The sequence below is a fragment of the Scyliorhinus canicula genome, chromosome 10 (assembly GCF_902713615.1).
Source record: "Scyliorhinus canicula chromosome 10, sScyCan1.1, whole genome shotgun sequence".
In the NCBI taxonomy this organism is placed as follows: domain Eukaryota; kingdom Metazoa; phylum Chordata; class Chondrichthyes; order Carcharhiniformes; family Scyliorhinidae; genus Scyliorhinus; species Scyliorhinus canicula.
In genome coordinates this window covers 117,061,940-117,350,297 of record NC_052155.1, presented here as the reverse complement: position 1 = coordinate 117,350,297, position 288,358 = coordinate 117,061,940, and the positions used below count along the sequence as shown (strand labels likewise).

General features: G+C 44.7%; 3 protein-coding genes, 1 long non-coding RNA gene and 1 pseudogene across 7 annotated transcripts; 1 reads left to right on the top strand and 4 right to left on the bottom strand.

Annotated features, from left to right (window-relative positions):
* Nucleotides 1-14,476: 14,476 nt before the first annotated feature.
* gdap1 (ganglioside induced differentiation associated protein 1) lies at nt 14,477-41,706 on the bottom strand. Of its 4 annotated transcripts, XM_038809634.1 has the most exons (7): nt 36,355-37,702; nt 31,097-31,282; nt 26,979-27,171; nt 23,236-23,409; nt 20,271-20,365; nt 18,585-18,699; nt 14,477-15,679 (listed from the first exon to the last, which is right to left on the bottom strand). In XM_038809634.1, the coding sequence occupies exons 3-7, from the start codon at nt 27,082-27,084 to the stop codon at nt 15,336-15,338; spliced, it is 834 nt and encodes a 277-aa protein (XP_038665562.1). In that variant the 5' UTR covers nt 27,085-27,171; nt 31,097-31,282; nt 36,355-37,702; the 3' UTR covers nt 14,477-15,335. The 4 variants fall into 4 exon arrangements, with proteins under 4 accessions (XP_038665562.1, XP_038665561.1, XP_038665563.1 ...); XM_038809633.1 differs by lacking the exons at nt 31,097-31,282; nt 36,355-37,702 and adding an exon at nt 41,518-41,706; XM_038809635.1 differs by lacking the exons at nt 31,097-31,282; nt 36,355-37,702 and adding an exon at nt 23,862-23,955 and having other exon boundaries at nt 26,979-27,173.
* A 5,744-nt stretch (nt 41,707-47,450) lies between these two features.
* On the bottom strand, nt 47,451-83,690 carry LOC119972945. The gene is made up of 3 exons (XR_005462186.1): nt 83,505-83,690; nt 81,228-81,377; nt 47,451-47,694 (listed from the first exon to the last, which is right to left on the bottom strand). It is a non-coding gene; the product is annotated as an uncharacterized LOC119972945 (long non-coding RNA).
* A 1,358-nt stretch (nt 83,691-85,048) lies between these two features.
* On the top strand, nt 85,049-255,879 carry jph1b (junctophilin 1b). The gene is given in 7 exon segments (XM_038809632.1): nt 85,049-85,575; nt 98,403-99,162; nt 176,686-176,804; nt 248,322-248,519; nt 248,522-248,961; nt 253,620-253,715; nt 253,887-255,879. Coding segments are annotated over 6 exon segments (1,977 nt in total). The 5' UTR covers nt 85,049-85,196; the 3' UTR covers nt 253,701-253,715; nt 253,887-255,879.
* LOC119972885 (granzyme K-like) lies at nt 185,558-188,839 on the bottom strand. Its single transcript, XM_038810429.1, has 3 exons — nt 188,620-188,839; nt 186,990-187,091; nt 185,558-186,135 (listed from the first exon to the last, which is right to left on the bottom strand). Exons 1-3 carry the CDS (start codon nt 188,837-188,839, stop codon nt 185,558-185,560), a joined length of 900 nt encoding a protein of 299 aa, XP_038666357.1.
* A 15,689-nt stretch (nt 255,880-271,568) lies between the features above and the next one.
* LOC119972141 lies at nt 271,569-272,555 on the bottom strand (annotated as a pseudogene).
* Between the last annotated feature and the right edge of the window lie 15,803 nt (nt 272,556-288,358).

Here is a 288,358-nt window from a genome sequence, read left to right as displayed (position 1 = left end):
CAGGTGTGGTTGCCACCGGCTTGAACAGGTCGGGAACGTCAGGCCGCTCGTCCCATCCGGGCCGGAGAATCGTCGGTCGCCGTGAAAAACGGCAAGCGGCGATTCATCCGAGCGGGGGGTGGAAGAATCGCGGGGGGTGCCAGGGCGGCGTGTCGTGAGTCGCCCGGCCCTCCCGCAATTCTGCCACCCAGCGTGGGGAGCAGAGAATCGCGCCCCTGGTTGGCAGAGAGGAAACAAAGAGTATGAATTAATTAATGGGACCTTTTTAAATTGGCATACAGTAACTCGTCGGGTGCCACAGGGATTGGTGCTGGGGCCCCAGCTATTCACATTATATATTAACGATTTGAATGAGGGAATAAAATGTAATATCTCAAAGTTTGCAGATGCTACCAAGTTGGGTGGAGGGTGAACTGTGATGATGATGCAGAGATCCTACAGCATGATCTGGACAGGTTGGGCGAGTGGGCAAATCAATGGCAGATGCAGTATAATTTGGATAAGTGTGAGGTTATTCACTTTGGAAGCCAAAACAGGAAGGCAGATTACTACCCGAATGGTTGTAACTTGGGAGGGGGGAGTGTGCAGCCGGAATGTGGCGACATGGGGCTTTTCACAGTAACTTCATTTCAGTGTTAATGTAAGGCTAATTTGGCAATAAAGATTATTATTACAGGTCCTTGATTTCTCTGCCTATCACCTGATTCTCCTTGCTGTCTTTTTCACTTGTTTGTGATTCGCCCTGCTCTGAATCTTTACACAGGTTCCCATCCCCCACCATATTAGTATAAACCCTCCCCAATCACTCTAGACAGTACCCTTCAAAGGACATCAGTACCGGTCCTGCCACGTGTAACCCGTCCAGTTTGCACAGATCCCACCTCCCCCAGACTGGTTCCAATGCCCAGAAATCCAAAACCCTCTCCTTCACACCACCCCTTCAGTCACGTATTCATCTGATGCATCCTATTATTACATTCTATTATTACTGCTCTACTCACTAGCATGTGGCACTGGCAGCAATCTTCAGATCACTATCCTGGAGGTCCAACTTCTCAACTTTCTTCCTAACTCCCTATATTCTGCTTTCTGGATCTAATCCTTTTTTAACCTATGTCGTTGGTAACAATGTGTACCACAACCACTGGCTGTTTGGGCAGCACGGTAGCACAGTGGTTAGTAGAGTTGGTTCACGGCTCCAGGGTCCCAGTTCGATTCCCAGCTTGGGTCACTGTCTGTGCGGAGTCTGCACGTCCTCCCCGTGTGTGCGTGGGTTTCCTCCAGGTGCTCCGGTTTCCTCCCACAGTCCAAAAATGTGCAAGTTAGGTGGATTGCCCATGATAAATTGCCCTTAGTGTCCAAATTGCCCTTAGCAAGAGGTTGGGGTTACTGGGTTCTGGGGATAGGGTGGTGTGGGTTTGGGTAGGGTGCTCTTTCCAAGAGCCGGTGCAGACTCGATGGGCCGAATGGCCTCCCTCTGCACTGTAACTTCTATGAAACTTCGATGAAACTTCTAATGCTTAGAGTCGCCAGGTATCAAATGATACCACCACAAGGTCCAACCGGCTATCGATCAAAGAGCCAAACACCAGTTAGTTCAAGGTCAAGGGTAGTTTATTTACACACAATTAGTCATGCAACATAAACACTACTAGTTAACTACACCTATCGACTAAGACAACCTGTACTTAACTTCGGGCACCCGGCTTAGGTCAGAGAAACAGTGGCCGCTGTTCGATTTTGGATCTATCAAGTCTGAAGGAGTAACTGCTGCTCAGCTAGGCTCATCCATCTGGTAGTGAGCGTTGAACTTTGACTTGCTTCTGGTGTTGCTGCAACTGGAAATGGTCGTGACCGGGGCACCAGGTCCAAGAGAGGACGAACATGTGGCGAACTCTTCTTCTTATACTTGGGGGTTTTCGCGCTTTTGTGGGCGGTCCTCCGGTTTGGACCCCACTAATTGGGTGATCCCTGATCACTTTGTTCAATTCCTAACCAATAAATGGGCGGGTGTCTGGATGGCTGGGCATGTCCCAAGCGGTCACTGACCCCATTGTTTGCGTTTCCCTTGAACAGGGAGAGGCGCCGAAATGTCTGGGACTGTACCAGTCGCTCGAGTACCAGTCCTTTGTTTTGGTGAAGATGGGCCATCAAATGCTAATCGGCCCCATTAAAATGCTAATTGGCCGGGGTTTTGATACTGTCTGGACTTCTTGTTTACGAATATGCATTTCAGGCTTAGACCTGCCTGAGTCTTGGCTTGTCCAATTTACCCACTAGGCTTTGCAAGGTTCTCTGTGTTCCTCGTTGTAAGTGGCCATCCCAGATGGCTACACTCCGTCCTCTTGACCAACACGAAGCGTGATGGATCACAATACTGGGTCTTCTTTGTTCTCTGAAATGTCGGGTACCCTCAATCAAGGACAGGTTCTACCCTACTCTGTCCTATGGGTCAAAACATTTACCTAAATTTCCCTAATACAGCACATATCTAAAAATTCCAAAGGGGCCATTTAACATTCAATAAAAAAGGGAACCTTTAACTGTCTCTAACTAGACTATACTCATGCTGCTATTTAACAATCAAAGAACTTACCTTACAGCAGAAAAATTCAATTGCAGCATCACATTTCTTCTTATCACTAACATTCACACACAGAAAAATAGCTTTATTACCAAAACAACCGCGGAACAACCGAGAAAGGTTCAGAAGGGAGGCTCTCCTTCTCCATTTCCGTAATCTGATTGTCTGGATGGCGCTGCACAATATGGCTATCACTAGTAAGGCTTCCACTGTGTATAACAGGGAATACCACTTAACGAGATTCTCGCACCATGTAGGGGTATCAGTGGCTGGGTCTATGTGTGGTGTAGTGTCCGGGCTGGGGGTGTTGTGTTGGGTAGTCGTGTTCAGTGAGGGAGGTAGAGGTAGGTAACGCGCGCAACTGTACTGTTCCAGCGACGATCATGATGCCGATCATCAGAGTCGTCTTCATCTTGTTCAGGCTTTTCTTCATCTGTAAGTATCTTCGTATCTTCCTAGGGGAACAAACATAATATCTGTTATTATCTTATTGCTTAACATCTCATTTGTCTGTGTGTTTCTCCTTAATGTCAATTTCCCATTAGAATCGTCACCATATGTGACTCCCTCGTTTTTTTTTTAAAACAACCATTTGGGAGACAAGACATCTGAAAAAAAAAATTCTGTCACAGTGCAAGTCACAGCCTGTGTTTGATGGGCTGAGTGGGCGAACAATTTCTCCGTCCTCTGCAAACTCGTTTTTCCAACCAAGTGATTCGGACATGTATATAGTAGGTGGGGGGGATAGCAACAGAAGGGTCACCGTAAAGGGGCAAAAGTTGTGGTAAAATGCATTCTTGAAACCACAGGAATGAAAAAGAACAGCAAAAGAGTTGCGAAAATAATTCTCCGAATGGGGTAGTGCGTATGATCCGCGGCAGGGCAAGAATGGGTGGAATCCCCGGGTAGGGCGGTGACCAGTGCCGTTACTCCACAACCCAAGTTTGGCTGACAAAATGTATAGGGTGTCCTCAGGCAGGGCGGGGAAACGTGCCGTTACTCCACTGCCTGAGTGGCCTTCCAAGAGCGGTAAGAATTTGTAAATATATGGGCTCCAACAAACTTGTTTCTTTGACTGCCATGTGGCGTCAGAAGAGTAGTTATGACTGTATCAAGAAAGTGTCCATGAGGCCGACACACAAAATTGTACAAGAGAGAACAAACAACATTTAAAACAAACTAAACAAGAAAAGTGGGCCGGTTCCATCAGAGTACATGGACACCGTAAATCTCAATCGGTTCCTGACTCTCATCATCTGGACACCTCAAGGTTCCATTCCGAAAAGGGATTACCATGGTGGGATTCAGACTTGGAGTCATCACCATCTCCCGGGTGCCAAACTCGCGCATGGAGTTTGCATGCTAACGTGGCGTGTGCCGATGTGGGGTCCATTTCGTCATTCCATGTCAGACGACAGGAATTATCACGGTGCCAGTGTTTCATGCTCCGTAGGGCGGTCGGGGCAAGGGGGTTGTCGCTATCGTTGGGTGGTGGGTCAGGTTCCGATGTGGGCAAAGAAATCATCTCAAAGGGGCTGAACATATCCTGGTCGGTGTCTCTGGGGCTGTAGTGACTGGAGCCTGGTCTATGTGTCCATTGTTTGGTGTTCTCAGGGGCTTCAGTTGTGCTGTCCCTGGCGCTAGCAGCCGAATCAAGCGTCAGGGTGAAATTTGATTCTGGGGCGGGGTCAAGGTCGTGTCTGTGGACGTGCTGCTGGGGGAGGGGGAATTGGGTTGTCAGTGGGCGGGTCCTCGTTGCTGACATCGCCAATGAGAGGTGGTGCGAGTGGCTGCACTGCGTTCCATAAACCTTAAGTTGATTTACATGGAACCACCCTGATTTTCCGTTCAGATATGTGATTTTATAAACGGAGGGGCTTACTTTGTCCGCGATTGAATAGGGTCCTGCAAATTTAGGAGAGAGGAATTGTCAAGGTGATCATTACAAGGCAGCACAGTAGCATTGTGGATAGCATAATTGCTTCACAGCTCCAGGGTCCCAGGTTCGATTCCAGCTTGGGTCACTGTCTGTGCGGAGTCTGCACATCCTCCCCGTGTGTGCGTGGGTTTCCCCCGGGTGCTCCGGTTTCCTCCCACGGTCCAAAGATGTGCAGGTTAGGTGGATTGACCATGATAAATTGCCCTGAGTGTCCAAAATTGCCCTTAGTGTTGAGTGGGGTTATGGGGATAGGGTGCAGGTTTTGACCTTGGGTACGGTGCTCTTTCCAAGAGCCGGTGCAGACTCAATGGGCCGAATGGCCTCCTTCTGCACTGTAAATTCTATGAAATTACTTGCTGTCCGACTGTATACTCTGTCGGGTGTACTGTTTTGTCAAAGCAGGCCTTACTCTGCTTTTGTTTAGCGCCTAGTCGAACAGCTGCAGCGAGCTGTGCTGCTTTAATATTTTCTACCATGTGCTGGACTGCTTTCTCATGGGACAGGGTGGTGACTGCGGGGCTGGCCAAATCAAGTCCGAATAAGTATTCGGTACCCTTCATGGGTCGTCCGATCATGAGGGTATAGGGCTATATCCTGTTGAACTCAACACTGTGTTCCTAATAAACATCAGTGCAAATGGGAGCACTGTGTCCCATGTCGTGTTGTGCTGCTGCACCATTTTTCTAAGTGTGGCCTTTAGTGTCCAATTCATGCGTTCCACAATGCCGCTGGACTGCGGGTGATAGGGAACGTGGAACTTTTGCTTAATACCAATAATGGTCATAACATTTTTCATGACCCTGCCTGTAAAGTGGGAACCTTGGTCCGACTCAATACTAGAGTCCCCATCTCGTAAAAATTTGCTCGGTTAAGATCTTTGCCGTGGCCTTGGCTGTACTTGTTCTCGAGGGGAAAGTTTCAACCCGTTTCGCTAATGTGTCGATTACCACTAACACATATTCGTATCGATTTCTGCAGGGGGAGAGGGGACCAATATAATCTAACTGAAGGTTTGTGCACGGGCCATTTACAGGGCGGATGTGTCGTAGCTGGGCTTTTTTCGCATATCTATCTTGGTTGTTCTGCGCACAAATCAAGCAATTTTCAACATAATGGGATACATCAGTTTTCAAATCAGGCCACCAGCAGAGGGGTCTGAGGTGGGCAAGGGTGGATTCAATCACGGTGTCCATGCCCGTCACGGAATTTACAAATTATCTCATTCCTGTCCTGGGTGGGGACTACATAAATGCCATCTTTTAAAACAATTCCCTCATGGATCGTTAAAGAATTCCTAAACTTTTCATAGGGAGCTGGGAAGTTTCCTTTTAAAATTTCCTTTAATGCCTCCTCTTCCTCCTGTGCCTAGGCTAGGTCTTGGATGTTGGTCTGTGAGACCTGAACTGCGTGTACTGGGGCACTCTCAGGGGGTTGCCAAAAGTGGCCATGTCACGAGCCTGCCTTCGCTAGGGTGTCAGCTTTCACGTTACCGGGTGGGGAGGAACGGTGGTGACTTCTTACTTTAACTATGCCATAATTCCTGCCTTCGCTGTCTGAAGGATATGTTTGAGCAGTGGGGCTGAGGGTAGAGGTTTCCCGTCAGCGGAAATGAATCCTCGAGATTCCCACAGGGGTAGGAATTCTGTCAGGCTGTTACAGATGTACAAACTGTCTGAATTTATGTCTGCTGGGGTCAGGAACAAATCGGGGTGCTGGACAATGTAAGCGATGGCTGCTAACTCGGCTGCCGGCAAACCTAAGTGTCCAGGCAACTTTAAAGCAATTTCTTCTAAAGCGCGTCCCTGCGTGCCCTCTACATAAATACCACATCCGTTGATCCTTTTTCCATCAAGGACTGTGGAGGAGCCATCGACATAAATTCTCAGTGCTTTGTCTGTGGGCTGAGTCATCTGTGGTCAGATGTCTGTCTTTTTTGGTACCGACTTGGGAACAAAGGGGCCTGTGTTGTGCTTGGGGGCTATGATCTCAATTTCATGTGGGGTTCCTGCATAGTGCAAATTATCGACCAGAAACGTGTGCATTTTTGTCCGTGTTACAGTAATGTTGCGTCCTTGTAGGAGTAGGATCCATCGCGCTGCTCGAATTTGGCTTACTGTGCCGTCTAATAAAAGCTGTGTTGGGGTGTGCTCGGTCAAAATGGTTACTGGATTGAGTCGGGTTATGTACAAGAAGTATGAACTGCTAACAGGTGCCTTTCACAGGCTGAAAATCCCTGTTCCACTGGATCTCAGACACGTGAGGCATAGGCTACGGATCCTAGACGATCGTGCCTTTCCTGCAGGAGTACTACCTCTATCGCGTATGGGGAGTGTGGATCTGGGGCTTGCAGAGTGGGGGCTGTGCTCAGGGCGCATTTCAATGCATCCACAGAATCCATGTGCTGTGGAAGCCATTTCCATGGGGCCTGTTTCTTTAGGAGCTCAGAAAGTGGGGCTACTTTTGTGGCAAAGCAGTCTATGTGGTTCCTACAATATCCAACCAGTCCTAAAAATGACCGGAATGCTGTAACGTTTTGGGGCAAGGGCAATTTTACAATGGAATCTATGCATTGGGGCAGCAGGGTAGCATGGTGGTTAGCATAAATGCTTCACAGCTCCAGGGTCCCAGGTTCGATTCCCGGCTGGGTCACTGTCTGTGTGGAGTCTGCACGTCCTCCCCCTGTGTGCGTGGGTTTCCTCCGGGTGCTCCGGTTTCCTCCCACAGTCCAAAGATGTGCGGGTTAGGCGGATTGGCCATGCTAAATTGCCCGTAGTATCCTAATAAAAGTAAACTTAAGGGGGGGGTTGTTGGGTTACGGGTATAGGGTGGATACGTAGGTTTGAGTAGGGTGATCATGGCTCGGCACAACATTGAGGGCCGAAGGGCCTGTTCTGTGCTGTACTGTTCTATGTTCTATTTGTGTTCTATTTCACGCTTCCCATGCGTGATGACCGTACATAAATATGTGACTTTTTCCTGGAGGATTTGGGCTTTCTTGGGGTTAATTTTGCATCCAATTGTTGTGAGTAGTTCTAATAATTCAGAAAGAAGCTAAATGTTCCTTGGTGTCAGTCTGTAGGAGCAAGTCGTTCACATATTGAACAAAGCATTCAGGGCGGGAAAATTTAGATAAGCTGTTTGCCAATTGTCTGCGAAAGATGGAGGGGAAGTTGTGGAAGCCTTGTGGAAGGCACGTCCATGTGTACTGCTGCACCCTGGAAAGTGAACGCAAATTTATACTGGCATGCTTTGTCCAGTGGTATGGACCAAAAGCCATTGCTGATATCCAATACCGTGAAAGATTTTGACTGGAGTCCCTGTCTGAACATGGTCTCAGGACTCATAGCAACTTTGTTCAATTCTCTGTAGTCAATCGTCAGGCGCCATGAACCATCAGGTTTTCTTACTGGCCAAATCGGGGCATTATTTGTCGATGCTATGGTTCGAATCACTCCTTGATTCAATAAACTTTAGATTACATTGGCTATATCTCCCTCAGCTTCCTGGGGGAAGCCGTACTGTTTCTGGGGCTTAGGGACGGGACCTGTAATGTTTACTACTCCTGGGATTTTGACGCAGTCGTGCTTGTGCTGGGCAAACGCTGCTTTACGTCTTTTCAAGACCTCTCTAACTGCTTTGTCTGTGGTAATGGTCTGTGGATCAAACCAGTATTCTCTTACTGAGCTAATTCTATGGGCATAATCTCCTACTGTGAGCGTGGCGGGGGCTCATGCTGCTCTAGCCATTTTCCATATACATCGGTTAACTGGGTCGAACAAAAGGTTGTGTGCACTGAAATCTATGCCTAGGATGTGTTCTGCTGCCTGGGGTAAATCTACTAAAACGACCAAGTGTTTTGTTTGAATATTGCCAATCTGTACGTCCACAGAGGCTGTGATGTGTCCCTGCTGGTGTTGACCTGTAAAGCCACGAAGGGTAATGGTATCTGTAGTGGGCCATTTTTCTCTATGGTACATGGTGGAGGAGTTTAACGTGGTTCGGAACCCTCCTGTGTCCCAAAGGAACTCTACTGGGTGTCCCCGACTGTGCCTGCAACTACCGGTCTTCCGGACTTATCCCAAAGGGTATCACAGACTCAAGTTGGGGAGCCCAAACACTGTCAATCGGTGCCATTCATGGCCGAATTATCTTGTCGGGCGCTAACGCTGTGGATGGGTCTGGCATTGTTTCGAGGGAGGGCATTTGTGTGCTGATTCCATTGCTGCTTTGTGGGGGCATTGCATTCTCAGGCATAATGTCCTTAGTGTCCACAACTATAACATTCTAGTGCTTTAGGGTGCTGCGCTGTACCTCTGCCTTCATTGGCCCATGCGGGGTCCTGGTGTGCCCTTACTGAATTCATTGTGGCGTCTACTCTCTCCTGCTCTGTTTTTCTGTGTACGGACTGTTCCCAAGCTCTGTACAAGCATTTTAGAATCCACACTTCATTGTGTGCTGGGTCTGAGGGGTCGTAACTGGAATATGCCTTCTGTCCTGCCTCTGTGGCATGGGATACCAAAGTACGGGTCCATTTGGCCGTATTGTCTGCTGGTAAACGGGCGCGGGCTAACTCACTAAATACAACAGTAAAATGGATCCAGAGACGTCCAGCAAACGCTGTTAGATGCTCTCCCTTTTTCTGTCTGCTCCGCTTGAGTCCTTCTACCGGATCTCCTCTATTATAGCCAATGGCGTCTAAAATGGCTGTTTTCATCTCTTGGAGGCTACCTCCTCCTACATTTTGTGGGTTGGGAAGGGCTGAACTAACTGACGGGTCTAGGCACATAACTATGAATTTTACCTCTTTGTTCTCGTCTAAGCCGTACAGGAGGGTCTGTTGCTTTACTAGCTTGAAAAAGTGGTGTGGGTCTGATGTGGGGTGGAAAGTGTCTATTTTATCGTGGGCATTTCTTAACTGGGTGATGGTTAATGGGGTTGTATACACAAAATCAGGTTGGCCTTCTGTGGTGACACTGCGCTGCGTGGTAATGGGGTTCATTGGGTTGGGTGCTGCCTGTGCAGTCGGTGGTGCGGGTGCTTTCCTTTTCGGGGCCTGGGGGCTCTATTTTGATTCTCGGTCTCACTCACGTACTGTTAGTGAATCGAACGTTTCACTGAGTTCCTGCCAATCGGGGCCGTCTTCCTGATCTAGCTGTGGGCCAAAGATGTCTCTGAACACATTTTGAACAGATAGCAAGGATTGCTCGGCAGGCTGCCTTCAAATCATCGCACTGTTTCCTCAACTGTTGTACCTGGTTCTCTGTCTCTTCTCTTACCATTACAGCATGCTGTGTGTCCTGGTAGGCCTTATCATACTGAATTTGGAAGCTGCTAAGGTGGGCGAGACACGATTGATGTGCCCTCTTGACATCATCCATTTCCTTGTCCTTCGCCGCTAACTGCTCCCGGAGCTGCACATTTAATCTCTCACTTTCACTAATATCTCCCTCTCTACTTCTCTCCTTCTCCTCAAGCTGTCAACGGAGCATCCTCACGACCTCCTCTGTGCCTCGCAATTGTGACAGACAGGACACGATTGCCATCGGCTTACGAACCTTGCTTAAACTTTTCTTGTGAATCTCGGTCAGACTGTCCCACCTATGCTCTGTCCCATGCTTGCACAAAATTCCGGCCATAGGGGCCAGCGTTTCCCCTTTAGGTATCTCCTAAGCTCTTCTTCCCACATGGGACACTGTTCTGATCTATTGGTCGCTGTGACCTCGGGCTCTTTTGGATGCATAAGGCGTTCCATTGCCTTCATGGCCATCGCTACAATTACTTCTGTCTACCGGAAATTTAGAACAAGGGGGAATAAAGCGGTGGTGCAAACATGGGTATGGCTCAAGCTATTTTCCAGTTAATGCAACTCCCGAAAGTTTCACACAACAAAATCTATCGAGTTTGCCTTATATCCCTTTGTTAGTATGCATGCAAATTACACACTTCCGAATTTTGGAGGTTTGATCGATACTGGTTTCGTTTGTGGTTTCTTTTACTTTGCCAATTTAGATTCTAATTCAAATGTTTTTGTGGGTTCTCTCGGAGTGACCGGTCACTTCTGGGTCGAGTCCCATCAGATGTCGCCAATAACTGTTGTGCTTTCTTTTACTCTGTCTTTTCTGTGGCTCTGTTCCAATTATGGCAGTCAGTGAGTTTGCCCTCCTTTCTTTTGATATCTATATACTAATGCTAGAGCCACCAGGTATCAAATGATACCACCACAAGGTTCAACCAGCTATCGATCAAAGAGCCAAACATCAGTTAGTTAGTTCAAGGTCAAGGGTACTTTATTTACACACAATTAGTCATGCAACATAAACACTACTAGTTAACTACACCTATCGACTAAGACAACCTGTACTTAACTTTGGGCACCCGGTTTAGGTCAGAGAAACGGTGGCCGCTGTTCGATTCTGGATTTATTCTGGATACCGTCTGGACTTCTTGCTTGCAAATATGCATTTCAGGCTCTGAGCCTGCCCGTGTCTTGGCGTGTCCATTTTACCCGCTAGGTTTTGAGTTTCTCTGTGTTCCTAGTTGTAAGTGGCCATCCCACATGGCTACACAAGGATGAATTTTAACTCCCTTACCACTGCAGCAGGGCAAGACCACTCTCAATTCAATACCCACTCTACTTTAAATTCCCAAGTTTAAAACTCAATTTGTGCCTCACTCCAGAAGTGGCCCTCTGCTCGTGCGCAAAGTTCACTGTCTAGAATCATAGAATCCCTACAGAGCAGGAGGCCTTTCGGCCCATCTAGTCTGCACCGACCCTCTGAAAGAGCACCCCACCTGACCTGCACATTTTTGGACTGTGGGAGGAAACCAGAGCACCCAGAGGGAACCCAGTTACCCAAGGCCGGAATTGAACCCAGAACCCTGACACTATGAGGCAGCAGTACCAACAACTGTGCCACCATGCCTCTCCAACAGTGTACAAAGTATTGTGGAAATATTGGTACACTTGCTGTAAATCAGAGATCAATGGGATTTCGATAGTCAAGAATATAAAAAAATAAGATGACAAGGCAGATGAATGGAGTTAAGATGATCAACCATAATCTCATTGAAAAGCAGAACAAAATTGATGGCCTCAATAGCTTACTCCTTTTCCTCATTGGAGCTGATTAAAATTAACACAGATACAGAAGACTCCATTAAAAGGGAAAACTTTCCCAGAATGCTGAATTTCTTTCCCACCCGAACTGTTTGGAATCTACATCAAAAACAACATTCACCTGCTCCATCTCCTTTTTCCACGTAACCCTCATCTATTGTTCAGGAGGATCTCTCCTCTTACTGAACATAATTTGCAGGGTTTTGTTGCTAAAGGCAACAAAGTGCTACCAGATATCTGCAATGTGAAATTGTCTTTGAAATCATTTTCCAACTCTTTCTTCCAATGTCAACTCCAACATGTAACCATAGAATTTACAGTGCAGAAGGAGGCCATTCGGCCCATCGTGTCTGCACCGGCCCCTGGAAAGAGCACCCTACTTAAGCCCACACCTCCACCCAATCCCTGTAACCCCATCTAACTTTTTTTTTTGACACTAAGAGCAATTTATCATAGCCAATCCACCTAACCTGCACATCTTTGGACTGTGGTAGGAAACCCACGCAGACACTGGGAGAACATGCAGACTCCGCAGATAGTAACCCAAGCCGAGAATCGAACCTGGGACTCTGAAGCTGTAAAGCAACTGTGCGAACCACTGTGCTGCCCACTGCTACCATGCTGCCCACATGAAGGGCAAATACAGCTTTTAGGTTTATGTGGTTTAGCACGCAGTTAAACAGCTGGCTTATAATGCAGAACAAGGCCAGCAGAGCGGGTTCAATTCCCGTACCGGCCTCCCCGAACAGGCGCAGTAAGTTCATTGAAGCTTACTTGTGACAATAAGCAATTATTATTACCTTGTCTTCCAAGTCTCAAAAAAATAAATCCTTGCCCTAACATCACTTCTCATGATTGATGAAGGGACTTCAATGTTTTGTTCTTCCGAATGCTGCTGTGCAAGTTGTCAATGCCAGTTGAGGAGAATGTGCATCATAATCAAGAGTACTACATTTCAAAAGGCACTGGGCATGTTTATCAGTTTGCAGTGTGGTAGTAAACATCAACCAGGGGCTTTTCACAGTAACTTCATTGAAACCTATTTGTGATAAGTGATTATTATTATTATAAACTATAAACTCTTCTTGGATGGGGTACATTTTAGTGTTTAGCATGGATCAGGACATTCCCAATTCGTGGAAAGCTGCATTTGTGTACAAGCGTGCTTTCGAACCCGTTACCCTCCAGTCATTTAAATGGAATTAGGAAATACCCATTTTTATTTTTGTTTTGGAATACTTCCACAGAAATTCAGAGCTGTGTCTTGGCTGTGGTATCAGACAACTGCCTGTGTGAGGCTGGAAGCATCACAAAGCTCATCACAGAACTCCATAATACCAAGTCGCCATACAAATAGCAACTGTGCTTCAAGAGTCATTACTACATTGAGAGTTAGGGTGGAAAAAGTATCTTTCCTATTTTGACATCAAGGACATTAAAGTTTGTGTACAAATTGTTTCTACCTATTTAAATGTTCAATAAATTTATCAAGGGAATCATGCTGCAGCAATAGAAATATACTAGTAAACATATGCTAATTAATCCTTTATCCGTGTTAGATTTGCCGAGGTGTCAACCAGATGAAGATGTTCTGGATACTTCGAGGAGCGTCAGGCAAAGTGAACCAGAGAATATCAAGCTCAAAATACAAAAACGTAACAGACACAAAATATCCTTAATACAGGAGCTGGAATGCATCCATCCAATATTCCAATGTCACTCGAATACATAAGTGGTGAGGGAGCTTAATACACATTGATTCAGATAATGATTTTCCATTTCTCTCCATCAAGATGTATCTAGCTTCTGTTCAATCTTTTTCTGACATGACTGGCCTATCATCTAACTCACATTCTGGCAAATCATTTAAAAGTTAATCAAGGATATTTAAATCTCACTATCAGAAGAGACAAGTTAATGGAAAAGCAGACTGTAGCAATGATCCATTTGAATGAGAACAGGTTAATGAGCACGATTGCATCTAATTCCAGCATAAATTGGCACAAAATTGGCAATTTCTTTCCGAGGCAACAAGTGTGACTGAAATTTTAGCAGTGGATAAATTCAAACTGGAACAGTTGTCACTCTTCTCAAGTTTAGGCAGGAGAATGCAGTGAGCATCTGGCTGTACAGCTGACCAAGATCTGCAGGATATTAATACTGGATCTCAAAATGGAAAAGTATGCCATTTCCCAGCAGTGTCTCTTATTGAATGAAAAAATAAAGTAGCTTTTTAAAAATAAATTTGCTTTCCTTCCTACGGGTAAGCATCAGTTAGCAGAGCAGCCCATAACGTCTAGGAACAGAACAATCGCTACGGAAACACTTTCTGTATGACATTGTTTCTTGGTGAATGGGAGTTATCCTTAAAATAGACGGATGATGAACAAATAAAGACAACTTCCCAAGAGTTTTTTTGCTCTTATTTATATAAATTACTTATAGTAAGAGCTTGCCTTGGAGTGGCACAGTGGTTAGCACTACTGCCTCCCGGCACCAAGGACCCGGGTTCGATCCCAGCCCCAGGACACGGTCCGTGTGGAGTTTGCACATTCTCCCCGTGTCTGCATGGGTCTCATCCCCACAACTCAAAAGATGTGCAGGGTAGGTGCATTGGCCATACTAAATTTCCCCTTAATTGGAAAAGAAATGAATTGGGCACTTCAAATTTTAAAAAAGTTTGCCTGAATGTTTCCTTTGATATCTTCCTCCACCAGGATATTTTCATACATCCAAGAAATAAATATTGAAACATGTTATCCGTTGAAGGCAAATGCTAAACATTTGCGAGTCAAAGCTTTTAAAACCATATCTTTTTGAAAAAGTACATTATACATTTATTTTCTTAATGTCTTTATTTAAGTACATGAGCATTTGATATAGAAATGGTATTTCTAAGTTAACACAAGCTGTAAAGATCAATAGTGTACATCACCTCTAGCTGGATTGTGAAATGTAGACATCAAACTTGCATATTCAGAGATATAACAAGAGGCTCAGCAGAAAAGAATGAAATTAAATGAAGTTGGGTACATACAGATAAAAGCAAAATACTGCAGATGATGGAATTTTGAAATAGGAACAGAAAATGCTGGTTAAACTCAGAGGGTCTGGCAGCATACATGCAGAAAAACAAAGTTAATGTTCCAGATGTAAATAACTCTTCTACAGAACTGTAGATACAGTTTTGTAGAAAGTCATTTAGACCCAAATTGTTAACTCCGTTTCTCTCCACAGCTGTTGCCAGACCTGCAGATCATTTTCTGTTTTAGTTTTAGTACGTACAGGTTTGGAATTGACTGTGTTAATCTTTGAACCACAGTGATTCATATCTAGACTTATTGAAGTGCATTAATGAATTGTTAATGTGCTGTAACCCAAAAACATTAGGATGTGACAGCACAGTCTATGACTTAACATTGGCTTCAAATACAAAAAAGTGATCAGATACATTTTTGTAGTTCTATAATAAATGGATTGCATTGTGCACAAATTTCTTTAAACTGCCCATTTTTTTTACCTTGCTCTCTGAAAATAAAAGTGACAATAAATACCTTTACTACAGGATGCAAGTTACCGCAATGTCTTTATTGACCAATGTTTTACCATGATAATAGCAATGAAATTGTAGCTACCACAGCTCTTCCTCAAAGTTATTTTTACCAAGAATTTGATTAAGTTCATGCCAACAGGTCCTATGATAGTCTCTTTTTAAGGAACAGAAAGGCTAAATACCCTATTCCTCCCAGCAAGCTTACAATAAAACTTGCGCCCAAAAACGATGGAGCACGCTTTTTAGCAACCCGAAAAGCAGTAGGCAGTACTGCTGACAGTAAAATGTTGTTCACATTTCCCAAGACCTTTCGGAAAGTCCTTTGCTGTAACACACGATCATAATAAGACTCTAAATTTGGCCGTTTTCCATTTCCCCAATATTTTCTGGCAAGTCCAAGAAACTTCAGCCGGTGCAGTGTTACACTGAGAGCTACATCTGCAAGACTAAAGAACTCACCACAGAGCCACGGCTGAAATCCTTCTTCTGTTTAAAAAAAAGATAAACTTGATCAATATTTCCATTAATAACTGTATATTGTAAGTTATTTTACTTGAAAGATTTTACAAATTAACACAAGCCAAAAAGCATTGTTTTATCATTCAAACATAGCCTTTTGATAACGGTATAAATCAGGGGTGGGCAAACTTTTCCGTGCAAGGGCCACATTCAGAAATTCACAATTTTAAAGGGCCGCATAGTATATTAAGTAAAATAATTAATATTTAAAATAGCCAAAATAAAAGGTTTTTAAAGAAAAAAGCAATTAATTTTTATTAATTAATATTTTAAAGTAGAAACTTTACATCAAACACATTTATTTGAAAAACAAAGTAACTCAGTTTAAAGAAAAAAAAGCAATTCATTTTAATTAATATTTTAAAGTAGAAACTTCACATGAAACACATGTTGTGCCGAGCAATGATCACCCTACTCAAGTCAACGTATCCACCCTATACCAGTAACCCAACAGCCCCCCCCCCCCCATTAACCTTAAAAAAAAAATTTTAAATTAAAAAAAAAAAAAAAAAAAATTTTTAATGACTTGATCTTGGTGGGCCGCATAAAGACCTTTGGCGGGCCGCATGCGGCCCGCAGGCCGTAGTTTGCCCACCCCTGGTATAAATAAAGCAAATATTGCAGTTAATTTTCAGACTTAAATTTTCAAAATGTGATTTGCAGCACTTAGAAATAATAATCCACTTTAGATTCTACTTCATTGTCCACTTTTTCCTCATTTCTGGTTAAATATGCTACCTTCCAATATATATATAAACTGGGAGGGATAGTGTGGATCACTTGCTGAATGGTAATGTTGACTGTTAACTCAACAGGTGTTTGGGCAGATGTACTAATGCAAATTCTTCTTCTCTGCCTTCAAAATGGAACATTCTAATGTTACAGAGCATACACATAGTCCAAATTCACTTGCTAAGATTGGTCATTTCCAAAGTAATTTAATGAGCCTGCAAGCCAGTCCTGAAGTTTGGCAAATGCCTAACAAAAAGGATCAAACATCAAATATTCAACTCATTTCAACTTCTCACAGTGCTGGCAGTGGAACCAATTTGCACAATGTTTGTTATGAATTCTGAAGTTTAATTAACCTAGTGACAAAACTGATTTCCTTCCCATTTATGCTAACGGTAGCATGGTGGTTAGCATAAATGCTTCACAGCTCCAGGGTCCCAGGTTCGATTCCCGGCTGGGTCACTGTCTGTGCGGAGTCTGCACGTCCTCCCCGTGTGTGCGTGGGTTTCCTCCGGGTGCTCCGGTTTCCTCCCACAGTCCAAAGATATGCGGGTTAGGTGGATTGGCCGTGCTAAATTGCCCGTAGTGTCCTTAAAAAGTAAGGTTAAGGGGGGGGGTTGTTGGGTTACGAGTATGGGGTGGATACGTGGGTTTGAGTAGGGTGATCATTTGCTCGGCACAACATCGAGGGCCGAAGGGCCTGTTCTGTGCTGTACTGTTCTATGTTCTAGGTCTCAATAACCCCAGCATTAATCCAGGCAATTTCAAACACAAGTTGAGGCTGAAATCTGAACTGAGAGTTCACTGTTAAGAATCCAATGCTCAACTACTACAACCACTTGTTTAAGATTCAATCAGACAAAATAGAAAATGATAATTGTGCTTTAACAACAAAAACATTAAACCTTCAGGGCTCTGAGATCTTCACCTTACTGATTTGAAGCAGAAGCTTCCACCGGAGTATTAACTGTAGCATTTGACTCCTATTTGTGGATAATGGCGTTCTGCAATGGCTTAGTATATTTATCTTATGTATTGTTGTGATTTAGATCTCTCAATTTAAAATGTGTGTTAAATTAGCTAAATTGGGATGCATTAAATGTACTGTAATTGGCCTCAGGCACTCGTGTTAGTAAAGGAAAAATTCAGCTACTCCTGATTACTACCCAGCAACCTTTATGTACGCAAGTATGGATATTAGGCAATGGTGAGATTTCACAGTAATTTCTCTCATGGTTGAATAACCTGCAAATGTTCACTCACATGCGAGAAGGATAATGTACCTAACTTCCATGCAACTGTGCCCACAACAAACAAAATTCACAAAGATTTTTTGACATATATTATATGTATATATATATATATATATATATATATATATACACACACACACACACTAAAACAGTGCTGGCGTTTTCCAATTCAAATCACTCAATTGAGTTATTTTGAAGCTGCAAGTTTTTCCTGTAACCACACAATAAAACAATGCACAATGAATACAGGGGAGGAAAACAGATGTAGCTTTTACACGGTATAACTTTACCAAGTATTTTTTTAAAAGATCAATTTCAAATTAGGGCCAATTCCTAATTTTCATGAGCAACGTTAACTTAAATCGATAGTGTCTTGCAAACAAGGAAACACCCCAAATCACTTCATAAATGACCAGAGGGCACCAAGCAGGAACTGCGAGTAAAGTTATATACAGTGTCTGAAGGCGAGGACAGATGTCAAACAGAAAGATTTAGAAAAAATAAAATTCCACAGTACAGGGTCAAGGAGTACAGAAATCTCTGCTGCCAAAATATCACAGTTTTGCAAGAGTGTACACTGCTGAACAGATTAACTGAGTAAGGCACTAAGTCTCCAATTAAGAGATTGGCACCTGCCAAATATGGCAGATTTCTGATCTCAACCAAACCATTATGGAGTGATGTTTCCCAACAGGAGGTGGAGAAAGTCTGAAGACAAGATACCTCAGGCTGAATCACACTTGCAAAATTTTCCGAAGTAACGCAATGAAAGTTCCAAGATAGTAGTTTACCTGCCCCATAAATAAGCTAAAGAATGGAATGAGGGAAAAACAAAAAGCGAATGAAAAGCAGGTGTCCAAACATAACGTAATTTATTTGTTACAAACCTGGAGTTTCCTCAATCCTTCGCTGTAACTCAGTCTCCACCTGATCCAGAACATTTTCCAGCTCACGGAATATTTTTTTCAGGTAGTTTACATTATCATGGTCCCGTATCTTGGACTGAAGATTTAAAAAATATGAAAAAGGGAAACTGGGTTTATACAGAAGATTAGGATGAATAATATTCCACTTCTAAAGATTTTATAAATTAAGAGAGCAGTGAAACTCCCATGGTAGTGCTCAGTGTGCTAGGGGATAACGTGGTGTTTTCAGCAATTGAATATTTGCGCCATATCAGCAAGTTTCCTGTACTCTGGACATTTTCCATTGCCTGCAGACAAATATTAGCCCATTAATGTACAATAGTAGTGCAAAAGTTATAATATATAGACATATATTAAATTCAAAAGATTTTCAGACCCAATAGGGATGGGGTTCCATATTCTGGATGTCATCTGAGGGTAAAATTGCAACACAATTCACACAAATAGATGATTACTGGAAATTGTAGCCACCTGGGGTGGCCACTGCCCAACACAAAATGGAAGATTGCAAAGAATGCAGGGAAAATGGACATGTTGGAAAGCAAGCAGCTTGCAAGGCGATTGTGTATTGGGACAACTGCAGAAACCGGTTTTGAATGCTGCAGAGACCAGACAGCACTGTGAAAGAAAACACGTTAACATACTAATGAGGCGATACCGGGCGAGTCCCAGATACAATGGACACAAGTTAAGCACAAATCGATACATTCTATGGAAGGCCAGACCCAGTGGCGCCAGAGAAGCCCAAAACAAAAGGTCCCAAGAACCGCCCCAGCAACCAAGGAACTGCCCTAGGATTGGGGGTTCAAACATATCGATTGGGAAGAGACCCAATCGATTCCAAGCAGGTAAGGGAGTCCGCCCAAAGGGGCGCCGATCCCCTGGGACCTATAAAAGAAAGGTCCCACACATGGTTCAGTCTCCTGTCTCCGGGCTCCTGTCTTCTACTACAGCCGTCGAGCAGCAGCCACCAACAAGTAAGTGCCTAACGACGACGACCGCTACCAGACATAGGCACTCCTGACACCGTTGGCAATTGATAGCAATCCGAAGTCTGCAGACCAGAGCAGAGCAAGAGGCCTTGTTCCCTGACCTCGCAGTTCCTTCGAGATAAGTATTAATTGTTTAGCGGTAGGAGTAAGTTTAATCCTTTAGCATGTGCATGGGTAGTTATTATAATTGTGTTATAATAAACTCTAGTTGTTTGGACTTACTAATTCGTGTACGGTTTTATTGCTTTGAACTTCACCTTGAAGCTTGTGGCGGTGTCTTAACAGCACCTGGCGACTCCAGAGCTTAGAACGAGAAACAGAGCCAAGTGAGTGTTAAGCACACTCACCCAGAACAACCAACAAAATGTTACAAGCTAGATTTTGACAAGACTAAACTGTCGGGACAGGCCAAAAAAAGGGACTACTTGTGGTCTCATTACTTGGATACTTAACCTATGGTTTTACTCATGACAGGGTACTGTATCATTTGGTAACAATTTTCCACAGTACATTTGCTGGTCTGTATTTTAAGTCAAAATTAGTTTTGCTTTTTGCCAATGTTTTTGTTAGCAAGCTTATAATTTAAAAGTACATTTTAAAGCACATAATGCCAACATCAAAGAAAACAATTTTTGTTAATTATATAAGCTCTTACCTTAATTTGTTTCTGTTTTGTTAAATATGCTTCACGCAATTCTGGGTGTTCTTCAGCAAGCTTTTTCAATTCAGATTCAGTGTTTCCAATTTGGCCTGAAAAAAAAATGAAACGCACATTAGATTTGAAAAGGCAAGTGGGGTTGGAATGCAGGGAAAGGAAAAGGGATTGAAATTCAACAGTTGAGGATTTGGATTTGCAAAATTATACTCATATTTTTCCAGATTTTTTCATCATAGCACACTCAAGAAAAACTGACACCACTTTTTTTCCCATGGGATGTGAGAAAAGTTGGCTGGACCAGCTATTGTTTCTAATCTATTGATTAATTGCCCTTCGTATTTCAACTACACCAAAAACTGTAACCATCATGAAATAATTTGCTACTGTGCCTACCTTAGATCGCTATCACATAATTAGATGTAATTCTTCTGCTGATTTACCAGCCATTTTGCTCTAATAGCTTGCATTTATATAGCACCTTTAGCATGGAAAATGTCCCAAGGCACTTCACTGAAACAGAGGGTGTTCAGGAACAGAGTTCCAAAATAGAGGTAAAACAGCTGACAGCTCTGTTACCGATTGAAGTCCAGAGGGAAGAATTCTCAAGATGTCAGAATTGAAGGATCAAGGGTTTGCGCAGAATACATGGCTGGAACTGTTGTAATGGTAGAATTATGCAGATCGTGGAGATCAGTGAATTATTTTTAATTTTTGGTAGAAGTAATAAATATAGCGATGTTTCTTTGGAAAAGTGCAGTTATTGTTCTTTAACTTGTTAAATCTATCAAAACAATTCTCTACATAGCAGTATAACTTCAAAAACAGTTCTACCCACTGAATAGATCACGCATTATGTGTTTCCCTTTGGTAAAAAATAGATTAATTCTGCAGCATTAATCACAATGGTTGGAATGCAATAATTTGATAAAAGGGGATAAAAAGCTATTTCTACCCAACAATGAAAATTTACCACATTTTTAATGAAAATATTAACATAAAAAGTGCAAGGTTTTTGTAGCACTCGCAACCAAAATCTGAAGAGTTGACAGCAACTTTTGGATTGTGTTTAACTATATGGGAGTACTCCAAGGGTTGCTGTCCAATTTACAGCACAATAACATTGAGGCTATCAGCGCTCAATGTTATTTCCAACACAAAATCCAAACCATAGCGCAGAATTAACTGAACTATGCTTTATAATTAGTTGTTCTGAATAAACTGAAAAGCTGGAAAGTTACTTGTCATTTCTCAATATAACATAAATTTCAGATAGTAAGTCACAACATTTCAGGCAGTAATTCACAACAATGTATTAATCCTAAATTGCAGTATGCAGCCTAAGTTTTTAAAATCTAGACATGTTGAACCATTTTCAAAAAAGTCAATCAGTTTTAATACTGCTGCATTAAATAGTTCTACACATAATTGCTACAATTATATTCACCATTAAACTTCTATGAAAATAATAACAACTTGAGCTCAAGTTAGGGTACAGAATTCATGATGTGCACAGCATTATTAAATAAGCTGCTTCTTCCCAGACCTTACAGCAGGCACTAACTAAAACATGCACTAAACTACCACAATCTGTTGAAACCAAAACCTTTCTAAACTTTTATTGAATAATATCCCCACCTCCATTAGATCATAATGCAACACGACTTCAAAGGTCACCATATCACCCACATGACTTTTCTTCACCTGAGCAGATATAAAGTGCTCACAAATTATTTGAATGAGATGATTTGCAGCCAGACTTCAGCCCGTTCTACCCTGAATACTCATAACTTGTACATAGGGTCAGAGGAACCTGGGTTCACCTGCAAAGATTGTTGAAGGTTGACAGAGTAATTAGCAAAGCGCATGGGATGCTGGGCTTCATAGCGGCAGGAAATTTATGCTGAACCCCTTATAGAGTTCTGGTTTGGGTCACAACTATAGTATTGCATCTAGTTATGGTTATGGTCACCACACGTTAGGAAGGATACACAGGTCTTTGAGGGTGCAGAGGAGATTTACCAGAATAGTTTCAGGGATGAGGGATTTTCGATACAAAGTTAGGTTGGAGAACTGGGATTGTAGTCCTGGGAGAAAAGGAAAATATGGGAGATTTGATAGAGATGCACAAGATTATGACAGGTTTAGATGAGGCAGATGAAGAAGGTTTTGAGCAGGAGACTCAGGAGGGGTGTGAGAAATTATTTTATGAGTTAAATGGTAATCATCTGGAACTCACTGCCTACAAGGGTGGAAAAAATAGGTTCAATTAACAATTTCAAAAGGAAACTGGATGGGAATTTAAGAGGTAAATAAATTTGCAGGACTATGGAAATAGAGTGAGCTGGAGCACTCAAACGCCATCATTTCTTTTCTTCTCAAAATATATTCAGGTACATACCTATAACCAAAAGGCATGATAAGCACCACAGGGCGATGTGATGCTAAATTATAATTATCACAGTTGTGCCTCTAGTGTTATCATTAGCATTACCCTCCTCAACTAAGCAATGCAAGCATCAGTTCCCTCCAATGTGGGAGGCTAAGATACCATCACTAACACACCCTCACAATTTTGTATGGGATGCAAAACATGTGGCCCTATGTTAAACCATAAATTAATCTACATGTTTTAAAACACATAAATTTTCTAAGTCACCCTTCATCTGCAATGTTAAGATAATGTATCAAATTTGGTTTAGCGAAAATGTGCAAGATGGGTCTCTTTGCTGACAGAAGATTAGCTTAGATGCATGCAAGCATAATTTTATAAAGCTCCATTTGGGTTTAAAACCCAACAGACTAAATCATTGCAAGGAAGGTGGTGGTTTCCATCAACATTTAAACTATTGATAGAAATGCTCAATAAGCTGTAAAGTTTACTGAATTTTCAGCCAATTAGTATCACAACAAACAGGAAGAAATACATTTTCACCCTTCAATTGAGTTGCTTGGTTCTACTTACTGCGAATTCTAGTGGTTGCATATGCAGGAATCATGGAGTCCAAAGTTAACTCTGGGTGAAGAATGCAACCATGAGTATAGGCATCCATGGGGAGAGAGTCCAGTAATTCTCGATAATGTTGTACTCGTGGATAATACAGGCTTCCTTCTTTTGGCATCAATTTGGGGATATTTGCTGAAAGTACAATACACAAAGGACACTCTCAGTAAAGCAGTCAAGTTGCTAAGAGAAGCAAAAATGGGGCATATTACAGACAATTTCAGTTCAAAAATTAGCAGCTCCCTTCCAAAGATAATGTGGGCTAAACTTATTATTCAAGTAGAGTTTTATAAGAATACAACCCTTAACATTTCTTGGATTTTCTAAATTCCAATGCCGAAGAATTGAACACACAGTACATTCAATCAAAGAAATAAATAAACAAACAACGTTATTTTGTCTACTACTTAAAAGAGGCATTAACCCATTTATTTTAAATATCTAATATCCCAATCTGATTTCAATCCTAAATTTCTTTGAACTAAGTCTAGGAAATTCTGTATTATACTAAATATATTCTAATTTCCATCAAGTAATTGTTTAGACATTGAAACAGCACATTACAAGCATATTGCAGAACATGTTACCTCAAAACTGACACATTCCAGCTGTTGAGCCTGCTAGGTCTACATACTGTACATTAGCTCAAAATCATTATGATTTGATGTAACAAAGGAATAACTGTAAAGAAAAAGAAAAAATGTAAACGTATTCAGGAAATCAAGCCGATTTATAAACCCTCAACTTAACTAATATGAAAATAATGTGAAAATAAATATTAAAATGTCAAATGTGAAATAAAGTATGGAAAACTCTCATGTAATATGCATATACTGAAGCACGTTTAATTAGAAACAAAATCACAGACACATGCAATGCTTTCTTTCAAAGCAACATGGGTGAGTTAGCAATACTCCTAAACACTAGCCTAAAGCTGTTCAATTGAGGCATCAGATTTACATGAAAAATATGGTCCAATTTAAACGTGTTACATGGATATAATGTTTTGTTCAAGAGATTACTGGATACATTTTCTTGACAATTCAATGGTTAAATACACTGTGTAAGATGGTAAAGAACCCAGAGTTGCACTGAGGATACCACAGTAAACTCACGAGCTCAAGTGCACTGTCACTCAAAAGTCCCACAACCAATGTAAAGTCCATCTTAAATTAGTTGATGGCAGTCACTGGTGCATTACAATTGGCCTTAGCATCCACAGGCTCGAGAGAAAAAGGGGGGACAAAAGTAAGAATTCCCACTCTAAGCCACTCAATTCCATGTCAATATATTATTTTTGCAAATATTAAGATCACAAGAACTTAAAATGTATTTTGGGGGGTATTTTTTCCAGTTCTGTATTACGTTACTTCTTTTGGAAAATGTACAGCTTTTCTTGAAAACAAATGTATGGTACACAAATACTATTTCACAAGTTTCAAAATAAAACCCACACCTTCTATATTCTATCATAAACAGCACTGCAATTGGTGATGGATTCCTGTATGCAACAAATACAGACCTGTAACTTCCTCAGAGTGGAAACCTCCGTCGGATGGCCACTCTCGGCAGAATTACCTTCGTTGGGATTCCTAGGCCCCTGTCTCACCCAACCTTCCTCACTCAGGCTGGGTGAGACAGGAACAGTGAAGTGCAGCCCCGGCAGCAGCTTCATGGAGTAACTGGGGTGCAGAGAGGTAAGTCCCTCCCCTTTTTTGCAGCAAGGTCAGGGGGATGTGGGGTGTTGTCCCACAGTTACTCTGGAGTTAGAAGTGATTTGTTTCCTCTCACTCTTTCAGAGCAACTATTAGGGTAAAAAGGGGCGGCACGGTGGCACAATGGTTAGCACTGCTGCCTCACGGCACCGAGGACCCAGGTTCGATTCCAGCCCCAAGTCACCGTCCATGTGGAGTTTGCACATTCTCCGCTTGTCTGCGTGGGTACCCCCACAACCCAAAAATATGTGCTGGATATGTGATTGGCCTAAATTGGCCCTTAATTCGAAAAAAAATGGGCACTTTAAATTTATTTTAAAAACAGTAAGAAGTCTTACAACACCAGGTTAAAGTCCAACAGGTTTGTTACAAACACTAGCTTTCGGAGCACTGCTCCTTCATCAGGCCCCTGTTTTTAAAAACTATTAGGGCAAAACTGGCAGACCCATCTGAAGTTAGAGATTTAAATCGCTTCTGTCGGATGTTCCCAGCCCAACACGGTTGTCCAGAGGAAGTTAGCAATTGCCAGGTAAACCCTTATTTGGGAACTTCCCAAATGCAAAGCTGGAAATCTAGGAAGTGATGGACAATAGATTTAATTTTGTAATATGAAATGATACCTAATAAAGATGCAGTTCTAAAGTCTCTGATTATTTACGAATGGGTCAACAAGCAAGCATGCATTCCATAAAACTACCTTCAACTCAGCACTATACCAATCTCAATGAGAGAAACCACATGGAAAAAAAAAGACAGTCAAATTATTACAGCAGGGGGTGCTGTACTCTACATTTAAATGAAACAGTGATTGCTGTCTCATAGGCAAACTAAATCAAGCCATTAACAGACAGCTCATCCAAAGACATCTGTACATTTACATTTCAGACTCTCAGCTACTTACACAAAATGGATTCTGTAATTTATATTTGTGACTGTATTTATAAGCAAAATTTGTTATCTTGGCAGAAAATTTCAGACTTTGATCACCCTCACTTAAAAACTCCCATTTGCAGGATACCAGGAAAGCCTCAGCTGGTCAAGACTTTAATTCCTTAAATCAATCACAACTCTGTCTTCAACAGCTCCTTCAAAGACAAACAAAGTTTGTGCCAGGTTGCCAGAAGTATCCTCACTGCACACAATTAAGATGGGGAAGCCTCTGCCAGAATGTGCATGTGGATGTGTAGAGCACAATATATCCTGGTCACCCACTGCATCTAGATCTATTTCCAGCCACATAGACTCATCTTGCCACTGACAGATCAGGACGAGACGGCGAGACTGATGACGCACAACTTGCCCTCACTACAAACCAATTCAAGCGCAATTCATGCTCACCATTTTATCATTTGCTTGTGTGGACCTCAGGTGAGCAGAATAGGTTTTGGTTTTGATGACCCAATAATGAAACAACCTGTCGATACTCACTGTTCAAGTTGAAACATAGACAAAGCGACTTATTCATAGAATTTACAGTGCAGAAGGAGGCCATTCAGCCCATCGAGTCCGCACCGGCTCTTGGAAAGAGCACCCCACCCAAGGTCAACAACTCCACCCAATCCCCACAACCCAGTAACCCAACCCAACACCAAGGGAAATTTTGGACACTAAGGGCAATTTATCATGGCCAATTCACCTAACCTGCACATCTTTGGACTGTGGGAGGAAACCCACGCACACACGGGGAGGATGTGCAGACTCCGCACAGACAGTGACCCAAGCCGGAATCGAACCTGGGACCCTGGAGCTGTGAAGCGATTGTGCTATCCACCATGCTACCGTGCTGCCCCTTATGCAAGGTCTCTGCGCACCAAACCATAGTGAGAGGATGAAAGAGAAAGGAATTCTGCTGGACAATGAAGGTGAAGGCATTTTTGTTGAATGAATCACCTAATCTAGACCGTAATTCATATCAGGCTTCCAAATCACATCTTCACAGAAAGATATATACATAGTTTCACTGAAACGAAGTATTTCCTTAAATGTTACCATCTTCAAAGGTGTTCTCCAGGTAGTCAATGATCTGAGTGGATTCACAGATAATGTTGTCGCCATGAATTAACACAGGTACCTCTCCTGCTGGGTTCAAACGCATAAACCAAGGTTCATTGTGCTCACTCAATGGTAGGTTAACATCATACTCTTCACATTTTAGACCCTTTTCTGCAATAACCAAACGAACCTGAAATGCAGAAAAGAGATATCAACACCACACGTTAATCCTTTCACATTATGGTATTTATCAAGTACCTGAATCGTTTATTGTTTAGATGTGCTTGATTTTTGCTTTCTTAGTTAGTTTTCATACCAAAACGATAAATTCAGTGTGCACAGGTGTCTGTCTTAAAGTGTGCATGTGAGCAAGTGTATTCAAAAGCTTGCATGAAAACCATTTAAGAACAATCTTGCTAAAAACAACAATCATCCTACCCTGCAGCCATCTAAATCATTATCCTAGAGACCATCAGGCTCTCCAGCTGCCACCTCAGGTTAAGTCCAAACGTACAGAATCATAATTGAGTTTAATCTGAGATTTATTCCTCAAAACTATTCTATTCCATTGCAAGACCACATTCTTAGACCTCCATAAACTACCCACCTCTCTGCTGTGGCCCAAACCTTGATCCATGCCTTTACCAGCTGTCAGCTTACCTTCTCTCATGCTCTTCCAGTCAGTATTCCTGTTTCTACCTGCCAACCTGCACTCATTCAAAACTTCACTGCTCATGTCTTCATTTACACAAAGTCCAAAATTGCAAGTATCCCATCCTACCAAGTTCCACAGCCTCCCAGTATCCAAGCAAAATTAGTTTTGGTCCTCCTTCATTTCAAGTGCTCACACTCATTTCAAAACACTCCATGGCATTGCCTCACCCAGAGGGTGTTACTGCAAAGACCAGCATTCAATGCCCATCTCTCACCATCCTGGACCTTCTTTAATCGCTTCAGCAGTCAGTGTGGTGAAATCATTCTTAACGTTGTTAAATAGGAGTTCCATGACTCTGCCCAGCAACAAGGAAGGAAGGGCGATATATTTCCAAGTCAAGATGCTGCATGACATGGAGGGGAACTTCGGTAGTGATGGCATTTCCTCTTCTCAGTGGCCAGACGTTTGGGAGGTGCTAAAGAGGCTGAATGAATTGATCAAGTTCATCTCAAAAATGAACTGCAGATGTGCTATTCTTTGGCATGGGGTGGGGTGTAAATATTTAAAGGTGGCAATGGGGTGCCAATCAAATAGACTGCTGTGTCCTGGGTGGTGTTGAGCTTCTTGCCTGTTGCTGGAGCTACACTCATTCGGACAAGAGGAGAATGTCTTATCCAGACTTGCACTTTGTAGATGATGAAAAGGCTTTGGGGGAAAGCAGGAGAGATTCCTGCTGCAGAAATGCCAACTTCTGACATGTTCCTATTTGGTTGGCCAAGTGAAGTTCCTGGTCCATGATGATTCCTAGGATGTTGACAGTTGAGAATTTTATGATGGTATTGCCATTGAATATCAAAAGGTGGTGGTTAGGTTCTCTTGTTGGAAATGATCATTGCCTGGCACTATATGACATTATTGTTACTCGCCAGTGAACAGACCAAACCTGAATGTTGCCCTGGTCTTGTGGATGTACACAACTGTGTCACTGTCAGAGGAATTGCAAATGGAACTGAATACTAATCAACGGACATCTCCACTTCTGACTCTATGGTAATTGATAAAGCAGCTGTAGATGGTGGAGCCTAAGGAACTCCTGCAGTGATGCCCTGAGCTAAGATGATTGGCATCCACAACCATTTTCCTATATGCTAGGTATCACTCATAGAATCCCTACATGGCAAGAGGCCATTCGGCCCATCAAGTCTGCACCGACTCTTCAAGTGAGCATTCCACCCATGTCCACCCCATAACTTAACCTACACATCTCAGGTCACTAAAGGACAATTTAGCATGGCCAATCTACCTATCCTGTACATCTTTGGGCTATGGGAGGAAACTGGAGCACCTGGAGGAAACCCACACAGACACGGGGAGAATGCACAAACTCCAAACAGACAGTGACCCAAGGCAGGAATTGAGCCCGGCTCCCTGGTGCTGTGAGTCAGCAGTGCTAACCACTCTGCCACCATGCTGCCCCTACCCAAACCAGAAGATTTAACCCCTGGATCCCTAATAATTTTGATTTTACAAAGGCTACTTAATGCCACACTTGGTCAAATACTGTCTTGATGTCAAAGGCAGTCATTCACTCCTCGCTTCTGGAATTTAGCTTTGCCTACTTTGGAACCAAGGCTATAATGAGCCAGATGATACTGCCCAAACAATTGGTAAAGTATCATTTGGTAGCACCATCAGTGGCAGGGGGTGGAGCATGTAGTGCGCAGCTGGGACTGAGTTTTATAAATAGTTATTCTAGGTGGAGAAGTGTTTTTTTTATCCCCTCTAACTCTTTCAAAGTAACTATCAGGGTAAACTGGCAGAACCATTCGAAGTTAGCGATTTAAATCGTTTCAGTCAGATGGCTCCCAAGCCCAGAGGAAGTTAGCACTTCTGGACAATTGACGAATAAACACTTGTGGGAACTTCCTAGAGGACGGGACCTTCCTAGACCCACGAAATGCGACGCTGGGAAGATATGGGCAATAATGATTGTTGCATAACTAGTTTGTTTCACTAAAATTTGTGTCAAGTACTTTGATATAAAGATCTAAGGAATTAATATAACTCCCTGGGTAGAGTTCATCCTATAATGGCAGACTAAATGCTTATTTCAATTACAATTTGCAGTTTCAAAGTATTCCACCATATAGAACATAGAACAGTACAGCACAGAACAGGCCCTTCGGCCCTCGATGTTGTGCCGAGCAATGACCACCCCACTCAAGTCAACGTATCCACCCTATACCAGTAACCCAACAACCCCCCCCCCCCCCCCCCATTAACCTTATTCTTTAGGACACTAAGGGCAATTTAGCACAGCCAATCCACCTAAGCCGCACATCTTTGGACTGTGGGAGGAAACCGGAGCACCTGGAGGAAACCCACGCACACACGGGGAAGACGTGCAGACTCCGCACAGACAGTGACCCAGCCGGGAATCGAACCTGGGACCCTGGAGCTGTGAAGCATTTATGCTAACCACCATGCTACCGTGCTGCCCCTAATATTGCTGACACTAATAAAAAAAACATTTTGAAAGTCTATTTTTCCTCAGCATTTATGCTAACCACCATGCTACCGTGCTGCCCCTAATATTGCTGACACTAATAAAAAAAACATTTTGAAAGTCTATTTTTCCTCAGAATTTGTTTCTGCAGTGTTTTTTATTTAGATTTAATTTTAGAATAAGTGACGAAATCTGATATAATATCAAGACTTACCATGTCTAATCTAGTTTATTTTATTTTCCACGTGAATTTCCAGGAGGGGGAGGATCAGGAGACAGGGAGCCACACCTAAAATAGCTATACAGTTCAATCCATGGCTCCAGAACGGGCTACGTTCTGAGAAAAACCTTGTGCCATCACCAGAAAGAGGTAATTGATTTTTGGTGAGTATTCTTCTCATTTATCTTTCGAAATTCATGTAACTTTAGCAATTCTCAGGGCAGCACAGTGGTGCAGTGGTTAGCACTGCTGCCTCACGGCGCCGAGGACCCGGGTTCAATCCCGGCTCTGGGTCACTGTCTATGGAGTTTGCACATTCTCCCTGTGCCTGTGTGGGTCTCAACCCCACAACCCAAAGATGTGCAGGGTAGGCAAATTGGCCATATCTTTTTATTGAAACATTAAATAAAATATACACGGCCAAACGGTACAAACACGCATTTTGCGTTGGAGAAACTCCCCTTAGTACCAATGTATGGGATGGGGGGATGGATACTCTGATTATTAAAACAGTTCACAACACGTTTCTACAAAAAACAAATGGTACAAGCACTAAACTTTGTGCTGGAGAGACCAGATACCCTCGCATCTGTACTAACAGAAGGGAAAGGAAGGGGGGTGGGGAGAAAGAGGAAAGGAGGGTTGTGGGGAGGGAGGGAGTTGGAGTGTTGGTGAAGGGGGGGCTCAATAGGACACTGCTTGAACTATCTACAGAGGCAGAAAAACAAAAGAACCTTCAATTATGATGCGCCAGATTCTGGGAGTTCCCCAGAGGGGGTGAAGGGCGACATCGTGTCAGGCACGAGTGAGACCCGCACCCGCTACAGAGCATCTCGTGCACCCTGCACTCCTGACACTGGGCGGCTGACAGCCTTCGGGCAGTCGCCCTCCGAGCCCGAATCCTCCATGCTAAATTGCCCCTTAATTGGAAAACAAATTGGTTACTCAAATTGTAGCTTTAGCAATTCTAAAGCTTTAATACTAGTAGTAGCATGGTTTACTAATAGTAGTAAAGCTTATTAGATTGGCTGGTATTTCCTATTTATCTGAACAGGGAATTTAAACCAGGCAAAGTAGAACATTGATTGAAATAAGAATATAAGCACAGGAAAGAGTAGAGGCATTAATTAAAATTTAATCAGTAAAATTAAATGCTGTAATGATGGCAGGACAGCTGATTTATGGCAGCTGCAGTATGTTGGAGTTAGTGGTCACCTGTGGTTCAGAAGCCATTCACGTGAGATGGGGGGGGAATTAAAATTAAAGTAGTGGCAATAGGGACATGTATTGTAAGAGGATATACACAGTTCTCTGCAGCCAAATGAATGAGTCCAGAAGGCTGTATTGCATGCCCAATGAAGTATCAGGACATCTGTTGTGGGCTGGAGAAGAACGTGCAGTGAGAATGGGCGGATCCAGTTGTTGTGGTACATGGAGGTACCAATGACACAGGTAGGACTCGGAAAGAGGTTCCGCTGAGAGAGTATGAGCAGTTTGGGGCTAAGTTAAAAAACAGAACTTCACAGGCAACAATATCATAATTAGTACCTGAGCCATGAGCAAATTTGAGCATGGTAGCATTAAATGCATGATTCAAGAACAGAGTGAGAGAAATGGGTTTCAATGGGCAGCACGGTGACACAGTGGTTAGCACTGCTGCCTCAGAACTCCAGGGTCCCGATTCAATTCTGGCCTCGAGTGACTGTCTGTGTGGAGTTTGCACTTTCTCCCCGTGTCTGCATGGGTTTCCTCCAGGTGGGGTGCTCTTTCCAAGGGCCAGTACAAAGAAAAGTACAGCACAGGAACAGGCCCTTCACCTTCCAAGCCTGTGCCGACCATGCTGCCCGTCTAAACTAAAATCTTCTGCACTTCCTGGGTCCGTATCCCTCTATTTCCATCCTGTTCATGTATTTGCCTAGATGCCCCTGAAACGTCACTATCGTCCCTGCTTCCACCACCTCCTCCGGCAGCGAGTTCCAGGCACCCACTATCCTCGGTGTAAAAAACTCATACATCTCTAAACCTTGCCCCTCGCACCTTAAATCTATGCCCCCTAGTAATTCACCCCTCTACCCTGGGAAAAAGCCTCTGACTATCCACTCTGTCTATGCCCCTCATAATTTTGTAGACCTCTATCAGGTCGCCCCTCAACCTCAGTCATTCCAGTGAGAACAAACCGAGTTTATTCAACCTCTCCTCATAGCTAATGCCCTCCATACCAGGCAACATCCTGGTAAATGTCTTCTGCGCCCTCTTAATCGATGAGCTGAATGGTCTCCTTCTGCACTGTAAATTCTAAATTCATGCGGTACCAGCAACAGTATTAGCGAAAGTGGGAGCTGTATCATTCGGATGGTCTTCACCAGAATCATGCTGGGACCAGTGTTCTGGCAAGTTGTATACACATAGAAACACACATGAAAAATAGCAGCAGGAGGAGGCCATTAATCCTTTTGAGCCTGCTCTGCCATTCATTATGATCATGGCTGATCAAGTACAAAACCCTGATCCCGTCTTCCCTCTATATCCCTTTAACCCCAAGAGTTATATCTAATTCCTTCTTGAAATTAGACAACCTTTTCGCCTCAACTACTTTTTGTGGTAGTAAATTCCAGATTCACCACTCGGGGTGAAGAAATTTCTCCTCGCCTCAATCCTCAAACCATAACCCTGTTCTGAACTCCCTCACCATTTAGAACATTATTTCTGAATCTACCCTGTCGAATCCTGTTAGAATTTGATAGGTTTGTATGAGATCCCCTCTCACTTCTAAATTCCTGCCATCTGAGGAATCAGCCTGGTAAACCTTCACTGCACTCCCTCTATAGAATGAACATCCTTCCTCAGATAAGGACAACAAAACTGCATACAATACTCCAGGTGCGGCCTCACCAATACCCTATACAATTGTAGTAGAACATCCCTATTCCTATCTCAAATCCTCTTGCTGTGAAGGACAACATGCCATTTGCCTTCTTTACTGCCTGCTGTACCTGAGCACTTACTTTCAGCGACTGATGCACAACGACACCAAGGTCTTGCCGAGTATCAATTTACACCCATCCAAATAATAATCTGCCTTCCTATTTTTGCTACCAAAGTGGATAACCTCACATTTATTCACATTACACTGCATCTGCCATGCATATGCCCACTCACTAAACCTGTCCAAATCCCGCTGAAGAATCTCTGCATCCTCCTCATAATTCACACTCCTACCCAACTTGAATCATCTGTAGAGAGGGCTTTGAATAAAACAGTGGGGCAAGGGATCTGATGAGACGAGATGTAATAAGTTAAAGGGAGCAGTACAGACAAGAGAGCAAGGCAGAAATAAGGGAATTGATAATGAGTGTGGCAGGAAGGACAGACCATACAGACACAAGTGAATCCGCAGATAAGGCTAGGGGTTGCAAAAATAAGAAAAAACAGAATTCAAGACACTGTATCTGAATTAACACAGCATTTGCAATTAGATGGATGAATTGGCAGCACAAATAGAAGTAAACCTGTGTCCTCATTGCTATTACGGAGACGTGGCTGCAGGGTGGCCAAGGCTGGGAACGGAAGGGTCAAGGGTATTTGAAATTTAGGAAAGAGAGGCAAAAAGGAGTGGGGCGGCACTTCAATTAAGTGCATCAGTGACAGAGTATCTTAAATTAGAATATCAAGATGTAGAATAAATTTGGGTGGGGCAAAGAAACAACGAGGACAACCAGCATTGGTAGGAATCGTTTATGGATCACCAAACAGTAGTAGCAATGCAAGGCATGGTATAGATAAAGAAAGAGAAAGTAGTATATGAGGGTAAACTAGTGAGAACTATAAAAATGGACCGTAAAAAGGAAAAGATTAGCAAAGACAAATATGGGCCCGGAAACAGGAGAATTTATAATAGGGAAAAGGAAAGGAAATGGCAGAGAAACTAAACAGTTACTTTGTGTCTGTCTTCATGAAGGATGATACAAAAGATCTCCCAGGAATACCAGAGAACCAAGGGACCAGTGAGAAAGAGGAACTGAAAGAAATTAATTGAAAAAAAAAAGTAATATTGGAAAAATCAATGGGACTTAAAATTGCTAAATCTCCATGACCTTACATCCCAGTGTGTTAAAAAAAGATGACTGTAGAGGTAGTAGACACTTTGGCGGTCATTGTTCACAATTCTGGCCACGGCCAAGGTTCACAGTCTGAGAATAGGAGGCAGGCCATTTAGGAATGAGATGAGGATTAAATTCTTCACTCAGTGTGGTGAATCTTTGGAATTCTCTACCCCAGGAGGGGTGTGGGAATTCAAGTCATTACGTTCAAGACAGAGATTGATAGGTTTCTAGATATTAAAGTGAAAGGGTTAAAAAAGCAGAATCCCTAAGCTGCTAACTGCTGAATGTTCACAGACTGCAGAGAAGAATTTTTTTAAATAGGCACTAGCTGTCTTAGTTTCAAGCTGCCTACAGATAACATCCAAGGGCCATTACTGAGTCTGAAGGAAGGCTTTAGTTACACAGCTTGCACACAAAAATTCAATTGATCATTATGCTGCTGCAACTTGTGTGTTTGCTGAAACAAGGAACAATGGGAAGGGAGTTTGATACACCAGTCATCAAACATATTTCTATCTTATTCATGTCTGGAAGTTAGTAGATATGGAGAGAAAATGCATGCTTCGTGATATTATAATTAAAGTAGATGTGCAGAAATTAGGATTGGATGTAATCTCAATAATTGTAAATGGATACAGAATTTCTAAACAAATGTACACTTTTGATCGGTATATGTTAATTACTTGGAAGATGAGCGGAAGGTATAATTGCTGCCACAGTGCTGAGGACCCAGGGTTGATCCCGGGCCCGGGACACTGTCCGTGTGGAGTTTGCACATTCTCTCCGTGTTCGAGTGGGTTTCACCCATGCTAAATTGCCCCTTAATTGGGGGAAAAAAGATCTTGAACTGGAACTCCAAGAGTCGTCTGGTCAGTTGGGGGAGAAAGGTACGCTATAGTTGAATAGCTGTGAAACGCCCACAATATAAAGATATCAAAAGAATATGGGATAGTGGAGAAAATGGCTTTGAGGTAGATCATCAGCCAGGATCTAGTTTTATGGCAGAACATGCTCGAGTGGCCGAATGACCTAGCCCTGTTCCTACCTTCCCATGCTCCTTTGTTTTTTCTGAAGACACTGGTAATTCCATGGGTGGCAGCTGCTCAAGAGGTTATTATTTATAGTTGAAACTCAATGGTCAATGCCAGCTGAATTATTGGACTGTGGAGGACAACCTACATCACCTCAAACATATTCCAACAGTGATCGCTGTAGGGAAACCTTTGTTATGAAACCTAAAAGTAATTTAATGTCGAGCTCAGAATTCACAACACACTTCAGACTTTCCCTGCATGCGCAAGCCGGGAGCTGACTGGCTCTGTGTCTTTATGTTCTTTGGGCCCAGGACAATGCCCACATAGTTTTTCATAAAGAGAAGAGGGGAGCAAATAACCTGGTCAGGTGAATGGGTGCAAAGCACCCAGCCAGCAAGTGTCCCTATCAGGGGTAGAGAAAGTTCCCAAACAAGGCAGAGGGGAAAGGCAGGGGTCCCAAAAGGAAGTTCCCAGGTTCAGGGACTGAGACAGAAACAGGTCCCAGTTAAGGAAAAATAAAGCAGAGAAATAGGCTCCTTCTAAATAGGAAAAGGGCTGCTGTTAGGAACTGGATATAGATTTATGCACGGTATATTTGTATTTGTGGATGTTAGGAACAAGATATTGGTTTAAGTTTAATTTATGTAGTTTTTTTCGGTTAAAAAAGATACATTCTGGGTTTGTTTCATTTTAAAGGTTTTTTTTTAAATGAAGCCGGGAAGTTTCCAGGCCCTATTTGTAACATGTAATTTTAATGAGGCTTTACAACTCTGAAGGTAAAGAGATGGGTTACCGAGGGGTTGGTATTTAGGCAAGTTAAAACAAACACAAAGGTAGAAAAACTCATACTGTTACCTGGCAACAGAGGATCAGTGAAGACTCATACGGAGACAGGGAGAGACAAAAAAAAGCAGTTTTACTTTCAGCTGGTATGGGTGTACCATAGATTGAAGACAGGTCTGAAAATAATGCCAGACTGAAGAAATCAGTTTAAATGAACTCACGTGAATTGCTCTAAAGTTAAAATTACAGCAAATTTAGAGTTTACTGGCTCTCAAGGGAGATACTAATTATAGAAGGACTTCTAGTGACTGTTCACAAGTCTACTGGAAAAAGAGACCTCTTTGCAACTGAACCAGCTCTACCCTTGGTGTGGAAATAGTGGTACCTCTTCACTGGAATATTGGGTGTGTAAATGTATTTGCTGGGTTAAAATGGATAGCTTGAGTTTGAATCTTTTTTTTTTCTTCTTCTCCGCAAAGGTTGAAATCTTTCCAACCTTTTTGTTGTTTCGTGTAAAACAGTTCATGTTTCTTGTTCAATAAATGTTTTATCTTTCTAATAAAAGGTCAACAGCAGACTCCTGTGGATCAGTTCAGTAAATGCCCTCCAGGATTTAAAACAAAGAATATGTACTATCTAGCCAGGTTCCAGTCTTGGATCTGACTTGCCAGTAATATCATCTGGGATCATAAGACTGTAGAGAGCAGACTTTAAGTGAAGAAGGTAGCCAAAGGTTGGTGACTCCATGCTGCGGGCCGCTGGGGCGAAGGTTCCCCTTGGAACAGTAGCGTTCTTCTCAGCCAGACTGAAGATCTGAAACTGTGCTCGTCAGTTGATGCGTAAGTGTATACTCGGGAATCCAGGGGAACAGAACCTTGGAAGACGAGACCGAAACACTGAGGTAGGCCACAGTTGATGCCATCCGAGTCTGGTAATCAAACAGGATTCGAGAAATGCCCAGTAGATCCGAGATGACAGCTGAAGATTGTTAACTGTGCTGCAGGCCATTGGGGCAAAGGCACCCTTTAGAAGCAGGAGTGTTCTGCTTGGCACAGCCAAAGAGCTGAAACTGTGCTTGTGAGTTGGTGCTTGAGTGAGCATTCAGGAATCCAGGAGAACAGAATCTCAAGAGCCGATACTGAAACCCTGGTAGACCACTGTTGAACCACCCAATTTGGAGTGACTTTTGTAAAAAATTTCAATGCGAGATCTTCGAAGATGGCATCCCGAGTGAGAGCGGGAATTTCAAAGAGATTCGTTGACTCACACGGTTAATGATGTCCGGGTGGCTTGTTAAGCAATCCAGGGATAACATAACAGGTTGCATCTGCCATTTATTGTGTAGTGTGGTTTAACCACAGTCACCTTGTTAATTCAGATGTAGCTCATACATATCCTGAATGTAAGAGCACCAAATAGATATTCTAAATGGTTTTATTTTTCTGACTTTAGACATAGAACAGTACAGCACAGAACAGGCCCTTCGGCCCTCGATGTTGTGCCGAGCAATGATCACCCTACTCAAACCCACGTATCCACCCTATACCCGTAACCCAACAACCCCACCCCCCCTTAACCTTAGTTTTTATAACACTACGGGCAATTTAGCATGGCCAATCCACCTAACCCGCGCATCTTTGGACTGTGGGAGGAAACCGGAGCACCCGGAGGAAACCCACGCACACACGGGGAGGACGTGCAGACTCTGCACAGACAGTGACCCAGCCGAGAACCGACCCTGGAGCTGTGAAGCATTTATGCTAACCACCATGCTACCGTGCTGCTTTATATACTATAGTTTATTTTTGCTTATTTAAAGCCCTTGGAAACTTGTGGTTTCCTTTGCTGGACTAGTGTCTTAAATCTCAAGCATTGCCTACTTTAAACAAAACGTTATTGGTCCCGAACCTCAGCTTGTTTTTAAAGACAAATAAATTCACAAACATTTGGAACCAATTCGATTTCTGCACCATCGATTAACCACTTCAAAAATGGACACATAAACAAGGGCAGGCCTACGTAAGGCAGTTCACATTTTCTGCAGAAATGTTGCAACAGTATACGTGACCAAATTCCTGAAGTTTTGCCTCATTATAACCTTAACAACATCTTTAATGCTGATAAAATAGGACTTTTTGCCCTGAAAAAAGCTGCACCCAAACAGCAAAAAGGTTAAATCATGAATAACCATGTTTTTGCTAACATAATCGATAGGAAAATAGAAATTGCAAAATTATCCCTAATGGTATGGCTAGTCTACTGGCAACCTAAAAACAATGCATGGATGACTTATGTTCTTAAGCAAGGCTTCACATTAGAGAAAAGCAGCCCAATCGTTGATTGTGCAGCCAACAAGAACTGCCTGCATCTAAATGCAATGATCCTGTAGATACTTTTCAAGAAAACATACAATTCCCTTTTGAAAATGATTGAATATGCTTACAGTAATTAGCCTTTCAGGCTGTACTTTCCAAATTGTCCTTTTCCAAACTATGTAGAAACAGGAGGGCTGGACATGAAGCAGTTAATTTTAGTGGGATTTAAACACAGTGTTGCATCCGAAGATGGATCAATCTAAGCCGCGCTCGTTGATCCGGGCTTGGGAGGGAGGGGGGAATGTTGGCAGCATTTATGAAGGGGATGGAGTAGCGGATCCAGTTCTTTATTATGGGGAGGTCATTGTTGTCGGGGGTGAGGAAAGCGGAATACTCGGCGATCGATATTTCAGATCATGCTCTGCACTTGGTGAATGTGGTCTTGGAGAAGGGGCTGGCGTGGAGCTTGGATGTGGTGCTGGCTGATCCGAGTTTTTGTGTGAGAATGACAAAGATGATTGCCAATTATGTGGAGTTCAATAAAAATGGGAAGATCTCAGCATCGGTGGTATGGGAGGCGCTGCAGGCGGTCGTTAGGGGAGAGGTCATCGCGTTTAAGACGAAGGTGGATAGGGAGGCAAGAGAGGAGCTGCAGAAGTTGGTAAGATGAAATTTTGGAAACAGATGGGAAGTATGCGGAAGATCCTACTCTGGAGAATTAGAAAGGAACTGCAGATGCAGTTTGACCTTTCATCTCCAGGGAAAATGGTACTCCAGGTGAGGCGGGCGAAGGGTTGGTATACGAGTACGGGGAGAAGGGCAGTCACTTACTGGCAGGACAGCTCCACCGGAAGGCAGCCACCCGGGAGATTGTTCAGGTTCGGGATGGGACGAGGGAGCTGGTGGCTGCATCAGAGGTGAGTAGGGCATTTGAGGAGTTTTACAAGAGGTTGCGTTCCATAGGTCAAAGCCCCGGGGAATGAGTCAGATATGAGGGATTTTTGGAGGGACTTGAGTAGGACAGGAAGATAGGGCAGGGTTGAAGGAGCCAAGTAGGGATTGAGGAAAGATGCAAGTAGGTAAAGCACCGGGGCCAGATGGGTTCCCGGTGGAGTTTTATAAGAGGTTTTTGGATAGGTTGGCGCCGCTGTTGGTGGAGATATTTGAGGACGCGGTAGCTAAGGGGACGCTCCCAGAGACGATGGGACAGGCATCTATTTCACTGTTGTTAAAAAAGGATAAGGACAGCGCATGTCTCCTCGTGGTTGGAGGAGGTCCTGTCGGTAATGGGGTTGAAGGGTGGGGTCGCCTCGGCGATTTATGGGAGGATTTTTGGAGGATAAGCTGTCTATGGAGGGGGTTATGGCCAAGTGGAAGGAGGAGTTGGGGATGGCACTGGAGAGGGACTGTGGTGTGAGATGCTGCACAGGGTAAATGTCTCAACCTTGTGTGCAAGGCTGGAGTTGGTACAGTTGAAGATGGTGCACAGGGCGCATTTGACGAAGTCAAGGATGAGTCGTCTGTTTGAGGGGGTAGAGGATACTTGCAAACGGTCTGGGAGAGGCCTGGCTAGTCATGGCACATGTTCTGATCCTGCCCGAAGTTGGAGAAATTTTGGGGTCGTTTTTCAGCACATCGGGGATCCTGCATGTGGATTTGGAGCCAGGTCCCCTGGGGACCATATTCGATGTTTCAGACCTGCTGGAGTTGCAGACAGGAGCTGGAGCAGATATTTGAGCCTTTGCTCTGTTGATCATTGGCAGGCGGATTTTGTTGGGGTAGAGGTCAGCTTTTCCACCCTGTGCTTAGGGATGGCTGGGGGTAACCATCCTCTGCTATTTATAATAGGGCAGCATAGAGGCGCAGTGGGTTACCCCGATGCCTCATGGAGCTGAGGTCCCAGGTTCGATCCCGGCTCTGGCTCACTGTCTGTGTGGAGTTTGCACATTCTCCCCGTGTTTGCGTGGGTTTCGCCCCCACAACCCAAAGATGTGCAGGGTAGGTGGATTGGCCACGCTAAATTGCCCCTTAATTGGAAAAACAAATGAATTGGGTACTCTAAATTTATTTTTTTTTAAAGGCATGGCTGGGGGATCTAATGGAGTTTTTACATCTTTGAGATGGTGCAATTTGCCCCAAGGAGGCAAATGAGGGGTTCCACAAAAGATGGGGTTTGTTTATTTTGCATTTTGGAGAGGGGGGAGAAGGTGGAGAGAGGGGAGAGCAAGAGAAGGGAGAGCGGGGGAGGGGAGGGCAAGAGGGGATTGGATGGGGGGGATTTATTTTTAAAATTAACTTTGGTTGGTAGGTAGAGGGGAGGGTTTCTTGTTATTCTTTTTGTTTTGGGTTCTGTTTTATGTATGTAGAAAAGGAGTAAAAATATATATTTTAAAACTTTATCATTGAAATTCATCAATTTTACCAAAATCTGCCCCTTCAGTGAGAAAAAATAGAAATGTGACCACACAAAAAGATTTAAATCTCCATTTTAGACTCATTCAGGACGTAATTAGATGGTCTCCTCATCCTTATCTGATCCAACATAGTGTAACGCCCAAAAGGTTTGATTCTGCACACGATCAGTGATGATGGTCCAATCTCCATTCACGTCTATTATATATATACAAATATCACCAGTCATTACTGGCATGAATTTGTGCATAGAATATCATCCCGAGCCTCGTGTGATAATACATTTGACCCAGGTTAAACCCACCTTATGGTGCAGTTTCGGAAATAGGTCAGTCACCTCTCATTACATGCCAGAAAAACATAAGGCACCATAACAGTAGAGTGGAATGTAAGGGGAAGAAGGGCAGAAGCGGGTAAAGGAATAGGGAGAAAGGTCCAGAAGAGGAAAAACATGCCCAACATTAAAAGCCCAGCCCGAATCACTCTCCGTTATCCAAAGTAATCTCACCTTCTGCGAACAGAAAGACTGCGACCAATGGTACAGAACCAGTTTGATGCGAGTCTTCTCGGGTTTTGGGGTGACTTTTAGTGACCCGTCACCTTGTTCCGGCCTTCGCACCTCCATCTCTCGACATTTTCCATCCCCAGTCCCACCAGCCGCCATCGCGTCTGCCGCCGACCCAACACCTGCGTGCGCCGTGCACGCGGGGCATTCTGGGTAATGTAGTCTAAGGAGTCGCTCGGCTCAGCCACGCTAGGTTGTCGAGCCCACGACGTAAACTACAACTCCCACACCCCAAAGCGCTGGCCAGGCGGCGAGCTCAAACGGGTGGGAGCAGTCAGATTATATTAGAACCATGAATCCCTATAGTTTAGAAGGAGGCCATTCTGCCCATCGAATCTGCACCCACCCTCTGAATAAGATCAAGGGTCTTATCTCCATAACCCTATCTAACCTACACACTGCTGGACACTAAGGGACAATTTTATCGTGGCCAATCAATCTAAGCTACACATCTTTGGGCTGTGGGAGGAAACCAAAGCACCAGGAGGAAACCCATGCAGACATGGGGAGAATGTGCAAATTCCACACAGTCACCCAAGGCAGGGATTGAACCTGGGTCCCTGGCGCTGTGAGGCAGCACTGTGCCACCGAGCTACCCATTGTGTAAAGATTGAAAACTGGTATTCAAATTCAATTAAAAATAGACTGCATTTGACCATGAGTTATCTTGTGCAACAGAAGAAAAATATTGGGCACCATCTTCACCTCGACAAGTGAACAGTAAACTGTCATGTTAAAAATAACCCTGAAAGAGAATGAGGTGAATTTAATTGTTATGGAGGATAATTTGGGTGTTTGGTTGCTTTAAAACTTTTTCAAATACCTGGACATTAAAATCATGCATAGAACATAGAACAGTACAGCACAGAACAGGCCCTTCGGCCCTCAATGTTGTGCCGAGCCATGATCACCCTACTCAAACCCACGTATCCACCCTATACCCGTAACCCAACAACCCTCCCATTAATCTTACTTTTATTAGCACACTACGGGCAATTTAGCATGGCCAATCCACCTAACCCGCACATCTTTGGACTGTGGGAGGAAACCGGAGCACCCGGAGGAAACCCACGCACACAGGGGGAGGACGTGCAGACTCCACACAGACAGTGACCCAGCCGGGAATCGAACCTGGGACCCTGGAGCTGTGAAGCATTTATGCTAACCACCATGCTACCCTGCTGCCCCTGACACGGAAGGAAATGTAGATAATGAATTAAAAATTGAGCCTGTTTCAGACAGTGGCAGCCCTTTGTGTACTTTAAAGGATAGAATAGTGAGCTGCATCCAATTGTGCTAACAGTGTAAAGTTAGAAAAGTCAACTGTGAGGAAGATGCAAAGAAGTACAACAGGATCTAGATAGATTAAGTGAAAGGGCAAGGACATGATGCATAGAATATATAATATGGTCTTAGTGAATGTTAGAGCAGATTCCAAGGGTCACTTAACTACTTTTGTTCCCATTTCTTAAATTCCTATGTTTGGAGCCAGCAGAAAACTGGCAATGTTGGACTGACCACACATTTACATACCTCACCATATTTTTCTTTCCATAATTGGCAACCAATGCAATGTCATCAAATTTCTGCTCCCACCGAAGTTGGAAATTATCTCCATTGTCAAACCGCTCCAAAGACGCTTATTGGCTGCTGAGTGTCTGCAGCATTTTTTGATTAAAATTTTCTGTATCTGCAGTTTTTTGTTGTTTTATATTGTGAAGTCTCAATGTTAGAATGGTTTGGTAAATGCACAATTTTGCAATATTTTGGTGCAAGCCTACAACATAAATGCAAATACTAACTTAGATAATTCTCCAAAGTATATGGAATATACGGATGTGACAAAAAGTGTTTTTTTCATCAATCCTATTCTATACATAACAGTAATAATGATATTTTATTCAAGAAAGACAGCCACAGCCCAAAGGCTAACTTGCAACTACAGCAGTCCCTTTCCATCTTGCATTTTACAAGGTTGGAATTTAGTCAAACTTCTGAGTTGGTCTGATTGCTCTGGGTGTGGTGGCAACCAGTTCTGAAAACAGGTAGATTGTATAAGGATTTTCTGAACTTGTTATAAATATTAACCCTCCTTGTTTGGAAAGTTGAGTGTTGTGACATCAGCAGGGATGGATTCCACTCGAACAATGTTTAGCTCATTTGTGACCAAGAACATTATCTCACAGGTATCCCTATTCTGGTTGAATCCTCAATTAAGTAATTAACTAATGATGTTTATATGTACTTCAGTGCCTGTAATGTAAGAATGGTATATTGGTTTATAATTTTAATTCCACATTTAACATCCATTCCACCACGTCCCTGTTACCTACTGAGTTTGTCTATTTTGTTACTGCATGCTTTTTCCACACTTCCATGTTTTTGACCTGCTGACGTAATTATATATAAAGGTTTCTATTGGATTGGATTTGTTTATTGTCACGTGTACCGAGGTACAGTGAAAAGTAGTTTTCTGCGAGCAACTCAACAGATCATTAAGTACATGAAAAGAAAAGGAAATAAAAGAAAATACATAATAGGGCAACATACAAGTTACACTGTAATTCATATATTCACAGCAATTGCATTTCCTGCTGCTTGGTGTGATGTGAGGTGGATGCAAAGAGTCAAACTGACTATCTGAGTGGCAGGAGATGCAATGACTTCACGGCATACTCTGCGCAGACATCATTCTCGGAGCTGTGAACATGGTGAGCTGCAAGTAATAGAACATAGAACATAGAACAGTACAGCACAGAAGAGGCCCTTCGGCCCTCAATGTTGTGCCGAGCCATGATCACCCTACTCAAACCCACGTATCCACCCTATACCTGTAACCCAACAACCCCCCCCTTAACCTTACTTTTTATTAGGACACTACAGGCAATTTTAGCATGGCCAATCCACCTAACCCGCACATCTTTGGACTGTGGGAGGAAACCGGAGCACCCGGAGGAAACCCACGCACACAGGGGGAGGACGTGCAGACACAACACAGACAGTGACCCAGCCGGGAATCGAACCTGGGACTCTGGAGCTGTGAATAATGAATAACATTTTTAAAATATGTTTATTAAAATATTTTAATTTTAAACAAAACCAAAACCATAAAACACAATTAACCCAAATTACACAGTAGAAGAAAGAAACTAACAACCAGAAGCACATATTAACTTTAACTCCAAAACTAAACTAAACCCCTGAACAGCTGACCGTGACTAGCTCTTTAAAATAGGAAATGTATGGCTGCCATCTTGGTAAAACCCTTCTACCGATCCTCTAATGGTGTATTTAACCTTCTCCAAATGTAAAAAAGACATGAAGGCCGGATTTACCAGCTGTTCACACTGTTCACAAATTTCAGGCCCATGCCGGTGCATGGGTTTCCCAGCGACGAGGGGTGCTGTCAGCAAGAAATCCCATTGGCAATGGCGGGGTGCCTCCACCGCCGAATAACACATGGCGGGATGGTCGGTAAATCCCATCTGAGGTCATCCAACCAAGCAAAGCACGAGGCAGAGTGGGAGACCTCCACCCAAGCGAACCCATCTCCGGGCTATCAATGAAGTGAAGGTGAAGACAACCACCTTCATCCCGACTGAAGCACCAACGAGTCTGATACCCCAAATATGGCCACCAGGGAACATGGACCCAAATCAACATTGAGTATCTCTGACACGGTGTTGAAGAAAGAGACCCAGAAGTTTACCAACTTTGGACAAGATCAGAACATATGTGTGGTTAGGTGCCGCCCCCCCCCCCCCCCCCCCCCCCCCCCCCCCCCCCGGCCCCCAAGAACAGCACGTATCTTTATCCTCCACTCCTCCACCTCAGGAAAAATCCACTCATCCTCGCTGTAATCAGATGCACTCTGTGCACCACCTTGAATTGAATCAAACTTAGTCCAGCACGTGAAGATGTGTCATTGACCCTGCAAAGGGTCTCTCTCCACACTTCCCTATCCAGAATGGGACCTAATTCACGCTCCCATTTCATCCTCACCACATTCAACAGAGCTGAGAGGATATGGCAATATATATCCGAAATAGTCTCCCCATCAGTCCCGGTCAAAGACAAAATCCTCTTCAACAGGGAAGAGGGTGGTACCAATGGAAAGAAGGGGAAAGCCTTGCGTGAAAAATCACAAAACTGTAAGTACCTGAAAAGACTGTAACCAGGCAGTTGGGATTTCACCGACTGCTTAAAACTGGCAAACCTCTCATCTACAAACAAGTCTCTCCATACCCTTCCCCTCCCATGACATAAATGTCAAGTCCAAACCCGCTAGCAGAAAAAAGTGGTTGTTGCAGATGTGGGCTACCAAAGGCAGGGAATGCTGCATGAACTGCTTCCAAATTTTCAGGGTGGACACCACCAATGGATTTAGGGGAAATCTTACCAGAGAGAAAGGCAACAATGCAGTTGCATTGAGCCTAGAAACCATGCAGGAGCTCAGCTCCATTTGTCCCCATATAAAACCAGAATTACTGAACCACAACAATATCTTCTGAATATTTGCTGCCCAATAGTAAGACAATAAATTGGGTAGAGCCAAGGCCCCGAACTGTCTCTTTGGAGCAAAGCCCCACGGATCCTTGGAGTCTGACCTACCCAAGAAAAGGAGAATATAAATTTGTTGACTTTGACAAAAGGACTTGGGCAGAAAAATGGGGCGAAATTAAAAAAGAAATAAAAATCTCAGAAGTACGTTCATTTTGATCATCTGAATCCTGCCCGCCAAGGACAGGCGGAGGTTATCCCACCTCTGTAAGGCCGACTTTAAGCTATTAACCAGATTAGTCTAATTTAAGTTATGAAGTGAGGCCCAATTGTGGGCCACCCGGACCCGCTGATAATGAAAGCTAGTCTCAACAAGATGAAAAGGTAGTGCCCCCAGTTGTGCTCTCCTCCCCAAGGGGTTGACCGTGAAGCAATCACTCTTGTCTACATTTAACTTGTACCCAGAAAAGGAGCCAGAACTCCTAAGCAGCTTCATTATCTCATCCATAGGGGGCATCGGGTCTGTAATAGAGAGAAGTAGATCATCCACGTAAGGGGACATCCGATGCTCCACCCCTCTCTGATTTATCCCACTCCACTTAACAGAAGACCTCAGCCCAGAGTTCAGAACATTCATATGAACACTGGAAGTGGGAGCCCTATACAGTGATGGAATCCAGGAGATAAACTTGTGGCCAAATCCGAATCTCAAACAGATATTCCCACTCCACTCTATCAAATGCCTTTTCAGCATCTAGGAAACAATCACCTCCAGCTCAGGCACCGAAGAGGGGAAAAGAACAACGTTTTGCAGGCAATGTACGTTGGCCGACTACTGTCAACCCTTCACGTAGCCTGTCTGATCCTCCGAGATCACCTCTGGGAGGCAGGTCTCGAGCCGCAGCACCATTACTTTTGCAAGTAACCTAACATCTGCATTTAAGAATGCGATAGGTCGATATGACCCACCTTTCTTGAGAATTAAGGAAATAGAGGCCGGTGTGAGGGTAGAGGGCAACAAACCCCAGGATATGGAATCATTAAACATATCCAGAATTAAGGGCACCAATTGCTCTGTGAACTTCTTATCAATTTCAATGGGGAAGCCACCTAGGCCAGGGGCTTTACCAGTCTGCTTCGACCCAATGTATTTTATATCAGTGATGTTCTCACCCTAACCCCGATTCTACTCTCGAATATGCACCCACCGAGGTGAATATCTCTGTTGGTGGAGGGAGGAGGCGAATGTCATGATGGTGCATCCTCTGAGGATTCTAAGCCATTCTCTGAGATGGGATTGGAGATGGAACAGTGGGTGGGCTGGTGTCTTTTCCTCACCATTTTCTTGCTGTTACATTTTGTGGAGAAGAGACAGATTTAGTACGTGCCTAATTAGGTTCCTTTATTTAAACAATGTCTCACTCTGGTGGTGCATCTGAGAACTGCAGTCTAGAGGCCTCTTCACTGGTTTTTTGGTGACGTCCTGTCTTGCTTTCAGCACACACACAGTCCCAGTCCTCCCTGGTTGTTGGGTGGCCTCCTCCTTAACAGTGGTGAGGACTCAAAATATTATATTGCTGCCAGTCTGGACCCGTTCCCTCCTGTGTGCATGTTCTTGTCCTACAGACAAACAGAAGGATTGAGTGTCATTCCAATGATTGCTTCAGCAATTTAAAAGCCTACATGCCAGTAAATCGCCAGTAAATGATTAACAAGCTAACAAGCACAATGTCCTGCAACTGATGGAAGATTGACATCATGAAGTGGCTGCCACATATTCAGAAAAGCCCCTAGTCGCCACATTCCGGCCCCTGTTCGGGGACATTGTCTTCTCTGCCACATTTGATAGATACAGAATGTGGTAGTCACCACTGATATATATATTGTATATAGAGGATGTCGGTGTAGGTGTTTTGTGGTAAGGCCCTGTACTACAGGTACGGTAGTTCCCTGCCTGCTGGCTCTGCCCAGTAGGCTGAGTATAAATATGTGTGCTCTCCTGTACAGCAGCAATTTCGCAGCCGCTGTAGGAGGCCACACATCTTAGTGTAATAAAGCCTTGATTGCATCCAACTCTCGTCTTTGTGTAATTGATCGTGCATCAATTTATTATACTAAGTTTTCAGAAGATGGACCTCTGCATCAAGCAGGATCGTCTGCAGCTGGATCCGCAATCAGACAATGCCAAAAGGGACTTTCAACATTGGCTAGCCTGTTTCGAAGCATACATCGGGTCTGCGCCAAACCCAATTTCAGAAGGTCAGAAGATTCAGATCCTCTATACGCGGCTGAGGTCCAATGTCTTTCCACTTATCCAGGATGCACTGATCTACGCAGAAGCCATGGCGCTACTGAAGGAAAACAACGCTCGGCGGACTAACACACCAGGCACATCCTCTCCACTCGTCGTCAACTTCCTAGTGAGTTAGTGGAAGATTTCTGGCGTGCCCTGGTTCCCCTAGTTAGAGACTGTGACTGTCAGGCCGTCACGGCCACGGAACACTCGAACTTGCTCATGAGAGATGCTTTTGTCACAGGGATAGGGTCCCATTACATCCAACAGCGCCTCTTAAAAGGGGCCACACTCGACCTCATGGGGACAAAAAAACTAGCGCTCTCGCATACGGTCGCTTCGCGCAACATCCAGGTCTACGTCCCTGGCCGCGCGACCCACCCCTCCTGCACATCGTGGACTCCGCAGACGGCCGCCCCATCGTGGACCTCACCAGTGACCCCCCACAGCCAACCACACGGCTGAGTCGCGAGGCAGCTAACCAACGCTGGGGGTCCTAAATATTACAACTGTGGGCAGCCTAAACACCCCCGAAAGCGCTGTCCGGCCCGGAGCGCCCTTTGCAAGGCCTGTGGCAAAAAGGGACACTTTGCTGCGGTGTGCCAGGCCTGCGCAGTCGCTGCTATTGTTCCGACTCCCCCCACTTGCGACCAGTGGGCGCCGACATCTTCCCCTCCTCGAACCAGTGGGCACCGTTCAATAGAACTTCTGGCCCCTGATTGGGCAGCAGCTCTCGGCGGGTTGGACTTCTGCCCTTGTGCCCTTGATCCCAAGGGAAGGCACAGCAATGGCCTTTCAACTGCCTGAGTGGAACAACATGCAGCGGTTCTCAAAAAGAGGTGATATGGAGCTCTCAGCATCTCTCCAACCAGTGGTCAAGAGCCCCTCTGTCTCCTCGACAAGATTGTCATCCATAAATTTTGACACTTTACTTCTGACAGTCAGATATTGCAAATTGCTTACTCTTGACTAGCAAAAAGGCCTTGTCATAGAATGCTCAGTGAAAGAAGCCTTTAAAGAGCAGCAGGACATGAAGACAATACAGTGCATAACTAGATGCTGGCTGCAAGAAATATTTATGCTATCATATCATAGAAGAGACCATTCTTTATTTGTTTCCTAGCTATAAGCATTGATGGAAATTAGGGAATGTTGTGCTGGGTCTATTGATGAACTTCTGTAGTCCTTGTGATGTTGCTCCCACGATGGTGCTAGGAAAAGTCAGGATATTGCTTCAGTGATGATGAAGAAAGAGATATATTGTTCATGTCAGCACTTCAAGGGAAATTTGCAGGTGATGGAGTTAAGGCCAAAATAAGATTACCCATAATCTCATTGAATAGTAGAAAAGGCTTGAGAGCCATATGGCCTACTCCATCTCCTATTTCTTATGCTCTTATGTGCTAAGCAAATAACTGCTCTATTAAATGATGTTGAGGTGCTTAAGTGTAACTGCAACTGTACCCATTCAAGAGAGTATTCCAACACACTCCTGGCATCAACCTTATAAATAGTCAAAAGTCTTTTGAGGATATTTTGTCACTTGTCATGAAGTACCATCCAGTTATGTGAAAGTCACCAAAATTGTGTTGACAATGTTATCGAATATCAGGGAATTTTGCTTTCACCATTGTACCACATTTGTGTAAATTTGTTTTCCAGTTGTCATCCGAGGCCTGAAATATCATTTCTGCTAGCTACTTTATTATCAGATGATTTGTGAATGAATTCGAGCACTTTGCAGTCATCACTGAACATGCATGCTTCTGACCTTATAATAGAGGGAAGATGGTTAATGGAAAAGGACCAAGATCTCTGTCCTGAGGAACCCCAACAGCGATGCCCTGGGGCTGCGAAGAGTGGCTTCGGGTGATCTTGGCTAGCTCCTGTTTGAGAAGCAGGATTCCAACCGCTAGAAATTCCTCTCTAAAATCTGATGACATCTGTTGTACTGGGGTTCATTAGTGCCAAACTCAGTCATGGGCTAATTCCCTCAGGTCTCCTCTGGCATTCAGCTCTTGCATCCAATTTTGGATTAAGACTGTGAGGAAATCTGGAAGCAAGTAGTCCTGGCAGAATCTGAACTAAGCATTAGTGAGCAGGTGTTTCTTCGTTACACTATTAATGGCTCCTTCCATTATTTTACTGATGAAACTTAGATTTGTTTAGATTTTCCTTCTTTGTGTGTGAATAAGCTATATCTAGCAATTGTACACATTGTCAAGTAGATAGCAATGTCAGAGGTAAAATTAAAGACATTGGCTAAGAGAGTGCTCAGATCTAGAAAGGACAATAGAGGTTAATAAACTGTTGGTGTAGGGTATAAATAAGAGATACTTTCCTGCTACAAGTGAATATTATGTCAGTGCTGATTTCATACAAACTAATGTAACTGGACAGCTGATGTAGCACCCAACCACTCCAATACCCATCAAATGGACAGAATCTCAACTGCACACAGCGGAAGGTCAGTAGAATCAGCCATGAAGGAGCAGTCCACTTCCAGGTTTCCCAGCCAATCAATGAGGGTGGGCAAGGATGACACGCTTAATCTGCCAAAAGAAGGATTTCTGGTTGAAAGGACCCTGGCAAAGGTTAGAATGGCTAAACCGTACATTTAGTCCTGGGGCTTCAGCAATCACATAAGGTTGTGCTGAAGGATCTGAGGGACTGAAGTGAGATGATGTTTGCCAAGGGTGGAAGGGAGAGACCAGCCTCACCAACCGTGGCTATGGATGGAAGTGGCTGAGGGAGTGTGTTACTGTTGCAGTTCCTCTGTTCCTCATCAGAGATCATCCAAGGTAGAGCTGGATAAACTGCTCCCTTGCCACAGTCAATTCTGACTGCAGGGGAATGCAGATCAAGGTGAGTAAGTCCAAGACAGGTGTACCGCTTCACAAGAATTTGGAAATCACTGTCAAGCAGTAAGAGCACACTCTCAGCAGAAAGTGCTGAGAACAACAGACCAAGGCAAGATTGCAGGTAGTCAGTTTCACATATTGAAAGCTTCCTAGCCTGTTACTTTCACTGAAGCTCATCCAGGTGTGCTCTCATATTTTTGACCTGGCAAATTTAAAGGGCCTAGGCCCAATCATCTTCAGCTACTTTATCAGTGACCTTCCCTCCATCAGAAGGTCAGAAGTGGGGATGTTTGCTAATGGTTGCTCTTCGTGTTTAGTACCGTCTGTGACTCCTTACTCATTAAAGCAGCCTATGCCTGTACATGACCACATTCATTTCACTTCCCTCACTGGATTGGCTTCCTGCACCATGGTCAGTTTGTCCATTCACTCAGCATCCATTCAGTACTAAGGGGCACGATTCTCCGACCCCCACGCCGGGAGGGAGAATCGCGGGAATGCCGGGCGATTCCCGCCATGCCGCCCTGGCACCCGCACGTGATTCTCCCATCCCCCCCAAAACGGCGTGCCGAGATTTACGACAGGCCACTCGGAGAATCGGCGGTCGCCGTTTCTAACGGTCGAGCGCCGATTCTCCGGCCTGGATGAGCCGAGCGGCCTGCCCAATCCGACCGGTTCACGCCGGCGTCAACCACAGCTGGTCGCGGCCGGCGTGAACAGCGCACGAACCTGCGTGTGCGGCCTGTTTGGGGGGGGGGGGGGGGAAGGGAGGATCAAGCACCAGGAAGGTGCTCAGGAGGGGCCTGGCCCGCGATCGGTGCCCACCAATCGGCGGGCTGGCGTCTCTAAAAGCGGCACTCTTTTTCCTCCGCCGCCCCGCAAGATCAATCCTCCATGTCTTGCGGGGCGCCCGCGGAGAGGACGGCAACCGCGCATGCGCAGGTTGGCGTCGGCCAACCTGCGTATGTGCGGGTGAGGTCATTTAAGCTCCGCCGGCCGGGTCATTTTGCGGCGCCGCTTTGACGCGGTGCCGCTCCTAGCCCCCTGGGGGTGGGAGAATAGGGGGCGAGGAGCGGCATCCGACGCCGGAGTGAAACACTCCGGTTTTCACTCCGGAATCGACACTTAGGGCAAGATTCTCCGCATATGCGGAGAATCGTAAAGGCTGCCGTGGGACAGGCCGTGACCCATGGCAGCCTTCACGCCCACCTCCGGGGGCCGATTCTCCCCCCCCCCGGGCGGGGCTAGGAGCACGGCCCCGTGCGTCACGGCGGTGCGGCCTTGGCGACGGTCGTCAAGGCCGCACGCCAAGCGTCACGCCGGCTGACGTGGCCGATGACGTCAGCCGCGCATGCGCAGGTTGGACAACACCAACCCGCGCATGCGCAGTTGCCGTCTTTTCCCTCAGCAGCCCCGCAAGACGTGGCGGCTTGATCTTGCAGGGCGGCGGAGGGAAAAGAGTGCGTCCGTTACAATCGGACGGCCCCCTTGGCACGGCCGTGGTACTGCTGTGCCAATCGGGCCCCCAGATGCCCCAAACGGGCATCTGGCGCCCGTTTCACGACGGCAGCGAGCAGGTGTGTTTGCTGCCGTGTTGAAACGGGCGCGAAGGCCCGACCGCTCGGCCCATCGGCCTCGGAGAATCGCCGCTCTCCGTAAAAAACAGCGAGCGCCGCTAGCAATCGCGCTCAGGGCAGCAAAAAATTGGAGGGGGATCCGAAGGGGAGGTAGAGAGCACAGAGTCTCACTCTATGCGGATGATCTGCTCCTCTATATCTCGGACCCACAAAGCAGCATGGACGGAATCATCGCGTTCCTGAAAGAGTTTGGAGCCTTCTCGGGCTACAAACTCAACATGAGCAAAAGTGAGATCTTCCCAGTGCACCCGCAAGGGGGGGGGGGGGGTGGGGCAGCACTAAAGGGGCTGCCGTTCAAACAAGCCCGACATAAATTCCGCTACCTGGGGATCCAAATAGCCCATGACTGGAAAGGGATCCACAAATGGAACCTCACCAGCCTGACGGAGGAAGTTAAAAAGGACCTGCAAAGATGGAACACACTCCCGCTCTCCCTCGCGGGGAGAGTTCAGACGATCAAAATGAACGTACTGCCCAGGTTCCTCTTCCTGTTTAGATCCATTCCGATCTACATCCCCAAGGCCTTTTTCAAAGCGCTGGACAAACTCATCATGGCGTTCGTATGGGGGGGTAAAAATGCTAGGATCCCAAAGAAGGTCTTACAAAAAACAAAAACCAGGGGAGGGTTAGCCCTCCCGAATCTACAATTCTACCACTGGGCAGCAACAGCCGAGCGAGTAAGGGGATGGATCCAGGAGCCAGAAGCTGAGTGGGTGCATGCGGAGGAGGCCTCCTGCATGGGAACCTCCCTCCGGGCCCTCGCCACGGCAGCACTCCCATCCCCACCCAAAAAACACTCCAGCAGCCCAGTGGTGACAGCCACCCTCCAATCCTGGAACCAACTGCGGCAGCAACTTGGCCTGACCAAAATGTCGAACAGGGCTCCCATCTGCAACAACCATAGGTTCACACCAGCACTGACTGACGCCACCTTCAAAAGGTGGAGGCAGGACGGGGGGACACTGACAGTCAGGGACCTATACACGGACGACAGGATCGCAACACTGGACGAACTGACAGAGAAATTTCAGCTAGCTGGGGGGAACGAGCTACGGTACCTGCAGCTCAAAAACTTCCTACGAAAGGAGACAAGGACGTACCCACAACCGCCACGACAGACACTACTGGAAGACCTACTGGACGCAAGTATCCTAGAGAAAGGGAACTGTAGTGACATGTATGACCGACTGGTAGATAGGGACGACACCGTACTGGACGCAACAAGGAGGAAATGGGAGGACGACCTGGGGATGGAGATAGGGTGGGGACTCTGGAGCGAAGCACTGCATAGGGTCAACTCCACCTCCACGTGCGCAAGGCTCAGCCTGACACAACTAAAAGTGGTACATAGAGCCCACTTAACAAGAACCCGTATGAGTAGGTTCTTCCCGGAGGTGGAAGACAGATGTGAACGGTGCCAAAGAGGCCCGGCCAACCACGCCCACATGTTCTGGTCTTGCCCCAGACTCGTGGAGTACTGGACAGCCTTCTTCGAGGTTATGTCCAAAGTGGTGGGAGTGAGGGTGGAGCCATGCCCGATAGTGGCGGTCTTCGGGGTTTCAGAACAGCCAGATCTATTCCTGGGGAGGAGGGCGGACGCCCTTGCCTTTGCCTCCCTGATCGCCCGCCGTAGAATCCTGTTTGGCTGGCGGTCAGCAGCACCGCCCAGAGCTGCGGACTGGCTGTCCGACCTCTCGGAATCTCTCCAAATGGAGAAAATCAAATTTGCCATCCGAGGGTCGGACGACGGCTTCCACAGAACGTGGGAGCCATTCATGCAACTGTTCCGGGACCTATTTGTGGCCAATGTACAAGAGAAAGAATAGTCGGGGGAAGGTAACGGGAGGGGGGGGGCTACAGGTTCGTTACGGGGGTTCGATGGCTAGCTAAGGCCCAAAACCAAACTAAATAAACATGTTGAGGGGGGGGGGGGGCGCAGTTACTACTACGAAGATGCTTACCTGTAAATATGTATGTTAATTTTTGCGTGTTTGTTTTTTTTTCTCTCCTAACAATTTGTAATTTGTTCAATATAAAATATGAAAACTGAATAAAAACATTTATAAAAAAAAAAAAACGGCGAGCGGCGATTCGTGGCGTGGGTTGGGCGTGGGGGGGGGGGAGAATAGCGGGAGGGCGTGAAAAATGTCGGGAGGCCCTCCTGCTAATCTCCCACCTGGCGTAGGGGGGCGGAGAATCGTGCCCAGTCTCCCTTTGGGAGAATCGCGCCCAAGATCTTTATATAGTATAGATTCTGATGAAAAATCATCGACCTGAAATGTTAACTCTGTGTCTCTCTTCAGAGATGCTGTCTGACCTGATGAGTATTCCCAGCATTTACTGTTTGTAGATCAGATTTTCTAGTAACTCCCTTAATTTGCTTTTGTAAGCAAGTATAGTTAAAATATTAAATTAAATATTAAAATATTTTAATTAGGCAATATCTGAGTCTGCAAAAAAATTACCTTTCAGACAACCTCAAAGAAAGGAGTGGCACTGTTGCAGTGGTCAAGAGACCTGTGCCTGAAACTTCGACAGTGGTTCTCTCAATTGATCACTTTGGCAAAATCGGCAAAACATTCAGGTTGATAAAGTATACTCTAACTGCTTGACAGTGATCATATTAGATCTCTGGATGTATGTCTTTGCTTCCATCTAGAAGGCGGTTCAGGAAGATTCATGTGACAATCTTCACCACAGTGGCCAGAATAGATAGGCCTCTAAAGTTACCACAAACTTGGACTTACTCACCTTGATCTGCATTTCTCTGCTGTCACCATTGACTGTGGCACAGGAGCTTATCCAGCTCTATCTTGGAACTCTGATGAGGAACAGAGGAACTGCAAAACTAATCACGTTGATTAGAAGCAATCTATGAATTGATTCACATATCTGCTGCAAGTTTAAAATGAATTGAATTACAACATTCCCTGTCCAATGCATCAAAAAAGTCAATTGATCATTTTTCTACTGCATTGACCTGAAATTCCTGTTGCACCTGCAAGTGGTTCTATGACAGGGATTCTATGTTAAGATATCACCTGACTCTCCTTTTTCCCTGGCCAATTGCCTCCTCCCTCTCCCCTGTCCTTTCCCTCTAACTGTACTTGAATTGAAGACTGCAGCGAGTCTTTAACAGGAGACTGCCGATACGGACCAAGTGATTGACCAGAGTAGTTTCTTCATGAACTTTTAATAGTAAAAAAGCTAACCAAGTTTAATAGATGGCTTCCCTCACAAACGAATACCAGGTTTGGAAACATTGGCCACTGCAATTTACTAAAAATGAATTCAGAAGTTTAATACAAAAGAATTGTTTGAACCTAACTTCAACAGATTAAATTCTAATGGTGTTATGTATTTTACTTTTGAAATAAAGTGGGTATTGTCATGCAACAATGTGAAAGTTATTGTAAGTAATAGCCTTACCCTTAGGATCAGCAGAAACAATAGCAGCTCTTTGCATAATACTCCAGTGCCTCAGTTTGTTAAAATGCACAATAGTGCACCAGACAATTTTGAATATGATCCACATATATAGCTGCTGCTCTGTATCAAAGATTTTCTAATATAAATGTTGAATATATTTTGGATAAAGTTTCAAACAAAGCATGGTACAATATATTTTTATAATCATTTTTGTTGCCTTTTATACCTGTTATTTGCTACTACCACAACATGCATCTGGACCATCCATGGAGCAGAAATAAACATGGTCTATCGCTCTGAGCTGAAAATCTTCTCAAAGATGATGCAGTGATCCGAGACCATTGGAAGTAGCACCTCCGGAGCCTTCTCAGTCGGGTATCAAAAGAATCAGACACATCCGTAATAACAGCTTGAGAAATCAAAAATGGGTAGGCTGCCAACACTTGTCTGGACACAAAAGGCTTTCCAACAAATGAACAACAAGATGTGTGATCTGGACAGCATTGTGGTTTGGATAGCATTCCTGCTGTGATGGTTATGAACGACTCTCACTCAAACTCTCAGGTCTTTATACAAAAATCTGGGAAGCAGAGGTATTACCTCCCGGGTTCCACAATGCTAACATTGTTTCACTTTTCAAGAAGGATGATGAATCAGTTTGTGGTAACTTTAGAGGCCTATCTATTCTGGCCACTGTGGTGAAGATTGTCACATGCATCTTCTTGAACCGCCTTCTAGATGGAAGCAAAGACATACATCCAGAGATCTAATATGATTCCCAGCCATCGAGAGGAACCACAGGTAATAATCTGTGTTGCACGACAAATCCAGGAAAAATGTTTGGAATATTGCATAGAGCTCTACATCATCTTTATTGATCTGTCAAAGGCTCCTGATTCCATCGGTTTGGAAGCCCTTTCAAATTTCTCCACAGACTTGGATGTCCAGCAAAATGTATTACTTTCCGCTGACGTCAAGCAAGGCTGTGTGGTTGCACCAACCCTCTTCACTGTTTACCACAGTCTGGTCACAAACTTATTCATGACCAACATCCTCAAAGGGGTCATGACTGATTCAACAGGAAGCTTTCAACCTCAACGGGCTGATAGCCAAGACTAAAGTGACCCTTCAGCACTTCCATGATTTACAATATACCAACGACTGTGCATTTGTGGTCCAAACTGTAAACAGCAATCAGACCCCTTTGACTCTACACACAAGGGGATTGGCTTCTCACTCAACATCAGCAAGACAAAAATCCTCCACCAGCCTTCCTCCACACAAGCACCTACACTTCCAACTATTGTTATTGATTGGGGACTTTAGAAGTTATTGAACACTTCCCATATCTCAGCACCTAACTTTTCCAAAAGGTTACTATTGAAGAAGAGATCCAGCGCCAGAATCAGCTGTGTCGGAGCAGTTTTCCATAAATTGCGCAGCCAGATTTTTGATAACAGAGATCTCAATAAGAGGACAAAGGCTTAGTTATATCGCTGTTGTTGTCATATTTCTATATGACTGTGAGACTTGGGTCAGTGACCAAAAGCAGTGGTTTTTCACAGGATACTCAAAGTCAGGGAAGACGGTGGTGTAGTAGTATTGTCACTGGACTAGTAATCCAGAGACTCAGGGGACTGACGTTCAGATCCCAATGCATCAGATGGTGAAATTTGAATTCAATAAAAATCTGGAATTAAAAGTGCAATAACAATTGTAAAAAAAACCCATCTCGTTCACTAATAGAACCATTGAACCATAGAATCCCTACAGTGGTGAAGGAAGCCATTCGGCCCATCGGGCCTGCACCGACCCTCTGAAAGAGTACACTACCCAGGTTTACTCTCCCGCCCTAGCCCCGTAGTCCCACAACCCCACCTAATCGGCACATCATTGGACACAAAGGGGCAATTGTTTAGCATGGCCACTCCACCTAACCTGCACATCTTTGGACTGGGTAGCATTGTAGCACAGTGGGTAGCACTTTTGCTTCACAGCGCCAAGGTCCCAGATTCAATTTCCAGCTTAGGTCACTGTCTGTGCAGAGTCTGCATGTTCTTCCAGTGTCTGTGTGCGTTTCCTCCGGGTGCTCCAGTTTCCTCCCACAAGTCATGAAAGACTTGTTGTTAGATAATTTGGATATTCTGAATTCTCCCTGGGTACCCAAACAGGTGCCGGAATATGGAGATTAAGGTCTTTTCACAATAACTTAATTGCAGTGTTAATGGAATCCTACTTGTGACAATAAAGATTACTGTTATGGAGGAGAATACCAGAGCACCTGGAGGAAACCCACACAGACACACGGAGAAAATGCAAACTCGACACAGACAGCCACCCAAGGCCAGAATTGAACCCCGGACCCTGATGCTGTGAGGCAACAGTCCTAAGCACTGTGCCATCATGTCACCCATAATGTGCATCTTGTGACTCCAGACCCACAACAATGTGGTTAACTTTTGAAATGCTACTCAACCAGTGACACCCACATCCAGTGAATAATGATGAATAAAATCCAGCATCCTCGTCCAATCCAATTCCTCTAGCATCACAATCATGATCATGCGCAATCAGCTCTGCTCATCTGGACACTGCATCTGCATGCTCAATAAGTGACTTCCAAATCAGATCCTCTTTTCACACCAATCTCAAGGAGCACAGAAAAAACATTTCAAGGCTACTCTGGAGGTCTGGCATTGGTGCTTGGAAGGAACTTGTCACAAACTTTGCTGTGCAGTGACTTCTCACCCAGCAAGCTGCAAAACTTGCAAGTTGGGCAGCACAGTAGCATTGTGGATAGCACAATCGCTTCACAGCTCCAGGGTCCCAGGTTCGATTCCGGCTTGGGTCACTGTCTGTGCGGAGTCTGCACATCCTCCCCGTGTGTGCGTGGGTTTCCTCCGGATGCTCCGGTTTCCTCCCACAGTCACAAAGATGTGCAGGTTAGGTGAATTGGCCATGATAAATTGCCCTTAGTGTCCAAAATTGCCCTTAGTGTTGGGTGGGGTTACTGGGTTATGGGGATAGGGTGGAGGTGTTGACCTTGGGTAGGGTGCTCTTTGCAAGAGCTGGTGCAGACTCGATGGGCCGAATGGCCTCCTTCTGCACTGTAAATTCTATGAAAAAACAGTTGGAAACAGACCGAATTAGTCTCTGCTATGCAGAAGTGATGAAAGTGGAAGGAGAAAGAGCAGAACTCTGGCTCAAGATCCCTTCTATTTCTCAGGGCAACAAAGATCTATGGCTCCAGGTCTGGCCTGCTGAATCACCTGAGAACACTCAAATCATGAACCCTGTCAGATGTCATCCTTGTTTCGAGAGGCAAACTATGAAAACTTTTGGGATCATTATTTAATATGTTCTGAACATTACAATAGCATTTAGGAATGATATTTCTTCTGCTATCCTTCAGCACAAACACAAAGGAAAATCAGTCAACAATGCTTGCCTTTCTATCCCAATATTGATTTTCCACCCCCTACTCAGACCAGGACCATCTCCAGCCAACGATCCTCTGACCACTGTATGTTAATGGCAGGGGTGTGCAGCAGAGTCCCATGTGGTGTAGGTATATCCAATCCACAGTGTTAGGATTTCAGCTTAATCAGTTAATTGCTGAAGGACTTAGTCTTACCCATGGCTTCCAGGAACAGAGTTGGTACCATCTTTGAGGTTTTGGGGTAGCTTTTACCCTGTCACATTGGATGGTACCATTGTGTTTCCACTGATTCTTCAGTCCCTGGTACTTCTAAGAGACATGACTGGGCTCTCACCCGTTGGTGGATATCCATCTAGGAGCATAGTATAGATAGATACATTGCTCAACCTTATAAGTGCAGAAAAAGAGATTCCATTAGAAATGTTGAGTAAGGTCATGGTGAAGTCCTCCCTACAAATTCTGCAGGTGAGCTGACTTGTTAAAATAGACATCATGTCAATGATGGCATACCAACCACCAGCCTGCCTGTCTCCGATTTTACAAGCCACGGAGGTGATATTGGGAAGGTTGTCCATTTAAGGGCCTCATCCTGTGATGCTCAGTTTTAACCGGTGGCAGCAGAGGCCTGCACCCAAAGTGAAGCCCAGCAGATTTGATCCTGGAACTATCAAGCTGTCTAAGGATTGAAATCAAAAGAGAAAATACTGGAAAATCTCAGCAGGTCTGGCAGCATCTGTAGGGAGAGAAAAGAACTAACGTATCGAGTCCAGATGACCCTTTGTCAAAGCTTTGTCAAAGCTTTATAGCTTTTAATCTACATGTCGATTGGTTTAACCAGGTCGGTCAAGGCAGCCGTGAGGAGGGGTTTATAGATAATTTCCTAGAACAGTATGTAATAGAACCTACAAGGGAACAAGCAAGATCTTGGAAACAAGCAAGGGGCAGCAGGGTAGCATGGTGGTTAGCATAAATGCTTCACAGCTCCAGGGTCCCAGGTTCGATTCCCGGCTGGGTCACTGTCTGTGTGGAGTCTGCACGTCCTCCCCCTGTATGCGTGGGTTTCCTCCGGGTGCTCCGGTTTCCTCCCACAGTCCAAAGATGTGCGGGTTAGGTGGATTGGCCATGCTAAATTGCCCGTAGTGTCCTAAAAAAAGTAAGGTTAATGGGGGGGGTTGTTGGGTTACGGGTATAGGGTGAGTGGGGAGCTGGAGGGAATATCTATGCACCAAACTGGGATGACGCAGAGTTTATGAGGCGGGTGTTAGAGAAGATTCCAGACCTAGATTCACATAGGCTGATCATTGGGGGGGGGGGGGGGGGGCGCACTTTACTTTAATACGGTTATAGATCCGAGATCCGAGGTTGGATCAGTCGAGTTTGAGGATAGAGGGGGATGCCAGCCACAGCAAAGGAGCTAAAGGGGTTTATGGAACAGATGGGGGGGTGGTAGATCCGAGGAGGTTTCGACAACCGGGATCGAAGGAGTTTTCTTTTTTCTCCCATGTGCACAAAATGTTCTCCCGGATCGACTTTTTCGTTTTGGATAGGGTTTCCTGGTGGGGGTGATAGACGCCGAGTACCTGGCGATTGTATGTCGGACCATGCCCCACAATGGGTGGATTTACGGGTGTGCAAGGAGGGAGGCCAGCGCCCGCACTGAAGTTTGGATGTAGGATTGTTAGCAGATGAGAAGGTGTGTGTGCGGGTGAGGAAAGTCATCCAGATCTATGTGGAGTTAAATGACACAGGGGAGGTTTTGGCAGCAACGGTACGGGAAGCGCTGAAGGCAGTGATTAAGGGGAGCTAATTTCGGCATGGGCTCATAGGGAGAAGGTGGAGCGGGCAGAGATGGACAGGCAGGTTAGGGAGATTTTCCAGGTGGACAGGAGGTACTCGGAGGCCCCGGAGGCGAGGTTGTTGAAGGAGCGGCAGAAGCTGCAGATGGAGTTTGGTCTGATATCCACAGGGAAGGCGGTGGGGCAGTTGAGAAATGAAAATGAAATGAAATGAAAATCGCTTATTGTCACGAGTAGGCTTCAATGAAGTTACTGTGAAAAGCCCCTAGTCGCCACATTCCGGCGCCTGTCCGGGAAGGCTGGTACGGGAATCGAACCGTGCTGCTGGCCTGCTTGGTCTGTTTTAAAAGTCAGCGATTTATCCCAGTGAGCTAAACCAGCCCCTCCACCAAAAGACAAGAAAGACAAGAGGGGTGGTGTATGAATATGGGGAGAAGGCCAGTAGGATGTTAGCACACCAGTTCAGGAAACGGAAGGCTGCTATGGAGATAGGAAGAGTGAAGGACACAGTGGGGAACATGATCTTGGACCCAGGAGGGGTGAATGGGGTGTTCAAAGAATTTTATAGTCGGCTGTATGAGTCGGAGCCCCCAGCTGGGGTGGAGGGCATGAGGGATTCTTGGAGGGTTTAGAGTTTCCGAAGGTGGAGGAAGGGTTGCTGGAGAGGCTGGGAGCCCCGATCGGGATTGTTGAAGTAGTAGTTGGATTGGAGGCCATGCAGTCGGGCAACGCCCCTGTGCCGGACTGATACCCAGTGGAATTCTATAAGAGGTTTTCTGGGGTGCTGGGTCCGTTGCTGGTGAGGGCATTTAATGATGCTCGGGAGCGAGGTGTTCTTCCCCCAACAATGTCATAGGTTTCGATCTCATTGATTCTGAAGCGGGAGAAGGACCCAGAGCAATGTGGGTCATACAGACCAATCTCCTTACTGAATATAGAAGCCAAATTGCTGGCCAAGATTTTGGCCTTGAGAATAGAGGATTCGTGTTCCGGGGGTGATAGGGAGGACCAGACAGGAATTGTCAAAGGAAGGCAGTTAACAGCCAACTTTAGAAGGCTATTGAATGTTGTCATCGCAATGGACACGGAGAAGGCCTTTGACCAGGTGGAGTGGAAGTATTTGTCCAGGGGTGGTTTGGGTTTGGGCAGGGCTTTGCAGACTGGGTCCAGTTGCTGTACCAGGCACCAGTGGCGAATGAGCGGACAAAACGAGTGTGCTCGGAATATTCCACACTGAGCCGGGGGACAAGGCAGGGGTGCCCACTTTCCCCACTCTTATTTGCCTTGTTAGTGGGAATGGGAGAGATTATGTGGATCTGAGAGGAATTTGGCTGGTTCTCAGGGTATAAATTGAATATGGGTAAGAGTGAGGCCTTTGTGATCCAGGCGAGGGGTCAGGAGAGGAGACTGGGGGAGTTGCCATTTAAAGTGGTGGGAGGGAGTTTTCGATACTTGGGAATCCAGGTGGCACGGGGATGGGAGCAGTTGCATAAATTAAGGAGGGTACAGACCGTAAAAATGACGGTTCTCCTGAGATTTTTGTTTGTTTTCTAGTGTCTCCCTATTTTTATCCCAAAAGCCTTTTTTTAAGCAGGTTAATGCTGTAATCTCTGGGTTTGTATGGGTGGGCAAAACTCCACGGGTGAGGAAGCTTCTTGTAGGGGCACAAGCTTAGGAGCACTGGTAACGGCACCTCTGATTCTCACCGGCTCGGTACTCAACAAGCCCGGTGGTGGTGGCGGCTCTGAGGGTATGGGGCAGTGGCGGAAGGATATGGGTGGCAACCACCGGTTTGCGCCGGGGAGGTTGGTTGGAGGGTTTTGGAGGTGGCAAAGAGCAGGAATTGAGAAGCTGGGAGCTTTCCTTGTTTGCAGGATTTGGAGGAGTAGTTTGAACTGCCGGGTGGAAATGGGTTTCATTATCTGCAGGTGAGAGACTTTGCACAAAGGCAGGTTCCACAAAGGGAGTGGGGGAAGGGAAGGTCTCGGAAATTTATAAAGAGCTCATGGGAGTGGGAGGGAACCCAGATCGGGGAGGTAAGGCGCAAGTGGGAAGATGAGCTGGGTAAGGAGTTAGAGGCGGGTCTGTGGGAGGATGCTCTGAGTAGAGTCAACACGTCCTCATCATGTGCCAGAGTCAGCCTGATACAATTCTAAGTGGTCCATCGGGTGCACATGACGAATGAGCAGGTTTTTTGAAGGATGGAGGTCAGGTGTGGGAGGTGTGCGGGAGGGCCCTCAAATTATGTCGACATGTTCTGGGCATGTCCGAAGCTTAGGAGATTCTGGCAGGGATTTGCGGATGTCTTGTCCACAGTGCTAAAGGCAAGGGTGGCGCCGAGTCCAGAGGTGACGATTTTTGGAGTGTCGGAAGACCCGGGAGTCCAGGAGGCGCGAGAGGCTGATGTTTTGGCCTTTGCGTCCATGGTAGCCCAGAGATGGAGGGACTCAGAGCCTCCAAAACCGGGGGTATGGGTGAGCAACATGGCTGGGTTTCTCAGGCATGAGAAAATTAAGTTCGCTCTGAGAGGATCAACGTTAGGGTTCGTCCGGGGGTGGCAGCCGTTTATCGACTTCTTCCGGGAAAACTAGACTGTCAGCAGATACATTAGGAGGGGTGGGGGAGGGCGCAGTTAGGGAACATGGGGAGTAGGGGGAGTTAGTTTAGTTTTGTTTAATTTAGACAGGATCAGCGAGAGGAGGTGGTGGGACGGGGAATTGTGTGTTGGCTGGGTATGGTTATTGGTTGGGGGGGGGTGTTATTCACTGAGTTATGTTTACATTTGTATTTGTTGTTATAAAATCATAAATGCCTTAATAAAATGTTTTTTTTTAAAGACTTGCGCTACTATCTTTGCAAATTTGTATCGATATATATAAAGGTACAGCTGGGATGAAGGAGTAGTGCAATATAATGAATCTTTTCTTGTTTAAAAATGTTTTGTACTTTGGTTAAAAGTTCATCAGCAGACTCCTGTAACTCTACTCAGTAGCTCCCCTGCACATTTCTAAATAAAAAAATAAAAGTGAGGATCTATCAATCCAGGTTTCACCCTGGGATATGACTTGTCCAGTAGTAACATCAGTTGGGTTCATAACAAGGCAAGACCAATCGAACAAAACAAAAAACGGAGGGAAAAAACACCTCGGACAAGATGGAAGCAGAGGTTAAGTGCTAATGTTGTTCAACCCAATGTTCAACATTGGCCTGAAGATTGCTGGCTGCTGAGTTGAAAGATAAGCTGCTGTCCCTCGATCTTGGATTGAGCCTCACTGGAACACTGTAATGGGCCATGGATGGAAATGTCAGCATGGAAACACGGTAAAAATGGAAGCTTAGGGCCTTGCTTGTGTACTGAACAGATGTGTTCTCCAAAGCCGTCAATCAATTTGCATTTGATCTCATCAGAAATGAAAAGGGTGGAGGTGAAAGGACAGGCTTTTTCATCTCCTACAGTTGCATGGGAAGGTGCCATTAGGAAAGGTGTTGTTCGGGGTGACTGAGGAGTGGATTTGGTGTTGAGGAAGGAACAGTCCTTACTGAATGCTGAAAGGGGAGGACAGGGAAGATGAGTTTGTTGTTTGCATCCAGCTGGAGCTGGTGGAGATGGTAGAGGATGATCTATTGAATATGGAGGCTGGTGGGGTGGAAGGTAAGAACAAGGGAAACTTTATGATTTTGGGGGAGAGGGGAAGAGGTCAGAGTATAAAAGTATGAAATGAACCGGGCAAGTATTTACAAGTTTCATGCTTGTTAAAAAAAGGTTTTGCTTTTCTATTCTTACAACCAAAATGAATAAAAAAGAACAAAGAAAAGTACAGCACAGGAACAGGCCCTTCGGCCCTCCAAGCCTGTGCCGACCATGCTGCCCGTCTAAACTAAAATCTTCTACACTTCCGGGGTCCGTATCCCTCTATTCCCTTCCTATTCATGTATTTTTCAAGATGCCCCTTAAATGTCACTATCGTCCCTGCTTCCACCACCTCCTCCAGCAGCGAGTTCCAGGGACCCACTAACCTCACACTCATCCACATTATACTCCATGTACCTGGCTGCCACTCATGTCACCTGTCCAAATCTCTTTGCAGCCTCTTTGGTGTCCTCCTCACAGCCTACATTCCCACCTAACTTGGTATTGTCAGCAAACTAATGCATCATGCATTAATCTGTGTCTCTGTCATTAGCATAACTTATAAGTAGCAGAGGATGCAATACTGATCCTGCTCCATTAGTCCCAGCCATCCAACTTGAAAATGCCCCATTTATTCTCTACGCTCTACTTCCTGACCATAAACCAAACCTCTATCTGCTCCCAGTGGCACTTCTGGTACTGTGGTTCTGCCAGTCTCCAGTTGATTGATGCTCTTCTGAGGCAAGGCTGACTAATAGGAAGGGGGTGAGGTCTCACCTCTTAATAATTAATGGCCAGTGGTCAAAAAATTAAAGTGGGACAAGCCAGCCAAGTAGAGGCAGGTTTGTTCTTGGTATTTGGTGTGTTGGACCTGCTCTCAGCATTTAATCCAGCCCTATGACTTTGATTTTCTGGTCAGTGGCAAAGCATAATAATAATAATCTTTATTGTCACAAGTAGGCTTCCATTAACACTGCAGTGAAGTTACTGTGAAAAGCCCCTAGTCGCCACATTCCGGCACCTGTTCGGGTACACAGAGGGAGAATTCAGAATGTCCAAATTACCTAACAGCACGTCTTTCGGGACTTGTGAGAGGAAACTGGAGCACCCGGAGCAAACCCACACAGAGGACCAGGAAGTGAGCTGCTGACAATGATCCATGTAGCATGCATTTCAATTTTCCTGATGTTAATTTGAATCTGTTGCTAAGTCAAGAGGGTCTTTAAGTATCCAGCAGCAGGGATGTCAATGTGCAGAGTGCAAGCAGCCAATCACATTGGAAAATTCTCACAGCCAGGCTAGAAGTTAAGAGCACTGATTATTCTTATCTTTTGTACATCACTTTATAGAGTCTGAAATAAAGTTTGGGACATGTACACGTGATCAAGGTAGAAACTGAAGTATTCTAAACAAACTTCTATAAAAGATAAAAATTACGTGGAACTTTTTTTTAATAATCGAGAAATTTTAAATCCTACAAATATAAAATTAGTTCTACAGGGCCAGAGCTATTGCTCAACAGTAACTGTGAATTTATTATGCTATTATGAACACAATTACACCTCAGGCAGCAAACGTACAACTTTTTAGAGTTAATACAGACTAATAATTTTCATCAGTTCAATGATTTCTAATTTATTGCAAACTGCACGGGCTTGAGCAGTGCACCCTAACGAGAAACAAAAAATTGCTGACAGAAACTTCTGAATTTATGCATTTAATTGCACAAATACAGATTCCCGAATTTGCTGTCAGTTTCAGAGGAATGAGAGGCCAAACTAACTGGTAAGTTTAAAAGTTCCAGTTTTAATCTTAATGAATGGGGTGAGTGAATGAGTAGATATGTGAAGTAAGTGGGTAGGGCGGGTGAGGTAACTGGGTGACTAAGTGAGTGAGGTGCATAGGTGGGTAAGTATGTAATTTTGCTATCATTACCATCACAACATCTGGGTCATTTTATCTCGGACATTTAATAATCTTTTACTGTCACAAGTACGAAGTTACTGTGAGAAGACCCTAGTCGCCACATTCCGGCGCCTGTTTGGGTAATTGTCAAGTGAATGTAGAATGCTGTTTTATTATGAGTTACGGTTTATTATTCAATCATATGACTTGGAGATTATTCCATTTTCCAACCACCTCATTGTCCTTTTTTAAACTATTAACAACTATGTTAACAATGAACCTTTGAAGGGCTGTAACTTAAATTATAGAATGAGGAAATAGATGCACTGCCAAACTGGATCTTTTTCAAAAAAGCTGTTATGCTGAGTTGCTGCCCTTTCCACCAATAGTTTTCCTGGGACATTACCTGGGATGAAATCTCCACCCCTTCCCCACAACAAACAAGATCATCCTTGTCAAGGGGGACAGGGCCAGGCTGAGAGTTCTCACATCTCAGGCCAGACAGCCAGAGGAATTGCAGCCCACCTCATGCTCAGGGCAATCACTTCAAAAATTCTTCACCATGTTTTTGTCCCCACCTAAAGGAGTCAACGAGCAAAATTCTTAGGATAGTCTCATGAAGGAAGCCCAGCGCCCTTGGAGTTGGCACCATGCAGTCGGATTCTCTGCCTCCTTTGACTGGCAACTGCCTGAGATGTATGGTCATGTGAAAATGTTGGGCAAGAAAAGATCCGGCTAGCCTGTAGTTGTGATGCCCTACACATTATAATTCCAAACCACCTGCAGACATACAGTTCTGGATCTTCAAGAAGCAGCAATCATTGGATTGTCATTTCTTCCAGGGCCCTATGAGCCCAGGTTTTTTTTTTACAAAAATGTACTTTATTTGTAAAATATCTGAAAGAACATGACAAACATTTCAAAATGGCCATCGCACAAAGTGCAATAATATTCAGGTTCTCTACATATGAAATGAAAATAAAAATGAAAATCACTTATTGTCACGAGTAGGCTTCAATGAAGTTACTGTGAAAAGCCCCTAGTCGCCACATTCCAGCGCCTGTCCAGGGAGGCTGGTACGGGAATTGAACCGTGCTGCTGGCCTGCTTGGTCTGCTTTAAAAGCCAGCGATTTTAGCTGAGTGAGCTAAACCAGCCCCTACATATATCACGTAGTGTTCTTGAGGCACTTCAATACAGTCAAATAAACCTTACAGACATTTCAAAATGGTTATTACAAATGGCAAAGGCATTTAAGTTGTCTACATAGATCAAGTTGCACTCTGAGGTGCTTCAATACAATTGTGATTCATGTAACGTTCACTGTATACATTCAATATAAGTTATACAGCCCAAGGGGGTTCTATATAATTCCCAGCCCCTCAGTTCACTATGGTGAAAGGTCTTAGACAATAACCTTCCCCCATTACGCCTCTGTTGCGGCTGCCGCAAGCTTTCGTGTATCCCTCAGCACATAGTCCTGGGCTTTGGAATGTGCCAATCTGCAAGACTCGGCCGGGGATTACTCTTTGCACTGGAAGACCAACCAGTTTCGGGCAGAACAAAGAGCATCTTTCACTGGGTTGATGATCCTCCAGCAACAGCTGATGTGTGTATTGGTGTACATCCCTGGGAACAGGCCGTAGAGCACAGAGTCCTGCGGCACAGAGCTACTCGGGAGGAACCTAGAAAAAAACACTCTCTCCTGACCTTTTTTGCAAAAGCACATTTCAGAAGGAGGTGGACAATGGTCTCTACCCCACCTCGAGGACACCATGCAGATAAGGTGAGACACCAGATGTGTGGAAGGATCTGACAAGGAAGACCTTTCCAACCACCAGCCAAGCTAAGTCTTGGTGTTTGTTTGAAAGGTCTGGTGATGAGGCGTTCTGCCAAATGACACTGACAGTCTGCTCAGGGAACCATTCAACAGGACCCCCATCTCCTTTTCCCGAAGGGCCTCTAGGATGTAAAATGCAGACCACTGCCTGATGGGCTTGTGGTCAAGGCGTTTCTCTGCATAAATATTTCCACGAGGGATAGGTAATAATAATAATAATCTGTATTGTCACAAGTAGGCTTACATGAACAATGCAATGAAGTTACTGTGAAAAGACCCTAATCACCACATTCCGGCGACTGTTTGGGCACACAGAAGGAGAATTCAGAATGTTAATATTACCTAATAGCACATCTTACGGGACTTGTGGGAGGAAACCAGAGCACCCGGAGGAAACCCACGCAGACACAGGGAGAACGTGCAGACTCCACATAGACAGTGACCCAAGCCGGGAATCAAACCTGGGACCATGGTGCTGTGAAGCCAGAGTGCTAACCTCTATGCTACTGTGCTGCCCCACAGCACTGTCCAACTACGTGGAGCATTCTGCGGCAGTATGGCCAGATGACCTTTCACAAAAATGCACAGCACAGGATTCCTTGGAGTTCTTCTTCAAAACAGAATGGAGTCGTGGGGTAAGACAGGGCATGGCCCTTTTTGGTGACACCAGCTGCCGTATGATACATTTAAAGCTTCGATTTGAATGTTAATGGATGGGTGAGTGGATGAATGAGTGAATGGGTAAGGTGTAGGAGACAACTGATAGGGTGAGTGAGGTGAGGTAGGTCGGTGCAGTGGGTCTTGTCATCTGTTGTTCGAGGTGTTCTTTTATCTGATCAGAACAGGTCTAGTCTCTCTTGAATGAAAACAATGAACTGCAGAAGACAGCAACCTGCTCCATAGATCACCTGCTCTCTGGAAAATAAAAACTACCTGATAATCAATGCAGATTTTGCTTTACTTCACTTGGAAGCATGACCTCTGACCCTCCCTAATCTAACCATTCAAATAATTGGTCTGCATAAACACAATTTAGTTCCTTCAATATTTTATATATTGATCAAATTGCCCATGAGTCAATACTTTTCTAAAATAAACAAACTCAATTCTTTGCACCTATTGGCTAACAAAGCTGCTTTAAATTGGGAACTTGTCTTATAGCCTTGCTCTGCACCCTTTCTAAATATGTAAATTATCAACACCATCTTTAGGCAGAAGGCAAAGTATAAAAATACACTGACGCACTAAAAATCTAAATATTGTTTCAGGTTGGATCAGACAGTTTGCAGTCTCGGCATCCTACTTGACCTGGAGCTGAGCATCCCACCCCTTATCCTTTCCATCACAAAGTCCACCCCATTCCACTTCTGTAATACCGCCTGTTTACACCCTGCCTCAGCTTATCCGCCACTGAAATCATCAGCACTTCTTTGTTGCCTCCAAACTTGATCGTCCACCGTTCACCCTCCATAAACTTGAGCACATTTAATAAGCTGTCCATATCCAAGTCCCATTCGTCATCACCCCTGTACTCTCTGGTCTGCTGTGGCTTCCAGCCAACCAATGCTCAATAATAAATTTCTTATCCTTGCATTCAAACTCTTCCATGGTCTCCTCCGTCCATATCTATGTAATTTCTTCCAGAGCTACAACCCTCTGAGTACTCTGCATTTCACCACCTCTGGCCTCTTGTGCATCCTCTCTCCCTTACCTTTGCACAAGCAGCCATGACTTCAGCTGTCTGGGCCCAAAGCTCTGGGATTCCTATCCCCAACTTATTTTTTTAATCTGCCACCTCTCTCCTTGAAGACATTACTTAAAATAAATTCCTTTACCAAGTCTTTACTTCATTATTTCTTGTGTCAGCTTCTGTGGTTTGATGTTACTTTTTCTTTGACTATGCTCCTGTGAAGCACCTTGGGCATTCTATTAGATTAGAGGCACAATCTAAACGCATGTTGTTACAGAAATGCAAGTTAGTTCTGTAAGTCTCTTCCTCTAGTTGCACAAAGAATACAGCAGAATTTCAGCAGTTAAGAAGAAATCAATTCCCTCAAAGAATCTTGAAATGTAATCAATACGTAGAGCAGTTATGTTGTTCCAGCAACTGTTCATTATCAGTCAGGTCAGCTCAGAAACTGGACGTTTCACTGTCTCTGAGAAACAAGGGGGGTATTCTCCGTCCAGTGACGCCGGAATCACGATTGGGCAAAAAATCAGCCGAAATTAGAGGTCGCCACCTGACGGCCAACAGAGCGCCATTCTCCGGTGCCTCAATGGCCGAGTGAATGCATTTCACATCCCGCGTCATAGTGGGCCTATAAAATGTACAGTAGGATTCGTCAACACATCATTAACAGGCCGACCCGGTCGTCTCTGGCCTCCCGCAATGCTCCACCTCGCCAGGTGGAAGTGACGCCAACGTGGTTCACTTGTGGTGTTTAAAAACAGGGACCGGGTGCCGTGGCTGCTGAGGGGGAGAGATAAGAACATAAGAACTAGAAGCAGGAATAGGTCATCTGGCCCCTCGAGCCTGCTCCGCCATTCAATGAGATCATGGCTGATCTTTTGTGGACTCAGCTCCACTTTCCCGGCCCGAACACCATAACCTAAATCCCTTTATTCTTCAAAAACTATCTATCTTTATCTTAAAAACATTTAATAAAGGAGCCTCAACTGTTTCACTGGGCAAGGAATTCCATAGATTCACAACCCTTTGGGTGAAGAAGTTCCTCCTAAACCCAGTCCTAAATCTACTTCCCCTTATTTTGAGGCTATGCCCCCTAGTTCTGCTTTCACCCACCAGTGGAAACAACCTGCCTGCATCTATCTGATCTATTCCCTTCATCATTTTATATGTTTCTACAAGATCCCCCCTCATCCTTCTAAATTCCAATGAGTACAGTCCCAGTCTACTCAACCACTCCTCGTAATCCAACCCCTTCAGCTCTGGGATTAACCTAGTGAATCTCCTCTGCACACCCTCCAGCGCCAGTACATCCTTTCTTAGGTAAGGAGACCAAAACTGAACACAATACTCCAGGTGTGGCCTCACTAACACCTTATACAATTGCAGCATAACCTCCCTAGTCTTAAACTCCATCCCTCTAGCAATGAAGGACAAAATTCCATTTGCCTTCTTAATCACCTGTTGCACCTGTAAACCAACTTTTTGCGACTCATGCACGAGCACACCCAGGTCTCTCTGCACAGCAGCTTGTTTTTATATTTTATCATTTAAATAATAATCCCTTTTGCTGTTATTCCTACCAAAATGGATAACCTCACATTTGTGAACATTGTATTTCATCTGCCAGACCCTACCACATTCACTTAACCTATCCAAATCCCTCTGCATATTTCCAGTATCCTCTGCACTTTTTGCTTTACCACTCATCTTAGTGTAGTCTGCAAACTTGGATACATTGCCCTTGGTCCCCAACTCCAAATCATCTGTGTAAATTGTGAACAATTGTGGACCCAACACTGATCCCTGAGGGACACCACTAGCTACTGATTGCCAACCAGAGAAACACCCATTAATCCCCACTCTTTGCTTTCTATTAATTAACCAATCCTCTATCCATGCTACTACATTACCCTTAATGCCATGTATCTTTATCTTATGCAGCAACCTTTTCTGTGGCATCTTGTCAAAGGCTTTCTGGAAATCCAGATATACCACATCCATTGGCTCCCCGTTATCTACTGCACTGGTAATGTCCTCAAAAAATTCCACTAAATTAGTTAGGCATGACCTGCCCTTTATGAACCCATGCTGCGTCTGCCCAATGTGACAGTTTCCATCCAGATGCCTCGCTATTTCTTCTTTGATGATAGATTCCAGCATCTTCCCTACTACTGAAGTTACACTCACTGGCTGATAATTACCCGCTTTCTGGCTCCCTCCTTTTTTAAACAGTGGTGTCACGTTTGCTAATTTCCAATACACTGGGACCACCCCAGAGTCTAGTGAATTTTGGTAAATTATCACTAGTGCATTTGCAATTTCCCTAGCAATCTCTTTTAGCACTCTGGGATGCGTTCCATCAGGGCCAGGAGAATTATCTACCTTTAGCCCCATTAGCTTACCCATCACTACCTCCTTAGTGATAACAATCATCTCAAGGTCCTCAGCTGTCATAGCCTCATTTCTATCAGTCACTGGCATGTTATTTGTGTCTTCCACTGTGAAGACCGACCCAAAAACCTGTTCAGTTCCTCAGCCATTTCCTCATCTCCCATTATTAAATCTCCCTTCTCATCCTCTAAAGAACCAATATTTACCTTAGCCACTCTTTTTTGTTTTATATTTCTTTGTTTTATATATTTGTAGATAAGGTATGAAAAGTTTCCAAAGGTGCAGCAGAGGATTGACAGTTGCAGCGCTCGCTGGGGGGCATCTGCCAGGGCCAGGGAGCGACCTGGAGATGGGCCGTGGGCTTGGGGTACCCTTCCGCCAGGACCGGAGTGTCCAGGCACTGGCTGGCATTGCCACGGCCTGCAAAAAAGCCATCTAGCTGTGCACTCCGCCAATTGCCACTGTGTCCTGTAAATGTACAGAGTGTCATCGGCTGTATGGGTGCCCCCCAGGAAACCTCAGACCCCAGCCGGCCCATCAATGGGACAGGCATATTCCAGTGCAGCCAGTGGCCCACCAGGTATTGGCAATTCTTGGTGCACCTGCCCGAGATGCTGCCCCACTGCAGGAGAGAAGAGGATACCCTGAACAGTAGACGCTTGCACCGGGGCCTTTGGCATGTACCCTGACACACTGGCCCTCCCAGTGGCACTATCAGCTCGCCCACCCCGCAGGACAACCAGCCGTCACCAAGCCCCGCCTGCCCACTGTGCCCCTGCTCCCATCCATCTTAGATAAGTAGGCACAATGCATGCGTCTCAGAGAGGACCCAAGGCACAGTGCATCTACGGTCCCATCAGATGTCTACACCTTCGCCTTGCCCATCGCAGGGGAGGCAGTGGCATAGTGGTATTGTCACTGGACTATTAATCCAGAGACCCAGGGTAATCATCTGGGGACACGGGTTCGAATCCCGTTGATTTTCGTAAAATCCCATCTGCCTCACTAATGTACTTTAGGGATGAAAATCTGCCATCCTCACCTGGTCTGGCCTATATGTGACTCCACACCCACAGCAATGTGGTTAACTCTACAATGCCCTCTGAAATGGTCTAGCAAGCCACTCAGATGTATTCAACATCTACAAAAATTCAAAAAAGGAATAAAACTGGACGGACAACCCAGCATCGACCCAGGCACCGGAAATTACAATGGCAAAGAAAGCCCTGTCGACCCTGCAAAGTCCTCCTTACTATCATCTTGTGCCTAAGTTGGGAGAGGTGTCTCACAGACTAGTTAAGCAACAGCCTGACATAGTCATACTCACAAAATCATACCTCACAGACAATGTCCCAGAAACCGTTATCACCATTCCTGGGTATGTCATATCTCTCCGGCAGGTCAAACCCAGCAGAGTTGGCGGCACAGTGGTATATGTAATGATATGTATATCGGCAAGCTAGTGAAGGATTAATTATTACATCTCTGTGTTATTCAAACACTAGAGGGCACCACCATTTCTCTGTATATAAATCAGACCTCAGGGAATGCTGGGTAGTTAGCAAAAGAGAAAGCCTGAGAACAGCAGGAGGAGTAGATTAGACCAGAGAGTTAACACGAGGATATTACTAGTGACTACTGATTACTGCTAGACAGATTCAGTATTACCTTATTATTAACTAGAGCTCAATAGCGTGTGTGAACTTCATGTATTTAATCGTTATACAATAAATTCATTCTATTTCAATCTAATGATTAGTAGATTAGTAGATGTCATCAACTCAACGGACCATTCTGGAACAAAAGGCAAAGAGCACAACATATTACCACTAAGGGTAATATAACATGGTACCGAGTGGCAAGCTTCAAATTTTAATGTACTACGTAATAACATGGTACCAGGGTGTCTGTTGAAGCTAGTAAGGATTTGGTCAGAAAAGCTAATGGGCAATTCGAATTGCGAAGCACCGACTTGTTACTGTGATATATCAAAGAATCTGGAACTGATGGAGAAAGCTCAAGTTCCACGACAACTCCGGAATACCAGTAAACCTGATGTTAACTGGAGAGTGCTCAAGCAGCAGTTTCAATTGTATTTGGATGCTTCAGATTTAAATAATGCGAGTAATGCACGTAAAATAGCTCTGTTTCTAACAATGGCTGGCGGACAAGCCATAGAAATATATAACTCTTTTCAATTTGCTGCAGATCAAGATAAGACCAAATTTGAAGTAGTTATAGAAAAGTTCAATCTTCATTGCAAAATTCAGACAAATAAAACTTTTGAGCGTTTTATTTTCAAAAGAAGAATGTAAAACTAAGGTGAATCAATTTATTGCTTTGTGACTGATCTCAAACTGTTAGCGCAATCTTGTAACTTCTCCATGTTAAATGATTCAATGATGAGGGATCAAATTGTCTTCGGAATAATCGATGATAAGCTCAGGGAACGTTTGCTGAGACAGAAAGCTCTCACGCTTGAAAACGCGATTGAAATGTGCCGTTTACATCAATTATTCAAAAGTCAGTATAATGAATTTTTTCTCCGAGAAAAGTGCACGGAAATGAATCTCGAGGTATAAGGCGTTAAGGCAGTGTCGCAGATGAAGAAAATGTGCTCTTCGGACAGCAGCCATCTTGCATGCGCGCATTCTAAACCTACACATGCGCACTTTGCTAAACGATACGAGACGGACGAAGACCGATCTGCGCATGCGCAAAGAGGTCTGGTGCGTGATGACGTATATGCAATGACGTGTGGAAGGTTTGGAAATGCCCATCCTCAAAAAAAATGTCCTGCTCGAGGAAAGATTGGCTCACAATGTGGCAAACACAACTACTTCGCTGTTCAGTGCAGATCCATTCACAAATGTAAATTTTTGAATTTAAATTCAAAACAGATGAATGTTAGAAGTATGGATACAAAGGAAGAAGGTTTTCAAAAATGTTTTCAATGGTCACTGAGAAGAGTTCCTGCACCACTTTGAGAGAGATTGAAACTTGAACTGGCAAGGTTACAAAGTCAAGGCATTATGCCGAGAATCACAAAACCGACTGACTGGGTCAGTTCCATGGTTTGTGTAAAGAAATCTTCTGGTGACCTGAGGATATGCATTGATCCTAGAATAGGAATATTGAGAGTGAGCACTATCCTATACCCAAGAGAGAAGAAATCACGAGCGAAATGGCTAACGCAAAAATATTTTCCAAATTGGATGCCTCCAGAGGATTTTGTCAAATGCAACTAGATGAATCCAGTAGAAAATTATGTACTTTCAACACGCCTTTTGATAGGTGCTGTTTTAACAGGATGCCATTTGGGATTATCTCAGCATCAGAGATTTTCATCATGTGATGGAATAGATGACTGAAGGTGTGTGTGTATATGTGGACGATATAATAATTTTGTCATCTACAAGGGAAGAACACAATTCAAGATTATTACAAGTATTTCAAAGAGTACATAAATGTGGTTTGAAACTGAATAGAACCAAATGTAGTTTTGGTATTTTGACTCTGAAGTTCCTTGGAGACCAGATTTCAGAACATGGTGTTCGACCTGACAATGACAAGATTGCTGCCATGCAACAAATGAAAGCCCCAGAGGAGAAAAAGGCCATTTTAAGATTTTTATTCCCAACCTCTCATCCAGAACTGCTGCTCTCAGAAATGTCATCAAGAAGTCTACACGTTTAAATGGACTGACAATCATCAAAAAGAATGGCTCGATTTAAAGTCTCAATTGATGACTGCACCTCTTCTTTCATTCTTTGGTCCAGACAGAGAGACAAAGGTTTTGATTGATGCGAGTCAGAGAGGAATAGGAGCAGTTCCGTTACAGAAAGATGACAATTCTTCATGGTTACCAGTTGCGCATGCTTCCATGACACTGACTGAACAACAGTATGCACAAATAGAGAAAGAATGCTTGGGTTTACTGACAGGTGTTTTAAAGTTTCCTACCTTTCCTGTTGAAACTGACCACAGACCACTTGTCCATTTCATACAAAAGGATCTGAATGATATGACACCAAGATTACAACGGATCTTGATGAAGCTTCGTAGATACGACTTCAACCTCACCTATACTCCAGGCAAGGACTTGATAATAGCTGATGCTTTATCACGTTCAATTAATACAGAAGAAGAACCTCATGGATTTATACAGCACATAGATGCTCAAGTGCAGCTTTGAGCTGAAACTCTTCCTGTTTCAGATGTGAAACTGATCCACATCTGTGAAGAAACCAAGAAGGATTCAATACTTCAAAGAGTCATAGACCATCTCAACGATGGTTGGCCAAAAGGGCACTGTTCCAAGTTCAGGATTATTCAAGCATATTTAACAGTTGTGGATGGATTGTTACTTCGACTTGATATGATAGTAATATCTTTGTCTCTCCGACCCATGATTCTTAACCAGATACATGGTCACCTTGGCATTGAAAAATGCAAGAGAAGAGCAGGACAAGCTGTGCATTGGCCAGGTATCATCTGAGACATTACTAATATGATACTTGGAAGCAAAACATGTCAGAAATTTCAATCTGTGCAATGCAAGGAGAAACTTCAACAGCATGCATTGGAGACACCTCCATGGTTGAAAGTAGGAATTGATTTGTTTCATTGCAATGGTCAGGATTATGTGTTAATCATCGACCGTTTTTTCGAATTATCCGGAAGTCATCAAGTTATCAAACCTCACATACAGATCTGTTATAAAACGACGAAGGAACTTTTGCCAGACATGGTATTGAAAACATTGTGATATCTGACAATGGGGCCATGCTTTGATAGTCATGAATGAGCTGAATTCTCTCGAGAATACAACTTTTCTCACATCACTTCAAATCCACACTACGCCCAATCAAATGGTAACGTGGAGAAACGAGTTCATATCATGAAACAACTTCATTACAAAGCTTTTGATTCTCATGCAGACATGAATCTAGCATTACTTACCTAGAGAGCAAGTACGCTTGCCACGGGTTTATCACCAGCACAATTGCTGATGAACAGGGAGTTAAGGACTACTCTACCGTCCATTTCACTACCTGGTCCAGATCATCTACCCATAATACAAAAAATGCAACATCAACAAGATAAACAACGAATATATTATGATCAACATGCAAATACGCTGGACATATTGCTTTCAGGTGACACAGTCAGGATCAAAATCTCCTGATGGAGGTTGGTGTGCTCCTGCAAAGGTTATTCGACAAGCAGCACCATGCTCCTATGTCATTTAATCAGCTGAAGAATTAATTGTTCGATGTAATTGATGAGCACTATTGAAACTCAAACAACACAATAACATCTTTCCAGATCTTCAACTCCATGAAAGTATTTTCAACAATATGAAGATAACTTTTAAAGTTTGTGAAGATTCACAGAGGACAGTAAAAACTTCTGAATCTCCTCTTTGTGGTTTAAGAAGGTCAACCAGGAAAAGAAGGAAGCTGGACAGACGTCAATTTGTGAATCGTTCCTGTTGAACTTTTTCGTTATTGATTTTCACTACATGTCAAAGTTATTACCATATCATGTATTGTAATATTATTATACATTTCTTCTTTATAAATAGAAAAGAAATGTTAAAAAACGGGGGATGTAATGATATGTATAACTGGCAAGCTAGTGCAAGGGTTAATTATTACATCTCTGTGTTATTCAAACACTAGAGGGGCACCACCATTTCTCTGTATATAAATCAGACCTCAGGGAATGCTGGGTAGTTAGCAAAGGAGAAAGCCTGAGAACAGCAAGAGGAGTAGATTAGATTAGAGAGAGTTAACACAAGGATATTATTAGTGACTACTAGATTATTGATTACTGCTAGACAGATTCAATATTACTTGGTTCAACCCTGGTTCAATGAAGAGTGCAGGAGAGCATGCTGGGAGAAACATCAGGCATACCAAAAAATGAGGTGTCAATCTGGTGAAGCTACAACATAGGACCAATTGTGCCCCAAACAGCATAAGCAGCAAATAATAGTCAGAGCAAAGCAATTTCAAAATGAACGCATCAGATCTAAACTCTGCAGTCCTGCCACATCCAGCCATGAATGGTGGTGGACAATTAAACAATTCACTGAAGGAGGAGGCTCCACAAATATCCTCATCTTCAATGATGGAGGGGCCCAGCACATATGTGCAAAAGTCAAGGTTGAGGCATTCACAACAATCTTCAGCCAGAAGTGCCGAGTGGATGATCCAACTCGCTTTCCTCCGGAGGTCCCCAGCATCACAGATGTGAGTCTGCAGCCAACGCGATTCACTCCACGGGATATCAGGAAATGGTTGAGTGCATTGGATACTGCAAAAGCTATGGACCCTGACAATATTCCGGCATTGGCGCTAACGATTTGTGCTCCAAAACTTGCCGCATCCCTCATCAAGCTGTTCCAGTACAGCAACAACAAAGACATCTATCCTACAATATGGAAAATTACATAGAAACATAGTGTCCTGTAAACAAGAAACAGGACAAATCCAACCCAGCCAATTACCGCCCCATCAGTCTACTCTCCATCAGCAGCAAATTGATGGAAGAAGTCATCAACAGTGCTATCAAGCGGCACTTACTCAGCAATAACCTTCTCATGGATGACTCATTTTGGTTCGGCCAGGGTCACTCAGCTCCTGACCTCATTACTGTCTTGGTTCAAACATGGATAAAAGAGCTGAATGCCAGAGGTGAGGTGAGAGTGACTGCCTTGACATCAAGGCAGCATTTGACTGGATATGGCATCAAGGAGCCCTTGCTAAAATGGAGTCAATGGGAATCAGGGGAAGAACTCTCCACTGGTTGGAGGCATACCTGGCACAAAGGAAAATAGTTGTGGTAGATGGAGGTCAATCCTCTAAGCTCCAGAACAATACTTCAAGAATTCTTCAGGATATGGTAATGTCCTAGGCCCAACCATCTTCAGCTGCTTCATCAGTTACCTCCCTTCCACCTTAAGGTCAGAAATTGGGATGATGCAGATGACTGCACAATGTTCAGCACTATTCGTGACTCCTCAGATAATGAAGCCGTCTATGTCCAAATATAGCAAGACCAGGGCAATATCCAGGCTCGGGCTGTCAAGTGGCAAATTACACTCACACCACACAAGTGCCAGGCAATGACCATCTCCTACAAAAGAGGATCTAACCATCATCACTTGACATTGAATGGCATTACCATCGCTGAATCCCACACAATCAAAATCCTGGGGTTACCATTGATCAGAAACTGAATTGGACTTGCGCATTAGTACTGTGGATAGCAGGGCAGGTAAAAGGCCAGTAATCCCAGGGCGAGTAACTCACCTCCTGACGTCCCCGTCCCCCCCAAAAGCCTGTCCACCATCTACAAGGCACAAGTCAGGAATGTAATGGAATACTCTCTATTTGCCTGTAAGAATGTAGCTCCAACAATACTCAAGAACCTCAACACCATCCAGGACAAATCAGCCCGCTTGATTTCTCCCCATTACGCAAACATTCAAACCCTCCACCACTGACAAACAGTGGTAGCTGTGTGTGCTGTCTACAAGATGCACTGCAGGAACTCACCAAAGTTCCGTAGATAGCATCTTCCAAACCCATGATCGCTACCATCTGGAACAGGGGTATTGAAGCTCAGGGTCGCGACCTGCGGGTGGATCATGGACAGTTTTCGGGAGGGTCGCGTCACTAGGTCGCGGTGTTCCTGTTTGCGGGAGGAACGTCTAACGGCAACGACCGACTTCTAAATATGCCGGCCATGACAGACCGCGCTGAACAATGTCAGTGTGGCCCGGGTACATGGCTGCCTGCGACATGGCTGCCATGGCCTGTGCATCAGCCATCAACTGCACATCGTGTACAGGCCTTGGACATCCTAATCTATGGCTGTGACCCTCACGCCCAAGGCCTCCACCACAGATGCCACCCATGCGGTGTTGGTCTGGGTGGCACGCATTGCTGGCAGCGCCTCCAGGCCGTTGGACTCCTCCAACTGCACCTGAAGGTGCTGGATGGTTGCTGACACCCCCTCATGTAGTCCCTGGCTCTGCACCTGCATCACCAACATTGATGTTACTGCCCTTTCCAGAGTGCTAACCTGTCTGAAGGCCAGCTAGTTCCTGGGGTCGAGCTGCCCTCCGACCATCCGCTCCCTCAGAGTTTCTTACCTCCACTTTATGTACTGCTGCATTTCTGCCTAGCGCATCAGATAATGCCCTAGGAGCCTCTTCACTCAAGTTCCCTACCTGAGGTGAGTGTCTTTGGGGAGGTGGAGCGAGCCAGTGAAAGCAGTGATGAGAAGTCTGTGCCGTCCTGGGACATGTGCTATAGGGTGTTGCGAGGTTGCGGCAGGGTGCAAGGGACCCCGGATGGCCCCACCTCATCAGGAGGTGATCCTGCAAGACACAAGACAAGATGCATGGTGAGATCGCAGGTGGGTGTGCTGTGGTGGGTAGAGAGGATGACTCACGTGGCACAGGACCATCGCAGCACATTGTGGTTCACATGGTTGCCCCATATTGATGTCCCCCTCTGTGACTGCCCACTCTCCCACCCAACTGTCCTGGTCCAATGCCTTCTGCTCTGCGAGGGTGAGGGGCCGCAGGTCTGGCAGGCCCCCTCCGATGTTCTCCCAATCCCGGTGGTTGTGGGCCGCCTTCTTTTCGGGGGACAGATAATGCACAGTGTGAGACACTCGGGCACAGGCAGCGCAGGGGGTCTGCAGCTGATGGCCTGTGTGTGCAGGGCACCCAGCTATGGCAGGTGGTATGGGTGTTGGTATGTGGTGCAGGGTGGGGTGCAAGCGGACTGCCGGCAGTGGGGTTTGGTTGCACCCTCGGAGGGGGGAATGGGTGTGGGAAGTGTGATACAGAGGTGGCGCTAGGGGCACAGAGCTGGTGATGCACCCTGGCTGGCCTCAGGGGGTTGCCTCTCCCCACCCAGCATTGCCTCCCATTCTGTCTGGTGGGGGCTGCATGGGAGGGGGTGGGTGATATGTGTGGGACTGGGCTGGTGCAGGGGCACGGAGCTGGTGGCTCATTCTGGCTGGCCTGGGGGTTGCCCATATCCACCCAGCTTTGCCCGCCATTCTGCCTGGTGGGGGCCGCATGGAGTGGGTGGGATGATGGGTGTGGGGTTTGTAGGATGGGTGGTGCCAGGGGCATGGACTGGTGACTCACCTGGGCCACCCAGGGGAGGTTGTGCAGCTTCTTTCTGCACTGCTGTCCGGTCATCGTAGTGGGGCCCATTTCACCCATGGCCTCTGCTACCTCCCAAGCCCAGTTGACATCAGCTGGTGGCAGCCTCCTTCCCACACCAGAGGACAGGGTATCACGCCTCTCCTCCACGGCACCCAGCAATATCTAAAGCTCTGCATCCCTGGCATCCAGCAATATCTCAAGTTCTGCAGCCACAAACCTCCTGGCCACCCTTTCGCTGGGGTGGCATCTTCTTGGCTGGAATGATAGTGTGTGGGGAGCTTATATGCAGCTGCAGCTTGTCAGACTCTTGAGCGCCATTCCCGACCGCATCGAATCACACGGCGGTGTGCATTGGAGTTGCACTAGTTCCAGGTGGCGCGGGTGCTGGTGCATTAGCATGTCCTGAATAGCTCTGGCAGTCGCATCCCCCTCAGAACACCCACCAGCTCCCTGCCCCGGCATCACCCCTGTCCCACACCCATCGCCCCCCATTCAGTCCCGACGTCAGCACTTTGACTTTCAAATGGAGAAATCCCGCCCATAGTGTGCAAGATTCCTATCCTCTGGCAGCAAATTACACCTCATGGGTCACGTGGAGAAGCCTTTGGGATTTATTTGTTGATGTAACGCTGCACCAGACCATTTCCCCACATATAAATATGGTACAACATTCCAACACTGTTTATGGACAGAAAAATATGGTGACTTAAACTGTTAAACATAAAACGGTTGAATGTGAAGAACATTGTTGTACCTGGTAGGGTGCCGATTATTTGATTTGCATTATTATATACAGCATACACAAGGACCTGCTTATAGTCTGGTAATCAAGTGCAAGTTATTTCTTCGAAAACTAACAATGATTGAATCAAAGTAGTTAACTTTTTAATGATGCTCTTCACATATAAATAGGGCGCTGAAATTAGACTTGTTAGCAAACAAAACTATTTTAAAAATTGCAGCATATATGATTTTGGAGCAGGAAATATCTTGCGTTTATCTGTGGTTGTTGGAACTCACTTTAACTATAATAATGTAGTTTGTAATGCCATGTTTTTCTTTGTATTTGGCGTGCAGTCATTTCGATATCCTCCATTAGGTGTTTAATTACAGTGGAGCATACGATAAAATACCAATGAGGGTCAAATTGACATCTAAAGTAATATGTGACAAGCGTCCTTTTTTTGTTTGGCTACATATTTGATTGTCATAATTATACGATATGGTAGACCCCCGCCAAGCCCTGTAGTTATATTTGACACATAAATACTTTTCTTTCCAAAGATCTTCAAAGTGCAGGTTAACGAGTCTTTGTGGACTCACCTGAGCTACCCGAGCCCCTCCTTGACCTTACTGACTGTTCCTCTTCCCATGCCTCTACAAAGTTGTGTCCGAGTGCCACGTTCGTCTCCTTTCCAGGCACCCCTACGTGAATCCACGCACTCTCACGAACATGACCCTTCCAATCCTCACTGCTGCACAACTAGGACCATATTTATTCTTCCTTCTATTCTGGGAACCTCGTGACGCACTTTTTCTCCAATTACGTATTCCAGTTATAGTGTTTAGCAGCCTTTGAAAAAAAAATCTGGTGTTAGGCTCACCCACCGTCAAAACCATAGCAGCTACTGTGTCTTTCTTTTTAAAACAAAATCACAATTGGTGTCTCTCCCTACCAGTAGCATTTGTTCCTCAAAGCTTGGATCGGGAATATATCCCACTTACTATATCAAAAGCAGGTATCCAACTTATAAAAGTTCAATCAGAAACTTATTACTAATTATTTTAAATATTGGAAGTATTGACCCTTTCTAAGAAAAGTGCAGTACCCGGGTGAAGTGGACAGGAGACTGATGCAATTAGTTGATGAAAATTATGTTTCTAAACGAAATCACAACTTTAGTTGCATCCTATTGAATTGTGACTGGATGCCCCATGCCATCCAAGTCTTGAGCATTATTTTATTTTTTTACGTTGCTACAACTATAATGTTGCTACTGCCCCTTCAGGATTTTAAAAACATTTTACTTGAGAAGGATCATTTTGTACCCATTCTCGCGTGGCCTTCTCAATCCCTTCTACTTTTGCTGTTCCCAATATTTATTTTCAAATTTTCACTTCGCTTCGCTCCATTTGATTTTTCCCTTCGTTTGATCTCATTCCTTCCTCGTCTTTGCTTTACACCTTCGCTGTTCAGTCTCGATTTTGAAGTCTTTAAGTATTTACTCGTTCTTCTCGCCGCTCATTCACTCGTTCAATTTGTGTTGCTCTTCGCCTAATTTCTAGTTTTTCTGGTGTTGCCTCCTTCGTTCCTTTCTTCATTTTTCTCTCGTTCCCTCATCTGACCAGTTTTCATCTTGATTCTGTCGATTCTTGCACTGTGCCTGCAGGAACACGGTATTGCCAGCCTCTCTGTGCTGTGTCAACCTCCCAACCAGTCTCTCCAGCATGGTACCCATGATCCAGCCGTGCCTACTTGCTTGCCAGCCTCTCTGGCACTGTGCCCCTCTCCCAGCCAAACTCTCCCACTGCCTGATTACCTGCCAGCCACTCTGGGCACAGCCTATTGGCACTGCCAGTGTCTGAAGTCATTGTTTGCCTCTCCTTATCAGTGTATTAGCCTCCTCTGCAAGTAATTTTAGTCAGTAATCCAATTCCCTACCAATCTTCCCAATCCCTGTGCCCACCTCCTTCCTCCCCATCCCCTCGAGTCCCTCTGTCCCCGCCAATCCCTCTGATCTCTGTGCCCTGCCCACCTCCCTCCCAATGCCGCTGGTCCCTGCGGCCGCCTGTCTGCCGAGTCTCTCCAGTGGCTGGTGAGCCCGCCTCCCCGACCAATCTCTCCAGTTAAAGTCAGCGGACCCGCCTCCCTGGCGGTCTCTCCAGTCAGTCGCTGCCCGCACTTTCTTTTCGCTCCCAAGCTGGTTCACCCCCCGTGCCCCTGCCGCTCGGTCTGTGCTGCTCCGCTGAGCCCGCTTTCAGTCGGTGTGCGATCCGGCCCGCACCGTTTCATGTATGACTGGAGGAAGGTTTGACTTCGACGATGGCGGGAGTTACTGCGGCGGCTGGGAAGACGGCAAAGCCCACGGCCACGGCATCTGCACGGGGCCGAAGGGCCAGGGCGAGTACAGCGGCTCCTGGGCTCACGGATTCGAGGTGGTGGGAGTCTACACCTGGCCCAGTGGCAACACCTACCAGGGCTACTGGACCCAGGGCAAGCGCCACGGGCTGGGGGTAGAGACCAAGGGCCGCTGGTGTTACCGGGGGGAGTGGACGCATGGCTTCAAGGGCAGGTACGGACTCCGCCAGAGTCTCAGCAGTCCGGCCAGGTACGAAGGCACATGGAACAACGGGCTGCAGGACGGGTACGGCGTGGAAACCTATGGAGATGGAGGTGAGTACTGGCGACAGGGGCGATTCGGGCGAACCTCCTGCTCCCCCCACCCCCTCCCCCTAAACTGCAGGAGCAATGGCCATTGACACGGGGCAACTGCACCTGGGAAGAGACAGCCATAACAATAATTCAGCAACCTGACTCCATTCAGATTGTTCAAAGACTGGATTCGATCTTAAGCAAGCTTAAAATCTCAGAAATATTGTAGCTCATGGCACATTTAGGTTCTCCCCTCAGACTTGTTCCCGCGCTCCGGACACCACCTCAGAAACTTGCGCTCAGAGAGTTCCACCTCATCGGCTTGTGGGCAGCAAAGAAAACAAGGGATGTTTGCCAGATTTGTCCAGCAGGATTGAAGTGGAGAAAATACAAGCAACACATTCTGTAGTGGAGAGCAGAGGCGAGTGCTGTTATCTCTAGTGTTAGGAAGTAACCACGCGCAATTGGCGATTTATAGTGAATTGTTTGGAAAGTCCACACTCGCCTCACTTGCTGATGTTTATTATCCGTTCCAGATGTCTAGCTTGAGGATTAGGGAAGAAGGTTTATTTAATGTTCCACTTTTATCAACACGCGAACAGGTAAAGAGTTCATTAAGGTTTAAATTCGACGTTTTCCATTCACCATGTTTATTCCGCAGTAAGGGAGCATAAACTGCGTATGCATTAGAATGCTTCCTTTTTAATAAAAAAGACTGCTGTGCATGCAGCCAACCTCATGAAATCTGTCAGTTGTTCAAAATGTACAAGCTATTCCCCGGGTGCAAGACGTCCAGATATTACATCGTTCCACAGAATAATAGTAGAATTTCTTTTTTTTTGGAGAAAATATCAGTAAATTGTGGAACAACTGAAAAAGGGTAGTCAAATGGTATCCTAAGATGTCTAGATCCACCTAAACCATCCACAGCAACAGCTGAAGAGGTGAACCCACAGGGTGGGAGTATTTTCCTGGTCCAAGGACTCCAAAAGAAGTACTGAAAATGTATGGCACCAGAATGAAAGTTCTGTGCATTTTATAACTAGCACAATTGCATAAAGATCATTTCAGCAGAAAAGGGGATTAACACTAGGGACTTCAAAATGGGACTATGTAGTGAAATGGTCCAATGTATCTTTGTAATATCGCCACAAATACTCATGCTATTCTAAACATTAGCAGCACCTTTACGGGCACGTTTAAAGGAAAATAAGACATTGGAACAAAATTATTCCTTCCTTTGCTCTATTGTCAAGCTACTAAAAAACTGTCTAAATTTACCCTGGGTATTTGCCTTTTCCTTTTTAATTCAACAATGTAGAATTTCATCTAAACTGTCTCTTCATAGTTTGGCCCCACCTTCCCTTAGTAGTTCCTTCCAGTTTCGCTTCCCTGAAGGCACACTTGTGCTGCTCTTTGCCCATGCTCCCTCAGCTTTACTACTGGTACTTTTGCATGTCATTATGTGTGACAAGTGTTACATACATAACAAGTTGTTGCTACAACTTTTGAAAAGGCATATATTGATTTACCCATACTAGCGATGTGGCAGTATTGGCTTTGCTTTCAGACAACAAAATAGTTCTTATTTGGGTATTTCATACCTATGTAATATTATGTAATGTTACAAACACTGTTTTTGCTGGAATGTTTCCAGAAGAGAGAGTGCTTGGAATATTGAATTCCCATGTGGAACTCCAATAGAATATTGCAGGAAAAGAAGCCAGATTGTGCATGTTTGCTTTCAGGCAGAATCTTCAGGGGTCACCATGGCAAGATTGGTCACAGGATTTCAATTGTTTTGAATAATTTCCTGGTAATTACTTGAGATGTTACATCTTCGTACCTCTTCCATAAAGGCGATTTTTAAACATATGCGTTGTTAAAAGTAACAGATGTGGTAACAGAGAAAATTCTTCCTGTGATTAAAGTGTAACATATGCTCCTGCTTCATATGCTACTCGTTGTTCTAAAGATACTCAATGAGTAGAATATTCATATGTGAAAATGTTTTGCTGCTTTTTAAAAAAAAGCAAAAGTTGGGACCACAATTTCATTTCCATGATAAAGTCAACAGACGTGACCAGAACAACAAGTAAACTTTCAGTCCATCTATAGTTAGGATCACGGTGTCTCAGATGGCACAGCAATTAAATGCACTGCCTGGTGAATTATTGAACTGTACAGAATAGGATTGCTGACCTTCGTTCAGTGAGCTAATCTCAGCTAAATTGTTAGCATGGACACTACAATATACTTCAGCATTCATGAGACCGAGAGGAAGAGAGAAGGTTCCCATTCCTAATCATAATCTTGAAATCTTTGATGGTGCATTCATGTCAATGTCAGGTATGGTCAGCTTCATGCTGGTCAGTATGGTCTTGGTTTAAATATAAATAGGGGTAAACCAATTTGCATAATTTTCAAGCAGGCTGATGATGTCCATGGAATTGTACTACAGCATGAAAATCTATCTGTAAGAGAGGAGAGGAAGCCTGGGAAACAAAATAAAATTAGGATGGTGCTATGTCTTTTAACTATATGAAATAAATTTGTATTAATATGAGTAATAAATGCCCTGATTTATTTTTTCCTGATAAGGAATATTAATGTTCAGATCCAGTGTAGCCACCAAAATGAAATCTTATAAACACCGAATTCATCAAATTTATTTTTTTGCAGAATGAGCACTGTCATGATGTTCTTTCAGGCACTGAAATATTTAACAAGAAATGTGAATCTAGTATTAATTTGCAAAAATAAATTTGTGAACTTGGTTCAATATCCATGTCCAAACGTATCGTTTTGTCAGCCATCTGCTAATGGAAAGGACTAGAGTTTATTGAGGGAGTTGAGAGTGATCAGATCATCAACTAAAAATAGTTTTCCAACTTACAAACCCATGTCATCATTGACCAAAATATCCAACATGGGAGCAGAATACTGAGTGCGACATTCAAACACACTCACAAACATAAGACATAATCTGTATCGCATAAGAACAAAAATAAATAAAGTTTATCTGGATAAGGATTGAAATTAAAAGACTGGGAAATACTGCACCTAATCTGAGCAATATTGATTATTTTTTAAGGCCTTCGTGAGAACACTCAGAATATAAAATTGTCTGTACTTCTCAGAAATAATATTGATTGTATCCAGGATGCCACTAATGAGGCAAGCATGTTGACCTGTGAGTTATTACATTATCCATTAGCAATCCATGAATTAAAATTTACTTCATAATACTTATGATATTTAAGATCTGTACACTAAAATCAAGTCTATCATAATTAACTTTACTGTTTGTTCATCCTTAATATATAACATTTTAAAAAAATGCTGTTATTCAGGTCATAAGTACAACATATTGAATAAATCAATTATGCAGCTAGTCAAATACCTATCTAATGATTGAGTATCTCTGGAAATATTGCATGGAGTTCTCTCTACAATAAGATTTAATTTAGAAAAGTTAATCAAGGGATACTGTTAATTAAATGCAGTACTTTTATTGTTAATCTGAAGAGGTTCACTGCTTAATGTGGTATAGAGTCCAATTTGGATATGGAAGAACAATTTCCGTTTATAATGTGCTTGTTATTTTCTTGAAGTAGATGCAATATGAGAGCGGTGCGGTGGAACAGTGGTTAGCACTGCTGCATCACGGCGTTGAGGACCTGGCTCACTGCCTGTGTGGAGTTTGCACATTCTCCCTGTGTCTGTGTGGGTCTCACCCCCACAACCCAAGGATGTTCAGGGTAGGTGAATTGGCCATGTTAAATTGCCCCTTAATTGGACACACAAAGAATTGGGTGCTCTAAATTTATATATAAAAAAGAAGTAGATGCAGTATTGCTTTCTGTGATTCTATACAAAATTCAGACTGCTGAAAAGCAAGTCCACTCTATGTTACGTCAGAGTCCATCCTCATGTTATCAGTTTTACATTATCCAGAATTTGAATTGATTTGCAGTATTTGAAAATGTTGTGACTGATTGCTCCTGCATTATTTTTCTTGTTAATGTAATATATTCTCCAAAAATTGGGATCAATGGGTTTAAATCATTAAAGTTTAGCTTATGAAGCTTGGAGCTGACAGAAAGGCTTTACATTATTTGATGATGTAACACAGATTTTTAACTCGAGTGCTAAGTTTCTTCTCAAGGTTTCCTCCCACACTCGAGATCAGCAATTAATTTTGGCACATGAAAATAAATTGAGAAGGCCCAAACCAATGTCATCGTGGTCTACCATGAAATTCTCTCTCTGCATTGTTTTGTAATTCAATCCTTCAAGCAAATGAATATTTTTGTTTTTTGGTTTCAATATTTGTTTCAAGAGATACTGCCCACTGCTAGAAATTCACTTGTCAATGTTGCCATGGAAACAGGTTTTCTTTGGTTGAGATTGTAAGGTCTAGGTATTTTATTTAGCTGGCTGGTTGTGTTTTGTTTTCTAGCTTTAGGAAGCATTTTTTTGGGGGGGGGAGAATTTCAGTTTGAAAAAAATGGATTGTATTATATTAGTAAACACATAGCAAAAATATTAGATATGAGTAAGGGTTACTATATCAGCAAAAGTGAATTCTTTAAAAGTACACACTTCTATGTGGGTGTGAATTAACAGAATGTTCCTATTACCACTGATAACGCATAATAATGGATTGATACTCGAGCAAACTACTAAAAAATTTTGTACGGTTATTAAGATTTTCAAAAGTTAAGAATATCAACTGGAGTCTTTTAATTCCAGCTACTATTTAATATTCTGCACAAATCAACTTCCATAAATAGATTTTGTTGGGCTTCATATGCAAAATTCAGGTTTGCATGTTACACTGAAAATTATTGGTCAACCCAGTTTGTGCTCTTGATATCAACAGAGCAATTGCCACATTGACACACCATGTAACCCGGGCACAAATAATTAATGTAAAATTATTTTGTGATCAATAAAATTATACAGAATCATGTATATATTAGCTGATTAGATAGTAAAGTACTCCTTAACTTGCACTAACACATTAAACTGTATTCTAATTTTTACATAACAAACCACTTTAGAGATTTTTTTTTCTTCAGAGTCCTTTAAGCAATGATATATTGCCATAGATAGGCTTCCAGGCATTTAGATCTTGAAGTTCTTCAGAACTTTGGAGTGCTGGCTCACCACTGCTATGTGGAGCTCAACAACTGAGTCATGTGGACTAAAGGAATCACCAGCAGCTCTGATTAGAGAAATCTGAATCAAAAATAAGAACAAGATGATATCCATTTACAGGAATTCCCAGGGGTGGGCAGAAGCAGATCTTGTGCCAAAATTATGAAATAGGTGATTTCGGGAGAGAGTTTCAGTGTCGGATCTGGGTGCTCAGCTTGGGATCAAATAGGATGGCAAGGTGGTGCCAGGGTTCCTCCTGAGATTTTGTGTGCAGAAGATATGGAGTTTATGGTGTGACCAAAAACATTGTCGTGATCTTTCCAATGTTCCACTGTAAGTAGCTATGGCTCACCAAGACTGAATATTGGGAAAGTGATTTGGCAGCACAGAAGCTGTAAGGATGAGAAGTGGTAGAGGGGAGGAACTGGTGGTTGTCCTCAAAGAAGAAGCATATAGATGAGGAAGGAGGGGAGGCCATAGATACGGGATTCCCAGGAAGTACTGTTGTGGGGTTAGGAAGAAAAGTAATTGCTGGAGATACTCTAGGTATAAGGTGTTGGATGGTGGGGTAGACCCTATCAAAGGCTGCAGAGAGGCCGAAGAGGAAAATACAACACAGCCATTTATAACTTTCTTTTGGGGTGGTCGTGTGCTGCAGCAGTGATTTGAGAAAATTGAACATGGAGTTGCATGAAAGACCAGCAAAGATTTGGCAGGTTCCATGAATTTAAGATAAATTTGGAGATGGGGCCACCATTTACAAGAATCAAACAAACTGGCCTGCTTTCCTTCAGATAGATTGGCCTGTGTTATTAGACCTCTTATTTAAAGGGTGTTTCCATTTTTGAGACCCGTGAATTCAAGGTGACAGAGGAAGAGCCAAAGGACTTGAAACATTAACTCTGCTTACCCTCCTTAAAGATGCTGCCAGGCCTGAAGCATTTTTCCAGCACCCTTTGTTGTTTCAGAATAAGTCTCCTGTCTGCCCATTCCTTTGCTATAAGGTGGTGCCTTACAATTTGGACATTTTAGAAACTCTACATTCCACTTTTACATATAGTTTGAAACAAGATGGATCTTTGTTCCATTAAGACTGCAAATGAATAATTTTATGCCTTTTTTTGACAATGATACGTCGTGTTTCATGTACATCCATTTCTGGATCCAAAACAGCGTCAATTGTTTCAATTCCACGGAGATCCACTCAAAGAATTGTTGAAGTAATGCAATAATGTTTCTGCTTGATGACTCCAACGTAACGCTTAGTAAATAGTCTCAATTTAACCGGCTGGGCAAGAAACCCATTAATTGCAATGCAGAGTAAAATAAGATGGGTGTAAACCCAACATTGTACCGAATCTAAGCCAAATACTGTGGATGCTGCAATCTGAAACAAGAGTAGAGGATGCTGGAAAAACCCAGCAAGTCACACAGTGTGTAAGGAGAGAAAGCAGAGTTAATGCTGAGAGTTCTTTGGCTTTTCTGACCTTTGCTCAGTCTGCAAGCATGGCCCCAACCTTCCTGTTGCTTGCCATTTTAACTTAGCACTTTGTTCTCATGCCCACATGTCCATCCTTGGCCGGCTGCAGTGCTCCATGAAGGCTGGCGCAAGTTGGAGGAGCAACGTCTCATCTTCCGGTTGGGCACGTTGCAGCCCCGGACTCAACATTGAGTTTGGCAGCTTTGGATTGTGACCTTTCTCCTCCATTTTAAACTCCTTTCTAAAAATATCCCAGACATGTCTTACCTTAATGCAACAATCCCATACCAGGCCGCCTGTCTTTTACTCTTAAAGTCACTACTTTTTGTTGCAATCTCACAGCTCTTCACACATTCTCCCTCCTTTCAGTCCTGACGAAGAGCCAAAGGACTCAAAACATTAACTCTGCTTTCTCTCCTTACAGATGCTGCCAGACCTGCTGAGTTTTTCCAGAATCCTCTGTTCTTGTACCTGATCCTGCTGTTTTTCCAGATTCCTCTGTTCTTGAAACTGATTCTGCTGTTTCTTTTTCAGAATCCTCTGTTCTTGTATCTGATCCTGCTGTTTTTCCAGAAGACTTGTTCTTGAAACTGATTCTGCTGTTTCTTTTTCAGAATCCTCTGTTCTTGTATCTGATCCTGCTGTTTTTCCAGAAGACTTGTTCTTGAAACTGATCCTGCTGTTTTTTTCAGAATCCTCTGTTCTTGTACCTGTTCCTGCTGATTTCCCAGACTCCTCTGTTCTTGTACCTGTTCTGCTGGCTTCCCAGAATCCTCTTGTACCTGATCCTACTGATCTTCCAGAATCCTCTGTTCCTGTACCTGATTCTGCTGGCTTCTCAGTATCCTCTGTTCTTGTTCCTGATCCTACTGTTTTTCTAGAATCCTCTGTTCCTGTATCTGATTCTGCTGGTTTCCCAGAATCCTGTTTTCTTGTACCTGATCCTGCTATTTTTCCAGAATCCCCTGTTCCTGCACCTGATTCTGTTGGTTTCCCATAATCCTCTTGTCTTGTACCTGATCCTGCTATTTTTCCAGAATCCTTTGTTCTTGTACCTGATTCTGCTGGCTTCCCAAAATCCTCTATTCTTGCACCTGATCCGACAGTTTTTCTAGAATCCTCTGTTCTTGTACCTGATTCTGCTGGCTTCTCAGAATCCTCTGTTCTTGTACCTGATTCCGTTGGCTTCTCAGAATCCTCTGTTCTTGAACCTGATTCTGCTGGCTTCCCAGAATCCTCTGTTCTTGTACCTGATTCTGTTGGCTTCTCAGAATTCTCTGTTCTTGAACCTGATTCTGCTGGCTTCCCAGAATCCTCTGTTCTTGTACCTGATTCTGTTGGCTTCTCAGAATCCTCTGTTCTTGAACCTGATTCTGCTGGCTTCCCAGAATCCTCTGTTCTTGTACCTGATTCTGCTGGCTTCCCAGAATCCTCTGTTCTTGTACCTGATTCTGCTGGCTTCTCAGAATCCTCTTCTTGTACCATTCTGCTGGCTTCTCAGAATCCTCTGTTCTTGTACCTGATTCTGCTGGCTTCCCAGAAGCCTCTGTTCTTGTATCTAATTCTGCTGGCTTCCCAGTAGGCAGGTTAGTTTAGAATCACCCCTGAATTGGAGTTTACAGTTCCTTGCAACCCTTTGCATGTTTTGCATCATGAGGCACAATAAAGCTATCATTTTTAATCTGCCAATTAGAAGATTTTGGTTGGTAGATTTATTGGTCAGTCGGTGTACTGGATGCACCTGTGGGAAATCGGTAAGTTTTTTTTTCCCAATGTCAAAGCAACACAGCTAACAAGGGTGAAAGTAACAGGGAGCACTGAAGTTTACTTCTCTGATGTCATTAGAGCTTTCTAAAGATCCGTGGTTTGATTTATTTCTCTAGATAATTTGTAGCAATTTGTGTGAATGGTTTGTATGTAGCTCGCACATTTGTGTATATCTGGAATTTCATTCATTAGAAACTTTTTCATTCTCTTTCTGCTTAATGGCTTGAAGTGTTTTTTTTTCCATTTTGGAATGGTCAGGCTCTTCCATAGGTTTTTGATCCATTATATCTGTGGTATCTTTCTCTGGGATTTGGTTAGTTATCACTTGAGCTCTTTATCGAGCAATTCCTCAGCTGCTGAGGTGTACAGTTAGTCAGTTTTATTTTTAAAAAGTTGTTCTCCTATACATGGATTTTCTTGCTTTGACAGCTTATGCATCATTTTTGCCTTTTACTGGAACTCATTTCTCAGCTGAATTTAGACACATCCTTTGTAGTGACAACATTGTTTTTTGCCAGCTCAACTATGTTGTCCTATTCTGAAGGAACATCTTGTTTTTTCTCCAATATCATTAAGCCACTTACAACGGTCTCTAGAGCTAAGGACAGTAACCCAGAAATTTATTGCCATTGTGTCGATTTTATAGGTGTAAAATAGAAAGCGAAACATTCGCTATAATAGACAGCATTGTTGAAACTTCTCAGAGCCAGTTAATGAAGGCAAAGGTCAGAAGTCAATCTTTACTCAGTTTTAGATTTCCCACTAGCAGTGTCAATAAGTATCTCTTTATGCTCTTTCGACCAAACAACTAATCAGATTAACAAATTAACTAACAACCCCTTAAAGGCGTGTTTTATACAGGTAGGGTGGGATGGCAGCCCTGACAGCTGGGACGGGGATCAAACCCTGGACTGTTTCCATTCATCTGTTCCATATGCAATCTCTCTCGCCAACTGAGCTAACTGGCTAAACCATCACTACCCAACACCGCATTGGAAATGTAACCCGAGAATAAAGTCCCATTATCTACCTAATCTGAACTACCAGGCTCTGTCTATTTATACTGCTTTGAGTCTATCAATAAAACAAATGAACTAATGACCAGACTCTTAAAGGGGCACTGTTACAGAAAGCAAACTTTAAAGAAATTCAAATATACAACGCAAAGTCCTTGAGGCCACAGATATGACAAATGGCTTGGGAGAGTGTCTCTTTATCCTCTTTTGAGGAATCAAATGAACAACCACTTAAAGGCGGTGTCTCTTTATATTACACAATAAGTGCCCTACTTGTTGACCCGTAACCTTTATTTAAAGAATTAACAAGCATAGCCCACACATTCCATCACCATCAGGTATGTTGGCAAATTCAGAATTATAGGCCTCCAGATGTTAAGCAAATAGGTGGCATAAAATATTTTCAAGACCTCTTCCTACTTACACTGTCAGTGTCAGGTTAACACGAGGACTGTCCAATCATCTTCAAAAGAACTGCTGAAAGGTAAGTGTATAAAAAGTACTTGGTTTAACTACAACTCTATGGCAGCCTTTGTTGCTGGCCTCCAATTTGTCCCTCACTATTCACCTCTTTCTTCCCCATTCATCTCCTAGGACCACTGCCATTGATGCAGTGCCATAAAATTGAAGTCGCCCAGCCATCTGGAGTCACCCAGCAGGCATCTAATTTAAATAAAGCCTGAGAATCAATATTGAGTATGCTATGGACCCATTCTTTACAGCGAAAGGATAGCCCGTCCGGCACATAGTTCATGTTAGTGGGTCTGCACTATCCAGTTTCAACCCCCTTTCCTAAAGCAACCATCCAGTATTGTTCATGCTGCCTGCCGGTTTTCAGAATAACATCTTAATATGATTCTTCAAACTTGTTCAAATTAAAGCATTTACATCTTCAAGATCTATCAGTTTGTCAGGAGTTGTCACTAACCTGCAAACTTCCATGACTTGAGAGAGAATTTATTACAGCTTGTGTTGTCTACGTATCTTGCTTGATACATTAACCCATTTAAAATAAACTGGACACTGTTAGGAGACAACAGAATGTCTTAATGGCAAACATTATGATTTGGGTTGTCTTCCTACAATTTAACTTGTGTTTAAAAGACAGCTTTCGTAAGGATACTGTCTCACACAAAACCTGTACTCGTATGCATGCATTAGTGGAATAGAATGCTACAGGGCTACCATTTATTCTTTACTGTATCTGGCAAGGCCGGTTTATCAATCTTCCAGCAACAATTTGGGCCTTGCATAACCAGACTGGGAGACTTTTGCTAGTGTCTCCAAAACAGCCCTATAGAGTACACAGAAATAATTATTGTACTGAAGTGGGGTGTATGCAGCTGATCATGTGTTGACTTCATCCAAAGAGATTGAGTATCTAATTTCTATTCTGAAACCCTGGTAAAATTCTTACTTTGTAGCAAGGTAGCACAGTATCATAAAATCATATGGATGGTTTTAAAAATAACTTGCATTTATGCAGCACCTCAGGATATCCCAAAGCACTTTTCGCAGCAAATTAAAAGTTTTTGAAGTGTTGTTGCTGTTTGCTATGAAGTGGCATTCCTTATCTAGAAATTAGGATGCATATTTTATTAAATATCAAAACATACCAATTCTATGAATAAAATAACTACAACTGGTCCAACTAACTAGTAAATCATTGAATCAGTCACACAAAGATACTTTGCTTGGATAGGTTTACAAAGGTTTGTTTTGATGAAAATCTGTTCCTAGCAAAACGCAAAAAAAAAATAATTATGGCAGCTGTTTCAGACAATATTGCACCATCAAACATTCAGCAATAAGTTTCACTGCCTTTCATCCCCATTCCATTCTTTTCTAATCAATGTACATTGAATGTTTGTGACCTAATTAGCTAACATGCTACAAAGCTGGGGCAAAGTTGATGGCTTCGTGATTCTCAAGAATTATGTTCTAATTTCGCATTTCTAATCATATTATCCTAATGCTCTCAAAATTCACCAACTGGTTTGACTAAGATAGGATGAAAGTTAGAATATATTGTATACTTAAGCAATGTAACTATGTTCCAAATTTCAGAAGTGAAAAAGCCAGAGGCATATTGTTTAAAATTATATTTCCTCGGGTTTTCCAGTCCTGTTCAACTCTAATGTGTTAGTTAATTTTATCAAAACAATCGAGGCATTTAGGAGGGAATGAGATAATTGTTTGAAAATAAAGAATGAGCTGGGTTAGGGGGAGAAGGCAAGAGAATGGCAGTAGGCGAAATGCTCAGTCGGAGAGCAGGTGCAGAGACAATGAGCTGAATGAACTCCTTCTGTGCTGTAACAGTTCTCTGTGATCTTTGAGTATAATGCATTACTTTGGAAAATGACCCTATGAGGATTAGTCTATATATACTTGTGGCATCAAGTAAACTTTTACATTTGCATTCTTTGCAATGCCAGAGATCTTTTCATAGTATCTGTGCAAGCCAAAGGCACAGTATTAGCTGTTTCACTTTTGAACTTCCACCTTTGGTATGTGCTAAAAGTTTACAAGACGCAGACATGTCTGAGCCACTCGAACAGCTCATTACAGATGAAGCTAAAATGATAGCTTAACAGTACAAGGCCTGCACAGTTGAGGTTGCCTGCATTGCAGAACTCCAACTGAGCTTTTCTACTGGCTCTTAGATCCTCACACCACCACACAATTACATAATATCTTGTTACAAATTGCAACAGTCTGATTTCTGCCTATGAAACAGACACCTCTTTGTGGCGTACTCTAAGAAAGTGATCAAGAGTGAATCTCCAAGTGGCAGAAATTGATAACATAGGTTCCATATCTTTTGCAAATAAATGGCAAATAATCTTATCGTGCTGAGATAGAACATCACCCTAATTCATCAGCCCACCTTACAATATTCACTGTTTTTCATCATTCCGTATCTCTGAACATGTCTTCCCTTATTAGTATCGGTATTAAATAAGCAATCCTGGTAGCGACATTACAACAAAAACAGGATTGTGACATCTAATTGAATTCTTTGCCACAAATCTATATGGTCTTTAACCGTGAGAATTATGGTAACGTAAAATATGGAACTATAATTCTTAAATTTGGTAGATACTGAAAGCGTTTGAATCTATTTGGGAGATTCAGTATTGACTTTACAACCAAAGGATGTTAAGGATGAGAAAAATTATATATCCATGTAATTGTGTGGAGAGATTTTTTCAAAAAATCCCACTGAAAGATGGTATATAACTCCTAGGCTGATGTATTCACAAAAACCTGAAACACTGCAATAGTTGTTGAATATACTTTTTTTTGACTGGACAATGACAACTGGATTATCAAAAAAAGTCCCAGTTTTCCGTTAAATATATGTACTGGGTTTTTAAAGTTCAAGTACACATTGTAATTCATTTTTAATCCATGTTCTGAAGGAACCTACCAAGGACAGTGGGCCGGAGGAATGCGTCATGGATATGGTGTACGCCAGAGTGTGCCATTTGGTATGGCCACAGTCATCCGCTCACCTCTCCGTACCTCCCTAGCATCTCTTCGAAGTGAACAGAGCAATGGCACAATTCTACATGATATATCTGCCGATAGTCCAGCTGGCACAAGAGGCGGCTTTGTCCTCACATTTCACAGTGATACTGAATTAATGACTGGCAAGAAAAAGGGCTTTTTCAGAAGAGGATCACTCCTGGGAAACCTGAAACTCAAAAGATCTGAATCCAAGTCATCTTTGGCTAGCAAACGTAGCTCTGCTCGGAGTGAGGCATCCATGAGTAGAATAAGTTCAGCAAATAGTGATGCCAATTCGACAATCAGTTTTGGAGAAGGTGATTCTGAATATTTACCAGTGGAAGATCATGTTGATGCTACCACAACCGAATCATATATGGGAGAATGGAAAAATGACAAACGCAGTGGGTTTGGTGTAAGTGAACGCTCCAATGGTATGAAATACGAGGGGGAGTGGTTGAATAATCAGAGGAATGGTTATGGATGTACAACTTTTCCAGATGGCACAAAGGAAGAAGGAAAATATAAAAATAACATTTTAGTCCGAGGAAAGAAAAAACACCTTATACCCATCAGAACCAGCAAAATACAAGAAAAAGTGGGGAGAGCGACAGAAGGAGCACATCGAGCAGCAGCAATTGCCAGAACAAAAGTGGATATAGCTGCTTCAAGGTGAGTTATTATATTGTGTAGTTACCTACCCTCTGACTAACTTCTAAAGTTGCTTTAAACATGATTAATTTGAACCCAGATGAATTGTATATGACTTAACATTTGCAAGTCTTTGAAGTTAAAAGTAGTACATGATCTTGCTCAAACCTACAATTATTCGAACAGTCCCATAAAATAACAACTCTGTGAACCAATACTGATTTAGGAAACACTGCATATCTTTTTTCCGAGCTGAATTTCCTCCCATCTCCTAGAAGTGATAACTCAATAATTATATCCTACCTTCCCCCTACCTTTCCTCAGGCTAAAAATGATGCATATTTGGTTCTGTTATACAGGTTTCTAAGTTTGCATGACTCTTAGTGAAATAAATCTATCAAGAACTGATCTTCCTTTGCAATCTTCAAATCTTCAAAACAGGCACTGCTTTCAGGAATTGCTAAACTGTTATACACTGGCTGTTCAAGCTATTTTGTACTATGGACCTCCTGAGAGTAGGGATGAATACCTTCACTTCTTGTCTGTAACATAATGCTTGTCAAAAAAATCCACCCCCGCCCTTCCTGCCAATTCTGTATCTGGAAAATGACAAACATATTGGAAAGTAAAATTGGAGAAATGTGTAGAATATTTGTGATAAAATATATTTGCATACGTTGAGAATTGCAACATTATTCCTTAACCAGTTAATGATTTCTGGTATAGTTTTGAAGTGTTTAATATTGAACAACGGTAAAGGAGAGGAATTGTGCCTGGCTGCCTTCAAATCGTAACAAGTAATCTCTAAAACGTGTTGTCAAATTTATGTTGCTTCCTTGTTCTCAATTAAATGATTGCAGATGTAAAGCTCTGTTTCTTGCATTGCCTGTTGAACCAATATTATTCATTGAACTGCCAATATGAGAATGGGGAAATACATTAGTTTGGCAAGATACAAATTCAGTATTTTGATATAATTATTGATGATTAAGAGGTGATCTAGTTGATTTCTTTAAGGTGTTAAAGAATTGATGTGTTAATTGGAGCAACACTATTTCCTATGGCAGGAGAGTTCCAAACAAGGGGAACAAACCTTACAATTAGAGTTAGGTCATTTGGGTAACGTCAGGAAGCACTTCTTCATGCAAAGGGACCTGGAAATCTAGGACTCTTAAGCCCCTGTCACCCTTCAAAAGATTGTTGAGATTAGGTCAACTGAAAATTTCAAAACTAAGATTGATCAATTTTTAATTGACGAGTAAGGGTTAGGAAGCCAAGCAGGATGCATGGAGTTATGGCGGCAGGGTGGCGCAATGGTTATCACTGCTGCCTCATGGCACCGAGGACCGATCCCGGCTCTGGGTCACTGTCCATGTGGAGTTTGTACATTCTTCCCGTGGCTGTGTGGGTCTCACCCCCAACCCAAAAAGATTTTCATGGTAGGTGAATTGGCCACACTAAATTGCCTCTTAATTGGGGGAAAAAAAGAATTGGATTAAATCAATCCAATAACAAAATACATTAAATTTATTTTTTTAAATGCATGGCGTGTATGGGATGCATGGAGTTAAGATGCCGATCAGCCATGATCTAATTGAATAGTGGAAGAGTCGCAAAGGACTGAGTGGACTATTTTTATGTTATTAATATTATATTTTGAATCCTGGATTTTAATAGACTAAAAGGTGTCTCTCTTTCCCCTCCCATTATTAGTTCACTTAAAAGCGTATATATGGACTACATGTGTGTTTTCTTTTAGAAATGGCCTGGTCTCGATAGGCCAAATGGCCCTCTTTGGTGTTGGAGCCATTCTATGATTCTACTTTTATTAAGTCTGTGACACTAATGGACCTAAAGGACTGATTTATTTTCACCATGACGGGATCAATAAATGTCAGTGTAAGTTAAAGATGTTCTAATCTCATCTGGGCTATTCCAGCAATGGTGACATTGAAGTCTATTTCTCACAGTTGACAATCTTACTGTAACCATAGCCACTATGCATGCTCCACTCAAACTGCCTTTTCTTCCTGCTGAAGGTTTGGTACTTAAACTATATGTAGGCTCCATAAATTATATAATTACCAAAGAAATACTGTTTGTCAGTGACGTTTGTAAGCATTTAATCCTAGAATAGAACATGTGAGTCCATGATGTGTTTGCGAAATTTGGCCAAAACGTATAATATAATTGTGATTATGTGATCATCAGCTTAGTAACACTCGGATGTCTGAAATTTGGCCCTAGATCTGCTCATTAAGCTTAATTCCTCATGGTTATTATCAGTTATTGTTTGTGATATTTTGACTGCTTATGTAGCATAACATGGTCAGAAGTTTTGTCAAGCTAGTCATATTTTGGGGCTTCACTAAAAACCCACTTACATAATTTTGTGAAAAACTCAAACAAAAACAAGTGGTATTCATGAATATTTTGTGATCTGAGTTCCATCCGTTGTCAGAAAGCAGATTGTTTAGTTTTGAGAACACTTGAAAAGCAACATTTTTGTCTTCTCTTATTAATGTGAGTGTTATCACTGCTGCAGTATTGTTATCTGATGCATACAAACGCTGCCATACAAATTGAGTGTTCTTTTTTAAACTTCAGGTACCCAATAGTAATGGTGTTCTGCTTTGTTTGACAATTCCCCGACATTCCATGGCATGAATCCCAGCTAAGTGTAAAATAATTACTTTGTCTAAAAAAAAATTCTGTCTGTTGCACAGCATTAGTTACAGTGAAGAGTTTCAGAACTCATACACTTTCTAAACCATATTTTGTTGATACAGGTTACTGCATTTGAGAATGTTCTTTCTTGAACAGTTTGCCTCAGCATGAATGTTCATTTTCAAGCATCTATAGTGCACGGCTTAGATTTATTGAAGCAATTTCATTATAACATAAAAATTTCATTCACTGTAAAATTATAATCCGGCTTGCTTCCAAGAGGAAATGTCTAAATTCAACTGCATATTTAGTCAGTCTATGTTTAAATTCACATTGTCTTCAATTTTTAGAAATACACTGAAATATAATTTTATTTGAAGTATTGTCTTCCTTCCTCCCATCCACAGGTACCTTATACCAATTACACTGCCAATATTACTCTGCAAGTAGATGGCAAAGTTGGACTAAGGTACCTCAGCTTCCGATTTCTCTCCCTCTTTTAGAAAATGTATGGTTTTGTCTACACAGGTGTTGAAAATGCACACATTTTTTGTGGATTTGGGGGATTGGAGGCCGGTATGAGTCAGGATTCAGGTTTTTAACACTTTAACTTACCACCCAAATTTAATATTATTTTTAATGTTAAAATTCCACACATAATTAATGTGTTTTCTACCCAGTCCTGGGACAGGGCACCAATACTGTTTTGGCACAACTAATCCAACAACAATTATATTTCCTGCCACAGGACTTTAATTTCTCTATGGGTTAATAGCATGTGAAGACAAAGCATTTGTCTCAAATTCCTTGTGCTATTTTAAAACAAATATTCACCTGCTAAGTGTAAATGGGCTAATGCCGCCACTAAAATAACAGACAAAAAAATTCCAGTCAGATGCATTAACTATTCAAATGTTATTATCCCACAGCATAATTCCCATGCTGACATCTTTGAAACTGATCTTGTTTATGGTGCCGGCTATGGCTCAGTTATTAGCACTTTTGCTAACAATTGTTGGTTTAAATGCAACTCCAAAAACCTGGCAACAAAAATATAGACCGCCACTCTAGTGCTGCACGGAGGAAAAGCTGCATGATCAAATTGTGCAATCTTTTAGTTCAGACATGTAATCAATTCTACTCTCTTGGGTCAATATAAAAGATGCTGTATCAGCATTTTGAAGAAGATATTGAGAGTTATCCTTCATTTTCTGGCTAGCATTTATCCCAACATCAATATCATAAAAACAGATTATGTGATCATTATCAATCACATTGTTGTTTGTGGAAGCTTGCTCTGTGCAAATTGAATGCCGAGTTTCCTCTAGCGCGACAGTGCTAAAAGTGCCATATTGACTACAAAACAATTTGGTTATCAAACTTCTGTTATCATCAGTCTTCGGGCTGGTTGATCCTGAGGTCATGAAAAGCATTATACTAATGAAAGTCTATCTATCTACCATTGTCACATTCCTGAATCATACATTTTTTTCAATGAAAGGCCGCCAGTGCTGCACGAAGGATGAAAATGAAAAAAATCTACAAGCTGCATTTTACTTACGATTGAAGATACAAAGATTCATATATAAACTATAGGCTTTATTGTAAACTGTGGCACTGAAGGGGCTAAATGGTTGATTTACCTTGAACTATGACATAATAGCTGATAAATCTATCATCATAAACTACCGAGTGAGGGATGATGATATAGTCTAATCTGAGCTAAACTATTTCTAGCAACTATGTGGCAAATGTCTGTTTCTCCTAGTGACACTCTTGCTTCCACCATTGCTACTGTCTGCTCCATTCAAACTTTCAGAATACTATTTCAAGGGGTCCTGCACAAATTGCCATGCATAGACACGACCAAGAAGGCATGTAGAAACTTGTTTATAATCAATACACATGCCATTCTTCATATAATTTTGAACAGTAGTTTGTCTCTATCAATTCACCTGCATGGTAAAAAGCAAGATATGCTTTCAGTACCGAACTTGGCAGGACAGGTGTAAAATAATGAAACCTCACACAAGTTGGGAAGTATTTTTGATATGCAGCAATTGATTTGTCAAACAAATTTGCAACAAAAGCAGCATGAAAATGGATTGTCCTGATGGCAAAGAGCTTAGTTCTCCTGATAGCACAGGTTGTTCATGCAATATTGAATCTTTTGTCTGTGCTAAGTCTGGTGATTTCAGTGGACCTGGCTTTGGAAGGATTTGACCAACGATCCATGTTGGAAATATATGTTGCATAGAAGTACACAGAAAATATAGCACAGAGACAGGCTGTTTGGACAATGTTGCTGCTAGTGCTTCACATATACCTCCTCCCACTCATCTCCCCATACCAACATACTCTTACGTTTCTTTTTTTCTCATGTGCTTATCAAGCCGACCCTCAAGCTCCTTGTGTGGTAATTAGTTCTACATTCCAACCATTCGGAGAAGTTTCCACAGAATTTATTTTGTACTATGAATAGATAGCTTGCATTTAAGTGTCCTTAGATTTTGGATTCCCCCACAAGTGCAAACATTCTGGATTTGGATTTGTTTTATTGTCATATGTGCCGAGGTGCAGTGAAAAGTATTGTTCTGCGTATAGTCCAGACGAATCATGCCATGCATGACAAAAAAAACTAGGACATACATAAATACACAATGTAAATACATAGGCACAGGCAACAGGTGAGCATACGGAGTGTAGTACTACTCAGTAGAGAAAATATGTGAAAAGATCAGTTCAGTCCATAAGAGGAGTCTGGTAATAGCGGGGAAGAAGCTGTTTTGAACCTGTTAGTGCGTATTCTCAGATTTTTGTATCTCCTGCCCATTGGAAGAAGTTGGAAGAGAGAATAACCCAGGTGGGAGGGGTTTTTGATTATGCTGCCCACTTTCCCAAGGCAGTAGGAGGTGTAGACCAAGTCAATGGATGGGAGGCAGGTTTGTGTGATGGACTGAGCTATGTTCATGACTCTGTGTAGTTTATTACAGTCTTGGGCTGAGCAGTTGCCATACCAAGCTGTGATGCATCCAGATAAAATGCTTTCTATGGTGCACCTGTAAAAATTGGTAAAAGTCAATGTGGACATGCCAAATTTCCATAGTTTCCTGAGGGAGTATAGGCATTGTTGTGCTTTCTTGGTTGTCGCGTCAACATGGGTGGACCAGGACAGATTGTTGGTGATGTGCACACCTAGGAATGTGAAGCTGTCATCCATCTCCACCTCCATCCCATTGATGCAGACAGGAATGTGGACGATACAGCCACTCTACATATTGAACCTTCATAAATTCATACCTCCAGTACAATTTTTAGTCTTTTTTAAGGAAAAGACCTCCAGCCTGAAGAAAACAGAACCATGCACACTGTACCATAACTGAAATTCAAAATAAATTTGATGTAATCTTTTTAAATTTTGTTCCTGAAGCAATGAATCCCAGTGCTTCGCCTGCATTGCTGCTTATAATGATTTCCTTACCTGTACCCCTTGATCTCTTTGGATCCCAACCCCATTAAAATTCTTATTTTCCATGGTCCTCTTATTTTTATGGCCTCCTTATGCCTGCTATGAAAATGCACCAACTCGCACTTATCAATTTGCCATTTACATGTCTATTCTACATATTTATTAATGCTGTCTTGTTTTTTGTCAATCCTGCTCAGTATTAATTTTTACTTTTTGATTTTTTTTGGCTCAGTATTAATTATACCCCCAATTTGTTGTTAACTGTACATTTTGATATTGTACTTTGATTTCTCTTTACAAATCATTTATGTAAATGGTGATCAACATTGATTCCAGCATCAATCACCAGGGGCTGGTTTAGCTCACCAGGCTAAATCGCTGGCTTTTAAAGCAGACCAAGCAGGCCAGCAGCACGGTTCGATTCCCGTACCAGCCTCCCCGGACAGGCGCCGGAATGTGGCGACTAGGGGCTTTTCACAGTAACTTCATTGAAGCCTACTCGTGACAATAAGCGATTTTCATTTTTCATTTCAATCTCCTCGTTTGCCTGGGTAACTGTCTTTAATCAGATTGTTTGTTTATTTCTATTTTGCAGCCAGCTTGCCATCACTACTCTCCCTGATTCCACATGCTCTGACCATAGCCATGAGTCTACTATGTGATACTTTAATCAAAACAAAAATGAGTCCTTGGTGGGTTTCTCCACCCGCCACACCAGGGGCTGGATTCTCCGACCACCTGCCCGGCAGAATCGCCGGGGGTGCGGCATGAATCCTGCCCCCGCCGGCTGCCGAATTCTCCGGCACTGGAGATTTGGCAGGGGCAGGAATCGCGCCGGTCGGCCCCGGCGATTCTCCGAAGTCCCGCTGCTGTAATTCCGGTCCTGCCGGCGTGAATCAAACCACATCCCTTACTGGCGGTGCGGGCGGGTTCCGGGGTCTTGTGGCGATCTGGCCACAGTGGCCTGGCCCGCGATCGGGGTCCACAATCCGCGGGCGGGCCTGTGCTGTGGGTGCACTCTTTTCCTTCCGCGTCGGCCATAACCTCTGCGATGGCCGACGCGGAAGTGACCCCTGCGCATGTGCGGCGGCTGGCGAAGCCCCTTCGGCCCCGCATGGCGTGGCGCCAAAGGCCTTCCACGCCAGCCGGCGGGACGGGAACCACTCCGGCGCAGGCCTAGCCCACAAGGTGAGGGCTTGGCCCTAAAGGTGCGGAGAAATCCGCACCTTTGGGGCGGCCCGACGCCGGAGTGGTTGACGCCACTCCATCCCGCCGGAACCCCCCCGCCCCGCCGGGTATGGGAGAATCCAGCCCCTGATTTCTGATGCAGCACGCTGTTGGGATTCTCCGTTTCGCCGGCTGTTCAATGGGGTTTCCCATTGTGGAGCAGCTCCACGCCATCGGCAAAACGGAGAATCCCGACAGTGGAGAATTCAGCCCCATATTTTTGTATGTTGGTTGGGATTTGGTTTGGTACACACCATGTGAAGACTTGCTGATGCTATAATCACAGCTTCACACTGAAACTAGTGTCTTTAGGTCTGAAACTAGTATCTTAAACTTAAAATAAAGGCAACTAACATGGCATCAAAATAGTGTTGGCCAAGACAGATTGGGAAATTAGATTGAAAGGTATAGTGTTAGCTCAAACAGACTGAGAAGTTAGGTTAAAAGGTAAGGCAGCAGAGAAACAATAGCAGACCTTTAAGGAGGTATTTCATGACACTCAACAAAGGATGCACGATCCATGGCTACCGAAGGATGTCAAAGGTGGTACCAAGTTGAAAGAAAAGACATACAATGCTGCAAAGATTACCAGTAGACCAGAAGTTTGGGAAAGTTTTCAAAATTAGCAACCGATAAATAAAAATAAGAGGGAGGAATTAGAATATGAGTCAACTAGCAAGAATATATTACTAAGACTTCTACAAGTATTCTAAGAAGAGAGTGGTTAAAGTAAATGTTGGTCCCTTAGAGAATAAACTGGAGAATTAATATGGGAAACACGGAAATGGTAGAGTCTTTGAACAAGTATTTTGTATCTGTCTTCACAGTAAAACATACAGAAAGCATCCCAAGTGTAGTAGAAAATCGAGGAATAAAGAAGAGAGATACTTAAAACCATCAATGTCACTGGAGAAAAAGTACTAGGAAGACTATTGGACCAGGGGCAGACAAGTCCCTTGAATCTGATGGCCTGCATCCCAGGGTATCAGAAGGAGTGGCTGCAGAGATATTACATGCATTTTGTAATGTCCCAAAATTCCCTGTTTCTGGAATATACAGATTGAATCACAACTGATTGAAAAACTACAAATTTAATGCCTCTATTCAAGAAAGGAGGGAAACCAAAAGCAAGACATTTATAGACCAGTTAGCCTAACATTTGCCATTGAGAAAATACCAGAATCATTTATGAATGAAGGAGCAGCAGGACTTTTAGAAAATCATAATACAATCAAACAGAGTTAACATGGTTTTATAAAAAGAAAATTGTGTATGAAAAATTCATTCGAGTTCTTAGAGGAAGTAAGTAGCAGTGTGGATAAAAGGGAACCAGTTGATGCAGTATATTTTTATTTCCAAAAGGCATTCAGTAAGGTGGCACATAGAAGGTTACCAAACAAGCGCTCTTGGTTTTCAGGGTAATATATAATAATAATCATTATTAGTGTCACAAGTAGGCTTACAGTAACACTGCAATGAAGTTACTGTGAAAATCTCCTAGTTGCCACACTTCGGCATCTGTTCGGGTACAATGTGGGAGAATTCAGAATGTCCAAATCACCTAACACACATCTTGCGGGAGGAATCCGGAGCACCCAGAGGAAACTCATGGGAAGAACATGAAGACTCTGCAAACAGTGATTCAAGCTGGGTATCAAACCTAAGTCCCTGGTGCAGTGAAGCAACAGTGCTAACCACTGTTATATTAGCATGTGGATGATCAGCTGACTAACAGAAAACATAATCAGGGTGAATGGGTAATTTTTAAATTGGCAAACTAATTAATGGAGTGCTATTGGCATCAATGTTGGGGCCTCAACTATTTACTGTCTTAATGACTTTATGAAGGGCAGAGTGTGTTGTGATCAAATTTGCCGATGATACAAAGATGTGTAGGAGTGCTAGTTGTGAGGAGGACATAAACTGTCTTCAAAGGGATATAGATGCATTAAGTGGTCGGGCAAAAGGGCAGCACAGTAGCATTGTGGATAGCACAATCGCTTCACAGCTCCAGGGTCCCAGGTTCGATTCTGTCTTGGGTCACTGTCTGTGCGGAGTCTGCACGTTCTCCCCGTGTGTGCGTGGGTCTTCTCCGGGTGCTCCGGTTTCCTCCCACAGTCCAAAGATGTGCAGGTTAGGTGGATTGGCCATGATAAATTGCCCTTAGTGTCCAAAATTGCCCTTAGTGTTGGGTGGGGTTACTGGGTTCATGGGGATAGGGTGGAGGTGTTAACCTTGGGTAGGGTGCTCTTTCCAGGAGCCGGTGCAGACTCGATGGGCCGAATGGCCTCCTTCTGCACTGTAAATTCTATGTAATTCTATGTAAATGTTTTGCAGATGGAGCATAATGTGGGAATATTTGAGGTTGTCCACTTTGCAGAAAGAATAGAAAAGCTGAAAATTATTTAAATGACAAGAGACTGCAGAATGCTGCGATGCAGAGGAATCTGGATGTCGGTGTACACAAATGGCAAATTATTAGGATGGAGGAACAGCAGGCAATTAGGATAGCAAATTGAATGTCGGTGTTCATTGCAAGGGGAATCGAGTTTAAATGGATGAAAGTGTTCCTATAACTGTACAGAGAATTAGTGTGACCACACCTGGATTACTACATACAGTTTTGGTCATCTTATTTAAGGAGGGATATATTTGCATTGAAACAGTTCGGAGAAGATTCACTGGGCTGTTTCCTGGGCTGCTGGGGTTGCCGTATGAGGAAAGTTTGAGCAGGCTAGGCCTATACAAATTGGAGTTTAGAAGACCGAGGTGTAATATTATTGAAGCATATATCACAATCCCAGACCAGGCCCCAACAGTGGCTAGGATACTGAACCGAAACCCAAATAATTTAGTTTATGTTTTAAGACTATGCAGAAAGAATTCTTCGCTCCAGGAGTGATTGCACGAAGAAATAGGTTTGGTTTTAGAACAAAACTTTATCAACACAATATTGAGCTCTTTAACATCACACTCGAAAATAGCTTACAATTGCCCCTTAAACAATGCTACACAATACAGTAAATACAATACCCTTATTTACGATCTCTATTCCCAATTAAACAACAAGAAATTTTTAAAATACATTATAATAATCTTTATTGTCACAAGTAGGCTTACATTAACACTGCAATGAAGTTACTGTGAAAAGTCCCTAGTCGCCACATTCTGCCGCCTGTTCGGGTACACGGAGGGAGAATTCAGAATGTCCAAATTATTAACAGCACGTCTTTCGGGACTTGTGGGAGGAAACCGGAGCACCCGGAGGACACCCATGCAGACACGGGGATAACGGTCAGACTCCGCACAGACAGTGACCCAAACCGGGAATCGAACAATGCTAACCACTGCGCTACCATATAAAGCTCACAATCCATCCTACATTCCAATGGCCCAGATCACTACGTGCTTTCCAGAACAGATTTGGCTCCTGTTGGAACCCTTGCAGACTCTGGCTGAATGTCTTCAAAAAGCTGTTTCGACTGGTTTGTTTCAGCTTCCCCTTTGTCTTCCGACAATTCTGCACTGGTTTAAATACTATTAATCTTTTTTTAAACAACCCTACTGTAAGCGCAAAAGACTTTACTTGTCGGCGAAAGGGTAACCAGATCAGAACTCAACTCAAAGGCTTTCTCAAAATGTCTGAATACCTTAGCTCCACCCAGCAACGACATCATCTCCTCAGGCTGAAAAAAAATTAACCCCTCAGGGAATCCCCCAAATCAAAGGAGTGTGCATTAGCCCAGGTTTTTACAATGGTCAATTTCACCTCTGGCTGCTGAAAGCTTTCTGGTCCAGCAAAACAAGATTCTTTTTAAAAACATGGCTAATGCAATCAAACACACTCTAATCCAAGCTTTTAACCCTTAAATTGCCAAATGTATATAATCCAATATCTCTAAAATCCTGCATTCATCACACATAAGGTTTTGATGGGGCTTGCTTATGAGATGTTTGTTCTTGTGGGGGAATCTAGAACTAGTATCATAGTTTCAGAATAATGGGTTGCCCATTTAAGACAGGAAAGAGGGACTTTCTTATTTCAGTGAGTCATGAATGTTTGTAATTCTCTGTCCCAGATGGTAGTGCCAGGTGGGGGAATGTAAAGTTGGCGGCCATGCCATGGGCACTGTTCCTGCTGGTAACCTTCCTTCCCCCTCCCCCCCCCCCCCCCCCCCCCCCACACACACTTCAGTTTTACCAGTGCTGTGGGAAGCATTGGGTGATATGCCTGGCCAATTAATGGCCACTTAAGCCTCCTCTTACCTCCACTGAGAAAGACCCATGCCAATTATGTAGCATCTTTAACTGCTCCATTGGATATTTGGTCAAGGGCTAAGGGTGCTTCATTAAAGGACACCGTCTTCCCACCGGAGGCTCTCCCAAAGGTGCATTTATCCTTTCTGTAATGTTCTTGTCAGATGGCCTGATTGATTACAAGAACACTTGTAGCTAAAGCTATAAATGTTTTATGAACATTAACTGTGGGTAAACTATATACAAGACAACAGATGAAGAAATGATAAAATCATACCAAGCAACCTCTCTCTTCAACTTCCTCCAGCCAGTCTGAGGTCAGCTGACTTTAACATTCACTTATATACTAGTGAGACTCCTAGTGGTCAGTTGGTGAACTACAATACAACCGTGATATTGCTACACTTTCCAACTCTTGTCGCTCCCATCACTTGGAACTTCCAGCTTCCTTTTGTATCCGGCTCCAACACTGAATGCTGTTGTGGTCTGGCTGCAGTCCCAGCAGTGACAAATGCTCCCCATAGCACTGCTGAGACTAGAGAGCTATCAACCATCTGTTTAGCTGTATTGACTAACTGGGGTGGACTGGCCAAGTAGATTTAGGCTATGAGGTAGAGACCCCTCCTCCTCCTGTAGAGTCCATTTCACTAAATATATTCAAGGCTGAATTGATGTTTTATCTATAATGAAGTCAAGGGTTATGGGAGAAGGCAGAAAAGTGGATTTGCGGTCACAATCAGATTAGACACGATCTTATTGAGTGGTAGCACAGGTTTGAGGGTAGGAATGGCTGAATCCTTCTCATATCTAATATGTTCTTATGAAGCATATGCACTCTGAAAAGGTACCCGAATGAATGGTGCTTGGGTACCCTTTCAACTATTCCCTCAACAAGAGATTGATGCTTTCAAATGGGTTAAAGGGTGAATTGATGTGGAAAATGTAAAAAACGGTGGATAAATCTCTGATTGTTTTCTGAATTGGAGACATCCTTGGCTCCCTTTTGTGGCTGAATGTCACGCATTGCTTATAATGTCCAGTTAATCAAACTACAAATTTCAACATTGGAGGTGGTTTCTAATAACATTTCAGAGTTTTGCTAACAACTGAATGGAAGAGAATTTTCTGTATTCACAGCCATTCTTAAAGCCCAGGGGGAAAAAAATCAATGATTCTCCGTCGTTTCCTTTCTCAGATAATCGTATCGTCGGGGGACAAAAAGCTGCTTCATAGTAATTGGTGTTTGTGTTTTTCTGTCAAATTTGTATATGAAATGGTAATAAATCAATGCTAGAAGCTAGACTTTGGCAGAAGAGTATGCTGTGTATTAAATAACTCTGCAGTAAGAATGTGACTAAATATATAAGTCATGCAGTGTACAGAGCTTTAATAAAATCAGCCCTATGCTACTTTAAATAGTGTTTTCCAGCTTGAAAGCTGTTCAACCTCCTTCCGAAGACTGGAAATTGCACTTAACTAAATCCAAATAATATTCAACAATAATGAAAAATTCAGCTCTGTTATTAGTTTAATCTACTGCCTGCATTGAAGTATTAAAAGCAAGCCCATGGGGTTCAAAGTCTGGTGTATTTTTCGTCTCATTTGTTGAAATGTTTCTATTAATGTTTTGTATCAACAATTTAAATTCCATGATTACTTCATGCATGACATCAGTATTGTTAAGAAATGAAATATTTGCGACCTGAGAAATTGCTTACTAAGCACTTTGATTAATTTGTATCTTGTATTTAATTGCTGCTACTTATCTTTCTATCACAGTAGTTCATTTCTCGCAAACTATTTAATGAAAAAGGTTCGTCCTTCCAAAACTTTTGTATCTAATCTTGGGTAATTTAAGTACCCCAGTGATTGCATTAGCTGGTTTATTAGGTGTGGAAATGTTTTATCTCTGTTAGAAAATGGAATACACTGACAACAATTGTAATGCATTTGTAATGCCTGGGCAAATAAGGGCAGCAAGTGCATGGGAACAGACCACCTGCAAGTTCCCTTCCAAGTCACACACCGTCCTGACTTGAAAATATGTTGCCATTTCTTCACTGTCTCTGGGACAAATTCTTGGAACTCCCTGGGACAAATTTGTGGAACTCCCTACCTAGCTGTACCTTCATCGCATGGAACATAGCAGTTTAAGAAGTCATCTCACCACCATCATTTCAAGGGCAATTATGGACGAACAATAAATGTTGATCTTACCAGCAGTATCCACATTCCTGGAACGAATAAAGCTGCCCCTTGTAAAGGCTGGAAAGGATTTCTACAGAAGGCGGGCATGTACTTAGAATATTTGGGTATTAATTAAGTGCCCAGCTGTTGTCCTTATTAATATTGTAGGAACAGCTGACCAGGAGAAGAAGTTAATTTTACTAAGTGATATTTGCGGTCAAATCTGCAAATAGAACTCTTACAGTTGTAATAGTAATCAAGGTCTTCTCGTACTTCATTTTGTAGTAGTGACTTGCATGGTGATTCAGGCTTAATATATATCATATATATATATATATATATATATAAAATTACATTTACTGTGAGATCAAGTGGAATACCTGAACTAAACATAATCATAGTTTTACAGCATACATTTTATTCCCTTTGCAGTGCAAGAAACAAATGATTCATGTGATAGCACTGCCTCCTTACCCCTCTTTTTTTATAAGCACTAATTTGCTATCTTATTAGCATCGTATTGACAGATTCGAACTATTCTGTACACTGCGGTGATTTGAGGAGGAATGGTTGACTCAAGGTGTAGAGACGAGGTACTTTTGAATATGGCTGTTTGTAACGACCCACATGTCCTGTTTCATGAGAGTAATGACACCACAATAATTTGAAACTGACAAGTAATGAAAGATAAAATACATAACCATATTCAAAATTGCCTTGGAGCCGTTCCAGGAGTTTCATAATTTCAACAGAGGTTAGACAGAAACTCTGAACGCAACCACCTGAATGAGAACAGAGTTCCGTAGCACACGTGATTAGGCGGGTGTTTCCCAGCGCTCGGAGCGCTGAGAAACCTCACCCTATCGAGCGGCCATTGGAGAATGTGCGACGAGGCCGCACTTAGTCCGGTTTTCTGCACTGAGGAACTCCGCTTGGCAGAACTCTTCAAATGCCGTCCTGGTCTCTCGACCCCCTGATGTGACCCTCGAAGCCCCAACTCACCGATAACGGGGTCCTCAGACCCCCCCTGCACAGGACACCCTGGTCCCGATCCGCAGCGCAGGAAAAATGCCAGCCTGGCACCCCGACAGTGCAGCTGGCAGTGTCACCTGGACACCTTGGCAGTGCAAGGCTGGCACCTATGTGGCACGTCCAGGGTGCTGGGCTGGCAGTGCCATAATGCCACCCTGCCAAGAGTGGGGCTTCGATCCCTTGGGAGGCCCCCACAAGTGCTGTTCCATCTGGTGCCTGTTTGGATCAGCACTGAATGGCACTCGCCAAAGATTTCCAAGGCGAGAGAGTAGGATCCCACTACTTGGGTAGATCGTGGGAATGTATGTTAGAGTGCTAATATGCAGATTTGCCAATAAGTGATCCTGCCCACAATGGACGAGATTTTCATCATGATGTCTTGCAAGATCACGTTAGATCTTGCAAGGCATGATGATCCAGTTAGGTCCCAGAAGAGGGATCACCCGGCATCTACTGGTCACGTTGCGCCACACCACGCTGCCTTTCGGACACATCCTGGCCGGTAGATGTCGCTCAAGTGTTCAAAAAAAAACCTCATCAGTGAATAATATATCGATGAAATTCCTTTTATTGGCCCATATTTGTGGTAAAAAAATAATGGTGAGGCTATTAATGTCACCGTTACTAAAGAGTATATTGGACAGCAACTTCCAGTAATTGCACATGCACACTTAAATGTGAAAATCAAGAAGTACAATGATTTACCCTGATCTTTCATAAGATGTACTGATATCTCTGATACTGATACTGAAACTTTCCATTGAAACGCATGAAATGGGTGAAGTTGCTCTTTTTACCCATTAGATACTCCTAACCTTCCAGAAAAAATTGAGCCTTGTCACTTCCAGGGCAAGTGAATATTTAACAGTGTGATAAGTCTTAATTGCAACCTAGCAACATCTCTGGCACTCAAAATTAATGCTTTTGTAAGTATATTGTCTGAATGCTTCAGGCTATAATTGTTGGAGATTTTTTATGTGCTTTTTTTAAACTTTCTTTCCTGTCTCTCATTTTTATTTCTCATTATCACATTTTATTTTCTTCTGTTTATTTTGCCTTCTGCATTTGAATTTTGAATTGAGTTAAATATTCTAAGTGGCACTTGGTAGTTCATTCTCCACTTTTCATTAAGACTTCATGAATTTGATTTGTGCAGGAGATGCACAGTTCCTTCAGATCCCCAGTAAAAGTAGCTGTGCTGAAGTGGATTTCTAATTACCACCCATAGAAATGTGTTAGCAAGAGTGTCATTTATGTGCTTCTAACCACAAAATTTAGGCCATAGTTTTTGAACTCCATTTTTGACCATTTAATATCTAAACAAATGCAGGATTGTAACATTGGTTAACTTTCTTTGAACACAAACCACCATTTTGTGTTCAAAAGCAACCTCAGTATATCTGGTACATAGAAAAGTTTCAGCAGACAATGACTGCAATGGCCTATATAACCATATCTAACACAAAGAAAGCTACTTTTTTCTTGGAGGGCAAACATTTCAGCCCCAAGACATAATTGCCACAGCGTAATGTCCTATGCCAAAATATCTTCAGCTACTTCCATTATAAGATCAGAAGTGGGGATGTTTGCTGATGATTGCAGTGTTCAGCACTATTCACTGCAGGTATTGAACCAATCCATTCCGATGTGCAACAAGATCTGGATGATATCTAGGCTTGGGCTGATAAGTGGCAAGTAACATGCCTGGCACACAAGTGCCAGGCAATGAATTTTCCAAAAAGATAAAGTCTGACCGTCTCTTGATGTTCAATGACATTTTCCATCACCAAATCAAATATCTCTGAGCTACAATTGACCAGAAACTTAACTACCAACACATGAGTACTGTGGCTGCAAGAGCAGATCAGAGGCTGGGAATACTGTGGTAAGTAACTCACCTCGTGACTCCCAAAGCCGGTCTACAAGGCATAAGTCTGGAATCTGATGTAATGGTCCCTCTCCACTTGCCTGTATCAGTGCAACTCCAACAGCACAAGAAGTTCATCACCATCCAGGAATAAACAAACTTTTTCACATCCCACCCATCACCGTAAACATTTAATCCACCACCATCAATGCTCTGTGGCTTCAGTTTGTATCATCTATATGATGTACTACAGCAAACTCACCAAGGTTTCTTCCTCAGCCTTTTCCAAACCCTTTTCCACCTTAAAAAAAAAGGGAGCCTGTTTAGCTCACTTGGCTAGATAGTTAGTTGGTGATGCAGAACAAGGCCAGCAGAGCAGGTTCAATTCCTGTACCGGCTGAGGTTATTCATGAAGTCTGCCTTCTCAACCTTGCCCCTTGCCTGAATTGTGGTGATCCTCAGGTTAAACCACCACCAGTCACCTCTCTCTCTCTCAAGGAAAAAGCAGCCCATGGTCATCTGGGACTATGGCTACTTTACCTTGCCGTACCACAAGAGCAACAGGAACATGGGAAAATCAAGTTCATCTTCAAGGCACACACCGCCCTGACTTGGAATCATATCACCATTCTATCATCATGGTTGGGTCAAAATCTTGGCACTTCTACCTAACAGCAGTGCATATGTACTTCCACCATATTACCAGCAGTGATTCAAGAAGGCAGCTTTTCCCCCATCTTCTCAAGGGAAATTAAGGATTGGCAATATTGTGGACTTTGCTACAACATCCACATCCCATCAATGAAGAAAAACACTTTTATGATTATAATTGACTCAGTATAAAGCTGGCATCTAGGTTGTAAGGCATTACCTTGAAGACAAGAAAAGGGAAATGACTTATTCATTTATTGATGGTGTACATGCTTTATTACTGTCATTTTGTTGCTTTTTGCTGTTGCTGCCTGCTTTACTTTTGTCCTTGTACGATTAGCTGAGGGGCAATAATTTACCCCTTCCTCCTTTTCAGACAGGTCACGATGGTGTATCAAATAGGAACTCCTGTCTATCTGAACATGAGGAGTAATGGAGGGAGGCCGAGCTGGTGAGGCTGCATCAACTCCAGTGTCTACGCATTACAGTATACAAACAGATGTTTTCTTCCCTGCATGTGACTGAGGATCAGTGTTTGTGGAGGCTTCACTTTACAAGTGAAGCCATCACTGAGTGCTCGTGAATCTGAAGCCCATTCTCACTGTATATATCATTCTAGTCAGTGCCTGATAGAGGTTCAGGACAGGTGTGACTTTATGCTACAGAATTATTCTGGGCTATGACCGAGGCCATCTCTAACATACCAAACTGGTGTGCACAGATGGACTCAAAAAATCAAATCACATTATTCTAAACTCCAATGGGTATAAGCCCAACCTGCTCATTCTTCCCTCATAAGATAATTCCTTCATGCCAGGAATCAATCGGTTGAACCTTTTCTGAACAGCTTCTAATTCAATTGTATCCTTTCTGGTAAGGAGACCAAACTGTACATAGTAGTCGAGATGTGGTCTATCTAAGGCCCCGTACAGCTGTCGCAATACTCCCTGACTGTTATACTGAATCAAACACCAAGGCCTAAATTTTTGCTCTGGCATCAGGTGCACACTCAGCAGAATCTGTAGGGAGCACAGATGCTGCAAGGCGCAGATGCACAGTGGGTGAAATGCTGGCCTCAGTGATCTGGCACGTCATTCCAGCTGTGGGGAAAAAAAGAAACCGCCTTCTAGCAGTCACCCCTTCACACCCCCCATGCTCCACCTATGCCCCTCCACCCAACTCCCATGGCACTTTGTGGCCCCATGCCAACTTAGTTACAACCCATGGCCCCCACTCACCATCCTTTGCCATTACAGCCTCCATGCAAACTCACCTAGCATTCACATGAGAAGACCTCGCTCGGGACCGTGCTGAAATGAAAGGTCTTAATGAATTTGTTATTTTACAAAAACTGATAACCCATTCATTACATCCTTTATCAGAACAAGCATTTGTATTCATAGTCTCACATCAAAAACTTCATAAGATGTTGGAGCTGTCAATCAAACTAACCTGGCAGGCTCCACATTATAATGATAAATGATTGAGAAATCTGTCAATCAATTCTAATTCTGTTCTGGTAGCCCTCAGGGTACATCAACAAAAAGTTAAATAACAAGTATATTTTTTTCAAATATTTATAGGGCATGGGATTTAAGTGCCTTGACATCTCCCTTTGTCAGCTTCCTTAGCAGTTCCAATGAATTTAACAGTTGCAGTGTTTATCCATTTTTTACACACATTCAAGGTTCAGACAGGGTGCTGGAGGGATACAAGATAGCCAGGAGGGAACTGAAGAAAGGGATTAGGAGAGCTAAGAGAGAGCAGGAAAAATCTTTGGCGGGTAGGATCAAGGAAAACCCCAAGGCCTTTTACACATATGTGAGAAATAAGAAATATGAGAGCGAGGGTAGGTCCGATGAAGGACCGTAGCGGGAGATTGTGTATTGAGTCTGAAGAGATAGGAGAGGTCTTGAACGAGTACTTTTCTTCAGTATTTACAAATGAGAGGGGCCATATTGTTGGAGAGGACAGTGTGAAACAGACTGGTAAGCTCGAGGAGATACTTGTTAGGAAGGAAGATGTGTTGGGCTTTTTGAAAAACTTGAGGATAGACAAGTCCCCCGGGCCTGACAGGATATATCCAAGGATTCTATGGGAAGCAAAAAATGAAATTGCAGAGCCGTTGGCAATGATCTTTTCGTCCTCACTGTCAACAGGGGTGGTACCAGGGGATTGGAGAGTGGCGAATGTTGTGCCCCTGTTCAAAAAAGGGAATAGGGATAACCCCGGGAATTACAGGCCAGTTAGTCTTACTTCGGTGGTAGGCAAAGTAATGGAAAGGGTACTGAGGGATAGGATTTCTGAGCATCTGGAAAGACACTGCTTGATTAGGGATAGTCAGCACGGATTTGTGAGGGGTAGGTCTTGCCTTACAAGTCTTACTGAATTCTTTGAGGAGGTGACCAAGCATGTGGATGAAGGTAAAGCAGTGTGGATTTTAGTTAGCCATTTGATAAGGTCCCTCATGGTAGGCTTATGCAGAAAGTAAGGAGGCATGGGATAGTGGGAAATTTGGCCAGTTGGATAACAAACTGGCTAACCAAGAGAAGTCAGAGAGTGGTGGTGGATGGCAAATATTCAGCCTGGAGCGCAGTTACCAGTGGCATAGCGCAGGGATCAGTTCTGGGTCCTCTACTGTTTGTGATTTTCATTAATGACTTGGATGAGGGAGTTGAAGGGTGGGTGAGTAAATTTGCAGATGATACAAAGATTGGTGGAGTTGTGGATAGTGAGGAGGGCTGTTGTCGGCTGCAAAGAGACATAGATAGGATGCAGAGCTGGGCTGAGAAGTGGCAGATGGAGTTTAACCCTGACAAGTGTGAGATTGTCCATTTTGGAAGGACAAATACGAATGCGGGATACAGGGTTAATGGTAGGGTTCTTGGCAATGTGGAGGAGCAGAGAGATCTTGGGGTCTATGTTCATAGATCTTTGAAAGTTGCCACTCAAGTGGATAGAGCTGTGAAGAAGGCCTATGGTGTGCTAGCATTCATTAGCAGAGGGATTGAATGTAAGAGCCGTGAGGTGATGATGCAGCTGTTCAAAACCTTGGTACGGCCACATTTGGAGTACTGTGCAGTTCTGGTCACCTCATTTTAGGAAAGATGTTGAAGCTTTGGAAAAGGTGCAAAGGAGATTTACCAGGATGTTGCCTGGAATGGAGAGTAGGTCATACAAGGAAAGGTTGAGGGTGCTAGGCCTCTTCTCATTAGAACGGAGAAGGATGAGGAGCGACTTGATAGAGGTTTATAAGATGATCAGGGGAATAGATAGAGTAGACCAGGTCTTTATGCGGCCCACCAAGATCAAGTCATTAAAAAAAAAAAAACATTTAAAAATTTTTTTTTTAATTTTAAGGTTAATGGGGGGGTGCTGTTGGGTTACTGGTATAGGGTGGATACATTGACTTGAGTAGGGTGATCATTGCTCGGCACAACATGTGTTTCATGTGAAGTTTCTACTTTAAAATATTAATTAATAAAAATTAATTGCTTTTTTTTCTTTAAAAACCTTTTATTTTGACTATTTTAAATATTAATTATTTTACTTAATATACTATGCGGCCCTTTAAAATTGTAAATTTCTGAATGTGGCCCTTGCACGGAAAAGTTTGCCCACCCCTGGAGTAGACAGTCAGAGACTTTTTCCCCGGGTGGAACAAACCATTACAAGGGGGCATAAATTTAAGGTGAATGGTGGAAGATATAGGGGGATGTCAGAGGTAGGTTTTTTACCCAGAGAGTAGTGGGGGCATGGAATGCACTGCCTGTGGAAGTAGTTGAGTCGGAAACATTAGGGGCCTTCAAGCAGCTATTGGATAGGTACATGGATTATGGTAGAATAATGGAGTGTAGATTAATTTGTTCTTAAGGGCAGCACGGTAGCATTCTGGACAGCACAATTGCTTCACAGCTCCAGGTCCCAGGTTCGATTCCGGCTTGGGTCGCTGTCTGTGCGGAGTCTGCACGTCTTTCCTGTGTGTGCATGGGTTTCCTCCCACGATCTAGGGATGTGCAGGTTGGGTGGATTGGCCATGATAAATTGCCCTTCATATCCAAAATTGCCCTCAGTGTTGGGTGGGGTTACTGGGTTATGGGGATAGGGTGGAGCTGTTGACCTCGTAGGGTAGGGTGCTCTTTCCAAGACTCGATCGGCCGAATGGCCTCCTTTTGCACTGTAAATTCTATGATAATTCCTGACTACTTTTAACAGATCTCTTTCCCCCAAATCTGTCCCAGGACCACATCCAAAAGTAATCTTACCTCTCCAAAGAACTTGGTAAGCTTGGACATTCTTGTCAGGTCTAATGTGCAAAAGTTGTATTGCCCACTTCCCTCCTTGCAAGAATTGGATAAGACTGAAGGCAGCTGCACTTAACAGCTGTATCGGTGAACTAAAGGTGTTCTAGTTCTACCCCTCATTCCTCACCCAGAGAAAATGGTACGGTAGTGTTAGTGGACAAGATGTCTGGATTTAGAAGTGTTTTTAGAAAGGTGGACATCTCTCCCTCAGGCCCAGAATTCCATTTGCCTTCCTAGTCACTTGCTGAATATTACGTGCAAACTAACATTTTGTGATTCATGTACCAGGACACTCAAATTCCTCTGTACCATAGAATCACTACAGTGCAGAAGGAGGCCATTCGGCCCATCAAGCCTGCACCGACTGCCGTAGAGTTTTGCAGGCCATAGAGTTCAGCAGTCTTTCTCCATTCAAATCATATGTTTTTCTATTATTCCCACAAATGTGGTCAATTTCATCTGCCAACTCCATCTGCCATTTTTTTGCCCATTCACATATCCATCTAAGTGCCTTTGTGGACTTTTTGTGCCCTCTTAACATTCCTATCTATCAGCAAATTTAGCATACATTCAGTCCCTTCTTTTAAGTCATTGATACAGACTGTAAACAGTTGAGGACCCAGAACAGATCCTGTGGCACTTTCATTAGAAAGAGTTTGCCAACTGAAAACTACCTATTTATCCTTACTCTCTGACTAATCAATTTTCAAATCCATGTTAATATTTTGCCCCCTAGACCAGGGGTTCTTATTTTGTACAGTAACCTTTGATGCTGCACTTTATCATTAACGTGGTGCTTATCGATGTTCAGAATTTAAAGCTGATCTGGAACCACAAGTGGACCCTAAAGTTGCCACTATATCGTCCATTTAAGGATCAAAGTGAAATAAATCCTGCCTTTTACCCATTTCAGAACCAGTTTCTAACACAAAGTGGTGTTAATGACCCAACGAAACATGGTGGGTCAGATTCCCGCTATGGAGTTGGATGAGCTCAGTCAGGAAGTTTCCCAGTTTGGCAGTCGCCTCGGCAGAGAATACCCAGTCAGACCCCATTTTTTGTTCTGGGGTGGCATAGAAAGTTGGGCCACAGTCCCAGGAGTAGTTTGGAGGTAGCCACATGGATGGCCAAGTGCCAAGGCAGGCTGCAAAAAAAGGCCCACCTAAGTTAGTTGGGACTTTTTCCCAGTTGCTTGGTTACATTTAAGAACTTCTAGCCCTCACCCCTCAGATCCAACCAATTCCCCGCCACCCACTTACCATATCCTCTCCATAGAACAAAGAACAATACAGCTCAGAAACAGGCCCTTCGGCCCTCCAAGCCTGTGCCGACCATTGTACCTACCTAAACTAAAACCGCCTGCAGTTATGGAGTCTGTATCCTTCCATTCACACCCCATTTAAATATTTGTCTAGATGTCCCTTAAATGCCACTATCGTACCTGCGCCCACCACCTCCCCAGGCAGCGTGTTCCATATATTTACCACCCTCAGTGTAAAAAAAAACATGCGTCGCACATCTGTTCTAAACTTTTCCCCACACACTTTAAACCTATGTCCTCCTACCCTTGGAAAGATCATCTGACTCTCCAGTCCATGTCCCTCATATTCTCCATGCCAACTCAATGCCTCTCACCCGCCCTAAAAGGCCCCTTATATCTTCCATGCCAACTTTTGGAATTTCTATGCTCATTCACTTGATATAGACTCTGTATAAACAATGGTATGTGTAGAACTGCTTAAAAACCACCCCTTGTTATTTTTTGTGAAACTAAACACACAATGAGGCCATCTGGAGAAACAGATTCCCGGTCATCTGTTTTCATTGGTCCAGCTCACTGATGACCTCATTATGAACGCTTCGTTGGGCTTCAAGACTCACAAATGGATTAACTCAGCATGGGGCCTGTTTACAGGTCGAGGTGGAGTATTTGCTTTGATTGATTAACATCGCATCTTTTGAGGTTATAAGATATTCTCTTTGAACTCTTTCATTGTCGTGGACGAGATTGAGGTATAAGGTGATGTAAAACTTTTAAAATTGATTATAATGGCTCTTAATTTAAAAGCTTGAAAGAGCAGTGAATATTTTCAAAATAGATTTCTCAATGGGCGTTTTTCTTTTTTCAAAAGTTTTTCCAATTGAGGGGCCAATTTAGTGTGGCCAATCCATGTACCCCACCTTTGGATTGTGGAGTGAGACCCATGCAGACACGGGGAGAATGTGCAAACTCCACAGGGACAGTAACCCGGGACTGGGATCGAACCCGGGTCATTGGAGCAGTGCTAACCATCGCGCCACCATGCCTGCACTGTAAATGGGCGTTTTTCTTAAGTGCATTTCAAGACTTGCCATTATAATTATATAACTCATTGGTTCTATAGTGCACAATGGATGAGTGAGCATGGAGGGGCACAAGTAAGAACTTTTAAACATTCCTTTCATAAGGTTCCTGAATCCAGGCTAATGGTTCACTGCTCCTCAGAGTATTCATGAACCACTTGATGCACGATCAATGACTACTAAGGCGAGGTTGTAGTCCAACTAAAGGCTTTAATAAGCTAGATGTTTCCCCCAGCAGCTCAGGTACAGAAAGGAAGCTGCTAGGGCGGCACGGGCTCTTATACCCCGCCTTGCAGGGCGGAGCTACCATACAGGCTTGACCAATGGAAAGCATACATTATCTACCAATGGTGTTCCAGCATTACTATGGTACCGTAATAACTCCACACAGACTACCACACCACTGTCTTGTAAGGCTGGCTCAACTTGATGAACATTGTGGGGAAGGAGAGTATGATGACATGTCCATCCCAACAGTGGATTTGGTCCGGTCAAGAGTGCAGGTTGTGAACTCACCACTTGCACGCTTATAACGTGGTGTGAAAATTGCCAGCTCTAGGAATAGGCGTGGCAATGCTGCAATTAGGTCCTGCACACCATTTCTAAAGACCCTTAATTCATCCCGATGCCGCAAAAAATCCACATGCACTGCAGTGGAGTCTTCTTCAGTTCTCAGCCCTGCTCATGAATTCCACAGCCTCGTGATCCTTTGTATAAAAAAGGTCTCTGATGATGGAGTTTTTAAAATTCATTCCTGAGATCTGGGCTTTGCTGTTTGGGCCAAAATGTATTTCTCATCCTTAATTGCCCTTGAGAAGGCGGTGGTGAGCCACCTTCTTGAACCACTGCAGTACATGTGGTGTAGCTAGTCCCATAGTGCTGTTCAGAAGGAAGTTTCAGGATTTTCACCCAGCAACAGTGACAGAAAGGCAATATATTTCCAAGTCAGGATGGTGTGTGGCTTGAAGGGCAAATTGCAGTGGTGGTGTTCCCATGCATCTGATGTCCCTGTCCTTCTAGGTGGTAGAGGTCGCAGGTTTGGAAGGTGCTGTCAAAAGAAGCTGCTGCAGTGCATCTTGTAGATGTTACACACTACAGTCTTTGTGCACAGTGGTGGAGGGAATAAATGTTGAAGATAGTGGATGGATTGTCAATCAAGCCGGTGGTGGCTTTGTCGTGGAGCTTCTTGAATGTTGTTGGAGCTGCACTCATCCAGGCAGGTAGAGTATTCCATCACATTCCTGACTTGTACCATGTAGATGGTTGATAAGCTGCAGCATTCCTAGCCTCTGTCCTGTTTTTATAGCCACAGAATTTGTCACCAGAATAGTTTCTGGTTAGTGGTAATCCCAAGATGTTATCTGTGGATGATTCAGCGATGGTAATGCAATTGAATGTCAGGGGGAGATGGTAGATTCTCTCTTGTTAGAGATGGTCATTGCTGGTACTTGTGTGGCATGAATGTTACTTGCCACTTGTCAGCCCAAGCCTAAATATTGTTCCTACTTTCCTGTGTTTGGTCATGGGCGGCTTCAATATCTGAGCAATCGCAAATGGTTCTGAACATTGTGCAATTATCAGCAAACATTTCCATTTCCGAAGGACGAATAGCCATTGGTGAAGCAACTGAAGATGGTTGGACCCAAAACACTACCCTGAGGAACTCCTGTCGTGATGTCCTGGGACTGAAATGATTGATCTCCAACAACCACAATCATCTTCCTTTGGACTAGGTATCATTTCAACCAGTGGACGTTTTCCCCCTGATTCCCGGTACTTTAAGTTTCAGTACTGTTGCCAGAGTGTTGTCACGGTACATAGCCTTTGTCGTATCCAGTGCCTTAAGCCACTTCTTGGTATCAGATGGAGTGAATTGAATTGGCTGAAGGCTGGTATCTGTGATGCTGAGGACCTCCAGAGGAGGCCAAGACAGATCATCCACTCGGCACTTTTGGCTGAAGATGGTTGCAAATACTTGGCCTTGTCTTTTGTGTTGATTGGCTAGGCTTCCCCTATCTTTGAGGATGCGGATATTTGTGGTGTCTCCTCCTCCTATTAGTTGATTAATTGTCCACCATTATTTATGACTGGATGTCGCAGAACAGCAGAGCTTAGATCTGATTCATTGGTTGTGGGATCGCCTGCTCTGTCGCAAGCTGCTGCTGTTTGATATGCAAATAGTCATGAGTTGTAGCTTCATTAGGTTGACCCCTCATTATTAGACATGTTCAGTGCTGCTCTTTGCATGCCCTCTGTACTCGTCATTGAACGAGGGTTGACCCCTTTGCTTGATGATAATGGTAGAGTGGAGGATACTTGCAGATACAGCAAGTGATTAGGAAGGCAAACGGCCTACTTCTTCTAATGCATATGTTTATATCTGCCAGGTCATGAGTTTGCGGATTGTAGTTGAATACAGTTCTACTGCTCCAAATTCTAAATTACATCTGTGGACCACTGATAACCACTGGCCTGATTAGAGTATAATAATCTTTATTGTCACAAGTAGGCTTGCATTAATACTGCAATGAGGTTACTGTGAAAAGCCCCTAGACACCACATTCCAGTGCATGTTCGAGTAAACAAAGGGAGAATTGAGAATATCCGATTCACCTAACAGCACGTCTTTCGGGACTTGTCAATGACCCAAGTCAGGAATCAAACCTGGGACCCTGGAGCTGTGAAGCAACAGTGCTACCCACTGTGCTACCATATAGTTACTATTTTGGAAGGTACAACTTGAAAGTGATTTTATTTTGAAATTTCTTGTCAGTCATTTTCAAGGGCAAGGAAAGAAATATTTCGAGCATTGGGGTTTAGTAACAGTCCATGTAATGTGTGAACAATCAAAATAAACACCCTCACACATTGAGCAGTGGACTGGATAAAATCCATTGAATTAAAATAAACAGGTGCTGGGACTGGAGACATACTGTAACTTCTAATTATTTTGGCACAAAATTGCACTTTGAAATGTTGTCCAGTCCATCTGCCACAAGGTTCTAGCATTGCTGAAGCTTTTGTTCCGACAAACTGTTGTAAGTTCCGATTTCCACATTTTTCCTTTGTGGACACAATCTTCCCTGTACTGAAACCTGTTGCTAGATATCTAAACTTTGCAGGAGCCTTTACCAGAAGGTGGCAATTGAATTGGCATCAAAGGATTCGACAATACTGGCCCAGAATGCACATTACCCAGTAACTTCAATATTACTGGTAGATGCACAATGTTTACAACAAATACATCATCATAAATATCTCAAAATTGTTTCCTTGTATAATTTAGCACTGTATTTCCATTAAATGTTTACTGTGGACTGGTGAAAGTGAACTTTACTTCAGTGGTACAAGAAACATGCTCAGTATTACAATATTTGTAATGTTCTAATAGAGAATATTGATGCTTGTTAGAACCCTGCATATTAAAAGCATCCATTTGGATTTAAGAAGTGGAATTATTATCATGTTTTAATCTGTGAAAAAACATTGTTCATTTGAAGCCTATGGTCCGATTTACCCTGGGCTTGATAAAACCCAACCCGCACACTTTTGCAGCTCACAAGCTGCACACCCAATCCATGTGTGACTTCACATGCTATTTTTATCTTTTCACACAGTGGTCGGGTTGGCAATGCAGTTTGTGAGCTGTGAATGGATGCAGGAAGAGTGCGTTTGCAGAGGTGGGCAGGTTAGAAGGCCCACCTTGGTCCTCCAAAAGAGGATCCCAACGTCCAAATGTGTTTAAAGGCTTCCTAAATCTTACCCCCCCCCCCCCCCCCCCATGCTTCCTGACATCTTCCATTCCAGCAGGAATTTCCACCCTCCCATATATCCTTCATAGCCATTCACCCTATATGCACTGTGTACAGACGTCAGATTCGGGCACACGGTAGCACAAGTGCCTAGCACTGTGGTTTCACAGCGCCAGGGTCCAAGGTTCGATTCCCCGTTGGGTCACTGTCTGTGCAGAGTCTGCACGTTCTCCCCGTGTCTGCGTGGGTTTCCTCCGGGTGCTCCGGTTTCCACCCACAGTCCAAAGACGTGCAGGTTATGTGGATTGGCTATGCTAAGTTGTCCTTAGTGTGCAAACAAAAGGTTAGGAGGGGTTATTGAGTTACGGGAATAGGGTCGAAGTGAGGGCTTAAGTGGGTCGCTGCAACACGATGGGCAAAATGGCCTCCTTCTGCACTGTATGTTCTATGTTCTATCCCATATAATATCAGTGGGTGTCATGGGAATTAACCTCAACATTTAATAAGTCTTTGAATCATTGATACTGAGAGAAAAATGCATTCCTGCATTTGAGAAAAGGTTGTAATTCTATTAGCTTCTGTCAGCAACCAGAACCCACATGGAATGCACAATCTATTATTACATTGTCTTGAAGTGTCATTCATTCTCAAATGAATGAAACACCTATTATGCTGGAACCTATTAGCACTTGAACTCGGCCAATTATTGATAATGGCCAGAGCTGTCCAAACAGTAGGCTGCTCTCTGGAAAAGAAAGGACAGGTACTCATTTCAATTTTGAAGTAGAGCATTTGTCAAGTAGAGCATTTGTCAAGCAATGTTGGGAACCAGATGGTTTGATTTTTTTCAGATTGCAAAACAAGGCTTTTTTCAGCCAGAACCACTTAAATCACAGTTGAAAAGGTGACAGCACAGGCGGACAGGACATTTTGATACATTTTCATTGCTTTTTTCCATTGTAAAAGTACTGTAAAGCATATGAATGAATACACAAAGCTAGTCTGTGTAAGAGTCAACTTACCTTTAAAGGCCCGATCCCTATGATGAACGACCACATTAAAAGCACAACAATTTTATAATACAGCACCTAATTGTGGCATCTGAAGATGTGAAAACACTTCCCCTTCACTGTGTTCCAGACTTCTCAGCAGGTTACCCATTTCCGTCACAAACTCTCAAACCTGCTGTGTTTTTAATGGATTTTCAAAACCCCACACCACCAGTCAAAAATCATGTGTGGAAGGAACCCCATTTAGAATAGGAGATGGATGTGCTCTTTGATCCTAGGCATTCCTGACCTGTGAAAAGACCAGAAGGAAATGGAGCAGAATCAAGAATGCGGAGTAAAATCTGATTTCCTCTCAAAAAAAGACCTAAGTGTGACTGCTCATTTACTGAAATATGCTTCCAAAGAGGGCAAAAACTCGGCCCTCTGACTGCATATGTCTAAAAACTGGAGGGTATAAAAGCTTTATTTTTAAAAAATCAATTGGCAAGGTATGAGCTGTAAAGTTAATTACATAATTCTCTAACATTGCAATCATTTGCCTTGGTGAGCACATGACATCAGAAATATGTTATGTTAAAAAAGAGATATCACAGATCCAATGTCAGACTTCAAAGTGGCAAAATGGCATTTCATGCTAAAGGATTAATGTTCAGTTTATGTATCCACCAAACTAAGGCAATCCTGCTTTCTTTGGACTGGTTATTTTTTAGAAGATCCAATTGTATCCAGTTCCTAAAGAAAATATTGTTTCAGCTTTCCTATGCAATGCATTACACAGTATACAGATTCCCTTCCGTTGTAGAGGTTTCGCAGTGGGGGCTTATCTTTCACTTCTTTAAATGTGATTAATAGCCAGGTCTTCCCTGCCATAAAATCTAGATTATTTGTAGCATTTTATAAAAATAGTTGGGTTAGCAAGAATTAAAACCTCTTCGGATGAACAGAATACACATGTTGCTCTGGTGTGTCAGCAGAGAACTCTTACTAAATAAGGCAATGCACGAGTTGGCTTATCAGCAGTTGACAGGAATATAGCCGACCAACAGCTGATATAGAAGCCCATCACCACTGCGCTGTCAACTGCTCAGGGTTTTATACAGATTATGTTTATCACCAGCTAGACTGCTGATTCAATAAAATTCAACTGCTACAGTGCATTTTACATGAGACTCTTAAAGCCAAATCAGTCACTAGTACCCAAGCTTCATGCGTCTCAGCTTTACTCTACAAGGGCTTAGTTTTTCACATCTAGTGTCCAAAATAGTGAAGATTTATGGTGCCCTCTTGCTCTTAAAAGGCCCTGTTCCTTTCAGTTTGCTTCACTGTATATTGCAGCCTGCAGGTCTGGTGTGATAATGTTTTTCTTTAATAAAATGGTAATATATACAGCAGGGAGAGTGATGTTTTTAGTTGATTTATTTCAAACTGACACCAATCTGAAACTTGATGCATGACTGTTGGAGCATATTAGTACATATTTCATGATTAAATATTAAAATGTTATTGCAATATCCAATTCATATGTGGATGAGCAATGCTGCTAATTATGTCCAATTTGAAACTGAATCATTTTCTTCTCACCATTTATTTTAATAAAATATGGCCTGAAATTCCTGTGCAAACTCCTCTTACGTTGACGGCTTATTGCCGTAAATTTGGCATTGAGTTAGAGTTGAAAAATGAACTCATATGGTTTATTCTTACACAAAGCTAAATATTAGTCCCTAATTCAACGGTTGGATTTCAATTCCTGCAAAGCACAAATTAATTGGAAATGTTCATTTGCATTTTGTACATGAAAAATTAATTTGTATGGGTTGATCAAGTTATAATAAAAAGCTTGCCTCAGGATATACATGTTTTATAATGTATGCGTAACAACAAAAATGAATCTTGATGGAGTTAAGAACTATTACATTTGAAAGTTTTAAAACTTTGCTTTCTCAATATTTTATTTTGCAAGTTAGTGTCCACGTGAACGATAAATATTACAAATTTTATGTACTTGCAACAGAAAGGACCTACAATAATGATTACAATTTGCAATGATGAAAAATTTTTGTCGTGATCGAGCCATCAAATATTTTGTAATCTACCCTCATTTTAGAATGCACATTCCATTTCCACCTGTAATGACTTGCTCTGCATATTGGAACTAAACTACTTAAATCAGTAATCGATAGAGCTACAAGGCCATTCTAATATTTCTGTTTAAACCATATAAAAGTAATTCACTGAATTACTGCTTTCCCATTCAAAGGTTCCCTCTGCTATTTCATTGCCACAGACATATTTATTTAGGCGTAGCCACTTTGCACAGAATTCACTGGAGTGGTGAAAAATATTTCTCTCTCCATTAATTTCAGTGAAATCAATACAATGACCTGAAATTCAACCATGGCTTATTGAAAACCCCTAAACCTGTACAAAAGTAAGGTAACCAATATGGGATACTTTGGGGATGACTCTTTTTGGCCATTGTTTTTTTTTTGGCTGAAAACCTACAAACTACCCTGCCAGCATGATTTAGAATGGGGTCTCTGACGTTGAGTGAGGATGGCTTCAGTATTCTGTTTCATTGAACTGGTACCCGCAGAGCAGGCCCCAAGAGTTTCATGATCTTTATACAAGTTAGTAATAAAGCTCAATATGCTATTACAATTTTCATAGAGATTACTGCAAATCTGTCTAATTTTATGATTTGTACGTTTTAGCAATGTAACTCCAATGGGGATTGAAGTTATAAATGTAAGGTGAAGGAAGCACCTGGTGAGAGGCTAGTGAACAAACATAAAATAATTGTAATTTAAAGGTTAGCCTATCTTAATTTAATAAGGTCAGAGTTAGAAGTGGGAAAGCATCAATAAAGGATGGCTCCTTTCTTGGTGGAAATGAGATGTTGTCTTCATAAGGGGGTTAAATTATTTTTAGGGTTCCCAGAATAAAGGAACGGTTTGGGAAAGGGAGATAATTAGTTTAAATCTTCATCTGGAATATCCCAGGTGTGCCGTGTTGCTTTGGGAATAGATTGTTGGAAGATATGTTGCCAGTCACTTCATCAATGCCGACCTGGATCTAATATTGAAAGCCGGAAGAGGGAGGGAGGAAGGTCATCTCCAGGCCACCTTGATGTCCCGCAGGGGGATTTCTCTGTCCTGCACCCCCCCCCCCCCCCGTCTCCTCTTGTTGCCTCTCAGTTCCTGCTCTCTCCCCCCCCCCCCCCCCCCCCCCCCCCCCCCCCCGTCTCCTCTTGTTGTCGCTCAGTTCCTGCTCCTTCCCAGGTGATATATCTTCCAAGCTTTCACTACCCTCAAAGTCCATACCATTTTGGAGAGCCATGTTATGGAGAGTCAAACAGAACACAACCATGACTGAAACACTTCCTGGATGGTATTGAAGGATCTACTGCATCCCTGCCTCCCATCAATCCAGGAATTGCATCAGTAGATGACCGATGGCCTGCGCAATAGTTGTCCTACTGGGCAGGTTACATTAGTTGCATCATCTCGTTGTCTCTGTCTGTGGCTCCCGTAGAGCGATGAGCAGTAATATCTTCAAGGGATATCCCTTGTTCCTTGGATGTATTCACACACTTTGGAGGTTGGAGTGAAGATCTGAGGCAGTCTGGACATCTGAAAGATGAAGGAGTCATGGCAGCTGCCAGGAAAGCAGTGCACACATGGAGCAAACTCTTGCCGTGGTCACAGACCAGTTGCATTTTGAAGGAACAGAAGTCTTTTCTATGAATCTGAATGGGCAGTTACTCAGCCTTAATGGCCACATGGTTATAATCGAAGATCTGCTGCATCTGCAAGAATCCAGCAAATGTAGCAAAACCCCATGCCAGGCTTCATCTGCTTAAGAAATGAATGTGCTGTCCAGCTCTAGCGAAGAGGGCATCAGTGACCAGTGAGATGTAGTGATGTGCAGCCATTTGCAAGGTACACTAAGGTCTGCAATTGATCCTTGGAAGGAGCCAGAAAAAATAAATTTAGGACCACAGTGATTTAGGTGGCTACTAACCAGGATGGTGACCAGTACTGCAACGTTTCAACCAGGTCACACATGCTGGTGATTCTGCCTAAAGAGTTGCAGAATCCTGTGGTACATGGTTTCAATCATCTCTAGGTATCTCAGTCTTTGGTGGTGGATCCTTTGTTATGGTATTGCCTCTGTTGCCTTCCTGTCTTTCCTCCCTGATACTCTTCTACACCTTTCCTGTGTAGTGTGTTGTCCCTCATTGCCACTCAACCCAAAATCTAACTGGCTTCCTTTTGGACTGGTGGTCCTTCAATTTTCTTTGGCACCCTTGCCCCTTGCTCTTTTGCCCCTACGATGCATGGTGGGTATTGAGCTGGTGATGGTCTCATTTAATGCACGCTGCTTGAGTGCCCACTCTCCCAGTCACTTGTGCAGTGTCCGGGAAGTCTCCTTACCAAATGCTAAATAGCCCTTTGTCCTGCTGACCCTCTTATGGTACTGGGATGATGATCTTGGACCTTAATAACAGCTTCTACACTCTGTACATGTCTCCCATCAGCAGATCTGCAACAGACACCTCCTGAAACCTGTTTTCCCCCTTTAAACTGCCACGCGTCCCCTCCAATAAGTTCTTAACAAGCTTTTTAAATACCTTTAATAGGCCTCAAAAGAGAGGAGTGCAGGATCCTGTTCCTATCCTCCCCCTGCCCTGGTTACCATTGCCAATGCCAGGAATAGCATCCTGATCTGGCACGCCAGTCGGTAGGGTACCTGTATTTTTGTGCCCTCACTGCCTCTTGGGTCGGCTGGATAATTCATCCCAATATGCACTTTATTTTCTGATTAAGTCTACAGCCTATTACAAGGATAAATTCTGGAAGAGAAAATAACTGTTATATGTTGTGGAAGATGATGATTAATGAGAATGGTTCCATGGACCTCAGTTTCATAATCAATTGGAGAAACACGGGTTGTTCTAGGGAAGAGAAGGTTGAGAGGCTCCAGGGAAGAGAAGGTTGAGAGGCTCCAGGCAGAGTAGGCGGGATAAACCCTTTCCATTGGCAGAAAGGTCAAAAGCAATAGGACCCACATTTAAAGTGATAGAACCAAAGGTGACATGACAAGAATATTTTTTACACAGCAAAGGGTTACAATCTGGAATGCACAATCAAAAGGGTTCTGGAAGTAGATTCCGTAGTGGTTTACAAAGGGAATTGATTAAACATCTGAACGGAAAATGTTTGCAAGGCTGTGGAAAGGGGGTAAGGGAATGGGACTAGCTAAATTACTCTTGTAGAGAGCTGGCACAGACTTGACAAATCAAATGGCCTCCTGTGGTATAACTATTCTAGGATTCTAATTGCTGCTGCTTGTAGCTACGCTGTCACACTCATCTGTCTTGCGTCATCCTCACACATTCACTGTAGCTCGTCTGTAACCTGTGCTCCAACTAAACCTAGGTTGCAGACCTCTTTCTGTTGTCCTCTATTTGGCCCTATAGAACAGATCTCCAGCTTTTCAGCACTGATCAAATGGTTAAAATACCGACATTTTCTTTTCTGAATATGACTTTTGAGTTCTTTTGCACTTGTTACATGCATTGCTTCTTAATTTTGTGCATATGGAATTTTAAGTGTATGTCTTAGCATGCATATCTCAAAGGCCGCTATTTTCTTCCATAAATCTTTACTTATTGCCCAGATTTCTGAGTTGAAAGCTTGAGTTTCCTACTTCTGTTATCATTTGTCCTAAATAGACAAACGTATCTACATATTTCAGTGTAACATCATCCACTTCAATCTTCACTGTAGTTTCTTCGAATGTATTCCTTCTAACTACGATTGTTTGTCTCTTTGGTGTTTGTTTGGAGAAGTGATATTCTGCACTTGGCGTGTCATAGTCAGACAACCTCTGATAGTATACTTTGTGTATCAAAGCTTGAGTTCAGAAGCCATGGCATCCTCCATGGTGTCAGGAGTGTGCACCTGACGAGTGTAATTTGATAACCGTAAGAGAGCCAACTGCTTTAAGAAACAGCAGAGAATAATTAAAAATTCAGTCTGTTACTTTATACAGGACATTGGCTGCTGACGAGTGCGTCAGTATGGGTTTGAATATTCCAGTACCTGCTCCTATAGAAATTAAGGAGGATTTGAGAATGAATTGTAAATTGTTCCAGTCTCCGTGGCATAGCTCTGTCAGAGTTAAACAAGAAATCTGAACAAATAGGAGTAGCAACTCTGTTATTAATGCTGACGAAAAGGTGCTACAAGCTGACTGATGGATGATCTGATGAGAGATAGGATTGTGTTTGGAACAAGAGATCCCATATTGAGAGCTCAAACGCTTGAGGCTGTAAATCATTAGCTGAAGAGTATTAATGGGACAACTGACTAGGCTTTGCATTAAGTTGCGAGGGAGTCCAGGCCTTACAAGCGCAAGACAATGGAGAATCCTCAGAATCCCTACAGTGCAAAAGGAGGTAATTCAGCCTGTTGAGTCAGTTCCGACCCTCTGAAAGAGCATTCTAGGCCTATTCCCCCCGTCCTATCCCCATTATTCATGACCAATCCCCCTAACCTGCACATCTTTAGACTGTGGGAGGAAACCGGAGAGCCCAAATGAAACTGACAGACACAGGGAGCAAATACATGTGCAAACTCCACACAGATAGTCATCCAAGGCCGCAATTGAACCCGGGTCTCTGCCGCTGTGAGGCAGCAATGCTAAACACTGTACCACCATGATGTGAAGAAATGTTTAGAGAAGGGCCTGCAGAAAGATCAAGCCAGGGTACAGGATGTAAATATTGCAGTGGATATCATACAAAAGAAATGGGAATATGTCCAGTGTAGGGAAAGCAGTACTCTAACTGCACAAAGCTGAATCATTTTGCACATACGTTTTTCTGAAAGAGGAAAAGCAAACCTATAAAGTTGGTTGCTGGAAAGATGTTGGACAATGACTCTGATGAATTACTCTCCATCCTAGAACAGGTTGACACTGTGAAGTCTCAAGGTAAAAAATTGTTTGTGACTTGGAATGGTGACTGCAGGACAACATCAAGTCAATGTGAAGTGTCAGGTCAACACCGGTGCGAGGTACAACATCATGAGCATCACAGGGTTGCATGAAATTGCTCAAGATGGTGATCCAAAAAAGAAGCCATCAAAGGTAAAGTTGAAGCTAGATGATGGAACAGTACTCACGCCAAGAGGATAAACTATACAGAGAGGCCAATGCAGTGAGAAGAAAGGAGATTTATACTTCCAGATAGTAGACACTAAACAAAATCCACTCATCTCAGCTAAAACATGTCTAAATCTTGGACCGGTAACCCTCTATATACCAGACGAGGTTTGCGTGTTTCACATGGCATAAAATCATTGACTGCTGAACAGATTGTGACAAACTGCAAAAATGTTTTCACAGGTCTTCAGTGTCTTCCTAGTGACTATCATCTTGAAGTACCTGAGAGTGTGAGACCAACTTAGCATCTTCTGGGCAGAGTTCTAGCTGACTTCTAGTCTGAAAGATGAGAAAGAGTACTTGGAAAAGTGGTGGCAATCAAAAAAGTAACAATCCTGTCAACTAGACTAGTAACATGGTAGCAGTGAAAAAGCCTGAAAAGCTGAGAGTGTGCATAGATCGATAGGATCTCCATAAAACTATGAGGAAATCCCACTATCCAATGCCAGCCATTGACAATTTTTTTTTCAACTTGCAAAGGTCTTTACCACCCTAGATGGAATGGGTGGATACTGGCAAGTGAAGTTGAGCATTGTCAAGAAAGCCACAGTTTCTTAACAATGCTCTAGATGCCGTTTAAGAGGTGCAGATTGCCGTGCATGCTGTTTGGCTTTTCTGCTGCTCTGGAAGTGTATCCATGCTGACAGTATGAGACAGTCAATGATCTTCTGGAAGTGGAAGTGATCGTGGATGACCTACTAGCTAGTCTATGGATGTGGAAATATAGTGAAACAAGCCATTGCAGACCATGATCAGAATCTAGCGGCACTGCGAGAGAAAGCTTGCCACGTGAATCTAAAGCTGAATAAGAAAGAATCACACTGAGATCATGTACATAGGTTATGTACTGACATGAAAGGAGTTGGCCTTGATCCTGGTGAAGTGAATGCTGTTGCAGAGATGCAGCAACCAGCATTTGAGAAGGTGATTCCAAGGACTTGTTGAATTTGTGAACTACCTATAAAGTTCTTGCCCAATTTGTCATCAAGAGTGTGAACCTTGACGCAAGCTCACTGCAAGGGATGTTCAGTGGTATTGGGGCAAGAATCAAGAAGCAGATTCACTTGCATAAAACAGCTAGTAAACGAGGGACTGGGATGTCAACGATGAAGTCGCTCTGCACTTTGATGCCAATGAGAGAGGCCTTGGAGCAGCCCTCATGCAGCAAGGACAACCAATTGTGTTTGCATCCAGAGCGTGAATGCAAACGGAACGACACGGCGTACAGATTGATAAAGAGTACCTGGCTATTGTCTTTTGAGAGCATTTTTAGTCAGTCCATGTTTGGGAGAGAGAAAGTGACGGTACAGTTTGACCACAAGCCACTTCAAAGCATCTTTCTCAAACCAATTTTATCTGCTTAAAAAGCACCTGTGATGGATGTTGCTCCATTTGGATCTGAAATATAAGCAGGGGAAGTGAAGGTACATCACTGACATGCTGTCGAGAGCTGCATGCCATTTCAAGAATGTTGCTGCTAGTACAATAGTGTGAAATCTTCAGATTCAGTAAGAAGCAACAGCACAACATGCCCTGGAAGTCATCAAGCCAGCAGAGTCGGTGAATCTGACAGACAAGTATCTTGCCTTAGCCAAGCAAATTGCGCAATGAGATGCAACTCTCTCAAGTGCCGCAGGACATAGTGATGACAGGATGACCTGAAATCATCCAGGACTTGCTAATACAGGAGAGTATTGGGCATACAGACGTTGAAGTGATTGCCAAAGAAAGGTACACAAACAAAGAACAAAGAAAAGTACAGCACAGGAACAGGCCCTTCGGCCCTCCAAGCCCGTGCCGACCATGCTGCCCGACTAAAATACAATCTTCTACACTTCCTAGGTCCGTATCCCTCTATTCCCATCCTATTCATGTATTTGTCAAGATGCCCCTTAAATGTCACTATCGTCCCTGTTTCCACCACCTCCTCCGGCAGCGAGTTCCAGGCACCCACTACCCTCTGTGTAAAACACTTGCCTCGTACATCTACTCGAAATCTTGCGCCTCGCACCTTAAACCTATGCCCCCAAGTAATTGACCCCTCTACCCTGGGGAAAGGCCTCTGATGATCCACTCTGTCTATGCCACTCATAATTTTGTAGACCTCTCTCAGGTCGCCCCTCAACCTCTATCGTTCCAGTGAGAACAAACCGAGTTTATTCAACCGCTCCTCATAGCTAATGCCCTCCTTACCAGGCAACATCCTGGTATATCTCTTCTGCACCCTCTCTAAAGCTTCCACATCCTTCTGGTAATGTGGCGACCAGAATTGAACACTATACTGCAAGTGTGGACTAACTAAGGTTCTATACAGCTGCAACATGACTTGCCAATTCTTACACTCAATGCCCCGGCCAATGAAGGCAAGCATGCTGTATGCCTTCTTGACTACCTTCTCCACCTGTGTTGCCCCTTTCAGTGACCTGTGGACCTGTACACCTAGATCTCTCTGACTTTCAATACTCTTTAGGGTTCTACTATTCACTGTATATTCCCTACCTGCATTAGACCTTCCAAAATGCATTACCTCACATTTGTGTGGATTAAACTCCATCTGCCATCCCTCCGCCCAAGTCTCCAAACAATCTAAATCCTGCTGTATCCTCTGGCAGTCCTCATCACAATCCGCAATCTTGTACAAAGGAATGAGAGTCATTATCCATTAAGAGAAGAGAAAAAAGACGCTGAAGAGCATCCATGAAAACCTTAGTCTAGTCTGAGGAAGGCAAGAAAAGTTCTCTATTGGCCAAACATGAGCAATGCTATCAAGGACCACATCAACCACTGCACTGCTTGTAATGAACGTCAAGCTAAAGAGGCACTGATGAATCATGACATCGCAGATAGACCATGGATGAAGCTTGGAGATGATATCTTCACTCTCTGTGAAATTGAGTACCTCATCACAGTTCACTGCTGCTCAGACCACGTGAGTTAGACTAGCTGACGTCAACAGCTACCAGTGTGACTAAAATACCTGAGAGCACATTTTAGTTGCTTTGGCATCCCAGCATTACACATCATCTCCAGGCTATCCCTAGGCAAATGGAAAGGCTGAAACAGCAGTGAAAATTGCCAAACGTATCATCAAAATATCCAAACGCAGACGTGCATAAGTTTATCTTAGCTTGGGGAAACACACCTAGCAAAGGCATGGAAAGTAGTCTGGCTCAGCAGCTAATAACACACCGCACCCAAACTACTTTTCCAATAGCTAATAAACTACTGAAGCCAGAAGTAGGAGTGAGTGATAAAAAATCAGAGTGAAACGATAAAGCCAAATTTCACCCTGATAAAGCTGCCAAATCATTTTTAGAGCTGAGAGTTGGAGTGCCAGTCATAGTGTAAACATTCAATGCTCTCGACAGAAGTCCGTCCACTTTGCAACTTAAGACTTGTGTACCCAAGTTGCTACCTTGATCATACACGAAAGTGAGCAACAAGATATATCTTTGCAACCACAGACATACATGTAAAACTGGAAAAGCTGCTCATTCACAGGACTCAACTGATGAGGAAGGTGTGAGTTTACCAACTGCACAAGGAACTGAATCGCCATCCATCCCAGAGGTCAACCCTTCCCCAACAAAGGCAATTGATCAGCGGCAATAATTATCACAGCAGCGACACTTGCCACGCTAAAGACATTCCCTTGAGCAGTAACATCACCCCAGGAATAATTGGATACCAGAGAAACAACCAATAACAACCCACACATGTCCATTACAAGACCTGGATGCTTTAAAGATTATGTTTAATGCGTGTGTAGGCACAGACAAAAGTGAGAGAGCCTAGAATGAACAACCTTTCTGTATGAGTGATTTTCATTGTGGACCATGTATGTGTGTGCATTGTAACTGCAAATTATAGTGTATGCAGGTTGTTTTGTCTTTTTAAACAAGAGAGATAATTTGTGAACTGTGGCTTGCCATTGGCTTGTCATAGTCATGTGATCTCAATTGTCATCCGTTTATATATAACGGCTTGAGAGCGGAAGCCATTTCATCCACCATTTGGAACAGCGTTCATACTCAATCCATATTCTAAACTTCTAGATTTTTACTTTTTGGGCCCGAACTGATTCTGTAAGTAGCAGCAGCACTGCATCATCAGCATAACGCAAGTTTGTTATGTTCTTGCCTCCAATATTTACTCCTAGAAGTACATCTAATTCTCTGAATATGTGTTTTATGTACAGATAGCTACAACACTGGCATCTACCCGGCAATGCGGAAAATTGCCCGGGTGTATCCTGCACACAAGAAATAGGGCAAATCCAACCCAGCAAATTATCACCCTATCCATTTAATCTCCATCATCAGCAAGGTGATGGAAGGAGTCATCAACAGTGCTATCAAGCGGCACTTACCCATCAGTAACCTGCTCATGGATGCTCAGTTTGGGTTCCGCCAGGGTCACTCAGCTCCTGACCTCAGTGCACCTTTGGTTCAAACATGGGCAAAAGAGCCAGAAGTGAGGTGAGAGTAACTGCCCTTGGCAACAAGGCTGCATTTGAGCGTGTGGCATCAAGGAGCCTTAGCAAAACTGGAGTCAATGGGAATCAGGGGGAAAACTCCGCTGGTTGGAGTCATACCTGGCACAAAGGAAGATGGTTGTGATGGTTGGAGGTCCGTCACCTCAGCTTCAATGCATCACTGCAGGAGGTCCTCCGGGTAGTGTCCTAGGATCAACCACCTTCAGCTCTTTCATCAATTACCTCCTTCCATCATAAGGTCAGAAATGGGGATGTTCAAAGATGACTACACAATATTCCGCACCATTCACGACTCCTGGGATAATGAAGCAGTCTATGTCCAAATGCAGCAAGACCTGGACAATATCCAGGCTTGGGCTGAGAAGTGGCAAGTTATATTCGTGCCACACAAGTGCCAGGCAATAACAATCTCCTACCCCACCCCCGCAAAACCTGTCCACCATTTACAAGGCACAAGTCAGGAGTGTAATGGAATACTCTCCACTGGCCTGGATGAGTGCAGTTCCAACAACACTCAAGAAGCTCAACACCATCCAGGACAAAATAGCCTGCTTGACTGCTTCCACTTCCACAAACAATCAGACCCTCCACCACCGACGAACAGTGTCAGCCGTGTGTACCATCTGCAAGATGCACTGCAGTAACTCACCAAGGTTCCTTAGTCAGCACCTTCCAAATCCACAACCACTACCATCTAGAAGGACAAGAGCAGCAGATACCTGGGAACACCACCACCTGGAGGTTCCCCTCCAAGTCACTCATTACCCTGGCTTGAAAATGTAACGCTGTTCCTTCACTGTCACTGGGGCTAATCCTGGAGCTCCCTCCCTAAGAGCACAGTGGGTGTACCTTCTCCTCAGGGACTGCAGTGGTTCAAGCTGGCACCCTCTGAAGGGCAAATAGAGATGGGCAATAAACGCTGGCTTAACCAGCAACGTCCATAGCTCAGTGGGCTAGACAGCTGGTTTGTGATGCAGAATAAGGCTGTAAGCGCGGGTTCAATTCCCGTGCCAGCTGAGAATTCGGAATTCTTCTCTGTACCTGAACAGGCGCCGGAAAGGGGCTTTTCACAGTAACTTCTTTGCAGTGTTAATGTAAGCCTACTTGTGACAAAGATTATTTATTTGTTCAATGAATTTTAAGAAAGATCGAATAATCTTGGCGACAGTACACCGCCTTTTTATACTCTTCTCTTCACTTTGAAGCATATCTGATTGTCTACCTTCTAACCTGATGCTTTCTATTTGGTCCCAATATAGGACATGGATAAATCTCCCATCTTTACTTTCAATTTCACATTTCAAAAAAACATAGCTATTAGCTTCATTGAAACACTTTTTCAAATACATATCTACATATTCTTCTTTACTTCTAGATATTTATTGAAGATTGTTCTTCGCATATTTAACCTAACTATTGCAGGTAAATGCATGACAGAGATTTTTTGCCTAAACATAGCTGGAATAAGATGAACTAAAAATCCCATCACTTCTCTAAGGAACATACTTGATGAAGGACATTATTGGCTCAGAATTCATGTGGCAACTGCTATGTTAACTAATCCTGCACAGCACTCTCTTTGAACCTTTGCATGCTCCAGTCATAAAGTTGTTGGATTCGTTCCATTTTCAATATTATTAATGTTACAGTTCCCCTTTCTTAAAACCATCTTGATCATGTATATTTATTTGTGTGGAGTATTTTTACCTAGTTAATGTTAGCTTTAAAACAACTGTGACTGGAAGTAAAAGCTGGAGGGCATGTCATCACTTGGAACATTGCTCAATTCTGGAAATATAGTTTTTTCCCCTTTCATGACAATGATTTGGGAATGTGTTGCACCTACATGTGTGTTGAAGCAGTAATTCACACTGATTTTTATGGAAGCTATGTGCTGCAGAAGTTGATGATGTATAATAAAACTGGACAAGCTGGTTTGTAGAATGTCACAGTTCACCGTCTATTTCAGACTGTTGCAATGAACGTCACTTGTTTTATCCTTGGACCAGTTAGCCAGGATGTGCCTTATTCATGTGGAGAATAGTAGGGGATGTTTTGTTCGAGCTCAATAGAGGGAGGCGGTGAAGATAGCCACTTTTGCTAGCTCTACTGCCTAATTCTGATCGATGAAGAAGTCAAAGGGATAGCCCCCACTTTATCTGTGGGTGCTGAGGAATCTCCCATCCGAGTCCGTGCCATTAAGAACAGGAAACTGATTAGCAAAACTTAAGGAAGCCCACAAAAAGGATTGTGCAGCATTTTGTTTTATCGGTCTTGGAGTTAGTCTAATCAAGGCCAGATGCCACTCCATCTGTCACTTTTTTTTAGAATTAGAATTAGAACAGTACAGCACAGAACAGGCCCTTCGGCCCTCAATGTTCTGCCGAGCAATGATCACCCTACTCAAGCCCACGCATCCACCCTATACCAGTAACCCAACAACCCCCATTAACCTTATTTTTTAGGACACTAAGGGCAATTTAGCCTGGCCAATCCACCTAACCCGCACATCTTTGGACTGTGGGAGGAAACCGGAGCACCCGGAGGAAACTCACGCACACACGGGGAGGACGTGCAGACTCCGCACAGACAGTGACCCAGCCGGGAATCGAACCTGGGACCCTGGAGCTGTGAAGCATTTGCTAACCACCATGCTACCGTGCTGCCAACTTTGTAATTTCACATGCTATCTTTTGCAGATGCAATCTATCAATTCCTATCTAGTTTGGTCTGGTCTCACCTCACTCAGAGAGTCACTCCTCACTTTTGAATAGATTGGAGAAGCGTACATGAGGGCAGGGGGATATGTACTTGATGGACGGCACAGATGCAATTGGCCAAAGGGCCTCTTTCTGTGCTGTAATACTCTATTAGAGCTGTCAATTGGTACAGTCCCTAAGAAGAACCTTGGTATATGTGGCATGGGACAGCGATGTTCTCTTCAAAAGAAAACAAATTCCATTCTCCTGCGTGACTATGTGCTTACTCTTTTGACCACATCCTAGTAAAATGATTTCCTCCCGTAACAACAATTGGCCCAGAAATGGATAGTGCTGAAATTGAAGCACATTTCATTAACTTTGCCTATTTATTCTCCAGATTTTCGAGTACTTCTTCAAGACACATGTGTACTGCCTAAAGACACCACACAGTTTTTTCCAAAGGGGTGTCTTTGTTGCTATTATGTGAGTTTCATTTCAAATGGGCAGTTTAGAAGGTGCTTATGGGCTGATTTTAAGCATTAGCATTCTCATCCCCAAAGGCAAGACAGGTGCAAAAGGCCTGATAGAGATGGGTATTGTGGCACAAGCTGCTGATACTGTTTCCACATAGAATTCTCCTGCCAGCAAATGTGCACAGGGGGTGGTAGTTGATGGTGTGTATCCCAAGCATTAACCCCAATATCAGAGCAGATGGTGTTGGGTAGTTCCTCGGTCCTGGTCTCCCTGGGGGTGAATCTGAAGTACAGGTCTGCCTGTCAACAGAAATGACTCACCACAGATCTCACCTTTATCTGCATTAAAAAAAAGCTGCTTAATAATTCTTGTTAACCCCTCATTACGAGGGCCAATTTGGCAGTATTTTGAAAATGCTCCTCGCTGACAATGTCACTTCTTTCCTGTTATGGTTATCCAGAAAAGTACACGTCTGAGCTGTTTTTGAGAGACTGCCAAAGATACAAATAGTGAAAATCGAAGTATATAAAGGAAGCTGGAATGCATTATTTTTCTAAGCTAACCTTATCCTGCCTCCCACTGTAAAACGAGCACCAGGTCTCCCATTTATAATTAGTATTTCAAGAGTTAGGTAAGTAAAACATTGATAAAGAATATAAGGGACCTATTCGGCATTGGAACCAGCCAAGTGGACCAGAATAGTCTGGTCTGATACATTGCTATATGTGGTGAGTGTATAGTACTAGTAATTCACCAGTGTATTAGTATCATGTTCTGCCATTGTGTTACAGCTATGTTATGTTGTTGACCTTGTGGGCTCCACATATGGGCCATTGTGTGGCTTCATCTACAGGGGGATATGTTGGGGCATGTACGGGCTCCGCCCATGGCTCCTCCCCTTGAAAGGAAGTATAAAGAGCAGTTGACCTGTAGGCGGGTCACAGTATTGTACCAGTCGCAGGCAGGCACTGTTCTAAGCTGATTAAAACCTCGGTTTACTTCTACTCGTGTCTTTGAGTGAATTGATGGTCGCATCACTATATTTATGTTTTTGTGTCCTTGCTTGGAATCTCTTCATTTATGCAGCTTTAATATTGGTACCAAGCAACTTGGAGATTGTAAATGGAGTGTCTGGCCATAATTGGCTGTGAAGCAATTCCGAGCTTTCTCCTCTATGAAGTATCAGTCTGCTTCACTCTGGATTCATGTTCTGATCAGGGGCGAAATTCTCCCCTACCCGGCGGGGCGGGGGGTCCCGACGCAGGGGACTGGCGCCAACCACTCCAGCATCAGGCCTCCCCAAAGGTGCGGAATTCTCCGGGGCCTGCGCCGGAGTGGCTCCCGCTCCGCCGATGGCGCCAATGGCCTTTGGCGCTACGTTGCCCGGCGTCGGGGCTGGCCGATATGCCTTCGCCAGTCCGCGCATGCGCCGGAGCGTCAGCGGCTGCTGACGTCACCACTGGCGCATGCGCGGTGGAGGGGGTCCCTTCCGCCTTCGCCATGGTGGAGGATGTGGCGGCGGCGGAAGAAAAAGAGTGCTCCCCCAGCACAGGCCCGCCTGCCGATCGGTGGGCCCCGATCGCGGGCCAGGCCACCGTGGGGGCACCCCCCGAGGTCCAATAGCCCCGTGCCTCCCCCCCCCCCCCAGAACCCCGGGGTCCCGCTCGCGCCACCAGTCCTGCCGGCACAGAGGTGGTTTAAACCAAGTCGGCGGGATTGGCCTGTCAGCGGCGGGACTTCGGCCCATTGTGGGCCAGTGAATCGCCACGGTGTGCACGCGTCGCCGTGGGGGGCACGCCGATCGCCGCGGGGTGCATGCCGATCAGCGGGGCGTGTTTCCCGCTCCTGCCGATTCCCAGGTGGCGGAGAATTCCGGCCACGGCGGGGGCGGGATTTACGCCTGCCCCTGGCGATTCCCCGACCCTGCGGGAGGTCGGAAGATTCCGACCCAGATGTCAGGTTGCAGCAAGTGTCATGTTGTGAAGTGAAAGGCCTTCACATTAAGCCTCAGTTGCATTGCAGGTTTACCCTGCTGTATCTCATTAACATATTCACAAAATGTATTAAACATTTGCCGCCATGTTTGGAAAATGTTGCTGCTCATAAGTCAATAAAAATAACTTCTTAAATTCCTTATGTCATCTCATTGGCTTTATGACAATCGTCTACCATTGAAATCACAGGTTTTCTCAACTGTACCACAGCAACTTTGACTGTTTTTGGGAAAACATTTGTTACTGATCTATAAATTGTGAATGTTTTCAAATAATGGTTTTGCAATGTAACAATCCCTACATCACCAAATAATTCACAAAGCCCAGTATGCACTACTTTTAGAATCATCTTAACCCTAATATAAAAAGTACAAAGCTGAGATTACTCACATAATAATAGTAATCTTTATCATTGTCACCAGTAGGCTTACATTAACACAGCAGTGAGGTTACTGCGAAAAGCTCCGAGTCCCCCCATAACAGCGCCTGTTCGGGTACACAGAGGGAGAACTCAGAAAGTCCAAATTATCTAACAGCACATCTTTCAGGACTTGTGGAAGGAATCCGGAGCACCTGGAGGAAACCCACGCAGACACAGCGAGAACGTGCAGACTCCGCACAGACAGTGACCCAAACCGAGAATCGGACCCTGGCTCACAGGGGCCAGCACAGCGCCGGAGTGCTCCGCGCTGCTCCAGCTGCTGTATACGGCCCTGCACTGCTGGCCGCGGGTCCGCGCATGCACGCAGCGGCCGTTTCTGCTCTGGTGCCGCACAACATGCGGAGCCACACAGCAGGCCGGCGCAGAAGAAGGTAGCCCCTCCCCCAGATCATCCGTGCATGCCCCCAACGCGGGCCTGGCCATTGTGGAGGCCCAACCCCCCCCCCACTCCCTCCCCACCACCAACAGGACGGCCACCGCAGCCGTGACGCCGAGCTCACGCTGGGTGGAATCATATGTGAACCACGCCGGCAGGAACTTGGCCGGTCAACCACGGAGAATCGCCACGGGGCCGCTTTCAACGGCCCCCGACCGGCGACGCGTAGGCTGCACAAGTGCGACTGGTGCCGATTCTCCAATCGCTGGAGAATTGCATCCCGGTGTCAGACCCGATCGTGGGTCTGAGACCCCATTCTCCACCCGCCGCCAAGCGCCATTTCGGTGCAGAGGCTCGGAGAATCCCGGCTCTGGACTCTCGATCCCTGGTAATCTGTCATTCCGCAGAAGGTAGCCCAGGCCTTTTTATGCATCGACATCTAATTTGTAGGTTTACCTTGTTTTGATTTTTTGGGGGGCCAGAGCGTTTATAAAAGGTTCTTCTTAGTGTTGGTCAATAAATCCAGGTCCGTTAGTATCAACAACTTCCAATTTATATGCAAATTAATGCAAGTGTATGTTTAATTGTTATATTAGATATCTGAGCCCCAAGGCACTATGAAATACACCAAGGCAACTCCCAAAAACAAGTGATCCCATCCTGTACCACATCATGTGTAGGTGGATGGCTGAGCAAAATGTTTCTATTAACTATTTGGGAAGTCATCTGCCTTTCCCCTTTTCAAGTATTCTGTATTGTTGATTGTTGCCTGAGAGATAGATGATGAAATAGAAGAAGCTATGCACATCAGATGATCAATTGTGAGGAGTGATTCTACTAATGTTCCAGACTCCATTGTAGCCACTTCAGAGCCAAAATTAAAACACTCACAATCAATCTTATCATAACCTGGCTTGTACTTTTGATTGCTTTGATCGAAAATTGATTAATATATGCTCTTAGCAAAGGTCGTTTAATTCATAAATTCTAGGTGGTTGCATGTTTTATGCATTCCCCTGCCCCCTCCTGCCATCTCGTGGCATCAAAAAAATGTCCCACCCTTGGTGGAGATCTCATCCACCAGTACTCTGAGGCATTCATCCAAAAAATGGTGGGGACAGAGTACCCGCCAGACTTACCCTCTCACTCGCCATGCCCACCGGATGCTGAGGCCATGACAAATCCTCGGCCAGTCACCATTGGACCTAGCATGCAGCTAGATTTAGAACAAAGACCAAAGAAAAGTACAGCACAGGAACAGGCTCTTCGGCCCTCCAAGCCTGCGCCGACCATGCTGCCCATCTAAACTAAAATCTTCTACACTTCCGGGGTCTGTATCCCTCTATTCCCATCATATTCATGTATTTGTCAAGACGCTCCTTAAACGTCACTATCGTCCCTACTTCCACCACCTCCTCCGGCAGCGAGCTCCAGGCACCCACTACCCTCTGTGTAAAAAACTTGCCTCGTACATCTCCTCTAAACCTTTCCCCTCACATCTTAAACTTTGCCCCCAAGTAATTGACCCCTCTACCCTGGGAAAAAGCCTTTGACTATCCACTCTGTCTATGCCCCTCATCATTTTGTGGACCTCCATCAGGTCGCCCCTCAACCTCCGTCGTTCCAGTGAGAATAAACCGAGTTTATTCAACATCTCCTCATAGCAAATGCCCTCTATATCAGGCAACATCCTGGTAAATCTCTTCTGCACCCTCTCCAAAGCCTCCACATTCTTCTGTGGAGGCACTGGAGAGCTTCTTAAGCTTTTAAAAAATCATACACAGCTATGTAAACAGCTACCAACGTTGCTGCTTTGGTAAGGTGGGACAGCCAGAGAAATAACATCATAAAATATTGCACTGATGTGTGCTAACTAAATCTTAAATGTTTTGGTAAATTTGTGAGAGGTGAAGGGATCTGTAGATCTTGGTTTGTTATTCTTGAACCCAAGCTCATCAAATTGGATTGCAAACCTAATTTGCCAAGCAAACCTTACCGGTATGAAATTTTATATGCCCAAATTCACATATTTTCCTCTGCAGAACGTCAGTATACATTTCAGGAAACCAATTACCAGGATTAAGTATCGCCAACTCAAAAGTTCCTTAGTCCGTATTCAGTGGTGACAGCAGTGATCTAATTTTAACAATGGAAAGTAGCATGATAAGAGGTCATGTATGGTAATTAATTCCTGATCACTGAGGAATGATGAGATTTTCAGTATATATTATGTAATTACATAGATGACTGCAGAATATCTTATTCTCAGAAAGAGATTTGCTTGAGAAAAGAACTGCATTCATATATACTGATTTATGGTAACCAATCTGTCGTAAAGAGACAGCAAATTTTTAATTTCCTGAGATTTAAATTTCTATTAATCATAAAGCCATTATTGATCAAAAGTAGTAAATGAACAGAAGGTTAAGCTAATAGAGTTAGGTGAAGTAGGGAGGGATGAGCCTCATTTGGAGCATAAGCATTGATATGGGCCAAATGGTCTGTTTCTGTGCTTTACGTTCTCTGGGGAAGACATTTGTTTGTCTTGTGCCTGCATTGATTCATGAGAGCAGACTGCACCACAGGCTGCTTTCTGCATGTCCATGAGCTTCTCTTTATTTGATATCATTGGAGACACCCATGGAGTTAGCAGCCCGCGGTGCTGCCAACCCCATGGAATCAATGTACTCTGCATAAGACCATTTGAGTGATGCTGTGCAAACGAGTTATTTTTCCTAATGAGCCCTTCAGATGTAAATGTGGTTATACATACAATCAGTTGAAAATGGCATGCATACTGTTAACTTGCTGACTTTTAGTGAGGCGGTACTGCAGACTGGTAGAACAGGAATTTTGGCATTTTAAGTAGCAGCTATGCCATGTATGCATGCTGATTATGTCTCTTTATAATTCCATGCTTCTAAATTTAGCAAAATCAAAAAGAACATTTAGTGTTATCTGTAAACTCTGCAGAATGGGCCTCTAGGATTATATCACTAAAAAAATCCAAGATAACGCTGCTTTGCTGCCAGTATCATCATCGTCGTCGGCAGCGATCCCTTGAATTGAGGATGATGTTTTCTCAAGTGTCGTGAGTTTATGCCATGGTCTTCTCACAAATGTAAATATGATATTACCGATTTTAAGGACGGATGTTTTAAGGCTACTTTAACATTCGAGTTTAAAAGCCTTTTTCAAAATGGAAGTATGGCCTGGCAACATGGCACCTTTCTGTGTTAGCTTAACCCTTATATAGACAAAGTCAAATATGCAAGACAACACTTTGAATGCGAGCATTTGCCGGTAATTAAGTCTTTAGAGATCAAGAGATAGGGGTAACCGCAGGTTAAAGAGATGTGAATTGTCTCAAGCCAGATGGTGGCCTGGGCTTGCGAAATCCTACCAACTGTCCTGGCTTGAGACAATTCACACCTCTTTAACCTGGGTTACCCCTATCTCTGGATCTGTAAGGACTTAATTACCTGTAAATGCTCGCATTCTAAGCATTGTCTTGCATCTTTGACTTTGTCTATATATATGTTTCTGGAACATACCTCTTCATTCACCTGAGGAAGGAGCAGTGCTCCGAAAGCTAGTGATTTGAAACAAACCTGTTGGACTTTAACCTGGTGTTGTAAGACTTCTTACTGTGCTCAGCCCTGTCCAACGCCGGCATCGCCACATCATAGCTTAACCCTTGTCAAACTCATATCTTGTGAGTTGGCTGCGAAGAGTCATTAAAATGCAAGATACTCCTCCAGGGATGCCCATTGTATCCTTGGGAGTCAAAGAAGAAGGTATTAAGAAACCAACTGCTGTTCTGCTGAACAGGACCAGGCAACTGTCAAGCGTCGTAACTGCAGAACTAATGAGGAACAAGAAACCTCCCCTTCAAGACCCTGCTTGACCTGTGAGTCCACCAAAAATAGGCAAATGCTGACGAGTCAACTGCAGAAGCAATCGTAGGTGCTAAACTGAACGTCCAGTTTCAACTCCTTCACTCCAGAAAGAAGGAATTCAAGCAATGGGCCCGCAAAGAACTCTCACGGGTATTGATTTTAAAATACCAGGTGTGATCTAACTGCTGTGCCCAAAAGGCAGTAGATATCAGGAGATCCTTTTTCCAGAATCTACCCGGCTCGCCATGTCTCCAGAGATCTAACACAATCTCGCAAGATATTGCGATGTGAATGCCGCTCAATGTGGATCGGATCACTTTTTAACAAATCTGCATATTACAGTGAGACAGCTAATCTCACTCTAATGTGCACTCTGGGATCTAACCCCCTTGCCTTGGAGATCTAGGGTGAGTGCCATTCAGTGCTGGTCTCCTCAAACTGTGACCAGACAGAAAGGCACTCGTGGAGGTCTCCCAGCAAATCGGAGGCCCCCAGCGCTTGTCCTCTGGGCAGGGTGGCACCCTGGTATCTTGGCACTGCCACCTGGATGCAAGCCTGGCACTACCCAGCTGACAGGGTCATTGTCAGGCTGGCAGTGCCACGGTGCCAAGCTGGCATTTTTCCTGTGACTGAGATCGGGCCCGGGGAACCTCTGTGCGTGTGGACTTTTGGACCCCTTATAAGTGAGTTGAGGGTTTGGGTGTCGCATGGGGGGGGGGTCAGGCTTGGAGGGGCATCACACTGGGGGATCGAGAGATTGGGTCGCCATTTTACCGATCTCCTGCTGCACTAAGAGTTCCGGTGAGCGGAGCTCCCAGTGCAGAAAACGTGACTAAGTGCGGCATCGTCGGCACGTTCCAGTATCTACCCGAATGGGCGTTCGATAGCGTGCTGTTTCTCAGTGCTTCCAGTGCAGGAAAACACCAGGCTAAACACTCGCTATATGGGTCTCTGTTTCCATCTAGGCAGATCGTGCCCATCCTCTTAATTATTTTTTTTCTTTATCTGTATTTGAATTTTTGTGCCTGTATCTTAGTTAATAGCTTCATCATTTTTACTGATGTAACTTTCAGCAGTAGTTTTGTAATAAACTAATCTTTATCTTGTTGAAGAATAAAGCTTGGCTGCTGGGTTATTTTAAAATTACTTTTAAACTCAAATTAAAAGGGAGCGACAGACACACAAATTCTGAGCTCACGGACCACTTTAAGGAAATAGCTTTTATGTAGTCGTGACAGGTCTCCATATGACTGAACAGGCCGATTCTCAACCCATAGATCTTTAGGCATATCGCATAGGACACCTCAGGAGGTAGTGGGGTCTGAAGTGTAGGATTTGTTTCCTTTGCTTTTATTCCCTGCCACTGCTTTGCCTCATCATTAAGGCATTTATATTCAAAGCATGATGCAGTTTGATGGACGTGTTATCGCTATTTTGAATGATTGATAGCAAGCTCTTTCCAGTCATTAATGTCAATGTTGCCATGCTTCAGGGAGAGCTTCTGAGTGCCTTTGAAGTATTTGGTTTATCTTCCTCGGAATGCTGGCCATTTGAGTTGAGGACCTGGCAGGGATGATGGATTTCAGCGATCCTGGCACAGTGTCCAGTGCATTGTAGTTGACTTTGCAGGAGTTTTATGAATATACATACGAACATGTGAATATGAGCAGGAGTAGATCTGATTGTGGTCTCCACTCCAAATTCTGCTTCTTCCCCCAATAACCTTTGACTCCTTTGTTAGCCATGAATCTATCCAAAATATTAATTGACCCTGCTCCACCGTTCTCTTGGGAAGACAGTTCCAAAGGTTCAAGACTCTGAGAGAAAAGACATATTTACATCCATCTTAAGTGGGAGACCCCTTATTTGTAAACTGTTCTAGGCTATCCCACATGGACATTTCAGCATCCACCCTGTGAAGTCTCATCCAGATTTATATGCTTCAATAAGATCATTTCTCAATCTTCTATACTCCAATGAGTTTCGCCTAAACACTTGTGGAGCTGGCTTCAAGAAGGACACAAGCTTTTGTTTGCCAGTCCTCCCATGAAGTCAGAGGATGTAGCAAAGGTGTTGCTGATGGAATTTGTCTGTTACCGTTATCTGTCACTGATGCACAGTCCAGGTCTCACTGCAGTACAGGACTGTGGTGACAACAGTTGTTCTGTGCATTAGGTTTTCTGTTAACATGTGACGGTCAGACACTTGCAGCCATAGTTAATAGACGGCTGACCTGGTGCAGCTGTTCCAGTGTTAGATCACTTCACTGATGATGGAATGTTTAGAGAGAGTTGGCTGCGGGAGCATGGGAGGTGCTGAAGATACTCCAGAGTCTCTCCTTGAATATAAATGGGAGGTTGAATATTTGGTTGACTAGATTTGGGTTGATTTGAGTTTTATTTCGGCAATATTCAAGGTCAAGCGAATTCTGTTGTGTGCAGAATTGAAGACATCAAGAGTGGCTTGCAAATGTGGCGCAGAGTGGGCAACGACACTGCAATCATCTGGAAACTACAGATCATGTATGTCTAAGGTGATCTGTTCAGTTTTGACAGGGAGGTGACCATGGTTGAAGGATTTTTCATCTTGATGTGGTGGTATTTAACACTAATGTCGGAGAGCAGTTGATCTTTGAAGTAAATAGTCAGTGTTAGGTAGATCATATGGGGTTATCACACAGCGTTGGTTGACCCTGTTCCATAGTTTGAAGGGAGTTGTATCCGGTTTCCGAGACAGTTGCAGTCCAATCATAGTGAAGCAATTGTAAGATTGCGATGAGGTTTCTTTGGCATCCAAATCTTTGAAAGGCATTTCACAGAGCCTTATGATTTACTGAATCAAATGCTTTGGTCAGACTGATGAATTCAATAGAGAGTTCCTGGTGTACTTAACATTTTTCTTGGATTTGTCTGGCAATAAAGACTATGTCAGAGATTCCTCAGGATGGTCTAAATCCAGACTTTCTCCTGAAGAATTTCCCAGCTCAGCCACAGGAAGTAGGCAATACAGGAGAATTTGTTAGGATAATAATCTGTGTCACAAGTAGGCTTACTTTAACACTGCAATAAAGTTACTGTGAAAATCCCCGAGTTGCCATGCTCCAGCACCTGTTCATGTCCACTAAGGGAGAATTCAGAATTTCCAATTCATCTGACAAGCACATCTTGTAGGGCTTGTGGGAGGAAAGCGGAGCGCCCGGAGGAAACCCACACAGATACAGGGAGAATGTGTAGACTTCACACAGACAGTGACCCAAGACGGGTATCGAACCCGGGTCCCTGGCCCTGTGAAGCAACAGTGCTAACACTGCTACTGTGTCGCCCAGAGGGAAAGATCTCAATAGTTCCATAGTATGATTTATCTCCATTTTTGAAGATAGTTACAATTGTCACATTCCTGAAGTTGGGTGGAGGAAGTATTTCTTTTACCTCTCAAATCCAAAGAAAACTCATCAAGTCCTGATGTGAGCAAAAGCCCACCAGCTTTGAAGACCTCAGCTGGAATACCATTAGGGCCCCAGGCTATGTTGTTTTTCATCCATTTGATTGCTTGTTGCAGTTCTCCCAATGATGGCAGTCCACTCCTGGAATCTACCACAGGTTACTGGGGAAATTGCTTGGGGAATATCAGCTGCCACTGTGGATTCACGGTTGAGGAGTCATTCAAAATAATCTTTCCAGTGTTGATGGGTTGCATTAGGGAGACAACATCCACATCCAGTGAGCAAAGGGGATTTGTCCATTGGCCTTGATCTGTAGATAGCTCTGTTGGCTTCAGAAATGCATTGCATGCCTTGATGGTCAGCATATGGTTGGATCTCTTGGGTTTTTTCTTCTCACTGCTTAGCCTTTGACCTTGTGGATTTGTCCTTGGATGTCAGCCTTGAGCTGGGTGGAATGCTGCCTTCTTGATTTGAGATTTTGGGTTGTTCTGCCAGTCATTTTTGGTCCAGGAATTCACATACATCAGCAAGCATTTTCATCAAAGCAACCCTGGAAGCCTGTGATATTATGGGCTAGTAATTACAAAGGTAAGTACTCTTTTAATGATATGATGAATATTAGTAACTGCCAGTTGAGTTCTATGGAACTGAAAATGACGTATTATAAGTGTGGAGCCATTTCCTCAGATTGTGAATTATTTTAGGAGATTCTAAATGTTGCATTTTTTTCTGCCTTATTTTCATTTTATTCGTTCAAGCTTCCTACAAATTAAAATTCAATGCTTCAGTTTGAATTTGGTCCAGATTAAAAAACCCAGTTATCTCTTCTGTTGTTCAGGTAGCTCTGCGAGCGATCAGCAGTTTAATAATAATGATAACTGAATTTGTTTAGAAATGGAAACAGTGATTGTTTAAATATATGGTTGGCTGTTTTAATAGATGGCTGGCTATATCAGCTACTCTTTCTTTGATCTCAGTGTTGTCAGTCCGATCAGTCACTACCCGACCTAAGTTGCCATAGTTATCACATGACCGTGCCAATAGCAAATGCTGGCCGCACTGGTCCTCAAGAATGATTGTTTAGGGCCTGCTTGTTGAAATTTATGTCACATTACAGTTTGTATTACCACAGTTAAAAGCCTGGGATTTTCTTATCAATATTGTTTAATAATAATAATCGCATATTATCACAAGTAGGCTTCAGTGAAGTTACTGTGAAAAGCCCCTAGTCGCCACATTCTGGCGCCTGTTCGGGGAGGCTGATACCGGAATTGAACCCGCACTGCTGCTTTGTTCTGCATTTCAAGCCAGCTGTTTAGCCCACTGTGCTAAACCCACCCCTATTGTTTAGTATTGTACATCAAATTTTGCAGCTATATCAACACAAACCTTAAGTTTAAATGCCTGAATTCCTCCAATGCATTAATGTTTAAAATTCACAACTTCACATTCAAATCCTCCCAAGGCATAACCTGTCCCTGAGAGAGATTTTTCTTGCACACTGCAGAACCCTGCCACGATGGACAAATGGGGTCAGAAACCTGCAATTTGTGGGGATACTCACCCAGCTGTGATATTCCCCAAATTAATAATAATCTAATAATCTTTATTATTTTCACAAGTAGGCTTACATTAACACTGCAATGAGGTTACTGTGAAAAGCCTCTAGACGCCACATTCCGGCACCCTGTTCGGGTACACTGAGGGAGAATTCAGAATATCCAATTCACCTAACAGCACGTCTTTTGGGACTGTGGGAGAAAACTGGAGCACCCGGAGGAAACCCACGCAGACATGGGGAGAATGTGCAGACTCCATACAGACAGTGACCCAAGGGGGAATCGAACCTGGGGCCCTGGCGTTGTGACGCAACAGTGCTAACCACTGTGACAGAAGACTAGCTCGTCATCTAGTTAGGTGCGGCAGGTGGGCTATTGAAAACTGAAGGGGCCAATAAGAGGACCTCTAGCACTGAAGAAACCATCACTTGGCAGTGGGTATCCCTGCTGCTTTCCGTATCCTCCCTCCAGGAGAATAACCTGGAGGTGAGATGGAGTGGGAAACTGGCACACCAGCCGGTGGCATGCAATTCTGCCCCATTGCCCCACTATTAGCTGCTGGGCCTCCAACCATGTAGGCCTTAAGCTCTGAAATATCCTCTCTAAACCAGTTCACCTGTCTCCTTTTAGACCCTCCTTAAAACTCCAATCTTTGACCAAGCTTTGTCATAGTATGATTTTATACCCCTGTGAGAGCTTTGGAATGTTTTAGCAACTTCTTTGAATGACAAGATAATTTGATGCAATTCCCATAAGTATTTAAACAATAATTCACAGGATAATTTCCAGACTGCAGTATTCTGCAGCATGAAGTTGCCATACTGCTGTAGTGCAATTGCACTGGAGTTTGTCGAGGAGGCTGTAGTGATATCATGGTTGTGTTGTAATTCACTAACTGACCACTAGGAGTCTCATTAGTACACAAGTGAATGCTAGAGTCTGGTGACCTTAGACTGACTATGGAGCTGAGAGAGAGACAGTGGTTTGTGCATGTTTATACTGTTATTCATCTGTTGTTTTGTTTAATTTAATAATCTGTATTGTCACAAGTAGGCTTACATTGCAATGAAGTTACTGTGAAAAGCCCCTAGTTGGCACCACACTTTGGCCCACAGTTTGTCCCACAATTAAAAGATAATAAATTGTTTATAGCTTTAGATACAAGTGTTCTTGTAATATAAATCAGGCCATCCGACAAGAACATTAAATGTTACCAGGGCTGGATGGTATTAAACACTGGGAAACAATCTGCCACAAGGTTCACGGAGATTTGAAGAATTTGCAGACTGCCAGAATTAACAACATGGAATCCTCGAAGCTACCAATGAGTCTCAGATTTCATGGTAATGTGGACAACAACTGCCGTGTGTTAAAACAAAAATTTAATGTTCCCTACTGCAGTAAATTTAGGAGATCAATTAAATTTGCGTACGGTAGCGATGCTCCTAACAGCGGCAGGACCTGAAGCAATTGCTGTGTTTAATACGTCTAAATTTGCAAACGATGAAGATAGTAAAAATTTTAAGGAAGTAATTCAAAGATTTGATGAACATTACATCCTCAAAAAGAGTGAAATTTATGAAAGGCATGTGTTTAGACCATGTTTACAGAAGACAGAACAGTCCATAGATCATTTCATCACTGATTTGATGTTAAAAGCTAAAACCTGTAATTTTTTAACGGTGGAATCTTACATGATTCGGGACCAAATTGTGTTTGGTGTGAATGAAGATAAGCTGAGGGAACGGTTGCTGAGGGAATCAGAGCTGTCCTTGGAACAAATAGTTATGATTTGTCAGGCTCATGAGCTAGCAGCACAACATTCTAAAATGTTTCTCAGTAATGGCAGCGTCTTCTTGGAGGAAAGCACTCCGGTTGCCACCCTTTTTCCAAAAAGGTGGGAAAGTTCCCAAAAAAGGTGGGAAAGTTCCTGTAGCTTCTCGCACACCAACAGACAAGTTAAAGATCAGGACAAAGTATTTCTGTGTAAAATATGTGGTCAAAGGCACAAATTAAGGCAGCGTCCAGCGTTTCGCAAGCTTGTTCCAGGTGCAAAGGAAAAAAAAAATCACTTTGCTTGGAATTGTTACTCAACATCAGATCAGTCAGCATAGTGGAAGACATAGTCTCTACTGATGAAACATCTGAAGAATAATATTTTGCAGACATCAAAAAATTCTCCAGCACTTTAAAAAATGCAAACTAATGCTCATTTAAAACAAATGTGGTTGATGAGGACAAATGGCTGCTACCACAGAAGTGAACAGGACAGTGGTCCGGTTGAAGTTAGACACTGGTGCCAAAGCCAATTTAATCAGTATGACGGATTTAAAAATCTAAAAGTTCAGCTGATTCGAAGAAATCACAAAATATCTCCGAGAGATTATAATGGGTCAAGCATTAAATGCTTGTGACCTGAGTGTGGTTGTGACAGTCCCATTCTGTATTGTATCTGAGAGCTTGGATTCACAATTAGGTGATCAGTCCTGTGAAGAATTAGGTCTAGTGCAGTTGGTATATAGCATCCACAAACAATTAGATCCAATGATTCTGAAAACATTATCAGCGATGTGTTCACAAGTTCTGGTGCACTACCATTCACCTACAAGATACAACTTAAAAAGGATGCCAAACCTGTGATAAAGGCACCAAGAAGAGGAGCCTGCACCTCTTCTGGATCACCTAAAAAGGATCTAGACAGAATGACAAAATTAAAAGTAATCAGAAAGATACAAGAATCTACAGATTGGGTAAATTCCATGGTATGTGTAAAGAAAAAGAATGCCAATATTTGCATCTTGTATGTATTCCAAAGATCTTAACGAGAATAGCAGAGGAAAACACTAGCAAAGACCAAAGCATGAGGAAATCACATCTGAGATGGCTGGTGCATAATTCTTTACGAAACTTGATACATCGCAAGGTTTCTGGCAGCTAAAGCTAGAGACACAAAGTATTGCACTTTTAATATGTCATTTGGATGGTATTCCTTTCTGAGAACGTCGTTTGACATAATTTCAACATCAGAAATTTTTCATCGTGCCATGTAGCACATAATCGAAAGTGTACATATGTATGTGGATGTTGTCACCATTTGGGGCTCAACCATAGAAGAGCACAATACGAGGTTACAATGCTATGACTTCAATCTCATCTACATGTCAGGCAAATATTTGTTCTTAGCAGATGCATTATCAAGAGAGCCAATATAAAAATACTAGTAGTGAAATTGCTGAAGATGTAGAACTGCATGTCAATCTTAGTTCCACACTACTACCAGTGTCAGATATGAAACTAGGTGAGATCCAAGAAGAGACCAGGAAGGATCAAACTCTTCAAGAGGTGATGATGAGGAACATCAACTGACACTGGCCCAGAGGTCAATGTATGGAGTTCTACAATATAGAATCTGAACTCGGTATCATTAATGAAGTGGTACTTTGTTTGAACACTATAGTTATATCTCAATCTCTTCTCAAGGAGTACTTAAAAGGATACATGAAGGACATCTCTGGATTGAGAAGTGTAAGCGGAAAGCTTGTAGCTCTATTTACTGGCCAGGTATAAACCAGGATATTGACAGGATGGTCAGTTGTTGTGACACATGCCAGACTCATTGTTACAAGCAAACAAGCGAACCAATGCAAGTATCTGATTTACCTATGGCACCCTGGCAGTAAGTAGTTATGAATCTCACCTACGAGGGAAAGATTATTTAATAATCATAGACTAATCATAGAAATGGCTCTTACTGTCAAGCATAACGACAAGCAGTGTCAAGTCAACCAAGTCATATCAAGTCAATTTCTACTACACATTGAATTCCTCAAGTCGTTGTGAGTGACAACAGACCTTGTTTTGGCTGTATGGTGTGGCAACATTTCACAATCACGTTTGAATTCAATCACGGTCACATGAATGGCAAAGCCAAAAAAGGTGTATATATTATCAAGGAATTGTTGAAGAAGGCAATAGACAGCCAATCTGATCCATATCTCGCACTATTGAGTAACAGAGCGTCACCATTGTCACATGGCAGATTGCCAGCAGAGTTACTCATAAATAGAAGGTTGTGTACCACACTTCGATACTTGGAAAAGAAGGAGGGGAATGCAGTGGCATTGCAGGAAATGCAAAACATGAAAGAGAAACAATAGCAGATCTGTGATAGAGTGTCTAAAACGTTACCACCTCTGAGTAGTGATGACATTGTGAGAGGAGAAAAATCAGGCAATTGATCGAGAAAAGCCATTGCACTTGAAGAAGTAGCACCTTGTTCCTACAATGTACAGACAGAGGAAGGGGTGGTTTTAAGAAGAAATCGTTGCGCACTCTTGAAAACCAGAGAAGACTTTCACAACAACGTGATGGATAATGAATCTACGTCAGAATCAACGTCAGCTGCAGTGTCAGATAGTTCAGCAGTTCCTCAACATGAGAATGTCATGGAGAACATTGAATCTACAAGTTCTGAGCAGCAAGGTCAAACTTTGAGAATATCAACCAGAGTCAGAAGAAACCCTGATCAACTCAATTTGTAGATTTGGACTATTTGTACACACTAACATTTTAAAGAAAAAAATTTATACTATTAAACTCAGACTGATGATATCACATGTACTGATAATGTATTAATTTATTCCTTCAAAGGAAAAGGGATGTAGTGATATCATGGTTATGTTGTAATTCACTGAGTGATCACTAAGAGTCTCAGTATATAAGTAAACGTTAGAGTCAGGTGACCTCAGACTGACTAGGGAGCTGAGAGAGAGATAGTGGTTTGTGCATGTTCATACTGTTATTCATCTGTTGTTTTGTATATATTTGACCCACAGTTAATGTTAATAAATCGTTTATAGCTTTGGCTACAAGTGTTCTTGTAATATAAATCAGGCCATCTGACAAGAACATTACAGAGGCCATAACACATAGTGAACTGTGATCTGCAAACTCCAAGATGGTTCCGTGCTAGGTCATAATATGCCTCCTATACTATCTTAATGGACATCACAGCTTAAGTACTGGAAGTCTTTTTTTAATGAACATTGAGTTGAAGTCTGCAACCATTGTTCCAGTTCTGTGTTCAGAATACATTTAGAACTTACTTAAGCTTCAGACAGGTGATAAATCTTTTCGTTAAATCATATCCTTTTCACTTACTCCCAGGTACTTTAAATGAAATGAAATGAAAATTGCTTATTGTCACCAGTAGGCTTCAAATGAAGTTACTGTGAAAAGCCCCTAGTCGCCACATTCCGGCGCCTGTTCGGGGAGGCTGTTACAGAAATCGAACCGTGCTGCTGGCCTGCTTGGTCTGCTTTCAAAGCCAGCGATTTAGCTCTGTGCTTTATTGCCAAATAAAAGTGGTGATGCATGGGCTTTAAGAGGGGAGGACCTTATACCTCAGTGTGCCAACATATTGAGGAAGAATGTCAACATGAAATAGTAACCTATCTTTTCTCTTCTCAGATATTGATGAATTTACTGTTTATTTCCAGCATGTTCGGCTCTTCGATCAGATTGTAGCATTCACAGTTCTTAGTTATACTGTTTGTAAGTTAGTAGATTCTCTTCAATTGTAGGGCATTCATCAATATTACATTTCCAGCGAGTGTATTATTGCATTTTCTCTTCTCTGGTAACTTTTGCGTATGTTGGATTTGACTGCTTTGATGATTGTATACTAACTTCTGGAGTTAAATTATTTCTATTTCCGTAACAAGATGAAGATACATTCAGGGCTTCTGTTGGCAGAATCACACAGTAGGATAGGATATTGCTGCCCTTCTTCCCCGTGGTCGTAGGTCTGAAGTAACTGAGCTTTTGGCCAGTAAATGGGAAATGTTGCGATATATTTCACGTTGTCGCCTGCATGTACACATTTTCTGATCAGTGAAAATCCTTGGAAATCATAACGTAAATAAATTCAGCTCATATTTAGCAGTCTTTGCAGGGGCAGATAATCTAAATGGTTCAGTTGTAAAACTTTCATTTTTAAAAAGTAAATAAAATGGACAAATTCAGAAACTGACTTCCATTCAGGATACCGGTAGTTGAATGCTGTTTTTACACATCCTCCCACATATATGGTTTAAGTTTGAATTAACTTGGGGCAGAATTCCCTCAATCCCAGCCAGCGGGTTCAGTGGCGGGCATGGGGGGGGGGGGGAAGAATATGGCAGGCATGAATGATGCTGACGGCAAAACAGGCTGGCGTGAAACATGTTTGGAATAATGTGGTGTGCAGATGTCAGGACTCACCTGAACAATGCCCGGGGCTGCCTCAGGGGTTTGGGCTGGAGGCAGTCTGGAGCCAAGTACACCACAGCGGTGGGCTGGGGCTGCATCTGAAGGTGGACCTTCCAGATTCAGTGTGACCTGGAAGAGGTCCATCTCCAAGCCTCAGAATGTTGCTGGAGATCCACCTTGGCTCTCAGGAGTTGCATCTTCTGGTCTCAGTGTTCCTGGAGACCTATCTTCATTTTCAGTCGGTCCACCTTCTTTCTTAAATAATGGGTCAGTGATATTGGGTGCCATTTCAATATGTAACCCAGGCACGACGGCGCATTACACACCATCCAGGCCTGCTCTGTCACGGTGTGAGACACCTTAGTGCATAATTAATGAGGCTGGGGCCAGAAGATTTAATGTGCTTTCCTACATGCTTCACAGTAGGAAAACACCACTCATTCTTATTATAAGGAGCCTCTTTGGATTATTCTTCCCATATAACCTTGCAGACCAAAGTCCTGCGAACAGCAAGAGGTTTAGCAATGCCCTGCACTAATGAACTGCACAAATTTCATTGATTAAACATCAGCAGCTTTTTTGCAAACAAATTATGAACAGGAGTAGACTACTCAGCCCCTAGAGCCTCGTCTGCCATTCAATAAGATCATGGCTGATCTGATTGTAAGCTCCCATCTATCCCTGATAATTTTTCATTCCTGTATAACTGAAACATAAGAACATAAGAACTAGGAGCAGGAGTAGGCCATCTGGCCCCTCGAGCCTGCTCCGCCATTCAATTAGATCATGGCTGATCTTTTGTGGACTCAGCTCCACTTTCCGGCCCAAACACCATAACCCTTAATCCCTTTATTCTTCAAAAAACTATCTATCTTTACCTTAAAAACATGTAATGAAGGAGCCTCAACTGCTTCACTGGGCAAGGAATTCCATAGATTCACAACCCTTTGGGTGAAGAAGTTCCTCCTAAACTCAGTCCTAAATCTACTTCCCCTTATTTTGAGGCTATGTCCCCTAGTTCTGCTTTCACCCGCCAGTGGAAACAACCTGCCCGCATCTATCCTATCTATTCCCTTCATAATTTTAAATGTTTCAATAAGATCCCCCCTCATCCTTCTAAATTCCAACGAGTACAGTCCCAGTCTACTCAACCTCTCCTCATAATCCAACCCCTTCAGCTCTGGGATTAACCTAGTGAATCTCCTATGCACACCCTCCAGTGCCGGTATGTCCTTTCTCAGGTAAGGAGACCAAAACTGAACACAATACTCCAGGTGTGGCCTCACTAACACCTTATACAATTGCAACATAACCTCCCTAGTCTTAAACTCCATCCCTCTAGCAATGAAGGACAAAATTCCATTTGCCTTCTTAATCACCTGTTGCACCTGTAAACCAACTTTCTGTGACTCATGCACTAGCACACCCAGGTCTCTCTGCACAGCGGCATGCTTTAATATTTTATCGTTTAAATAATAATCCCGTTTACTGTTATTCATACCAAAATGGATAATCTCACATTTGTCAACATTGTATTCCATCTGCCAGACCCTAGCCCATTCACTTAACCTATCCAAATCCCTCTGCAGACTTCCAGTATCCTCTGCACTTTTCGCTTTACCACTCATCTTAGTGTCATCTGCAAACTTGGACACATTGCCCTTGGTCCCCAACTCCAAATCATCTCTGTAAATTGTGAACAATTGTGGGCCCAACACGGATCCCTGAGGGACACCACTAGCTAATGATTGCCAACCAGAGAAACACCCATTAATCCCCACTCTTTGCTTTCTATTAATTAACCAATCCTCTATCCATGCTACTACTTTACCCTTAATGCCATGCATCTTTATCTTATGCAGCAACCTTTTGTGTGGCACCTTGTCAAAGGCTTTCTGGAAATCCAGATATACCACATCCATTGGCTCCCCGTTATCTACTGCACTGGTAATGTCCTCAAAAAATTCCACTAAATTAGTTAGGCATGACCTGCCCTTTATGAATCCATGCTGCGCCTGCCCAATGGGACAATTTCTATCCAGATGCCTCGCTATTTCTTCCTTGATGATAGATTCCAGCATCTTCCCTACTACCGAAGTTAAGCTCATTGGCCTATAATTTCCTGCTCTCTGCCTACCTCCTTTTGTAAACAGTGGTGTCACGTTTGATAATTTCCAATACACCGGGACCACCCCAGAGTCTAGTGTATTTTGGTAAATCATCATTAGTACATCTGCAATTTCCCTAGCCATTTCTTTTAGCACTCCGGGATGCATTCCATCAGGGCCAGGAGACATGTCTATCTTTAGCCCCATTAGCTTGCCCATCACTACCTCCTTAGTGATAACAATCCTCTCAAGGTCCTCACCTGCCATAGCTGGCATTTTATTTGTGTCTTCGACTGTGAAGACCAACCCAAAAAACCTGTTCAGTTCCTCAGCCATTTCCTCATCTCCCATTATTAAAACTCCCTTCTCATCCTCTAAAGGACCAATATTTACCTTAGCCACTCTTTTTTGTTTTATATATTTGTAAAAACCTTTACTGTCTGTTTTTATATTCTGAGCAAGTTTACTTTCATACTCTATCTTACTCTTCTTTATAGCTTTTTTAGTAGCTTTCTGTTGCCCCCTAAAGATTTCCCAGTCCTCTAGTCTCCCACCAATCTTTGCCACTTTATATGATTTTTCCTTCAATTTGATGCTCTCCCTTATTTCCTTAGATATCCACGGTCGATTTTCCCTCTTTCTACCGTCCTTCCTTTTTGTTGGTATAAACCTTTGCTGAGCACTGTGAAAAATCGCTTGGAAGGTTCTCCACTGTTCCTCAACTGTTCCACCATAAAGTCTTTGCTCCCAGTCTACCTTAGCTAGTTCTTCTCTCATCCCATTGTAATCACCTTTGTTTAAACACAAAACACTAGTATTTGATTTTACTTTCTCACCCTCCATCTGTATTTTAAATTCCACCATATTGTTATCGCTCCTTCCGAGAGGATCCCTAACTATGAGATCATGAATCAATCCTGTCTCATTACACAGGACAAGATCTAGGACCGCTTGTTTCCTCGTAGGTTCCATTACATACTGTTCTAGGAAACTATCGCGGATACATTCTATAAACTCCTCCTCAAGGTTGCCTTGACCGACCTGGTTAAACCAATCAACATGTAGGTTAAAATCCCCCATGATAACTGCTGTACCATTTCTACATGCATCAGTTATTTCTTTGTTTATTGCCTGCCCCACCATAACGTTACTATTTGGTGGCCGATTGACTACTCCTATCAGTGACTTTTTCGCCTTACTATTCCTGATTTCCACCCAAATGGATTCAACCTTATCCTCCTTGCACCGATGACATCCCTTACTATTGCCCGGATGTCATCCTTAAATAACAGAGCAACACCACCTCCCTTACCATCCACTCTGTCCTTCCGAATAGTTTGATACCCTCGGATATTTAACTCCCAGTCGTGACCATCCTTTAACCATGTTTCAGTAATGGCCACTAAATCATAGTCATTCACGATGATTTGTGCCATCAACGCATTTACTTTATTCCAAATACTACGAGCATTCAGGTAAAGTACACTTATGTTGGTTTTTTTACCTCTGTTTTGAATCTTAACATCTCCAGTTTTATTCCTTTTAGTATTACTGGGCCTATTCACTGAGCTCCCCTCAGTCACTGTACCTTGTACTGTCACCCTTTTTGATTTTTGACTATGTCTTCTCTGCCTTGCACTTTTCCCCTTCCTTTTGCTTCTGTCCCTGTTTTACTACCTTCCAACTTCCAGCATTGGTTCCCATCCCCCTGCCACATTAGTTTAAACCCTCCCCAACAGCTCTAGAAAACACCCCCACTAGGACATCGGTTCCAGTCCTGCCCAAGTGCAGACCGTCTGGTTTGTACTGGTCCCACCTCCCCCAGAACCGGTCCCAATGCCCCAGTAATTTAAATCCTTCCCTCTTGCACCATCTCTTGAGCCACGCATTCATCCTATCTATCCTGACATTCCTACTTTGACTAGCTCGTGGCACTGGTAACAATCCTGAGATTACTACCTTTGAGGTCCTACTTTTTAGTTTAACTCCTAACTCCCTGAATTCCGCTTGTAGGACCTCATCCCGTTTTTTACCTATATCGTTGGTGCCTATGTGCACCACGACAGCTGGCTGTTCACCCTCCCCCATCAGAATGTCCTGTAGCCGCTCCGAGACATCCTTGACCCTTGTATCAGGGAGGCAACATACCATCCTGGAGTCTCGATTGCGTCCACAGAACCGCCTGTCTATTCCCCTTACGATCGAGTCCCCTATCACTATAGCCCTGCCATTTTTCTTCCTGCCCTGCTGTGCAGCAGAGCCAGCCACGGTGCCATGAACCTTGCTGCTGCCTTCCCCTGGTGAGCCATCTCCCCCAACAGTCTCCAAAGCAGTATATCTGTTTTGCAGGGAGATGACCGCAGGGGACACCTGCACTGCCTTCCTACTCTTGCTCTGTCTTTTGGTCACCCATTTGCTATCTCCCTCAGTAACATTCACCTGCGGTGTGACCAACTGGCTAAACGTGCTATCCACGACCTCCTCAGCATCGTGGATGCTCCAAAGTGAGTCCATCCGCAGCTCCAGAGCCGTCAAGCGATCTAACAGGAGCTGCAACTGAACACACTTCTTGCACGTGAAGAAGCCAGGGACATGGACGTGTCCCTGAGCTCCCACATCGCACACAAGGAGCATGACACGTGTCTGGGATTTCCTGCCATGTCTTAAACCTTAGGTAAACTTATACAACTACAATCTCAAAATAAAAATAAATAAATTAGACAATGAAAAGAAAAACTACTTACCAGTCACTTACCAGGGTTAAAAAGCACCTCCGAAAAAGCATCTTCTCTCACTCTGCACCAAATTACCTCACTGCACCAAATTACCAAGTTGCAATTCACACTCTAGATGTGCCTCACTCCGGATGTGTCTCCTTGAAAAGCGCTAGCCCTATTTTTATAATCAACTTCCTTCACAATGAATAATAACATTAGCTTTCCAAATCACTTGCAGACCAACCTTTTGTGATTCATGCACTTGGACACATAGATTCCTCTGCATCTCCAGAGTTCTGCAATCTCTCACCACTTAGATAACATGTTTTTTTATTCTACCTGACAAAATGGACATTTCTCCACATTATATGCTCCATTTGCCAAATTTTGTCCACTCACTTAACCTAACTTTCCTAGATATCTTAGTATCGACTGCAAATTTAGCGACCATACCTTTGGTTGCTTCATCCAAATTGTAAAATGTTGAGGTTCCAGTACTGATCCCTGTGCCACACCTCTTGTTACATATTGCCAACCAGAAAAAGCCCCATTTATGGCCACCCTTTGTTTCCTGTTAGCTAGCCAAACATGACCATTAAGCTGTCAATCGAAGGTTGTTAAAGGTACTGAAATCACCATGCCAATATTAATCCAGGTTGCCCAGGGCTGGTAGGGACAGTCCGGATACTGAACCGCCATCCCTGGAAAAGGTGCACCCAAGGGCCCTTGGGGATCTTCCCTCTACAGCCTGGCAGCTGCAGAAAGGGCACGGGAGATATGGACTCACTTTCTTAATCCTCCTCTGGGCCCTTCGCCCTGGCTAGGTGTCACTCCCAGAGTGTCAATGGCATTCTGCTGGGGGCAGTGGACCATTGGCAATGCCTGGAGATGGAGGGGGGAGGGGAAGTGACTGGGCGGTGGAGAGAATAAAGTCACCCTCATTGCTGTGTGTTGTTAGGGGGGTAGTGACCTGTTATTCAGGGCCGGCTCAAGGCACCGGCAACTCGGGCAGTTGCCCGGGGCACCATGTGCCGGGGGGCGCCAGAGACTCGGGTCCCGCGCATGCGCAGTTGGGCCGGTGCCAACCAGCGCATGCGCGGTGGCCGCCCTCCCCCAAGGCGCCCCCGCTCGGTCCGCCCCCCCCCCCGTCCGCCCCGCTCGGTCCGCCCCCCCCCCGCTCAGTCCGCTCCCCCCCCCCCTCGGGTCCGCCCCCCCTCGGGTCCACCCTCCCCCCGCCCCCCCCCTCGGGTCCGCCCCCCCCCTCGGGTCCGCCCTCCCCCGCCCCCCCTCGGGTCCGCCCTCCCCCGCCCCTCCCTCGGGTCCGCCCCCCCGCCCCTCGGCCCCGCCCCCCCTGCCCCTCGGCCCTGCCCCCCCCCCCCAAGGGCGCCGAAGTTCAGCTTGCCCGGGGCGCCAGCAACCCTAGGGCCGGCGCTGCTGTTATTCTCATGGTTGGGGGGGGGGAGATGCCCCTTTTTGCTGATGGGCTGGGGTGCTCTCCCTATCAGTGAGGGGGGTGTGGGATCTACATTTGCCTTGTGGAGGGAGGGGGGGGGGCTATCGCTAGACACTGGGATCGAGACACCCATTCAAAATGGCGAGCTGAGACCGGGAAGAGAAGGAAAGCTGGAGTGCTAGCCTCCATATATGGGACTAGCAGCTGGACGACGCTCCTCATGCAGCGTGGACCAGTCCTGATTCTTCGCTGGTGTGGAGCACTGAGACTCCGGAACGGAGAACCATGTTGCCTCTGTCTGAATGTCTTAAATATTTTGAACTGTCCTGCCATAACATCTATAATTATAACTTCCAACATTTTCCCAATGACATTTCCTTGAGAGTTTTTAAAACTTGGACTTTGTCAACCTATGGTCTCGAAGCATAGGGAAATGGAGTATTTCCCAAGAGGAACAGAGTATGTATTTCCAATCCACAGCCTGCATGGATTTCTAAGTAATTTGGTTAGAGAGACTCATCTTGTCTCTCTGATGAATTGATGCAAATGTCACATACTCAAAGTTGATGCTGATTTTTTATCACATTGTAATATTTTATGCAGGCATGCAGATTGTATGCTTTGTTATTAAAATGCGATTTAATGAGTGCAGATAATGATGGAAGAGACTAAACTGATCACCATGACAATTCAACTTTCCATTTCCTAACTATAGACCTTAAAATTTGTAGACTTGATAAACAAGTATACTTGATCACATATTTGCATGAACAGATTAAAACAACAAACAAGTTCCTAATATTCGCTAACGTTTCTCAGAAACATCATCGACAAATATGCAGCATATCCTTGTAGCTGTTTCAGTGTTTTAATATGAAATGTAATTGATAAAATTACATGGCCTAACTGTAGCTAATTCATAAACATAAGCACTTTTTCATCTTGCTAAATTCTGGCCGTTTTTTAAAACTAACTCCAATATTGTAATTTGTAAATATCCGGTTCTTCATGTTACTGTCGTATATTTTATTTTGTTTGTTTGTTATGAATGAAAATCTTCACTAAAAACAATGCCATCACAGCTTTCTTCTAATTGACCCAATTGTAAACCACATCCTGAGGCAGCTCTGCTGCATGAAGATGAAGATGGGGATTTAGCTGCCTTCTCTGTGCCATTTCCTTGTGTATATCAGATTCCCACTCCAGGAAACGCTGCACTCCAAAGATGGTGGTGATGGGAACAGTATGCTGCTCCAGATGTGAAGAAGCCCAAAGATATCAGCCTTGGCTCAATAGTAGTTTTCTTGCATTTACATCGGAAGGTCATGGGTTCAAGACCCACTTCAGCCAATTGAGCATGTAATCTAGCCTGACACTTGCAGAATGCTCTGAAGGAGAGTTGCAATATCCCATGGCACGTTGAAGAAGCAGAAGCGTAGGGAGGAATTCTACAGAAGCCCTGTCTAATCAGACACCAATTAAATAGATGATTGAGTTGTTTATCTTGTTGTTTGTAGCACCTTTTGTTGTGGGTGGTCAATATCGTACCATTTTATTTAGTGGTGGGATCTCAACAAGGATGCTGTTGAAACTACCCATGCGGTGTAAGTGCAAATTTGAGCTCTCACTAAGCGGACAGCTGATACTAGAAGCGCTCTAGCTAATACCATGTGAGAAGTATAACTTGTCATTCGATTTGTGAGTATTGTTAACATTTTCTTGAGCTGGACAGAGGAGAGCAGTGCGGAGCTCTAGCTGCAGTTGCATTCCCCTCTGCAATAAATTGTGGAAGGCACCTCTGCTGAGTCTCCAGATAAAACCCTACAGCAGCTATTGTTCCAACTCTGAGTCAGCAATTCAATGGACATTGGTGTGGTGACCTTTGACCCAGAAGCAGTACAGTAAGGAAAACCTGACTGGAATCTAATTGTTTTAAAAAATGTTTGCGAGAAAGGACTTTTAAGACCTTCTATTGATTTTAAAGGGATGAATTGTACCTTTCTTGGATGATAAGAAATATGGGTTCATGTTAAGATACAGATGTCATGTTGCCAGACACAAAGGAGAGCTACAAGCAAAGGACCTGGCTGGTGATGGTACAGATGCAGACACAATGAGAAAGCAGACAGGCAGAAAGAGGAACTCAGCCAATTCTTGAGGAGTAGAAGCAAATTACTCTCAAAGAGGTCAACTTTGTATTTGGCAGAAAAGGAGACAGGAACTCTTTGAGGTAATGTGCAAGCTGGTTATAAAGGTCTATAACCCAGAAAGCTATGTAAAAATCTCAGAGATGCTAAAGAAATTAATGTTTTAGCCAAAATTCTCAGTTTCTGCAACAATTCCTATTTTTTGCAATAATTCAACTTAAGGTTTCAACCTGTATATTGCGCACAGTGAAGAGGAATCTCTGTGTTACATATCTTAAGATACGTAACATGAACAATGAACATGAATAACTGTTTGGGCACCAATGGCATAAACCTTATCTGCAATGGACTTTGTCATTGAAATAATGATGTTCACTGACAATACCATTGCAGAATCTGGGTTCTGGGTGTGGGCGTTAGTGGGATGTTATTTCCAAGGGCCGGTGTAGACTCGATGGACTGAATGGCCTCATTCTGCACTGTAAATTCTATGATTCTAATCCCCACTAACAAACCTCCTGGGGGGAGGGGGGGGGGTTTACCATTGACCAGAAACTGAACTGGACTAGCCATATAAATACTATGACTACATGAGCAGGTCATAGGCTGGGCATCTTGTGGCAAGTAACTGGCCTCCTGAATCCACCAAAGCCTATCTACCATTGAACAGGCACAAGTCTGGGGAAGGGGTTTTGCACCCCCAGCATCCTCCGCGAATGCAAACTGCTACGTGGGTACAAAATCCTGCGACAGCTGGAAAACGAGAACCTGACCAGTGAGATCTAGTTTGCTGATTCCACCCCCACCAGCCAGTGACGTATCAGGGTTCCTGCCCAGGAAGGTCGGGAATCTTATTTCAACACATTAACTTCCCATTAATGGGCTTCGCAGCAGTATACCTCACGCCACCACATACATGTTAGAAATTACCCCTGTTGGCGAGGTTTTACTACAGTTTTTTTAAAAACGGGAACCAGACAAAGATAAAATGTGGGGGTGGGGGATGGGGGGGCAGGGGGAGACAAAACACCCTAACAGTACCCAGGACTTCAAGGGAGCATATTCAAGGGTGGTGCCAGGGGGTTTGGGGATGGTTAGGGTGCCCATTTAAAAGAATATTGGGATTCCCGACATTGCCAGATTTTTCTGGCACCAGTCTGCCAACATGACGGCATGACCAAGCCTCCATTTCATTTTACACCAAGTGCTGGATTATCTGACAAAAAATGCTGGCTGTGCAGCTGGTGAGTTGCACGCCGGTTTTCTCGCCTGAGCAGGCACGTGGGTGTGATGGAATATACTTGCCTGGATAAGTGTGGCTCCAAAAACACTTCAGAAGCTTGGCATCATCCAGGACAAAGTGGCCTGCTTGATTGGCACCCCATCCACAAACTTTTGTTCCCTCCACCACCGAGGCACAGTGGCAGCTGTGTGTACCACCTATAACAGTGTTTTCAAACTTTTACTCCCGGGACCCACTTTTGCCAACCGGCTAACCTTCGGGATCCATGCTGACCTTTGTGACCTACACCGGCTGACCCTCGTGATACACCATTATTGCGACAGGTGAGCCTGCTTGTTCCTCACAATCTTACTAGCTTTATCATTCAATGTTTCATTTCTGCCAAGGACTTCAGTTGACAATATAAATTCTCGCTGCATCCTATGAAAAAAATCAAGAGGTTTGTCCTCGAACTCTCTATACTTAGTCTGCAAATGCCTTTGAGGTTTTGAGGGTTTTAAACTTTCATTTACCAGTACTTCCCTGCACATAATACACATGGGCTTTACATCCTGATTTTCATTGGCAAAATTAACAATGCCATACCTCGGAATCATCTTTTTACTACTTTGTTCCCGATTTCAGTATCTTCTTAATTGTTTGTTCACCAGAGGTCCTGGAGTTCACACAGGCACTGCTTTGTCCTGCCGTGGACTCCAACAGATTCAATCATGAGATCCTGGCTTGTTTGTGTCTCTGGCCCTCGTCTACTTTATTACAAAATGATCCATCTTCAGTTCTTCACACAGTCCTGTTGCCTGCTTGCTGGAAGCTACAAAATGGAGGGATCTTTCCTCCTGATTTTGCACTCAGAGCATGTGACGTCAGTGCACCTGCTCTCTGTCTTAATATACAAACAAGTATGTGATGGTGCACAGACAGGCATTGATTGGCACACAGGATGACCAATTACACACAGAACACAGCGGCCAGTCACCAGACAGGACACGACCACTATAAAGCCAGAGGGCACTAGTTTTCCCGCTCTCTTGGGATCCAGCCTCTGAGACAGTCAGAGCCCATTAGCTACAACTAGAACATACACCATGCTGTAGTAAGATACTCTGGTCAGGTTAGCCTCAGGTCTCCAGTCAACGCAGCATAGTGTCAACCCACAGTTAAAGTATGTATGATAGTTAAGAGTTCAATAAAATCGAGTTGCATTGCTTCAAGTGTTGGAAGCCTGTCTCTCTCACTGCTGCAGTAAACGCAGTCCTCGCAGACCCAGCTTACCCAACACATCATGGTACCAGGTGTGGGGTCATGTTTGAGTTTGACGGACCTACCTTGAGATAGTCTGCCTTTGATCAGCAGTCAGCCATCCGGTAACATGGACAGCGGCCGCCTTCCCCCGCCGCTCCGCATCGCCGGCAACCTCGGTGCTAACTGGAAGATTTTCAAGCTGAAGTTCCAGCTGTATCTTTAAGCCAACGACCTTGAAGCCGCATCGGATGCCAGGAAGATTGCTCTCTTCCTCTCTACAGCCGGGGACCAAGCTATCCACATCTTTAACTCCCTCACCTTTGCTGAAGGTGGGGACAAGACAAAGTTTAAAACAGTCCTGCTGAAGTTCGACAGCCACTGTGACATCGAAGACAACGAGAGATTTGAACGCTATGTGTTCCAGCAGGGGCTTCAGGGTAAGGATGAACCTTTTCAGTCCTTCTTAACCCATCTCCGTATCCTCGCGCAGTCCTGCAACTACGGCTCCACTTCCAACTCCATGATCCGCGACCAGATCGTTTTCGGGGTCCACTCCGATCCCCTTTGCCAGCAGCACCTTAAAGTTAAGCAGCTCACCCTTACCATGCCTGTGCCTCCTCACGGGGATTGACAAATGCCATGATTACGTGTATGGACTCCCCAAATTCACGGTCGAGACAGAGTCCTCGCAGATCCAGCTTACCCAACACCGCCGCTTCTGGGGGAAGATCCCATTGTTTTATTAATCTGGTCCTGGGACAGCACACTGATATCAGGAGGTGGCGGCCTGCACACTGCTAGATCCGGCTGAGGGGACAGGTATGATCGGGACGGCCAGCATTCTTGAAAGCCGGTGATGACGGCATTTTAAAAAGTTGGTCGAGGCCGTTGGGCACTTCTTACCGCGATCGGAAACGCTGCGTTCAATCACTCCGTGACCCTCCTGCCACCCATGGGTCACGACCCTGAGTTTTAAAATGACTGATCTACAAGCTACACTGCAGTAACTCACCAGGGTTCCTCAGACAGCATCTTCCAAGCCCACAGCCGTTACCATCCAGGACAAGGGCAGCAAGTACCTAGTAAGACCACCACCTCCAAACCACATACCAACCTGACTTGGTTTTATATCACCACTCCTTCATTGTTGGGTCAAAATCCTGGAATTCCCTCCCTTCCAACGCTGTGGGTGTACCTACACCACATAGATGGCAGTGGATCAAGAAGGTGGCTCAGCATCACCCTCTGAAGGGGAACTAATGATGGGCAATAATGCTGCCAAGCCTGCCGTGTCCACATCCTATGAATAAGTTTTTAAAAAGCTATCCACATTGAAGCCGGCATCCGAGGGCTCATGACGATCTGGGACAGATCAATGGTTCACACTGTTCACTATTGTCTTGACACAATCTTCAACAGATTTTAGGAATTGGATGTAATACCATGCCTGCCTAACACATTACTGAAATAATATATGGTGGGTCAAGATGACCTGTTTGCTGCACGCTGCAGCTGGGTCTACACCTTGTTGGACAACAGGGGCGAAATTCTCTGACCCCACGCAGGGTCGGAGAATCGGCCGGCAGCGGCGTTATTCCCGCTCCCGCAGGGTTTTTAATTCTCTGACCGGCCAAAAACCGGCGCTGTGCAAATCCCGCCGGCAGCCTCTGAAAACAGCTGGCGCCGGCGGGATTTCATTATATATTTTTTCCCACAAATCTCCGGCCCGGATGGGCCGAAGTCCCGCCGACGTGGCCACGGGTCACGTCGGTGAAAATCACAGTACCTTTAAAACGGCGTCAACCGTTCAGTGTCGGGGGGGGGGGGGGGGGGGGTGGGGGGGGGGGGGGGGGTTGCGGCATCGGGGGGGGGTTGCGGCATCGGGGGGAGTTGCGGCATCGGGGGGGGTTGCGGCATGGGGGGGGTTTTGGGGGCAGCGGCGTGCAGAGAGGGGGGGCGACGGATGCCCGGGGCCAACGCACCGTCGCCCCCCCCCTCTGTACGCCGCTGCCCCCTACCCCAACCACCCCCCCTCCACCCCTACCTCCCTCCAACGCCCCTACCCCCCCTCCCCCACCAACCCCTACCCCCCCTCCCCACCACCCCTACCCCCCTCCCCACCATCCCTACCCCCCTCCAACGCCGCCCCATCTCTCGCAACGCCGCAACCCCCCACCCTCAACGCCGATACCCACACCCCCCCCTCTCTCCTCCTCCCCCCCTTCCTTCCTCCTCCCCCCCTTCCTTCCTCCTCCCCCCTTCCTTCCTCCCCCCCCCTTCCTCCTCCCCCCTTCCTTCCTCCTCCCCCCTTCCTTCCTCCGTTAGTGGGGGGGGGGTGCGGCGTTGGAGGGGGGTAGGGGTGGTGAAGGGGGTAGGGGTGGTGAGGGGAGGGGGTTGGGGTAGGGGCAGCTGCGTGCAGAGGGGGGGGCGACGGTGCGTTGGCCCCGGGCATCCGTCGCCCCCCTCCTCTGCACGCCGCTGCCCCTACCCCAACCCTCCCCCTCACCACCCCTACCCCTTCACCACCCCACCCCCTTCACCACCCCTACCCCCTTCACCACCCCTACCCCCTCCAACGCCGCCCCCCCTCCAACGCCGCCCCCCCCCTCTCAACTCAACGCCGCAAACCCACCCCCCTCTCCTCTCAACTCAACGCCGCAAACCCCCCAACGCCGGGTCTGTCTCTCTCTCCTCCTCCCCCCCCCCCCCCCCCCCAAATGCCGGGTCTGTCTCTCTCCTCCTCTCCCCCCCCCCCCCCCCCAAATGCCGGCCTGTCTCTCTCTCTCTCTCCCCCCCCCCCCCCAAATGCCGGTCTGTCTCTCTCTCTCTCTCCTCCCCCCCCCCCCCCCCCCCCCAATGCCGGGTCTGTCTCTCTCCCCCCCCCCCCCCCCAAATGCCGGTCTGTCTCTCTCCTCCTCCTCCCTCCCCCCCCCCCCCAAAATGCCGGTCTGTCTCTCTCCTCCTCCTCCCCCCCCCCCCCCCCCCAATGCCGGTCTGTCTCTCTCCTCCTCCTCCCTCCCCCCCCCCCCCCCCCCCAAAATGCCGGTCTGTCTCTCTCCTCCTCCTCCCTCCCCCCCCCCCCCCCAAATGCCGGTCTGTCTCTCTCCTCCTCCCCCCCCCCCCCCAAAAACGCCGGGTCTCACCACTTCCGCAGCTGGTGAAACTGACGCGTATCGCGTCAGTCCGCTGCTGGCCCCCTCCGGGAACGGAGAATCGCCGCCTAAAAGAAGGCCCCCACGCCGGAGTCATCTACACCAATTTTGCTCCCCGGAAATCGGCGTTACGACGGTCTGCAGAGAATTTCGCCCCAGGGCTGTAAAGCCACATCATCATTTTAGAGATAAGAGAGTTGATTATTTTTCTGCTAATCAGACATTTTAACAAGCACAGTAGTGTAAGTTTGATCTAAATGCTTGTCTCTGTATAATGGCTTCTGTTCATTAAACGGCGAGCTCCAATGAGTTTGCAAAAGAAAACGAATGAAACTGACAAATCCTACAGAAGCCTAGTGAATGTTAAAGACAATGTCAGAAGCAAATACCAGAAATAACTTTAATGTAAATGATATTGATTTATTACACTTTCAAATAGGATGCCTTGACCATGTTTTCATCATTTTGTTACTAAATAAACCAGGACATGCCCATGTGGTTTAATCAATGTCCTTTTTAGTTAAATTAAATATTACAATTCCAGGAAAAAGATTGAATTAATTTGAAAGGGTGTCATACTATTGTTATAATATTTCTGGGGTGGAATTTCCCACCCCAGAAAATGGCAAGTGTCAGATTCTGACTGAAAACATAGATGGGCAGCACGGTAGCACAAGTGATTAGCACTGTGGCTTCACAGTGCCAGGGTCCCAGGTTTGATTCCCTGCTGGGTCACTGTCTGTGCAGAGTCTGCACGTTCTCCCCGTGTTTGCGTGGGTTTCCTCCGGGTATTCCGGTTTCCTCCTACGGTCCAAAGACGTGCATGTTAGGTGGATTGGCCATGATAAATTGCCGTTAGTGACCAAAAAAGATTAGGAGGGGTTATTGGGTTATGGGGATAGGGTGGAAGTGAGGGATTAAGTGGGTCGGTGCAGACACGATGGGCCGAATGGCCTTCTGCACTGTTTGTTCTATGTGTTTCTATCCGGAAACACAGCCAAGGTTTCTCACCAGACCTTCTGACACTCGGTGAAAAGAAAATCCAGGACTATGGTTTGCATCATCACTCTGGCGGGGAGCGGCCTGATCGAGCTGGCAAGCTGGGCTCCACAGAAATCTGAGGTGAAAAAATAACCCCCCCCATCCCTCAACACAAAAAGGGAAACTCTCCCCTCCCCTCAATGGAGGAGGGTTTGACAGGGGACAATGCCTAGCCTCTGCCCTCATCCCTGGGGCCTCCAGGTTCCTATGCTGCCCGGCAGGATTCGTACCGGTGTGGTCACCCCGTAGGGGGAGGGAGGGGGTGGCTAGTCAACGTGGACAGATGCTATGGCGTAAAGCCATTTAATGATATTAAAAATTGATTTTAAAATCATGCAAATCAGGTTTGCACCTTTTCTGGGTGTGAACCTGATCACGTCACCAGCGCAGTGGAGAGAAGATCTGAAAGTGGAATCTTGTTGGCGCAAATCCCGTTTTGGCCCTCTCACAAGATTTGGTGGCCATAACGGATTTGCGCCCGCGGATATTAAATCTTGTCCCTGGTAATATAATTATTTTGTTGGTCTGTAAAAAACTATATTTACAGAACTGGCATCTGCCAGTTTATTCAAGAGGACTTAGCTATGCTTTAGATATGTCGTTGTAAATATTTGAGGAGACACCTTTTAATAGATTATGTGCTTGATTCTGTGCCATGTTTTTGTGGTTTATGGGATGCACGGGCACAGAGACGGGAAGAATTCCACTAAATTACTTGATCCTATGTTAAAGACTCATCCAGCCTAGAAACGATGCAAGATAAAACAATGCTGGCAGTACCTTGCTGAAGTTTACTTTTGTTTTTTAATCTAGAACTGCACATGCGAGGGCCAAAGCTGATGCAGCAGATGGGGCCGCTCAAGCTGCGCGCCAGGAATCAGACATTGCAAGGGGCGTTGCCAGGGAACTGTCACCAACCTTCTGCCAGCCAGGTAAAACTTCCACTAATCATCCAGAAAAATAATTCTGCAAAATAATTTAAATCCATGCTTTACAGAAACAGAAGTTTGTTAAAGAGACCTATTTTCTTGAAGTGAAGCCCTTTCTCTTGATGCAAATTTTCAATGAAATGATGCAACGATATATTGCTACATCGAGGGTGGAATTTGTTAAATGAATCTCATAAGTCTAATCGCGTCACTTTTTAAATTAAAACTACCTCACTAATATTAGTTTCAGAACCTTTTGTGTTTTCAGCATTCAATATTACAGCTATAAATGACTGAGGTAAATCACGGTAATTGCTACATTAATAGCAGAAATTACAAGGCTGTATTCCAAGTTCACCTGTAATGAATCATGTCAACAGTTCAAACAGTTTATAATTAAACCTTTAAATTGGATAATAGCCTTTAAAGAATGTGTGTGGTTTTCTGGTCAGTTGGTTTTGTAAATGCGTGTAATTACCCATATGAAGCTTGTCTCTGATGTGTGTAAACATTCATACAACAAAGTCACCAACATTTAATAATTATCAGAACATATTGAGGTGATAATGGTATACTCTATATTCAGTATATATTTTAAGCTATCAGCATGATTGGTATGATTGCAAAATGCTCTATTGCTGACAGCATGATGCATCAAACACAAAAGTACACTCAGCCAAAAACCTGCAAACTAAACTCTATATAGTATACAAGAAATTTTGGGAGTCAGTTTCAAGTTTAACCTAACTGGTTTCCACCGAAGTGTTATAAATGTTGCATTGCTATTATAGAACATAGAACATAGAACAGTACAGCACAGAACAGGCCCTTCGGCCCTCGATGTTGTGCCGAGCAATGATCACCCCGCTTAAACCCACGTAACCCGTATCCCAACAATCCCCCCATTAACCTTACACTACGGGCAATTTTAGCATGGCCAATCCACCTAACCCGCACATCTTTGGACTGTGGGAGGAAACCGGAGCACCCGGAGGAAACCCACGCACACACGGGGAGGACGTGCAGACTCCACACAGACAGTGACCCAGCCGGGAATCGAACCTGGGACCCTGGAGCTGTGAAGCATTGATGCTAACCACCATGCTACCGTGAGGCCCCAAATTATGGTTTATGAAGTCCTGTGAACCTTCTGATTAGATAACAAACTTTCAACTTATTTGTGGGCAGCATATATAATTAAATAACATAATTTTTAATGTACTTCACTGACCATTGCTCCTAAACTGTGTCTCCTAATGAGATTCTGGGTTTTAGATGTTCTCTCACCATCTGTTTTCTTGCTGACTCTTCAACCTAAAACTGGCTTTGGTTTTATGTTCCTCAATACTGCATATGTTGCGGCGTGGAAAAGAATGGAGATGGCGTCTTGTAGAGGTATGAGCCTGGGTGCCCTGTTAACGGCGCCATTGCCGCTCTCTCCTAAGAGGTATACCACGAGCCCGGTGGTGGCGGCGACCCTAAGAATCTGGGGACAGTGGAGACGGCATAGGGGGAAACAAGGGGCTCAATGGAGGCTCCATTAGGTGGAAATCATCGGTTCATCCCGGGGAACACTGATGGGGATTTAGGGGGTGGCAAAGGGTGGGCATCAGTAAATTGAGGGACCTGTTTATTGGCGGGAGGTTTGCGGGCCTGGGGGAACTGGAAGATAAATTTGGGCTCCCCCAAGGGAACATGTTCAGATACCTGCAGGTAAAGGCATTTGCTAGGCGACAGGTGGAGGAATTTCCTTTGCTGCCCTCGCAGGGGGCGATGGACAGAGTGCTTTTGGGGGTGTGGGTCGGAGAGGGGAAGGTGTCTGACATTTATACGGTAATGCAGGAGATGGAGGAGTCGTCAGTGGAGGAGCTGAAGGCTAAATGGGAGGGGGAACTTGGGGAGCAGATAGAGGACAGGACTTGGGCGGATGCCTTGGAGAGAGTCAACTCTTCCTCTTCCTGTGCGAGGCTTAGTCTCATCCAATTTAAGGTGCTGCATCGGGCCCATATGTCTGTGACTCGGATGAGTAGGTTCTTTGGGGGTGAGGACAGGTGCACCAGGTGTTCGGGGAGTCCAGCGAATCACGCCCATATGTTCTGGGCATGCCCGGCACTGGAAGAATTCTGGAAGGGGGTGGCAGGGACGGTGTCGAGGGTGGTTGCATCCAGGGTCAAACCAGGTTGGGGACTCGCGATTTTTGGAGTTGCGGCGGAGCCGGGAGTGCAGGAGGTGAAAGAGGCCGGTGTTCTGGCCTTTGTGTCCCTAGTAGCCCGGCAGAGGATCTTGATGCAGGGTGTTCTTTACTGTTTCTATTTTTTTTGTTTATTTTTCTATAGTTATTTAACTTAATATTGTGTTAACTTAAGGTGTTGTTAATATGTTTTGTTGTTCATTAAGGATGGGCGAATGTTTATGACTGTTATCATTATTGTTATTGTTGGTATTTTATTGCGGTTCGTTGTTGTTATATAAAAAGAAAATTTTTCAATAAAAATTATTTTTTAAAAAAATACTGCATATGTTGGCATAGGTTTGCTAGTCAGGGGTCTGTGGGGGAGGGGATATTTTCTTTCATCACCATTTTTGTATTCTGGAACACCATTCGTCTATTATACGTGCAGTCCTCTAAAAAAAATACATATTTTGATAATTGCCTCTCCATGCATGCAAATTATTAGACTGAAAACTCTTGGCAGAAATCCAAGGAGAAATCATAAAACTTCAGAACTTGATGCTCGATATTTCACCCTCTGGCTGTTGCTATGCGCTTTATGAAATTAACTGTGAAAACATCTTTATTTTTTGGGCGGCACAGTGGTTAGCACTGCTGCCTCACAGACCAGGGACCCGGGTTCAATTCTGGCCTTGGTGACTGTCTATGCGGAGTCTGCACGTTCTCCCCGTGTCTGTGTGGGTTCCCTGCGGGCGCTGCGGTTTCCCACACTCCAAAGAGGTGCAGGTTAGGTGGATTAGCCATGATAAATTACCCCCTAGTGTCCAAAGATGTGCAAGTTAGGTGGGGTAATGGGGTTACGGGGATAGGGTGGGGGAGTGAGCCTAGGTAGGGTACTCTTTCAGCTGGTTGGTGCAGACCCGATGAGCCGAATGGCCGCCTGCACTGTAGAAATTCTATTTTTATAGCACCTTGATTATTTACATGGACAGCATGCTCCGTTTTACATTGTAAGGGATTGAAAACCTGGGTGTGTATTATAAGTTAGTATATAATACATGCAAACATTTTTTTTTAAAGTAAGGAAAATGCACTTTTAACATGTGAAAATTCATGGGACATTCAGCAGTGGACTTTGTCCCCAATGTATTTCTGTTGTTTCTGCTCCTCTGAAGATATTGATTTTTGCTGGAGGTATTATGTTACCTCTATTGCCTAGAAAGACAAAGGCAGCAGATGCATGGGAACACCACTATCTGCAGGTTCCCCTTCAAGTCGCACACCGTCCTGACTTGAATCTGCATCTGCATTCCTGCACTGTCAATGGGCCAAGATCATGGATTTCCCGACCTAACAATAATTCCTGCCTGAAGACATCAAGAATGATGCCATCAACAGTGAGCAAGAGCAGAAAGACACACAGGATCAGGCTTCTGCGAAACACCCATGGAAATGATCCCTGACAATGTGAGTGAGAAAGGAGGGTGAGAGCAGTTAGGATGGGAATGGGAGTTTTTGAAAAGCATTGGAGCCGGTGCAGGGAAAATCCAAAACATCCTTGTGTGTCTGCGGGAGTTCTCCTTATCCTGGCTCACAAGGATTCCATCTAAAATGATTTGTTTTAGTGCCCTTTCAGGGTGCTCCGTGGACTTCCACCATGATTGTGATACAGGGGCTGACCCTATGTGGGTCTTGCACATGTGGAAATTAAAATGCTGTTTTGACACTCATGGGGTCAGCAGGTTGCAACTTCACAAAGTAACTTGGGCCCATGCTTGTTTGTAGTGGGAACCTCGCCTGAGTTCATAGTTATTGAAGATAAAAAGCCGCCTGTAGGAAAGGTGTGGCTTTGGACTGGAGAGTAGACCCTGCTTACATTGGCCCTTCCCAGGAACATTCTCAGAGGGCAAGAGTGGGAGTTATAATTAACTCTCTCGAATGTCAGACACCCAACTGGAAGGGAATTGAAACAAAATCCGTGTTCACTCTTGAACCATATTCATTTTCTGGTGATTGCGACCTGAAACAGTGGACTGAATTTTCACTTCAGGTGCAGGAAATAGGAGTCGGGACTGTTCCCGGGTCCTGAACTGAGGTCTAGCAGGGGACAATCACTCCTTGGAATTTTAACTGGGGTAAGATTCCCTGTTCAATTAACGTGGTAACCAGCCGCTCAAAGCTGGAGGGCTTACCAGCTTGTGAGGAGCAGCACCTTGCAATAGATGGTAAATAGCTGAGAGGGTGCTTCAACGTGGAGGCGCCCTGTCACCAGCATGTTTAAAAATTCAAATAAAAATCAGAAAAGGCAGTCAGGCCATCACTCTGGGAGTGGATGAAAGAGAGTCCTTCTTTAGATTCCATAGAATTTCTACAGCGAAGAAGGGGGCCATTCGGCCCATCGGGTCTGCACCAACCCATGAAAGGGCACCCCACCTAAGTCCACTCCTCACCCTATCCCCATAACACAACTTAAGCTGCACATCTTTGGACAGTGGGAGGGAACTGGAGCACCTGGAGGAAACCCACGCAGACACGGGGAGAATGTGCAAACTTCACACAGTTACCCTGGGCAGCACAGTAGCACAAGTGGAGAGCACTGTGGCTTCACAGCGCCAGGGTCCCAGGTTCGATTCCCCGCTGGGTCACTGTCTGTGCGGAGTCTGCACGTCTCACTGTGGCTGCATGGGTTTCCTCCGGGTGCTCCGGTTTCCTCCCACAGTCCAAAGACGTGCAGGTTAGGTGGATTAGCCATAATAAATTGCCCTTAGTGACCAAAAAAGGTTAGGAGGGGTTATTGGGTTATGGGGATAGGGTGAAAGTGAGGGCTTAAGTGGGTCGGTGCAGACTCGATGGACCGCATGGCCACCTTCTGCACTCTATGTTCTATGTTCTACCCAAGGCCGGAATCGAATCCGGGTCCCTGGCGCTGTTAGGTAGCAGTGCCCCTCAATTGTAATTTTTCTTTTAATTTAAAATTTAAAGCTCCACTTTTGGTCTGGAGGAGCTGGATTGTTTCCTTCAGGCCCAATAAGCTATCCATCAGAATAATGTTATTTAAATCAGCAACAGATTGGAATTTTCCCCCCACCCCAGCACATCTTCCTTCACACTGGTCTGATTCACAACCAGACCAACATCGTATTCACATGGTGAGGAATCATTCACCTGAGAAACCGCAGCTTGGAGCACTGGAGGAGCACACAACACCAAGTACGACTAGCACCTTGGGAATGACCAGGTGCTGTTGGAAAACTCTAGATGGAGGAGAATATTGGAACACACATTGGGTGGAGGGGCTAGAACACAGTGTAGGATAGGGGAGGAACCAGGAAGCCTTGAATTTGGGGTTGGAGCGGTGGGAGGAGGAGAATGTTCAAAGGGAGTGGGTCATTGGTATCAATGCTGGAATCCTGGGGGGAGGGGGGAGATGTTGGGAGGAAGGGGTGAACCAAGTTGTGAGAGAGGGCGCTGTGACTGAGAGGAAGCAATTGGATGCGGTAGTGTCTGAGGGGATAGATCTCGTCTGGGGGATCATGGGGGTAAGACGTTTAACATGGATTTTGGGAGTGGGCAGGATCAGGGTAGTTGTGGGGATTGTGACAAGTTTGGGATCAGTGGGGAAGGAAGACACTTGAAGGGTAATAATGATGGTCTCGATGGTGATGGGAGGGGATTCAAGGGTGACCAAGGGTGAAGGTAACATAAGGCAGCTGGATGGTGATAGTGGAGAGGGGATGGGTTACAGGAGGGAAGTAGAGTGTGTTGGACACAGTTTTGAAAGTGATGCGCACCATCCTAAGGCAGATCAAGGTGTCGAAGTCCTCAGTATCCAACAGAGGCCAGGAAGGAGGAGAGCCATTGAATGGATGGAGGTGAAAGTCCGCTCAACTAGATAACTGAAGAAGAACACTGATAATACATCCTGACATGGCAAAGGTCTCTGTCGGGTCCAAAGGACAGTTGAGAGAAGGGAAATAGTATGAGTGGGAGGCTTCTCGCGCATGGCTTGCCTGAGGCTTGGCAAAGAGCGATGCCTCCATGTGCAAGTATCATTCAGAGGTACATAAACTCAGTCTTGCTCCCCGCCCCTCGGAGGTTAGTGGGGGGTGGGGTGGGGGGGGTGGAGTAGAGTGTACAATCAATAATAAGTTTTGATTCCCGGCTTGGGTCACTGTCTGTGCGGAGTCTGCACATTCTCCCTGTGTTTGCGCAGATTTCCTCCGGGTACTCCAGTTTCCTCCCACAAGTCTCGAAAGACATGCTGTTAGGTCATTTGGACATACTGAATTCCCCCTCAGTGTACCCAAACAAGCGCCGAAATTTGGCGACTAAGGGCTCTTCATAGTAACTTCATTGCAGTGTTAATGTAAGCCTACTTGTGACAATAAAGATAATTAAAATTATTATTATTATTAACACAAGTAGCAGCAACAAAACCTAGGAGACCTTCATGAAGTGAAATTATTCTTTTATTAACTGAGGTGCAATAATTATGTAGATTGGGTGCGATTATCCGGAAAGATTTCTAAGTGTGCGAGCAAGCGGGAATTACCGCGAGCTTTCGGCTGCTCGGCTCAGCGAGGCCGGCAATGCTACTTAACGTTAATTGGTCCACTTAATGAGGCATCATGGGCTTCTCAACGCAAATTAAGGTTCACCAGCCGATTCTCCGGCACTGCGCTCGCCAGCCCTCCGCTAACAAGGTCGAGCAGCACTTAAGCAGCTCTTGCTCAGCCAACCCTAGCCAGCGCGCAACAATGGTGCCAAGGATACTGGCCCCAAGATTCGAGGACGCTGACCTGGGGAGGCTGCTAAATGCAGTGGAGGCCAGGAGGGAAGTCCTGTTCCCCCGAGGGTCCTGGATGGTGAGCCATAGGGCAGGCAGTGCTGCTGGGATGGTGTCGGCGGCTGTGAACGCCGGGTGTTTGACCCAGAGGACTGGCCTCCAGTGCAGGAAGAAGGTCAGTGACCTAAACCTGGAAGACACCAAGGTCACCCCTCCTTCCCCTTCAAACTCCAACCCTTCCTTCACCCCCTCTCCCTTTAAACTTCCCCCCAACCACTGTGAGCTATATGTGTGGCTAATTATGCCCTCACTGTGTCTCCAACAAGTGAGCCCGGCTTCAGAGCTCCCAGAAGACGCCCGCCAGGGGCATTGAAGGCTAGTAGATGAGGTAAGCAGTTGGCTGCCTCCCCCTCTGACCCCTCCGATGTGCATCCTGGCGACATACCTAGATGTAGTCGTAGATCTAGGAGGGCAAAGCACATTGAGGATCACTAAGGGCACCGGAGGAGGGGGAGCGAAGGGGGTGGGGGGTAGGTAGGGGGTGAGTGGGCTGGGGGTGGGGTTGGGGGAGGAGGCAGGACCATCGGAAGGTGGGGAATTGGCACACACAATAAATGCCATTGTGCACAACCAGTATAATGCCACTTATTTCTGCAATGTGGGCTGACCTCCAAACGCTTGGGCCATCTCTGCAGGCATCTCCCTCTCCCCGTGGCTCCACCCACCCACCCTCCAGCTGTAACATGTCCCTGGAGCTGTGTCCGATCCCCTGGGTGTTGGGATGTTGGCTGCTGCGCGTGTGGTGCTGCCACCCGCAGTGTTCAAGCATAGTGACCAGGCATCAAGGTGTGATTGGGATGCTAGGCAATAACATCCAGATGCTACATGGCCCACCCACCCACGGGAATCCACCTGGGTTGTGTGAAGTGCTCACTTGAGCACAATTGCCAATTCCCTATCAGCAATAGCCTTCAGTCACGTGGCCAGAGGCCTCGACAGTCGGCGGGGGTTATGAGTGGCCGGTGGGACAGACAGGCAGGGACAAGGGTGGCCCCCGGAACAGGTAAACACGGTCCAAGGGTTGGAATGGGTGGTGCCGCGAGCGGTCGTCCGAGGGTTGCCCCCCCCCCCGCGTACCCTCCCATGGCGGCCCACCCCTGCGGAGGGTCCCCACCCCCAGCCGAAGGTCCTCCACACCCCACCGAGCACTGGGGTGGCAAGCTTGGACTCTGCCTGTGAGCAAAGATGGCTGCTCTCCTCCTCGGTTCCCCACAGAAGCCCTTCAGCCAGGTTCACATTTTTCAAAAGAAGTACTAATCGCATACACCAGCATAACCACTTGCTGGGGAGACCCCTGAATGACAGGAGATTGTTTGATTTGGGGTAGCTCTCATTAATTGGAAGGAAATGGGCTTAAGTGGTGGTAGCATGGCAAGATCCCGATTTCGCCAACGGGAGCTGACCGATTGCATCGCAATCTGTTGTGTATATGGCGTGATCCTCTTTTTTGGCTTCTCCAGCTATTGACCGGTCTTGTTTCACTTGAACGAGAGCGTAATGAGGCTGGAGAATTGCGCCCAATGATTGTTCACCGGTGTGAGCTTTTGTTTTTGCAGTTCAGGTTTTCATTTCATTTTATAACAGAACTTTGTACAATTTTACTAAAGCATTATTGTCCTTCTCTGAGGAAAGACTTCAACAAGTTATGGAGTAAAACAGAGTGTCAGTAAGACTCAACACTCAGTACAATGCTGCAGCTGTCATATTGTAAATTTAAATGCGAGTTATCTTTGCAATCTAGTCAAGGTATTTCTTTGATACGAGGGTGTAAATCCCAGGCTGCTCGGCAGTTGGTATGCCACAATCTCTTTGTACATACACACCTTTGCAAATTAAAGGACCACCTGAATCACCAGCGTTAGCATCTTTGCTGCCATTTGAGTCACCAGCACAGATCATGTTCTCTGTAATTTTAGGATTACCATGGTAACTCCTGTTGCATGTTTCACGATCTATGAAAGTTAGGTCCACTTCTTCAAGTGTGTCAGATGGAGACTTTGAAGCTGGTTCAGCTGCTCCCCATCCTGCCACTGTGCAGCGAGTTCCAGGTATCGCATCTGCACGCTTAGCTTTAGGTAGTTTGAGCTGTTTCACATATTTGTTGATCTTTGCATGAGCAGCATAATGTAATTTTCTGGAGTTTTCTTTGTTGAAATCTGGGTGGGGGTGTTGTTCCTTTACTGGAAGTTTCTGTTGACTCTTCTCATTCCGTGAAAGAGAATGAGCTTCAAGAACCACTCGAATAGACCCTTTGGATTTACAGTGCGCTGCAGTCAGTAACCATCTACGTCCGATCAAAGCTCCTCTGCAATTATGTTAGCATTCATGTCGAGGGGGCTAGAATATAAGACCAGGGATGTACTTCTGAGGCTGTATAAGGCTCTGGTCAGACCCCATTTGGAGTATTGTGAGCCCTGTATCTAAGGAAGGATGTGCTGTCCTTGGAAAGGGTCTCGAGGAGGTTCACAAGAATGATCCCTGGAATGAAGAACTTGTCGTATGAGGAACGGTTGAGGACTCTGGGTCTATACTCATTGGAGTTTAAAAGGATGGGGGGGGGGGTATCTTATTGAAACTTACAGGCTACTGTGAGGTCTGGATAGCCTGTTTCCACTTGTAGGAAAAACTAGAAGCAGAGGACACAATCTCAGAGTAAAGGGACGATTCTTTAAAACAGAGATGAGGAGGAATTTCTTCAGCCAGAGGGTGGTGAATCTGTGAAAGTCTTTGCTGCAGAAGGCTGTGGAGGCCAAATCACTGAGTGTCTTTAAGACAGAGATAGAGGGCAGCAAGGTGGCGCAGTGAGTTAGCCCTGCAGCCTCACAGTGCCGAGGTCCCAGGTTCGATCCCGGCTCTGGGTCATTATCCGTGTGGAGTTTGCACATTCTCCCTGTGTTTGCGTGGGTTTCGCCCCCACAACCCAAAAATGTGCAGGGTAGGTGGATTGACCATGCTAAATTGTCCCATTAATTGGGAAAAATGAATTGGGTACTCTAAATTTTTTTCAAAAAAGACAGAGATCGATAGGTTATTGATTAATAAGGGGATCAGGGGTTATGTGGAGAAGGAATGGGGATGAGAAAAATATCAGCTGTGATTGAATGGTGGAGCAGACTCGATGGGCCGAGTGGCCAAATTCTTCTTCTGTCTCATGATCTTATGGTCTTATGTACATAGCTGTTCTTTTTATTGTTAAAAATGTGGAAAGATGCCATATAAGATTTTGAATGGGGTTTAACTACATGGCCTCCAATAATTTCCACACCATGATCTGCATTAAAAAAAGAATGTTGAAAAGCTATTTGATCAGTTGAATTACTGTAGTCATGAGAACAGGTCCTGGTTGGATATTCTGGGTATTCTGTGCTGAGTGACTCATCTCAATTGACGCCTTTCTCCTACACAGAAGGTATAAGTCAGTGAGCCTATCAGCAGCAAATGTGGGACAGAAACTTTCTGTGATTGGAGGAGCAGCAAACAACAGTGGTGGCAAGTTTGCTGAGGAGAAAGAGATTTTGAGGCAGGTAAATGGAAGAGGGGGTGAGAGAGATTCCCTTGGGCCTGCAGGAGGGCAGGCTGCCGGAGTCACGGCACGGACAGACTGTCAGACTGACTGCCGGAGCCCTGGGGGGACAGTCTGTCAGGGCCATGGGGAGGGCAGGCTGTCAGGGCCATGGGGAGGGCAGGTTGTCAGGGCCATGGGGAGGGCAGGCTGTCAGGGCCATGGGGAGGAGGGCAGGCTGTCAGGGCCATGGGGAGGGCAGGCTGTCAGGGCCATGGGGAGGGCAGGCTGTCAGGGCCATGGGGAGGGCAGGCTGTCAGGGCCATGGGGAGGGCAGGCTGTCAGGGCCATGGGGAGGGCAGGCTGTCAGGGTCATGGGGAGGAGGGCAGGCTGTCAGGGCCATGGGGAGGATAGATTGTCAGGGCCATGGGGAGGGCAGGCTGTCAGGGCCATGGGGAGGGCAGGCTGTCAGGGCCATGGGGAGGGCAGGTTGTCAGGGCCATGGGGAGGGCAGGCTGTCAGGGCCATGGGGAGGATAGATTGTCAGGGCCATGGGGAGGATAGATTGTCAGGGCCATGGGGAGGATAGATTGTCTGGGCCATGGGGAGGATAGATTGTCTGGGCCATGGGGAGGATAGATTGCCAGGGCCATGGGGAGGATAGATTGTCAGGGCCATGGGAGGACTGACTGCCGGAGCCATGGGGGTCAGTCTGTTAGGGCCATGGTATGGACAGACTGCCACGAGAGGATAGGCTGTGACGGCCTGGGCATGAGACTCTGTAGGGCCTGTGTTTGGAGGGGTCAAGTGGGAAGAGACTGGCTTGTTTATTTAAGGGAGACAGTGGCCATGATCTAATGGCCTTGTTGACTGCAGGTGTAAATCCACCAGTGTGAACCTGCTTTTCAATTTTTCTTACCCTACCGTTACATTTAGGTACTTCCCCAATATCTGCAGCAGAGGTGGAGGCCGCCTGTTGACTACTATGCCCTGCTGTATATGAAGTCTTTGCCTGGTGTCCTCTGGAGGCCCCAGCCATCTGTGGGTCCCTTGCTATGGAGAGATGCAGCCACAATAGTCTCAGAAGTTGGAGCTGATGGAATCACAGGTAAAGGGGACTCAGAACATATGGAGACCCTTGGAGAGTCCTGGGTGGAAGCCCCAGGGGTCTCTGCCTGATGCTCCTCCTCCTTTTGAGTACCCAAGGGCCCCTCCCTGACACTTTGAGGAGAAGGAGTACCTGTTGGGGAGAGCAGTTGGCCTGTCCTCTCTTGCATAGCCACTGCAAGAGCTCACCCATAGCTCCAGTATTGGAGTGCAGGTCTGAACACATCTCCAGCAGACACTGGGCATTCTGCTGGCCCAGGTTCTCTATGGCGTTCATAATCTTTGCCATGGAGAGTTCATTGTGCTCACATGTCGGAGCCACTACATCAGAGAGAATGAGGACAGACTCCTCCACCTCGCGTTCCACTCCATTGAGGGCTTCTGACATCTCTGATGTTGAAAATCCCATATTGTCACAAGTAGGCTTCAAATGAAGTTACTGCGAAAAGCCCCTAGTCGCCACATTCCGGCGCCTGTTCGGGAGGCTGGTACGGGAATGTAACCCGCGCTGCAAGCCTTGGTCTGCTTTTCGAGCCAACTATTTAGCCCACTGTGCTAAACTAGCCCCCTCCATCTCCTGGATATTGCAGTGTCTTTTCCATGACTGCCCTCAGAGGCTCATCGTCTGACTCAGAGTTAGCAGGGGCCTCTTCTCCAGCAGTCCCCAGAGTGCTGGGGACTTTGTCACTGTCTTCTCCTACTGTGGACACGTGTCTGTGAGGTGACCACCAGAGGTGACCATCCTGAGCCTAAACTACATCGATGAGGTGTGTGTCTCTGGGCTGGTGGAGGGTGAGGGTGAATGCTATGGCAGCTGGATAGGTGAGAAATCATCCTCATCGTCTTCTATGGTCTCTCGCGGGCTCGGGCTGAGTTCAGGTGCAGGGGCTGGCTTCACTCTCTTCCTGCTGGCAACCAGGGATGGAGAGAGGAGAGAATGAGTGACTGCCAAGGCTGCCTCCTATATTGCACAATGCCTGCCGACTCCAATTTACAGAGATTGAGCAGGCTTTCTCACTGGTTGCTTGGGGTAGGCCGACGTCGCCTCAGCACAGGCTCGGTCACAACCCTTCTCTGCCCGCTTAGCAGCCTGCTGGTCAAATTGTGAGGGGCCAGAAGTCAGGCATGCCCCCTCCTATTTTCTTCCTCTCTCACATGTACACTCCAATTTCCTGCATAAAGACACATGGATGGATTGTGAGCACATCTGATGCAGGAGCAGGTCGCATGTTGTTAGTTCTGTGGCTGCAAAGTGACAGTTTGACTCCCCAATGCTTCTCCACCATGTACAAGGCATGTGTGAGGAGTTTGAGGGAAAACTGTCCACTTGCCTGGACAAGTATAGCTCCAACAGCACTCGGGAAACTGTAGAGTATCCAAGATGAAGCAGGCTGCTTGATTGGCAAGTCAACCAGCAGCATTAACACCGACCCATTGGCAGCTGCGTGTGCTAGGTGAAAGATGCACTGCTCCCAGTCCCCAGGATTACTTCAGCAGCTCCTCCAGTACCGCGATCTCTAGCAGCAGGGAGGGCAAAGACAATAGAGGTACCACATCAACATCTGCAATTTGCCCTCTACTGTTCCCACCTCAGCCCACAATATCTGTACCTCCAGTGTGGCTGGGTCCCTTCCAGCAGTTGTCACCCTACCAGCAGACCACATAGACTGCAGTGAGGTAGCACCCAGTGCCTCATCAAGGTCTTTTTGTAGAGATGAGCAGCATCTCTAGCCATGTCATTGACACTCACATCCCATGACAGATTCGGAAAATGGTGGGATGAGTGTAGAGAGTAATTGACCTCACTTACCCTGGCAGAACGGTTCAAATCATTCATGTGTTTCCGGCATTGACAGGCATTCCTCCTCAGCCCCTCTGTACTATTGGTCACCGTGGCAACCTCCTCCCAGGCCGTATGGTGAGTCACGTGAGCCTCCCGCTCCCATCCCATGGAAATCTTCCATCTCACCCCCCCTTCCCCCCCCCCCCCAAAACCCCTCTCCCCACTGCCTGGAGGAGAGTCTCTAGAGAGGCATCACTGAACCTTGGGGCCAGTGCACATTGCTTTCTGGAGACTATCTTAAGTGCCCTGAAATTCTGATGCACTGAATCACTGGCTGCCTGGTTGTCTTTCAAATATGGTGCCCAGATATGATGGCAGCATACGGCTTTCTGCCCGCTCCACCATGCAATGTGACATAATCCTCCCAGTTGTATTATTAGTCAGGTGAACAGTCAGCTGAGCAGTGCATGATTCAATGTGCTCCCCCGCACCACTCTCCCAACGTTAATCACTCCAACTTCCCACTTCTACCAATGGACTTGGGCTTGGAAAGGAAACATTTCGGTGTCTGAAAAGAAGGATTCTTGGAAGTAACGTAGAAATGGGGCACAATATGTGATCAAAGTAAATGCAAGCCTTTTTACAGGTGATTAATGATCTCAAGGTTTTGAGCATCTTAACCACCAGTTCTCCCAGAGCCGCCTTTGATTCTGAGATGTAATGCAATTACTTATCACATTCAATAACTAAATATCTGATAATTGTCTTTAACTGAATCTATTTTCCTTATTTATTGTCACAGCTAGGGAGTACATTCAATGTACGTGTTGCACAGACCTCTCTCCATTGTTTGAAATTGAATTTACTTCTATTTATAGACTTTCTCCTCTCCCAAATTAACGTAATTATGATTTTATAAGGCAGACATTAATCTGCAAACCAGGGCACATCACCGCTTCAAAGAATATTAAAAATCGCCTGAAGAGTAATTCTCTGATGCTCTCAATCATCTGTAAAGTCTTGGAAGGGGCCATCAATAGTGCTATCAAGCGGCAGCTACTCAGCAATAATCTGCTCACAGATGCTCAGTTTTGATTCCGCCAGGGTCACTCAGATCCTGACCTCATTACAGCCTTTGTTCAAACATGGGCAAAAGAGCTGAATGCAGAAGTGAGGTGAGAATGACTGCTCTTAACATCAAGTCAGCATTTGACCGAGTGGCATTAAGGAGCCCGAGAAAAACTGGAGTCAATGGAAATCAGAGGGGGAACCTTTCCTGGTTGAAGACGTACCTGGCACAAAGGAAGATGGTTGTAGTGGTTAGAGGTCAATCATTTCCGCTCCAGGACATCGCTGCAGGATGTTCTTTATAAAAAAACTTAAGGAATTTATTAAACATGATTTGCCTTTAACAAATCCATGCTGGCTTTCTATAATTAAGTCACCCTTAGCCAGGCGGCTGTTAATTCTGGGTCAGATTATCATTTCAAAAAGTTTTCCCATCACTGAGACTAAACCTGCTGGCTTTACACTACAGTCCTTTTGAACAAAGGTGTAATAATTGCAATCCTCCAGTTCTCTGTCACTACCACACCTTGCCCCACTCGCCTCACCCCCACATACACACCTCCAGTCCCAGGAACATTCTGACCATCGCCACCACAATTTTCACCCCTTACATCCCATCTGGCCCTGGTGACTTATTAACTTTAAATACGGGCAAACTTTTTCTTTTTCAATTTTTAGCCCATCCAGTGTCTCAGTTACTTTCTCCTTCATTACGACTTTTGCAACATCTTTGGTAGAAATTGATGCAAAGTATTCGTTTAGTACATCAGCCAGGCCCTCTGCCTTCAAGTATTGATCTCCTTTTTGTTTCCTAATCAGTCCCATCCCCCTCTTATTAGCCTTTTACTAATTTATAGGCCTGTAGAAGTCCTTTAGATTCCTTTTTATGTTGGCTGCCAGTCTCTTCTCATACTCACTATTTGCCTCCTTCATTTTCGTTCTCAATGCCCCTAGGAGCTTTCTGTAATTAATAATAATATTAATCTTTATTATTGTCACAAGTAGGCATACATTAACACTGCAATGAAGTTATTCTGAAAATACCCTCGTTGCCACACTCCAGCACCTGTTCGGGTACACAGAGGGAGAATTCAGAATGTACAATTCACCTAACAAGCACGTCTTCGGGACTTGTGGTAGGAAACAGGAGCACCTGGATGAAACCCACGCTGTCACAGGAAGAACGTGCAGACTCCGCACAGACACTGACCAAAGCTGGAAATCGAACCCGGATCCCTGGCGCTGTGAAGCAACAGTGCTAACCACTGACTTGGATCTCACTTGTATTATCAATCTGACAACTATCATATGCACCCTTTTTCTGTTTCATCCCACTCACTATCTCTTCCATCATCCAGGGAGCTATGGCTATGGTTGCCTTCCCTTTCCCTCTCGTTGGAATGTACCTTGACTGTACCCAAGCAAGCACCTCTTTAAAGGGAATGCTTTGTTCCATTACGGTTCTGCCCAGTTTGTGCAGGACAGGTCAGTTCTCAACCCACTGTAAATTGTTCTCCTCCAATTAAGGAGTTTTCCACTCAATTGCTCCTTGTCTTTTTCTACAACTAATATAAATTTCATGATACTATGATCACTGTTCCCATATTGATACTTGATCTACCTCATTCCCCAGAACCAGATCCATCAATCCCACCTTCATCGGGCAGTAAGATCAAGGAAATTCTCCTTAAGACACTAGAGTTTTCTGATTTTACCTGCTGCCACTCCTCCCGCCCTCATGCTGGTTGGATTCCAGTCCTGATTTTATCTGCTGCCACTCCTCCCACCCTCATGCAGGTTGGATTCCGGCCCTGAGTTTACATGCTGCCACTCCTCCTGCCCTCATGCAGGTTGGATTCCGGTCCTGATTTTATCTGCTATTGTTCTCGCTCTCGCTCAATTTATGTCCATTTTGGTTGTTTATATGGATAATGGCCTGTAACTTCCTCAATCACTCGGCAGGGATTGCCACCCTCGATGGACTTACCCAACAAAGCCCCGTCTCGCCGAACCTTCCACACTCAGACTGGGTGAGACAGTACCCTGGCTGACTGATTAAACTCTGGTAGGAGAGCATAATTTCCCCGAATGGAGAATCCAGCCCACTGTATCGTCATATAGATCTATTCAAAAAACAATTCAGTGGAGCACCAGGTTCAAGCCTGAACTCTGTTTTGATGTCTGTTTCATCTTCTTAAATACAAATAGCGGCATGGAAGAGAGATTTGCTATTGCAATCTAGAAGCCAGTTTCTATCAGTAAAAGGAAAGGAATCCAACACAATCCCATTATTTGTAATAGCCTGCAAATCATGGGCAGTCTGCCCAGTTTCTCATCCTGCACTCCCTGACAGAGCAACTTTCACCTGGAACGTGGAAGCAAAGGATCGTCCCTCACATCTGAACACTTCTGTACCTTGGACAGGCAGAAGGTTCAGATTAGTCTGAACAGGAGTACACCTCATGTTTGCTAATTACAACATAGCAGTAAAGGAGCAATGACATAAACTCATATCATCCTGAAATGCTGGCTGAAAGAGGAAACAGACACAAGGGAATTTAAACAAGCTAAAAAAGGAAATATTACAGAAGAGAATTCTGCAACAGTTAGCAGTTAATTTGAAGTTGGTTCAACTGATCTGATTATCAACTAAATACATCGACTGTAGTAAGATATTTTTTCTCTTGTTCACAACCATTGAAATTTCACTTCTTTTTGTTGCCTGCTATTCACAACGTTCTCGAGCATAAATCTTCCTCTGAGGATAATATTATGATTAACTGTGAAGAGAAATACTTCAGAAAAATTCAGCTCCACATTTAAGGCAATGCAGTACTTAGAATCCACTCTTTGAAAAGACGCAAACTTGATTTTTTAAAAGCAATTCTTTTGAAGCTATCTTCAAATATTTGAACGTTTGTTTTTTTTGACATAATCTGTTTATTCCTCTTACTTTTTGACCTGTTTCAGTAATTCCTGTTGTTCGACACGTTTTAATACACTTCACATAACATTTATTATTTAATCCCAAATTCGCCCACCCACCTATTCACCAAAATCAGTATCAAACATGAGAGATTATAAATTCATGACCTGGGATGAATCTTAAATTTGCAATTTTTCCACTTTAGAGGCTAAATTTTCACATTTGAGGGAGGGGCCTTAACAACACCAGGCTCTTGACAGTTTGGTCTGTATTTGTGGCATATCACCAAACTAGGACCGAGGACCTTGCACACACTACTGTAAATTGACCTGCTGGCAAGATTCCAAGGTTTGGAACCCACTCACTCACCCTCAAAAGAGGAATATGGCTGCATCTAAAATGCAGGAGGTTAACATGCAGGTTCAGTTGGCAGTAAGGAAGGCAAATGCAATGTTAGCATTCATTTCAAGAAGACTAGAATACAAGAGCAGGGATGTATTGCTGAGACTGTAAAAGGCTCGAGTCAGATCCCATTTGAAATATTGTGAGCAGTTTTGAGCCCCGTATCTAAGGAAAGAAGTGCTAGAGGAGACTAGAACCTGAAGGCACCGCCTCAGACTGAAGGGATGATGCTTTAAAACTGACATGAGGAGGAATTTCTTCAGAAGAGGGTAGCGAATCTGTGGAACTCATTCCCGCAGAATGCTGTGAAGGCCAAGTCACTGAGTGTCTTTGAGGCAGATAGAGATAGGTTCTTAATTTGATTTATTATTGTCACATGTATTAGTATACAGTGAAAAGTATTGCCATGCTGTACAAACAATGCATACCGTACATAAGGAAGGAAAGAGAGACTGCAGAATATAATGTTACAGTTATAGCAAGGTGTAGAGAAAAGATCAACTTAATACGAGGTAGGTCCATTCAAAGGTCTGTTCATGAGTCGGTTGGTACGTGACCTCAAACTTTGGTATCTTTTTCCTGACGGAAGGAAGTGGAAGAGAGTATGTCCGGGGTGCGTGGGGTGCTTAATTATGCTGACTGCCTTTCTGAGGCAGCGGGAATTATAGATAGAGTCAATTGATGGGAGGTTGGTTTGCGTGATGGACTGGGCTACATTCACGACCTTTTGTATTTTCCTGCGGTCTTGGGTAGAGCAGGCTTCATACCAAGCTGTGATCCAGAAAGAATGCTTTCTATGGTGCATCTGTAGAAGTTGGTGAGGGTCGCAGCTGACATGCCAAATTTCCTCAGTCTTCTGAGAAAATAATTGATTAATAAGGGTATAGGATTACAGGCAGGAGAATGGGATGAGAAACGTATCAACCATGATGGCATGGCGGAGCAGACTTGATGGGCCAAATGGCCTAATTCTGGTCCCATATCTTATGGTTTTGTCTATGACTTCATTCAAAAGGGCCTGTGGTGTATTTCATGTCCTCAGGATCCCCAATACCACAGCACATCCAATTAACGGTATGATCACTTTTATAATGTAGGGTAGCATGCCAGCCAGTTTGCACACCGCAAAATCCCACATATATAATGACCAGATAATCTGGACCTGAGGTGTTGGTTGGACCATCACACATTGTTCAGGATATTGGAGAACTCCCCTGTTTTTTTTTAATAGTGCCATGGGATCTTTAACATACAACATCTGATCTCAAAGGTAGTGACCCCAATTATCAATCCTCCATCACAGCCAGGAAAGGGTCTGGGTTTAAAAGTCTAATACGTGAAACACAACCTCAATCCAACATGCACACGCTTACTGCTATTTTTACGGCATGGGCATCAATCCTAGTTAAAGTATTTTAATTGGGTTCCCACAGTGCAAATTAAGATTCTGTTCCACTCCTTATGGACCAGGAGGAGCAGGAGTGCTCCCCTGTCTCCAGCCTATCCTCTGCCCCTGTCTGCTGGCGACCATCCCCAAGGGTCTCCTGCTGTTGGTGATTTCCCAAACACCACTGCATGAGCTATCCATTTTGCCAGCTGCTGTTCAGGAAATGAAGCTACAATTGGCTAAGGAAGTCATGCGTTAAGATCAGCAGGTATTGCAACAAAAAATCAGACTCGTAGCTTACCAAACATTTGTTCGTCCAGTCCAGTATGCAAGTTGTGCGTGGGATCCTTATGTGGCAACAGATATAAATAAGTTAGAGGAGACCCAAAAATGTGTTGCATGATTCTGCACAAATCAGTATGGGAAATACACAAGTGTCACATCCTTGACCAAAGATTTGGAATGGGAATCACTACTGCAAAGTATAAAATATGGAATGGGCTGTTGGGAATTGACAGAAACAAGTACCTGGTGCCCTCTGGCGATTACAAAACATGAGATAATTTTCGACACAAGCTACAAAGGCCATTTGTTTCCAAGATAGTGGGTTCTCACATTTTAAAACTTAAGTGTCGTGGCGGGGACAGGCACATGGAATATTTCCCACAATAAGTCAAATTTCTGGCTCCAACCTCATTAATTATGCACCCTGGTGTTTCATGCTGTATTTAGTGGTGGGGCATGTGAATATCAAATGTTAGTATATAGTGGAGGAACAACACAGGAGCTTGTCTTTTACCTTCAAGTTTATTCTGCTTCTAACTCAGCAGAGACACAAGCTCCTTACGGTTTCCCCACTGCAACAGTTTCAGATGTGTCCATTCATGCTCTTTTGGAGGTTGAGCCAATAACCATTATCTGTCTTTAATAAGGCAATTAGCTTAATAATGTAATTGCAGAAGCATGCGCATAGTCCGCCGCCATGTCTGGGAGTCATATTGAAAAGGCATCCAGCATCGCTGACCCACTATTGAAGAAAGAAGGTGGACCTTATGGAAGCAGATGCATCCCTGACCCACCGTTGCGATGTTCCAGGTTTGCGGGGTGCCTCTATTCTGAATAACAGTGGCAGCCTCCGGCATTGTTCAGATGAGTCCCGATATCTGTACGCCACATTGTTTTGAACATGTTTCACAGCAGAGTGTTGTTCCGTTAGCAAACCGGGATCTGACGTCGGGGGATGGTGGAGGGCTATGTTTTCATCCATGGCCAGGATGTAAGCGAGGTTCACGCCGGCTTCTAGAGGGTTTTCCGACCCATCATGGAGGGCACTAGCGTGAATGGTCCTGCCGTAATTTCACCGTGAATTTGATTTTTGGGTCTCACACCACATCCCCCACACACAGCCATCCACTGTCAAACCCACTGGTGGGGGCTTGGGAGAATTCCACCCAGTGTATCAAAAATCTGTCTTCCCAAGGATAATCCCACAATGGAACAAACTGTCAAAGAAATTGATACAGCCCCGTCACTAGAAATCTTCAAGACCTATCTTTAGTTTACTGCCATTTAAAAGTTTTCATTATTAGGGCTACTATTTCAGCAGGCCATGCCTAGTTTAGCTGGTGCCACACTTATAAATCTTGGTTGAATATAGATATTAGTCTGTGATACTGACACCACTAAAACAGGGGCAGAGGGACTCCTGTATCCCTGGCCTTGAGAGGTGCTTTGGCTGTTTTTGGCCTCAGTTGTAGTCACCATGATGTTGGTGCAAAAGTGCTGGCACTGTGCAAAAAACCTTAAAACCTTCATGTTTCAAGGATTCTAGCCTTGATTCAATAACCATTCTGCTAATTGTACTCTTCTGTACACCTTCAGAGAAGCTTTAAAATTATGTTGGCTTTAGATACAAGTGAGATAACTGATGGACGCCATAATACGGGATGAGATAAATATATACTTAGAAAAATAGGTTAATACTAGAGAGCCAACATGGCTTTGTCAAGGGCAGGTCATGACTGACAAATTTAATTGAATTTTTTGACACGGTGACACAGACAGTAGATGAGGGTAGTGCCGTGGATGTTGTATATTTGGATTTCAGAAAGCATTTGATACAGTGACACATGGCAGGATGGTTAGCAAATTTAAAATGTTTGGAATTAATGGGTCCTTGTGGATTAGAAGTTGGCTCAGGGATAGGAAACAGAGGGTAGGATAGATGGGCATTTCTTAGGCTGGAAATGAGTTGAAAGTGGTTTTTCCTAGGCCTCAGTGTTGGAACCCTTGCTTTTTCTGATTTATATAAATGATCTACAGAGGTGGGTGTTGAGCGCAAAATCTCTAAATTTGCAGATGATACTAAGCTAGGGAGAATAGTGATTTGTGAGGATGATGTTGAGCGACTTCAGAGGGGCATTGACAAGTTGGCCAAATGGGCAGACATCTGGCAGATGAATTTTAATGCAGCAAAATGTGTGGTAATGTATTTTGGTCGAAGAAAGATGGGGAGACAATATAGGCTCAATGATACAACTTTGAGGGGGGCAGAGGGACCTCGGGGTTCAAGTGCATAATTCTCTAAAGGTGGCCAGGCAAGTTGAAACAGTTGTTCAGAAGGCTTCCCGGATCCTTGGCTTTATAAATAGAGGCATAGAGTATAAAAGCAAGGAAGTGATGCTACACCTCTACAAATAATTGGTCAGACCACATTTGAAGTATTGTGTTCAGTTCTGGGCACCTTTAAGGAAGGATGTTAAAGCCCTGGAGAGATTACAGAGGAGATTTACAAGAATAATACCAGGCATGAGGAATTTTAGATACAAGGAAAAATTGGAGAAATTGGGCTTGTTCTCCTTGGAGCAGAGAAGATTAAGAGGCGATCTTATTGAGGTGTTCAAAATTCTGAACAATCTTGACGGGGTAAAGAAGGAAATTCTGTTTCCACTGGTCGGTATGTCAGTGACTTGGGGTCACAATTTTAAGATGGTCAGCTAGGAGTGAGATAGTTGTTGGGGTTTGGAATGGTGGTGGAGGTGGATTCCATAGGAGGTTTCAAAGATGGCTGGATATATATTTGAAAGTGATGAATTTAGAGGGCTACGGAGGTAGGGCTGAGGAATGGGACTAGCTAAGTTGCTCTTTGGGGAGCTGGTGCAGACACGATGGGCTGAATGGCCTCCTGTGCTGTAAATAACAAACTAACAGAGGACATTAATAGACATATTTTAAAGCTTTTGAATATAATTTTTTTTAAATTAGAAAGAAACGTACTGTACGCCAACATAACTAGCAAAGATCTTGTATATTTTTTGAAGTCATTTTCAGTTATTTAAAATTGAGTTATTTACACATGGTGGACTTCACACACTGGTTAAAAATGTTATTATTTGTCTTAAACCCAATATCAGTCGCATTAATCAGATTGCATCAGATTACTGACCTTAAATATATCAATAAATGGTTTCAATGCCGATTTTGTAAAGTTCTGTTCTGAAATATTTCCAGATTACAATGGTTCATGAAAGATACTTCATTTGGTGAAAGGAAAATTAGTTTGTGTGGAAATTTGAGCCAACCCCCCCCCCCCCCCCCCCCCCTTCTCACTAATTACACCCAAAGCAGAAACTCTTGTCCAATATTTGTTGAGTTTATAATGAATTACAAAAAAATTACAATGAGTTCAAGTGGATTGGGAAGAGTGATTCATACAAACAAGTTTCTGTGGAAAGTGACAGTTTGTAATGGATAAAGGAAAGATTCAAATGGCTAGAAAATCTCCACAGAATATCAATTTTATACATTTGACAAGAAGGGGAAAGGTGGAGATGTGTTTACCACACGTTTGTGGCTGAAGTTTGAAAACATGATGAAGAAAATTTAGACAATCCTGTGGAGGCTTTTCTGAAAAATTGTTTACTTTCTGGAACAGTTTGCTACTTGTGTAAAATAATTTACAGTGTAAATTATTGCCAGCTTGGACTTCAGGACAAGTGTAGTGACTGGTATACTGAAATATATGTTTTATGCTTTTACTTTTCCCTCTTAATATTTTGTTGAGGTTATATTGGCATTCTCGACTATGATTTGATACCAACTTAATTATCAATAAAGGGTACTCATTACTCATGAGCACAGAGTCGTGAGAGTCGTGAACACAACCCAGTCCATCACATGAACCTGCCTCCCATCCATTGACTCCATCTACACCTCCCGCTGCCTGGGCAAAGTGGGCAGCATAATCAAAGACCCCTCCCACCCAGCTTACTCATTTTTCCAACTTCTTCAATCGGGCAGGAGATACAAAAGTCTGAGAACACGCACAAACAGACTCAAAAACAGCTTCTTACCCGCTGTTACCAGAATCCTAAACGACCCTCTTATGGACTGACCTCATTAACACTACACCCGATGCTGGTGTTATGTAGTTACATTGTGTACCTTGTGTTGCCCTATTATGTATTTTCTTTTATTTCCTTTTCGTTTCATGTATTAATGATTTGTTGAGCTGCTCGCAGAAAAATACTTTTCACTGTACCTTGGTACACGTGACAATAAACAAAATCCAATCCAATCCAACTCGCCTGTAAAGAAATTGTGATATGTTGGCAGTAGTTACAAAATAATTCTTAGCGTGGGGACAATATATCCTCCAATTATTTCACGTGTGGCTGATTTGTTTAATTGTGCAGACCCTGTAAATATTTTGGCATGGCTGTGCATGCGCCGTAAATTAGGGGGCTTACTTGTGCACGGCCTCCAAGGGAGGTTTTGGCTAAAGGGAACGTTTCAGGGGAAGCAGATTGGACATGGCTGAGAGCTATGATAAAATGCTACCTAAATTCATTTGGGACTGGGTTAAAATATCCCACTGTATCCCAGCTGTATAAGATGGTGTGTTACCTTCGGCACTGCCTCAGTAACTTTAGACACGCTCTTTTTTACTGTCTAAGATTGCCAAGCCTGTCTTCAGTTACAAATGTTCAGAATCTTGAGTTGGTAATCACATCCAAACTATACTAGGTCAGATAAGTGTTAGATAACCTGATAGAGCTGTTAGGAACACTCAGATGTATTTAGGGCTAATATACCATGCGAAAACTCAACAAGTTTAGTGTTGCTGTCCATTTTGTTTAAACCTGACCATCCTCGTTTTTTTCATTCATAATCTTTACACATCATGGTAAACATGCGTAGCACAGAACGCCATAAAAAACAAATTTGGTCCTGGCATATGATAGCAGCATCATCATCATCGACCTTTGTGGATCAATTCTGTCGGCCCAATTTGAGCTCCTATCAAAGTTGCACAGCCCAGTTAGCTCAGTTGGTAGATTATGAGACACTTCATCCCAAGGGCATGGCTCTTGAGGCCCACATTGGACACATTTTAGGAGAAGATGGTGACACAGTAGTATTGTCATAATCCAGAAGCCCAGGCTAATGCAATAGGGACACAGGTTCAAATCCCACCACAGCAGCTGATGGAATTTAAATATGGATTTTTTCCAGATTTATTAACCTGGAATTATTATGCTGGTCTCCATAATGGTGGACATGTCAACTAATGGTTAATGTTGTAAACTCACCTGATTCACCAATTTCCTTTAGGAAAGGAAACCTACTATCCTTACCTGGTCTGGCCTATATGTGAGTCCAGACTCACAGTAACGTGGATTGACTCTTAACTCTGAAATGACACAGCAAACCACTTGGTTCAAGGGCAGTGAACGATTGGCCACAAATGCTGGCCTTGCCATCGATACCCACAACCCATGAAAGAATAAACTATAGCTGAGGATTGAAACACGCAGGAACCATCCAACTTTCCGGAGCATGAGGCCTGTTTTACACAGCTTTCAAATTTTAACTCCTAGGCCTCATGCTGCAATAACCTTGGCTGAGCCTGGTGAAATTTTGGGGAGCAGCAGGGACTTGAGGTACAGGTTCCCAGAAGCCATGTAAGTGATTTTGGAGCCTGGACATTTGGATCGTCATCAAGGTCAAGGGGCAAGATCTGGCTTCGGTGGGGCCACCATTTCCTACTGTGGCCAAGAGGAACATGCCTGCTCTTCCTGACCCACAGGAAATGGAAAAAAAAACCCTAACTTGTCTACTCTCGTTGTCTGTATCTCATTATATTCCAAGCCTTGGACAGGCCATTGGTTAAAATTTCACTTTGGCACCGAGAGTATATTCCATAGCCTGATCTTCGTATTTGAAAATAACCCTGACACGTACACTGTGGTTCCTTTCTCCATCACTAACCACCATTTTTCAGCAACCTGCTATTGAAAGTTGCTTCAGATGCGTGTCATCAATGGAAAGGAAATTTGGGCATGAGCTAAGACAGGATGAAGATTTCGTGAATTGTATTTTGGTGCTGTTGAACCATTTCATCCCATTAAATTCAAAATTCTTTCCACGTCCCTCCAGGGCCTGGCCCACCCATCCCTGCAACCTTCGCCAGCCCTAAATCCTTGAGGTTCCAATCTCTGACTCTGGTTCCTCGCGCAATTCTGTAATCTCCGCTCCAGCATCCGTTGACAGATCTGTCTCAGCACCACATCTGAAGCTCACGTCCTACATCCTTCCAGTTTGTTGCTTTTAAAGGCCTCCTAAATGCTATACTTCCGTCAAGAGACACCTCTCGCAGTCTCGGAAGGAAAAGAGCTGAGACACTCCTCTACCTCTGTGCATCTGCAGGAGCAAAGGGGAGAGAGAGAGGTACGGCAATGTTGGGCTCTCTCGTCAATTCCGGCTGCACATTTAAATGAGATGATGCACTGATCAGTGCTTCTCAGTGCGTTAGGGATTTGAACTTTGCTCACAGATCGGTAATTACCCTGTTCAGACATTTTCATTTTAGGAGCACTGTGCACCCTCAGGCTGCACAGCTGGTGTATTTGCTGATGAGTACAGGCCTGGAAACCTGTCATTTGTGTGTCCAACTATATCCTTCTTTGCAGAATTAAGAAGATCAGTGAACTTATGGCACAGCACCCAGGTCTTCCTCACAGTATTGCATCTGGTCTCTAGCTCTGCTACCTCCAGATAGCCCTGCTTGGCCTGGCTTCTGCCATTCACAGGGAACAGTTATCTCAAATGACCTTCAGCTTCATCTGAGGGCAGCATCACTAAACCTTGGTTACCCCGCCACAGGTATCAGACCTCTGCCTTTCCTGCTCCTTGCTTCTCCCTGACAAAACATTTCAATACGACTGTCATAATAATGTCTGCTATCATACCTTTCAATTGACCTTGTACTTGAAGCCTATTTCCAGACCCACTGCCCCTTATTGGCTGGCAAACCCATCCTCCAGCCAATAGGGCCAATTTCCTGGAAAATCACATCCCATGATTGCTTACCCCTCAGAATGGGGTCTGCACCCAGAAATAGTGCCGACTCCATTTGGCAGGTTCAGCCCCATGACATGCTATCTTTCATTATGGTGGATTATCTTACTTGAAATATATATTTTGCGCATCTTGGTGTGTGAATGGGGCGCTGGTCTCTGCGTATTCAGCAAATATTCTAGTGACGATACTTTTCAAAGTGTCTATGTCAATGGTTCTCAAACTGGGATCCATACAGACTTTTAAGTGAAATTGTGTAAAATACGAGCCAAGAGGCGGAACATAGTGTAGCCACCACACAGTGGGCTGACTATTTCCCTTCGGAAGGGGAGTGCACCAATAGCCAGAGTCTGCAGTGCAGAACAGACACCCCTTTCTCACTGATGTCTGTAAGTAAATAGCTGTTTTCACAAAAGCATCATCTAAAAAACTTTGGGCTGGATTCTCCATTTTTGGGACTATGTCCCCACGCCAGCATCAAAACTGGAGTTTCACTAGCGTGAAAGGGCCACAAATTCCTAGCCCTGCAGGGGGCTAGCAGGGATCCGGTGTAGATCTAGCAGTTTTTGCTGCAGATACGGGCATCGCACCTCCAGGTCGGAGGCTGCGCATGCGCATGGCGGCGGCCTCCAGAGGCTGCGCCATGCTCCATGGCGGACTCGAACCGTGGAACTGGACCCTAAAAATAAACCCCCCCCCCCCCCCCCCCCGATCAGCTGCGTGCCCGACCTTGTCCACCCGCACAAACATTTCCCGGCCACCTGTAAGCACCCCCCTGCCCTCCGATTGCCCCCCCCTTCCCCCCCCCCAACCAGGGCGGCTACTGACTGAGTCCGCAGTCGCCACACGAGTATCCTGACAGGCTGAACCACATTAGATTCTCGTCGTCAGGTTTTCAGCCGGTTGGGGGCAGAGAATGATGGAGCGGGCCTCTGGCAATGGCTCCAGGTAGGTCCTCGGCGGCGCGGCTTACTCAGGGCTTGAAGAATCGTGAAACCGATCCTGATTCCATGCGAGAAAATAGATTCTTCGTCCCCGCACTGGCCGTGATTTCGGCGTCGGGGTACGGAGAATTCTGCCCTCTTTATATGTTGTATTTTTGTGTTTGATTAATGTATAGTATTCTAATTCAGATGGTCTGTTATAATTATCAATCCATTTGAAAAGGAGCCCCCCAACGATATAAGGTTTGAGAACCACTGGACTACATCAAAGTCTCTGTCTCTCGATCTCTCAACGACGTTTGGACAGCAATACAAACCTGAACTAAACTATTGATAGCTGTGCTTTATCTGGATAACATTACTGAAGTAACTTTTCACAGTTGCACAAATTGAAAGCTGGAACATATTTGGCTTAGGTAGTCAGCCAGTTCACTCAGCTACCTAATCCTTATGGGATACAAATGTCAGTGGTATCGTCTATCTACGATCTCTGCAAACCAGTCAGTGTCGTAAACTGCAGGAGGCCGGCTAATTTTATAATCAAGCAGTTGTGCTTTGCAAGATCAGCAACAAATAAAATGCAAGCACAAATTTAGATTATAAATGTATACTCAAGTCATTATGCAGGAGAATATGACATAAAGTCAGAATGATGACTTCCAGTGTATGTGATTGGCATCTGTGTTGGGTAAGGGAATACTGGTCAAGCAGAAGCAGACAGAACTCAGCTGGAAGGTCAGTAAATTGTACAACATTGTAAGATCTTTTGGGACCCAGGATGGACTGAAAGTTGCCATGTGCATTGCAGCTGCACCACCTTTTAGACTGGTTCTGCATCAGATAATATGGCTGTTCTTCAAGCATTTATTTTCTTCTTCAGCCTGTTCTGAAATTTGTACTACAAAATCCTGTAATGGCTTTTGTTTTACTTCAGACCTGTAGTCTGAGGATTCAGTTGGACTAATTTTTAGTTTTGGCTGCTTACCTGAGTCAAAAGGTTTGACCCCACTTGAGAACAAGACCTTAGCTGGCACCCCAGTGCAATATTGAGGGAGTGCTGCATTGTTGGATGCAGCTGAGATATTAAACTGGGGCTTCATCTGCCCTCTAAGGTTGAGTAAAAGATTTCAGGACGCTTGTAAGAAAGGCAAAGGAGCCTTTCCTGCTGTCCAGGCTAATACTTAACTCTTGATCACCATCATTAAAATTTACCTGGTCATTATCATGCTGCTGTTTGTTGGACAAATATGCAAATTGGCTACCGTAATGTAACAGAACAACAGCGACTACGCTTTGAAAAGTATTTCCATTGGCTGCAAAGCATTTTGGAACATCCTGAAGTTGTGAAAGGTATGATAAAGATGCAAGTTTGTTTTTCCTGAACAAATTATTTTGCTTTGGAAAGCTACCTCTTATCAAATGCACGTTCTACATGGGCACATGAAGATTATTTTCCTGCTCTACCGCTTCCTTTCTTCCAGTCATTGATATTCATTGTTAATTGTTCAGCACCACAGAGTCCTTATGATTTGTCAAAAATAAAGAAGGGATGGAAAGGTTGCATTGTTACAAAGTAAGAGTGTGGTGTTTGTCCCCTTTACGGGACAATCTACTGGGTAGTCAATCAGGGACCAGGGTGGGGGATCACCCTGGCAAGCGTGAGTTTCTGCATCAGTTCGAACCTGGAAGCTGACAAGCAGCCATGAGGCTGCAAGCCTCTGCATTGTAGTTATATGTAAATAAACATTGCAGCTGTTACTTACCTAACTGGTGAATAAGAAATATTACAAATAGATAATGGATTAAATTAAAATTGTATGGGAACTTCTATTTTTAGCATTTCTGCTTTTCCCCAAAATACCAAAGTACAATGCTAGTACCACATGCCAGCCATAATTGTATATCACATAATTTTGAAAAATAAGTATTTTGGTGATCAGGGATATGTAATAGAACATAGAACAGTACAGCACAGAACAGGCCCTTCGGCCCTCGATGTTGTGCCGAGCAATGATCACCCTACTCAAACCCACGTATCCACCCTATACCCGTAACCCAACAACCCCCCCCCCCACCTTAACCTTACTTTTAAGGACACTACGGGCAATTTAGCATGGCCAATCCACCTAACCCGCACATCTTTGGACTGTGGGAGGAAACCGGAGCACCCGGAGGAAACCCACGCACACACGGGGAGGACGTGCAGACTCCGCACAGACAGTGACCCAGCCGGGAACCAAACCTGGGACCCTGGAGCTGTGAAGCATTTATGCTAACCACCATGCTACCGTGCTGCCCTATTCCTACAACTATTCCTATCCTATCCTCTTGTATCATAAAATATTTATATTTACTTATTCTATTTCTCAACTCTCTTTGTCACTTGTGCATCATCGAGGACTGAGAAGGCTGGTGACTTGTGAAAAATGAGTCTTACATGATTCTCGTTCTACCTATTACAGCAGCTCCTCTCAGCTGTTTCTACACCTCCACCCCACAGTATTTCTCTTCGGCATCAAAGCTAAGATGGGACACTCACAAGGCTGAAATTGGTCTTGCTTGGTCGCACAAATGGCTGAGAGAAAATAGGCTATCCATTGCATCCCACCCGATTTTCCTGTCCATTGACTTGAATGGGAAAGATAAGCGGACAGACCATAAAATGGCTGCCAATTTGCAATCACCCATTTTGCCACTACTGACCAGGTCTAATTTTAACCCAACGTGGTTGGGGATTTGGGAGTGAAGCCAATATATTTTTGCTTCAACATATTGCTTCATTGTATAGGCAAATGTTTAGCTTATAATATTGTATAATTCTATGCAGTGTGAAAACACAATAAGTAATGCATTCTAAATGTATTTAACTGTACTGATGATGGCAGGGGATATAGTTTGGTGGCTTTATAGCTGGTTAATAAAATCCAAAAACAGCTATCCCATTCCCTAGCATTTGTTACTTCTCATTTTTGGAGGTTGAAATAAATGGTCACGTTTTCATTATCAATTATACTATCTACACAAGCTAAATGCTCATTGATTTATACTTGTGGAAAACTGCAACCTGTAAGTAAGAGATCTATAATGTGCCGAATTCGAATTCCAAGGAAATCAACAAGAAATATCAGCTGATACAAAATGGCAAGGGATTGCCCTAAATAATTTTACCTTTGGAAGAATGACCTTTACTTGATGTCAGTTTAAGTAGTTCCAGTTACAGCTGATGAAACTTCATACAGATTATGAAGTGACATTAATTTGAACTATATTAGGCAAGTGCAGGTCTTCAATGACGGCTAGCGGAGACATAGCTGAAATCGCATAGAGTTGGAACCCATCTGGGAGGTTACAACTGATAAACTTCAGCTTACTGAGAATATGCAGCAGCTGTACATTCTTTCACTTCCAAGCTTGATAGAGGGCCCATTGAAAACAAATAGTAAACCGTTTTCAGTGCAATCTAATACACAACTCAGCTCTTTAAATTTCATTTTATAATTATTTGTGTCAGGACTTTGCCTTTGTAATTTACCAGAAAACTCCTCTCACGTTTGTGGCCATTTTTAAATTTAATTAAAGAAGTAGATATTTTGCTTTGGTAATTGGCAATAGTTTACAGCGCACGATATAAATCTGAAGATTAAACCCTGGGCGCAATCAACCACCCGAGTTATGCTCGAAAGGCAGCGTGGCCGGTAGATGCTGGGAGATCCCTCTACTGGGATCTGCCCAGCTCACCACGCCTCCTGAGATTTAACACAATCACTCGCGAGATCGTGATCTGAATCCCGCCCATTGTGGGTAGGATCGCTATTATGCAAATCTGCATATTAGAGTAAAACAGCCAGTCTCTCTCTAATATACATTCCCACGATCTACCGAGGCCCTGGAATTAAACCCTTTCGTCTTGGAGACCTTGAGCGAGCGCCGTTCAGTGCTGGTCTCCACAAACGGGGACCAGACAGAATGGTACTCGTCCCATCCCATGAGAGATCCCCGGGTGCTTGCCCTCTGGACAGGGTGGCATCTGGGCAGTGCCACCTGAGTACCAGCTTGGCACAACTAGGGTGCCCAGGTGGCACTACCATCTAGCAGGGCACTGTCAGGCTGGTAGGACCAAAATGCCAAGCTGGCATTTTTCCCGTGACGGGGATTGGGCCTGGGGTGCCCTGCGTGGGTGTGGGGGGATCCGAGGACTCCCTTATAGATGAATTGGGGCTTTGGGGGATTCGGGGGTCGTGCCGGGAACAAGAGATCGGGATGCCATTTAAAAATAGCTTCCTAATCTGCCCCTGCACTGAGGACTTTGGCAAGCTGGGCTTGTCAGTGCAGGAAATGGGATTAAGTGCGGCCTCATTGGGGCATTCCTGCTGAGACCCTAAATAGACCCCGAGGACTGATAGTGTGGGTTTTCTCGGCACTGCGAGCGCTGGGAAACTCCAGGCTAAACACACTCGCAACGGGACTAACAATTGGTTAGATTGCGCACCTTATTAAAGTTAGGTGAAATCTTCCTTGTTGGCTTGGTTTCAATCCTTACAGTATCTTTGTTACTCTTATTTGTTTCTCGTTTTGGGTTGTCACTTCCATACATTTGTCTCAAGCTTCTGATGTGGGAGAATTCCCAGGATCCTCCATGGCTCTCTCTGCCATCTCCAGCCAGAAGCAGATGTGCTTGCTCTTAGGGTGAGTTGGAAAATAGCATTTCTGATTTGGACAAAGCCCAAAGGAGATGGTGTGCTCTTAAAAGACTTCCTACTTTAGGAACTTGACTAGAACTGGCAATGCCCACTATTGATACATGAACCCAGAGTGATCTAAGATGTTGACAATTAGGTGATTCTAAACAGGCTACAGATTTAAAATGTCTACCTTGAGCAGAACATTGGCATTAACCACACCTTCTACAAAACATTTGACAAAATAAACGTATAATTGTCCCAGACCAAGAAAGATGTCACCACTAAAGGCTAATTGGATGAGTTGTGTATTGATGAAAAAAGTTCAAAATTTGATCTATGATGACCATTGTTTTAGGCCTGTTGTTTTACAGTAAGCCTACAGATACAAATTTTGAACAATCCAAGACTAGTATCACTGCCAAACATTAAAAATGCAATATTTCTCAGTGAAAGTATCAGTCGATGGTAAATCAAGGACTTCCAGCTAAGTTGCTTCAATTCCTTACGTTCATTTGTACATCGACAGGTTTTATTTTGTTAATCCACATAAAGGGTAATAGAATGGTTACAGCACAGAAGGAGGCCATTTGGCCTTTCAAGTCCACACCAGCTCCTGCTTGCCACCCTTTCCATATAACACTCCAAATTTTGTATCTTCAGGTGCTCATCCAATTCCCTTCTGAAAGTCACAATTGGACCTCTCTCCATCACCCTTTCAGAGTGCAACTCCATAGACCATTAAAATAGTTCAACCATTAAATGAACAGCATTGTGTTTCAAGGAAGAATTATATTTTAATAAGTTGCATGCAGCCTGATATTTGTGAACAAATTGATAATCAAGCAATTAAGTTCAGTCTAAATAAGATCAAAAGTCAAGAAAATCTAGGGGCCCATATTTGAAAAGTTCATTATATTTAATTGCCTTTGTCAGTAAGAAACTCGGTACAACCTCGCCAATTCCTTGTGGGTAAAAGTTCATAGTTACTGTAAGAGGAAGCTTTCATTCACTTTCATTAATCAATTACTTTGACATACCTACCAATAGAAATAGGTGGCTTACAATAAATAACGACATTAATGCTACACGGTATTATGATATGAAGTAACTTTGGCCTCTTGTGAGAAGGTCCTGTTAAAGGAGCAGGCTTCCTTTAATATGTTTTTGACATCAGGATGTACAAGTGAATCTCCACCCATTTTCATCCTGCTACACTATAGGAAGTGTTGCATGTTTACCATTATTCCTTCTTCCAACAAATTGTCAAAGGTTTGACACAGTTGTAAGCTTCAAACTGCAACATTGCCACTTTTCAATTTGGAAAACTGTTTCACAGTAATCATTTCACAACTCATCTAGCATATCCTGCTAGATTTGTTTTTAAAAGCAGTATTTTTTGTATATGTTCCTCAATATGTCAACATTATTTGCATTGATTTATGTTAGAACAGCACTGCTGGCCAAAGCTGCGCCTAACCATTCAATGCCAACGTTGCTTGATGTGGGACATTGTGCAACATACCATAAAAAGACATTTGGAAACAAGCAGTGCGTCGACCGATGCATGTTTGCATTATTTGGCACAAGTGTCAAACAAAGCATCAATTGAGTCCAGTGAGAAAGATTAAATTAAACTAAAAAGGGCCTCAAAGTGAAGGATGAGAAATGCCATCAAAACTCAGCCTTCTCACACTCAAAACTCTCACACCATAGTGTTATGATCCTAAATGATGTTGTAACAGGATGGGAAGATCCCAGAATGGAACCCTGGCTCAAAAGACTGTAACGTTTGCTTTTTTTTAATGTAGCGTAGAGGAACAGAGTCACAGGACAGCCATTTAGATTTAACAATAAAAAAACTATTATTGAACATGAAAAGTTGGATTATTATACAAGAATCCTTTACTCACCCTTTACCTTAACAAATGCACATAGATTTTAAGACAAACCCGATTACAAAGTAACACAAAGTCCCTTTCTTTAAGCACACAAGATGACTACGGTCGAATATATGCACTCCGTTCTGAACCCAGGTTAGTGTCTGTGGATGTCTCCTCGGGATATCCCAGATACTGATCACATGACAGTTTCGAAATTCCACTGCCACAAATATACTATAAAATCATCTCTCATAATAATGATTTCCCTTAGTGACTTTCATTCCAAAATCCAGTCCAGGGTTTTGCATCACCCCTTTTAGGTTCCCTTTGTCTTAACAGCTTTTACATAAACTTTGAGATCCAGCCAACAATTTCCATTGTTATTTCAACTCGCATTCCACAAGCTGCCGTAATATCTCACAAACCTGAATATTATTTCGGATATCTTTCTGGCATCTCAGTCTTCTTCTGAACACCATCTGTTTTTACTGAACAGTTTTTACTGAATAGCTTCCGACTCCTTGGAAACGTCCCTTAATTTCTCTAGCTTTCTTAACTAGTTGTTGTTCAGATCTCTGCACTTGTTTTCTGAGCTATTTCTCCATAGTATGGCTTTTCTTCCAGCAAAGCTGAGGGAGATGTTCCCTCTCTAGCCTTCCAAACCAACTGTTTCCAGTGGAGGTGAGAGAGCTGTCTTCTCTCTCACTACCTATCTCCAACTGCTATCAAATTAACTGAACTAAAAATTAAAAGCTTCACCACCTGCTCAGAGAGAAGGATTGTGATAAAATTAAAGAAATTAACATGGACAGGGAGGCCGTCCAGAGCGTTCTGTCATGTTTAAAAGTAGGCAAATATCCAGCGTCAGATGAAATGCATCCCAGGTGGTTGAAAGAGGAAAGGGAGGAAATAGCAGGACCCCTGGCAATCATGTTCTTTTCTGGAAACAGGAAAGGTCCGGAAGACTGAAGGATAGCCAATGTGGTACCATTATTCATGAACATAAGAACATAAGAACTAGGAGCAGGAGTAGGCCATCTGGCCCCTCGAGCCTGCTCCGCCATTCAATTAGATCATGGCTGATCTTTTGTGGACTCAGCTCCACTTTCCGGCCCGAACACCATAACCCTTAATCCCTTTATTCTTCAAAAAACTATCAATCTTTACCTTAAAAACATGTAATGAAGGAGCCTCAACTGCTTCACTGGGCAAGGAATTCCATAGATTCACAACCCTTTGGGTGAAGAAGTTCCTCCTAAGCTCAGTCCTAAATCTACTTCCCCTTATTTTGAGGCTATGTCCCCTAATTCTGCTTTACCCGCCAGTGGAAACAACCTGCCCGCATCTATCCTATCTATTCCCTTCATAATTTTAAATGTTTCTATAAGATCCCCCCTCATCCTTCTAAATTCCAACGAGTACAGTCCCAGTCTACTCAATCTCGCCTCATAATCCAACCCCTTCAGCTCTGGGATTAACCTAGTGAATCTCCTCTGCACACCCTCCAGTGCCAGTATGTCCTTTCTCAAGTAAGGAGACCAAAGCTGAACACAATACTCCAGGTGTGGCCTCAATAACACCTTATACAATTGCAACATAACCACCCTAGTCTTAATCTCCATCCCTCTAGTCACTTAACCTATCCAAATCCCTCTGCAGACTTCCAGTATCCTCTGCACTTTTCGCTTTACCACTCATCTTAGTGTCATCTGCAAACTTGGACACATTGCCCTTGGTCCCCAACTCCAAATCATCTATGTAAATTGTGAACAATTGTGGGCCCAACACAGATCCCTGAGGGACACCACTAGCTACTGATTGCCAACCAGAGAAACACCCATTAATCCCCACTCTTAGCTTTCTATTAATTAACCAATCCTCTATCCATGCTACTACTTTACCCTTAATGCCATGCATCTTTATTTTATGCAGCAACCTTTTGTGTGGCACCTTGTCAAAGGCTTTATGGAAATCCAGATATACCACATCCATTGGCTCCCCGTTATCTACTGCACTGGTAATGTCCTCAAACAATTCCACTAAATTAGTTAGGCACGATCTGCCCTTTATGAACCCATGCTGCGTCTGCCCAATGGGACAATTTCTATCCAGATGCCTCGCTATTTCTTCCTTGATGATAGATTCCAGCATCTTCCCTACTACCGAAGTTAAGCTCACTGGCCTATAATTTCCTGCTCTCTGCCTACCTCCTTTTTTAAACAGTGTGTCACGTTTGCTAATTCCCAATCCACTGGGACCACCCCAGAGTCTAGTGAATTTTGGTAAATCACCATTAGTGCATCTGCAATTTCCCTAGCCATTTCTTTTAGCACTCTGGGATGCATTCCATCAGGGCCAGGAGACTTGTCTATCTTTAGCCCCATTAGCTTGCCCATCACTACCTCCTTAGTGATAACAATCCTCTCAAGGTCCTCACCTACCATAGCCTCATTTCTATCAGTCGCTGGCATTTTATTTGTGTCTTCCACTGTGAAGACCGACCCAAAAAACCTGTTCAGTTCCTCAGCCATTTCCTCATCTCCCATTATTAAAACTCCCTTCTCATCCTCTAAAGGACCAATATTTACCTTAGCCACTCTTTTTTGTTTTATATATTTGTAAAAACTTTTGCTGTATGTTTTTATATTCTGAGCAAGTTTACTCTCATACTCTATCTTACTCTTCTTTATAGCTTTTTTAGTAGCTTTTGGTTGCCCCCTAAAGATTTCCCAGTCCTCTAGTCTCCCACCAATCTTTGCCACTTTATATGCTTTTTCCTTCAATTTGATACTCTCCCTTATTTCCTTAGATATCCACGGTCGATTTTCCCTCTTTCTACCGTCCTTCCTTTTTGTTGGTATAAACCTTTGCTGAGCACTGTGAAAAATCGCTTGGAAGGTTCTCCACTGTTCCTCAACTGTTCCACCATAAAGTCTTTGCTCCCAGTCTACCTTAGCTAGTTCTTCTCTCATCCCATTGTAATCTCCTTTGTTTAAACACAAAACACTAGTATTTGATTTTACTTTCTCACCCTCCATCTGTACTTTAAATTCCACCATATTGTGATCGCTCCTTCCGAGAGGATCCCTAACTGTGAGATCCTTAATCAATTCTGTCTCTTTACACAGGACCAGATCTTGCTTGTTCCCTTGTAGGTTCTATTACATACTGTTCTAGGAAACTATCGAGGATACATTCTATAAACTCCTCCTCAAGGCTGCCTTGACCGACCTGGTTAAACCAATCGACATGTAAATTAAAATCCCCCATGATAACTGCTGTACCATTTCTACATGCATCAGTTATTTCTTTGTTTATTGCCTGCCCCACCATAACGTTACTATTTGGTGGCCGATAGACTACTCCTATCAGTGACTTTTTCGCCTTACTATTCCTGATTTCCACCCAAATGGATTCAACCGTATCCTCCATGGCACTGATGTCATCCCTTACTATTGCCCGGATGTCATCCTTAAATAACAGAGCAACACCACCTCCCTTACCATCCACTCTGTCCTTCCGAATAGTTTGATACCCTCGGATATTTAACTCCCAGTCGTGACCATCCTTTAACCATGTTTCAGTAATGGCCACTAAATCATAGTCATTCACGATGATTTGTGCCATCAACTCATTTACTTTATTCCGAATACTACAAGCATTCAGGTAAAGTACACTTATGTTGGTTTTTTTACCTCTGTTTTGAATCTTAACATCTCCAGTTTTAGTCCTTTTAGTATTACTGGGCCTATTCACTGAGCTCCCCTCAGTCACTACACCTTGTACTGTCACCCTTTTTGATTTTTGACTATGTCTTCTCTGCCTTACACTTTCCCCCTTACTTCCTTTTGCTTCTGTCCCTGTTTTACTACCTTCCAACTTCCTGCATCGGTTCCCATCCCCCTGCCACATTAGTTTAAACCTTCCCCAACAGCTCTAGCAAGAGAGGAAGGGAGAAACCAGGAAACTACAGGCCAGTCAGTCTGACCTCAGTGGTGGGGAAACTATTGGAAGCAATTCTGAGAGCCGAAATTAATCTGCATTAGGAGAGGCAGCAATTAATCAAGAACAGTCAGCATGGCTTTGTTAAGGACAGGTCTTGTCTGACCAGCGTGATTTAATTTTTTGAAGTGATGACCAGGTGTGGAGATGAGGGAAATGCATTTGACATAGTCTATGTGGATTTCAGCAAGAATTTTGATAAGGGCCCACATGAGAGACTGATAACGAAAATAAGAGCCAATGGGATCCAAGGATTCAAAAATTGGCTGAGTGTCCAGAAGCAAAGGGTGATGGTCGAGGGTTGTTTATTTGATTGGAAGTCTGTGTCCAGTAGGGTCCCACAGGGATCAATGTTGGGGCCCTTGCTTTCAGTGGTTCATATCAATGATTTTGACTTGAATGCAGGAGGATCGATCAGTATGTTTGCGGATGACACGAACATTGGTGGCGTGATAAATAGTGAGGAGGATAGCCTTCGATTACAGGAGGATATAGACTGGCTGGTCAGATGGGCTGATCAGTGACAAATGGATTTTAATCCTGATAAGTGTACGGTGATGCACTTGGGTAGGACAGATAAAGCAAGGGAATGCATGGTAAACGGTAGGACCCTGGGAAGCACTGAAGATCAAAGGGACTTTGGTGTGTATGTGCACTGGTCCCTTCAGATGGCAGGACAGGTAGATAAAGTGGTTAAGAGGGCATATGTATACATTCCTTTATAAGCTGAGACATAGCGTTTTAAGAACAGAGGGATTAGGCTAGAACTGTATAAAAAGTTGGTTAGGCCACAGCTAGAGTTTTAATGTGCAGTGCTGGAATCCACATTATAGGAGGGAGATGTAGCACTGGAAAGAGTGCAAAGGAGATTTACCTTTGCCTGGGCTGGAGAGTTTTAGCTACGAAGAGAGATTGGATAGACTGCAGTTGTTTTCCTTGAAGCAGAGGGGACTGAGGGGGGACTTGATAAAGATGTATAAAATTTTGAAGGGCATAGATAAGAGTAGACAGGAATAAACATTTGCCTTGGTGGAGAGATTGATGACCAAGGGGCAAAGATTTACGGTAGGGGAACAGGAGGTTTGGAAGGGATGCGAGGAAAAACTCACTGCCTGAAAAGGTGGTGGAGGCAGAGACCTTCCAACATTTAAGAAGTATTTAGATGTGCAGTTGCGATGCCAAGGCATACAGGGTTATGGGCCAAGTGCTGGGAAATGTGATTAGAATACTTAGGTGATTGTTTTAGGCATGATGGGCCGAAGGGCCTTTTCTGTTCAGTAGACCTCTATGACTCCACCATACAAGGCCCCATTTGCTAGGCAACTACTGCTGGTTTATTTATTCTTCACACTGTAGCCCTCTTTAAGCACAATAGAAACACATTTGGAACTCCCACACATGCAAACACCTTTTTTCAGCGTGAATCTAACTATAGGTTTAACCCTTCCAGCACAGAAACATGAAATTAAACCCACTTAAAAAGAAAGATTTCTAAGTTAATTAATGGTGCGTTTTTCAGGGCGTTTCCCATCAGAACTGCCGACACGTTCCCCAATGCTATTCAATGACATTCAGTTACTATTTTTGACCCTGGAAGGTTTCTCACCGGTTTAGCCCACACTGAGGGCGCCATTCTCCGCAAAGATTTCTAAATGTTGCAGCGAGTGGGAATTGATGCGAGCTTCCCTGCGCACGGCCCAGCAAGGCCGGCAATGATATTCAGCATTAATTGGTCCACTTAACGAGTCCCCACGGTCTTCTCACTGCAAATGAAGGTTCGCCAGCTGATTCGTCAGCACCGCACTCACCAGCCGTCCACTAGTAAGGCCGAGTAGCACTTAAGCAGCACTTGCTCAGCCAACCCCAGCCAGCTCACAACAATGGTGCCAAGGAGACCAGCCCCAAGATTGGAGGACGCTGACCTGGGGAAGCTGCTAGACACTGTGGAGGCCAGGAGGCAAGTCCTGTTTCCTCCGAGGGTCCAGGAGGGTCAGCCATAGGGCAGCCAGTGCTGCCTGGGACGAGGTGGTGGTGGCAGTGAGCTCGGGGAGTGTGACCAGGGGGACTGGCCTCCAGTGCAGGAAGAAGGTCAATGACCTACGCCGGGTAGTATGAGTGAGTAAACACCAATGCCCCCAACCACTCCACCCCCCCCCCAAGACCATTCTGCCTCCACAGGAGTGTCCACCCCCTCCCCCTTCAACACCCCCCGCCCCTCAACCCTTACTCCATTCCCCCTCCCGCCACTGTGAACCACGCAAGTGGCTAACAATGCCCTCTCTGTGTCCCCTCAGGAAAAGCTCTCCCATAATCAGCGGGAGAGGGCCAAGACTGGCAGTGGTGGCATCGGGATCCTCACCTCCTTCGAGGAGTGTGACTGGTGCTGCCAAGGACAGGGTGGTCACCAACGCAGAGGCTGGCAGATGCTGCTGAGGTGAGGAACCACCAGGTCCCACCCAGAGGACCTGTCAAAAATGAGTTGTTGTAGCCTTACTGACTGACCCATCCCTCCCACTGACCACATGTTCATTCTCCCGGAGGTCCTCCAGCCGACGGCGACAGCTTATCCCGGGTGGCACTCTCCCCAGTCTCCCATGAGACCACCTCAGAGGAGAGGTCCAAGAATGCCACCTGACTCGCCGCGTCACAGCTGTCATCCCTACCTTCCACCAGTGCAGATAACATATCTTAGTGGGATATGTTAATGGTCAGGCTTCTGTCGCACAATCTCGTGAGCACCACACTGCTGCTGATATCCAGCAGGTGGAGGCAGGAACACCCAGGCGAGACTGCAGACAGAGATCTGCTGGATCCTGATGCTGAGCCTGTGGAAGAGGTCATTCCAGAGCTGATGGAGACATTATGGAGTGGCCGGGACATTCAGAGGGAGATGCCAGCATCATTCCAGCAGATCCATAGCTGCTTGGAGGAGTCCCAGAGGCTACATGCACAGGAGATGTTGCCGGCAATGTGTGGCTCAGAGGCCAACACTGCTTAGCTGGCGACTGGAGTGGAGAGCCTGGTGCATGCCATTAGCGTAGGTGTACAAGGTGTCATGCAGTTGGTGTTGGCCATGGCTGAGATTCTAGGCAGCATGTTCAGCTCGCTGGGAGATGTCACCCTGCAGCAGGCTGACCTGGCTGAAGTTCTTGGGATATGTCCTGCTCTCAGATTGGCATGGTCGAGGCGCTGGGGAGCTCGTCCCAGTCGCAGGTGGGCATTGGCGTGGCACTGCAGAGCATAGCCCAATCATTGAGGAGCATCGCCGAGGGCGTCGACACGATGGCACGGACCATGGGGAACCGCCAGGGCTGCGGAGTCAGATGATGCAGGGGGTGGGACTTGAACCAGCTGTCCCTGTGCATCTCACAGCCAGCACAGTGACAGAGTGGCACGGCTTTGCATGTGCCGCCGACAAGTGAGTCGGGCCCCTCTGGCCTCCGAGGCTCCAGAAGATGCCCACCAGGGGCACGGATGGCCACGGGATGTGATAAGCAGCTGACTGCCGCCACCTCAGATATGCATCCTGGGGACACACCTAGACATGGAGCACATTGAGAATCACTGAGGGCATGGGGGGCGAAGGGGAGAGTGTGGGGATGGGTTAGGTAGGGGGTTCAGGGAGGGGGCAGCACCATCGGGACGGTGGGGAATTGTCACTCACAATAAACACCTATGTGCACAGCTAGTATGATGCCTCTGTCACTTCCGCAATGCGGACCGATCTCCAAACCCTTGGCCCATCTCTCCAGGCATCCCCTCACCCCTTCGCCGTGGCACTCATCCACACTCCGGCCTTGGGCATGTCCCCGGAGATACGTCCCATTCCCTGGGTGCTCGATGTTGGCTGCTGTGTGTGTGATATTGCCTCCCACGGTGTTCAAGCATAGTGTCCATGCACCAAGGTGTGATTGGAATGCTAGGCAATGTCTTCCACATACTACATGGCCCGTCCATCCACTGGGATTCACTTGGGTTATGTGATGTGCTGACTTAACCACGATTGCCATCTCCCAACTTCAGCGGCCTTCAGCCGCACGGCCAGAGGCCTCAGCAGTTGGTGGGGGTTATGGGTGTTTGATGGGGCAGACAGGCAGGGACAAGGGTTGCCCCAGGAATGGGTACACACGATCCAGGGGTTGGCATGGTGATGCCTCGCACGGTTGTCCCTCGGCTACCTCCCATAGCAGCCCACCCCTGCGGTGGGTCCCCCATCCCCAGCCGAGAGTCCCCCACTCCTCACCGAGCACTGGGGTCCAAAGATGGCTGCTGACCTCCACGGCTCCCCACAGAAGCCCTTCCACTAGGTTCAAATTTTTCAAAAGGAGTACTAATCGGCGCCAGTGTGAACACTTGCTGGGGCTGCCGTTGAATGACAGGGGCCATTGGATGTGGGAGGGCTCTCATTAATTATATGGAAATAGGGCTTAAGTGGTGTTAATTGGTTTCTCACCATGCTAGGCGGGTTCCCAATTTCGCCTATGGGAGCGGGCCGGTTGCATCGCAAACTATTTGGCGCCTGGCGCAGTTCTCGTTTTCTGCCTCTCTGCCATTTACCAGCCTCGTTTCGCTTGAGCGAGAGTATAACGAGGCTGGAAAATCGCACCCTTAGAATATATTTTAGCACTGGAGAGCTGAACTCGGAGATCAGGGGCAGCACGGTAGCATTGTGGATAGCACAATTGCTTTACAGCTCCAGGGTCCCAGGTTCGATTCCGGCTTGGGTCACTGTCTGTGCGGAGTCTGCACATCCTCCCTGTGTCTGCGTGGGTTCGTCCGAGTGCTCCGGTTTCCTCCCACAGTCCAAAGATGTGCAGGTTAGGTAGATTGGCCATGATAAATTGCCCTTAGTGTCCAAATTGCCCTTAGTGTTGGGTGGGGTTACTGGGTTATGGGGGTAGGGTGCTCTTTCCAAGAGTCGGTGCAGACTCAATGGGTCGAATGGCCTCCTTCTGCACTGTAATTTCTATGATACTATGATCAGGCCGCCATTTTGAAAGGGTGCCCTGATCCCTAAGTGAGCTTGTAGGTCCCCCCCAACCATGGGCAATGTCACCCCCCACACATACGGGCACTACCCCCCCCCCACACAAAGTGAGGACACCCCGCTGTCACGTCTCTGAGGGTTCCCGCCCTCTTCCACATCCCCCCCCCCCACCCCTACCACCAAGCCCATCAGGCACCCTTGCACCGACACCTGGACAGTGCTCCTGCCAACATGGCAGTGCCAATTAGAATATTCTAATAAAATCCATTGTGAATACTGTATTGCCTCTTGCTGTTATGTTGGGTGTGTTCACGCCTGTCAAATAAGAACTGACGTATGTAAGGTGACATTTCGTAGAAAGAAAGCTAAGAATTTATGAAGTAGGGAGATTTTAGAGAAGAAAACCTAAAGAAGAGGTTAGTAACCAGTCAAGAGCAAGAAAGGCTAAGGCAGGGGTTCCCAAACTGGGTTTCGTGGGAGACTCCCGAGGGGTCCACGGCAGGCCAGACTGAAATAAAAAGCAATGGAAATACTTGTCCAATCAGGCTTCATCTCCAGAAGACAGCCTCTGATTGGACGAGCTGGGAACAGCATGAAACAGTCTTCAAATTTCACATGAAAATAAAAGCAAATTACTGCAAGGTGCATGTGTATGTGTGGTGCTGGGACAGCCTGCGGAGAGAAAGATGGAGACCTGCAGCAACCAAGGAACCTGGAACAGCACATGCTGCAGTAGATGGGTGGAGCATATACAACATGGATCTTTGCACTGCAGGTGGTTGGCTGCATGAGGTACTATTGGGTAGGGAGGATCTATGCTGGTGCGGAGTGGAATTAGATGGGGAACAGAGGAATGAAGAGCTGTGGAGGCCTCGGCGGGGTCGGGGAGATTGGGGGTGGTACCGGAAAGAGCGATGCTGCAAAGGGTTGTGGAATGGATCAGGTGGTATGGAGCACCAGAGTGAGAGGGCCGTGGTGGAGTGTGGGCGTGGGGTACGCAGATGTGAACAGGCATGGAGAGGTGTGCAGATGTAATGTGCATGTGTCAAAGGGCAAGGTGAAGAGGAGAAAGTGGTTCAGAGGGTGAGGTCTGTGGTGTCAACTGATGAGTCCTGGGGGGGCACACTGAGGGAATTGTTGATGAGAAGGAATGGTGAGGGTAAAAGGGGGCTAGTACGAGCCAGTAGGGTGGGATGGGGAGGATCCTGCAATGACTGGTGAAGAGAACCTGAGGGTTGTTGAAGAGGACATGGATGTAAAACCGGATTCTGGGGGTGAGCAAGATGAGAGGGACATATCCATTTTCACTGGGGTGAAAAGTAGGGGGAGACGGACAGAGAGTGATGGAGAGGTTTAAGGTCACACCAGGAAGTTGAATGATTATTGGGGGGAAGATGTGTGTCACGGGGGAAGTTCAAAGGTGTTAGACTCGACCCAAAAAACCACATGCACATCCACATGCACAACATGCAAAAAGCCACATGCACATCCACATGCATAACATGCAAAAAGCCACATGCACATCCACATGCACAACATGCAAAAAACCACATGCACATCCACATGCACAACATGCAAAAAGCCACATGCACATCCACATGCACAACGGCCGCGTGCAACTGTCTGGAGCCTCGAGGTGGTGATGTCGAGAAGGTACATGGGCGTTGGGTCATAAGGGATGGGCAGAGTGGCAAGTTAACTCAACTGGGCTGCAGAAGGGGAACACCATGTAGTACTGACAATGCATAGGCTTTCAACAGATGAATGCCTGAAGGTCAGTACGCATCACTGACAGAAACCTTATGCTGGACGAGGTTCTACATGGCATTTGTCATACTCCCCATGGAGATCTCTCTGTGTGCACAGGTCGTAACCACTTCACGACTCCTCTATCTCACGTGCCACTCCATTGTGGGCCTCCATCAACTGTGCCAGATGCTTTCCTGCCTCTCCAGAATCTCGGGCAGGCCTCTCCCAGAGGTTTGTCGTTTGACTTTGTTGGGGCCTTCCTGTTGGTTCCCTTAGTTCCTCTTTCCACCTGAATTGGATGGTAGAATATATGGAACTATCCTTGAGGATGAGGATAATTCTGAGGAAGTGTTTGGTAAGAATTCATTAATTGACGCCCAGGAGGCAGGCTCAGAGTTACATAGATTAGCACAGTCAGCTCGCACAGAAGTTGAGGCTGAGTGGGTTTTCAGAGTGATGAATGGATATCTGATGAGGAGGTAGGAACGTCCTCATAGACCTGGAGATGAGGAATGGGCGGTTGTTCTTCAGATAGTGGTACTGCCTAAGTCATTGGGAAATACTGCAGGTGGCACATGAGATACCAAAGGTAGGACATGTGGGAATTCAGAAAACTCACGCAGCAGTTATCAGACATTTTTGCCTGGCCAGGACTGCATAAGGATGTAGTGCAATTGCGCAGAACCTGTCATAGCAATCAAATAATCAGTAAACATGGGATTAAACCAGCACCTTTAATACCCATACCAGTGCTTGCATTTAGTTGGGTATTGGTAAACTCTGTAGGGCCATTGCCTAAAACGAAGGCAGGGCATCAATACATTCTGACGGTCATGGATATGACCAGCCGATTTCCAGAAGCTATACCTTTGAGAACAATTACAGCAAAGGTAGTACTGAAAAAATTGACGCAGTTTTTCACAAGCTATGGTCTACTCTTAGAAGTACAGTCTTACTCGGGTTCTAACTTTATGTCTAAACTTTGCAGGACATAATTTGTAGCTTAGGTATCAAGCAACTTAAGAGGATTGCCTATCACCCACAGACTCGGAGAGCTTGGAGAGATATCAACAGACTCTCAAAACCATGATTAGGACCAATTGCCACGTATATCCAAGAGATTGGGGCAAAGGATTGGATTTTTTTACTCTTTGCCACCAGAGATTCTCTGAAAGAATCTACTGGGTTTCGCCTATTTGAATTAGTTTATGACCATGAAATACGGAGTCCATTAAAGTTGATGAAAGAGGAACCCTCAATGCTGGATTATGTGTCCACGTTTCTGGAAAGACTCAAAGGAGCTTGTCAGATAGCCCAAGAGCATTTAACGGCTTCGGGAGTAAAAATGAAAATATGGGCAGACAAACTCACCATGTCCAGAACATTCCAAGCTGAAGGTGAGGTACTGATACTGTTGTCTTTGCAGGGTGAACCTCTGAAAGTGAAATTTAGTAGGTAAATTGAAAGGTAGTTAGGAGGGTGAGTAAGGTAACTCAGCTAATAGATACTCCTCATTGTCGAAGAAGGACTGATTATGCCACATAAATACGTTGAAAAAATACTTAACCAGGTTAGGTGGATTGGCCATGGTAAAATTGACCCGGAGGTTGGTTAGGGATAGGGTGGGGGAGTGGGCCGAGGTAAGGTGCTCTTTCAGAGGGCTGGTGCAGACTCGATGGGCCGAATGGCCTTCTGCGCTGTATAGATGCTATTCTAAGGAAAAAGAAACTAACTGGAATGCGTCCACCTTAAACAAAGACCCATCCTTTTAATATCATCATTATCTTACGCCCCTCTTTCCCTTCTGTGTTTCTTTGTCAATGTGTAGAGGGTGGGCAGAGTTGAAATGGGGGAGAGGGGTGGTTAGAGGTTAGATAGTAGTTAACCAGTTGTATTTGTTGCCTATTATAGTTACTGTTAATAATAAAAAGTTAATTGATTTAAAAATTTACAAACCTGGTGACGGTAGTTATTCGGCGGCCGAAGATCTCTGGTATTTTTTTTTTACTGTGTTGCAACTCCGGGTCAAGTGATGCTGGAATTAACCGCACGCTAGCCCAGGGTGTCATAACAATTTGGATATCACAGATGCCTCTTACCCAGCAGTTCCAAGTGCCAGTGAGTACTGCTGTCAGGTTCCACCCCCCCCCCCCCCCCCCCCCCCCCAACCCCCAACCCCCCCTTCCCAATGTCCTCAGTCCTCTGTGGGCTGCAGGTACTGCTGGACAGAGTTTTTTCTTCTGGCTTTCCCCTCTTCATTTTGGCACTTGTAAGTAAGAGAGGAGAGAGAGCGAGTGGCTGCATGAGCTGACTTCAACATGGAGGAACGCCTCACTCTAAGGTTTCTATGTGTCCTTATTATTCATTGATCCTTACTGGATGGAAGCCGCTCGCTAACCTCGCCATCTGCTGAGTCCAGTTCCGCCCCTATTAGCTCGGCTGCCTGCCCCTCGAACTCTAAGGCTTCCCAGTTCAGACGGGCCCCTTCCCATCTCTCTCTCTCTTGTGCCATAACCTTCCTGCGCAAAGATTTGGTTGAGAGGAGTGGGATTTCAGATATCTTTCTCATGTTTCCACTCTTGCAAATAACCCACTGGATTGTGTGCCAGGTGATCCATGCACTGCAGCTTGTCCACAAGGGTTCAGGGGCATCCCAAATGGATTGACCATGCTAAATTGCTCCTTATGTCTAAAGATGTGCAGGTTGGGTGGAATTATGGGGATAGGGCAAGAGAGTGGACCTAGGATAGGGTGCTCTTCCGGAGGGTTGGTGCAGAGTTGATGGGCCGAATTGCCTCCTTCTGGACTGTATGGATTCTATGGAAAGTTTAGACACTCTTCAGAGCAGTGAGACCAGGTAGATAGAAGGGTAAGGCTCAGAGAAGCATGTCATTTGCAGTGCTTGCTGGTGCCCTGAACACCTAACCCCCTCCCCCTCAAACAGCATCAGCGATTTCTGTGTTGAAGGGGCAGGAACCCACAGTGGTTTCTCCACCTGCCACCACATTGACTGCAGTGGGGCTGCGAAGCATCACCTTATGTAGAGTAGCTCTTTTGTGCATATGACACATGGATGGCGCCCTTTCCATTGAAGTCTATGCCCGCTTGACTATTCACTGAGATGAGTGAAAGCAGTTGAGGGGCCACTTACCCTGGCGGCATGGATGAGGTCACTCATCAGTTTCTAGTGCTGCAGGACAGTGCTCCAGTGAAGGCTGTGGGCACTGCCCACACTGGAGGGTTTGTCAGTCGGCACTCCCTTCTCCTCCCATCCTCTGGGTAGAGGATGCCCCTACTCACCTCCACTGCATTGACCAGCATTTCGAAGGAAATGTCACTGAATCTGCGGGCTGGAAATCCTTGAGATCTCTGGTTCATCTCCTCCTTCCAGGGTTTGAGCGTGCAAAGAAGTTGATCTCTGGGCGCCTTTCAAATATGACAACTGGATATGACAGCAGGACGTGCATAATCCAGTCTGGCCTACGACGCAACATTCCAGGAAACATATGTGATGACTTGAAGACTTCAGGAGGATATGATTCTAGGTATTGGGCCATTAGATGGTTAAAGTCCTGGGATTAGAATGTGTTTGACTGCTGTGGTCATTTATTTTTAAATACTTCTGTCTTGCATGACATGGGTGCTTTAGCAGCCAGAAGGTGAAATTGACAAAGGAATGGGTTATTTGAGTCTGGACTAATGGACTGTGGTTTGACTGGGAAAGTTTCTTGGTAGTTAACGTGCTTCGCAGCCTGCAGAGATCACGGGAGTGGTTCTCCAGTCTCGTTGCGCTCTCGCTTGAGTATCGCAAACTGTTAGGCGCCTGGCACTAGACGCCTAACAGTTTGTGATGCAACAGCCCGTTCCCCTAGGCGAAATCGGGATCTTGTTGTAGCGTGGCGAGAAACCTATTATCAGCACTTGAGTCCCATTTCCATACAATTTACGCAAGCCACCCCATATCCACCGCAAGCCCATGATTCATAGGCCTCCCCAGCAAGTGGTCATGCTAGCACCAATTAGTACTCCTTTTGAAAAACTGAACCTGGCGGAAGGGCTGCTGCGGGGACCCTAGGAGGTGAGTAGCCAGCTTTGCTCACAGGCAAAGAGCTCGGGTGCTCTGGGCTTGCCACTCCAGTGCTCGGGGGGGGGAGGGGGGGAACTCTCTGCATGGGTAGGCTGCCATGGGGGGGGGGGGGGGGGGGAAGGCACGGGGGGGGGGGCCGCAGTGCGCACAGGTGCAAAACCACCATGCCACCCCTTGATCGTGCACCCATTCTGGATGCTGACTGCGAGACACGACCTCATCAGAGGCGTGGAACCCTGGCCACCGTCACCACTCCATGGAAGGGGTCTGGGTTGGCACTCAGCACCCATTCCTCCCGCTCGGTGCCCGTAGGGCCCAGGGGTTCACCATGGTCTGCTCCATCATGTTCACGCTCTCAACGATGCTCCTCAGTCACTAGCACATGCTCTGCAGTGCCTAGCCAGTGCCCACCTGCAATCGGGACAAGCTCCATAGTGCCTCGGCCATTCCCACCTGAGAGCTCGACATGTCCCACAGCAGCTCATCAAGAGCAGCCTGCTACTGGGTCACATCCCCCAATGAGGCGGACATTCTGCCCAGATCCTCAGGCATGGCTGTCACCGACCGCACAATGCTCTCCACTGCGGTCGCCACCCTAGCACTGTTGGTTTTGGTGCCACGCATTACCGGCAACATCTCCTGCAGCTGTAGCCCCTGAGACTCCTCCAATCGGCTATGGAAATGCAGTAGTGTCACTGACATCTCCCTCTGAATGTCCTGGCCGCTCCTTATCGTCTCCATCAGCTCCAGAAAACCTTTTCCACAGGCTCAGCATCTGGCTGGGACCCAGCTGGGTCCTGGAATCCAGCAGACCTCCAACTACTGTCTCACCTGAGGGTTCCTGCCTCCACCTGATGTGCATCAGCAGCTGTGTGGTGCTCACTAGATTGTGACCCAGAAGCCTGACCAGTAACATTTCCCACCGAGGTGCATGTATCTGCGCTGGTGGAGGGTGAGGATGACAGCTGTGACGCCTCGATCATGTCTTCCTCTGAGGTGTTCTCCTGGGAGGCTGGAGAGGGGCCACCCTGGATGGGCCGGCGCCGTCGGCCTGTGGACCTGCGGGAGAATCGACATGTGGTCAGTGGGAGGGGTGGGTCAGTCGGCAAGACAATAACAACTCACGTTTGACAAATCCTTCGGGTGGATCCCAGTGGTTCTTCACCTCTGCAGTGTCCGACAGCCTCCGTGTTGGTGACCGCTTTGTCCTCGGCCACACCAATCACCGCCAGGGCCCGCTACTTGAAGGAGGTGAGTATTCTTACCCCGCCATCAGTCCGTTCCCTCTCCCCAACAATTGTGCGAGAGCTTTTCCTGAGGAGACACAGAGAGAGCATCGTTAACCACTTGCTTGGTTCACAGTGTGGGGGGTTGTGAAGGGAGGGTTGGGGGTGGGGGAGGGGGTTGAAGGAAGAGGGTGTGGAGGGAGGGTTGGGAGTTGCATGGAGAATTGGGGGGGGTGGATGCTCAGGTGGGGGCGGAAAGGTGTCGCGGGGGAGGGTGCATTGGTGTCGACTCACTTGTGCTGCTTGGTGGAGGCCAGTCCTCCTGGTCACGCTGCCCGAGCTCACAGCTGCTGCCACCACATCCCAGACAGCACTGGCTGCCCTCAGGGGAACAGGACATCCCCCCTGGCCTCCACTGCATCTCGGAGACTGTCAGATCTGCATCCCCGAATCATGGAGCCAGTCTCCTGGGCGCCATTGTTGCGAGCTAGCTTGATGTTGCAAGAGCTGTTTATGTACTGCTCAACCTTGCTTGCAGGGGGCTGGCGAGCACGAGCTGATGAGCCTTCATTTGCAACTAGAATCCCATGGGCCTTGTTAATTGGACCAATTAACATTAAATAGCGTTGCCGGCCTCGCTGGGCCGAGCGCCAGGAAGCTCGTGGCAGTTCCTGCTCGCTACAACACTTAAACCTCTTTGCAGAGAATCCTGCCCAATTTGTTTTTCAGCTTGGGGTGAAGAGGTCATTGCTGGGTGGGGCCAAGGGACATTTTGAAAAGCTTGAGGGAGGCAGCTTTTGAAGAGAGCTTTGGAGAGAGGAGTTGAATTCTGATCTGCCTGACCCGGAGTCCAAATTCTCCCAAAGTAAGATAATTTGAGAGCTGTCTGGTTTTTTTTTCTTGTTGTTCAATGGGAAATCGAGTAGTAGTGGTCAAGAGGTAATTGAATGCTGTTCTTTCGGTGTGAAGTTAAAAAAAAAGTATTGTATTCATAATAAAAAATTTTTTAAATAACCAAGCCCTTTTTCTTCATGCAATCTCTCCTGGAGCAAATCATTCTTTCAGTCTTACAAATAAACTAAAATATTGGGCTACAGTATCCTGGCCTCTGTTGAAGTTTGGTCTGGGAGCATAATTCTTATGACTGCATAATTAATGAACCCAGCATCTCCATCATGTTCCCCCAGTCTCCTCTGCTCCAAAGAAAACATCCCCAGTCTATCCAATCATCTCTCTTCATAACGAAAACTCTCCAGGTCAGGCAGCATCCTGGTAAACCCTGCACCCTTTTCAGTGCTATCACATTCCTCCTATAATGTGGATTCCCAACTGCACACAAAAGCTGTGGCCTAACCAATGTTTTATGCCATTCCAGCATAACCTCCCTGCTCTCAAACTCTGTGCCTCGGCTGATAAAGGCAAGTATGCCATATGCCTTAACCACTGATTCCACCTGTACACCAAGGTGCCTCTGATCCACTGTGCTTCCCAGGATCCTGCCATTTATCATGTATTCCTTTGCCTTGTTTGCCCTGCCCAAGTGCATTGCCCCACACTTATCCGGATTGAATTCCATTTCCCACTGATCAGCCCATCTGACCAGCCCGTCTATATCCCCCTTTAATCTAAGGCCAACCTCCTCACTATTTACCACCCCACCAACGATTTTTAAAATATTTTTTTTATTCTCCTTTTTCACATTTTCTCCCAAATTTACACCTAACAATAAACAATAATCAGTAACGGATGTAATGTCAGTCCCCATATCAATAACGATCCCTTCCTCCAACCAAACCCCAGACATTGGCCTGCATGTTAATATAAACAAATTACAAAAAGGAATCAGGAATCACGCATAGTCACCATTAACACATACAGTCCCCCTCCCCCCAACCCTCCCAGCCCCCAAGCCCCCTAATGTTCGATATGATCCAATTCTCGAAAGTGCAGAATGAATAACGCCTATGAATTGTAGAACCCCTCCATCCTTCCCCTCAGTTCAAATTTGACCTTTTCACGCGTTAAGAATTCCAGCAGGTCCCTCCGCCACGTTAGGGCAGAGGTTGGAGAGGTTGATCTCCACCCTAACACGATCCGCCTTCGGGCGATCAACGAGGCGAAGGCTACATCTTCCTCCGCGCCGTTTCCAACCCCGGCTGGTCCGACACCCCGAACATGGCCTCCCGAACCCGGGTCCAGTTTCACGTGCACCACTTTAGAGATTACACCCCACCAATTTTCGTATCATCCACAAACTCACTGATCAACCTTCCTACATTCATGTCTAAATCATTTATATAAATCACGAACAGCAAGGGCACCAACACTGATCCCTGCGAGACACCACTGGACACAGGCTCCCAGTCAGAAAAACACACCTCAACCATCACCCTCTACTTCCTGCCACTCAGCCAATTTTGGATGCAATTTGCCAAATTTCCTTGGTTCCCATGGGCTCTTACTGTCGCTATCAGTCCACCGTGTGGGACTTATCAAAAGCCTTGCTGAAGTCCAAATAGACTACGTCAAATGCATTTTCCTCATCTACACACCTGGTCACCTCTTCAGAAAATTCAATCAAGATCATCAGACGTGACCTGTCCTTAACAAAACCATGCTGACTGTTGATTAATCCCTGCCTCTCCGAATGCAGATTATTCTTTTCTCTCAGAATTTCTTCCAGTAGTTTCCCCACCACAGGGTTAGACAGACCGGACTGTAGTTTCCTGGTTTATCCCTTCCTCCCTTTTTGAATAATGGTACCACATTAATTCTCCGAGGGGGTGGGGTTGCCTTGTTAGTTAAGAACAAAATTAAATCTATGGCACTAAACGACATAGGGTCGGATGATGTGGAGTCTGTGTGGGTAGAATTGAGGAACCACAAAGGCAAAAAAACCATAATGGGAGTTATGTACAGACCGCCTAACAGTGGTCAGGACCAGGGGCGCAACATGTACCGGGAAATAGAAAAGGCATGTCAGAAAGGCAAGGTCACAGTGATCATGGGGGACTTCAATATGCAGGTGGATTGGGTAAATAATGTAGCCAGTGGATCCAAAGAAAAGGAATTCATGGAATGCTTACAAGATGGCTTTTTGGAACAGCTTGTCATGGAGCCCACAAGGGAGCAGGCTATTCTGGACCTAGTGCTATGTAATGAACCAGACTTTATTAAAGATCTTAAAGTAAGGGAACACTTAGGAAGCAGCGATCATAATATGGTTGAGTTCAGTCTGCAGTTTGAAAGAGAGAAGGCAAAATCGGATGTAATGGTGTTACAGTTAAATAAAGGTAATTACGAGGGCATGAGAGAGGAACTGGTGAAAATCAACTGGAAGCAGACCCTAGCAGGGAAGACAGTAGAGCAAAAATGGCAGGAGTTTGTATGCATAATTGAGGACACTGTACAGAGGTTCATCCCCAAGAAAAGAAAGATTATCCAGGGAGGGATTAGACAGCCATGGCTGACAAAGGAGGTCAGGAAATGTATCAAAGAAAAAGAGAGATCTTATAAAGTGGCCAAAAGCACCGGGAAATCAGAAGATTGGGAAGGCTACAAAAACAAACAGAGGTTAACAAAGAGACAAATAAGGAAGGAGAGGATCAAATATGAAGGCAGGCTAGCCAGTAATATAAGAAATGATAGTAAAAGTTTCTTTCAATACATAAGAAACAAACGTCAGGCCAAAGTAGACATTGGGCCAATTCAAACTGATTCTGGAAGGCTAGTGATGGGAGATGAGGAAATGGCTGGAGAACTTAATAAGTACTTTGCGTCTGTCTTCACAGTGGAAGACGTTAGTAATATCCCAAAAATTATAAAGGGTCAGGGGGCTGAGTTGAGTATGGTTGCCATTACAAAAGAGATGGTGCTAAAAAAGCTAAAAGGTCTTAAAATTGACAAATCTCCTGGCCCCGATGGGCTACATCCTAGAGTTCTGAGGGAGGTGGCTGAAGAAATAGCGGAAGCGTTGGTTGAGATCTTTCAAAAATCACTGGAGTCAGGGAAAGTCCCGGACGATTGGAAGATCGCTGTTGTAACCCCCTTGTTCAAGAAAGGATCAAGACAAAAGATGGAAAATTATAGGCCAATTAGCCTAACCTCGGTTGTTGGTAAAATTCTAGAATCGATCGTTAAGGATGAGATTTCTAATTTCTTGGAAGAGCAGGGTCGGATTAGAACAAGTCAACATGGATTTAGTAAGGGGAGGTCGTGCCTGACGAACCTGTTAGAATTCTTTGAGGAGGTGACAAGTAGGTTGGACCAGGGAAACCCAGTGGATGTGGTCTATCTGGATTTCCAAAAGGCCTTTGATAAGGTGCCACACAGGAGGCTGCTGAGTAAGGTGAGGGCCCATGGTGTTCGAGGTGAGCTACTGGCATGGGTTGAGGATTGGCTGTCTGACAGAAGGCAGAGAGTTGGGATAAAAGGTTCTTTTTCGGAATGGCAGCCGGTGACCAGCGGTGTCCCACAGGGTTCAGTGTTGGGGCCGCAGCTGTTCACCATATATATTAATGATCTGGATGAAGGGACTGGGGGCATTCTAGCGAAGTTTGCTGATGATACGAAGTTAGGTGGTCAGGCAGGTAGTGCTGAGGAAGTGGGGAGGCTGCAGAAGGATCTAGACAGTTTGGGAGAGTGGTGCAGGAAATGGCTGATGCATTTCAACGTGAGAAAATGTGAGGTCTTGCACTTTGGAAAAAAGAATCCAAGCATAGACTACTTTCTAAACGGTGAGAAAGTTCATAATGCCAAAGTACAAAGGGATCTGGGAGTGCTAGTCGAGGATTCCCTAAAGGTAAACATGCAGGTTGAATCCGTGATTAAGAAAGCGAATGCTATGTTGTCATTTATCTCAAGAGGGTTGGAATATAAAAGCAGCGATGTGCTACTGAGCCTTTATAAGGCTCTGGTTAGGCCCCATTTGGAGTACTGTGTCCAGTTTTGGGCCCCACATCTCAGGAAGGACATACTGGCACTGGAGCGTGTCCAGCGGAGATTCACACGGATGATCCCTGGAATGGCGGGTCTAGCATATGAGGAACGGCTGGCGTTCCTGGGATTGTATTCATTGGAGTTCAGAAGGTTAAGGGGAGATCTAATAGAAACTTACAAGATAATACATGGCTTAGAAAGGATGGACGCAAAGAAACTGTTTCCGTTAGGCGAGGAGTCGAGGACCCGTGGGCACAGCCTTAGAATTAGAGGGGGTAAATTCAAAACAGAAATGCGGAGACATTTCTTCAGCCAGAGAGTGGTGGGCCTGTGGAATTCATTGCCGCAGAGTGCAGTGGAGGCCGGGACGTTAAATGGCTTCAAGGCAGAGATAGATAAATTCTTGATGTCGCGAGGAATTAAGGGCTATGGGGAGAATGCTGGGAGGTGGAGTTGAAATGCCCATCAGCCATGATTGAATGGCGGAGTGGACTCGATGGGCCGAATGGCCTTACTTCCACTCCTATGTCTTATGGTCTTATGGTCTTATTAACTATCCTTCAGTCCTCTGCCTATGTTAATTTCTTTCATTTTATCAGTCCTTCTCCCTGATTTCTGTACCCACACCATCCCTCTCACGCATGAACACTGACACAAATTATCCATTTAGAGCCCAACTACATCCTCCAGCTCCAATGAAAAAGTACCACGGTGGTCCTTAATGGGCCCTCCTCTTTCCCTTGTTATCCTTTTGCCCTTAATGTACTTGTAAAACAACTTAGGATTTTCCTTTATTTTACCTGTCAGTATCCTTTCATGTCCCCTTTTTGCTCTCCTCATTTCTTTTAAGTTCCCTTTTGCACATTCTATACGCCTCCAGGGCTTTTGCTGTTTTGAAACCTCAGTATCTGCCAAAAGCCTCCCCTTTTCTCTTCATCCATTGCTGTATATCTCTCAATATCCAGGGTGCACTGGATTTGTTGGTCCCACACTTTTCCATGATTGGGGCATGTTGGCACTACACTCTCCCTGTTTCCTTCTTGAATGCATCCCACTGGTCTGTCACAGATTTACCTAAAAGAGTCTGGTCCCAGTCCACTCTGGCCAAGTCAGATCTGATCTTCTTAAAATCAATCTTCCCCTAGTTTAGAATTTTGATCTCAGCCCCATCCTTTACCTTTTCTATAAAAATCTTGAATCTCACGGAGTTAGGATCGCTGTCTGCAAAATGCTGATATTTTAACCACTTGCCCGGCTTCATTCCCTAAAAGTAAGACCAGGACACACACACACACATACACACACACACCCTCTTCTCCTCTCTCATAGGCCCTCTTGCATACTGGCTTAAAAGGTTCACCTAGATGCATTTTAGGAATTCTGCTCCCTCTACCCCTTTTACACTACAGATACTCCAGTTAACGTTGAGCAACTTGAAATCCCCCACTATCACTACCCTATTGCTTTTACAGTTCTCTGAAATTTACTTACACATTGCTCTTCTATTTCTTTCGGACTGTTAGGGGGGGTAAAGAAAAGTCCACCAATGTGATTGCTCTTATATGGTTTGTAAGTTTTACTATAATTTTGTACAAACCTATTGTGGACTGTATGGTGACATGATGATGAGGCCACAGTTTGGAAGCAAGAAGCTTCTCCCCGGAGCACAGGCAGATATACAGCATGTAAGAGCTGCTCAGAGTACACAATTATTGTTCTGAGTCATTGGTCCCCAGTCAGTGGAACCCAGCACTTCTGCGTCTATCTTGTACTGTATGTCCCTATTTATATAATGTGAAATACTGTTGGCTTTTCTGTGACTTCAACTGTTTACATTTACACATTCAACAGAGCATGTAATTGAACACTGTTGGTCTCTCTGGTCATCCAGCACTAACTACTGTTGGAAAACATCCATTTACCTAATTCAATGTTTGCTATTTCTCAACCAAATTTATATGAACAAACAAAGAACAAAGAAAAGTACAGCACAGGAACAGGCCCTGGGCCCTCCAAGCCCGTGCCGACCATGCTGCCCCTCGACTAAACTACAATCTTCTACACCTCCTGGGTCCGTATCCCTCTATTCCCATCCTATTCATGTATTTGTCAAGAAGCCCCTTAAATGTCACTATCGTCCCTGCTTCCACCACCTCCTCCAGCAGTGAGTTCCAGTAACCCACTACCCTCTGTGTAAAAAACTTGCCTCGTACATCTACTCTAAACCTTGACCCTAGCACCTTAAACCTATGCCCCTTAGTAATTGACCCCTCTACCCTGGGGAAAAGCCTCTGACTATCCACTCTGTCTCTGCCCCTCATAATTTTGTAGACCTCTATCAGGTCGCCCCTCAACCTCCGTCATTCCAGTGAGAACAAACGGACTTTATTCAACCGCTCCTCATCGCTAATGCCCTCCATACCAGGCAACATCCTGGTAAATCTCTTCTGCACCCTCTCTAAAGCCTCCACATCCTTCTGGTAGTGTGGTGACCAGAATTGAACACTATACTCCAAGTGTGGCCTAACTAAGGTTCTATACAGCTGCAACATGACTTGCCAATTTTTATACTCAGTGCCCCGGCCAATGAAGGCAAGCATGCCGTATGCCTTCTTGACTACCTTCCCCATCTGTGTTGCCCCTTTCAGTGACTTGTGAACCTGTACACCTCGATCTCTCTCACTTTCAACATTCTTGAGGGTTCTACCATTCACTGTATATTGAAATGAAAATCGCTTATTGTCACAAGTAGGCTTCAAATGAAGTCACTGTGAAAAGCCCCTAGTTGCCACATTCCGGCGCCTGTTCGGGGAGGCTGGTACGGGAATTGAACCGTGCTGCTGGCCTGCCTTGGTCTGCTTTAAAAGCCAGCGATTTAGCCCAGTGTCCTAAACCAGCCCCCAGCTATTCCCTACCTGCATTAAACCTTCCAAAATGCATTACCTCACATTTATCCAGATTAAACTCCATCTGCCATCTCTCCGCCCAAGTCTCCAAACAATCTAAATCCTGCTGTATCCTCTGACAGACCTCATCACAATCTGCAATTCCACCAACCTTTGTGTTGTCTGCAAACTTACTAATCAGACCAGTTACATTTTCCTCCAAATCATTTATATATACTAAGAACAGCAAAGGTCCCAGCACTGATCCCTGTGGAACACCACTAGTCACAGCCCTCCAATTAGAAAAGCACCCTTCCATTGATACTCTCTGCCTTCTATGACCTAGCCAGTTCTGTATCCACCTTGCCAGCTCACCCCTGATCCCTTGTGACTTCACCTTTTGTACCAGTCTACCATGAGGGACCTTGTCAAAGGCCTTATGGAAGTCCATATAGACAACATCCACAGCCCTACCTATTTGCATGCTGCTACATTTCCTGTTATATCATAACAGCTGTATTTTTGCAACAAGCTTTGTGAAACACACTAATGCTGGTTTAAGTCACACAGAAGTTACCATTTCTAACATGAAACACCTTGGGCGGGATTCTCCGACCACCCACCGGGTCGGAGAATCGCCCGGCGCCGGCGTCAATCCCACCCCTGCCGTGTCCCGAATTCTCCGCCACCCGAGATTCGGCGGGGGCAGGAATCGCGCCGCGCCTGTCGGCGGGCCCTCCGCGGCGATTCTCCAGCTCGCGATGGGCCGAAGTCCCGCCGCTGACAAGCCTCTCCCACCGGCGTGGATTAAACCACCTACCTTACCGGCGGGAGCAGGTAGCGCGGGTGGGCGCCGGGGTCCTGGGGGGGGGCCGGGGCGATCTGACCCCGGGGGGGTGCCCCCACGGTGACCTGGCCTGCGATGGGGGCGCACCGATCGGCGGGCGGGCCTGTACCATGGGGGCACTCTTTTTCTTCCGAGGGGAAGAGACCCCCTCCCCTGCGCATGCGCCAGGATGACTTCAGCAGCCGCTGACGCTCCGGCGCATGTGCGGACTTACGCTGGCCGGCAAAGTCCTTTCGGCCCCGGCAAGGCCGTTCACGCCAGCCAGCGGAGCGGGAACCACTCCAGCGTAGGCCTAGCCCCTCAATGTGAGGCTTGGCCCCTAAAGATGCAGAGACGTCCACACCTTTGGGGTGGCCCGACGCCGGAGTGGTTCACGCCACTCCAACATGGCGGGACCCCCCCGGCCGGGTAGGGGAGAATCCCGGCCCTTATGTAGAACCTTCTGAAGATCCTTGTCCATTACACCTACTGGATCTCCTTGATCGAACCAGTCAATTTTTCAAAAAAGTCAATTAAATTTGTTAACTTTCCTTTAAGAAATATATGCTAGCTAACCTGGATTAATCCATTTTAACTTTATTTTGAATTATAAATTTTAAGCGTTTACCAGAATGGATATTAGTCTTTCCTTCTTCCATTCTAGCTTCATGGTACAATTTGCATATAAAATCCCTTGACTTTGATATTATTAAAAAGCCTTTGTTCATACTCCTTTTAGCCCTTCTAATCTACTTTTTTATCCCCTGCTCACTTTCTATATTCCACATGATTATTTTAAGTGTTGTTAGCCCTACGATTGCCTTAGTCCCATTTTTGTCTGTATGTATCTATTTTAACAGAATCTTTACAATACAGGAGACCATTCGGTCCATCGAGTTACACTGCTCTCTGAAAGAGCATGCTACCTGGTCCCACACCTCTGCATTATCCCTGTAACCTTGCACATTATTTATTTTAAGATAGCAATCCAATTCCCTTTTGAATACCTCGATCAAACCTCCCTCCACCACCCTCTCGGTGAAAACAAATTCTCACACGGGTGACATGGTGGCACAGTAGTTAGCGCTACTGCCTTAGCACCAGGGACCCTGGTTCAATTCTGCCTTTGGGTGTTGGTGTGGAGTTTGCACTTTCTCCCCTTATCTGAGTGGCTTACCTCCGGGTGTTCCAGGTTCCTCCCACAGTCCAAAGATGTGCAGGTTAGGTGGATTGGCCATGCTAAATTGCCCCTTGGCGTCCAAAGATGTGTAGGTTAGGTGGGGTTACGGGGATAGGGTGGGGCATTGGGCCGAGGTGGGGTGCTCTTTCAGAGGGTCGGTCCTTGATGGGCCGAAAGGTCTCCCCCTGCACTGTAGGGATTCAATGGATTACTTTTACTCACTTTGCCAATTATTTTGAATCTATGCATTCTAGTACTTGAACGGGACAATTTCTACTCTAGTCATCTTTTGTTTGAAGGTTTTCCACTGCTGATCTATTGACTAATCTTCTATGTTTTCTGTCAAGTTAATTTGAATCAAATCCCTTCTTAGCTCTCTGAATTTTGCCTTTTTCCAGTCCAGCGCTCTCATCTTTGATTTACCATAATCCATTTCTATTCTTCCACTGAACCTAACTGAATAAGGCTAGCATAATCCTTTTAATACATAATTAATTGCCTTGCAGTATTATCTACATATTTTTAAATCTAGTTCCAGTGTTTGGAGCCCTGTACATACAAGAATTGTATAATTTTCCCTTCTACTCGCTATGGAATCCATATGGATTCTACCTTAACATAATTCGAGAACATTTGTTCTCACACTGCAATAGAAACCTTTGCTAAGAGAGCCACCCATTTTACCCTTCCTATCTGTCCTGAAAATATTCCCAAGAATATAAAATTCCCTGACCTGTCCAAACCTAAGCTCAATTTCACCCTATTCAATTTGGGCTGAATTGAAATTCAGAATGAAAGGGCAGTGTGTGAAATTCACCTTCCAGACAACCTTGGCATCCAGTATTGGCATCAAGCACTTCCAGATCAAGTAACCCTCCAGCCGTATGCAGGGTTAGTTTCCCAACACCCTGATACAATAATGTGAGTTCATTCCAACATTGTGAGATAACTCCTAATGTGCCACTGTGCTCAGTCATCCAGATTTTTTTTTTGCAGTCGCTTTTAATCCTTAGAAGTGGCTCCAGTAGAACACTTGTCTGCTTTGTACTTTGATGTGACAGTCACTGTTTGACATCATCATGTCAGTAATCAGAAACAAATAATACCACCATAATTCATCATAATTTTCAAAACTATTCACAAGCTGTATTCCAGATGACTTTTTTTATACCTTGCTAGAAACAAAAGCAAAAACAAAAGTGCTGTTCTTCCATTTAAAACCTCTCCTAATCAGGATGTATGTTCTTTGTCGCTGATACTGCAACTTAGCTATAAGCTAAATCAGCCCTATTTCCCAAATTTGTGCGACATAGTCAAGACTTACTAGCTGTTGTCGCAGTTTCTCACAACAGTAGTAATTTAAACTTTAAAATACAATGATATTAGAATACTTTAAAATTAATGATATTTTTTCCTTTTTTTTAAATTCCAGAAGTCTGTTATGGGGTGTCATCTGTTGTATTACTTGATGTTTATTTTAGCAAAGTACATCAGAATTTCACCGAAGAGGTTTTCATTCTCTCAGTTTGCAGCTCAGATGCTTTTGCTGACAAGTCCTACTTTTCATGCTTCATAGGCTTTGATTATTTCCGACAAATGTTTTGGAGCATTACAGTTTTGAATAATTCTTACTATTATTTCTATACAATGACTGGCTGTTTTTAAAAATTATATATATATATGAATCGATTGGATTTTCGTGGCTGCCTATTTGCTGGTGAATTTCCTCAAAAAACTGAAGATAATTTTTCCCTTGCCCTCCAGGCTCTCTTTGGAAGCACATACCATTAAATTGCACACTCCCAGCCAATTTCCATCCATAAAAATTAATGGATGAGAAAAGTCACAGACTGGGAAGCTAAAGCTACACAATTTGTGCTCCTGACACTTGCCAAGTGAGCAGAAGCTGAATTTTTGCTGCATGGTAGAAAATTCATTCAGTACCTCATTGCCATTCTTTTGCATGCTTTAATTGCTGGTTCATCCTTTGGTAGAGGTTTAAATGTATATTATACATAATCACAACCTTGCTGCACATTGATCTCATACCTTGACTAGGAGGCCCCTTGCAATTTTGTTTTCAAGTGGTACTTAAAAATATTAAATATTTTTCTGAAAAATGGCTCATGTTCGGATATAGAAGAAATATTTTTTACTAGGCTGAACCAAGTTCTAAGTAATAAACTAAGTAATGCTCAATAATTAATTAACTCCTAATTTGCAAAAGGCATCCTTGCCCACTAATTTTTGTCTCTGGATTTCCCCAACCCTATCCCCAATCTAGGTTGAAACATTCTGATTTGTACAGTACAGGGTAGGTGTGTTTCCAAGTACACCCACAGTATAGTTAAGCGGTGATACAACTTATGCAACTCGGAAGAAAGCAAATCCAGTCAAACAGCACTAATGAAATACTCAAATGTTATCACAAGGAACTATCTAATTAAGGACATGTCTATTGTTTCCATGTTGGAAAGGTATGGGGAGGAGGGAGTGCTACCTACTAGGGATTGCTGTGATTAACCTGTTTAGAATATTTTTTGTAAAATAATTTGTGCTTTGTGGCCATCTATATTTTCTATCATTATCGGAGCCTGCCACTGGTAGAAAGTGAATTTGACAGCTGTAATGTCGCTCAGTGTATCCTTCTAAATGTTGAGAATGTTTGGAATTCAAACAAGTATCTGAAAAGATGCTGAAACCGCAGCAACCTTAAGTTACAAATGGAGACTCCTAATCTCACTTGAAGCAAAGGTGCTTAATGTACATAGTGCAAGATCATGTTCAGGGTTTCCTATTGGATTTTAAAAAAGTGCTTCATTTTCTGTTTGAGAGAGTATTTTCAACAAAGTACTCTGATGTATTTCATAGTGTGCATTCATCTCTGTTCTGCTTTAGATGGCATAATAACACTTAGGGTTTTTTGTTTTAAGAAGAATCAGGAAGGATTTACAGCTGCTGTAGCTCACAACATAGTTCAGGGTGAAAGAAAGATAGGCAACCAGATTCCTCGTCAGTTAAAAATAGTAACTCTAATCTCAGTGCTGAGGTACATATCCGCATCTGTTTCTCAATGTGTTATGTAAATGATCCAGATGCTATTCACGTGAAACACTCAATAGAAATCTAGTAGTCTAGAAGTGTTTTCTGTATTGTTGATGTTACCTGTCAGTTAGTGCATAGATATTTTTGCACATTAAAATGAATGCATTGCAAATTAGCCCATCTCCAGACTCCATTATTTGAATAAATTCAGTCCCTGGCTGTTTATGTTTTAATTTTGATGTTTATATAACTTAAATGTTTTAGCATTTATCTTTTACCAAACTGAGTTAAGGCTGCTCAGGCCTCGGGCCGGAAAAGGGAGGTAGACACCTCCATTACTGACCCCTTTCCAGATCGGAGAGCACCCACAAGGTACACCACCCCAAATGCCCCCACCCCAGACATCCCTCCTTCCCCCGGCCTTTCCAACATAATTCCACCCCCTTACTCTCCCTCCACCTGAAGCCTCCCCTCCTGGTCTCTAGCACGTGACCCTACCCCACCCCCCAATATGTACCTTTGTCCTGGGCTCCTGGCACTTAGACATGTGAGGGAGATGAAGTCCCAGCAATGGGCACTGCTTCCAATGTCGCTATCGTGGGTCTAATGAGCTGTTGAGCAATTAGATGACCAGCAGCTCTCTGAGGCCAGACTTCCTGCCTCCTATCTAATGAGGAAAAATTCTACCTCTGGCCAATTAAATCCCACAGAGCATTAAGTGGATGTGGGACTGCTGACACCCCTGCAGATTTTCCCGCGTCATTCAAGTTTTTATCCCCCCCTCAAGGGTTAAGTAGATCCCACTATCCTGAACACCAACATGCTTTGGGATTTCTCCATTGTAATATTCCTTACGGGACCTAAGGGATGGGAATGCTTGACTTCCCTCTGCTCCTTGAAGAGTACGAGCTCCCCAGCTAGCGGTGGGATATCTCAATTACCCAATGTATATAAGGTCGGCCAATAAGGCACCGACCATGAAGGAATCCGGTAGGGATCTACATGAATGTATATATATATATATTGTTTGTAAATAAAACTTTGTTCTTATTTTTACCCAGTGTAGACGTCCCATGTCCTTACATTGGTGCTGCATTTGGTAGCACCATACTCAATGTTGTTGCATCATGGGCGTATGTGTTGACTAGACTGCAGCACATGTGGACATTTAACAAAGACCAGCTTGCACAGTGTAATGTCTGTACATCATCATTGTCACCTCTTTCTCCATTCCAGCCAATGCAGCCATGCAATCTCCTGGGAGAGGAGCAGAAATATATGGCCATAGTTTTACCGGACATTTGGGGACAGACTCTGAGGCAGAAACACTGACAACTGGCATGGGAAAATGTTGGTTGGTGTACCCGATGCCGTCTCACCACCATGTCATTTTGTAGCGGCAAGTGAGATAGCAGATGACTCACCTATCCGGAGACCAATTGAGTTTCCTAAGTGGCCAATTAAGAGCATCTTCATTCCTTTGTTGGCATTATACCAGAGGTAGGGCCCTCTGCCACATGGAGAGATGGCACGTTACGGGGAGGGTGTGCTGTTTGGGCACTGCACAGCCCACAGAGGGGCTCCTTGGCAATGGCTACTTCTGCTGGAATGCATCAGCTGCTGATGACCACTCTCCTTGCTGGGGCCTGCATGACTGGCCCTGCTGCCCCAGGTGCCTCTTGCCTTACTCTTGAGTGTGTATGTCCATTGATGCACCCTCATCCTCCAGTTGCAGCCCCAACAGTGGCCACTGCTCCCTGTGGCGCTGCTGAGCAGCTGACCCTCTAATTGGGCCGGCTGCCTGGCAGCAGGACTCCTGCTTCCTCCAAAAATGTCTGGCCATAGAAATAACTTTAGGATAATAGACTAGGAAATTGGTCCCCAAGCAAACAACCTTCAGGAGATCTCCTACTGCCACCTTCTAGCCACAGTGTCCCGCGATGCTTTCTTACCTCTGATGCTAAAGACTGCCAAACATATCACCGTCAACTGAGGAAATACGATACTAGAGTATTGGTCCCAGCATGCACCAGTGCCTACAGCTCCTTAAAGTGTTTATGATGGACAGCAAGATTGGCCAATCGTTCATTTTTTAAGTGCCAGGTAGTAAATACAAAGGAAATGATTGAAAAAATGTTTTCCTTTTATGCAGAAAAGAATATGGTAAAGTATAAATTTTTCTGATATAACAAAAACTACCAGATTTCCTGCAATTACCGTAAGCAAGCATACTAAGAGAGCAATACACAGGCGCAGCTAAGAAAGAAATCTGCAAATGGAGAAAGAATTGTGTAGGAACAGCTTTCAAAATTATTGTAAATGGCATTTGTATTCCTTTAATTTGTGTTCCTTTTATTTAGATGTCCAAGGATCTGTATTGGGACTACTTCCATTGTCAATATTTGCAGCTAATTTAGACTTGGGCACAGGAAGCATGATATTAAAATCTGCCAATGACGCAAAAGCAGTTGGCTTTACAAATTAGCAGATTGTAAAATAAGATTTTAATAGAGCATAGCCAGAATGCAGTTTAATTTGGAGAAGTGTGAGGTAAACATTTTGGGAGAAAAAATTGTCACACAGGATCAGGCCACTGCTGAACATCCATGGAACTGATCCCTGACAATGAGTGAGAAAGAAGGATGAGAGCAGTTGGGATGGGATTGGGAGTTTGTGAAAGCCATAGGAGAACCGCAATGCAGGGAAAATCCAAAACATCGTTGTGTGTCTGCGGGAGTTCTCCTCATCCTGGCCCACAAGGCTTCCATCTAAAATGATTTGTTTTAGTGCCCTTTCAGGGTGCTCCGTGGACTTCCACCATGATTGTGATACAGGGGCTGACCCTGTGTGGGTCTTGCACATGTGGAAATTAAAATGCTGTTGTGACACTCATGGTGTCAGCAGGTTGCAACTTCACAAAGTAACTTGGGCCCATGCTTGTTTGTAGTGGGAACCTCGCCTGAGTTCATAATTATTGAAGATAATAAACCACCTGTAGGAAAGATGAGGCTTTGGACTGGGGAGTAGACCCTGCTTACATTGGCCCTTCCCAGGAACATTCTCAGAGGGCAAGAATGGGAGTTATAATTAACTCTCTCTTGAAAGTCAGAAAGATACAAACTGGAAAAGAATTGAACAAATTCCTTGTTCACTCTTAAACAGCGTTCACTTGGTAATGATCATGGCTGAAATAGTGGACTGAATTTTCACTTCAGGCACAGGAAATAGGAATCGAGACTACTCCCCACTCCTGAACCTGGGCCAAGCAGGAAACAGCCACTCTTCGGCGTTTTTACCGGGGTACAGGTTCCGGTCTCTCAATGCTGGAGGGTCAATCAGAGACCTACCAGCTTGAGAGGAGCAACAGCTTGCAATGGATGGTAAAGAACTGAGAGGGTGCTTTTCAGAGTATTTAAGTACAGGAGTAGCAAAGTCTTGCATCATTTATACAGATTCTTGGTTAGACCACACCTGGAGTACTGTGTGCTGTTTTGGTCCACTTATCTTTGGAAGGATATTATTGCCATCGTCGGAGTGCAGCGAAGATTCACCAGACTTAGAGAGTGGGGAAACTGGGCCTGTATTCTCTAGTGTTTCAAAGAATGAGAGGTGATTTCTTTATAGCCTACAAAATACGTAAAGGAATAGATAGGATTGATGCAGGCAAGATGTTTCCCCTGGTTGGGGAAGGTTTCTGCATATTAAAAACATTAAAGGAAATGTGGATTGTGTAAGAAAATGGTGTTGAAGTAGTAGATCAACTATAATCTCATTGAATGGCAGAGTGGGCTCAAAAGGCTGAATGGCCTACTGTTCCTGTTTCTTATTTTCTTAATAAACAGTACAGTTGTGATGCTCCTTTATTGCCAGCAGACCACAATTTCAAATTCTCGTTATGAAGGGACATACCTCAAAGAATAAAACTAGACAGATCACCTAGAATCGAACTAGGCAATAGAAGCGAAAATGCACACCCTGCCTAGTCAACTCTATAATGTTCTGCTGCTGAACATCTTGAGGGCTTGTGCCAAAATTGGAAGAGGTGTCTTGCAGAATTAATAGTCACTGTACAAATACGGGCTAATATAGAAGAGCCAGCATGGGTTTCTTAGGGAAAATCATGTTTAACTGGCTTGCTGGAATGTTTTGAAGCGGTAAGAGAGTGAGTTGAGGCCAGTGTTGTTGATGTGATGTACATAGACTTCCAAAAGCCATTTGATACAATGGGTGCAATCTTCCAGCCACACTGCACCAGAAAAGCAACTTGCCGTGGTGCAGCCTGGCCAGTGAAAGACGGGAGACCTCGCTCCCAGGATCAACCCAGCTCGGACCACCTCAAGAGATTCAACACAATTTTGCGAGACGTTGCCAGGGGAATCCGCCCACAATGAGCAGCATCAGTTTTTGACAAATCTGCATATTAGAGCGAGGCCTTACTCTAATGTGCAGATTCCCAAGGTTCTGAGGTTTTGGGATTCAAGCCCTTCGCCTTGGGTACTGCAAGCGCCGTTTGGTACTGGTCCCCACAAATGTTGACCAGAGGGAACAGCATTCATGGGGGTCTCCAAGGGGATTGGAACCCCCAGCTCTATGCTCTTTGGGCAGGGTGGTGCCCTGGCACTGCTGGTGCATCTGGCATTACCAGTCTGGCACCCTGGCAATGCCACCTGCGTGCCAGACTGGCACTGCCCAGGTGGTACTGCCAGCTGTGTACGGGCACTACCAGGGTGCCAGGTTGGCACTGCCAGGGTGCCAGGCTGGCATTTGTTTGTATGCGCGCGTGGTCGGGCCCAGGTTGACCGCAATGGGTGTTGGTTGGGAGTGGGAGACCCTCCCATATTGCTTTTGGGCTGGGGATTTTTTTTTGTGGACCTCTGAAATCGGGGCCCATTTAAAAATGGCATCCCATCTCTCGCTACAACAGGGAGTTCTGGTGAGCAGAGCTCCACCTATAGGCCCCTTATTCAAAGCGAATCGCATTGAATAGCCACGTGTTTATCGGCACTGCAAGTTCTGGGAAACACATGACTTAACGTGCTCGTTCGGGGACTTTGTTTCATTTTGGGAAGATCACGCTCAATGCCACATGATAGAATTGTGAGCAAATATTTAGCTAATGGAATAAATGGTGCAGTAGCAACATGGATATGAAATTGGCTGAATGGTAGAAAACAAAAAGCGATGGATAATTGATGTTTTAGAGCTGGAGAAAGATTTCTAGTGGGGATGCACAGGTCAGTATTGAGATCCTTGCTTTTCCCGATAAATATTAATGATCTCGACCTTGGTGTGGGGGAACAACTTCAAAATTAGTGAGCGATAGAAAAGATGGAAGCATTGTAAACTGTGAAACGGACAGTGTAGAGCTTCATAAGGGCAGAGGCAAGTTGTTGGAATGGCAGAAAAGTGGCAGGTGAAGTTGAATATGGAGAAATGTGAGATGATTCATGGAGAGACAGTACAAAATAAAGAGGGTGCAGGATTAGAGGGACCTGGGTGTGTATGTGCAAAAGTAATTGAAGATGGCAGTACTGGTTGAGAGAGCAGTTAATAGACTTGATTAATAGGGGCACAGAGTACAAGAGCAAGGAGCTTATGTTGAACTTCTAAAAGATGCTAGCTGAAATATTGCACACAGTTTTGGGCGCCACATTTTAAGAAGTATATGAAGACAGACAGTGCAGCAGAGGTTTACGAGAATGGTTTCAAGGATGAGCAACTACAGCTATGAAGACAGATTGCAGAAGTTGGGACTCTTCCTTGTAGATAAGAAGGCTGAAAGGAGATTTGAAAGAAGTATTCAAAATCAAGGGACCCCAACAGAGAATACGGGGGGGGGGGGGGGGGGGGGGGGGGAATGTTCCCACTTGTGAAAAGAGGGATAAAATTGAGAAGAGGGGGGTCACATGATGTGAGCACAGAGTGGCTGCATTTCACGAATTATGGCGCTGATCATCTTTTAGTTCTTTTTATTCTGATGCACATTCCATAGTTATTTGTTTCTGGTATATATATATATATGTCTTGCGCTATATCGCTGGAAGATTCTGGTTAGATTTAGGCATTGAGGTGCTGAGTTAAGTCAAAGAATCTTTGTGTCACTGTATCGGTTCAGTGCTGTGCCTGGGGTCGGGGGATACAGGGGTTTATTTGCTCCTGGTACCACACAGTGATGTCCAGATGAACACTACTATGCTTCTGGACTCGTGTTGCACCGCAACAAAGATCAGAAGTGTGACTGGGGATGGAGGCCGAGCTGTGAGGGGTGTGTGGCCTAATGAGGACGAGGAGCGGCAATGTGGAAAGTTGAAGATAATTAATGGGAGGCAGAGACACAAGACCGGGGGGGGGGGGGGGGGGGGGGGGGGAGCTGGACCCAGACAAGGCTACATGAAGAGCTCACAAACAAGGGGGTCAAAGAGATAGCACATATTTGCTGGAAGGAGATGGGCTGGTAGGTTCTATTATTCTAAGTATTAAGCCATTTTATTTGAACAGGTAATACTCTAAAATAGCAGTTAGGAATTTCAGGCTGTGCATTAAGAATTCTTCCGATGGACCGATTTTCAGGCCATTTTGATTCTCCATTTGATTCTGTTTATTCCCACAAGCCTGAACCATTTTTATTTTCATCACCTGAAGAGTGTTGACAGCTATGCGGCTCTATGTTTTAAATCTTTGTGGAACTACATTTGACATCTATATTGTTTAGCCTTGTTAATCCTTACATGCTACATTTTTCCCTCCTTTTAGCTTAATTTGCTTCTTTGCGCTATTCTAAAGGTTTAATCTTCTCTTGATTCTTGTATTTCTTTGGGCGGAACCTTCTCTTGTTTTGACAATGTCTCAAGTCAGCTGGGAAAAGCAGTATTTGGCTGGCTTTTTCCACCATATTTTTTGACACATTTTCAAAAAGCTCCTGGAAGCAGGTCCTACTGGCAGGGCAGGCCCACTAGCAACCTCAGCCTCCGACAAATAGGGGCAGTAATAATAAAGTGTGCCCTGGTCTGAAAACAATAAAAATAAAGAAAGAAACACAAATATCAAACAGAACCCCCACTTCCCTACAGACTTGGGAGTTTCCCCCCTCTCCCAGGAGTGGGCAGCACGGTAGCATGGTGGTTAGCATAAATGCTTCACAGCTCCAGGGTCTCAGGTTCGATTCCCGGCTGGGTCACTGTCTGTGCGGAGTCTGCACATCCTCCCCGTGTGTGCGTGGGTTTCCTCCGGGTGCTCCGGTTTCCTCCCACTGTCCAAAGATGTGCGGGTTAGGTGGATTGGCCATGCTAAATTGCCCGTAGTGTTCTAAAAGTAAGGTTGGGGGGGGTGGGGTTGTTGGGTTACGGGTATAGGTGGATACGTGGGTTTGAGTAGGGTGATCATGGCTCGGCACAAAATCGAGGGCCGAAGGGCCTGTTCTGTGCTGTACTGTTCTATGTTCTATGTTCTATAACTTCAGAACCCAAGCCCCCCACCCCAAATCTCCCCAATGGAAGCTGCCGAGCAGTGCAGGAGACACTACCAGGGCGTGACACCCCCCCAGGCTCTACCTACCTGTGCAACTCCAGCAGGGGCCGTTCACTAAGTTCCCGTTTTTCGGCGGGGAGGGAAATACTTATTTCAATACAGCGGGGAAACGCAGGAATTTTATTTAAATATTTGGTAATGAGGTTCCCATGACTGTCATTCACCTGAGGAAGGAGCTGCGCTCCGAAAGCTAGTGTTTGAAACAAACATGTTGGACTTTAACCTGATGTTGTAAGACTTCTTACTGTGCTCACCCCAGTCCAACGCCGGCATCTACACATCATTATTGGCAGGGACATTCGAGCGGGAAAATCCTGCCAGTGAGAAAGCCATTTTGGGATTTTCCCCTCGATTCTCCACTCCCGCCACCATTCCTGCCCGCCGATAAGGGGGCGGAAAATCTCTCTTCCCCCGCCCCCCCCCACCCCACACCTTTGTGTTTTACTTCCTTCTTCACCTGCCGTTGTCGTCTGTTATTTACAGAATTCATTTGACTTTTTGTCTTACTTTTGAGTGTTCATCTAAATGTACTAAAACTTGCTAAAGTGACATTAGCAGTTACTCACCTGGAGATTAGTGACATCTTTGTGGCTCTATATTTTTAAAAAACTGCAAATTACTTTAAATGTCTCAGTTTTCAAAAAGGTCTGCCATGCAATGCATGTGTTAGGTGACACCTTTATAGTAAAATCTTGCTGACAACTCACTAGCAAGTCACTGCATAAGATTATTACACTTGAATTTAGAAGGGCCCCTTGCCTCTCACCTTTTTCTAAACTTTTAGCATAATCTTCCAAATTCCACAAATGTAATTTTTGGCAATTATCTATTTCATGAAAACAATTCGTAGAACAGACATATTTCACATCTGTAAATGACTCGCTTTAAACCCAAGTGTGGTCCTTGTTATTTAATTGTGTTGAAATGAATTTGTTTCCTTCGTCAACACTTCTCTCACTATTAGCTTTTTCCTAATTGTTGTTCACAAATATTTTTCTCTTTTTCTAGGACTAGATTACATGAAACAGAGAATGCAGGAGGCAATGGGATACACAGAGAAGAAAGAAGAACCTCCACCTCCAAAAGAAAAGAAACCATCTTCAGCGAATAACAGTCCTCACTTCTACAGGAAAGGTACAACTCCGCCACATACACCAGGACACAGTCCTGGTCCTACACCCCCTCCTTCACCACCAATATACCAGAAAACTCCAAATACCAGCTCGAAAAAGACTCTTCCAGCAGCAAGGATGCATCAGAAGCGTCAGGGAATAGAGCATCATCAAAAAGTATTGCCAAGATGAGTGCAAAGCAAGGGAACGAGTGGAAACAGCCAAAGTCAGCAGGTTACATGCCCACAACTGCTGGCAATGGACAGTTACATAGTGCGTACCATAGTTACTTTGTGCGCACAGATGTAAAGCTGCCACCTGAAGAAGCAGATGAACATGTTAATCCTTCACCCATGGCACTCGGAAGGTTACCACCACCGCCAAAGCCAATGGCCACAAAGTCACCTGTCAAGGAATCTAAATCTGAGCCAAAATTGAAGAAACAGTTGTCCACTGTTGTACCTGAACCAAAGAAACTATCAAAATCCCAATCACGTGATGTTAGTGTGGAAGAAACAGAAGAAATTGTGGAGTCGGTATGTATCCATCTCTTGTTACTGCAGTTTTCCATAGCAGCCAGAAAAGTACTACTGATGGAAAAATAGAAAGGTTATTCAGATTAATCCTGCACCAAATCCTATTACCTGACATAATCAGAGCAAATCAGATGTCACCAGCCTGTTTTGTTCAAATCTTGGAAATTATCCAGCTGCTTCACCTGAGAAAAGAGACATTGAAACCGTTTAGGTTTTTAAAATATTTCAGGAGTATAAAACTAGCAAAGATTAACTCATCAGAGCTAAAGGAAATCTGTAAAATAAAAAACAATTATTATTTTGACAAAATCAGATTGCCAAAATAGGGGAACCTATTTTGTGTTTTGTGTCATATAATAGTGTACACATCTTCAAATGTACATATTTAGAAATTATTCTCTAAAACGATGGTAAGTGTTTGAAATAAATGCTCAATCTACCTAGAAAATAAATTTACAGCATACCCAATTCTAAAATTGCCATTGTTATCCCTTGACCCCTTGAGTATGAAACAAGCAAGGTAGACAATGAGGAACCAGTAGATGTAGTGTATTTTGATTTCCAAAAGGAATTCAACAAGGTTCCACATAAATGGTTACTACACAAGAGAAGAGCTCATGGTATTGGGGTGATATGTTTGCATGGATCGAGCATGGTTAACTAATAGGCAATGGAAGTCAGGGTAAATGGGTCATTTTCAGGTTGGCAAACTATAACTAGCGGATTGCCACAGGGATTAGTGCTGGGCCTCAACTATCCATGATCTGTATTAATGACTTGAATGAAGGACCCACTGTATTGTCGCCGATTTCCTAATGACACAAAAATAGATAGGAAAACAAATTGTGTTGAGGGTACAAAGAGTCTCCAAAGGGAATTGGACATATTGAGTGAGCAGAACTTTTGTCGATGGAGTATAATGTGGAAAAATGTGAGGTTGTCCACTTTGGCAGGAAGAATAGAAGACAGAATATTATTTAAATTGAAAGAAATTGCTGAATGCTGTGATATAGAGGGATCTGGCTGTTCTTGTACATTAATCGCAAAAAGTTAGCTTGCAGGCAATTGGAAAAGTATTCAAAAAGCAAAAGCCGATTCTGGGGCTTGTTGGACTATTTGCATTGGAAAGAAGGTGGAGATGGAACATAAGTTTCTCAAACTGGTGACAATTTGATCAAAATGTTTTTTTAATTAGTTACATTCAGAATGAGAAACCACTAAACATTTAGCATCCAGCCAAATCTTTTGATTTCCTCAAAGTAAACAAATTAAATGAATGAGATTTTTATTAATCTTTTGACCGCCTTTTGATTCCCAAAACCAAAATGTTTGTTGGTTTTCTAGTTCTCCAGCTGTTTTGCTTTGTAATCCTGTCCCATATTTTGATTTTGTAGGTAAAAAATGATTGCAGAGAGCCAATTTGAAAATCAGTGCCGGAATTCTCCGCCACCCGGGAATCGGCGGGGGCGGGAATCGCGCCGCGCCGGTCGGCGGGCCCCCGTGGCGATTCTCCGGCCCGCGATGGGCCGAAGTCCCACCGTTGACAGGCCTCTCCCTCTGGTGCCGGTGGGATTGGCGGCGCGGGCGGTCTCCGGGGTCCTGGGGGGGGGAGGGGGGTGGGGATCTGACCCCGGAGGGTGCCCCCACGGTGGCCTGGCCTGCGATCGGGGCCCACTGATCGGTGAGCGGGCCTGTGCCGTGGGGGCACTCTTTTTCTTACGCCCCGCCATGGCCTTCACCATGGCGGGGGCGGAAGAGACCCCCTCCCCTGCGCATGCGCCGGCATGACGTCAGCAGCCGCTGACGCACCGGCGCATGCACGGACTTCCGCCGTCCGGTGAAGGCCTTTCGGCCCCAGGTGACGGGGTGCCAAAGGCTTTTCGCATCGGTCGACGGAGCGGCGACCACTCCGGCGCAGGCCTAGCCCCTCAATGTGAGGGCTTGGCCCCGCACCTTTGGGGAGGCCCGACGCCGGAGTGGTTGACGCCACTCCAATACGCCGGGACCCCCCGCCCCGCCGGGTAGGGGAGAATCCCAGCCCAGAAACCTATTCATTTTGGAGAAGTAGCACTGCCACCACCAGGTCCTGCACCCCCACTTCGAGATGCAAGGGATGATTTTAATTCCCGGCTTGGGAGTCTTCTCAGAAATCAAGCAGATTATAACTGATTTTAATGCTCTCTGTTTCCAAACAGAAAAGGTAAAAAACATTTTTTTAAAGGTCCTTCTTGAAGGCCATTTTATATTCTATTTGAAGCCACCTCTGCAAACCATTTATTGCGAGCCACAGAAATTCCTTATGAGTTCCAGAAATGCTAATTCTCTCAAAATTCTGATTCTAACACAGAAACTAATAACTGAGTCTGGCATAAAAATAGCAAAGAAGTAGAAGTGGCAACTTTTAAATTCGAACCCAAGCAGATCAATCGTACTGCTAATTGTTTCTCACTTTTTAAAAACTTTTATTTTTACCCCTCCCAGATCCTTCTTTTCTGCCACCATGCTAACCTTCACTAATTCCTTGACAGGTGCTCTACTCAGTCAATTCCCTACCCCAATGCTTCAGTACTCCTTGATTTTTCTACTCTCAATCTTCCATTCTAAGCTTGACTCGCTCTTAGATAAGCCTGGACTTTAGTGCCTTTTTTGGCATCCATCAAAGGGCTCATTGAGACATTCAGCTCTGGTTCATTACGAGTAACGCCTCCAGTTGTACCATGGTATTCTCTCAGCACACCTACTTCCCAGCCCGTCCACTGAGGATTTGCCAATTCCTTTCCCATTCAACTCCCCCTCCCCCTACTGATCCTGTGGACTCTGCTCGAGCATCCATTCACACTTGTGAACAAGGCCCTTGCCATCCATGAACTTGTATGGGATCATTGTATCTACATTGTGGCTTTGCCTTATCGGAAACCAAGCTAAGGGATGAGGATACCCCTCCGCATTACCCTCCCCCTCCCTCACCTCCCATTCCCGAGCGACATCCTCCACCACCTTGGCCTGATCCCAAGCCCCTCTGGCACTTTCTGCTCCTTTGAGGATCTTGCTTTATTTCACCTGTCTCAAATCCCATTTAAAGTCATTCTCAGCCACCCAGCTAAGTACAATTAAAACATTCCTACCTAGAAACAGAATATTTTTGCATTTCATCACAAGAAATTGCAGGAATTTGCTGTCTGTTTCTGTGAACGACATTCTATATCACTGATTTAATATTCTGAGGGAACGTTCTTTATGAATACTTTACAGCCTCCATGGATTATCATCCAAATATTGAGAGTACTCCAGAATGTTATGGCCTCCCAGGCTGCAATATTCCCCCTCTCATTATAACTCATGAACTGTTGAATTATATCCATCACTGGGGCAGCATGGTAGCACAAGTGATTAGCACTGTGGCTTCACAGCATCAGGGTTCCAGGTTCGATTCCCTGCTGGGTCACTGTCTCTGCGGAGTCTGCACGTTCTCCCCGTGTCTATGTGCGTTTCCTCCGGGTGCTCCGGTTTCCTCCCACAGTCTATAAATGTGCAAATTAGGTGGATTGGCCATGATAAATTGCCCTTCGTGACCCAAAAAAGGTTAAGACGGGTTATTGGGTTATGGGGATAGGGTGGAAGTGAGGGCTTAAGTGGGTCGGTGCAGACTTGATGGGCCAAATGGTCTCCTTCTGCATTGTATGTTCCATGATCTTATGTTCTAATAATATCCTTCAATCAACCAGTCCTATTCCAACCATACAAGTGTCTAGTTCCTTTTTGGAGTGGTCCCTTGACTCTACCTGAGCAGTTGTTGCTGAGTATCCATCCATTCTATAAACAATGGAGGAAGGTTAAACATTCCTGCATTTTAAAATCAAATTTTTGTAAAAAGGTCACACATAAATTAAGGAGGCGACAAGAAAACCAATAACTTTCATTGAAAATATGCTATCCATTAGGTTTAGATGACGTTCAGCGGCATAAGTCATTACATGGTCCAGTGTAAACCTTTTCGCTCTGACTCTTCTCTCCACCCCATTGTCTTCAAGGGGTTACAAGACCAATTTAATTGCAGGTTGTCTCAAACACATTATTCCCTGTTGGTTGAGATCAACTTTTTAAAATATATTTTTTTACTATATAATAATAATTTTTATTGACACAAGTAGGCTTACATTAGCACTGCAATGAAGTTACAGTGAAAAGCCCCTCGTCGCCACATTCCGGTGCCTGTTTGGGTACACACAGAGAGAATTCAGAATGTCCAATTCACCCAACAGCACATCTTTCGGGACTTGTGGGAGGAAACTGGAGCACCCGGAGGAAACCCACACAGACACGGGGAGAACGTGCAGACTCCTCAGAGTTCATTTTCAGTTTTAGTCAGAATGCCTCTGCCATCATATGATTGATGTTGAATTGCCTTTTATATATAGGATCTTGCATATTCTGATGTATTATTAAAGAGTCATGTAAAGTTTATATTAAAAGTAATTAGAGCACCTTGAATAGCTGTCAACATGACATGCAGGATTTAGGAATAATTCATTCTATTGGGTAATGCAATGACTGAGAAGAAGCCCTTTTGAAAGAAAATGGGTGATTGAAGCATTTCTTTAAAATTGTCACGCTGCTGAAGTCACGTTAATAACGAGACCTTTTTAAAAACATTACAGAGTCCAAATACCATCTTGGTCATCCTGGTTATGCTGTTGAATATTGGTTTAGCTATTCTTTTTGTCCATTTCCTAACTTGACAAGAATTTGCCAAGGTAAGAATTAAATTTTCTTTGTCGAAGATTGTATTATAAAATTTCTAGCTACTATTTATCCTCTAATCACAGGCAACTAGTAAACTGTTAATTTTTTCATGTCTAACTTTAGCTATGCCTGAATGTGATTCAACATAGTTATTTAATAATCAAACTGTTTTGACCCTTCAGTGAAGTCATGAAAACTAAGGGTGTTTGCCCAGAGTTCTCTACAGTTGTGCCGTCAGCCTTATTATTGACACCAGACATGCTGAGACACAGGGAAAGAGTCTTGGAATTGGTGTGGGACTCAGGAAAGATGAGACATGGAAATTAAGTCAGGGGCTGATGTGTGCCCCGGTGATGATTTGTGGCTCTGGATCCTCTGAAAACTGAAGCAAGTGGCCATGTTGTTGGAAAAATCTGCTGAACCAGCCTAACCACTGAAGTGCATGGCTGCTCCATCTGCTCTAGTGGAGTGTGACTTAACTGGAAATGTACAGACTGCACTTTTGTTGATGGACGTTAACAGCTGCCTTACTTTTTTACTGTCTTGAAGTTTAGCTGGGAGAAGGGAACGGCTGCCAGAGGAATGTGGTTGGAGGATTCTGTGCTGTGGATGCAATTTCCAGTAGTCTCTCCTATCACGTTAGAAGTACATTAGCAGCATCACTCAACCAGTCTTATTCCATTACCGGCTGCTCCTAACATCTTGTACAATGTTCTGGGAGATTATTTTGAAAATGTTGACACACTTTTTGCATGAAAATTATACATTTTCTGTCACTGATTACATTTTTTTTGTCTAATGTTTAGAACATTTATTTAGATCTATCTGAGTTCATTTCCTTTGCTTTCAGTGACCGAATTAGGAGCCTTCATTCAATTTTTATGATTACTGAAGTGCTGGTGACCTGTAACCCAAATTATCATATATGTCAACATTGAGAAACCATCAGTTAAGGAAGGAGTTTTTATGCATGTAGATTTTTTTTCAAGTAAAGTAAATTTTATTGTGTTGAATACATTCAGGTACAGCATTGTAATTTGAATGTTAACAAAACTGATGCCTTTATAAGTCTTCAGCAATTATAATGTTTACCTCAAACATATTGGTATGAGTTTTTTTTGGAATGCTGGCTGAATCTTTGTGTCTTAATCATTTTAAGTGACACTAATTAATGTAGTTAAAGATAATTTCTGTACCATTATCTTGTATCACTCTTCATGTTATTGTGTTGGCATGTTTATTTCAAAAAGGTTGAGTATTTGGTGTGGTTCATTTTAGACTAAAGCACTAGATTTATTTTAATCTCAAAAATGCAAGGGCTGGATAACTTAAAGTAAATTATATATATGTGTTGAAGAAAGATTTCGTATTCCACAAGTACTGAATTTAAATTAAACTGTATGTTAGTTTGCATGGTTTTATTGCAAAATGATGTCCAAATTCAATTAGCCACAAGAAGGTGGCCCTGTTTGTGGAGTGTATAGATGCTATTTAAATTATTATCTGAAATCAACCTGATTTCAGATAGTAATAGGTGGTGTTTTTTGCAGAGGTCTTTTCAGAACCTTTGGTCAAGTCAGTGTGAATTAAAAGAAGAAAATTGAAAAAGACCGAAAAAGAGGATGAAAGACAAATTGTTGCCAATGTACCGCAAATCTGACCATGCTTTAAATGGAAATTTAACTCACTCAATATGTCTTTGGGTCAGTGCAAATGTAATAAAAGCTTATATAAAACTTTTTTTGTCTGGCACAAAAATCGAGTAGTTGGGAATGTTTTTTTGAAATGAAGTTCACTTTAGTAATTTAATTTAAAAAAAAAAGATTTTCTTATATATTAAAATCATGAGCTTTTTTAAGAAGCATGAGCCAGAAATTGTTGGCATTTTTCTAAATGTACACAACTCTATTTTAGCATGAATCCTTTCTTTTTTTAAAATAAATGACATGCTATACACTGCTTTATATTTATCAAATGATGCTCCAAGTGGACAACACTTGACAGTTATCAATAAATTGTTATATATTCTAACACTTTGAATGTCTTTTTTTGGTGTTTTGAGATTCGGAATTCTTTAATTCTGTTCTTTGTAAACTTATGATCCTTTATTTGTTCTGTACAGTTTTCTTGACTGTAATGGCTTGAGAATAAAACTATTATTTGTTCATACAGTCATGCTGTGTGTGCTAGTTATATGAATGTCAGCTACATGTTATTCAGGTATTAGCTCCTTCATTTCTGTTGCATTTTTCAGAATCCTTTGACCAGTTTTGCGCAGAAAGACTTTGGGAAAGGAGGTACTTTTAAAGCTGTTTTTTCAAAATATTAACATTTTTCAAGTGTAAACTGGGAACCTAAAGCATTATTTTCACAGTACACCTACCCATGCCCAAAGATATCTGTTGAAACATTTTTGCACGCATCCATGGCATCTAATTGAAACTGGAGTCAGGTGTCCCAGTAATGGACTAATACCTGTTTTAGGTTCTCCATGAAACATTGGGCTGCCCTGAATGGAGCAGATTTTGGGATCACACAGCTCGGGATTTCAGAACCTCACTGGAGCCCAGCAAGCAGTGCCATCAAAAAAAAGTTTCCTTTTTCAAGTTGGCAATGAGCCAAGGGGACTGAATTCTAAGAGTACCTGTCAAGCTGCAGAGGAATGGATGCTGGGAGTGCCTGTCAAGCATAAATAGGAGTGGATCCAGAGAGTAACTGTTAATCTGCAGTAGGAGTGGATCCAGAGAGTAACTGTTAACCTGCAGTAGGAGTGGATCCAGAGAGTAAATGTCAATCCGCAGTAGGAGCGGATCCAGAGAGTAACTGTTAATCCGCAGTAGGAGTGGATCCAGAGAGTAACTGTTAACCTGCAGTAGGAGCGGATCCAGAGAGTAACTGTCAATCCGCAGTAGGAGTGGATCCAGAGAGTAACTGTCAATCCGCAGTAGGAGTGGATCCAGAGAGTAACTGTTAACCTGCAGTCGGAGTGGATCCAGAGAGTAAATGTCAATCCGCAGTAGGAGTCGATCCAGAGAGTAAATGTCAATCCGCAGTAGGAGTGGATCCAGAGAGTAAATGTCAATCCGCAGTAGGAGTGGATCCAGAGAGTAACTGTTAACCTGCAGTAGGAGCGGATCCAGAGAGTAACTGTTAATCCGCAGTAGGAGTGGATCCAGAGAGTGACTGTTAACCTGCAGTATGAGCGGATCCAGAGAGTAACTGTTAACCTGCAGTAGGAGTGGATCCAGAGAGTAACTGTTAACCTGCAGTCAGAGTGGATCCAGAGAGTAACTGTCAATCCGCAGTAGGAGTGGATCCAGAGAGTAACTGTCAATCCGCAGTAGGAGTGGATCCAGAGAGTAACTGTCAATCCGCAGTAGGAGTGGATCCAGAGAGTAACTGTCAATCCGCAGTAGGAGTGGATCCAGAGAGTAACTGTCAATCCGCAGTAGGAGTGGATCCAGAGAGTAACTGTCAATCCGCAGTAGGAGTGGATCCAGAGGGTAACTGTCAATCCCCAGTGAGCTACCATCCATTTGTCCTCTGGCAACTTGATTTAACTAAATGCCAATGCTGAGAGATATGTGAGACAAAATTCAACTCTTTCAAATAGACGAGCTGGCTCTGGAGGTATGATGCACACTGACAGCCTGCGTGAATTATTGAAATAAGTTCAAGGCCCAATTATGGGCCAGCCATGAACCATCCCGTTCGGGCACATGCTCCATAAGTTTCATAAGTTATGTACACAAATACTAGAAAAAAAATATTTCCAGTCCAATTTTTTAATGATATCTCCGAGATGAAAAGTGGTTTCAAATGCTAGTGGATTTGCATTTACATTGTTTTTCCATTGACCATAATGAACCAATCCTTTAATTATCTAGACGATTAAAAATACCTCACACCCATTGTTTCGGAAGGCCTTTGATTCATTTTCTGGCAGAAGCGGCATGGTGGCAAAATGGTTGGCACTGCTGCCTCACAGCACCAGAGACCCGGGTTCAATTCTGGCCTTGGGTGACTGTCTGTGTGGAACTTGCATACCCTTCCCATGTCTGCGTGGGTTTCCTCTGGGTGCTCTGGTCTAGGAGTGCGGCCCCATGCGTCACGACGGCTGACGCGGCCGGCGATGTTGGCTGCACATGCGCAGGTTGGACAACGCCAACCCGCGCATGCGCAGTTTGCATCTTTTCCCTCAGCCGCCCAGCAAGACGTGGCGGCTTGATCTTGCGGGGCGGCGGAGGGAAAAGAGTGCGCCCGTTACGGACGCATGGCCCCCTTGGCACGGCCGTGGTACTGCCGTGCCAATCGGGCCCCCAGATGCCCCAAACGGGCATCTGCCGCCCATTTCACGACGGCAGCGAGCAGGTGTGTTTACTGCCGTGTTGAAACGGGCGTGAAGGCCTGGCCGCTCGGCCCATCGGCCTCGGAGAATCGCCGCTCGCCGTAAAAAGCGGCGATTCGTGGCATGGGTCGGGCGTAGGGGGGGGGGAGAATAGCAGGAGGGCGTGAAAAATGTCGGGAGACCCTCCCGCTATTCTCCCATCCACCCCGGAGAATCGCGCCCGTGCAGTTTAGAATCATAGAAAAGTTACAGCACAGAAGGAGGCCATTCTGTCCATCTTTTCCATGCCAGCCTGAGGACACCCAGGTGCCCTTTCTAATCCCACCTTCCTGCACCCAGTCCATAGCTTAGAGGACTTAAGGTTCTGATCCGGGTACTTTTTAGGAGTTTAGGGTCTCTGCTTCCACCACCAACTCGGGCAGCAAATTCCAGACGCCCACTACCTTCTGCGTAAAAAACTTCTTCCTCATGACCTCTCTGCACCTCTGTCTCTTAACTTGAAACTATGTCCCATGGTTCTAGAATTCTCCACCAATGGAAACAATTTTATCCTGTCCACTGTATCACTTACCCTCATAATTTTGTGCACCTCAATTAAGTCAATCCTCAGCTTTCTTTGTTCCAAGGAAAATAACCTATCCAATCTCTCCTCATAGCTGCACTTCTCTAGCCCTGGCAACATTCTTGTTAACCTCCTCTGCACTCTCTTCAGAGCAATTACGTCCTTCCTGTAATGTGGTGACCAGAACTGCACACAATACTTTCTCAATCATGTTCCCCATATTCCTGATAAATTGTTAATATATAACACAAACAGTTAGGGCCCAACACCGAGCCCTGTGGAACACCAGTTGAAACAACTTTCCAATTGCAAAGGCCGCCATCGACCATGACCCTTTGTTACTAATTTTTTATCCAGTTCACCACATTGCCCTGCATCCCATGGGCTTTCACCTTCCTGACCAATCTGCCATGCAGGACTTTGTCAAACGCCTTGCTAAAATCCATGTAAACCACATCCACTTCACTACCTTCATGAAATTAAATGAAAATCGCTTATTGTCACAAGTAGGCTTCAAATGAAGTTACCGTGAAAAGCCCATAGTCGCCACATTCCGGCACCTGTTCGGGGAGGCTGGTACGGGAACTCTTCCTGTCACTTCCTCGAAGAATTCAATCAAATTTATGCATCAACACCTTCCTTTAACAAGTCCATGCTGACTATCCCTGCCTTTCTATGTGACAGTTAATCCTATCTCTCAGGATTGATTCTATTTATTTTGCCCACTACTGACATAAGACGAACTAGCCTATATATGTTGGCATTTCCTTCATTCACTTTTTAAACAATGGGACGACATTTGCTTTTCTCTAGTCCACTGGTACCCTCCCTGTATCTAGTAAGGATTGGAATATCATCCTCAGAGCACCTGCTATCTCCTCTTTGACCTCCTTCAGTAGACTCGGAAACAATCCACCTGGCCCTGGCGACTTATCAACTTTCAAGGATTCAAATCCGTCAAGTACTTCCCCTCTCTTTATGCTTATCCCATATAATATCTGTGTTCCTCCTGGACTATATCTGCAACATCTATTTTCTTTGTAAATACGGAGACAAAATATTCATTTAAACTCTTCCCACAGCCTCTGTATCTACACACAAGCTTCCTTCTTCATCTCTAATAGGTCCAACTTTTTCCTTAATTAACCGTTTACCATTAATATATTGGTAAAACATCGTTGGGTTTTCTTTAACTTTACTTGCTAATCTTTTTTCATGATCTCTCTTTGATTTCCTTATTTACTTGTTGACTTCATCCCAGCACTTTCTATATTCATCTAGGCTATCTGCAGTATTTTGTTCTTTGTGCCTATGATAAGCTTTATTTTACTGTTTTATCTTCCCCTGTATTCCTCTAGACAACTGGGGGGTGGGGGGGGGGTCGATATTTGGAAGTATAATTTTTATTTTTGGAGGGGACATGTCTACTTTGTACATTTGGGATCTCTCCTTCCAGTACTTCCCACTGGTTTTACACAGATTTATCCTATAGTAATGCTGGCCAGTCCACCTCAGTCAAGTCCCTTCTCATTTATGCAAAATTTGCCTTCCCCAGGTCAAAATCTTTACTCCTGCTTTATCTCTGTCCTTTTCCATGGTAATACTGAATCTAACTGAATTATGATCACTATCCCCAACATGGTCGCCAACTGTCATTTCACCCGTTTGGCCTTCTTCGTTTCCCAAGACTACGTCTAGAATTGCATCTCCTCTCGTTGGGTTTGACACATTAGTTGAAACAATTTTCCTGGACACGCTACGTGAATTTTTCTCTCTCAGTTTCCTTTATATTTCTTGAATCCCAGTTTATATTGGGATAGTTAAAGTCTCCTACTATTATTGCCCTCTTAATATTACAGGCATAAATTTGCATACATATTTGATCTTCTATCTCCCTTTCACTATTTGGGGGTCTGCAGTAAACTCCCAGTAGTGTGTCTGCCCCATTTCTATTTCAAAGTTCAACCCATAAAGCCATGTTTGTTGACCCATTGAGCATATCATCCCTTCTTACAAATGGAGTTGATTCTTTGACCATTAGTGCTATTCCCTCTCCTTTTTTATCTCCCACTCTGTCCTGCCTGAATACTCGGTATCCAGGGATATTGAGCTGCTAATTTTGCCCCTCCTCTCCTGTTTCCATGTGTCTGCCTGTGCCCACTGGGCTAAATCACTGGCTTTTAAAGCAGGCCAGCAGCACGGTTCGATTCCCGTATCAGCCTCCCCGGACAGGCGCCGGAATGTGGCGACTGGGGGCTTTTCACAGTAACTTCATTGAAGCCTACCCGTGACAATAAGCGATTTTCATTTCATTTCATAACTCAACTACCTTGTTTGTAATACTCCTTGCATTGAAACATAAATAGTTCAACCCCACCATTTTCCCTTGTTGGAGACATTTTGAACTTAACTTACATCTTCTGCCTCACTAGTTCTACCTCAATTTTCCTGATCTGATTATGACCTATCTGACCCTTCTGATTTCCATGGCCCTGACACAACAGTTTAAATATTCCCCAACAGAACTAGCAAAAGCCCCTGGAAGGACCTTAGTCCCAGCTCTGCCTGTGTCCAACCCGTCCAGTTTGTACTGGTCCCACCTGCCCTAGAACCGGTTCCAGTGCCTCAGGATATGAACCCCTCCCAGCCACATTACCTCTCCCGTCACGCATTTATCTGATCTATCCTCCTATACCTGCTCTCTCTAGCGCATGGAGCTGGGAGTAATCCTGAGATTACTATATTTGAGGTCCTGCATTTTAGTTTATCTCCTAACTTCCTGTACTCGGCTTTCAGGTCCTCATACCTTAGTTTACCTATGTCGTTGGCACCAATGTGTACCACAACCACTGGCTGTTCACCTTCCCTCCCCAGAATGCCCTGCAGCCACTCCATGACATCCCAGACCCTGGCACCAGGGAGACAACATACCATCCTTGATTCAGGTTTGCAGCCACAGAGGCGTCTGCCTGTGCCCCTAACTAATGAATCCCCTATCACTATCGCCCTGCTACCTGTTTTTCCCACCCATCTGAGCAGCAGAGCCACCCACATTGCCATGAACTTGGCTGCTGCTGCTTTCCCCTGAGAGGCCAACACCCCCACCCCTCTTCCCCCCCCCCCCCCCCCCAACAGTATCCAAAGTGGTATATCTGTTTGAGAGGGGGTAACCACGGGGGGAAGGGGGGGGGGCTCCTGCACTACTTTCCTGAGTCTTTTACTGTTCCTAATAGTCAACCATTCCCTTTCCGCCTGTGCAATCCTCACCTGCGATGTGTCTGCCTCACTGAACGTGCTATCCACGACTTCCTCAGCATCATGGATGCACCACAATGAGTTCACCCACAACTCCAGCTCCGAAATCTGGTTATCTAGAAACTGAATTTGGGCACACCTACTGCACACATGGTCACCAAGGACACTAGAAGCTTCCCTCATTTCCCACATTGTGCATGAAGAGCATATCACTAGTCTGAGGCCTCCTGTCATGACGTCCCTCTTGATTAAGCTAGTTACTCGCTGAACAAAAATTGAAGTTTGCTAGGGTCCTTTACTTTAGCCAGGAACCTTGTTTCTTACCAAACCCTTCTATTATATTTGTACAGTACTACTCTATACAACTTTTTATTTTATTTCATACTCCCTACCTTAGTATTAAGCAATGTTTAAAAGTTTGAAAATACTCACCAGGACTTACTCACCAATCAGCTGCAATGGTTGGTCCCACGCCACTTTCTCAACTGGTGTTTGGATCTTTTCTTCTCCTCCCTCGCTATTTCAATCTCCCGGCTCCTCTCTCGCTGTTATCATTATCCCAGCTCCTCTCGTGCTCTTTTCAATCTCCCAGCTCCTCTCACACTCTTTTCAATCATCGAACTCCTCTCACACACTTTTCGATCACCCGTCTCCTCTCACGGTTTTTTCCAATCATCCGGCTCCTCTCTCTCGCTGTTTTCAATCGCCCGGCACACCTCGCGCTCTTTCTAGGTGGGATTATGAGGATAAGGTGGGGGAGTGGTCCTAGATAGGGTGCTCTTTCGTTGCACACTCGACGGGCCAAGTAGAAGTTTTATGGCTGATTTGAGAAAATTATGGTGAAACACAGACAGATGCAGCCGTGTAATAATAATAATCTTTATTGTCACAAGTAGGCTTACATTAACAATACAGTGAAGTTACTGTGAAAGGTCCCTAGTTGCCACATTCCGGTGCCTGTTCGGGTAAACAGGAAGAATTCAGAATGTCCAATCCACCCAACAGCACGTCTTGTAGGTTTTTGAAACAGAATGCTGCAAGTTTTCAACAGCTTGGAGTGCAAGAGGGAGTAGTGAGAAATCGTTTTGTTTAATTCAAACCAGATGACTCACTGTGCTGAATCATAGTTTCTTCTCAATTGTTGGATTATTACCTCGAAACAAATTTATACTGATAAAACTAAGCGAATCTAATCATAATTTTAACTTTGTATGTTTACTCATAGTGAAATAAAGCAGCTTAATGACTTGTATCAAATCCAGTCTCACCAACTGATTGCTTGGTTCACTGTCAGATTGAGTGAATCCGATGCACAGGATGTAGATATCTGGTTCAAGTTGTAAGAGTGTTGTCACACTTCCAGATTATACTATCATGCAAATCGATGTTGGAAAGCATGTGCAAATTACTACGGTAAGCAGTTAAGACCAATTGTAGGTGTGACTGACAAATGGTTGTCCTCTCATGCCGTGCTTGGGACGTTTCAGGGCACAGTATACCATTATCATCCAAAAGTATGATGTGGAGATACCTGAGGAAGGAACAGTGCTCCGAAAGCGAGTGTTTGAAACAAACATGTTGAACTTTAACCTGGTGTTGTAAGACTTCTTACTGCTTCCAAAAGTAGACAGAGTGGGAAGACTCAGTTTCATACTTTCCCATACGCATTTGAAATGAAATGAAATGAAAATCGCTTATTGTCACAAGTAGGCTTCAATGAAGTTACTTTCGGGGAGGCCGGTACGGGAATTGAACCGTGCTGCTGGCCTGCCTTAAACGCCAGCTATTTAGCCCAGTATGCTAAACCAACCCCTAGCAAGAGTTAGTTGGACCAGGAAGGAAGGATTAAAGACTTTTCCCACCCCTGACCACATACACCGACAGCTTACTGTATCACAAACTGACATATGTATTCTGCCAAATTTTACAATGAAACAACAATGTGATAGTGAACGAATAATGGGCTGGATTCTCCATCAGCGTGATCCTCCGTTTCACCAGCAGTGCACTCACGGCCGGGGATTTCCCAATAGCGTAGGTTTCCCCATTGGCCGGCTAGCGGGATGGAGGATCGTGCTGTCGGCGGGGGCGTGCTGCACCAGAAAGCGGGTGCGGCGGGACAGAGAACCCACCCAATATGTTTTGTGGTAATTATTGAGAGACTAGCATAGCCAGGACACCGGGGATAACTCCCCTGCTCTTCTTTAAAATACTGTCATGGGATCTTTTACATACCCTCCAGTAGATATGTGGGACCTCGATTTCAGCCTCGGCCAAAAGTCACCACCTCACTCAGTACTGCACTGGAATGTCAACTTTGATTTATGTATTCAAGCCTGAGTGCGGGACTCGAGCCCAGAACCTTGTGATTCAGAGGCAAGTGTGCTATCAATCGAGTCATTATTGTTCCTATACTCAAGTAAGTTTTATAACTTGTATGATAACATTTCCTTGAACTGAATTTTAAGAAGCCAGGTTACCTCATGTTCCGGGCTGGATTTGACAGTCACAGAAATGGTTTGGGTATCCAGGTAAGTGTGGATAAATAGGCAGTGCTGATTCCTACGTACCTAGGCACACATCATTTCATTTAATATTATGTAAAACATAGCTTACTGAGATAATAAGGATTTACCCAGTATAATGGTTAGACTGCCATTCACATCTCATTATAAGGATACCAGGGATCAGTTGACACAGCCATGGTGGGACAAGAAATAGCCAACAACAATATGTAGATGTTGGGATGGAGCTGCAGGTGGATGAAACCCAAAGCATCTCTCGGGTAGTCTGATCTACCTGCCATCCTGTTGCTGGTCCACCAAACATGTCAGCTCATAAGATTACTGGTGGAAACCCCGCTGGTGCCAAGACAAAAATGTTGGGGCACCTAATTTCCAGCTGAAAATAATAAGAAAAACTCCAATAGGGGCCTTATGTTGCCGAACACATTGACTTCTAAATTATCTGTGCCTTTTAAATGTCCACTTGCCTCCAAGGCCTTGAAACCATCCAGTCTATTGAGCAGTTTGGCATCCCACAGTCCAGAAAAACATGAAGCGTGAATGAAGTGTAAAGCAGTTCTAACTGATAGCGCACGGGGGTCGGTGGGATGGTGACCATGTGCAGTCACAAGGCAGCCAACCAATTAGATTTTCATGGACAAGGTACTTGGGCAATCGTGCGGCCAGGGTGGACAGGAAGATGACAATCCTGGCTTGACTTCACTGGGATGAAGGTCTGGGTGCCATATCATATTTAAAGGACACCCAGGCAGATATCCACATTCTGCAATCCAGCTTCAACATCTGGCCGTGCAAGTGAACTTTCTGATCTCTTCATCACCATACCACCAAGCTGAGAAGAGGTGAACTGGTTCTCCCCTCTGTTCAATCTCCTCAGCTGGCCAAAATAAAGTTTATTTTTTCAAAAGGATACTGCTTGTCCAAATTTGAATGTATTTCACAATTTAAACTCAAGGGGCCAATCAAAAGAGGTTTTCTTGAGTAAAGAAAGAGAAAATATATTAATCACTAAACCCATATACTTATGTGCACACAAATATATACATACATTATAAATAAGGGGAATATGAGTCCAATAAAAAAAGGTTAAAGAATATACTGTTACATGCTCTCTGATTGTCCTTGCAGCATAGATTTTTTAATGTTGCGGTCGATTTAGATAAATTGGTTTCCTGGATATGCTCAAATGCAGAAGATGTTTCAATCATTACGCTATCCTGGTTCGCTGGTAGATGTTCGGTAGATTTGGCTTCTCAAACCAGGCAGTACACTTATTCCAAAAGAGCGACAGAAGCCCTCAGCCTGTTTGCTCTGCTGAAGATGTTCTTGACGCCCTCTGTGTCACTTGCAATCTCTCTCTTGTTGTTGGGTAGCCTTGCTTTGAAATACTTAATCCATTGGATGGGATTTTCCGGCCCATCCTGCCAGCCGGACCTTCTGGTCCTGTCAAAGCCGACCCCCCTGCGATGGGTTCCCTAGTGGCCGGATAAATGAGCAAAAGCCTGTAGACACAGTGGCCAACGGCTCACCACATCCATCCACCACGGCATGGCCATAAATTCCCAGTCATTATGTATTTCTAAGAGGTTTTGGGTCTGTAGCAGCCATTGTTTCAATATCCAGCACTTTTCATTTTTAATGTCTCTTCTTTAGACAGTTACGAGTTTCAGTGGGTTTCATATCGGAAATATCTCTCTCTTCACACCCTCTTCTATGGGTGATTTGTTTGTTTCTCACTTTCACTTTGTATTTTTATGCAGTTTGCTCTGTCTCAGTTGTAATTGCAAACTTTCCAGTCAGTTGAAAGTTGAAAAACCTGGGGCTGGATTCTCCGAGCCTCCGTGCCGAAATCGGGATCGGCACGGGGGTGGAGATTGGACGTTGACGCCAAAATCCAATCCGATGCTACTCCCGCTATTCTCCGGGCCCCGGAGAATCGCTCACGCATGAATTAGAAGTTGTGGGTAGTGGGCCATTGACAGAGGGCCCCCCCCCCCCCCCCCCCCCCCGATTCTCCAAGAAAAACTGGCTGAGTTCCCGACGCCATGGTTCTAACCACCTATCGGCTCTCGGGAACGGCCGGTGGCAGCTGCGGACTCAGTCCGTGGTTTTCCTGGTGGGAGGCAGGGGGTTCGTTTGCCATGGGGGGCCTCATGGACAGCCGGGGGGTGGGGGGGGGGGGGGGGCGATCAGGCGTCACGGACCAGCGGGCACACGCAATCTCGGGGGGGGGCTACATTTCTGGTGCCGCTCCACGGGCTGAGTCTGCCATGTTATACGGCGCGTCTGCCATACGCCGCCGCCGTGCGCATGCACGAACTCCCGACTAGAAGTGCGGGGCCTCCTATCTGCAGCCAGAGCTACGAGAAGCACTCCAGGGCCCTGCTATACCCCTGCACATAGGAGAATTACTCGACTTTCTTCAGGACGCCAAAATGTACGCTATTATTGGAGAATCCCACCCCATATTTTCAAAAATAAAGGGGCATAGTCTTGTGACACCTGCATGCTCATTCATGGATTAGGAAACCATTGAAATGATGTGCAATCCTCTTTTCTGCCTGCAGGGCAAAATAATGAATAACACCAGGGACCGGACAAAAAGTGAGGGAAGTTTCCCAAAAATCGGAATCCTGACCCCCACTGAAGAGGGGCTGCAGAATTGGTGGTGGGGGTGGGGGGAAGCTGTCCGGGGCTCTGTGGCTAATCTTGTGTTGACAGAGAGGCTGGAGTGCCACTGATCAAAGTGAGGATGTCTCCATCCTGGTGTTCAGAACTGTGTGTACAGGATTCAAACACGATACATTGATGACTGAAAGGGAATGTGTATAACCATCAGCTAATTATTTGTGTTCTCCACTATAGGTACTCACACCAGACAGTGAAAGCAGCTTGCAGCAAGGCCAATCTCCACCTCTCGGGATGATGAAATGGACCAGTCAGAGGATGCACCATCACATCGTTCCCTTGCACCCTCCACCAAAGCATTACATGTTCACAATTAGAATAGGGGTCACGATCTGATGTTGTTGGAGACCAGGCTGTTGCTAAGCCCCAAGCAAATGATTTCCTCTGGATATGGCTGAAAAAAGCTTGATGCAGAAACAGGCAGGGGAACACCTGACAGAGATGCTAGAGGCCATGCACAGCCTTGAGCTCCGGTGGAAGAGTGTATCCAAGTTCTGGCCGACAACCATGGAGAGAAAGGTCCAGCAGAACACTTAGTGGCTGTCAGATATATGCTGGAATCTGCAATGGGCGGCAAAGTTGCACAGTGGTTAGCATTGTTGCTTCACAGCTCCAGGGTCCCAGGTTCGATTCCCAGCTTGGGTCACTGTCTGTGTGGAGTCTGCACATTCTCCCCGTGTGTGCGTGGGTTTCCTCACCGAGGTACTAGACAGTTTGGGTTTGGGCCAGGGTTACCTCCGAGGTGAAACTATTGTACAGCGCTCCCATGGCGAGTGTACAGCAAACACCACTAGCTATGACACTTTTAGCTGTACAGAGACACGAGACAGGGATGTCTGCTGTGCCCACTGCCGTTCATCCTGGCAATCGAGACACTGGCAATCACCCTCAGAGTGGCGAAAGGGTGGAGAAGTATCCAAAGGGGGGACAGGGAGCATAGAGTCTCACTCTACCGGATTACATGCTCCTCTGCATCTCAAACCTCAGACAAGCCTGGTAGGGATAATGAAACTCCTAAAGGAGTTCGGAGTCAGGTTACAAACATAACCTGAGCAAGTGCGAGATCTTGTTTGTGAACCTGCAGGGGGAAGGGACAGAGCTGGGGGGACTGCAGTTTAAGCTAGCCCAGGCCAAATTCCGCTACCTGGGGATCCAAATGGTCCACGACTGGACACATATGGAACCTGACGTGTCTGGTGGAGGAAGTCAAATAGGACCTGCAGAGGTGGGGCCCAGTCCCACTCTCCCTCGCAGGGAGAATACAGACAATGAAACTGAACGTACTGCCCAGGTTCCTCTTCCTGTTCAGATCCCTCCCGATCTACATCCCCAAGGCCTTTACCAATACCGTCGATAAGCTAATCATGGTGTTTGTGTGGGGGAAAAAGAGCCCGACAATCCAAAAGAAGGTCGACAAAGGAGAAGAAACGTGGGAGGCCTGGTCCTCCCGAACATATAGTTCTACCAACGGGGGGCCACCGCAGAAAAAGTAAGGGATGGGTCAAGGAACTGGGAGCAGAGTGGGTGAAGATAGAAGAGGGTTCCTGCACAGGGACATCCCTCTGAGCCGTAGCCACAGCACTCTCCCATACCTCCTCCCCCCCCCGGCCCAAATACTCGAGGAGCCCAGTAGGAGTAGCCACGCTCTGGACGAGGTACTGAATGAGACAACACTTCAGCCTAACCAAAATGTCTGCCATTTGCAGCAACCACAGGTTCAGTCCCACAATAATGGGTGCCACCTTCAAAAAGTGAAGAGAGGACGAGAGGACACTGATGGTTAGGGAAGTGTACAGGGACGATTGAGTAGCGAACCTGGGGGAGGTTCCAGTTAGCAAGAGGAAATGACCTGAGATACATTCAGGTTAAAAACTTCCTCCACAAAAAAACGATGTATGCCCAGATACCAGGACACTTGTTAGTAGAACTGCTGGACACAAGCGACCTTGGGGAAGGGAAACTGTGCAGACATGTACAGGTGAGTGTAGGAGGAGGTATTCTCTCCTGTGGATGAGAAAAGGAAAGAAATGGGAGGAAGAACTAGGCATAGAGATAAGGGGAGGTCTCTGGATCGAAGCACTGCACAGGGTGAACTCCACCTCCTCGTGGGCAGGGCTGAGCCTAACGCAGCTAAAGGTGGTGCACGTAACCAGAATTTGAATGAGTGGGTTCTCTCCAGAGGTGGAGGGCAAATGTGAATTGCACCAGGATAGGCCCGACCAGCCACACCCACATGTTCTTTGCATGCTCCAGACTTGTCAGGTACTTCTTTGTTATGTCCTTCTTTGAGGCCATGTCCAGGGTTGTGGGAGTGATGATGGAGCCGTGCCCACTAGTGGCGGTCTTTGAGGTATCAGAGCAGCCAGAGCTCTTCACCGGGAGTGGGCCTGTGCCCTAGCCTTTGCCTTCCTGATCGCCCGCCGGAGAATCCTGCTCCGCTGGTGATCAGTGGCACCACCCAAGGCTGCATACTGGATGTCCAACCTGGTGGAATTTCTCAGGCTGGTGAAAATAAAATTTGCCATCCGTGGGTCAGAAGACATACCTATCATGTTATGGGACAGGATGTGGAAGCTGTTCACCAACTTGTTTCAAGCATGTTTGTAGCCAGCAACCAGTAAAGGGGGGAGGGGGGGGGGGGGGAGTGGGGAGGCGGGTGGAAGGCACAGGTGAGCCACGGGATAGAGAGGAAAAGGGAAGGGGGCGGGGGAAGGGAGGACAAAGGTATGCAAAAATAACATGAGGGACAAGCAAGATGGACAAAGCCGCGAGGGACCAGTCCGATGGCAAGCTGTGGCCCAAACCATGCTGTAAATAAATGATGCAAATATGTGATTTGACCATATTGGGGAATGTAAAGGGGGGGGGGGGGGGGGGGGGGTCACGGCCACAGTTGTAGTGAAGATATTTGTTTGTGAATATGTATTGGTTTTTGGTGTGGTTTTGTAATTTATAAATTGTTAGATATAAAATATGAAAACTCAATAAGAACATTTTTTAAAAATGTATTCCCCTAGAGCTGTCCCCATTGTTATGTTCTGTGTTGTGGCCATGGTAAAGATACACATAGAACATCTAGTTCTTTGACTAATAAGATAGTTTATTAACAAAATGAACACGTGGAAAGATAACTAACAAACTATGATACAGACAGTAACATATAAGTGAATTCAGTGAATTCTCCTAGAACTACTTCTAAAGCGACTGTCCTCTAGCACGACTTGCTACCAACTGCCGGATCTCTGAAGTCATATGGTGGATCTCTATCACGACCTGCTGGTCTGAGGTCGTACATCCAACTATCTACATTGCAATGCATATGCATATTACCAGATCCTCCTTCCTTTGGAAATGTGAATCTATAACAAATATAACTGCGCTTTACAAAATATGATGTTCATGATAATTTCAAACATGTCACATAAACAAATCTAACTGTGCTTTACAAAACCAGATCTGCATAACAATTTCAAACGTGTCCACTGTATACAGTTGATTGCAGGTTCAGTATTTCAGGTTAACAACATATTTTTGTTGGTCTCCTGAACCTTGACCGTTACTCTTGACTGGTCACCAACTCTTTTAAGCCTTTTGAAGCGATGCTTCCTACTCCATGGGAATTCTTGTACATTGGCCTTGTTGCCGATGCTTGTGTCTTCACTGTCATGGCTGCTACCCGCTCGACCAACTGCGTCCTCAACTCTTCTCCTGCCATTCCTTCTCTCTTTTATAATCAGCTCTATCCTTCTTCTTAGCTTTAGTGGCATCACTCTTGCTGCGGGTCTCGGCTAAGGGATTCGCTGTTTCTGGATCCCTTGTTGCAATCTTCTGCTATAATAGCTGTCTCTGTATCATCTGCTGTGATAACTGTTTCTGGCTCTTCTGCCACAATAACTGATTCTGGAACCTTTGCTGGATTGAGGAGTTTTGGTTGATTCATGGTACTTGCGCTCGAACGCTGTACTGCATGCCCATCACGCCTGCAGGCAAGGTTGCGACCTCAGGAATGATCTGCAAAGCCTCGCATTCCAGTATCTTAGCTAGATCAGTGTCCTCAACCTGAGGCATTGCTTCTTCACTTTGTGTTTTAGCCTCAATTGGTGGCTCATCCTCATGTGATATAATGATACATGCTTCGTCTGTTATTGAAGAACTGCACGAAAATGTATCCATCTGTTCTTGCTGCTAGTGTTTTGATGGACTGGCCTCGAGTACTTGGCAATCCACTGCAGGAACCATTCCGTGGGCATGGGATGATTCATCGTACTTCTCTGGAGCCAATTTCTCCAAAATGGGGATTATTTCTTCAGTTACCAGTTGGCTGTTTGCAGTTGATTTGCTCGCAGCTAATTTGTCTGCTGTTGCAATCTCACTTTCAGCCTCTGCATACTTTATCTTAGAACTTTCATACTCATCGTTGTCATGCACAGATTGGGTGCTACTTGTTGTCGCCTTGTCACTAATGCCAAATACGCTACATAAACTTTCATAGCCCTTCCTCTTCTGGCTCATCATCTGATTTTTCGCTTTCCTCAACGTAATCATCATCATCATAGTCTGCACTAGCTTCTCCTGTAACATATAACATTGCTCGTGGAATTATGTGTTCATGCAAGAAATGGCCAATTTCGAAGTCAGCAGTGAGCCTTGTGGCAGAACCTTCATCTAACTCTCCATGCTCTGGAACTTCAGGAGGACTGAAGAAATTGAAGAAAGAGTCATTTGGGACAGTTTTTGCAGCTGTTCTATCAGTGTCCTGATCCTTATGCTTCTACTTCGTTTTAATGTTTTTCAATGTGACTTTTTTTGTTTCTTCCAGTCGATCTGGCATCCAGTGCATCCCGTAATTTTTGGTTCACCAAAGAAGAAAAAGTCTGACTCATCAGGCTGCGACTCAATCTGGTGTGTTTTTGTCACTGCCTCATTTGTGAAATACTCATTTGGCTCAAACTTAAACTCTAGAGTAAAGCTCATTGGCTGTCCTGGACTTAATAATTTCACCTTTACATCTTGTAGATGCTTTAGGATAGGCTCATCATGCCCCTGTATTATGCCGCTGAGCCCATCCACATTTATGAAGGCTGTCAACCAGAATTCTGGAATTCCTTTTGACTCCTCCATCTCATTTATCTTCCTCCACCTTGACAGTTGCTTTTATCTCATCGGATAACTGCACTATTATATCTCGTTGCCAATCGCAAAGATCCTCTGTTGCTGCACAGGCTGGAATGCACAGCCGCTCAACTAGGTTCAGTGCCTCACACGCTTCCGTTCCTATGATGGACTCGCGTTCCGTGTCCACAATGGAAAATGGTATGACGTGACTTCTGTTGTGTGCCCATCCTTCGAGTTCACATGCTCCCAATGTCGCAATCTCATTCCCATTGTAGCCTTTCAGTGGTCTTGTTTGATTGATCACTTGCAGTTTAACTCGCAGCCTGTTCAAATCGAGAAGGTTGGCTCTCACTCCCATGTCAAGCTTGCATTTGATCAAAGTGCCATTGAGCATCAATGGAATTATCCATCTGTCTTCTATAGTACCAACATCACCATCGCTATTGCTGCAACTCTTCTTCACTTTGCATATTCGGACTCATCGTGCCCTCAGTCGAAATCAGATCAACGAAAAACAGGTCTTCAATGGACATCTCATCGCATTGACTGATCATGTTTGGTCCACTGTTGAATGTGAAAACCATTGGTTCGCAAACTGATTTGTTCTGCCACACTTGGAACACACCTTCCCAAATGCTGGACATTGTAATGGCCCATGTCGATCACCGCATCGCTGACATAAAATGGTGGATCCGGTTGGCCACTTCAAATGGTCGCCCGCACCGAGACCACGTTTCTTATTCAACTGCATCACAATGCTAACGGCGCTGGCGTCTTCTTCCATACTGGCAGCAAAATGTTTCAGGTTGAGCGTGCGAATCTGCTGTGCAGCTAGCTCGCTTGCATGACACATCTTGATGCCGTTTTCTAATTGAAACTCTTCTTCCCTCAGTAGCCTCTCACGTACCTTGTCATTTGTTAACACGAACACTATCTGATCGCGGATCATTGACGACTTCAATATGCTAAAATTGCATGACTGTGTTGTGGCCATGGTAAAGATGCACACAGAACATCTAGTTCTTTGACTAGTAAGATAGTTTATTCACAAAATGAACACATGGAAAGATAACTAACGAACTATAATACAGACGGTAACGAATAAGTGAATTTAGTGAATTATCCTGGAACTACTTTTAATGCAACTGTCCTCTAGTACGACTTACCAACCACTGCCGGATCTCTAGAGTCACATGGTGGATCTCTATTGCCACTTGCTGGTCGGAAGTTGTACATCCAACTATCTACATTGCTATGCATATAATAATAATCTTTATTGTCACAAGTAGGCTTACATTAACAATGCAATGAAGTTACTGTGAAAAGTCCCAAGTCACCACATTCTGGCACCTGTTTGGGTACACGGAGGGAGAATTCAGAATGTACAATTATCTAACAGCATGACTTTCGGAACTTGTGGGAGGAAACCAGAGCACCCGGCGGAAACCCACGCAGAAACAGGGAGAACGTGCAGACTTAATATCACCACACCCATTATCATCAATCAGCCCCTGCCCAGAACCATGGACCTGCCACACCATTAACCTTCCCTGCCATTCATCATCACCAACTCCCCCCCCCCCCCCCCCCCGCCAAAAACTCTTCACTCTTGACCTGCCTTCTGTTACCTTTGACTCTCATGAGCTCACTATTGACCTTCCCTCCATAACTTTCTACAATCATTGATCTCCTGTCTGTAGATATTGACCTTCCTTGTGTGGCCCAACTTCCTCCCTCTGTCAGCCATGTCCCAGACCCCTTTCATCCAATCTCAATGTATCAATGACTTCTCTCCCGTGCTCCAACAGAACTCCCCATTAAAGGAAAGCAACCGCTACTCAGTACTAGTCCACCAGGAGCACTGCCTCAACCTGCTGCATGCCACCTTTAACGAGTCATGAATCTGAAGGCATGTTTCTCATTCACTGCAGAGTAAATTGCTGAGGTAGCAGATAATATCGCAAAATTATGTTTTAAATGAGTATACATGACGTACTAATGCATTATAAATAGGTTCCTGCCACTTGCCATCCGGAAGCTCGATTTGCAAGCAATCTGCAACAGTCTTAATTCCCTACTTAGATCCAGCTGTCCAGAAGCTGACATTTCACCTCACTCACAATTATATGCGCCTGCCTGCCTTGTTTCCTACTGGTGGTAGCAGCACAGGATTCCGGCCCTCGTCACAACTTTTTTTTAAATCTCACCCACTATCCCCAGTATATGGTTCATTCAAATATTTCCTGCACATTACTGGTTTTTTATTATTGTCGTATATCAGAGTGGTAGGTGAGGAAACCACCAGTGTCTTGTGTGGGTGTCAGGAATGTTAAAAGTCTATTCATTCTTCCAATCAACGTCTCACCAGTTACATCCTGTTGCAGGAGTTATGAGTTAATCGAGACTGACAGCAGTGAGTCATGTCAAGTTCCAGGAATGTATTGGTGGGGCTTTAGAATGGTGCTGTTTATCTTGGGCTTAATGAAATGGGGGAAATTCCAGTTTAATTTTTAAAATGTCATAATTGTATAATGTGTTTCAAATAAACCACTTTAACAACTCAAATACTCTGCAGTGCTTTTAACTCAACATCTGGATATTTGAATTCAGTGCTAACTTGAACTGTTATGGATGGCAGATGATTACCCTGATTTCAGGTGGATTTCAGTTTTCCTGTGGCTGACCTCCAGAGTGCATCCAACCACTGGCCAATTTGTTCGGTGGGAAGCCCTGACATTGTGAACATACCCCAAATGGCTATTCACCATTGCTTGCTATCTTTAGGCAGTTCTAAGTCAGGCACATAATAATCTTTAAAATAATCTTTATTGTCACAAGTATGCTTACATTAACACTGCAATGAAGTTACTATGTAACACAGTGGTTAGAAGAAAGGTGAAAGACAGTCTTGGAGTGGAGGAACCTGGCGCATCAGTGACATCCCACATTATTCTTGCGAAGATCAGAAGAGCACGGCTGCACATGTTGACCCCACAAAAATAATTTTGGACTTAACATCAAAGTTTTACTGAGTGGAGCATCCATGGTGCACATTGTTATAATATAGCAGGTGGAAGGTACCAGGCTGCCCAAATCACAAAGGGAAACTTTGTATAAGGAATAAATTGTATAAGGAACCAAAGGTGAGTGTGCGCACAAAGGAGGTGAATTCAGGGTACTTTCCGCTGCATAGGGGAACGAGACAGGGCTACCCCAGTCCCTCCTAGTGTTTGCGCCGGCAATAGAGCCCTTGACCATAACGCTGAGATACTCTGATAAATAGAGGGGGGTAATGAGGGATGGGTGGAGCAGAGGGTGTCTCTTTACGCCGATGATATGTTGCTGCATAACTCCAACCCCAGGCTCTTCAATAGGGGATATAATGGGACTGCTCCAGAGATTTGCGGCTTTTTCAGGCTATAAATTGAATTTGGGAAAAGTGAGTGTTTTGTGGTGTTCTCCAGGAGCAGGAGCCGCGAGGGGCAGGGAGGCGAGGGGAATTGCCATTTCGGGTAGCAACTACCCACTTTAAATATATGGAAGTGCAGGTGGCTTGGGAATGGACTCAGCTCCATAATTTGAACTTTATGAGTCTGGTCGGCAGGGTCAAGGCAGATTTACTAAGGTGGGATAGCCTATCGTTGGCATGCCAGGTGCAAGCGGTTAAGATGAACATTTCGCCATGGTTTTTATTTTTATTTCAGTGCCTAATGGTCTTTTTGTCGAAATCGTTTTTAGAGGGGTAGATAGGTTGGTTTCGTCATTTGTGTGGCAAAGATTAGGAGGACGCTACTCCAGAGAGGGTGTCAGTTAGGGGGTCTGGCCTTTCTGAACCTGTTACCATTATTGGACAGCGAAGGCTGAAAAGGTGTGAGGTTGCAGCAGAGAGATGGAGGCTTTGTGTGTCAGAATGGAGGCAGGCTCTTCAAAGGGGTCGGGGTTGTGGGCGCTGGCAATGGCGCTGCTCCTGTTTGACCCAGGGAAGTACTCGGGGAGTCCGGTGGTAGTGGCCACACTGAAAATATGGAGACAATTTTGGCAGCACTTTAGGGTGAGGGCGTGGTGGGAATTGATTCCGATTAAGGGAACCATGCAAGGTTTCTGGGATGGGTGGAGCGAGAGGTGATGGAAATGAAGGACTTATTTTTAGAAGGGCGGTTTTCAAGTTTGGGGGAGCTGGGGAAGAGGTTTGGGATCCCGAGGGGGGGGGGGGAGAGATTTTGAGGTATATGTAGCTGCGGAATTTCACGAGAAAGCTTTTTCTGACTTTTCCGGTGGCTCCGCCCTCCTTGTTGCTTGACGGGAAGCTGTGATGGGGTCGGAGGGGCGGTCATCTCGGAGATCTATGTGAGGATTCTGGAAGGTTTAAAGGCCAATTGGGAGGAGGAGTTGAGGATGGTGCCGCAGGAGGGATTGTGGAGTGAGGTGCTGCAGAGGGTGAATGCCTCACGCTCGTGTGCGAGGCTGGGGTTGGTACAGCTAAAGATAGCATACAGAGTACACCTAATGGAGGGGAGGATGAGCCGGTTGTTTGAGGGGGTGGAGGATATTTGTGAACCGCGTGGGAGGGGCCCAGCCAATCTCATACAGAGGCTCTGATCCTGCCCGAAGCTGGAAACATTTTGGAGGTTCTTCAGTACCATGTTGGTGATATTGCCCATGGATTTGAATATAGTTGGGGGCTATATTCTTTAAATATCCCTATTGTTTTACATTCCTTCAAAAGTATTTTTCTCAGAATTTGAAGGTAATTTTTATGACCAGAAAATTTGGGCAAACTTTATGGCATGGCGGGTGATGATAACCCACTCCTCGATGAGCTCTGGTGCTCCACATCATTTGACAACGTCTGACTCCTGCCCACGTTAGCACTTTTCACCGTCCACCTGGGTGATCCCTGCATGCGAGCTGGCTGGCCATACCATCACATGGTCCAATTGAATCCCTGGGGTGAGGTGGGTGGGAGTGGGCTGGGCCACTGGAGTGATGAGCACTGGGTGAACCATGGTACCCAAGCTAAGCCCACCCCCAACATCCATCCATTCGCCCCCTCTGCAGCCAGGCCAGAACTGACCATCCCTCACACCCTTCTGACAAAGCACTAAGGTAGGTTGGAACATTGTGCACACTTTTTAATGTGAAAAAATAAATACAGATTCACGCCCTAGCCCCCATCGCTAAACTGTGCCCTGAACCCGTGTCTGCTTTTCCGTCCTTACGGGCCCTAACACTGCATCTAGATCAGGGGTGGGCAAACTACGGCCCGCGGGCCGCATGCGGCCCGCCAAAGGTCTTTATGCGGCCCACCAAGATCAAGTCATCTTTTTTAATAAGGTTAATGGGGGGGGGGCTGTTGGGTTACTGGTATAGGGTGGATACGTTGACTTGAGTAGGGTGATCATTGCTCAGCACAACATCGAGGGCCGAATGGCCTGTTCTGTGCTGTACTGTTCTCTATTCTATGTTCTATATGAGGCGCCCAGAATCATAACCGGGTGAAGCGCCATTTTTGAAAAGTAGAGAAAAAGAGGGCTAAAGGCAGGATGCCGCCGGGGGAAGCGCTGAGGTATATGCCGCACGCTAATTGGTTACAACCGGGACTATTAATTAATATACTATGCGGCCCTTTAAAATTGTGAATTTCTGAATGTGGCCCTTGCACGAAAAAGTTTGCCCATCCCTGATCTAGATGGATCCCCAGATGGTACATCAGGAGTGGAGGTGGCCTGCTGTGATTCCCGCCCTGCAACCTGCATCTCCTTTGTTGGCCGTCTTCTGGGGCCCGCTGTGACTGGGCCATGCTAAGAACTGCTGCTGCAATGTCTAGGTGGCTCTGGCACATGGCTGCCTGTGAGAGGGCCTTAGCCAACACCTGCTAGGAGTGCACCAGGCCTTGGACATGCTGATCCAAAGCCAAAATCCTCGCCCTCACTGCGGACGCCACCCGTGCGGTGCTGGCCGGGGTGGCACACGTGGCTAGCACCACCTCCTGCTCTTACACATGGTTGGACTCCTCCAACTGCATCTGCAGGTACTGGATGATTGCCAACAACCCCTCATGCAGTCCCAGGCTCTGTGACTGCCTCTCCATAATCGATGGGACTGTCCATTCCAGAAGCCCGAAATCTGGAATCCAGAGTCCCTGGGGTCAGCCTGCCCTCTGACCGACCACCCGCTTGGAGTTCCTACCTCCACCTCCTGTACTGGAGCATATTTATGGTACACACCAGAGAGTGTCCCAGGAGCCTCTTCACTAAAGTGCCCAACCGTGGTGAGTGTCTCTGCGATGGTGGAGCATGTTGGAGAAAGCTGAGACAGGAAATCTGTCATTCCCGGACTCGAGCTCCGGGGTGTCCTGGGTCTCAGGTCTAAGACTCGTGTCCGTGTCAGTGACAGACTTGTTGGCCGTGATTAGACATATGATTAGACCGTGGGCTGGAGGGAGAGGGTGTAGTGGGCATGTGTGGGGGTATGTTTGGGATGGAGCAGTAGGGGTGGTGGGGGGTGTTGGGGAGGGGTATGTGTTTGGGAGGGGGGAGTAGGGATGGTGCTGGTGGTGATGGAGTGTGAGGGTAGTGTGGGGGTGAGGGTAGTTTTTTTGGGGATAACACCTGTGTTACAGGGAACCACATATCAACGGGGTCTCACTTCCTCACCGGACGACGACCACCACCCCAGAAACTGCCCTTTCCACTGGCCCGCCGACCGCATTAAGGGCCCACCGCTCTGTAGAGGTGAGGGGCCGCAGGTCTTGCGGTCCGCCTCCAGTCTTCTCCCACTCCCGGCGGTTATGGATGGCCTTCCCCTAGGGGGGTGGAGGAGGAACATAAAATACACAGTGTTAGACAGTCCGACGCATGCATCCCAGGGAGTGAGTAGCTGATGACTTGAGTGGCCAGGGCACCCGGCCGTGGCGGCCACTATGGGTGCCGGCATGTGGTGCAGGTTGGGAGTTCGCCTGTCCTCCAGGTGGGGGAGAAGGGGCAGTGGGGTTACAGGTATGTTAGACGGGGGGGTTGTTGCTTGGGGCACAGTGCTGCCTACTCACCCTGGCCGCCTGAGGAGGTTGTGCAGTTTCTTCTGGCACTGCTGGCCAGTGTTGCTGACAGCCTCTGCCACCTGTGCCCAGGCACAACGACCTGGCAGTTCCCTTCCCAGGCTGGGGTACAGGGTCGCCTGCCTCTCCTCCACGTTGTGTAGCAGGGTCTCGAGCTGGGCATTCATAAAACAGGTGCTGCTCTCCTCGCTGCCATCTTGTTGGCTGGGATGGTGTCTGTGGGGAGTGAAGTGTGTATATACAGCTGCAGCTTGTCCGCCTCATGAGTGTCAATCGTGAACCCAGTGAATCCGGCACCATTTCTCATTGGAATCGATTGTGCTCGTCGCGACACCAGTGCTATCCTCTTAACCGTCGTTGAATCGGTCCAAGTGTGGCGCCAGTTTTGCTGTCATCGAAGTCCACAAATCCTGCCCCGAGCTCAACACTTAGTCTCAGGAACGGAGAATTCCAACGGGGACCTTTACAGGCTGCACGGGTTGCACCTAAACAGATTCTAAATCAATTTCCTCATGGGGCAATTTGCTAGTGCTGTTGGGGTGGTTTAAGCAAACTTGGCAGATGTGCAAGAATTATATAATTATAATGGGAGATTTTAAATCTCTGAATGTAGATGGTAATGATAATAGTAGTGCAAAGGACAGAGAGGGGCAAGAGTAGAAGAGTGTGTCCAGGAGAATTTGTTACAGCAGTATGTTTCCAGTCCAATGCAAAAGGCATTGCTGGACCTGGTTCTTGGAAATGAGGTGGGCCAAGTGGATCAAATGCCAATAGAACTTTTAGGGGACAATGATCATTGTTGCATAAGGTTTAGATTGGCATTTAAAAGTACAAGGAAAAATCTAGAGTAAGAATGATTAATCGAGAGAAAGGCAATTAATCGAGATAGGGTAAGAATGGAACTAGCCCAAATAAATTGGAATCAAAGATCAGCAAGCAAAACTGTAACTGAACAATAGGATGCCTTTAAAGAAGAGGTTGACTGTGTCCAAACTATGGATAACCCACAAAGGGGAAAGGTAGGACAAACCATCCAGAACTGCCTGGATGACCAAAGAGTTAGATTAAAATGAGGTAGAATAAGTGTGCTTATGACAGATCTCTGGTAGTTAATATGATTGAAAAATCAAGCTGTATACCGAAGGTTCAGAGAGGAATTGAAGAAGCAAATAAGAGAACCAATTAGAGAGTATAAGAAGAGACTGGCAGGTAAGGTAATAGGGAGTCCAAAAATCTTCTATAGGCATATAAACTGTAAAAATGTGATTAAAAGGAGTGGTGGGAGAGGGGGGCGATTTGGGACCAGAAATGGGATTTACGCATGGCTGAGGTATTCGATGAATATATACCCAGGAAGAAGATCTTGCCACGGTCATGGTGAAACAGGAAGAATTTCAGCCATTTAAAAGGTTTGAAACTGATAAGGAGGAGGTATTGGATAGGCTGAGAGTACTTAAGGTTGATGCGACATCAAGACTGGCTGAAATGCATCTAAGGATACTGAGGGAAGTGAGTGGAAATTGCAGAGGCACAGGTCATGATTTTTCCAATCTTCCTCAGACTGAGGAGTGGTGCCAGAGGATTGATGCAAATGTTACGCCCTTATTCAAAAAAAGATGTAAATAAACGCCCAGCAACTGTAGGTCAATCAGTTTAACCTCAATGGCAGGGAAGCTTTTGGGAAAAATAATTTGGGAAAAAATCAATATTCACATGGGCACTGCAAGTTAATTAAGGAACACCAGAGATCTGTGAGCGAGTGAGAGAGGCCATTCAGGAGTATATAAAGATCAATGACACGGGAGAGACTGTAGCTCGGGTGGTCTGGGAAACACTGAAAGCAGGATTAGAGGGGAATGTATTTCGATTTGAGCCCACAGGGATAAAACTGAGCAGTCGGAGCTGGACAGGTTGGTAGGAGAAATCTCTCTGGCGGACAGGAGATATTCTGAGTCTCCAAATGAGGAGCTCCTGAGGCGCGTCAGAGACTTCAAATGGAGTTTGGGCTCCTTTCCACAGGAAAGGTGGAGGGTCAGCTGAGGAGGGTAAAAGGGGCAATACATGAACATGGGGAGAAAGCTAGCAGGATGCTACACATCAGCTGAGGAACCAAGAGGCGGCGAGAGAAATAGGGAAAATAAAGGATTTGAGGGGGAAGACAGTGACGGACCCGGGGGCAATGAATTAAGTGTTCTGGGAATTTTATAACCAGCTATACGAGTCAGAACCCCCGGTTGGGGAGGAGGGCATGAATCAATTCCTGGGGAGGCTAGAGTTCCCGAAGGTAAATGAGGAGCTGGTGGACGCCCTGGGGGGCCCGATTGGGCATGGGGAGGTGATAGAAGGACTGGGGTCAATGCAATCGGGTAAAGCCCTGGGACCTGAAGGGTTCCCAGTGGTACTTTATAAGAAGTTCTCTGGGTTACTGGGGCCGCTCCTGGTTAAGGCTTTCAACGAGTCCAAGGAGCTGGGAGTACTCCCCCCAATGTTATCACAGGCATCAATTTCTCTCATCCTGAAGTGTGACAAGGACCTGGAGAGCTGTGGATCGTACAATCTCCCTCTTGAATGTATATGCCGAATTATTGGCAAAGATCCTGGCCACTCGAATAGAGGATTGTGTCCCGGAGATAATTGGGGAGGATCAGACGAGATTTGTAAAGGGCAGGCACTTGACATCCAACATTAGACGGCTTCTTAATGTAATTATGATTGGATTAGATTTGTTTATTGTCACGTGTATCGAGGTACAGTGAGAAGTATTTTTCTGCGAGCAGCTCAAAAGATCATTAAGTACATGGGACGAAAAGGGAATAAAAGAAAATACATAATAGGGCAACACAAGATATACAATGTAACTACATAAGCACTGGCATCGGATGAAGCATACAGGGTGTAGTGTTAATGAGGTCAGTCCATAAGAGGGTCATTTAGGAGTCTGGTGACAGTGGGGAAGAAGCTGTTTTTGAGTCTATTCGTGCATGTTCTCAGACTTCTGCATCTCCTGCCCGATGGAAGAAGTTGGAAGAGTGAGTAAGCCGGGTGGGAGGGATCTTTGATTATGCTGCCCGCTTTCCCCAGGCAGCGGGAGGTGTAGATGGAGTCAATGGTTGGGAGGCAGGTTCGTGTGATGGACTGGGCTGTGTTCACGACTCTCTGAAGTTCCTTGCAGTCCTGGGCCGAGCAGTTGCCATACCAGGCTGTGATGCAGCCCGATAGGATGCTTTCTATGGTGCATCTGTAGCAGTTGGTACGGGTTAATGTGGACATGCCGAATTTCCTTAGTTTCCTGAGGAAGTATCAGGAAGTGAGGAAGTATGATGCCAGCGGAGGGGCGCGAGATTGAGGTGGTAGTTGCTATGGAGGCGGAGAAGGCTTTTGATGAGTGGAGTGGAAGTATCTATGGGATATTTTAGGCAGGTTTGGATTTGGGCAGGGATTTGTGGACTGGGTCCGGCTACTGTACCAGGCCCCGGTGGCAAATGTAAGAACTGACCGAGTTCGGTCAGAATACTTTAGTCTTTGTCGGGGGACAAGGCAGGAACGCCCGCTCCCCCCATTATTGTTTGCCATGGCCATAGAACTCTTAGCAATGGCTCTGAGAGCAGTGAATACCTGGAGGGGTATAGTGAGAGGGGGGTGAAGCACAGGGTCTCTCTCTATGCAAACAATTTGTTGCTTTATATCATGGACCCGTTTCGGGGGATGACCGAAATCATGGAGGTATTAGGAGAATTTGGGCGATTTTCAGGCTATAAGTTAAATATGGGAAAAAGCAAGATGTTCGTGATTCAGGCATGGGGGCAGTAAAGGAGGCTGAAGGAGCTACCTTTTAAAGTGGTTGGGAAGAGTTTTAGGTATCTGGGGCAAGGATTGGGGGCAGCTTCACAAGTTAAATTTGGGCAAAGCAGTGGTTCAAATGAGAAGGGATTTTTGTAGATGGGACATGCTCCCACTGACGCTGGCGGGGAGGGTTCAGACGGTGAAGATGACGGTCCTTCCGAGACTGCTTTTCTTTTTTCAGTGTCTCCCGATATTTGTCCCAAAGGCTTTTTTCAGAAGTATAAATGTGGCGATATCGAGGTTTATATGGGCGGGTAAAACCCCGAGAGTAAACGGGCCCACGGGGAAGGGGGATTGGCTCTCCCGAGCTTTATTAACTATTACTGGGCTGCCAATATATCGATGGTCAGGAAGTGGTAGTGGGGGAGGGGTCGGTCTGGGAGCGGATGGAGGCAGCATCCTACAAAGGTACAAGTTTGGAGGCTTTACTGATGGCGCCCCTGCCGTTCTCGCCGGCTCGGTACTCCACAAGTGCTGTGGTGGTGGCAGCGCTGAGGGTGTGGGGGCAATGAAGGCAGCATATGTGACTGGAGAGGGTGTCAGTGAGGTCACCGATCTGTGATAATCACCAGTTTGTCCCGGGGGGGCTGGATGGGGGCTTTAAGGTATGGCAGCGGGCAGGGATTGAGAGGTTTGGGGATCTATTCATCCAGGAGGCTTTTCCGACCTTGGAGACATTAGAGGAGGAGTTTGATTTGCCAGGTGGGAACGGGTTTCGGTATCTTCAAGTGCGGGACTTTGTATGGAGACAGGTCCCAAGTTTTCCTCGCCTCCCCCTTTGGGGTCTACAAGATAAAGTGCTATCAAAAACAGGGGTTGGAGGTGGGAAGGTTTCAGACATATATAGGGTTAGAGTGGGAAGGGCTCATATCAGAGAGGTGAAGAGGAAGTGGGAAGAGGAGCTAGGAGGGGAGCTGGAAACTGAACTGTGGGAAAAAGCCTTGAAAAGGGTAAATGCATCCTCGTCCTGTGCTAGACTTAGCTTGATTCAGTTCAAGATAGTCCACACGGCCCACATGACGATAGCTCAGATGAGTAGGTTCTTCGAGGAGGTGGAGGACAGATGTGGGCGGTGTAGGGGTAGCCCGGCCAGCCATGTTCATATGTTTTGGGCATGTCCGAAACTGAGGGAATTCTGGCAGAGATTTGCAGATGTTATGTCGGAAGTCCTGGAAGGTAGGGTGACTCCGAGTCCAGAATTAGCAATATTTGGGATGTTGGAAGATCTGGGGGCAAAGGGGGGGAGGGAGGCCAATATCCGGTGGCCCAGAGATGGATCTTGCTGAGATGGAGGGACTCGGAGCCCCTGAAGTCAGGATTATGGGTCAGTGATATGGTTTAGTTTCTCAGTCTGGAGAAAATCAAGTTTGCTCTAAGGATCAATACAAGGATTCGCCCGGAGTTGGCAGCCGTTCATTGATTTCTTTCACAAAAACTGAACGTCAGCAGTAAGGGGGGAAAGGGAAAAAGTAGGGGGGTAGGAAAATAGGAGGCATGGTAATGTTAAATAAGGACAGGGAATTTAGTATACGGGTAATTGGGGAAAGGGCAGGAGAAGTGGGGTACGTGGTTTATTGTTTGTTGTTATTTTAGGGGGTATGTTGTGCGTCGACCCACGTGGTTGTTTTACAAATATCAATATGTTAAATTGTGAAAATTACAAATGCTTCAATAAACTATTTTCTAAAAAAAAAATTAAGAAACACCAGCATGGATTTGTTAAGAGCAAATCGTGTTTTACTAACTTGCTTGAGTCTTTTAAAGAGGTAACAGAGAGGATTGATGAGGATAATAAAGATTGAGGAGTCTGGTGTTAGACCCTGGGGTCTTCATGATGTACATTAATAACCTACATCTTGGTGTGCATCGCACAGTTTCAAGATTTGTGAATGAAAGTATTGTGAGTTTGAGGAGGATAGTGTGGAACTTCAAAAACAAAGACATATTGGTGGATGGACAAACAAGTGGCAGAAGAAATTTAATGCAGTGAAGAATGAAATGATTCATTCCTGGGAGTCCGCTGCATTCGACTTCAATCTCGACTTGAATGCAAATGAGGGTTAATGAGGTTCTCGACAAATTTGGATGAGTTCACCATGGGCAAAATTCACCATCGAGAGTGGGCCGGGTGAAATGCAAAATGGCTTGAGTCCGACCCAAATCTCGATTTTGCCCTATCCTGCTTTTTACCCCGATCCAGTCTGGGCACAACGCAGTCACTAAATCACACCCAATATAAAATAAATGGTATAATTCTCAAGGGAGTGCAGGAGCAGAGGGATCTGGGTATACTGTATAAGTTCACAAATCATTCAAGGTGGCAGGACAGGTCGAGATAGCGTTAATAAAGCATATGGTATGCTGTTTCCTATTCGCTCTCCTTTATTCTATTTATAAAAGGGGGCATCGAGTACAAAAACAAGGAAAAGACGTTAAACCAGTATAACACTGTTTCTGCGTCAACAGGAGCATTGTGTCCAGTTTTGGGCACCACATTTTAGAAAGGATATGAAGTCATTAGAGAGTGTACAGAAAAGACTCAAGAAAATGGTTCCAGGGATGCAGAACTTAGTTACATAGCTAGACTGGAGAAGCTGGGGTTATTTCCTTGGAGAAGAGGAAGTTGAGAGGAAATCTGATAGAGCTATTCAAAGTGGTCTGGACAGATTTGTTGGGGAGAAATTGTTTCCATTTGTGCAAGGATCAAGAACAAGGGGGCAGTGATTTAAGGTAATTGACAAAAGAAGCAATGACAACATGGGGGGAAATGTTTTACACAGCGAGTGTTAGCAGTGCCTGAGAGTGTGGTGAAGGCAGATTCAGTCCAGGCAGTCAAAAGGAAATGGGATCATTATCTGCAAAGGAAAAATATGCAGGACTCTGTGGAAAGAGTGAGAGAGGGGCACCAAATGAATTGCTTCTGCAGAGGGTCAACAGAGATACAGTGGGCCAAATGGTCTCCTGTGCTCTTGTGATCCTACATCATCGGACCCCAATTTGCATCTTGGATAAGCTCCCACATTGGACACTCAGTTAAAGGCCCAAGTTAAAATTGGACCAGAGCAGCAATGGGCCAGTAAATTAACTATCTCAATTTTAACTTGGATAGTGCCCTATTTCTGCTGAGTGGAGAGAGTGAAGATCAACCCTTTTGTGTTCATGCGGTAGATATCCCAAGCAATGTCATCCAAAAGGACCGATATATTTTCATAGAAACTCACTGAATATTTTTTTTTCAATATTTTTATTAGGGTATTTGCAATTTTTATAATAATAACAGCAACATAACCTTGGTACAATAAACATTTCTACCCCCATTACAATCTTCACACACCGCAACCATAAAACAACAGTCTGCCCCCCCCCCCTTCCTTTGGCATTTTGCTTCTGCTGACATTTTAATTTTCCTGAGCAAGTCAACGAACGGCTGCCACCTCCAGGTGAACCCTAACATTGTTAAGGCGAATTTTATTTTCTCGAGTCCGAGAAACCCAGCCATGTCACTAACCCAGGTCTCTGCACTCGGAGGCTTCGAGTCCCTCCACATTAACAAGATCCGTCTCCGGGCTACCAGGGAGGCAAAGACCAAAACGTTGGCCTCTTTTTCCCCATGGACTCCCGGTTTTCCGACACACCAAAGATCGCCACCTCTGGACTCAGAATCACCCATGTTTTGAGTACCGTGGACATCACCCTAGCGAAACCCTGCCAAAACCCTCTAAGCTTCGGGCATGCCCAAACATGTGGACATGAAGAAACTAACTGAATGTTGAAGAGAAATGTAGCTTGTCTGTTACATTATTGTTTCCTGCATACGACTCTCCCCAGTGAATTCAATTTGATGACATTCATAATGACTCTTATGTATAGAGAAATTTTCATTATATTTCCATCAAAAGATTTTCATCAAAAAATTTTCTTTTACATCAAGTCAATTGAAAGGAAAGCCAGAAATGCGTATAACAAGTGGTCAATCCACTTGTTCTTTTAGAAGATTTTTTGTTCTTTTAGAAAATTTTAGTTTAGACGGGTAGCATGGTCGGCACGGGCTTGGAGGGCCGAAGGGTCTGTTCCTGTGCTGTACTTTTCTTTGTTCTTTGTTCCACAATTGCCAGTTTTGCACCAAGTCTTGAAATGAGAATTATTGATGTCTTGAGAATATAATGCATCTCAGAATGCTCAATAATTTGGTTGTCTTTCAGCTGGGTTGACCCAGGATTCCTCTATGTACCTCCCCGTAGCACTGTTAGTGCTGCATTCATTGTGGTAACAAAACTTGATTTGTGTCAAACTAATACCAGAGGAAAAGCTTAGTCTTGGTCTCAGTAATTTGAAGTTCCCAATCCAAACACCAGCAAATTGGAAAATGCAATTCTGTTAATTGAATGTGCACTTTCAATATTTGTCTTTTTTTTAATCACCAGCATAAAAGATATGCGTCATGTTAAACTTATGTCAAATAACACTTACTTGCTGTCATTTGTTCCCAGCTGGTGAAAGGTCAGTGTAAGAATTACCAGCAGGTGCAGAGAAACCTCTCTAACACTATTAAATCTGTTCTTTCCTGGTAGCGAGCAATTGAAATCAATTGCCTAGGTATGTCATGTCCACTAAAAGCAGAATTAATCTAGCCCTGCTCGCTACTACCCTATAAATCTACTCCCAATCATCAACAAAATGAAGAATTTATCAACAGTGCTGTCAACACACAACTTATTCACCAATAACCTGATGCCCAATTTGAGTTCTTCCAGGACCATTCAGCTCCTGACCTCATTACAGCTTTGGGCCAAAAATGGACAAAAAAGATGATTCTAAAGATTAAGGTGAGTGCTTCTGTCATTGACATCAAGGCAGCATTTGACTGAGTGTGACTCAAAGGAGCCCTGGTAAAACTGAACTCAAGGGAAGAAGGAGAAAAACACTCCACTGGTTGGAATACCTAACGCGAAACAAAAATGATTGTGGATGCTCCGGGCAATTGTGTCAACCCTTGAACATTGCTACAGGAGGTACTCGAGGTAGCATCCAATCCCAACTGTCTTCTGTTGCTTTATCAATGACATAGCCTCCATCCATATTGTCAGATGTGAGGCTGTTCACTGTTGTTTGTGCAGTATTCAGTTCCATTCACAATTCACCAAGTAATAAAGTAATCTGGGCTGCATAATGTAGCAAAACCAGGAGGACATTTAAATTAGGGCTGATAAGTGACACAGATGTCAAGGAATCACCATCTCCTGCTGTAAAAGCCTAAATTC

Coding starts and splice junctions, on each gene's coding strand:
- gdap1 (XM_038809633.1), bottom strand. CDS start 41,673: ATGGCGGCTGGTGGGACTGGGGATGGAAAATGTCGAGAGATGGAGGTG. Junction 23,410..26,978: donor GGAGAACACCTTTGAAGATG/GTAACATTTAAG, acceptor TTGTACTTTCAG/CAAATATCCCCAAATTGATG. Junction 18,700..20,270: donor CAAAACAGAAACAAATTAAG/GTAAGAGCTTAT, acceptor TTAAATCTTCAG/TCCAAGATACGGGACCATGA.
- LOC119972885 (XM_038810429.1), bottom strand. CDS start 188,839: ATGGGATTTTCAACATCAGAGATGTCAGAAGCCCTCAATGGAGTGGAA. Junction 187,092..188,619: donor CTCCAATACTGGAGCTATGG/GTGAGCTCTTGC, acceptor TTTTTAATGCAG/ATCATGGTGTGGAAATTATT. Junction 186,136..186,989: donor TAAAAAGAACAGCTATGTAC/ATAAGACCATAA, acceptor ATGAATGCTAAC/ATAATTGCAGAGGAGCTTTG.